This window comes from Glandiceps talaboti, chromosome 15 (assembly GCF_964340395.1).
Source record: "Glandiceps talaboti chromosome 15, keGlaTala1.1, whole genome shotgun sequence".
Taxonomy (NCBI): domain Eukaryota; kingdom Metazoa; phylum Hemichordata; class Enteropneusta; family Spengelidae; genus Glandiceps; species Glandiceps talaboti.
Window position 1 is genome coordinate 13,574,615 of NC_135563.1, and position 251,427 is coordinate 13,826,041.

General features: G+C 34.8%; 10 protein-coding genes and 1 long non-coding RNA gene across 14 annotated transcripts in view; 5 read left to right on the forward strand and 6 right to left on the reverse strand.

Moving 5' to 3' along the window:
* LOC144446106 (FHF complex subunit HOOK interacting protein 2A-like) overlaps nucleotides 1–8,503 on the forward strand; it is a 14,380-nt gene extending 5,877 nt beyond the window's left edge. For all 3 annotated transcript variants that reach the window (XM_078135812.1, XM_078135813.1, XM_078135815.1), the window contains exons 6-15: nucleotides 1–13; nucleotides 678–871; nucleotides 1,049–1,240; nucleotides 1,661–1,850; nucleotides 2,361–3,265; nucleotides 3,502–3,589; nucleotides 4,218–4,361; nucleotides 4,819–4,959; nucleotides 5,387–5,487; nucleotides 6,307–8,503. The exon at nucleotides 1–13 is cut by the window's left edge and continues 125 nt beyond it. In XM_078135812.1, coding sequence (XP_077991938.1) covers nucleotides 1–13; nucleotides 678–871; nucleotides 1,049–1,240; nucleotides 1,661–1,850; nucleotides 2,361–3,265; nucleotides 3,502–3,589; nucleotides 4,218–4,361; nucleotides 4,819–4,959; nucleotides 5,387–5,487; nucleotides 6,307–6,415 — 2,077 coding nt within the window. In that variant the 3' untranslated portion in view covers nucleotides 6,416–8,503. The remainder of the gene's footprint in view (nucleotides 14–677; nucleotides 872–1,048; nucleotides 1,241–1,660; nucleotides 1,851–2,360; nucleotides 3,266–3,501; nucleotides 3,590–4,217; nucleotides 4,362–4,818; nucleotides 4,960–5,386; nucleotides 5,488–6,306) is intronic.
* Nucleotides 8,504–14,122: 5,619 nt separating this feature from the next.
* Nucleotides 14,123–41,702, reverse strand: LOC144446506 (bridging integrator 3-like). Its single transcript, XM_078136279.1, has 7 exons — nucleotides 41,627–41,702; nucleotides 41,466–41,520; nucleotides 37,722–37,762; nucleotides 31,862–32,057; nucleotides 30,304–30,486; nucleotides 18,638–18,772; nucleotides 14,123–15,801 (listed from the first exon to the last, which is right to left on the reverse strand). Exons 1-7 carry the CDS (start codon nucleotides 41,632–41,634, stop codon nucleotides 15,646–15,648), a joined length of 774 nt encoding a protein of 257 aa, XP_077992405.1. The 5' UTR covers nucleotides 41,635–41,702; the 3' UTR covers nucleotides 14,123–15,645.
* Nucleotides 41,703–41,943: 241 nt separating this feature from the next.
* LOC144446452 (2-aminoethanethiol dioxygenase-like) lies at nucleotides 41,944–46,333 on the forward strand. Its single transcript, XM_078136215.1, has one exon. The coding sequence runs from the start codon at nucleotides 41,944–41,946 to the stop codon at nucleotides 42,703–42,705; it is 762 nt and encodes a 253-aa protein (XP_077992341.1). The 3' UTR covers nucleotides 42,706–46,333.
* An 8,405-nt stretch (nucleotides 46,334–54,738) lies between these two features.
* On the reverse strand, nucleotides 54,739–57,338 carry LOC144446133 (uncharacterized). Of its 2 annotated transcripts, none has more exons than XM_078135851.1 (2): nucleotides 56,958–57,338; nucleotides 54,739–56,116 (listed from the first exon to the last, which is right to left on the reverse strand). In XM_078135851.1, exons 1-2 carry the CDS (start codon nucleotides 57,172–57,174, stop codon nucleotides 54,819–54,821), a joined length of 1,515 nt encoding a protein of 504 aa, XP_077991977.1. In that variant the 5' UTR covers nucleotides 57,175–57,338; the 3' UTR covers nucleotides 54,739–54,818. The 2 variants fall into 2 exon arrangements, with proteins under 2 accessions (XP_077991977.1, XP_077991978.1); XM_078135852.1 differs by lacking the exon at nucleotides 56,958–57,338 and adding an exon at nucleotides 56,223–56,407.
* Nucleotides 57,339–57,873: 535 nt separating this feature from the next.
* LOC144446652 (uncharacterized) lies at nucleotides 57,874–65,723 on the forward strand. The gene is made up of 4 exons (XR_013481970.1): nucleotides 57,874–58,041; nucleotides 58,609–58,871; nucleotides 59,465–59,810; nucleotides 60,551–65,723. It is a non-coding gene; the product is annotated as an uncharacterized LOC144446652 (long non-coding RNA).
* Nucleotides 65,724–79,777: 14,054 nt separating this feature from the next.
* Nucleotides 79,778–84,014, reverse strand: LOC144446622 (protein D2-like). Its single transcript, XM_078136427.1, has 4 exons — nucleotides 83,680–84,014; nucleotides 82,770–82,850; nucleotides 81,464–81,506; nucleotides 79,778–80,823 (listed from the first exon to the last, which is right to left on the reverse strand). Exons 1-4 carry the CDS (start codon nucleotides 83,881–83,883, stop codon nucleotides 80,624–80,626), a joined length of 528 nt encoding a protein of 175 aa, XP_077992553.1. The 5' UTR covers nucleotides 83,884–84,014; the 3' UTR covers nucleotides 79,778–80,623.
* A 323-nt stretch (nucleotides 84,015–84,337) lies between these two features.
* LOC144446380 (uncharacterized) lies at nucleotides 84,338–89,977 on the forward strand. Its single transcript, XM_078136127.1, has 3 exons — nucleotides 84,338–84,558; nucleotides 85,833–85,917; nucleotides 86,259–89,977. Exons 1-3 carry the CDS (start codon nucleotides 84,508–84,510, stop codon nucleotides 87,104–87,106), a joined length of 984 nt encoding a protein of 327 aa, XP_077992253.1. The 5' UTR covers nucleotides 84,338–84,507; the 3' UTR covers nucleotides 87,107–89,977.
* Nucleotides 89,978–91,795: 1,818 nt separating this feature from the next.
* On the reverse strand, nucleotides 91,796–104,571 carry LOC144446377 (E3 ubiquitin-protein ligase RMND5A-like). The gene is made up of 9 exons (XM_078136124.1): nucleotides 104,430–104,571; nucleotides 101,410–101,555; nucleotides 99,906–100,043; nucleotides 99,620–99,720; nucleotides 98,726–98,892; nucleotides 97,280–97,445; nucleotides 95,425–95,527; nucleotides 94,532–94,686; nucleotides 91,796–93,980 (listed from the first exon to the last, which is right to left on the reverse strand). The coding sequence occupies exons 1-9, from the start codon at nucleotides 104,563–104,565 to the stop codon at nucleotides 93,917–93,919; spliced, it is 1,176 nt and encodes a 391-aa protein (XP_077992250.1). The 5' UTR covers nucleotides 104,566–104,571; the 3' UTR covers nucleotides 91,796–93,916.
* Nucleotides 104,572–121,238: 16,667 nt separating this feature from the next.
* Nucleotides 121,239–134,761, reverse strand: LOC144446383 (E3 ubiquitin-protein ligase KCMF1-like). Its single transcript, XM_078136129.1, has 7 exons — nucleotides 134,563–134,761; nucleotides 132,546–132,713; nucleotides 126,741–126,880; nucleotides 126,123–126,224; nucleotides 125,208–125,373; nucleotides 123,996–124,245; nucleotides 121,239–123,393 (listed from the first exon to the last, which is right to left on the reverse strand). The coding sequence occupies exons 1-7, from the start codon at nucleotides 134,576–134,578 to the stop codon at nucleotides 123,129–123,131; spliced, it is 1,107 nt and encodes a 368-aa protein (XP_077992255.1). The 5' UTR covers nucleotides 134,579–134,761; the 3' UTR covers nucleotides 121,239–123,128.
* A 1,620-nt stretch (nucleotides 134,762–136,381) lies between these two features.
* LOC144446654 (dihydropteridine reductase-like) lies at nucleotides 136,382–143,554 on the forward strand. The gene is made up of 6 exons (XM_078136468.1): nucleotides 136,382–136,518; nucleotides 139,183–139,372; nucleotides 139,971–140,111; nucleotides 141,039–141,147; nucleotides 141,851–141,934; nucleotides 142,971–143,554. The coding sequence occupies exons 1-6, from the start codon at nucleotides 136,432–136,434 to the stop codon at nucleotides 143,074–143,076; spliced, it is 717 nt and encodes a 238-aa protein (XP_077992594.1). The 5' UTR covers nucleotides 136,382–136,431; the 3' UTR covers nucleotides 143,077–143,554.
* Nucleotides 143,555–149,145: 5,591 nt separating this feature from the next.
* LOC144446236 (adhesion G protein-coupled receptor A3-like) lies at nucleotides 149,146–237,111 on the reverse strand. The gene is made up of 18 exons (XM_078135988.1): nucleotides 236,876–237,111; nucleotides 234,513–234,584; nucleotides 182,406–182,477; nucleotides 176,298–176,369; nucleotides 171,522–171,590; nucleotides 168,396–168,559; nucleotides 167,486–167,851; nucleotides 166,298–166,497; nucleotides 165,384–165,530; nucleotides 157,731–157,825; nucleotides 156,748–156,985; nucleotides 155,747–155,951; nucleotides 154,989–155,093; nucleotides 154,190–154,293; nucleotides 153,776–153,915; nucleotides 152,085–152,371; nucleotides 151,315–151,381; nucleotides 149,146–150,718 (listed from the first exon to the last, which is right to left on the reverse strand). Exons 1-18 carry the CDS (start codon nucleotides 237,109–237,111, stop codon nucleotides 149,146–149,148), a joined length of 4,212 nt encoding a protein of 1,403 aa, XP_077992114.1.
* Nucleotides 237,112–251,427: the final 14,316 nt, after the last annotated feature.

The following is a 251,427-nucleotide window of genomic DNA, read 5'->3' on the forward strand; positions in this document are numbered from 1 at the left end:
TTTACAGAGTCCTGTAAGTATATTTATTACCATGGCAACTGTGACAAAGTAAGATAGGCACAAACTAAATCTGTTGTTGCATTGGTACATTACTGTAAATACATGAGTAGTATTGACACTTTAGTTATGTGAATAATCAAGATAGTGTAAATACTAAAATAAAGGTCCCCAGAAATGAGGTTGAATGTGGCCCCATTTGAGCAAAAAACTCGTGATCAGAACATCTCAGAGATGTTTCCTTACTATGAGTGTAATTACATCAATATTTAATGATGGACTATGTCAACGTGTGACATTAATACAATAGTTTTAGTGTGTGTCTGTGTTAGCGTGAAGGGTGAGATTGATAAGTACAGTAGAGGGGTAGTTGAAATGAGATTGACATGTACCCTAAGGGGTAGTTGAAATGATGAGTTTGACACATAGAGGGGTAGTTGAAATGAGCATGGCTTGTAGAGGGGTAGTTGAAATGATGAGTTTGACACATAGAGGGGTAGTTGAAATGAGCATGGCTTGTAGAGGGGTACTTGAAATGATATATACAAGGACACATGTATATTTGAATTCAGACTGGCAAATACTGGAACATTTTTCTGAAATTGAAGTGTTATTTATCTTGAATGAAAAGCCAAAGATCTGGAAAGGTTGACAATGTTCAAACATTTTGCCACACACAGGATACAAGAATTGCTGTCAAGGCAGGAGAAGGATTAATGTTAGTAACCAGCTTACCAGAACCAAATGCTGCCAAATGTGTCGTAGAACATACCCAGTTTTGTGAACAAATTGCAGAAAGACTATGTGCTTTATACAATAAACTGCCAGTAATCATGGACCCTGTAGATGTTGATACAGTGGACGTTACGTGGGGGTAAGTCAAACAACAGTTACAGATTACCATTGAAGCCTAAATCAGTATGTTGCATTTGAAGTATTAGTCAAAATGTATGAAATAGTTATCTTCGGAGATCAGGGCTGATCTATTACTGGTATCAATAATTTACTTCATACATGAACAATTATACATCTGTGTCAAATTGTTTTCCAGGCTTGATATGTATAGTGCTGATGAAGATGATAATATGTTTCCCGGGAAACGAGCTCTGATATCTTTACTATCCTGGTTTGACTATTGTGATGAATTGATTAAAAATGCTCATATAATCATTGGCAGAGCATTGGCCAAGGATATTAGACACCGATTTTTTGAAGCCATCTTGGAACCGTTACTTCTTCAAGCGTAAGTTATCTTTGTATTGTCACCTTTTACATGTAAAGGATAAAAAAACAGTCAACTTAAAAATTCCCAGATATTTCCCATGAGGTTTTCAGAAAACTTCAATGCAACTTCGGTGATAACACATTGTTGTAAATGCATTAAATGAAATGTATTCAGAATTTGAGGAATGAAACTTTAAAAGAAAAGAGATGTATTTGTTGTATTCTTGAAGGATTTCTGTTCATAGCAGAGGTTTACTTATTATCAATTTTCACAGACTTGAAGAAGTTGAAGGCATAACACATCATGTAAATATTCTATGATTTTACTCTAGTTAGACTGACACCCTTGATGGTGTCACTGAAAGCGAAGTCAAGAATTTTACCAGTGTTGTATTTTGTATATGATTAATAATTTTATCATTGTTATATCATCACACAGTTCAGAAGTTGGTATCTTGACCAGTACAGCCCATCTTATCAGGTTTGTCAGAATGATCAACTCACAAGCTTTGCTGTCTGAAGCTGTCTATTTTATGCTTGGTGATGGCACGGAGAAGGAAACACCTGGAGAATCCATGGGAAAACTCAGACACAGATTTGTTGAACGCATAGACCATCTATCTGATGAGGTATGTGATTTCTACTTTAAGGATCACTTGTGAAATCAAACAAGATATTATATCTCAAGTTTTAAGAAATGCATCGGATGTGAAAATTAAAGAGCCCTCAAAGATTGGTAATTAGTTGATTAGATGCCTTTATGTAGGTTGAAATTAGTAGTACATAGCAAGAATGTCTTTATACCATCACAGAGTAATTTATTTACCTGTGAAGTTTGTTGAAGGGTATTAAATCAATCCAAGCAAGTCTCTAGGCTCAATCAGGTGATATTACATGGGTAGTTTGGTTAAAAAAAAAAGCAAGTCTCTAGGTATCCATATTTGTTTGACTTTCCCCAAATCAAACTGTCTTGAGTTACACAGTGCAATCTCTGTGAATTTGTCTTATGAATTGTCTGCAAATCAACACAGAGAAATTTTGAAGTGATTAACCACAGAGCTGCACACAGTACTTGGTGTATCTTGATTGTGATTTCTTTGTATTGGAAGATGAAGTTTCTGTTATGGTTTCTCTTTCAGATATGTATAGTGTCCTTAAAATTATTTGAAGTTCTGTTACTGAAACCTCATGAGCATATTATCAACAATTTGGTGCTGCGTAATCTACAATCAAGGACTTATCATGCACCGCCAGGAATGGAATCTACTGATCAATCCAATACCAGTGAACTTGACACTGACGATGATGCATTAAGTGATCGACCAGATAGTCCGATGTTTGACGACTCAGATCTTCCACCAATCGGACTGTCAAGACTTGATGATTTGCCGTTTGACTTCCCTGAAATCAGAGTGCCTGAATTAGACAGTGCTATCATGCACAATCATATGGAAGAATATGATGACCATGTTGAAATGCCAGATTTTTATGTTGATGAACTTGAGAATGGAGTACTGGAAAATGAGCTCATAACAAATAAAGTTGTTGACAGTACAGTGCCTGTGGATACCAAAACAGATTTTGAACTTGATAATGAAAGGGATAGTGCCAGTGTTCCAAAGGAAAATACAACAGGTGATAGTGTTGTAGGTAATGATGCCAAAGCTGCCAATGATACCATGGAAAACGGAGATGAAATCGATACTGCGGACAAGAGAGACGAGATTTCAGATAATGAAACTGAAGTTGTCGATGACAAGGCAGAAAATGCAATAAGTGAGGTTATAGGGAACAATAAAGATGTTGATAGTGTGATAGCTAATGGTGTTGTAGTCAGTGGACATGAATGTGTGCAGGAACCAGTAGAACAAACAATGCATGCTGCAGGTGGTACTGATGTACAAACACTTGCAGCTGCCACATCGTATGCTTCATCAAATACTGCATCGTTAGCTTCAGGACCTGTATCCATGGAAGTGGTTTCCAACATGTCTGGCTCAGTACATGTAGAGGAGAAGGCTGAAATACACTCAGTAGTTAGAAGGTAAGACAGAATTTCATCAAACTGTCTTAATTCTTCAAGAAGTCTTATTTTAGTATGAGGATATTTGATTCATGTTATTGCTATATTGATGTGGGCATGTTTCCAGTTTTGTGAAACCCGACCCAAGTCCCTTTAACCATCAAAATTTATTTCTTGTGACCACTAACCCTGTTTCCAAACTCACAAAATGATTTTTTTCAGAATTTAATGATTTCATGTATTTTTTTACTTGGTAGATATCTCAGTCTTGTACCAGAGTATGCCAAGTCTTCACCACCCAGTGACAGTAGTTATGATACATATCTCAGGGATGCACATAGGCAGGTATGTCAGCAAGTTCAACCACTCCACCCCTACTCCACCGTAGTGGTACATTCCATCACTCCACCCCTACGCCACCGTAGTGGTACATTCCATTGTGCAGAAAACAATAGAGAATGGGTTAAACTATTGGAAGATAGGTTAATCTGGATAATTAAAGGCCCATGATTCAGTCCATGACTCTCACACCATTGCTATCTCATCAGTTGGACCATATGATATGGATCATTACATAGGAGCATTCTTGGTTCAGGACCAACTTATTTTCAATCTCTGAAATTCTCATCCAAATCCTTGGACCTTTAAATATGAATAGGTTGCAGTGGGAATGTTTGATGCACTTGATATAGGCTTCTCATTTCAAAATCTGATCTAAAGCAAACCCAGGTGTGACTTTGTTTAGCTGGATCGATCATGTATAACATACAAGCCAAGTTATGATATACTGTTGTATTACTGAGATTTAGGACATCATATCGTACATAACATGTCTGTAACATTCTGTAGTATTTAACATGAAATTATGAAGTTGAACATTCAAGTCTGTTAGAGGAATCATTACCGTGACTCTGTTAGAGAAATCCTTTCACAAAGATGTGTAGATGTTGATTGGATTATTTTGTGTTTTCAGTTCAGGGAATGTTCAGTGCAATGTTTACGATGGGACTGGCCAACTTATCCCAAAGCTTTAGACCGGGTTGAGTACGATGAGGCTTTCTATGAAGGTTTCTTTCTCAAGGTGCTATTTGATAAAATCTCACAGATGTTAGACCAGGTAAGAACATTTCAACGTCCTTTTACCTTCATCCTCTCATTGTGATTAGATGAAACGTGTGTGTTCTTTTAATCATGTGATAACATTAAAAGAGACAAGCTATGAACCAATGGATTTGTCCCAGTTTTACAATATTGCTTTGACCAGCTCAGATTATAAACAGAATTTCTATCAACACAATCCCAATATAGTATTGTGATGTTCTACTCCATGAAAATATTTCAAAATGTTTTTAGCTGTTTAGGCATCCCATTTTCTTACATATTTAGATATGAAAGATGCCATATATCATGATGGTAAAAGAAAACGGGAAACCGTCACTCAAACAATTGACATGAAAATCACTTTGCTTCACTGGCAGCAGTTACATTTACACAGCGCCCTCACAGTCTAAACATGGCGTGCCTTTGTTTATTGTTGATGTGAAAACAGTAACAGTATTTCTCTTTCATTTCAGCCTTATGAAGTGAATCTACAGCTAACATCTGTGATAGCGAAATTATCTCAATTTCCACATCCTCATATACATGAATACTTCTTAAATCCATTCACAAAGACAGCACCAGGCTGTAGATGTCTCTATACAGTTTTGGCTAGGGTAAGTTTGGAATTTTTTGTCAGTGTTGACTGTACAGTCTCAGTGAGGGCAAGTTTGTGATTTTGTATTCTCGAAATATAAAAATTTAGAATTTAGAAAAAATGTCAGATTTAGTGACACTGTACTTAAATTAGAAATTACAAAAAGATTGAACTCAGAATTTGTGTGTGTCATTTTCTCTGGCAGTGAGTATAACAAAATGGACTCCTGTAGAAAAAGCATAATCAATATACACAATATAAGCTTTCAATATAATTTGTGTCATAGTGCAAATATATGTGACAACTTTCAAAGGAGATTGAGTGGATCATGCAGTGACATGCTAAAATTTGTTTTAAAATTGAAAGATCTAGTTTATCTAATTGTATGGAAATGTATATTTCTGTTTGATGTGGGTTACAACTTTCTTTTTACATTTCTTTTTCAGCTGATGTCAGATCTCAAAGGACGAGTGAAGACAATATCCGACTTTCAGTTGAAATGTGTACAAGTACGAAAACAGCTGACTGAGATGGAAGACGAGGATAGGTAGGCAGATTTATATTTATTTGACAGAACTGGTGAAAAAAAGTAATAAAAATACTGACAGTGTATGTGTCATACTTACGCTGACCTTTATACTGCAAAGGTCAGTATAGAGAATGAAAGTTTTGACATTGAGGGCGCTCTATGTTGTTATCACATTGTAAGCAAGAGCAATGTGGAGCACCCACAATGAGGAGTCTTTCAATTTAGTTTAGAGAGGCTTGTAGTTATATAAACTTCAAGTGATATTTGTAGGTTTTATGTCAATTCCTGCAACATTCTGTGACATACAATATCACTCCATGACAAGCTGTTCATTACACGTACAAAGATGTATGATTGACCAAAACAGTGTAACTATCGTACAGTAGTTCAAATTATTCTCTACAGGGTAAGGTTTTAAAGAAATTTAGTTGCGGTATTGTCAAATCATTTTATGAATATTTTAGAGTGTAGCCAGTATCTCTAAACAAGCTCAGTTCTTAGATCAGTGTGCCCTCTAAGCCAATTTGACGTGTCACTGACGTGTCATGCACAATTTTCTAGTGACGTACCAAAATTTGGTGTTCCCCTATCTCTTAATTACTATGTGGTGAGCACTGGTGACTCTAAAGAAATGCCAGTTTTTCTCATTTTGACTCACAACAACAAAATTTGACTATCTGATATCGATAAGAGGGTGTACAAAATTATACATGTGTTTGCGCTGACCAAGGGTTTGCAATGCAAGTCAATGTTTATTGAGAAAAGATTGAAGTTTATGTGACTTTTACTATAACACCGACAACAACTAATGGACACTCTGTATCTATGAAATTTCAGCTCACCACAGATAGAGTTGATGGAAGGAGTTATTGTCCTAGAAGAATTCTTCAAAGAGCTGGCAGCTATAGCCTTTGTTAAAGCTCATGCTGAAAGTGGAAGAATATGATCAGTCCAAAGAGTGTGCTATATTGATGCTGTCACCCCTAACACCAAGAACATTTAGTACAGTCCTAATACTCTGTGTGCTAGATCATTCCACTTATACAAAAGTAAAGGGTGAACAGTGTAACAATGAAGTCGTTGACATCTCTCAAAGTCAAGGAGTTAGAGTACCCTTTGAAAACTGTAAACATGAATTAAGCTGAATAGAGTGATTTTGAAAACATTGGTGAATTTACACCTGTGAGCAGAAAGTGCTGTGATGACAGAGAAGTGCCAATTCTATCACTTGACCATTGCTGGTATAGCGCCCCCAAGCGGTGATGTGTAGCAGACATTACTTCAGTAAAATTAAGATTACCATGTTTGGACATCACCTATATTATTTACTTGTATACTTTGTACTAAAGTATGATGAGAAAAGATGAACTATTTGTACTCTGTGCTAAAGTCCGATTTTCCGACTACAGTGCTGTGATACTATGAGTAGAGATGAACTGATGAGAAAAAGTAATCGGAGAATCACAGGACATCATGTCTTGTTCATGAACTGGTTAAGATATCTTTGAACTCACTGTGTACAATTTTTAATTTACAACTTATAAATTGTAATCATGACATTTAATTTTTAACCAGAAACTTTTACCACAGGGTTTGAAAGGTGTTGCAGGCCAACAGTATTTATTAAACATATACATGTTTTAATTTTAATCTCACTCATAGTGTTTAAGAAAACAATTAACAACTCTCAACTTTTGATTCTCTGTGCAGCTTTGTCATATTTTACTAGCAGCTTAGGCAGCTGTGTAATATTTTACTAGCAGCTTAGGCAGCTTTGTGATATTTTACCAGCAGCTTAGGCAGCTTTGTGATATTTTACCAGCAGCTTAGGCAGCTTTGTGATATCTTACAAGCAGCTTAGGTAGCTTTGTAATATTTTACAAGCAGCCTAGGTAGCTTTGTAATATTTTACAAGCAGCTTAGGTGGCTGTGTAATATTTTACAAGCAGCTTAGGCAGCTTTGGAATATTTTACCAGCAGCTTAGGCAGCTTAATTTCATTTCTGTTTTAATTGTTTTAATTGATTTAATTATTTTAATTATTTAATCAGTTACTAATCAAAAGAGTGGAAGATCGTACACCCCAAAGTGTCACCTATGTGTATAATGTGATTGGCTGAAATGGGGACAGTGGCAATATCTTTGCTATTTTTGAGACTTTTTAACTTAATTTTCAAAATGAAGTAACTTTTAATGCCTAACAGGAATGTCTTTTACATGTAAATTAACATGATAAGTACATTATTCACCATAGGACAGAATCTCATTATAATGGTCACATGAAAAATTGTTACGTTCACTTTTAGCCCTAACCCAAAGTTCATCAAATTCCTGATTTTAGATACAATACTTATACCGTATAATTTACTATCTTGCATTTGTTGTAGCAAAACAATTTCTTTCATTTACTGCTGCATTTTAATTTTAATTTTAATTTTATGAGTTATTATATTTCAATTACCTTAACATAAACTTTTCAGAACAGGTTGTGGCTGTAATTGAAAATGTAATAGTGTATTTCTGCAGACAAGGTCGACTTCAGAATCAGTTACTTCCAAATTAGAACCATTGGATTTACACAAAAGTTGAATTATGAGATGTGTAAGATTTTTCCTGACAACACACCATGAAAGTCAAAATAAAATGATAAAGTTGTTCTTCGGGAATTCTTATAAAATAAAATTGTTTGTTGTCTTATTAAAAATAAACATCACAGTGAAAGTAACAATTTTATGATTTAATAACACAAATTTGAAATACACTAGTATTTTAGAATGGTTATATATTTTACTAGTAGTTGCTGAGTACAAACATTTCATAAAAATGTCACACCTGAGCACATACTTTGGAAATTGCAAATGAACATAGCAAACTAGTCATCCCATGGCTTATAATATTTCCATCAAAGTGGTTATGTTATCTATTAGTAGTCAAAGCAGAGCACTGATGAGTTTGTCTCTGAGCTGTACTCAAAATTCTGGTTACTTGTTTAACAGGACATTGAAGTTTAATAAACTGAAATTCATTGATGATGAGTATTGCATGAATGGATATTTCATTTACAATTATCCCTATCTCTTTTCTCTTCAATACCAGATGTTAACCAAAAGCTGAATATTGACACATGTACTAATCAATGCACAATCAAATATAAAGCTACATTGGTAAAACTACAACGGGGTATTTTTTCAAATGTGTCTATAAATCATTTGTTACCTTTATTTTCCCCACCAACAAACCAATCGAGGTGACGTGAGTAATGTATTCAGAAGAGATGTTCAAGTAATTACAGTCATTTTCTGTCGACAGCACCCTCTAGCGGCGATGTTGTTACACGAGTTTTTTTGGTTTTTTTTGTATCTTCCTAACTTTTATCATGGTCCTGAACAATGTTTGTGTGACTTCTAGTACATATCATGATTGTGATAACTATCATGTCAAGCTATAGTTTATAACCAGAGAGAGAGAGAGAGAGAGAGAGAGAGAGAGAGAGAGAGAGAGAGAGAGAGAGAGAGAGAGAGAGAGAGAGAGAGAGACTAACACATCACATTCTCTTGAAACGTGGAAGTCGTTTTGTTGGTGGTATTTATATAAATGATGAAGATTATGTTACTAAGTTCTAATGATGATGATGTCATCGGAGTCGCTTATCACGAAGCATCAGAGGGTATGTGTCTGCCTGTCTGCCCGCCTGCGTGTCTGTCTACCTGTTTGTGTAAGGTATAACTATTACTTTTTCAGTAAAGTTAAAGTTATATTAAAACGGTCAAGATTAATATTAAAATCAAATTTGACGGAATTCTTTGTTTTGATTGTTTGTACTTTAATTTACAAGACCACGAAAAGTGCGGTTGACCAGTTCGGAGGGCATTAGCTTTCTTTTGTCCTAGATCATATTGAGGGCGCACTATAAAAATATTTTCCGGCCTTGACTGCTGAGTGACAGTGTGAAGATATATACGTCACAACTCTGGACATATTGACGTTTTCTTATTATTTTCAGTAACTGACATATGACGATATATCGTATAATCATTATATGAAACGAAAATATAAGAAAGATTCGCACGAATCCTTACTTATGGCGTTTGATTCACCATAAATATATCTCACATTTCGAGCGGAAAATAAATCTGTATATGAGATATGTGCACACGCAGTCGAATATTATAAACTAGCAGTAATATTTAAATTGACGATGAAATAATTCTCAAATATCAAGACTTCGTCCTTGAATATAAAATACACTCATTATTGGAGTTGTTTTTTTGTGTGTTATTAGTATTTTCGCTCAGTTAGTATGCCACTCCAACTACGTAAGTGGCATTTAATACGCTGTCCCTTCTCGCATACGTCATTCGCCATTCGTTTCGCGGTTGGAAACACCTCTATAACGTCATCTCAAAATTTATTCCTACAGCAAATTACAGACAATTTCAACGAATGAAAAAACATGCACGTAGATTTTCACTTGCACGTTTTTGATGATATCACATGTCCGATGTTTTCGTCAAAACAAACCGTGTCGCATGTCCTGAAGCCTTATGGTCACAAGGTCGCCATATTTTGGTGAATTTATAAATCTTCGTTCTTTTAGGGCAAGGTAAGATTCACGGTCTTAAAATTAAATGGAGACATTGAGCTGTACATTTTCTGATCATCAAAATGATTCATTAAGTTTAAGTAAATGATTTGAAAAGTAACCCACAATCGAGTCTTTAAATAATATTTGAAGACTCGATTGTATGTTATCTCTTCTGGTAAATGATATAAGATACACAGAATTAGGACATTTTGTTTATTATTATGTTTTTTATTTATTTTACAATAGAAATGACTCAAAATGGTGAATCAACTTATAGTCTTCAAGCAAAACGCCCACGAAAAGAATGTGGAGATTGTAACTAAGAAAGCAGAACAGATTGTGGACATCATTGAAATCGTCACAATGTCCGTTCCCAAAATGCCCCAAACTCGATTTTGAAAACGTTTAATGTGCATCTGTTATGTAGGATGTCACGATTCCTAAACTTCTTTGAAGACATTTCAGCTAATCCTTTATTTATCATCATCATCATCATCATCATCATCATCACACGTGTATGTATGTGTGTTTGTCGCACGAGTACAAGCAACAATGCCCGAATTCGTGGTAAACGCGGTCACGGTTTACCAAGGGTTTAGCCCTGCATCATAGAATCACTCAATTGCAGCGCGCGTCCTCCGATGTCCACACGCACACACAATGTGTACCCTCACTTTTAGCACAAAAGACCTGTCAGATATAATTAAAATTTACGTGGGCTTATCAGCAAAAGCAAAATACAATAAAACACCGGAATGTACTAGCAGATAAATCTCCAGTTGCTACCAGTTGATTGCAATTGCCCTGTACATGGCAAGCTGACATTTTACCCCTGGGCTTTATTGTCACGGTACTGCCACAGAGCAATACGTTAATAACGATAGCAGCTTACTGCAGACATAAAAGCACTAGGTGCGCTAAAATACTGGTGGTACAAATCAGCAAACAAACACCACCAGCATGTATCCACGTTTTTTTTAGTACCGTCTCTAGAGCTAAGATACAGATGGCAGACACGCAGACAAACAATAGCCTGAGGTCAAAATTAAATTTAAATTGTTAAAAATTTACATCTTCAAACAAATTTACAAGGTTGAACATTTTCTATACATAACTTTGCACGAAAGACTCTTCACTGTATTAAACGTAAGTCATGTTCCAGATTAAATAATCTGGGTGCACTCGTATAGACATGTCTCCTTTTGAAAACGAAAAACAAAGTGGTTTAAATTTCGAGATAGGATTGATCAAAGGTAACAAAACTGAAGCTTACGTAAAAACCGAAACTCGAGAACGAAATTAGAAGTTTTAATACTGTGTACACAATATATCCTCTCACCTCTGGCCATTGATCGAATTGACCCAAGTTCTTACAGGTTATGAGTATGTGATTAGTTTTGTGTAAACCAAACAACAATGTGTTTGTCATTGTCAATACCTGTAATCACAACAGAAACTTTGAAGTCTATCAAAAAGGTAAAAAAAAGAAAAGAAAGAAGTTTAGTTTCCCCCACGTTGGTCGTTATCTGGGACATCAGTCCTACAAAGGACATACAGACTTTCAAATACGACCACGCACTCCTCTTTATACAGTTGAGGTCATCGCTCACAAAAATCGAGGAAATGTCAGAAATACGGAGAACGAAAAAAGAGAGAAAGAACGACCGGGCAACGCTAGCTTATAAGTTGAATAACTGGATAAATATCCTACGAGGCGTAAAGTATCAAAGATTATATTTTGGCAAATTATGACATTTACATATGGGGTTAATAAGGACACACAAGTACTTTGGTATCGGTACCAGACATGTTCGATTCCCACTCATTTTTACATGGGTGTATTCTTCCCACTGTTGGCCTTGGTTAGTTTGACATATATCATAAAGTACTGGAGGCAGACAGCGCTTTCAGTGCATTTCTACAGATTCCTTGGCTCCCTGTGAACTATAGCACTATCTAAATATCTCCGTTCTTCGCTCCTACAAAAAACAACTATAAAGTATAACATATCACTTGGTCAAACTCAGCCAGTGCCCACAGTACAGGTGAGTCACCGTTTCACAATAATCATAACACATTGATGGTCTAACAACCGTTTAGAATAAGAAATTTATCGATAATACATCATACATTTTGCCTTTAATTTTATGCGCAAGTTGAGTTATTCATTAGTGTACCTCACCTCAGTATGTCCGTAAAGGGGTAACATAAATAGTTTGCTCACAATATGTTTAGCCCTTTTTTATTCTACAAGGATTTTAATTTATGAGCACCAAGTACTTAAATTTAGAAAACTTCCACCCGGAGTAATTGCATTGTGTTTTTGCCCTCACATTTCGGGCAAAAGTCATTTTTAATTATTGATAATTAAATTTTGAAAACACAGTTCCCTCTATTGTTAGATCTGCTAATTTACGGTTATCAATTATGTACTGACCTATGTCATGTGATATAATTAGGTTACTGCTGACTACAATTACAAAATGTACCACACAGACTTAGTCGTTTGATCACGAAGTTGTAATTGAAGAGATAATTTATTCATGATATTTCCCTAATTTCTGTTCTGCTTTTTTTACTAAAAACACAAGCCTTTGTATCAAAACATGAACATATACTATTGACTTAGTACACATGACTTAGCTGTCATTTCTATGTACAAAACCATGTACATAATGACTTAGCACACATAACTTAGCTGTCGTTTCTATGTACAAAACCATGTACATAATGACTTGGTACACATGACTTAGCTCTCGTTGCTATGTACAAAATCATGGTACACAATGACTTAGAACACATGATTAAACTGTCCCTTCTATGTATAAAATGACACACCGACTTAGTACACGACTTAGTTGTCATTTATATGTACAAAATCATGGCACATAATGACTTTGAACACATGACTTAGCTGTCATTTATATGTACAAAATCATGGCACATAATGACTTAGAACACATGACTTAGCTGTCATTTATATGTACAAAATCATGGCACATAATGACTAAGAACACATGACTTAGTTGTCATTTCAATGTAAGACATCATGGTACATAATGACTTAGAACACACGACTTAGTTGTCATCTCTATGTACAAAATCATAGCACATAATGACTTAGAACACATGACTTAGTTAACTCTTTTTAATGCAAGATATCATGGTACATAATGACTTACATGTAAGACATGACTTAGATGTTCCTCTATGTATCACATCACATAATTATTGGTTCAGCACACATAGACTTCATTGTGTGACTTAGTACAAATGACTAAGCTGCCACTCCTATGTACAAAACTGTGCTCATGTTGACTGAATACACACAACTTTGACTTTGCTGTCACTGCCATGTACAATCGTGTAAATATTGATTAAGAACACATAATTATGACTTGAGTGTGAATTATAACACACAGTACACATTATCTACTCAGACATACTTTGGAAGCCTAATGTACCAGTAGTCACTTAGTGTATAGTTGGGAGTATGTATCACCTTTGTTGGCTTATTGCTCTGTCTGTAATTACTGTCACATACACACACATATAGTCATAGATGGATAGATGATGGATAGATTGTTGGATGGAATGATGGATGAACAGATACTAAACAGATCTACAAAGACAGCAACATAACACATTTACCCAGTCACACACACACACACACACACACACACACACACACACACACACACACACACACACACACACACACACACACACACACACACATGTAATGATGCCATGTTGCATTCAGTATACAAGCTGCACTGAAGGATTGTACAGTAGTTCATAAATCTCATACTACTTAGTTTATTTGTGGGGGCAACATACACTGACACCATCAGTGGGTGTAACAAACTGAAAGTACATACAGTAAAGTGACACACTCACCAAATACTGTAAATATGTTTATCCTTCTTAGTTGGCAAGCCTGACTACTGCTTCTCAAGAAAAAACACTTCAAAGTACAAAAGTTCACACGGTAACACTCTTCATTCTTTACTTTACAAAATAATGACTAACAACACCGTCCACACATTTGGTTCAAATTCACATCTTTTATTGCACATCACTGTACTTTTTTACAATGGTTTTAAATGACACTAACCCTGACAACACATCTGTATCACAGTCTCCATTTGTATAAATATACTCCAATAAATGACATTCTATACATATCATTACACAAATTATACATTACATAACAATCCATTACATTACATAATATTGTTACATTACATTACATTATCCTACATTACAAAGTATTTCTACATCACAGTATGCTTACATTACATCACAATGTCAATGACCTATCATTTCACCCAATTATGTGTCATTATTGCTTTCATCACAGGAACTCAATTTATCTAAAAAAAAGTATAATATGACTGCAGCTTGATTCTTACATGTAATTTTTCTCACTCAATATCAAAAACATTTAGTATCTGTTTATATATATTTTTCAATGGGATCCTTTGATACAATTTTATCAAATTTCAAGGAGCTTAAGCTGAGACGAAACGTTTTGGAAGCATGATTTTTACTGCAGATAAAAGGATAGCTGTTGTATTTTAATTAGGCCAAATATAAAAAAATAGTGTGTTTCTGCTAACTAACTCTAGTTTAAGCCGCCGACTATTGACATTTTTTACATGCGAAATGGTAAAATTCTGACTATTTCAAGTAAACATACATCATTTGCCATTCCGCATATTAAAAGTAAACTTGTCTGCTTGTGCTTTTTATCTGCCTTCCATCTTTGTAATCCTAAAAAAAAATAACTGGGCAGTTAAAATCTGACTTCCATAAAAACATTAAAATGTTGATACAGTCATGGATACATCTATTACATATATAGCATAATGTTGTAATACTATTTCAACTCATTCAAACTAAGCATACAGTTCCCACATACCCAGTACCTATTATTAACCACTATTATACTCTGTCTATATCCTATGTTTATGAGACCTAGCTAGACCACAGTTTAACCGCTGCCATTATGTGGTTGACTGAAGACAGACAAAGCCCAAATTGTAACGTCACATATCACTGACTCACCATATTCTTGTTCTTACTGACTTATTGCATGGAACCATTTGACCATAACCCATGTGTATATGCAATGAGAAATCTACAGGTACAATGTACTAAAACATTATGTTTTCCTTTCAACAGTAATGATTTCACTGGAGTTACTCTATGTTCACTGAAAGTGTTTTTACTATGAGATGTAAAACAAGGGCTTACCTTAAACCTGCTCCTTTTTGATGATATTATATTTCTTAAATTCAATTTTTGTCAATACTTATACATAAATTAAATGTTAAAATACACTATTTGTTTCATTTGATTGTGTTTAGGAGAATTTTTGCTTCCAAAGAAATTGCACAAAAGTAAACCTCAGCAAACATAGAATATTCCATTATGTTTGTCACTGTCACCTTTGACCTACAACAGTGGGTCATAGGTCAAATTCTTATCACCTAGGTTACTGTATTGTTTCTGTTGCTATGGATGACCATGCTCCTCCTCAGGTCATGTTTGGTTTCTGATAGTATGGCTTGCATCCTGTTTTGTTTTCTAGTCATCAACAACGATGGACAAAGCTCTAATTTCATTCAGTTTCATGTGTAACTGGTCTTCGTAGGCATCATTTGTCATGGTCAAAGCTTGACCATCTGATAACTGTCCTGACATCTCATCAAATAGTTTGTAAGAATCTGTATAGTACTCAATCTGTAATAACAAATAGAAAGAATAAAACTACCCTTCCCTCTCTCAATACAAGTATATACAACGAAAAACTGTCTGTAACTGCATTTCACTTTGGCCGAAAAAAAACCCAACTGTTTGGTTCCGGTTACCCGACCCCACCTAGTTTTACACTGTCGATCCTAAAATCTTTTTTACGTATTTAAGAAAAATATGAGAGAAATAGTGGATGCAGAAACTGACATCAACTTAAAAGGACAATATAAAACTATTCTTCCAATCTGTAATGGCTGTATATCTGATAGGAAGAAATCAATAACAGACCACATCATGGAAAACAATGGAAATCATAACTACCTGAACTAGACACTCACACATAAAAAAATGTACAAAAAAAATCTACGTAATCGAAACCACAGAGTTTTTTAGGCCTTATCATGTATATTAAGATTCATATGAACTTCCATACTTGTTCTTTCAAGTTTGGTATGAAGGGATTCTTGTCAAAGCAAACAAACAAACACAGTCTAATAATGATACACATTTTAAAAACACTTCTACAATGAATATTGTGATCAAAGCATTGTGCACTTATTAACTATAACAAAGACCTATAATGGCACAATGGCCATTATAACTTCAACTCTTCAACTCCCTGGGAAGCATACAAAAAACACTGAAGATTTCAATCCTTCACACCAACACCTGTCCTACCAGGTCCCAATTTATACAGCTGGGTTGACTGATTTGAATGTGCTATTAGTTATGCCAGTGTATTCAAAACTAAAATCCCAGATACAAGGCACTCTGGATTCAAAAGATAGTTCATATTCATTTATTGAGAGATAATCTTTTCCGTGCGTTAAACTAGGTTATAATAGAATATAAAGTCAAACCACTATTTTAAACAAGTGAAAATATAATGACAAAAGTTAGAGAAAATTTGTATTTTTAAAGTTTACATTTAGTGCTACAGATTTACTAAAATTAGTCATTTTTACAAAGATTCAGGACAATGGAATCAATCGTGTGTTATTAGTTTGAACCCTAAAATTGTATGATCTGTGTTACGACAATGACCCCTTATTGTTCTATCACTACTTTTTTTTCCCCACTGACAAATACGATATCCTTCAACTCTTGGCCACCTCCATGTTTCAGTGCAATACTTGAATGCTTGTATCCAAGGTCTATGAGGGTAAAGGGGTATACTTTTCAACTACACAGCTATTCAGGAAATGACTTCCATGTACTACTGTATGAATGTAGGTGTTCAACAACAGCCTCCCACCCACAAATGACATTAATCAATGATTACCTTGCTGGGTTCAAGTATTCTATTCCCCTCATCTGACTAATGTCTTGGTATTTGAGACTCCCCCATCCCCCTCCATAACTCCCCCTCCCACCCACCATGTACTGAAGTCTGTATACAACAGCGTATCATGATTTGACTGAAAATCAAAGTCAAAATCTGACTCAAATTCGATGTTTTTTTTTCACACAAGGACATCAATAATTTTATTAGTTTACTTGCTTTCGAAATCCTTTGAATAATGTCTACATTCTTTTTTTTTGGGGGGGGGGGGGTGTGGTGGTGGTGGTGGTAGTTAGCAGACCAAATCTTTCAAAGGTAGCTTCCTTTTATATCGAACTGAGAATATATTTTCAAATTTCTCATTGTCCATGTAAATGGCAATGATGGCTTTATAAGTTAGTTTTAGTTAGTTTTAATTTTAAATTGCTTGTAAAGCTACCCTTTACAATCCTACGGAAGTAACAGTATTACTGGTATTTCTGTTCTTCAATTTTCCACACATAAGTAACTTTAAGTTAGAAAAATTAAATAAAGACTTCTAAGTCGTACATGTTGTCTTTCCTATTGAATAATATTTGCACTATAATGTCATGACATTCAAAGTTTCTTATTACTTTCTCTAATTTAAAAAATTATTCATGGAAAAAATGACCAAAATAGCACAAAACCCTACTATCTGAAACTTTTGAGGGAGGGGTTTTTAGGAGAGAAGGTGAGGCTCTCTAGATAGTTGTTTTATTTCAATAGAACACAAAATATAACACATATCACCATATGCCAAACACTGAAATTTTCTAATAAAAATATGTTTGATGTATCGTATTTATAGTAAACATCAATATTTGTGATGGTTGTTGACATCACTACTGCAAAAGATATATATGTGTCATTCATGACCCCTGACACATCAAATCAAGACCACTTATCTTGCTGAAAATTTTCCAAAAATGATCACATTTATACTTTCTTTAGTTGTAATAACTCTAGGCACACTGTCATCAACACTTTGTTACAAGTCATTCTATGTTCATCTGATTCCTGTATTCTATTTTGTCATGAATAAAATCATGACTTCTGACAACACTGTTTCCATTAAACACTGTCAGGTAGAGAATCTGGAGAGACTGCATGTTAAGTTTTCTTCTGATTTTCTGAACCTTTGGATCTTAGATCTTAGACATAGGAAGAAACGAATATTATCAGTTGGGGGGGGGGGGGGGGGTGCTTCTTTTCACTCAAAATCCCAGAAGAATTTACATACACTTTTTAAAGTCTAAAAATCATAACTTCCTTAAAAATTTCAAATTTTTAAAATCTTGATGTCTCAAATTTAAAGTACTATACAGTACTTAGAACTACTCTCAAAACTATACATGCACAAAAGCCAAATAAACAAAATCAAGAGTTTTAGTTATTCACAGTACTGTTTTACCTATTTGTTCAATGCTATTACAGACCCTTACAATTTGTCAAGGGTCAAGGGTCAAGGGTCAAAGGCCTACAAGTGCAGTTTTCCTTTATCGTATTAGATTACATCCTTACCTGAGATTTGATAAGAGCTTCAAAACAGGGTTGGAAATATTCAATTCGATCTTCAAAAAATTTGGGTAATTCTTCCGAGAGCGGCTGGTGTAAACTCTCATATTCTTCTTTAGCTGTATTTAAAGATTTCTTGCTCTGAGGACAGGAAAAAAGAAAGATTTATATTAAGTTTAAAAGAATTTTAAATCTATTCTTCATAAGGCCTAATAAAAAAGATTGTGTCGTTCCGATTACGCTCAAATTTAGAATATGTGGGGTAAGAAGATTTTTTTTTTATTTTTATTTTTCTGCGAGTATCTAGTTCAGGTTTTCCATTGTTTTTCAAATGGTCTCTGTGTTGTTTATTTCTTCCTAGCAGATGTACAGCCATTACAGATTGGAAGAACAGTTTCATTTTGTCTTTTTAAGTTGATGTCAGTTTCTGCATTCACTAATTCTTGTGAGACTTCACAATTTTTGAGATTTTATTTTTTTTTCTCAAATACGTATAAAAAGTTTAGGATCGGCGTGAAAAACTAGGTGGGGTCGGATAACTGGAACCAAACACTTTTTTTTTTAGGCCTAAGCATAAACAATGTGTGGTATTTTTTATTCCTTTATTTATATCCCTTTTGGATCAGGTTTCCTACATGTATACTAGGAGCAGCATTGGCAATAAAATTAAATACATATATACATACATATATACATGACTAAATATGTCTAGTAATTCAGGTATGTAAATGAACCAAAGATATAAACAGGGTGTGATGATGTGAGATGTCGGATCATGTTGAGCACACATGGGTAAACCATGAGTCTGTAATCTATGTATAATTATGTGTAAATACTGTTATATTCTTAGGTGTGTGTTGTCACATGTATAGTTAGTGCCACCCTAGCAGCTAGACAATAAAGAGGTAGTGAACATACTCAGTGTATTTGGCGTGCTCTTTCCCTCTGGAGACCCACCTGAATCAGCATATAAGCTACCCTGAGATTCTCTCAGTTCACACAGGGAAAGAAACAACAATACTCTAAATGGATCTAATTAAATAAACTCTTCTCTAAAAACAAACTCCTTTCTGTTTTCAAGTGTATCAATAAGGTATTGTTTGATAAGTTTATCTATTTGTTTGCTAAGTGACTCTCGCTGTAGTGTTTTGTGTTGATAAAACATGGCAGTTCTTTCCTGATGTTTAAATTCTTGGTATGAGTTTGATTCTTCTGTTTGTTTCATTGAGATTTGTCATCCTGAATGGCTTCCACATGTACAAAGAAAGTGTATGGAATACATATGGTATGGAATGTGAAAGATGGTCAGATATATAAATACAAATAATTTACTGAGAAAGTATTAACTTTAAAGAACTTATGTCTACAAAATAGTTGTCATGAATACTTTACTGTTTGAAGACTTTGAGGACAGAATAGTCACACCCCACTCCACCCATCCACCCCAATAATCCATTCCCATTCTTGTCCTTCAGTTCCCAAACTTCAGAAAGTCTAAAAATTTATCTTGAGGACCACTCTCTGTTCTACATACAGTTTAGATCAAAGGCCCAGTTCAAATTAGGATTAAAATCGTGGTGTGAAAAACAGTTGTTTGGCAGAGTTGTAGTAAAAGTTGGTCCAGAACGAAAGAATAAACCTATGTAATGCCTATTAAGTTAACACTAATGAGATAACCTGGGATTGACACATGGGCCTTTAAATGGAAAGCATAGCTGGTAGATATCATACACTCTTTACAAGTATTTCATCAGAAAAATTGGAAGTAATGATGATTTATAGGTCTACTTCAAATATGGGTATTAACCAGTTATTGTCAACATCTTAGCCCAATAATAACGACAATCACACAATGTTGCACACGCTCAATAAACAAGAGATTTTCTCAGATGGAAACAATATATGCATGATTTGATTCATATACCTCTTAGACTTTGTGTTTGAGTTTTGTAATGTGATGAAAAATGCATTAGATAAAGGAAATGAGATCAAAACCTTGTTTGTTTAAGACACAACCCCCTCACCCTAAATGAACATTCACAAGTGCTACATTGACACATTTACAACGGAAATCTCAAACCCTGAAACAAAATGTCGCCTGGTTCGACAAAAATCTCACTGACATTGCAACAGTTTTTGTCTGGCCAGACAAAATATCTCTTTGATGTTGTAAAATGTTCTTGTCTGGCTCGACAAAAATCTAATTAATATTTCCACATGTTATCGTCTGGCACAACAAGAACTGAATTACAATTGATACATTTTAGTCAATTGACTGTCTCAAAAATATCAAAGAATGCACCAGACATTAGGTTTACCAGGCAGGGACATATGAATTTGGCGTTGATCTCCTAAGATAATGGTAGCTCACGCAAAGAAAGTGTAACAGTATGGGTAAAGATGTTTGTCACGCCAGACAATTGACGAAATGCTGTTGGTAAGATTTTTGTCTAGCCAGCCGATAGAATGTAGCTTTTTTAATGAGATTTTGTTGAGCCAGACGATGTTTTGTTTCAGGGTTTATGATTTCCGTTGTATATATGATGTAAACTATGATGAAAACAGTAGTGGTCACACACCAGTACCACTATGATCGATGCAATGTAAAAACATGATGGTAAACACATTAAAATACTAATGTACATCCAACACCCTATTTTACATTAGAAGTAATTTTTTATAAATTATCAAAATCTCACGAGTAAATACAGAAGCTGTTATCATTGAAGTCATGAAAGTTTTCGAAATTTGGTTAGAAGTGTGAAAATGAAGTTCAGCAATTGCAATGATGCCAGACCCCCCCCCCCCCTTCCCCTCCTAAATGAACTAAGTTCTTACTGAGCTTCTATGACATTGTGTGATCTTCTCTTGGAGTATGTGTTTATCCCTGTACAACTGAAAAGTGAGACTTACTGATTCAAGGTAAGCCTACATTGCCCAAAGGAACTGTATCAATTCTATGCATCAATTTATAACTCCCACACACTATTGATTTTTTCTTAGTTTGTGTACTTTGCCCACTGTAGTTAAATATTTGCAACCAAATCTGACTGAAATTTTATTCTCAGGCCTTTTGAAAATTCAGCTCTCATACACATCATACGAAGGAAAGCCATTTTTTTTTATCATTTCCAATTGTTCTTTGTATTTCGTTTTTCACATACCCTTCTTTTGATACAATCTAACATTACTTTCTATTTTGGTTTTAATTTTCAGGATCATAAATTTGCTTTGTTGTGTTTGACTTGTCATATGATAAGGTAGAAAAAACAGCTCCCTTGAAAATGTAAAAATAGAAACAACAACAATTTCAGGTACCATATCATTTCTCTTCGTTCACCTTACATTTTCGTGTTTTTTTTCAAAGTTACATGTATTGGAACTAAACTCTTTTTTCATATTGGATTCATAAATGACATAAATGAGTGATATTTTTGGTTTAATACTGAGGATACATGCCCTGAATCACTGTGAAATGCACCTTCTGGCATTGTTTTCAAAACAATGTTTGACTTTACATCAAGGCTGAACAAATGATTCCAACATGATATAAAACAACTTTGTACAGCAGTGAGCAGTGAACAACATCTCAAAAGACAATTTCTTACCTTGTTTTAAAAACAAACATATTTATGGGGCTTGTTACCAAATAGAATATTTATGGGGCTTGAATCCAATAAAAAGAAGATAGAGAGGAGGAAAAGGAGAGGCAGAGAAACACGAAAAGGATAAGATTTTTATTTATTTCTTTTTTTTAAATCAACCGTCCATAGTTACCATGAAAAAGTAGTAATGAGAAACACAAGTCACCCTCATCATAATCTACTGCCTAGTTGTTTGCAATGTATTGAGTTACAACACAGATTTGGTCTATGTTGTTTCACAATCACATTAATTTTTCCAGTAGGACACCATCATAAAACTGTTTTATGAATTAAAAATCTAAAATAAATACCCAAACCGCATTCATATGTCCATTTCAAAAAATATTCCAAGATATAAAAATTAGTGTTCTTGTTTAATAAGGGAGGTAAGTCGGTAAAATCTACATAAGTTCTCCATTCACGTTTAATACTGAGATTCCCAGAGTAACTTGAGGTCACTGTAGGTGAAACCACGCTAGTATGACCTGTGATTACCCCCATCACTTTTACAAGAGTTCCCAAGGCCTACCTAAAAGTAAAACATTCATACTTGAATACAATGTACAGCTTTGGCAAGAAGATGACATAATGTATAGATAGTATTCACTAAGAATACCTCACATCATCTCGTGTCCTCATTGTAACTTCCGAAATGTTTTGTTAAGGGCACATAATAATACAGGTACTACTACAGTTAACGGTAGATGCACAAACATATTGGGCGATATTGTAAGTAGAAAGAAATAAAGGGGTGACCACAGGGGGATTGTTCAAAAGCAACAGCAGGTCTGTTTTATACTAACTCATTAATATATTTGCAGGTCAACCTCATGCAAACGCACACCCTTTTTGGTGTCACAGTCATTGCACCTCGGGCTCTGCTTGCTGAGATTAGGCACCTTACAAATTTCTTTTTATTATTTATTATCATTTTGGGTGGCTTTCAGGAACCATCCTTATAGATTTTAGGAACCATCCTAGTAGATTTTAGGAACCATCCCAGGAGATTTTATTTTTAGGAACCATCTATTAAAGTAGTAAGTAGTGGTGCTTTTTCACAGAGACTAGCAGGAGCATGATTGAAATACGTCCAGCATTGGCTGTGACCATATATCTATTCTATTCATTTCTCTCATTTGTCACATCTCCAAAATGTTCTGGTAATATTTGTCAAATAGTAAATCAATGATTACTTATAGAGGACCCAATACTTCCTAAGTACAGTGTCCTGTCAACAAAAACCCATTATTGCAACCCCATGAAGTGAAACCAAAATGGTCAGAAAACTGCTTTGAGTCGGACATGATGTTTATTTTGATACTCATTTTAAATCTAACATGTCTGACAAAATACAATTTTCAGAACTAAAACATCACCTTGTAACAAAGGATGAGGTAATGTTTACAAAATATACCAATATTCAAACTCATAGGCTAAACTAAATTTGAGGTCTTCACCATTGAACATTGAACATTAGTTTTTATGGTGAAACATTGGTAGTAAAGCTATTGATAGCCACCATAAGGTGACACATAGAGAGATGGGGTATTCTATTGTTGAAATAATCTGCCAAATAAATATTTGTTTTCCAAAAATATAATTCTCTGTTTTTGTCTGGTAATTCTGTTCCAATAGTCTAGTATCCATTTCATCTGTTGATTCTGTCCTAAAACAATCAATTTTATCTGTTAGTGTGGTGATTCTGTCCTGATACAATCAATTTTGTCTGTTAGTGTGGTGATTCTGTCCTGATACAATCAATTTTGTCTGTTAGTGTGGTGATTCTGTCCTGATACAATCAATTTTATCTGTTAGTGTGGTGATTCTGTCCTGATACAATCAATTTTGTCTGTTAGTGTGGTGATTCTGTCCTGATACAATCAATTTTGTCTGTTAGTGTGGTGATTCTGTCCTGACACAATCACTTTTATCTGTTAGTGTGGTGATTCTGTCCTGATACAATCACTTTTATCTGTTAGTGTGGTGATTTTGTCCTGATACAATCACTTTTATCTGTTAGTGTGGTGATTCTGTCCTGATACAATCAATTTTATCTGTTAGTGTGGTGATTCTGTCCTGATACAATCAATTTTGTCTGTTAGTGTGGTGATTCTGTCCTGATACAATCAATTTTGTCTGTTAGTGTGGTGATTCTGTCCTGATACAATCAATTTTGTCTGTTAGTGTGGTGATTCTGTCCTGATACAATCAATTTTATCTGTTAGTGTGGTGATTCTGTCCTGATACAATCAATTTTATCTGTTAGTGTGGTGATTCTGTCCTGATACAATCAATTTTGTCTGTGGTGAATGCGTTCCCCTTTTTTCTGGTGATTCTGTTCTATTGCAATCCATTTTATCTGTGTTGATTTTGAATTCCAACTGGCCACATTTTTGACTGGCCACACTTTTGTCCAAGTTGGCTATGTGTCTAAATTGGCCCTATGCTACCAATTACCAAGCCCTCATGGTCCTTTAACAGCATTGCTCCATACATTCCAACAGAAATTAGTGTTCTGAGCTTTAGAAAGTCCTGACACACTCTATATTGTCTATCTTGGTCTGGGCTTCAAAGTGTCCTTACATGTTCTGCTATCTCTTTCGTCTACAATATAGGCTGTGCCTTCAAAGTTAACTCTAAATAAAATTGGACCTATACAGTCCATTTTGTCCATGATGGTTTGGGTCTAAAGCTGGACCTAACAGCAGTCCATTTTGTCTGTAATGGGCTGGGTCTAAAACTAGACCAACACAGTCCATTTTGTCTGTAATTGGCTGGGTCTAAAACTAGACCAACACAGTCCATTTTGTCTGCAATGGGCTGGGTCTAAAACTAGACCAACACAGTCCATTTTGTATGTAATGGGCTGGGTCTAAAACTAGACCTATGCGATCAATGTTGTCTGAAACTACCCTGAAGAAAGCCAAATAATAAATTTAACTTGTTGCAATATGCAAACTACCATATGTAACTAAACACTGCTAACATTACTATTTGTTTTGAAATAAATCCCTTTCACTCAATAGAAGTAAATTGTTAACAGGCACCATCAGACAGTCATTTCCACTCATATGCAAACCAAGTTGTCAAAATACATCAAATATGTTTGATTAATTGGGTGATTATATTTTGAATTTAAAAAATAAATAAATATACCAGTATAATATCCCGTCTGAAAGCTGTTCTGGCCACTATTTTCTTACCATTAATCATCCAAATCTTTTCAGTACACGACGAAGACCAGAAAAATGTTGGAAATGTCTTAAAATACAGCTGTAAATTTTTGTTATTATAATATTAGCACCTATCATTTGAAAACTTAGGTTTATACTATTTTGTACTACATGTATGTTGTAGACCAAGAAAATGTTGAAAATTAAATAATTTCCAATTCATAATCAATTTTAAATATTTGACTGCAATCCACTGTTTTTATCAATGGGTTTTTCATTCTAGAAAGCCTGTAAAATTCAAGATTTGCAGCACAATGGCATTCACTTGGTATGGTTTCTATTAAATCTATGATACTATACTTTATAAACAGTCAGGACAATGGCATTCTTTCTGAACTCCTTATAACCTTGGGTTTTTTATAACACATTTTGAAACATGTTTTTTTATAACATGAAACCTTAACATTAAAGCTACATGAGCTGTAATGGGGTACTATTTTTTAACGATCAGACAACCAACGAGATATTCACTGAAAGGTGAGCTAAAATACCAATTATACGTTGTACATGTCCATTTTATCTATAAGTAGTATAAGTAGTATAGTAATAAGTTGAAATTGGGATTCATTTGGGGCGCTGATTTTTGGGTATGGACCCAAAATCAATTTGATTGGATATATTGCATCATACTAATATTACTATGTGTATTGCTACACAAATGTGTTTCACTGTATGTGATTCAATATTGTTCAGGATGTACATTAGGGACCATCGCACAATGTCGCAAAAGCTCAATAAATGAACATTGGTCATTAAGGATGAAACCTCCTCCCCCAAATGAACATTCACAAGCGTGACATGACACCTTTACATATGATGTAAACCAGGAAGAAAACTGTAACGGTCACACCACTCCGATCGATGCAATGGAAAAACATGATGGTAAACATGAAGTTCCAACTTTACAAACCTCTTTACTTTTTATTTTATAATTTAAAACCAACTTTAAAAAAAACTTTCGGAATAAAAAGATTGCAACAACTTAATACTTCTCAATGCTATGTATTAAACTAAAGTTTCAACTACAGACCAGTTTTAACAATACACCCCTATGGTACCATCAATTATCTGGGAGGTTCCAAAATAACTTACCCATGATAAAAGATTACAAAGAAAACATACCAACAACAACACAATACATGTCAGAGAGTTTCATTCATAAGGACAGATATCAAAATATATCTGCAGGTACGTGGTCGTAATAAAAACATGACATGCAGTTGCTTAAATCAAAGGGTATGCCATGTGTTGTTCATCCAGGTGACTGTCCTTGTCCTTTTACTACTAATAAATAAATATAACAAGTTCGACAACATATGTCATGCACACAGTGCTGTATAATAATAACAATGACAGACGTGTATCAGGGCAATGGCCCTACCTTCCTCAACTGTCTAGGGAACATACAATCCATCATGGCCTCTGTGAATACTTAGATTAAATTCTTTACAGACAAACCTCTTTCCTACCAGTTCCTCAATTATACAGCAGAGAGCAGACAGTGTTGTTGGTGGTTCTCTTTCTTTCAATTTCGAATGTTGAGTTTATATATTGTAAGACGGATTCTGACTGGCTACTCATTAGTACGAGATTTGGTACATGAAAACCTATGGTATTGTGTCAGATGTATGTAATGAGTGCTCACAAAAGAACAAACGACAGTAAACGTAACAGCCAAAAAGAAATCACAAAGTGTACTACTATACATCGGATTTTAATCAGATTGGACTAGAACCAACACAAGTTGTACATCATACATAATGCAAACAATATCCTACCAGGTACCTATTTAAAGTCAGGTTGACTGGGGCACAATCAAAGTTCAAATCTTGTCAAAGGACTTTAGCCATTAATAAACACACTGCAGTTGTCAGACTAGAAGCAACAACTTTCAAGCCAACAACTCTAATGATTTGACCATCATGACTTGAGGCCTCACATGTGATGGTGAGAAGTACACAGTCGAGTTATTCAAGATATGGTGTATCCTGTGACCGTATTCTCATTTCATTACATTACATGTACATATTTATTTGCCAGAAGTCGAAAATAAAATAAAATTGACATATCAAGTAAGGAAAAGGATTTAGTTATTAGTAAATACACCGGCAATGAAAGGTACATAAAAAAATAACTTCAAACTCCTGGCTGGACCACATAAAAATAGTTTGTTCAAACTAGTCGGGATTGTCATAGATGATAGATCTAAATTGCATACTTATTTGACAGCAATGTGAATAATTTGCATAGTTATTTTATGTTCAAGTGGCTAATTTACAGAGTTATTTGATGGACACGTCACTAAACTGCATATATTAGCTATTTGATGGGTCATAAAACTGACCATCAAGAATTTTAAAAAAAAATGCATTTTAAATCAATAGCTATTTGACTAGAGATTGTTCAATTTCTAAAAAGAAGTACACAATTATGCATAAAATTAAGAGAATTTATCAGAAAATTTGTATGAGAAGATTCCATACAGTTGAACTATTTTAACTCATTTACATAATCATCAGTGAAAATATTGTTTTCACTCATCACAATTTAGTACATAAGTAATAGCAAGAAAAGTGTCATTGTATGCCCGTAAGGAGCACAAAATCAAGACACCTGTGCAGGATATATAAGGATATATATGTTGTTTTCTATCACAAATATGGCCGGCATTTTGGTATACAAGTCAAGGTCACAAAACTAAGTGACTTGCATATACCAGTTGCCACACATTCCCTTACGGAAAGTTCCTAAAGCATTCCTAAAAGATTATTCCTGTACGATCTTATAGTATTTGTCAAACCCAAGTCATGATAATAATATTATCACTTGAAATGTTTTATTCAAAAAGCTATGAAGATAATTAAATTTGGCTATTTGACCTTGAAGAAGACTTTCAAGGTCAAAGGTCGAGTCCAAAAAGAAAACACATATTTGATAATATGGGTGTAGACACTTGAATGGCGTCACTAAGCATTATACGTCCAAAGTTATTACACATATTGTGAAATTTAACAACAAATATGGCCGCCATTTGGCCATATTTCATTCAGTCACAAAACAAACTAACATGCATACCTCTCACATTGCATGTTACCTTTGTGCCAGGTTTGGTTAAAATTGGTTGATGCATGCCAGAGATATGAGGGTGAATGCATACATAGACGGATGGACACACAGACAGAACCCAATGTAATAGCCCCCTCTGGACAGTGCCTGTTGGAGACTAAAAATGATTCATATCAACTTGGCATGAACAAATATCAATAGACTCTACCCACGGCACATGCACACTAAATATCAAAGCAATCTCACCACAGATTCTGGAGAAGAAGTCAAAAATATCATTTTTGATTTTAAAAATTCACTAAAAACATAAAATGACTCATATCAACTTGACATTAACAAATTTGAATAGACTCACCCTAAGAATAATGCACACAAAATGTCAAAGCATTATGACAACTGGTTTCAGAGAAGACGATGGAAACAGAAAATACTGATGATTACGGACGTTGATGGAAAATCATGCTAACCTTTAAGATCCCCTCAGCTGCCACAGACCGCAGAGCAAAAATGACAACCAGCATATTTTTTCAGTAGAGTAACTGTTAAAAAGACTAAAATTAAAATAACAGAGAGTAATTGTGTGCCTGCAATAATTGTCACCACTTTCCAATTTAGTGGACCAGGTCTCCTTTCAATTTGCAACATGTTATGGCATATGATGGTACAATACAACAATGGGTTTTTCAGACCATGGTACACAATGCTAGCAGGAAGTAAAATGGCGTTACAAACCATGTACATGTTTTTTTTTTACAATATATTGTTTGTTCACAATATTTTGCTCTTCTCTTGAAATATATCATTCAATGAGTTCACATTTTAGAAGACATATAATGGTGATCACACGATACATGATTTTAGTATCTGATATCACACAGTATATTATCTGTCTACCTCTCCATTGGCTTTGTTATCTCTCTTTGTCAAAGTCTATTAGTTTAACCTATCTCTGCCTGTCTTCTGGTTAGTAGAATTACTAGTCTGTCAATTTGCTTGTCTATGCACTGTGTATGTACATGTATGTATGTATGTATGCATGTATGTATGTATGTATGTATGTATGTATGTATGTATGTATGTATGTATGTATGTGTGTGTGTGTGTGTGTGTGTGTGTATGTATGTATGTATGTATGTATGTATGTATGTATGTATGTATGTATGTATGTATGTATGTATGTATGTATGTATGTATGTATGATATGTATGTATGTATGTATGTATGTATGTATGTATGTATGTATGTATGTATGTATGTATGTATGTATGTATGTATGTATGTATGTATGTATGTATGATATGTGTGTGTGTGTGTGTATGTATGTATGTATGTATGTATGTATGTATGTATGTATGTATGTATGTATGTATGTATGTATGTATGTATGTATGTATGTATGTATGTATGCATGCATGGATGGATGGATGGATGGATGGATTGATGTCTACATGTATGTATCTATACATATAATATGTATCTATATATGTATCAGTTTCTGTATGAATGAATGAATGAATGAATGAATGAATGAATGAATGAATGAATGAATGAATGAATGAATGAATGAACAAATTAATGAATGGATGGATGAATGAATGTACATCTCTTCATCATAATACTTACCTTTTCTCCTTTCCTCCAGCAATGTCCACACCCATTCTCCCCCTCCCTCTTTCTCATACCCTCTCCCTCCTCGATAGTCACATAAATCTGCTAAAATCAAACTTACTGTTTCCAATTTGACAATATTAGTACCAGTTTTGTCTCTGTCCTGGTACTTTTCCACTTTAGCTTGACATTTCCTGTATTCTTGTAGCAGTTGTTCACGTTTCTTCAACGATGAATAGATGTTTGGAAAGATTGTACTAAATTTCTTCATTGGTTCAATCATTGTCTTGTACGCATTAGCATTCTGTTTCGTTTAGTTTTTAAAAAGAAGAAACAACGACATTAATAATGTTATTAGTACTAAACTATGTCTCCTATTTTAATTTTACATTCTATTATAAAACCTCTTGTTGAGGGTGATCCTATATTTTTTTTATGTTTCCCATTACTTTTTTTTATAGAAAATATGGGTTGATCTGTCCATTTAAAAAAAAGTAAGACAATTACAAATCATCTTCATGTTTCTCTGCCTTCTCTATCTTCTTTTTATTGGATTGCTGGTAATAAGCTCTTTCCCAGCTTCTCTACCACAGTTGGCATGTTCTCAGGAACCCTTACTTGAATAACTTCCGTCATGAAAGAAATGCTCTGTTCTTGAACAAATTTTGTTGCTGCTGCCATGACTGTAGATGATGTCGACAAACCAGACACTTGCTTATTTTTGACAGAGAGGGCGCTGTTTTCCAAAACATTAATGGCAGGCAAAATTAATTTTTTTTTAAATTTTGATGTCGGAGCTGAAAATTTTGGTCGGTCAAGTAATGAGAAACAGAAATACAATACAGCCATACTTCTGAGTCAGTATTCTACTTACCTGGGGCTGTTTTTAAACAACTAAATTTGTTTAAAATTTACTTAAAACTTGTTAAACCTTCTGCAAAGTTTTAACCATCATAATGAAACTGTGCATGATCATATTGTACACAACTTTATGTGATGCCAGACTAAATTTTACACCTGTCGTTTGTAAAGTGTGTTTATAAGTGTCTTTATATCAAACCATCTATACCTCAAGGTGGTCTCAAACACATACCTCTCAATCATATTAAACCTAAATTTTTAATTATCCTAACCCTAGCATGGCTACTGTCTTTACATGGATTTCACCTGGAGAGGTTTACGGTGAAATTTGCCTTGGAAATAAACTCTTTAAACTTTTGCTGTAACTTTGTTCAAGAAACTCAAAATCAATCTCACTTAAAATCAATAAAAAAAACCTCAAGGGTCACCATACACATTTTTAAAAAGAGATCAAAATGTTATCAAAATTAATCCAAATGACCATCATATTCTTACTCTATTGGAAAATAATGAAATCATCATGTTCTCAGTAATTCTTCATCAACACATCCATACAAACATTCCCACCAAAATTCAATCAAGACAATCCGTTAAAAACAAGACTGTGGCTCTCCAAAATTTCTTTATTTCAAAAGGACCACAGCGAGCTAAAGTTTGGAGATATTTTTAAATCTTTGAATTTCAGTGAAATACAGCCCCCCACCCCCACCCCCGGCAAATTCTACCTTAACTATCCTCCTGTTTTAAACAAAGTAATTCTGATTTTCATACTGATCTTAAATTTTTTTCTGAGGATTTAAGTGGGGTTAACAGCTCACCAGTTCTTGAGTGAGATTCTCCAGTTTGTAGACACCACTATTCAACTCATCCAATGGTTTCAATTCATCCTCACTTTGACAGACTGGACTGGCAGCCAAGTCTTGTGTTATCTTGCTTTGAGCCTTTGATAGTGTTTGCATGCACTCATTACATTTCTTCATATCTTTACCAAGCCTCTTAGTTGCTTCATCAAGTCTTAACAAAATGAACAAAAAACAAAACAAATGAAAAGTTATTCTTCTCATTATTTTGCCAAAAGATACCATTTGCTGATGATCATGTAATAATGAATGATTTTATATTCAAAATTCTGCTTCAGGAAACTTGGTCTTCTAAGGTGTGTACAAGTTTTCATGAGTACCACACCCACTCACCCACCCCAATCTCACCCCCCCAACCCCCCAACCTCACCCCCACCCCCAAAATGCACAACTCCTTGTTCACCCTTTTCTACAATCTGCAACATAACACAAATTTCATGGAAGGAAAGGTTGAGGAAATGTTATCAGTGTCAGTATCCTTCTATCAGAAAAATAAAACAACAAACGACAAATAAGTACAGCAATCATTTTCTATCTTTGGTAATATTCATTTATATATTACAAGAATATATTCCTTTGATAACTTGAGTATAAAATGTTCCTTTTAATTTGTTTTTATTGCAGGTTCAAAGCAAAATTACACATAAGAAAAGATAATGCTCCTAGTTCACATATATGTCAGAGAGGGGGGTGGGTATAAAACAGTACAGAAAGCTACAATTTAAGAATAATTAGATATTATTCCCCAATATTGTTCTTCCTTCTGCCAAGGAAATATGAGTGACCTAAGGGGTCTTTGTCACTATGAGTCGATAGATGAGTACTGACAACCCTTAGGTCATGAGTATTTTCCAGCTGAATGAAGAAAAATATTGGAGAATAAAATAACTATACCAGCATCAGTAATATCAAAGAAAAATTGAGAAAAGTAATTATGGTAATTTTTAAAGTTTTGACTAATATTTCGAACAGAGCAGAACCAGTGATGTAGACCCTCATTGTTGTGACATAGACAGGCGTTGTTGCGACATAGAACAACCAGGGTATACATTCCATATTTTTTGTTCTATATGGCTTGTGCATGGTATAATGCCATTTGTCATTTTAATAATGCGCTGTTTCTTATAGAAATAAAATGCTCAAATTGTGGTACAGCTCTAATGTTAACAATTACTAAATTAAAAGATGAGAGTATCCAATTTCACCAGCTGCAACTGAACATGTTTTTTGAAAATATTTTGTTAGCTACAATAACTTACTTGTAATATTGTACACCCTGTACATTATTGAATCATCTATGCCGGGGTGAACATATTTTCTGTAGCTGTATACGTGATAAAGAAAATCAAATTGATTTTCAGAGGATCATGATTTAAACCTGTTATTGCAGTACTAATGGATAAAATCGACCACTGATAAACATGGACAATGCCTGATTATTGGTATTTTAACACTTTTCAGTGAATAGAATGTGGTTTCGTGATCGAGAATTGATACTACAGTTACAAACTAGTGCAGTTTAAAATGGCGACAGATTCAAAACCAAACTTTCGTTCAAGATACAAACTTGTCACTACACCACCTGCGGATAATATTGACCACTAATCAATAGATACAATGTCTTTTTAAAAGTACCTGACCAATTTTTAGTGAATATATATTTTGTTACTTGATGAAAAAAAAATATCCTAGTTGCTGCTGGTACACAGCTGTAATCTTTATACAATCAATAGAACATTCCAAGAGACACCACCATATTGTTTCTGTTCTGTACCTCACGCAGAGAATAATATATCACATTGATATCTGCATTTTTCATTTTCATTTCATTTATCTCAAATATCAATTATATCAAGAATTTCAATTAATCTGTATACATTCATGAGTCATAAGGACAAGTGGCAAAAGTACTGCAAGGTAAACTGGCAGTACGGTTGACTGACTAACTAGTCTACATGTAGATATTATCTCAAGATCTTAAGAGATGATTTGATGTCACTGATAGTATCTAGACTGACTGATTCATACATACATACATACATACATACATACATACATACATACATACATACATACATACATACATACATACATACATACATACATACATACATACATACATTCATATATACATACATACATACATACATACATACATACATACATACATACTGATACATACATACATACATGCATACATACATACATACATACATACATACATACATACATACATACATTCATTCATTCATTCATACATTCATTTGCTCATTCATTCATTCATCCATCCATTCATTCATTCATTCATTCATTCATTCATTCATTCATTCATTCATTCATTCATCCATTCATTCATTCATGCATACAGTCACACATACATTCATTCATACATTTATTGATCCATTGATCAAATATGTACTATATAACCATCCTTGTAAGGTATGTGTTCAATAGAACTTCTGCCCTTTCAAAGTGTTAAATCTTAAATATTTGATTGAAAAAACAGGAAGACAATTTGACATTGTTTGTAATGACAAACACAAATGTGTAAGATGACATTAAAGAAGCAGGAAATGTCCAACACAATAAAGATTACAACAATAAAACATTCAAAGATATGCCGATTGTTGATTGTCAACAGGAAATGCCCTGAAACCACAACTAAAGTTTAATCTAATGTGAATATGAAACAACTTCAATTGTGCTTTCTGTTCACTTTACTCGTAACCGTATGATGTAATATGTTTGAAGTTGGAGAACTGAGTCATTTTGGCATGTTGAAACCTGACTATACTGACATTTAATCCTTAGCTGACACTGTAGTTTTTGTGTCTCTAGATTCCACTCATACAAAGCTCAAAGAATGTGTCTATTGTAGAAGTACAATGAAATACTTTAATGATGCAACTCACATACAGAAATCTTCAAGCTAAATTATCAATGACCACCTTTCTTTCTTCAATTCTTTCTCGGTTTTAAATATTGTCTAAAGCTACCAAGACAGCAATCTTGCAAAATAAGCAGTGAACTTTGCAGACTGCATTATCAGACAAGACCTTTTTATATGTCATATTTTTATATTTTGTATCCATATACAGTTAGGATCATATATGCACACACACACACACACACACACACACACACACACACACACACACACACACACACACACACACACACACACACACACACACAGAGAGAGACACAGACACACACACAAAGACACAGACACACACTCGCGTGCACACGCACACACACAGACACACACACATACACACACAGACACATACACACACACACACACACACACACACACACACACACACAACTACAGGGTTTTCAATAATCAATATGATACTATCTATTCAAAGAGTCTATCAAAATGGGGAAAACAAGTTAAATTTCAAATTTAAGAGATGATGATGTTGGTAAAAGTCATGAGAGCCTTCTAGTTTTAATACTGAACTGCTCACAATGTGCGGTCTTTAAACTGGTGCTTTACTTATAAGTATTGTGTGTGAATTGAGTATGCAGCCCTAGGAATTACTAGAGTTCATTTTAAATAATGTCTGATACTGCTTTGTGAATCCTTACAACATTTGGAGACTACATGACCTGAAGACTCTAAAGTGGATAGGTACTCAGTTCACAAAGAGATCATATTCAGCAATTTTATGCAGAAAATGTCTAGACTGTGTGATCTGCAGGCTGATACGAGGGTCAGATCATTTTCCATGGTCACAAGCCTGATTTGCTTGTTAAATTACAAATAGTGCGAACATCTGACAGTACATGCAAGTATGTTAATTGACATGCATCTTGTCACTTCTAATTGACGTCATTCTCATGTTCAAGAGTCTATTACTCTATCGTAATGTTTGAGTACAAATTTGATTCACTGAATTATACCATGCACAAGCCAGGCTCAACACAAAATATGGAATATACACTCTGGTCATTCTACGTCACAACAACGCACATCTACGTCACTGGTTCTGCTGTGCTCAAAATATGAGTCAAAATGTTCAAAATTGCCATTACTCTCCCAATACTCTTTGATATTATTACTGGCACTGGTATAATTATATTATTCCCCAATATTTTTCTTCAGTCAGCTGGAAAATACTCATGACCTAAGGGTTGTCACTATTCGTCTAGTGATCTGTAGTGACAAGGGCCCCTTAAGTCACTCGTATTTTCCTTAGCTGAACATAGAAAAATATTGGGGAATATTATGTCAATTCAAAGACACACTGTGCAAGGGAAAGTTATATTTGTGATTACCATATTCTATCATACCTTCATTATCACATCAATGTTTGAAATATGATTTTCATAATTAATTTTTTTAAATGGTCATTGATTTAATCATATATTTATTTGTGACTTGAAGAATAAACAACTGCCATATTTTGTGAATCTAGCATAAAGTACAGTACACATGGTGTTGCTTTAGGAGGTAGGCTGTATGTCTTGGAAATAGATAAAATGCAGTTTCTTGTTAAAATTTTCACTTTTAATAATAATAATAACACTAATCTTTATTTATACTGGATAGTTCTTTAAGTATATAAACACATCTCCCAAGAAGTTCAGCGAGGGCCATCCCTCATGGGTTCAGTGTTAGTGCAGGAGGAAACTAGAGTACCTGAGGAAAACCTACATTGTTTGGTAGAGTTAAACTGAACGACACTCTTCTTACTTACAGCGTGGTAAATTTAATCAAACCCTGAATGGGGTTCGAACCCCCCAACCACAGTGGTAAGAAGCAAGTGGTTTAACCACTAGGCCACCAACAACCCCATAATAGTGGATACAGCTCACAAAACAAAACAAAATATATTCACGAGCATATATTAATTAAAGTGGCCATATGACAAATTGGTATTTTAATACTTTGGATTCATTATTCATAAAACACCTCTACTTTGTTTTCCTATTTGAAAAAACAATGTGAAACATCATAAACCAAGTCAATGTTTGTCACTCAATAAATAGCAACATGCTAGAAAGTGTATGAAAAGTTTGTTATTGTCAATGAATATTGTATATACAATAACAAAAAATTTACATATTTAATTTTTGGTAATTTATTGGGTCACAGACAAGGACTTGGTATATTTATATATAATATATATATATATATATATATATATATATATATATATATATATATATATATATATATATGTATGTATCTTCTTTTTTATTACCTACTTATTAACTTTTACATTTGTAGACAACATAAAATAATACATTTGAGGTAGGTAAAAGTAGACCAGAAAAATAGCTACTTGCTAATCAAGTCTGTCTCCTTAGATACTGTAAATAAAATTTATAAATAAATACATGACAAAGTATAAAGAGGGCAGTGAAAAAACTAAATATCTATGAAAATATATACACTGTACATCTACACGAGTTGCAGTATATTCACATCAGATGAAGAAAATCTTTTAGTGAGTTACGAAAAACATTCCTTGATGATTTGGACCTAACATCAAGAGGTAAGTTGTTCCAGTGTATAGCTCATGTGTATGACATTGCAAATTTACCATTTTCACATTGTTGTTTCAAGTAGGAAAACATAGAGTAGTTTTATGAATAAAAAATAAATAAAAAATTTCATCAATATGGCCAATTTAAACCATGGCAAATTTTGATTAAATTACTCATTCTGTCCAATAAACTGAATTGATAGTGAATTTACAATTAAAAATATTTGCCTCGCCATTCTGCATAGACATTTGCATAGACATGAGCACGTTGGAACAATCTCACACAAAAATATAAATACAAGTAAAAATTTGTTACTTACACCTCAATCTTGTGAACTTCTCTTTCAAAATCTCTCTCTTCCTAATAGGTGGAAAGTAGAAACATAGTGGATTACAGAATCTTTTCCTGTCTAAAAATATTTGCTTTGATTACCAAGTAAAGACATATTCTAAGAGCAAGACATAGCAAACACTGATGGGCATGATACATTCCTCTGTTGAGGAGGTAGCTGGTATTACAGTAGTTTACATCATTTTGTGTGCATTATCACAATATGGAAAACAGTGAATAGGTCATGTGCAATATACCCTAACAGTGTTTGCAATTTCCAAATCAGACACTGGCCCGGGTCTCCAGTATGCTCTCTCTGTCATTATGACACACCACTATCAGGAATAACAAAAAAAAATTGTGTGGTTCAGATTACGCTCAAATTTAGAATTGGTGAGTAGGTAGATTTTTTATTTTATTTTGTTATACATTTCTTCACTGTGTGAGTGTCTAGTTCAGGTTTTCCATTGTTTTCTATATGGTCTCTGTGTTGTTTATTTCTTCCTATCAGCTGTACAGCCATCACAGATTGGAAGAAAAGTTTTATTTCGTCTTTTTAAGTTGATGTCAGTTTCCGCATCCACTATTTCTCGTGCGATTTTACTATTTTTTTCTTGAATGCATAAAAATAAAATTGGGGGTCTGCAGTGAAAAGCTAGATGGGGTTGGGTAACCAGAATCAAACAATTAATTTTTTTGCGCCTCACACTACAATGTCTTGTTACCCATCAAATTTGGTGTTCTCCCAAGTCCCATCTCTTTACTGTATGGCGACACACGAGGAAACCTAGCATTTATCATTTTAATCCACAACAAAAATATTTGTCTTTCATTATGGTGGTGTCATAAAATCACACTGACTTTAATATTAGACTTTAATATTTAGATCACTTTAGAACATATGAAGTGACAAAAGAATTTTTAAAAATTAAATATTTTACATAAGTTCCAAAAAAGAAAACTCTACCAATTCACAGTCAAAACTGTTGATTTTACAATTTACAAGAACTTGGGAGTCATTCTGGATTATAATGGAAGGAATTACATTTGCTGAGTTTCAGTTTTTTATCATCAATTACTCCTAAGTTATTTCATACTTCACAAGAAGCATTGTGTGCTCTCACCCACAGTCTATTAGTCATAGTGATAGTGAGACTGAGTCTTACAAATCACTTATCCCATCTGAGAAAAAGCTTGTCGTTTGCGTTATTAAAGATGAACAGGAGGCATAGATACCATTTCAGATTCATCAGTCATTGCACTCAATATTACACATCCCACCTTATTTTCCTCCTACTTCTTTTTTCAAATATCCACCTACAACAACATTTACCATTTCATCCTGTTAAATTTTCCCTGTGATTAACCTTTCATAGGATGTAGGCCAGGTTCAGTGGATTGCTTTGGGGTACTAATTTACAAATCAGGAATCAGGACATTGACACTTATGTTGCCAGATTGTACAAAATATAACAGCTTCTTTTTTGTCAATGACAATTGAGAATGTAAATATCAAAGTAAATATCGCAGATGACAAAAATAAATTGGGATATTAGTGGTGGTGGTGGTGGTGGTGGTGGTGGTGGTGGTGGTGGTGGTGGTGGTGGTGGTGGTGGTGGTGGTGGTATTAATGAGAAAACAGTATGGTTTGTTGTGGTTTTGAAACCACAAGATTCACTTTTGGCTTCTACTTCTCCATCAATTTAGTAAATATACATAAATCCTCATTCTACCAAGGGATATTTGTACTCTTCATAGTTATTAGTTGAGGACATGAGGTTTCTAACATATGAGTATTATGGTATTTGTCACATCAGCTCTTACTCAGAGCTAAATTGTATTCATATGTCACTCCCTTACAACACAATACAACACAACACAACACATTTTATTACTCTTCGCACAAGAAGAAACTGAAAAGTCTGCTTTGAACGGTGACGGATCAACTCATCCCAATTTCAACTCGCCCCATTTTCAACTCGCCTCAACTCTTTACAATATAATTTACCTGTGCATATATGAAATCGAAGCTAGTAGTACTCAGGTTGGAGGGTCTGTGGTATCTCGTATTCCACTAATGAAGTACCACTTTTGCTGTAAACACATACTACAATACTTAGTTGCGTTAACTAGGGAGAGGAGACACGTCTCCAAAACCTGTACGCGCTGAAGTCATAAGCGTGTCAGTCACTAATATTCTCCCTGGTTGTTATCATTATTATTTCTTATTAAGGTTGTAAACATTAAGTCTTAATGTGAAAAGTGATATTCCATGACTGGGGAAAGTTGTTGTGCTAGTATAAATTCTAGATCTAGCAAACACTTAGCCAAAACCCACACCACTTTCTGCTATGAAATGTTACATTTGCTACGCTTCAACTAGCCCTGTAGGTAAAATCCTGTAAATTTTTCGGCCCCCGTACTTCGAGTCCATGTATCGTTTACATTTACAAATGTTTACTAATGTTGTTGGGGTGAGTTGAAAATGGGACGAGTTAAAAATGGGGCGAGTTGAAATTGGGGCGAGTTGAAAATGGAGCGAGTTGAAATTGGGGCGAGTTGAAATGGGACGAGTTGAAATTGGGATGAATTGAATTGCGATCGCTTTGAACATATAAAAACAAATAACAAACTAAGCAATATTGGGTGAAAATATTGAACAAATTTAAATAGTATATACACAGACATTTGGCACAAAGAATAAAACACTAAAAGAAAAAACTAGACATTTGGTCTACCTAACCATCCATTAAAATTGGTTACAGCTCTTTGGATCATCATAGTTTACATCATGTATAAACGTTTGATGTCACACTTGTGAAGGTTCATTTCAGGGGAGGGGAGGGGTTTTTGACCTAAATGAACAATGTTTGTTTGTTGAGCTTGTGCGACATCATGTGCGATCGTCCGTAAGGATATATTTTTTTGGATTTTTGGTATGAGAATAGTTTGGGTTCAGATGGGACAAATGGGACACTTGTAAGCAATCCATAGTATCTATTTTGTGTGGTGCAGTAGGTATGAGTAAGGATATCTTTTTGGGGATTTTAGGTATGAGAACAGTTTGGGTTGGAGGTCTCAGAGAGCCCCCCCCCCCCTACCATTTTATACAATTGCCCTCCCCCCTGTGCCTGGAGTACCCCCTAATCATGTGAACGCAGTACTGTATTACTTATTTACTTATTAGTTACCGTTAACAATTCTAATTATACCAAATTGGTCAAAATATCAACAAATTATTTTGTTTGTACAAAAGAATTTACATTTCTCGTTCAAGTTTTCACTTTCTGTTGTATTTCACTTGTTTGCTTGACTTGAAGACAGACAATATCTAAGATATTCCAACTACCACATTATATTCCTGTTCCTTACTATCTACAGTTTATTGAAGTTCCTAAAAAGGAGCTTTGGGGTTCCATTTAAAATTTCCTTAGGAAGTTCACTGCAGTGAAGTTTAAATGACGAAAATGTTCCATCTACAATTGGGGGTGTATCAACCCACCCACAATACAAATTACATCATAACAAAGCTATCAAATCAGTCTGAAATATCAATTCGTGTATGCGTAGGTCTTGCTTAACAAAGTATATTTATAATTTTCATTTAAAGTTCAAAATGATTATTATGCCTAACTATCTACAATATCGATTACCTCAATAACTGAAAATGTTTCGTCTGAGACAAATAGTCTTCCATGTTATTCTATTGTCAATCACTGCACTGTACACTTACCGTTCGTGGAATAACACTCTTCCTTGGAGCCGATATCAAACGGTTGAATGGGTTCCTAGTGTGAGATACAAGAAAATACAAACAATGTATCAAATATAAATAACGTATCTTATGATATTCTTAATCACAATTCAACAAAATGTAACCAAGAGAAGACTTACCAACTCATTTTACACTTTCGACATTGACCAAGTTATTTCCTGTAAAAAATAGTGTATCTTGACATCCCCGTGGCCCCTTGACCTTCCGATATTGCTGATATAGCCTCGTTTGCAAGCATTCTATTAGATACTGAATTTTTAGGAAGTTGACATGGTTATAAGTTCTTTTTCAAAATAGTACATTCGGATATATTAATAAAATGTGATTTATAATATTGAAATGTTCTTTTATGATTGCAAATCTCACGGAAAATTCCAAGTTTCTTACTACAGTGTGTAACGAGGCTGACATTACCCATAATTCAAAAATTGCAAACATGGCTTCTGTCATGCAGAAAGTTGCCGGTCAAGCCCGTCGGACTTTTCGTTTATCTTCCCTTGATCAAACCTTTAAGGAGAATATAAGGATCCTAACGTCTCTGGTTGAAGATGTGACTGTGTCAGATTTAAACTTAAAACCAAGGAACACCGGTAAAACTGCTCCACACAGTTCAAACCACGGCAGTGCACCAGTGACGTATATGCATATTTGGGAAGATGAGTATTTTACGATGGGAATTTTCCTCTTGAAACACGGGAGCAGAATACCCCTTCATGACCATCCTGGGATGCATGGTCTTCTCAAAATCCTCTATGGAAATATTCATGTCCGTTGTTATGACAAAGTTGACAGCAGATCTTTGGGCGTTCCTGAAATTAGTGGTGGTTTTTATCGTAGTAAATACACTAAAAACTTGATTCCGGGGAAATTTGCCAGTGAACAATTACTTGACAGCGAAAGTGGTGCGTTTGAGCTGGGTTCAAACGAGAAAAATTATCACGACATAGAAGCAGTTGACGGACCAGCAGCATTTTTGGACATTTTGGGACCCCCATATGACCCCGATGGAGGAAGAGATTGTACCTACTACCGTGAACTTGAAGGTTTGTCCGTTCAAGATCAGAGTAAACTGTCGGCTGCTACACCAGCTGCATCTGTGGATGGTGATGTCAGATGGCTGCAACCTATTCCTCAACCCAGGGATTTTTGGTGTGGCTATGAGGAATATCCAGGGCCAAAGGTTGGCGCAGAGTGGTGAAACAGAAGTATTTATAAGGTGTACCAACTCACTATATATTAAAGTCAAGCAATCAGTACAGGAGCTAAACAATAGAAATAAACAACATCTTTACATTTTTTCCCCCAAAAAATCTTGTAAAACCACCAAAGAAATATTTATATGTCTTTGGATTTTTGCGTTATGGTGTATCTGGCTTGCTTATGACAGACATGGAAGTGTTTTCAAAATGCACGTATACCTGAGTTAATGTTTAATAGACAGTACTAAAATTCTCAGAAACTGTGTCATTTGTAGGTATTCTGTTGTGACCATGTATGGTTGTTAGTTACACCTCAGCCACAGTTTGCTCATTTCATGCCACAAATTCAAATATTTATTGAGAAGCGAAAAATACTTTAACCATGATGATATATTTTTATTTTAAAGAAGTTTCACGAATTAAAACTTTCTATGATAATGGCACCAAGCCTTTATACACAGAAAGGTATTTCTTTATTATATGCCGTTTTTTAAAACGTAGTAGGCCAAGTTGAGGTATTCCAATAAAATCTTATGGTATTATACTCACATTTTTAGGAGTATTTCTCTTAATTTAAAGCACATTTTATTTTAGCTGAACCTTGGATATGTTAAAGCCACAGTAGGAAGACTTGCAGTATTTTTAAACTTATCAAATTTGCAATATTTTGTTTTTCAAACTGTATACCTTTAAAATCTAGGATATTATGGTAGTTTTTTTAGGAGTGTTTTTTTCCTTATTCAAAACATATCAATATCATAATTTATAAGTTATTTGGATGTGTTAAACAGGACAGATGTTTTGAACATTTTGACATTGTCATTGTTGCACTTGTAAAAGTTTTAATCTTCTCTCTACCAGTGGGGGATTTGTTTGTATACATAAAAAACGAGGAGTTGAGAAAAAGATGATTCAATTTGTCGGGGGTTATCAAGTCCCCAATCCCAATTCCCACATATAGCATAAATAACCCTCTTCCTGCTTATACCATAGAGGTAATTTTATCATTGATGATAATTGTCGATTTGTTTTCAAAATGAACAAAATTGGGCAAAAATTGCAGACAAACGTAGTGTTGATTGATTCTGAGTGGTCACTTGATCAAAAACGTTTTCAGGATAAAAGTTCAATGTAGCTGTAACTGAAATTGTGATTTTCATAATTTTTTATCATATTTTAATTCACATTTTGTTATAATTGTACTTGTATTGTTTTTTGACAAATAATTGGAGCTGTACCTGATTCATAACTGTTTACACATGGACATCAAGCCAATGTGTACAGAACCCCAATCTAAAGAATTCAGTTCATCTGCAGAATTGAACTTTTCTGAATAAAGGTCCAAACTATTTTTCAAGTGGCAAAAATTGATGAAAATTCACAAAAGAGTTATGACTATTTGGTGTTTAGATATTTTGCTTTGATGTTTCAGTTGAATTTTTGTTGCCATAGTAACTTATTTATAGTATTGTTTCAGATAATATAGCTTGATACTAACTTCTTTGATGGACAACATAGTCTCTGAGACATCATTTTTATGAGTCAAAGCTATCAAAATAGTTGCAATATTTCTAATTATTCCTATAATTTATAAATTATTTATCACGTATAAAACTATATCACAACACTGAATTTTTTTTTTTTACCAGTATATTAAGGTTAAGATAAACGATATTTTAATTGCATATAAACAAGACATTAAATGTAAGTCAGGAACTTTATAGTCACTGTGTTGCCTTCATAAAGTAATATAATAATAGTCTGTACAAATCCATAAATGCACAGAAAGGCCACAAATAATTCCATTATTTTGAAAATTAAGGAAATCGACCGTATGGGCAACCATATGTTATTATAGTATATAAGGTAACTGACAAAGACATTTTTTTAGTAGAACACCTTTTTTTTTCTTTCACGGTTTTAATTTACCTAACTTTTATGCTCTTGGCCAGCATTTTTTTATTTGGTAGTAGATGCATAGAATTTGCCTTTTATGACAGTAATAATTACTCTTAAGTGTTTTAAATGTTACTTATGGTTCAATTTTTGTTTTTATTTTTCAAGGAAGAACCTTCATCTGTGTTTATCAAGAATATTTTTTTTAAGTTTTCTGCCAGCTGTTTTGTTGAATTGTATGTTTTTTGAGGAGACACTGCATTTTTGCTCTATTTACTATAGCAAATAAGAGGTTTCACTGAACTTTACATGTAAATCTTGGTTGTATTCTTGCTTCCTGCCAAGAGCTTCTGTCATTATTTCACTACCTGAACCATTATTATTACTAGCATGACACTCAACTGTCATTGGAAATAATGTTGAAATGAATTAACAGAGTCTTTTGCAATAAAAAATGTCTTTGAAATTTATTTTGACATAATTGCATATGACGTGTATGTTGTGCCTGTACTTCATACTTAGTGTAGATTAATTCATATAGCTATTCATTATACCATACAAGAGTTTTAGACTTGTCCTTTAAAATGGCCATATTGGTGACAAATTTGTATTTATATTGGATTTTTTATTTGTAATATAACTCCTATGTTTTCCTACTTGAAAAAAAAATGATGTAAAACAACATATACCAAGTCCATGTTTGTAACTCAGTAAATTGCAAAAAGCTAGAAGTGTCGGAAAAGTTTTTTATTGTATGTACAATAACAAACATTTTACACATTTTTTCAATGTTTGGCAATTTATTGGGTTATAAACAAGGACTTGGTATATGTTGTTTTACGTTGTTTCTTCAAGTAGTGAGCCATAGTAAAGTTGTTTTACGAATAAAAAAAAATAAAAAAATAAATACCAATGTGCCATTCCTATGGCCACTTTAATAGTTGTTGTACATTGTTGGTTTTAAGAGTAGTTTGTGTATGTAAGATGTCTTTTTATTGGTGAATCGTGTATTTACATTGTGATTATTATCTTGAAATGTACCCAGTATTATGCATTTGCAGATATTATCTAAATTTTACAATTCAAATCAGGGACTTCATTGTTACCTTTGACATCAAAGATCATTGATAATCACCAATGGTTATCTAAGTTAAAACAAATATTACACAAAGGTCACTTCAGGTCATTAGTTCCTGCACTACTGTATCTTATCTCCCAGTAGTATAGACACTGATTTGCATATGACGTCAATCTGTGATAACCTCTGACCTTATATCATACAGCTGAGCAGCTTCGTGTTGTCTTTGAAGCTATTCTATGCAAATGAGGAGTGTGTGATTTCAAATAGTGCCATTTACATGATTGTATGCATGATTTCTAAAGCAGGGATATAAAGGACATTTAGACGTTAAAATAGAAATAGAAGCTTGGATATTGTCCAACTATTTCTAAAAATGTCACACTGAAATGTAGTTGACTATAAATATATGTAAATGAACACATGAGCAGAGAATATCTCTGTATGCCTACTGTAAATGAACACAGTGCATTAATTTATGAGACACAGTGGTATTTGACACTGTCAAAATGACTCTCAGTGATTTGTTGGTTTATGTGTAACAAAACTTACTTGCTTCTGATTTTCAGTTCACTGTTATGTACTGCCCATTGAATTTACCTTAGAGTAGTTGCAAATACTGGAAAACTGATTTACAAGAAGGGAGTATTAAATGAAGGTCATTTCAAATACTAGACTTGGTGGTGTTACTTTGATTCTGAACTAAAAGTGTGAGTGATAGATATTGTAGCCTATCTTAGCTGTAGATTTGAACGACTATCGTAACTGACATTTTGATTTTTGTAATTTCCGCTATCGTTCCAAGTCTATTCTGAAGACCATTCAGAGCTAGTTTCAAATGGCATTCCTGTGTACAGCGTGATTGGTCGAATATATAATTAGACGTTTAAATAGTGCAAAGTAAATAGATGTCATTGACCCATATACTTTGAATCTATTCAAATTTACGATAATGTTTTGCACATTATGTGTATAGTACGACGGGGCTTAAATACTAGCTCTGAATAGTCATCAGAGTAGACTTGGGAACAGAGTGAAAATTAAAAAAATAAGTGTCAGGATCACAGAATAGTGTAGTAGCGATATTGGTTGAAGTCTACAGGTAGGCTATAGATGTTGTTGCTATGAAAGAGATGTTTGTTATGACTTGGCATCAAATTGCCTTTATCATTGTTGTTGTCACCTTCCTGGAGTTGTGATCCAATAACTCGTGACGGTAGGATTTCAATGATTTTTTTCTCAGCAGAATCAGGACATAGACTAAATTGAAAATAGAAATATAGAAATATATAAGGCAAAAAAAATATATATATCTGGTTCTGGTCAGGGTAAACTTTCTAAGTGGTGCGACGATGCGAATTTTTTTGTTTTTTGCAAATTAGTAAATACACATTTTTTTGACACTTTACATACTCTGTTCTATCATATTTATCTCTTGAAAAACTTCCTTTTTCTTTGAAGCAGTTTAGGCTTTGTATTTAAGCAGTCTTGGCATGTAGGGTAGATTTCAGCTGCTTGTTCTTCTGATATCAGGAATAAATAAGGAACTGGAAAGCAAAAATTATCGGGGAAAAAAGGATCGACGCAGGGGTATATTTGAATTTTGAATTTGAATTAATGGGTAAGAACAAGCTATGCTTGATAAACCCCATGTCTATTACTCAGGTAACTGTCCGTATTCAGGGCACGTGCGCGCTGACCAGAACCAGATATATTTTTTGGGGGCCTAAACAACTTAAATTAATTTTGGAGGTCTAGTTGGGAAAATCTTCAAAAGAGAATGATTGCATCAGAGATGTGGGTATTGGGTCAAATAAAATGTGATTTTTGGTCAAAAAACTTAAACTCCAAAACTACAGTGCAGATTGGCATGAAATTTGATGGGGTCATTCTTAGATGTGAGTAAATTAAGATTTGTTAATGACATGATGTTTCCCTTAGTATTATGCAAATTAGGGTTAAAAATGTGTCTTTTTGGTCAAAACCTATAATTCCAAACCTACTCAGCATATTGGGCTGAAATTTAACTGGGATGCATCTGTGGGTGTATAGACAATTATTTTATCCCTCTCAGGTCAGAAATGTACTTTACAATACTATTTGATAAAAAATATTGACTTGGGATCCACTTTTCCAGATGCCAAGTACAAGGCAACAATTGACAATGAAGGCTTTTCAACTTAAAATACTGCACAAGATATTACCTACTAATGTAACATCAAAAATAAATCCACCTATAGTTGAATCTGAGAAATGTACCTTCTGTGACATAAGGGAAGACATTTATTTTTATATTTGTCACGGAATGTCTTATGGGATAGGAATGCAGGACTGTTTCAAAAAGTGTATAAAAGCAAACAAAAACAGATTTGATGGCATACAAAAAATACTTGCAAAATATGCAGAGTGTAGAGTTTCATATTGAGGTTAGAAAAAGTAAATCAAATGCACATATTAAGAAATGTTGAAATTAGTGACTCAAAGAGTTGCATCTTTGTAATAAACCCACTAAAACCAGACAGTCTCTGAATCCGTGGCTACAAACAAACTAGGCCTGATCTAAAACAATTTCAGAGTTGCATGAGAGCCACCCCCTTCTTTTCAAGTGGGAGATGACATAAACATGATAAATAATTACAGTTCTCTGTCGGACGAATAGGGTATCCTCAGAAGTAAATCTATGCACACATGTAAAACAAGGGCTTTACAATTAAGTACCTTAATATTTGGATTAACCCACCCGATAAATTTCACTCCAAAAACTCGAAGGTGATGGGGAGGTGTTGTTAATTACATAAGTAATACAGAGCTACGGAGTAACCAGTACAGGTATACTGTATTTGTAACAAATAATCAACACGTGAAGACATAAATTAACGATATCAGATGTCAAACCGGAAATGGTCGAACAGTAACAATAGCATCGTTTTCACCAAAGGCATTTTTATTTTTTAACAGGCTATTAATAACATTTCATTTTAATGACAATTCTAATAATATTTCCGGCTACGGAAACTAGAAGGCCTGTTTAATATTGATAATTATAGCTAAGTCGGTCATTTGGGTCTACTTACTCAACATATCTCAGCTATGAACATACCAACAATCAATGTGTTTTATTCGTTACCTTGTCATATTCCTCCCCTTCCAAATAATTAATACATACATACATACATACATACATACATACATACATACATACATACATACATACATACATACATACATACATACATACACACACACACACACACACATACATACACACACACACATACATACATACATACATACATACATACATACATACATACATACATACATACATACATACATACATACATACACACATATACATACATACATACATACATACATACATACACACACACACACATACATACATACATACATACACACACACACATACATACATACATACATACATACATACACACACACACACATACATACATACATACATACATACACACACACATACATACATACATACATACACACACACACGTCTTTCTTAAATCCAGCCTGAAATAATGTTGAGATGTGAACATGTGCAGATGAAAAATAAGAATTTTATATACATATTTTGCTTAAAAGTAATTTTCATTTATGTGTAACATAGCTAGCTAGCTAAGACAGACAGACAGATAGATAGATAGATAGATAGATAGATAGATAGATAGATAGATAGATAGATAGATAGATAGATAGATAGATAGATAGATAGATAGATAGATAGATAGATAGATAGATAGATAGATAGATAGATAGATAGATAGATAGATAGATAGATAGGGGAGGAGAGAGAGAGAGAGAGAGAGAGAGAGAGAGAGAGAGAGAGAGAGGGAGGGAGAGAGAGAGGGGGAAGGAGAGGGAGAGAGAGAGAGGAGGGGAGACGTAGCCACGCAGCCAGAGAGAGAGAGAAACACGCAATATCAGTCAATGACCTCCAAAATTAATTTCATAATGTCACGACCTATCATCACCACATAACACATGACTGGGAATGTATTCTATGAAGTATAGGAGAATACACGGTGATAGATCGATAAACCACACAATCAATAATTTATTAGTAACGGTAGACGGGAATAGGGTATAATTGTGAATCTCATCCACAATGACGAAGCCACGACTAGCAGCAGGTACCTTTGTCGACAGATAGATAGATAGATAGATAGATAGATAGATAGATAGATAGATAGATAGATAGATAGATAGATAGATAGATAGATAGATAGATAGATAGATAGATAGATAGATAGATAGATAGATAGATAGATAGATAGATAGATAGATAGATAGATAGATAGATAGATAGATAGATAGATAGATAGATAGATAGATAGATAGATAGATAGATAGATAGATAGATAGATAGACAACATTAGAGTGAGATGACAGAGACAACAGACAGGGAGAGAGAGAGACATACATACAGACAGACAGACAGACAGACAGACAGACAGACAGACAGACAGACAGACAGACAGACAGACAGACAGACAGACAGACAGACAGACAGACAGACAGACAGACGGGGAGAAACAGGGGAGAAAACTCGGAGACAGATTAAGAAGAAAGAAAGGGAGTGAAACATGCAGTACACAGAGAGACAGAGAGGAAAGACCGACATCAGAAACGGAGGGAGAGAGACAGATAGGTAGCAGAGACATACTAGTAACGATTGTGTGCTTGTGTGTCACATCACACGGATGAAGGCTGATGGAAAGGTACACCCGTGGGCCCGATACACTGCTCTAGGAGGAGATAGACAAAAAACATTAAATAAATTTACTAGTAAAGTTCGTGCGGAAGATCACAATTCCGTTGAAACTACGTCAAAACAGACGTGAGTCGAAAACTGATTAAATTGATCTACTGTCGCAGTAAACATGTACACCTGATGAACCATTCATTCAAAGTCTCGGATTACGAAAGTGAAATGATTGATCTATAACTGATTACGTACATACTCGCCGGTCTACCTGTGCTTCATTTAAAATTTCATTCTATATATTTTCTTCATTTGACTTTAGAAGTTTTCCTGTCTTTATTTTTCAAAATACAATTTATATAAATTTGAATGATGTCGTCCAATCAATTGCCATATATGGAAAAACCAGGTCGTTGTCCCGGTAATTTTAAAAACACGCGCCACTGATTTCAATGCAAAATGGCACGTGATGTGACGTCAGTAGCCCACGGAGTTCGCATCACTCCTAATCAATATCGGTTGTTTTCGGTCGATCTCGGAAAACACATTACACGTAATAAAATGCATTTCCCTTGGAGACGGGTCAAACGTTCCCGTTCGGTACACTGTGTGTTTGATAATCATTACACATCTGAGTCTGGGCTTTTGTTTTAAAATGGCGTTTACCATTATTGATGATAGAAATTGCCCGAGTGTTTAAGACTAAATATATGTCCGGGCAAATTGCGTAATTTTTAATGTTTTTGTGAGAATTAAACGACGACTGGGCGAGCGCACGAGGCTATTTTTAGCAACAATAAATTGAATGCATTAAACTCTTGGGATTATGCTGATTGTTGATGCACAACCCGTGAACCAATTGACGTCGAATAGCACTTCATGAAATCGTGATCAAAATATAATACCAACCGTCGATATCACAAACATAAGATCACAGCCAAGCCAGACCGGAAATAATCGAAGTCTTCATCGAAGATTTATGGCAATATAGAGCAGAGTCTTAGCCCACTTTACCAATATCATCCCAAGAGTAAGAATGTGTGTCATCAGCATTACCAGAAATAGAACTGTTTGACATTGTCATAATGTTTGACCGACCGATTTCAAAATTAGAACGAAAATGGGGAAATGACAAACGGGGACGATGGACGGAAAAAAATACATTTAAGTCGTTTGACGAAAGCTTTTCAGTATATATTTTTCACCCTTTTTCAGTCGACATGTTGCTTTGATACTGACCTTCCGAAAACATGGCGGCAATGCAATATAATGTATGAGCTAAATATAACATTCTATTCAACGCAGCTTGAATGACGTATGTTTGCATTAATTTGGATGTAACACAATGGCGTGTTGATTTGATAGAGCGAGCTCGTAAATAGTGAATTGGATGTATGATTTTCACTGCAGTTTCATTTTTCCCCTGTAGTTTGTTCAATAATATAGTTGATTGTCTAGCACGAAATTCATGTACAAACACTGTAAAATATACTGCATGACCAGTGGGGGGGGGGGGGGTTCTCGCTCGTGGTTTATTTATTATATAGTATAAATTCAGTGAGATATCACATGCGTACATGTGTTGTGATGGAAGGGGGTCTAAAACATAGCTAGATTATAAGTGTGCTATAAATTCAAAGGTAAACCAATTTGGGGGAAGGGTATCTCACATACAGTAGTATATTAGTATTAAAAACGTATGTGGGGTAGCATAGGGCACCTGACAGTATATTATAGTGTTAAAATTCCGTGGCATATTCTATGTGGGGGTAGGACATCTCACATAGTGTAACTATTGAAATTCCCTGGCATATTCTGTGGGGTCGGGCATCTCATATAGTATATTAGTATTACAATTCCGTGGCAAATCTTTTTTGGGGGTAGGGCATCTCGATCAATGTGTTACTATTATAATTTCCTGACATGTCCTATGTGGAGGTGGGGCATCTCACACAGTATATTATTTTTTTTAATTCCCTGGCATATTCTATGTGGGGGTAGGGCATCTCACATAGTGTATTACGATTAAAATTCCCTGACATATCCTATGTGGCGGTAGGCCATCTCATTTTGTGTATTACTATCAAAATTCCCTGGCATATTACATGTGGGGGTAGGGCATCTCACAGTATATATTAATAGTTAAATTCCCTGGCATAGTCTATGTGAGGCTAGGACATCTCACAGTGTATTGCTATTAAAATTCCCTGGCATGTTATATGTGGGGGTAGGGCATCTCATATAATTTGTAGGTAAGATACCTATTCATGGTCAAACCTAGGTGGGGAAGGGATCTTACATGATAGTGTATTTAGTGATAAAATTCCCGGGTATATCCTATGTGGGGTAGGACGTCTAATAGTTCATTATTATGGTATAGATTCCATGCCATATCTTATTTGGGTCGATAATTCTGTCCGGCTGGAATATTTGTAGGATTTTCAAAGGTAAAAAGAAGCCGATGCTCCTGAGCGGAGACATCTTGACGAGGTTGGGGGTCAATGTCGTTTCATCATGTTCCTGAACTGCGTCAAATCTCACTCACACGCATCAATCACAATAACGAAGGATTAATTCAGACTCATTCGTTCTTAGACTCTAGAGAGAGAAAACAAGTGACGTACAAACACAGAGAGGTTATAATTTCTTGTGATGATTTTTTTAATTATAATTTTCCCCCTAGCCTGAGGGAAAGAATCTGACGATTGTACACGTTGATGGGTTTTCTTGTTATGTATATACAGGACTGGTTGACAAATACATCGCCACAAATCAGGGCACGCAAAATAAAATAACGACAAAATGTATTCCATCTACACGTATAAAACTTATAGAGTCACGATAAATTGCTATTAATTATTAACATTCCATAGTATTACAAATACATGAACGATTTAAAAGACAACAAACATTGATGCTTTAACATCTTAACACGTCACGGAACATGAATTGAAACTAAACGACAACAAACGTGATTTTCACTGTTTTACTTCTGAATACAATAAACATTAAATTGTTCCAGACAAAAATAAAGTATATTTAAAACGAGAACATTTTTGTTTTCATCCCGAAATAGTATCGGCGAAATCGGTAGCATAAGCTTACTCATTGAATCCCGTATACGTCCGCCGTGACGTCATGAACAGACCTGTACAGCATTTCGTTGTGAGTGGCCTCAATGTTCGAAATAAAAAATCAATAGCCAAGCATCACATAGTACGTAAAGCCATTTTTACCCGAAATGTGTACGACAGCCTTAACGACGTTTACGGAGACGAGGAAGGAACGTTTACAAATCAGCCTGTTTCCTATACCCCTTTCGTATTGAAGGCGATAGTGAAACGGGCCAATGGATGATTAGAAAAATAAAGTGCTATATTTAGATATATAAAAATTCATTTCCTATCAGTTTGTATACGCTGATTGAGATTTGCGTACATTTACGTAGATAGTAGCCTCAAAAACACATAACACCTACGTCATCAGCATTTTAATATACGGGTACAGCGTGATGACATCACAATATTAAAAATATGCGGCTGCTATGACAATGCACGACATTGAAATATTAAAATTAGGTAGACACCCAAGTCATTAATATTTATTAGATCTGCGATCTCCTTTCAAGAAAGAAACCCAGTAGGCAGTGGAAACCGTCTACCCACGCGTTACACACCGATAGTTCATAAAATGACCTAAATTGTACGAGTTCACAAACTAACACTTGATGAGAATTTACAGTTTGAACATCAAAAATGTACTTTCCGAAACGAAATAGCACGAATCGAAACTAAACGCAATGGGTAGCTCACATCAAAATACATAACACCGAACTAGTACGTCGATATGTTCCAGCAACTCTATCGTTTCATACCATAAGCTTATACACTAAATGGCAACAGATAAGCGCTTACACTCAAAACTTTTTTCTATTTTTTGCGTCTTCAAAAAATTTTCACATGTTGAACTCCAGGTTCGACACATACAATTCAATTGATAGAAAATGTAGACACATGATTGTTTTAAATTCGTATGAAGGCAAAGAGGAACGTCATGACGCTAGGTCTTCTAAAGTTTGAGAGATGAATAACGTTAAACTGTTTTCATCTTCAAAAAAACACACATGTACATAACAACACGACCACAAAGGATGAAAATATAACAAAAGTTATCTATCTCTGGCAGTTAAATCGAACGAATTTGTAATTACACGAAAATGTAGGAAAAAACATCTTATTCAGTATACTGAATTAGTTACTTGTCCATTCTAAAAACAAAACTCTATCGATATATATATATATATATATATATATATATATATATATATATATATATATATATATATTCCAGTATACCTCAGGTTCTAAAAGATAGAGTCTGCACATGAAGCATGTCTATATTTAGGAATGGGTGGTCGTCACAATATGCTGAGGACTACCAGAAAGGGCTATGATAGGTTGATGTTGTTGTTGTTGCTGTTGTTGTTGGTGTTGTTGCGGTGATGATACAGTGCTACTGCTGCTACTGCTGCTAATGCTACTGGTGGTGACAGTGCTAGTGGATTGGCCGGCAAGCATTTTTCCTTCTTTCTTCATCTTTTGACGCAAATGGATTTTACTGTGTCGTTTCCTTTCGTCGCTACGAGCGAAGCGTCTTCCACATGTATCACAAGCAAATGGTTTTTCGCCGGTGTGAGTCCGAATGTGAGTTGTCAAGTGATCACTGCGACTGAAGTTTCTCATACAAATACGACATTGGAAAGGTTTCTGTCCGGTGTGAATTCGTATATGACGAGTGAGCTCATCGCTGCGGGAAAACCGACGATCGCAGGTTTCAACTGGACAAGCGTACGGCCTTTGATGTGGCGGCGTTTTACTAGGTCTGTTAGGGTACTTGCGAGGCTTCGGCGTTTTTGTTGGTACAGGGGCTTCTTGGTATGGTTGGTTACATGCAATGGTAGGTGGCATCTGTAATTTGCCAGGAGTTGCGACTTGAGCAGTAAGAAAGTCCGCCGGTGTAGATGTATGAAGCACCATATCTCCCAGTGCCTGAGTTCTGGGTGGAGTTGCCATTATTTCGGCGGATGTAACTACTGGTTTAGTCATCTGATGGCTCTGAAAACTGCTACTAAAGTCCGGTATAATGGGCCATGAATATTTCAACTCTCCTCCTACGTTTTTAACTTGTTGATAAGTTGGAGGTTGGCTAGGTGCTGAGCTTGTACTAAGACATTCTAAATTCTCATAGGTAGGTGCCTGTGTGTAGGCTGATGTAAAGGGCGGTTGAAGCTCTACGTTGCTTAGTGATTGAGTGATACTAACAGCGTCCTGAACAGAAATAGGAGTTAGAGTTTGTGAAACTTCAGGTTGAGTAACAATACTTGTAGCCTGAGTTGTCATCGGTGTTGGACTACCAATGCTAGTTGTAGTACTTGTTAGGATGTTCGTTATCAGAGGAGAAAGCATGGTGCGTTCTGGTTGCCACCAGTTGCCTGGTGTTGGTGAACTGCCCGTACTGCAGGGACCGCTGCCGCTGACGCTGCTTGCCGGAGAAGCAGACGCTGTTGTAAAAGTCCCTCGGTAAGTCAGAGTTTCCGGTTGGGTTGTAGTAATACCTGGCGTCCCGCTGACACCGGGACCTTGATATCCTGTGTCTGATTGTGGCTTGTAGGTAGACATAAGTTCTTCGTCAACCATTGCTATAAAAGCAAAAGAAAAAAGAAAAAAATGGTCAAAGTCATGGCAGAAATTACAACTTGAAAACTCTGGCGACAACCGAAGTATTCGAATGATAATCGAACTTACTCCGGTAACAGTGTCCAGTACAAGCGAATTGAACGGCATTAGGGTGACAGTTAGCGACTTGGAAACGACTCCACATGTTTAACAAGCTAGGCGTAGGGATTTAAAAACTTGGGGTATGAAATGAATAATGAATTGGGTACCAGAAGAGCGAGTGGGAGACGATGTTGACAGTACGCCGACTACACTACTACTAGCCTACATCTCAGCAGTCGTGTTATCTAGTGGCCAGTGATCCACCGGTGTGTGGGAGTACAACAGAACACGCCCACCTACACAGGCCGTATTACAATATTCCCACAAATCGCACACAACTACACGTGCTACAAGTCAAAACAACGATACAGATCTACACATTTCATACAGAACAATGTTTTATAAAACTGATGTTAAAAATAACAGTATTCATATGATCTACGGGAGCGGATGTGCTGAGTCAACAGTTACGAATGCCTGTCTGTGTAGCATAATGTCATCGTAGTGTAGGGTCATGACAAGGCAGGAACTCGCCGGTAGTACTGAGAAATTTCGCGATCAGCACACGATAATTTCTAATGAGAATTAAAGAAAATGTTTGTATCCATCCAAATAAATTATTATTGGGAGCTGTCAGTCCTTATTTCAAGTGAAAGCAAGGCATGTACAATGTTCAAACTGAGTGACCTTCATTCACAGCTGACGACGTACAATAATACCGTACCGTATAATAATATTGGAAATTATAAAATTGTTACTTACCAGTGAGACCCTCATCCTGTAAATCTGGTTCGGTATTGAATAGGGGTTCTGTTCCAACTGAAGTCGGTATCAAATCCAGCTGAGGCACCTGTCTCGCTGTCGTTGCACTGAGAGTTGTAGGTGTATCGAAGATGTCAAAACTCAAGTCAGTAGCGACCCTGGTCAAGGTTTCTAGCGCGTCCATCCGCATTTGGCCACTGGAATTGTTGTTACTCATACGTTAATAAAACTATTATATGGTGGTGGTGGGATGCCGATCGATCGCCAAAATTCTGATCACAACTCTGTACATAAAATTTACTACGAGCTTGAGATATTCCCGAGGTTTAAGATCTTGATCTATCGTAGAGTAGCAGATGAATGAATGAATTCGTAGGCGGTGTAGTCTTGTTTTATCACATTCATTCACTAAACCTGATGACTATATAAGGAAACCCCGATGTGACGTTGCCCAATCAGCGTCGACTACTATGTCAATAGAGATCCTTTTATTGCCATGCGATAAGTGACGTCAAATGACGTTTTCATAAATAAAAGATTATAATTGTTTCGACGACATGGGCTCAGAAAACGCTATTACACGTTGTTTACGTGATTTTTTCGCCGTATGCATTTGCAAGGTGGGCCATAATGTCGCAAATATTGCAAAATGCATCAGTAGTTAATATAGTGTTGTTGTTTTCTGCATTTTTCGTGCGGTACAGGCGGTGGTTTCGTCAATGGATAATGAAGGCTTTGTTTACCTATTCACTTGACAGTAAGATAAGAGGACATGAATATTTAATTTAATTGTGCTCGGGAAAATCGCGAAATACCGATGTTAACCATATATGGTAAAAACGAGGGCGAGCATGTTTCCGAGCATTGATTACGAGTTTACCTAATTTACATTACAATTGCTACGTCATCATGGAATGTGCCTTCAATAGGGTTGGCCAGCTGTCTAAAGATGGAAACGACAGATGCCGATTACGGTTCGGGCGCTGTTCGGTGATTTTCCGGATTCTTCCATATATGGCGAGCACACAAAGAGCACAGAGTTCACAAGAAAGCGGCGGGGAGAAACAGGGCAGTCATGAAAGAAGTATTATTTTGTTTTCTATTTTTCTAAAAACAGGTTTTTCCAAAATATCACATCTGCCCTGAAGCATTATGTATTTTAGCAATACATTTGTCCTGAGTCATAAGTGATTCACGAAAATGTCGCTGCATTGAATAAATGGTATAGCTGCTGCGTTCAACAGTAACATATCATATACGGGCTTCTCTGTATTTCACATTGACTGATTTTGTGAACTATCACGCATTTCCAATATCAATATTCATTGTGCTTGTGTTTCTGTTAATCTTTCTTACCCTCCTTGTTAAGCTTATTTTATTTAAATATATTTCAAAATATTTTACTCAGTTTTAAAATAAATGTTCTCTCATTTTTAACCGGACTTTGGTATTTTTGAGTATGTTTCACTTGCATCGTGATCCAATTATACAGAATACTAGTACCTTTTTAAAATGTAATATTTGCTGTATCTTAATGTTATTACGTTGTTATTTTATTTAATTCTATTTTAATTCCAACCATTTGATGTATTTTGCATTTCTGTGATTCATATATAATTAAAAAGATTTCATATATTTTCATTCTTTTAAGAAAATAGAAATCAAAAGGGAACTTTCGTGAATCCGCGAGTGAACGAAAGTGGTCACGTGGTACTTCAAAATGGAAGAAACGAAAAGAACACCTCATGCACTCACATAAATACACCAAAAAAGCCAAGACATTTCAGACGATTAATGATAAAACCTGTTGTGGTGGGCTGAGTTGAAAAGATTTCTTAAAGATCTGTGCCGGCTGAAGATTGAGAACTGAGATAAACAAGGCGTGGGCCAAGACCACGAAAACACCGGCTACAGGTATCTTTACGTTTGCTTTTGTTACTATACTGAGTAATAGAAAAGTTAATGTTAGCGTTGTAACATGTGTGCATGTATCATTGATATCAAAAACAAAGTTGTTTTCGCCAAAATCACGAAACAAAGATACAATTATTTTTGAATGATGGGATCTTTAATTCTCACCCCCACTTTTCAAACAAATACTCCCGCATATTGCATAATGTTTTCTTCCAGGTATAACTTGTATCAAAAGAAACATATATTTTTCAGGGATTTTTTCTTTTTCAATTTCCTAGTTTCTAAGACATGGTCGATAATGTTGGCGAACAGAAGTCACGATTCGATAGATGACTGTCTGTTTGTCATTTACCATTCTGTCAGTTTCAAGTAAAAGTCGTTAGTTGCATTGAAAGCATTGTTTACTATTCCAACCCACTGTGAAACTTTTTTTTTCTAGTAACAGACCGTACGATTATGATTTCATATAATGAGGAGTTTAGTGGCAGGAACCCTTAACTATAATTATAATTACATGGACAGGGTCTGACAGGTGCGCCCGTGAAGGGAAGTGTAATGGTTCCGTATTTTGCTATAATGCGTTACGTTTACAGATTCATTGTTATCGGACAATCACGAGCCGCGCTTTATAATGCCGATTTATCCCGAACAATAGATCGGATCGGCGCAGCCTTGGCGGTTTTGAATTTGAATGGGAACGTCCTCGAATCGGAAGTGAGTCACTACACAACAATAGGGAAATCCCCAAATTGTGTCATGGTTCTACAGCTCCCAATGCTTACTATGGTGACTACAGACAAGATGTTATGTAACCATAACTGTAAAGTTTTCACACTTACTGGTCCCTATTCGATCTAATATTGGAAAACGTCGATACCTGCCGGACCATGGGGCAATTTACAACCACTATTAAACGATGATCTCTTCTGCTTGGAATTGGTGTGTAAAACACAAGTAGTTGTCTTATTGTATTTTGTCACCTATTTGTATGTGTAACTGTCTGTCGGTTTATCTATGGATCTATTATTGATAGATCCATGGTTTATCTGACTGTCTGTATCCGTCTGTGTGTATGTATGTATGTATGTATGTATGTATGTATGTATGTATGTATGTATGTATGTATGTATGTATGTATGTATGTATGTATGTATGTATGTATGTGTGTGTGTGTGTGTGTGTGTGTATGTATGTATGTATGTATGTATGTATGTATGTATGTATGTATGTATGTATGTATGGGGTGGGGTGGGGTGGGATAGAGTCATAGTATGTGTATCATTCATTTCGAAGAACCAGGCATTACATTTAACCTATTCACCCAATGGTCGTTTTTGATCTTTTACACTTTAAATTCATCATTCTATTTGCATGGCACTACTTGTGTAGCTCTAAACGCTGTATAAGAATATTTATCGGTAAATTTATTGGTTGGTAAATTTATTGGTCTAAAAAATGACTAAAGTTCCATGAAAGTTTTTAATGAATGGAAATATATGACAGGGCATCCCAGCTGCATGGACATCAAATTGAAGGACGTGGGATTGGCGTATTGATTTTCAAAGACAAAGTTGGAAGTATATATGCGAGGCTAGAGCGTTATTCAAAATTACCAACTGATTTACCAACACTGTTGTACACTATTTCATCAATTTTAATTATATCTCTTTTCTTTATAGACAGAATCCATAGTTCAAAGTCTGATAATATTTCGTTGACATCGGAATTTTCTTCGACGTCTGCGTGGCTAATTCTGGACCAACTGAAGTTGAACTTGAGAGAGCAACATCAAAAACTTGCTATAATTAATTCACTGTACACAGAGTTCTCAATAGCCTAATTCCAAGCATTACACCCTGTTTTATCGTGGTTCAAATCTGCCGTTTCGTCCACCAAGAGCTCAAGAGCTTCACTGAGATTATGATGTCGTAAACTAGTACTAATCAGCGGGCTTCCCGGTAGCAACGCACGTTGAACCTAAGTTCTATCCCCAAGAAAAATACGAAGATCTACAAGACTTCCTATTTGCTGACAAGTCACGTACAAGAGACCCCAGGGACATTTCTCGATCAAACCACAGTTTTACAATCATGACAATAAGAAACGAATCGTGCCTCATGTAAGCACGAGTTCAGGTTTTACTAGTAGTAGTACGTGTATAGAGGAACACGACAACTGGCAGCGACAATGTCCAACTACCCAGCTGATACACAACTTGTACAGATATAACGGTACTAGTAGAATGCTTCAAGTGACATTACAAGTATTTAAAGGGTAATGTGATAGCCCTGATGACCTGATATGAACCCAATACAGCTGATTTTACGTGTCACTAATCACGAATGACCCTAAAGTGACCTACATTCCTGTTCTATGGTCATCGCACTTTTAATCTTTCAAATCTCATTGACCGTACGGTCGCGACCACTTCGTTTCAAGTGTATCCGACATTGCATTGACCACAATGTAAAGAAAGATTACTATACAAAGTTAACAAGTCAACCAAGGAAACGTAGCATAGTATTTATAGCAGACCCCGGGTATTAATGAAGAACAATAATTTTAAATTAATAGATCACGTTAATGAGCAATATTCACCCGAGAGTATGTTGTCTATGAAGGAATATTCTGTCAATTCGTTTAAGCTTGTGTTTCAGGATTCACCTTCTATTTTTAGGATTTGTGTGGGGACTCCGAACGATCACTGGAAAAGTGGGATGGGCCAAAATAGTGTTTGAGGTTTGACAAAGTTCTGGCCAAATTCGGGATAAAATGAAACAGAAGCCTAAGTGTAATACTGTAGTCTATTTATTAATGGATGGGTCAAACCTACTCATCAGAAAGGGTTCGAAGGTTTATTCTGTAACTTCGTACTCTAGTACATTTTCACTGGTGTACTTTTTTCCCGCGTCACAGGGCAGTTTTCAAGTCAGTACATGGATGACTTAATGTTACCGTAAAAGGGGAGAATTTAACGACGGCGAAGGATTGTCGCATACTGTCAGAACTTCACCTCATTTGTATCAGTTTAAAAACATGTAGTATTTATGACATTTCTGAATGCATTTTTTCATTACTCCTCATTTAAGGCTTAGATGATTCCATCAATAATTTGAGTTTATCGCTGTTCTCTCGACGCTACAGTTATTGTAAGATGCCGTTTTACGTTAGATGACAAGGGTCGCGTGGAATGTAAGCTATGCTGACTTGTAAATGGGTGGCCGAGGTCAATCACTGACACACTTTCTACTGAAAGTTTAACATTGTCCACTACCATTGTATACATAGTGTACAACTGAATTGAAACGCGATTTATACTTATATACTGTGGTATTTTAGCACCCACACTCCAGTATCAATGTCTTATTGAATGCAAACTCAACCGAAATAACTCTTGCGAATACAAAATTACCCCTCCCCCTTTGACTCTCCCAGTAATCGAAACATATATTTTTATTTCCATATTTAATGCAGTATTTAACATTTTTCCTTGTAACTTAATTTTTATTTCTGTACATAGTAGAATCGTTGAAATAACATTCTTATTAAAAGATCCTGTCGCCATTGTTTACTCCGATATGCTGAGTTGACTATATTTTCTCTGATTTAGCCCGGTAGTATTCGGTAAAACAATAACAGTTTTCAACGAGGGGAAAAACAAGGGCTTTAATACCAATATATTGTACGTCAGGTTGAAAGATAAAATCAGGGCTCTACTCGTATTTAGACAACCCCTGTATGTACCGGTATTCTTTATTGCAGTAACTGTTATCGGTTTCTCTGTTCAAGGCTGAACAAAAGCGTATTCATTATACTGAAAGTTATAAGTTGTGAATTTACAACATTCATCATTTACTGGTGTTGTGTGGAAATTTATAACCTTTACTTCATTTATTCAAGTTCAAGTTTTCTAGTTTAATTCTACCGGTGTTGTATTAGCTACCGAGCTAGATCGCTGTAGTGTACTGTCGGTTACCCAGAGACACCTCTGCACTGACGGTGACGGAAGAAAGATAAGTCTGGAACCGATATGCAAATTACGATTATGGGCTAGAAAGTATGCTACACAGTGAATCGACCACTGTCTGAGTTCAAACACAACTTGAAGTCAGTGCTCGCAATATTAGTCAACTTGATATTTCGAGGAAGGTCATAGGTCACGTCAGTATACAGCAAAAACAAACAACGAGTGACCTTCGGCTTCAACAATTCGTGACTTGATTCTATCTCCATGGGAAAAGTACCCAAGGCCCGAAACAACTTTTAAAGAATCCTTCTTTTAGAATATATATCTTTCGGAAGCCGAGTCATTACTTCAATTTAATTTTACCACTTTTAAATTCTTCAATAACGTTCTTGAAAATCATGTGTTACTCATGTAATATTTAATTGATATAAAATGGTGTATTTATATTCTCTTTCTACTGCTCTAGCTACAACTGGAACGTTTTTTAAAGCCGATATAATGATTTGCTTGTCATGTCATACACCTTGAATAGTATTGAATCACCTGTGGGTAAGTGTATTTGTGTAGCTGTACACGTAGTATACATACAGCTGTGGACATCTAAGTGTGTGAATCCTTGTATAACTAGTCAGACTACATTGACTGTATAAGGTAGTATGACTTTTGGATCCGCACCCAAAATTAATGCCCTAATGCGATCATGAGTTCAACTTCTAGTTATTACTCTATAGTACTGAATACTTATGGATACAGTCGACCATAGATATATCCTGATTAATATTTACAATAACAAATTATGGATATTTCGACAATTTTCTGTATACATGTATTAAAGCTTATGTATTGTTCATCGTCTTATCGATAACTAATACTATTATTAAGTTTTAGTATAGCTAGACTAGCTTTAATGTAATATTTTCGATTGTTGTCAGAGTTGAATTTCCCTGTTTGTGTAAAATACCCTAATCTTCTTCTTACCTTAAAATCCTACATTTTTTCTCCCTAAAAGTTTCACTCATTTGTCTTGGTCATAATTAATATACCACAGTCGATATACACATTTACTGTAAAATGCATCCATTCACCAGCCCCGTCAAAACCCAACGTTCTGTAGAAACCCGAAGACGAACCCGTTGTGGTCACGTGATGTGGCCATATGTTGTTTGGCTTACGGCAAAGTCCAAGAAGTATATATTATTTTTCGGTGCGCCAGTAGAAAAAAAAATTGTACCCTGGCTTGCAAGAATGCGTATAACAATAACGAGTTTCAGAATGAGTACTGTTCTTGTATTATGATAAACAATTTTTCGCGAGTTTTATTATAAACACTATTTATCGCCATAATAAAACATGACGTCTGCAAAGTGAACACGTCGAGTGTTTAGTACAGCTTTGACTTTCCCGCATGTAAGCTTTAATACTATGCCTTAAAGCAGTTTTATTTTATTTTTAATACACATATATTCAAAACACAAATATAGCTTTCTTAGCCATGTTATCGCTATTATATCTGTTACTGTAAATCCGCTTTAAAAAATAGCATTTAAGCATGTATTACTGCTAAGTTGTAACTGTTACAATCATTTTGGATGACGAACATTTTCGCAAACCAGATACAGTGCAGTGGGACGACTCCCGTAAAACAGGCCGTGGTTTGCGACGATGAGTGACGAAATGCATCACGTGATCTCTAGTTTTGACTTTTGCGACGTAAATATCTATGAGTATTGATTGAAATGTTGATGTTGATGTTGAAGTATCGCTGGATTCACAGAATGTGACATACACTGTTCAAAACAACATACACTGTCATTTCTAACCGTAGTTATGACTGGAGCTTTCATTTTCCGCCAAAGGCGACGAAAGAGTTATGACGCGCGCAATTCACAGACGCAAAGGAACACCGAGAAATACTACAATTGCAGAGTCATAGGAAGGTGACGTCATTTTACAAGTAAACAATATGTAAAGGGTATTTCCGTGAGTCTATCGTCATGACAGAGCCAATATTTTTAATATCATATTTCATGTCAATTCTATTTATATACTTACAGAGGCGTTTGCTCCATTTATTATTCACGTTCGTACTTTAAATAGAAAAGAGGCCAAGACTTAATGCAATCAGTAGTGATTCGGTTCGAAAAAACAGCCCGAGTCTTATGCAATGGCATCTATTCACAGGATTTCTTTGTTGTAGTATATTTTTTTTGATGCCTTACCGTTGGTTGTTGTTGTTTTATGGGATTATTTTACAAAAAAATATACAATTTACAGTTATTTTATTGGTTTAATATATTGACATCCCTTTCAGCCTTTTTGGAGAGATTTAGAATCAGTTTTTTTTACATTTGAAATTTCTGTAGTAATTTGTATGACCGTTGCATGTCTGGATCTTTACCGGGACAGTAGCGATTTCCTATTTCTTCACGCCAGAATTTTACATATGGCAAGCCTGTTGCCATGACTACATGTATGTAGAATTTGACGCGTGGGAGATAACACGTGCCTATTCATTAATACAGAAGTTACACTAAGCTACAGCGGCTATGAAAAACAAATTTTGCTACTAATACCAATGGAAATGTAATTTGACGTACACTTGTCAAATGGGGGGGGGGGGGCAGCTAGACAGAACCTATTTACTGATAAAGTAGTTTCTAGAAATGATATCCAAAGAATGAAATGGTGTAGCAATGATATACTACTTTGCGAGTGATAACAGCTAGCCTAAAACCCATGGCCCAAAGCAGACCAGTTTGACGGATAAATTATGTAAATATAGGCCAATTAGTAAAATATAAATACAAATATATTCAAATATAAAAAGTAAGCTTAAATCTAAATAAATGCCAAAATCTTTCCCCTCATCACATATATTATCTTACATATACTTACATATACAAATAAAAAACAGCAATAACTGTTTTTATGTTGAGCTTTGTTTGTTTGTTTGTCTGTCTGTCTGTTTGTTTGTTTGTTTGTTTGTTTGTTTGTTTGTTTGGTTAGTTGATTTTGTTGTTGATATTATTGTTATTTTGTTTCTTAGCTTATGTCATTCCTAAGTTTGCTCTAACTTTTTTAGTGGAAACCCCGGAATGATAAACAACTAAGAAACAAAAAACAAAGCTCAAAAAAAAAAAAAAACCAACGCCACGGTTACTGTATCCTGTGTACTGTGGCGGTAATGTGTGTCTGGCACAGTGAGCGAATTCATCTTAGTTTTCGCAGTGTAATGAGGAAAAATCTTCTCGGCACCTTCTAAACGAATTTTACTCTGCTGATAGTACGTAGAAAAACGATGTGGTGACCACGTGATATAAATATGACCTACAAGTTGGAAAGTAAATAATTTTCACAAATGATGCACAATGTTTTCTTGCGTTTTTGAAGTGGTAAAGAACTGAAATATCAGCTACGAGCTGCGAGCAGATGAATATTTAGTTTATCAGTTATATTTACGTTCAGTAGGACATTTATGAACTTGGATGATTCCAAGGAGGTGTAGGACTAACTGAACGCAATGCGTTAGTGTCATTAAAATGTGAGGCCGGTATCTAGAGCAGTCTCCGAGTCCATTGTTCTAAATCAATGTCAGAAGACTTCCCTAAACTGAGTGAGTTTACGAGAAAAGTAAGGAAAGGGGAACCTCGCCAACCTTGGTTTGCATACATTATACCCGGGCCCTTTTGTATAGCTATGCGTGTCATGGCTTCGTGGAGGCAAACACGGTAAATCGGGGGGAAATCCAGGTTCAAATTCACCTTCGGATTCAACACAAGAGGGCGCACAATCGATATTTTCTCATGATAAGGTGGGGGGGGGGGGTTATATTGACATATATAACCCGATCTTGTGTCAAGTAGTTCGAAAGCAGAAGCACGTTTTTAATTTGTCAAATCTTGATTTATTTGTATTTGTATTTCTGAACTGTACCTTCTCTCCCGATAAAATAGATAGTACGTCTCGTTCTTGTTCCTGTGACTTCTATTGGCAGTTTTCGTCTAAAATTTTTTTTTTTTTTTAAGTGTTGTGATTGATTTATATTCTGTTAGCAAGGTAGGAAGGTTTGAATGCAATTGGCAGTATGTATGGTATAGACGATAATTGCCAGACAAAAATAGAAACATGTTTGACCGTGAATGCAAACAAGCACGTTCTCGCACTCGAAAATTATGCAGATTTATTTCAAATGTATACTTCCTTTGACGTCACCAGATGGTAATTTATCGCGTAACCTATCGTTACCTAACATTGGTCTGTCATTACGTAGTTTGTGTTCGCAAATTTTTCCTATGTCTTATTACTTTACATTTTTCTAGGACACTGAAGGACGTCTTCTTTATATGTCGTCTATTTTTTCACTATCTAGAGGACTGGCACTGCGGTTGTGATAAAACTGTCATTATTACACCTTTTGTTGTTTAATTAACACGATTGTACGAGTGTTACTTTTAATTCTGTCAATATGTCGCGTCTTTCCTCTAAATAAGCCAAAGTCAGGTGGCCATAGTATATCAAATTGTTGTAGCGCTCAAGTCACACATTGACATTTTGAACGTTCACTACCTTTTCAAAAAAAAGGTCTTCTGTGATGACGGATGTGATGAGAAATGGCAAATCTGTTGATTTGTGATCAGAAATGGCGAGCGCTCGAATAACAGACCCAATAAGTAGGAACAGGAACACAAGACAAACCCCAAGGGGCAAAAACTGACGCAAACACACCCACGACAAATAATCAAAACGAAACTAAGCGAGAACAAACCTGGAATAAATGTTACCTATATTCCCTTTCGGTTTTTGTAGCCTTAGACAACGAGTATAAAGTTGGTCTCAGATTCAGAATCAGATTCACATTGGAGGACAATAATGAGGCCAGGCTCATATTCAGCCTCAGGTTCAGTCTCATATTCGAAAAATCACGATAACACCAGAAGAAAAGCAGTCAAACAAGAAATTGTACCATAGGACTAAAGGAAATGTCCCACTTCTCACCCATCGTAAAATAATACTGCAACAGACTTTTAAATAAGACTAAAATCATCACAACCGCAATGTGTAGATGCATCATTGGAATAGTGCACCTATCAACAAACACATCAGCTGAACTTTGACCCTCGCCCTAATGTATTGGTATTGGCGACAACTTTATCTCTGATTTTCTTGTAATTTTCCCCTTGTAGGCTAAGACATCCCCTCTCCCACCAAGTGAGTGTGAAGGGGGAACCGGAGGGACATGTCCTGTAGCCTGGACATTATTATTTCTTGTTTGATTGCTTTCAGTAGTGTTATGTGGTGTTTTATCGTGATTTTTTCGAATATGAGACCGAACCCGAGGCTCAACATGAGACTAGCCTCATATTGTCCTCCAATTTGATCTGATTCTGAATCTGAGACCAACTTTGTACTCGTCATTAGACAGTATGTATTCCAGGTGAATGGACAAAGGGATATAACAAAAACAAATTATTTGCAATCGTCAGTTACAACAGACTCTTTCTTTCGTAATTTCTTATAATCAAGTTTATTTCAATTTGTTGACTACAAATTCGTTTATGGTTTACATGTAAAAACTCAAATGACATCTAACTTTTGGCATTCTTGACAATTTTTTTGGCGTAAATCATTACTTTGTTTTGTTTCTTTTTGCACCTGCGAAAGCAAATAGTATCGCCAAGAAGACGAGCAAAGCACACAGCACAGCATGCAATTACACAGATGGTGAACTTGACAAAACCTTAGATATTCCATATGTAATTTTACACTTCAACACTCCGGACTCTGTAGTGGTAGTTTCTCTGGATTTTAAATCACAGTTATGCCATTCTCATTTACATATATTCTGAGTTTGAATTAATTTCTTTTGGATGTAGCGAATCATAAACCCTCATGACATCCTGGCATTCTCCTGTGCGTTTCATGATCACTATACAAGATATTCAAAATGATGGTTTACCAGTCGGCTACTTATTTCTCCCACATTTTCTTTCTACCCACCCACTTTGCACATCCCATGATAGCTGTTCGTATGACGAAAGACTTCTTCACTAATGACACAATGTATTTAAAAGGATGACGTTATCTACGAAATATATGTACATTAAAATCATGGTCAGTTTACTAGTATATTTGGAATGGCTCTCCTGCATGTAAGGTCTTATTTGAAGGTTGGTAAATTGAAAGAACCTTCTGTTATCCAACGAATCTACCTCTAACCCGATGTTAAAATTTGGATGATGTACGAGTCGACTGTTTTAACATTCAAACCTTTAAAGCACAGTAAGCAAGCAAGCAAACAAACAAACAAACAAACAAACAAACAAACAAACTACAAGACCTATACACATACGCAAGTTTAATAAAAGTAAATGTATATGAAATAAACAGACCTAAGTATTCATACCAGTATACACGGTATACCAAGGGAGACATATAATGATATAGACAGGCCCAGCAGCTAATGGTAGTGTAGTTACTCATGTGTTTATAAGCATTTTCATTTACTCGTGTATATTTGTAACCTTATCAGGGCACATGTCACAATATTTTAAAGTATTCGTATGTATTTGATGTGGGTTTTTTTCATTTGTTTGTTTGTTTGTTTGTTTGTTTGGTTGGTTGTTTGGTTGTTTTACACGGGTCAAGGGCCCCTGTGTTTAAAGTAGTTGAGAGAGTGGCATTACAAGAGATCGGTTTGTGTGTGTCTGTGAGACAAACATATCAACACATATGATGAATAGTTGGTTGTAGTTTTTTAGGTTTGAGCATCTAAAAGTACACATGGAATATCTGTATGGTTGGAAAATAACGTCAATTATACGATCCAGTCTATCAACATTTTATTTATCATAGCACTGAAAGAATAGAACAAGTAAGTGACCTTGTTTCAACTGGGTAACATAAACACTTAGTTTGACTTGGTTTCACATATGAACGAACATCGATCGTATATAGTAACTGCTCGATGGGTAAAGGTGGTTTTAGATTAAATTACCTTCTTATAGGTCTTGGGGGTCGAGGGTACATCGGCGGTGTAAAAGTATTACGATAATCAATTTGTCCCATCTGATCATTCTGCAATTTTCGGCTTGGGTCGTGCCACAGTGGTCTGGATCTCCCTGTCTGATCTCTAGGTGAAGCCATCTTCGATTTTCAAATCCCTCCACCTGAGAAAATATTGTGTATAGCGTCACTGAAGCAAGATGGAAAAAAATATTTCACATAATGATAGAATCCTATGGCTAACAATAACATCACTGTTTATCAAATGACGCCCTCACCGGTCACTCTGAATAATCAATGTCGATCACTGAGGAGAGTTGTATGAACTGAGCAATTCAAGTGTCTGCTTTAAAATAAAGATACGATTTTCAAAGAATCAGTACCCACACATGATTCCAAAAGGGGCGGAGGGAGAGGAAGAAACAAAGCAGTGAAACCCAATTTTAAATCTTTTTTAATTTGCTATGGGGTTCAGCTTGCCAGGTATATTAACGATATATTGTTAATAACTGCTGCTAAAACTCAGAATCAAAGGATTTCCAAAATATGGTTCAGACACTACCGAGTGATCTTTCAATGATAGTTTTTCCAAGGAAGAACAGTGTTCTAAACCGAAGTTAATGGTCTTTGTGTGAACATATCAGTCTCCGTACTACTTGAGTCTAACACATGTAACTTTATGTGTAAACTGCTCCTGTTGTCATAGTAACTGGGATTTTGTTGTAATGGTGATTGCCTTTAATTGCTTGGTATGCGGACTTTTCCCCCTTTCGAAAATATGAAGCCATATAATTTTATAATTGCATCGACTTATTTTGCTTCGTTTGCCTTGGCTGGCATGGTGACGTCGATCATGTCCTTTCAACGGGTGCCAAGTAGCGGTTGTCTCCAGTATGTTACCCATGATCTTCTATGCACAAGTGAGCAGTTGTTTCACCATTCGTACTTTTAATGGTGCAAACCTATTCATGGCAAATATGCATTTTCCAGGCAGAAAAACCAAAAAGAGTGCCAATAGCGTTGCAGCACAACTGTATTTGGGCATGGTCTTGTTGCTAGCCATATTTGCATACATTTTCGGAATCTTTATTAACTTGCCTACCCTTCCCAGTTTCATCTTTGCAATATAAACCATCATTTGGATGTTGCTATGGGGTGGTTTTGTTGCTAGGCATATTAACATACATTTTTTGTTCTTTATTAACTTGCCTACCTGTCTCTGTTGTTATCCTTGTAATATGCATTATCACTTCACTGTTGCTAAGGGCGTGGCCATGGATGCTAGGGCCAGTTGTGTCAAAATGCAAATACAAATAACACATCCAGAAACATCCCTACCAAGTTTCAGCCCCCCATTCACCATGTAGTTTTCAAGATATAAGTTTTTGACTGCATCTTCATGTACACATCCCTATATGCATCTTCATTAAATTTCATCCCAATCTGCTCAGTAGTTTTGAATTACACATTTCAGCCCTAATTTGCATATCACTGATGGGATCATCATGTCATGAACAATTCTTAAACTAAACACCCCTAAGAACGCTCCCACCAAACATCAGTCAAATATGGCCAGTAATTTTGGAATTATAGACTTTTGACCAAAAAGACACACTTTTTAGCCCCAATTTACACATCACTGATGGGATCCTTATGTCAGGAACAATTCTTAAATTAAACATCCACAAGAACACTCCCATCAAATTTCAGGCCAATCTGCCCAGTAGTATTGGATTTTAAGTTTTTTGACCAAAAATCACATGTTTGACCCAAAAAACGATGTTTTGTATCAAATTTGGTTTTCTGCAACATTCAGGTGAACATCAATGACATCGTATTACCGTGAGATTTATTACTAAATCTTACTTTTTACTGTCACTCATAATGTCACTCACATGTCGTAAAATGTAAATATTAATGTAAACATTGACATAGCTAAAATGCAATATTTTAAAAATATATACTTTTCCCGAGTGAAAACATTCGACATTTCAGCGTTTTCACCTTGACGTCAGCGGAAGGAGACAACACCGCGCTAATTGGGACTTAGTCTGACTTGTTGTTGAACGTTATATGGTTTTAATCCCAAATAAGGAGGCTTCATTCCCTTTGATTGTATTAAATGACAGAATAAGGTTGCACGTTGAAAAATCACAAGGAGTGTGGTATCTTTGAAGGTAAAATTAATATGATTAATAACAGATGATAATTATTATAATAACCTTTTTCCCAATAAACATATCACTTTCCACACATAGTAATTTTAATGACAGTCCTTACAACTTTAAAAATACCAAGTCTTTAGTCTTTTACGTAGTTACACATTGTTATAATGTTATTTATTTACAGCCGTTGAGACGATATGTTTATAAGCGGAAGCAGAATACTATACATACAAAGAACAGTTGAAAAATATGAGCTATTTACACTACTACATGTATTTGCCGATCGCGAGATTTCGTAACACAGTCTAAGAACCTGGCTTCACTAAGTGAGTGTACACGTCTTACTTCCCAACGAAAATTGAGAGGGAGGCATCCAAACTAGTATTGTTTCATTAGTGGTATTAAAACAGTGAACTCCTAATGATTAAATGACGTCACAACTCTATCTGCCATTCAAATATACGTAGCTAAAGAGAGACATCTCCCTGGGGAATATACAATCCATTGCAGCCTCTGTAAGCGCATAGGATTACACCCTTCACATAGCAACTTATATCCTACCAGATCCCCATTTATACAGTTGGGTTGAATTAGGCACAACCATTGTTCAATTCTTGCCAACTTGTAGATCCGCCAACTTGTAGATTCCAAGCCGGTCACTCTAACCATTCAACCAACATTCATTCATTCATTCATTCATTCATTCATTCATTCATTCATTCATTCATTCATTCATTCATTCATCCATTCATTCATTCATTCATTCATTTCGTGGGAGTTTCTGAGAACAGTGTTATCGATATATGTCACAACATAGACAATGGTGGAAATCTGCCCTCCACTTTCTATGGTCACAACGCGATCATTGACAAACAAAAATGAATAACGAAAACAAATCAAACAAACAGTGGAAAAATAAATGTGTTACTTTCTATAATTTCATTTTAACAAAGTGACTATCAGAAAATACCCTGTATTCAATTTCCATAATTATTATATTTTTCATATGTTTTACGTTCTTTAATTATGCGAAATGTGAAAAAAAATCCACAAAATAAAATAGCAAAGCTTACCTGCTATGGGGAATAGTCGCACAGTTATATCAACCAGTAACCGGTTCAAGCAGTAGGCATCAAAGTGCATGATGTTGACGAACAAGGCCCTTATTTATTGCATTGAAAATGACCACACACACACATACACACAACATCAACCACTATTACACAATTGCACAACGATGGCTTCAGGACTCCGAGAATGTTTATTTACCAGTGTTGATTAACACCGATGTACGCAAGTTGGTGATAATACGCGGGTCTTCCGTGTTTTGTGCGACAAGAGTATGGCTGCATTGACGTAATTCTAACTGACACTTCATACCTAGGAGACCACCTATTTACTTATTATGCTCAGTAATTATTGTATAATTTTAGGTCGTCAAAACATCATACACAAACATGACATCAACAGTAAATGTACACGGTAACGAAATGTTCACTAAAAGAGGCCAAAGAATACTAACTGACCCAGAGACGGTCGTTAAATTAATCAACGATCAGCAGTTGTCTGTCTGTCCGTCCGACCGTCTGTCTATCTTCAATATTGGTATATATGCGTTCATGATAGTGTCACGAAAAAAATGAATGTCGGCAAGAATATTAATGTGCCAAGTGATAACACTAAGGCTACAGACTTGAATATCGATTGTGTGTGTTCAGGTACGTGAGTTTAATGTACTCACGATGACGCCAGGGGGGGGGGGGAAATCTTTGCATTCTACCCTGTACCTGTAGGCGTTTACGATATCGCCACTGAAAAATACAAAAAGAAAACAAAAACCCCGTGAGGGTTCAAGATATTACGTCAGGGGAAAAATATAACATGAGTAAGTATGACGCAGTCAAGTTAATACCACGGAAACAATTAAAACTTTAGTAATTGGATCAAAACAAATTGAGGTATTTTCACGCTGTGTTTCCAAGTGAAAGGACATGTCGTCACGTAACTGATATTATATGCTGGAAATATGCTCCAAGTAAAAAACAAACTAAAAACAATTCGACACAAACATAAACAAAACAAAACAATCCTTAGTGTAATTTCCACACAAAGTAATTTATGTTTATAATAATTTACGTTTTATTTCAGAACCTGAGATAATTATATATATATATATATATATGTGTGTGTGTGTGTGTGTGTGTGTGTGTGTGTGTGTGTGTGTGTGTGTGTGTGTGTGTGTGTGAGTGGGTGTGGGTGCGTGCGTGCGTGCGTGTGCGTGTGTGTGTTTAGTTATAGTTGAGGGATCCAAGCGTGAAACTCCATGACTTCAGTACCGTGACCTGCGGGGGGGGGCAAGGGGGGGGGGGCAGCTGCCCCCCCCCTGAGATTTTGGAAAAAAAGAAAGAAAAAAACCTACTTTTGAATACATAGCGATGCTATTAAAATCGTTATTTACGTGAAGATTCCTAGCATGCGCGACTTAAATGGATACTTCACTAAAGTGACTGTACACTGCTGATTCCTGGCTAATATGTATCTTATATCGCTATTGATCCCTGGTTTAACTTTGAATAAAAATGAGCCCAGTTAAAAATTGTAACTTTTTGCAGCAAATTAAAAATTCTTTGTGCGGGAAAGTATTTTCCGCGAGTAACAGTAGTCTTGAAAGTCTCCTTCATTTGAAGATAGCAAGTAGCAATTATAATGTCAGCGAATGAAACTAAAAAAAAGACGGAAAAAGTCGTTCAACGTGAGGTCGCCTGCTATGCTGCATGCAGTGACTCCGAAGATGCGCTCGATCACATTTACATCTTGTTCCTTATATTAAAACATTTCATACTGATAAAACGGCAGATATCTTTTTGGAATATTTGGTAGCCCTGAAAAACTATTAAACTAGGTACGCAGTTTAAGATCCACTATTTGAAGATATTTCTTTCAATAATTGTGTTCGACGTTGTCTTTGGTTAAAATGTTGTTTGGTATAATTCTCTCATTGCACACTGACACTAACGTTATTCCGCAATTCATTTTGAAGCGACAATTTGCTATGGAAAGAATGGCCTTGAATTTGTAAACAGAGCTGTACCTTCGACATCAAAATCCAAACTTCAATTTCCATTATAATGATAATGACAAGGAGAATTCACTGAGTTCACCTTGGGTTCCGACATAAACGAGGCCATAACAGTTTTGAGAGTTGGGTAAAGAAAATGATTATTTTGTTGTGTTACTTATTTGAGAAAGCACCATCCATTTTTTTGCTTTGAATGTGACATCTTTGCTCTTTTTCGGGATTTTTTGGAACCAAATTAAACTTCAGGAGAAGTCATTTACCATGTGCACATCCGCATAATATCTTTCAGCTTTGCCACAACAAAATACACTTCCAAATAATATGTAGTGCATAGAATAATTGTTTCAATTCTGGTATTTTATTATGTCTATGGTTTGACATTTTATGCTTCTAAATGGCCTCCTACACTGTCTTATTTTTTCACCTTTGGAGTTGTCTCCATCCAATGCATCACTGTACCATATGATTTTATATCTCCACTGCAGTATAGGTGACAGAAGGGGTGGCTAAAATAATGCTTGAGTTTCAATTGGCGGGGTTTAATATTTTATGAGAAAAGAGGGTGAGAGGAACTACACCATTTGTTTAACCGTAAATTGTGTACATTTCCTAACTGCAGCTATGCAGACAAATTGCATGAGATAGTATCAAGATGACTGAATAAGTTCTATCTAAACTCGACCTGAAATATTTTGCTATCATTATATATGGTTTGTTTTATCCTTGTCAAGCATTGTGAAAAAATGAAATCGACCGACTTACCCAATGCGATGGGTTAGGTTACCCGTTGACCAGCATTTTTTATTTTTTCTGACCTTACATATGATATTTAATTGCGTATGCTAAAATATATATTATGTAAATTGCATGCAAATTTATGTAAATTAGCATTTTTCTAAATTTTAAATGCAAGGTTGCACCAAGACAAAGTTCTGCCCCCCTTGGCAATTTGGTCAGGCTACGGCCCTGGACTTATAAAATCGTTGTTCATAATGCTATGCTACTATATTGCATCGATCGCGAGCACTGTTCTCTCCAGTGAGACTCTTCTGTGAATTATCTAATATATATCATGTACCTCTAGCAGTAGAGATATAATATAGGAGGATTTTACTCTGATTGGCGGTACGGCTGTTATTTAGAACTGTATCAAATTCTTGCAAGCTTATACCCAAGTTCTGACATATACCCTGTCTGAAGGTTGAGGAGCTGCCTCCAATCCCCCCCCCCCCCCCATTTTATTGTGGAAACACTAGTACTGTGAAACGCCTATTGACGCTGAAGATCCGTTGCAGGAATATAGGACTACGTAAAGAAACCTTTACAGTTCTTTTCCCAGAAGCGAGCAAGAGCTATTAAATGGAATATCAAGATCAGTGAGCTTGATCACAAGGTTACATATTAAGATAGACACCAAAAAGATAACACACAAACATCCCTTACACAGTGTCTGCTCGGTATTTTGCTAATAATAAAAAACACACAACTGCAAATGTGATAAACCTTGTGATAAGTCTCACTGATCTTGACACATCAGTTCATTCACAAACTAAGACGAGACCTCATGTATCGCCCCATGCAAGGTCCATGTTTGCATAAACACAATTCCTAAGCTTTGAACATCTATGATCAGACTGTTGTTACTGGTAACTACAGAATAGATGTATGAGAGAGACAAGTAAACAAGGAATCACGGTTCGAAATCTAGTAAAAATCCAAACTAATACACTTTATGATAAAGCAGAGAGAGAGAGAGAGAGAGAGAGAGAGAGAAAACGTGTTTTAATTTTCATCCAGTAGGCATACCATTGAATCTATACCTCCATACTTGCATCAGTTTCTCCCACATGTCACATGGCATGCGTAAATTATTTCTATATTTTTGTATTTTGAAATCACCTAACGTGTCCCAAAATTTCATTACCTTATTGCTTACTTTTGTCTGTCTGTCTGTCTGTCTGTCTGTCTGTCTGTCTGTCTGTCTGTCTGTCTGTCTGTCTGTCTGTCTGTCTGTCTGCATACCTGTAAATATTTCATTATAATCAACTTTGTAACGTTATTTCTGACACCCCTCGAGGCCAAAACAAATACCGCACCTCCGAGAAATTCTTGAGGTAGTGTCTTTTAACTGAAATATAGGTTTTGCCCTTTTTCAAATGCACACAGATCATGAGCATATGTAACATAGCGTCGTAAACCTGTCTCTTTTATGACACCATCCCCAAGACACACATGCGTCACTGAAGAAAAATACCATTATCTTGTTTGCAAGAGTATGGGAGAGTGACTAACGAAGTGCCATGCAAATCAGGCAGGGTGTTAGTGATTTCAACACTCTTAAACCTGTTTGCATCAATTAGCAACATACGTGACATGTAAAAAAAAAAACACACCATAATTTTGTACATATTTTGCAGTCCTTGAAGATTTTTAATGATAGTGATGTTCAAAAAACATGTGCTTGTTTAGTGTAATGTTGTGAGGGATCTAAACAAATAAGTGAGTTGTTTTGAAAACATGTTTTTAACACACGTTTTGTTGTTTACAACGGAGGATCAGGGAACAGTAATGCATGAAAGAATCCAAACAAGTGATTACTTCAAGGCTCAAACATCAACAGATCAGCTACAGCTAGCAAGGTTTCCTTTTTAGTTATTAATGAGAGATCTAAAACTCTATATCTTCAGTACCGTGTCACATGATCTAGGAATATTACAGTAGAGTTACCTTAATGAAAACACTACTTTACCAAGGGTCTATGCTTTACTTTAATTTCCTCCTCAGGATAAAATCATGATATATTGAAATATGAAAAATTCCCTCTCTTCGTTTAATAAAGGAATCCAGATCTGTATAATCAAGGTTATAGCCAACATGTGATAATGAGCTACCCCCCCCCCCCACAAAAAAAACATAATAACTTCAAAACAGGAAGGTAATGGGTACAAGAACGAAAGTAAAGGGAGTGGAAAGGAATACTGGGTATATAGTGAATGGTAATGGATATATGTCGTCCATTTCATGATGCTGCACATGCCTCACCATGCAGTGCCATGTGTTTTGAACATACAAAGAGACGGTTGTTCACGTTGCAGCTGAACTAGCTGCAACTGGGATTTTTTTTCATCAAATAACCTAGGATATATTCACTAAAAATTGGTCAGTTACTTATAAAAGGACGTTAATTGTATCTATTAATTTTAGTGGTCAATATTATTTGTAGGTAGTGTAGTGGCAAGTTTAAATCTTGGGCAAAAGCTCAGTTTTGAATCAGTCACCATTTTAAAGCTGCAACTGGAGTATCATATTTCGATCAGACAATCACAATATATAATTTCTGAAAATTGTTACAGTGCTAATATGTACATGTTAATTAGTGGTTCGTATTATCCATAAGCAGTACAGAATTAGAAACAGGTTGGAATCGTGATTGCTGTTGAGGGTGCTGGTTTTACGAATATAAGTGAGTTATTGTACGTGACAAAACATTTTCAAAAAAAAACAATTCCAGTTGCAGCTTTCAAGTACTACAGGTTTCTGGTCCCATCATTCTCTTCACTAAGGCTTCAAGAATGACATATGGTCAAAGCTGAGATGGGAACAGAAACCTACCTAGTGTTAATATGGAGGATGCTTGTTTTAATACCTGACCATGACCCTTGTTTAAAAACTGTTCCTGTCATTGGTGGTAGTTAAACTAGTCTTTGGTCTATAAAATAAATGATAATTACATAGATACACGTGTCATTCCATCATTTCACCATGAACACTTTGCTACAAATGTAATAACATTATGCAAATTTTCGATTTGCCTATCCTCTCTCAGCAGAGGATGTTTTTAGACATGGTATTCTTATACAAGTGCGTAAATAGTGTAAATAATGTTTATGATAGTCAATATGTTCTAAGTTACGTTTTAAATGTTCCACAGAGGAGAACTAGAAATTTACTTGTTTTAGACCTGATGTCAGTAGAATTCATGTTTTTAAACACTGTGCCATTCAGAGATGTATGACAACTTATAATGGTCTTTGTTGTAGTATTTTGAATATTGACTTTTAACTTGTCTCTGAGAAATTTTAAAAATGCAATTATGCAAGATTGTCATCTCAAGTCCACCTGGCAAGATTGATTTTAATATTTTCCTTTTAATGTGTTTTTATGTGCATTTTGTTAGTTTTGACATGTTTTTGTGTTTTGTAGACCTGTCTTTGTCTTGAGTTTTTTTATTTTTTAGGAGCCTGTAAATGGGACTCGCCCCGGTTGGTCTTCCATTAAATTAATAAATAAAAATAAATTATGTTTTGTTGTTTAGAATAGAATACCCAGGAATCCTGGTCTAGTCTAAGTCCTGACAAAGTACAGAAGTATAGGAGTTCTAACCTAAACACATGAGTGATGCCATCTCATGGAAGGGATCTTGAAACCATGAAATTGACAGTTCAAAACTAAGATCAAATGACGTGCTAAATAACTTGTCTATCTCAATCTTTTAGTAAGACCTCAGATCTGTGCTCCAAAGGTTGCCGAACACAAATGAAGAATGACTACTCCAAGCACAAAGTCAGACTACACACCATTGCTTGCACCTTTGGTTCTATGCTACCTTTGGGCGTCAAGCAGCTAGACGAATGTTATACCGGTATATATGAAAAACACACAAATGAAATATATCAATTTAAACATTTATTTCCACCCATAGAACATACATTACCATAAATAAATAAATAAATAAATGTCATTTGGAATTTTCTAAATTCTGCTGACATTTTGTACTCTTCATACATATTTATACTTGCCATAATGCGCCTCAAAAGTAAAAGCAGTTCACTGTGAAGCATATCAACTCTGTAAATTCTACTCTGTGGTTAAAACCCTTTTTATCGCTACATTCCTCATAACCCAGTTGACTGCCCTCTATGGCGAGACCAAAAACATTATGTCACTGATGGTATGATAGAAACACCAATTTGTGCAGATATCTAGTGACAATTATCATTGATCATTGAATGAAGACTTTAGATTTAGCCACCTAGGGCGTTTAACCAAAATGTTTGAATTCCATGGTCTTGGATTATCACTATGTTAGGAAAAGAGACAGAGGATTATTCTTTTTGTTCAGGACAACCGTTGCCAGGTAACCATTTTTCACAACTAAACGTTAATCCTAACCTGACATTGGCCTTTAAGAACAAGCTCTGTCATGTGATCTAGCATTCTTTGACTGTGGCTTACCTCTACAGCAAGCACTACTGGTATTTATAACATCAGTAGATGCAGTCATGCTAGGCATTTTTCTCAATCTGATTTACACAGCAAATATACTATTTCCAATCTGTAACTTGAAAAATTACTTCAGATTCAGAATTTGAAAGTACCATCACAAACAAAATACTTTTGGCAAAAAACTGTTTGACAGTATTATACCTGCAAACTTTGCTTATGAATTTTTTGGCCACAAAACATGTAATATAGAATTTGTAAATTGAGGCTATCACCCAAATAGTTCATCTGATCACATTTGTATTTTGTTGAGTGTCTACTCTTTTTCAGTCATATAACAGAAACCACCAACTAAAACACCAATGTTGTTCTTTTGGTTGCCAACGAAATTTCCAAGATTGAAAGCAGCACGGCTTGAACAGCTGTACGACGGTGTGGCGCCAGTTTGTTCATAGATACGGAACTCATAGTGATGCACCCAACCTGGAGGTGGAGTTGGTTGGTTGTATTTACATCCTGATGAAATACAAACACAGATACATATTTATGATTAGGATAAGTGTGTCACAGTTTGACTAGAGCCATTCTTATTTTGATTTGTATTCTGATCTGTATATAGTTATGATACCATCTACATGTTTTGTTTGTAGTTGTACATGGTCATGCTATAAGTTGATTACACACAATACCAACAATCAAAGCTGAAATAATTAATCCTCTTTCTACCAGGGAGGTATTTGTTTGTACACCAAAAAAACTATAACTTGGGAAAAAACAGGATTCAATATGCCAAAGGTACAACAATATTTCTACAATAAAGAATTGGATGAAAAATAGCCTCTACAATAACCTTAAACTATTGTTACATGTATGTAAACAAAAGTAATATTACATGCAGACACTGGGGGCGCTACAACGTCAGGAATGTTTTTAACCAAAGATACTTGAATACTATCATTCACTCATACTAAAAGTTATGGACAAACATCTTTTCTTCTACATGGTTTATATGTTTGTAGGATTGTCATTTTGGGGGTCATGAGAAGTTTGTCCATCAGTGAAAGGGGCACAGTCCAGTTACATGTAAAATGTGTATACAATTGATATACTACAGTTTTCTAAAAATGTAAGGATAAAAGAAAGATACAATACTAACCAACAGTGCCAGATATCTCCTCCCCCTTCTTTAGGTTGGCTCCCTGGAAGTAAAATTTAAGAAAAATTTGCATTGAGAGAAAAGTCTATTTTGTCATCCAAATATAGTTTTGGAGTGCCATATCATATATTTGGAATTTGCTGCTAAGAAATATTTTGAATCTGTGAGTAGAAATTTCATTACTAAACATATCATACATGTATACCACATTCTGGGCTGAACTGATGAATGATGGGAATGGAAAAGAGAACAGGGAACGTGGTACTTGCATCTCTGAATACTACACCAACAGCTGCATGTAGTAACATAATTAAGCTTGTTTGTGTTAGGTCCATTTTATGCATAGTAAATATTTATAGTTATCATAATACAATCTGTCGCCATATCTTATTATAAAATATATTATTTTTTACCACGATAGCTTACATTTTCCTCTTTTACACAAATAATTGTAGAAATATGACAATTTCCCTTTAATATCACCAAACATTGAGATGTCTTCATCAATTTAAAGTCACAAAGACCAAACAGCAATGTTTCATCATATATTCAAACAGCATATAATTATAAACAGAGTGGTCGCTATGTCAATTTTACATTCCACTAATGCACAGCAATGTCTTATGATGCAATATAAACCAACTTTTTAAAATGTTTGAACCAAAACAAAAAAGATTATCTTTCCTTTGAGGGCACACCAAATGTAAACATTTTACATTTTCAAAATCTAACAAACTTTTGAAAATTTGACCATGCCTTTTAAACATTAAGTTCATTAAAAAGCTTAGTTCTTTTATGGTGTGTATTGTTTACTTATGTATCAGTGACTACCCCCCCCCCCCCCCCTAGTACTTACACTTACACATACTTGTGGTATTTTACACTGCAGTGCAATACTACAAACACTACATACATGCAAGTAGATGATATGGAAATTAGGGCATGTTTGTTTGTTCCATGGGAAAGTGCGTAGTCGCACACCATCAGTTTTCTGGGAATTTGCTGTTTCTGATTATAACAGAACAAAATTCCATTGTGGATACTCAGGACTATTTGCAACTGTACTTGCAGTGTTTTCTGGAAGTACTCTAGCTGCAATAATTGTGGCGTAGTTAGGTGCGTGTTAAACACTAAAACTTAAAAAGTCACCAAAACAGACGATAAAACCCTCAAAATCGCAGCAAGACGCTACAATTATTTCAGCTAGAAGTACTAATGCAAATACCCCAAGTACGCCACACTTGTACTTGCACTTCATGGAGGTTGGTGTCATATAACTTTTTCCAAGCTAAAACATTGAACTTACAGGGATATCGGTAACCAACCAATGTAGCCAAGCTGGAACAGGGGCATCTGGATCAGACATTATTAAGGTATACTTCTTGTCCTGTTAGATACACAACAAAGCAAACATCAAAATCAATACACCAATTTCTTATGACATATCAAAACTCCATCTTCAATATATGGAGATATCACTAGGCAGCATGATTGATAGAGATGAATAAGGAAGACATAAAGATATAGAGCTGATAAGTGAGTACATACACAATGTAGATAGATTACTATACATACTATCTCTATGAATTCAAATGACATGTGGACTTCCATAGAGATGAAAGGCCATGTGTGTACAGATGTATATCCAAAATATATCTATCATATGCCAGGCCTCATATATTTAAACATTACATTGTTTTCAATGGAGAAAGTGTTGATGATGTAGCTGTTTGTATATTACGGTACTGACAGAAATAAACCAAGACTGTTTTAACCATTCTTGCAAACCAGAGCTATTATATCTTCCAGTAGGGACCGGTTCGTTAAGAACGGTACCGTAAAACGGTCGTTGTTTGCGACGATGGTTTTAACAAAAACAAATTTTTGTTTACATTAAAAAACTCACTTTATTTCTATGTTTACCTCCAATATGTGTCATATCAAGGCAATATTATATATATATATATATATATATATATATATATATATATATATATATATATATATATATATATATAATCATCTCAAATCATCCCATATCGTAAAAAAATGAAATATTTACATTTTAATACAGGAGTTTTTAAATATTAAATAATAACGCAATAATCAAACAAAACGACAACACGAACATATGGTTTATGATCTGATGAAATAAAGTTCAAACAACAGCTATATTATATTAAAGGCCGTATATTAAATTATGCAAAAGAGCTGACCTCATCTGCGGATTCCAACTTAATAGTCGGTGCATTGGAATCAAATGATGATAACGGTATCTTCGTGCCACAGCGATACCCACCAACGGTCAAGCCTGTTGCACACAGTGAATCATTGCATGACGTTGAATGGTCTTTACTTTGAACAACTGCCGATAGATAAACTAAACAAATATATGTGACTAAATCAAATGTCAGCATCATCGTGGGAACTCCTCGGCGGTACTTGTAGTACGTATATTCACGAAAATACAAGCTACATAATCATTTCAGGTGTCCCCGATCCACCGTTCCGCACACCAGAAACAGTCGCACGCGCAAATTAATCTCATTGGTTCAGGTGTTTGACATGTGACATGTGTGACTGTTTGAACTTTGCACGTCGTCGTCACTGACGTCATTCCTTGAGTACGTGGCGAAATAGCGTCCTCTGTGGTGGTTTACCTCGAGCACTAACTATTTCCGTATAAGTATATAATTACATAAATACTGTTGATTATCAATTTATATGATATTTTAAAACATCCATTTGATTATAATAAATTACAACATAGTTTTTTCGTACAGAATTTGAAAAACATTAGGGTGTAATTATACATTCAGTAGAAAATATTGCCTACACTTGGAGAAAGAGGATTCGCTTTTACGATCCTTTTCGAACACGGAAGACGTATGAAACATGCCAGCGAACATTGGCTGAAAACATACAACGTGTCACACACTCAACACACAACACAGGGGTGAGGTTTGGTGTTAGTCATGTTTGAATAGAGGTCATAATTATCATCACACACTACAGCTGGCTACTACTAGTGCTGTTCGTCGCATATGGGAAGCAAAGGACCCATCATGATGGCTACAGAAGCTCCGTTGAATTTGGTAGGTAAAGTCACTGACATTTATAATATGTGACAGGTTTTACTTTCGAAAGAGAACAACTACTTTTTTTTCCGGGTTGGAGATCAAGAATGCTTGATAGCTTCATTTTTTCTGTTAATCAATATTAAATGATCGGGTAATAATTTTCAGCAAGAATTCCCAGTATCAAGATATGCAGTGTCCGTGAAAATTAATTAAGTGCAAAACGCCCACTAACTAAAAAAGCTTATTGTTAAAGTTCAAACATGTTTACAAAAAATATTTTAAAAATACAGTCAGTGACCAGTTTTGTATTTTTATCCTTTTGATCATTCAAACGATTATAAAGTATGTCGTTGAACAATGGTCAAATGCTGCCATTGTATACAGGAAGCAAAAGTATGTGTAATGATTTCCAAAAATAAATATAAATACAAACAAAATATATTTTACAAATTTTTTATCTGGAAGTGTAAGAGACAGCTGCATAGCAGATGGGGCTTATACAGAGAGTAAAATCACAAGTTATGGGAAAGTGGACCTGTATAGTATGGAACACATTTGTAGCTGTTCAGTGACATTTTATTATTTATTGAACAGTTACATAAATAGAATAACATAATTATTATAATTTATAATTAGTATTCATACCTCAGGATTTGTCACAGTTGATGCAAATTTGAAATATTCCCGAACCTACCCTAAAATAACATAACTTTGGACTTTTATGATCACATGAAAACCGTTAATGTAAAAGGCACTGACGCTCTTATAAAAGATAAGGCAGTGGTGAAATGAGGAACACATGAATCTACTATTCACTATTGCCATTGTTAACAGGAATATCACACAGTTTGTTTTCTTTGTGAGAATGAAAAGTCACTGTGTGTCAGAGATTGCAATGGAATATGAATCACATGAAACCATTGTTGTAACTTGTAACTTAATTGTGAGGAACAGGCAGCTGTTACATCATGATTAGAACTATTGGTGTTGAGTGCACTGGAAAATACTAAAATACTGATATCACAAAAATAAAGTTTTATTGAAAATATTCAGTGGAGTCAGAACTAGGCCGTACATACGTGACAGGAAAGTAACTAGTTTGGAGCTAGCACTGAAATTGGTTAGTACCATAAGAACAGTACCAGTAGTTGAGTAATCAACATGTAGCAGTATCAGTAAGCTGTGATACTTCCATCTTCACCAGGTCACTGTATCATTGTCATTAGGGGTCATTGTTCATGAATTTAAAAAGTTGTCTCCATGAAGGTGTATATTTTCTACCATAATAGGCTCACCAGCAAGACAGGAAGGCTGAAAGATATCTGAATGTCGGCAGGTTCCAAGATGCCATCTCTTGTCATCAGAGAGCTGCAGGTAGGTAGTATTGATAATGTAATCATGTGACATGAAAGTACAACTACACTAGAAGTGAGCATCAACTGTGACAGTAACTCACACTCTGTGTCTGGTGTACAGTATGCCAACAACAACAACAACAACAACAACAACAACAACAACAATAATAATAACATACAATATCCTGTCTCGTACATACTTCACTTGTAGGAGTGGAGAGACCGGGTGAGGGAGACAGACAGAGACGGAGTTTTCCAAAAATCAAACTTGTGACCAGACTTTGTATATTCTAAACAATTTTAGTAGAAACTGAGTTGTGTGAAACATTAAAAATTTTGTTACGTGTATTTTTTTTTCAGAATACATACAGGAAGCAATGAAAAAAACTGCAGTAAAACAAGCTCTGTCATCTCTAGAACTACAGTATGAAAGTCACCTCAAACAACAGAAAATCATTCAGGAAAAAGAGAGAAGACATGAAGTTATTAAAAAGATAAATGCTACCAAACTGGATGAACTCAAAGTGGCCCTGAATGGACATAAAAAAGCTGAAGTTGATGATGTTGATGGTAGTAATGGCATAGTAAGTAACGGTGTTGATAATGTGAACAATAACCCAGATCCTATAGTCAGATACAGTAAAAGAACCATGGAAACAGACTCCCTACTTCAGTTCCTCAACGGAAATTCCATCCATAATCCTCTGATGGAGGAAAGTACTGCATTCATTTTAGCATCAACTAGAGAATTTCAGTCTCCATTCTCTAATATGTGTTCAGTGGCTAGAAGTAATGGTTCCACACCACCAACTGAAATACCAGAACCAGAGAATGAACCAGCGCTGACAACAAGTGACAGTAAGGTCTTACAAGATAACAAAGATATTATTCAAGAACTTCAAACACAGAATGAATTACTGAAAGATCATATTTTGAAATTGACAAAAGCGTGGGAGAGTTGTGAAAAGGAAAATGACGAACTAAGAGAAAGTGTTTATGATTTGAACAGACAATTAGAAGAACTTCGAAGTCATGGAATAACAACTCGTCAGACGGATATATCCAATGAACTGAATGCCCCTTTTTCTAACCCAATGACTGGACTAGTTGAACCACCTCCAGATGACTTACCACCTTTAGCACCGTTGGAACTACCAGATTTCAACTTTGATATCAATAAAGTGGGATCATCACCACCACCAGTTTGAAAACATGAGTCAAATGAATTCTTTGATCCCTTTCGTAAATCTAACTAGTACATATAGGTTGCCGTGGAGCATTTTGCAGTCAAAACAATAATGACAAGTTCATGTGTTTCACTAGCTTTCATCTTTCTGTCCTTGTGCTAGACTGTAAGAATCAATATGTCTTGTTGTTCAGCCCTATCAGGCTTTGTAACCAATGTAGTTATGTAGTGTACTTGCTGTTAGTTCTGTCAATAGGACGTTTCTCTCTGTATAAAAAGTAGTTTTGAACTTATCTAGTTACTGTATATTCACAACGAAATGCCGACAGTTGCATTTGTCTGTATTACTAATACTATGAATCTTAAATTCGCAGACACTTAATAGTATAAAGTTACTATAGACTAGAATATAGTCGTGTAGGAATTTTTGGTTTTTGCCTTTCCCCTGCTCTTGGTATTTCACTATAACAATTGTATATTCAAACCTACAGTGAGATTACGATTTCCCAGCTGTAACAATTGAATATAATCATTCAGTCCAGTCCTCTGAGTTGGTTCTAAGGATGTGCTGACAAGCGAGAAGAATTAAAAAACCCAATAACAATTTGTGCCTGTTTTCTGGCCAAAGCTTCATAAAGTAAAGGTCATTGGAGGCAGGATTCTTTGCGCTATCATCATAGTCAAATACCTTGTTTTGTTTTACACCAGTGACCTATATAGCGTATGAATGAAATACGCAACACCTTGAGTATTTCAAGAGAAGCAACGTATGCAGTTTTAAGTTGGTACATGTATTTCCTTATCCTGCATTTATATATCCACGTATATTATGATGACAGTTGTAAAGTGTGGTTGTACAACCAAAAAATCCTCGATTTTTGCCATGCAATCTTGGTCAACATAGACATTCCATATATAGGGGCAAAGATACCATTTCTGCCATACAATCTTCCTCCACATGTCCATACATTGGCAAAGTTGGCATTTCTGCCATGGTACTTTCTGTCTGTCTGTATTCACAATATCATATGCACTGAAATATTACCATTCATGATTGTTTTGAGTACAACTCATTTTGTGCATGCACACAAGAAAATGGTTTTCAACCATCAAGAACTTTTTCTAAATGTATATATATGTATGTGTCAAACTATATTCATTCACACTTTTAAAGTGAATTCAATGTATAATACCAATAGCTGTACAGTCATGTCATGCTTTCCAAGAGTCAAGCTGTTACAAACTATTTTGTCATTTGCAGATTTTACAGCGTTTTTGATCTCATGATATGGTAGTTAAAATCTACAATGTAAAAATCTAGCTGTATTTACCAGGTTTCCCTACAAAAAAAAGTACTAGAAAATGTCAATTTTACCCCATTTCACTTTTACTGGATGTGAAAACCTGAGCAAAATTTGACCCCGTTTTGACCAAGTTTTGAAAACTAAAATTTTTTTTTTTTTGACAATGTTACAAGATCAGCTCCACATATTATAACTTTACATGTAAACATGGAAATACAATGGTATTTCAACAAATCACAAACTTATCATATATGGTGAAAACTTGTTCATATAAAACATCCTTCGTCTTCAGAGAAATTTGACAAATAGCATAAGTTTCAGAATTGACCCATCATTCAGAGCCCCACACTTTTGATATTGAATCATATATGGTACATGTACAATGTGATTAAAATCGGATGTAGTGAATATGATTCAAAATATTTATTTTCATCTATGTCCTTCATTTATTGTCGTTTGTTTTCGAATATGTTGTTCTGACAGTGAGTGCCTTCTTCCTACGTCTGACACAATACCATAGGAGTTCACGTTTTAAATCTCGCATGTACACATAGCCAATCAAAATCTGCCTTAATACTCCTGGATTGAAGTTGAAAACAAACAGAACCACCAATAACATCCTTGTCTGCACTTGAGTTCTGGTGGAACAAAGTGTTCTTTACCCATCTGTTTTTGACGAAAGACACATTCTCATTGGTTGAGTGGGTTACACAATGCGTGGGATTTGAATGTGATCTCCTATGGTATTGTGTCAGATGTAGAAAGAGGCACTCACTTACAGAACAACAAAGAAAAATGACAATTAAATGTAGGACATAGAGGTAAATAAAGAAATCAAGCTGTCTTCACTACGTCAGGTTTAATCAGATTGGGTATATGCACCAATACTCTTAGTTGCCGTAATTGTTCAGTTTAATTCTTGAGTAACTTGTTTCACATAAGAAATTTGTTGGCTCCCTTTTAATGAATCCTCTCTTCTATTTTTAGGTTTTGTTGCTGTAATGAGTATTTTTTATTTTTTATTTTTTTTTTACCTATCTTTTAAAGTACAGTTTTGTACTTCATTTACAGAATTTCAACTCTAATTTGTGCATTATAAAAGGGCATTTTAAAAATTCAGTATAAATGCAGAGGCCAACAGTTTGAGTGTCATCTCTGAATGCAATGGTTTTCATGAATTTTGTGGATGTAATTTCTGTATCAGGTGAAAGCTACCCCAGCTCTGTTTGATACAATCATGCAGAAACCAGTAAGAAACTGCATGTTCTACACTAAAGACAGCAAGATTGTAATTTCTTGCTATATTTTGTCTAAATGAAATCAACCTACAACTAGACACAGGCACATGGGCATCCCATGTTTTCACATCTGCATTTGATGTGTGTATCCCAGGTCTGCGTGGTAGCACATTAATTTATTTCATTAGGACAAAATATTACAAGGAACTGTATTTATTCAATTTTGCTATCGTAAGGTGTAGCATGTAGTTTCCTAATTGGTTTCTGTGTGGTTGTATCAAACACATCCAGTGTATGGTAACTTAAAACAGGCTGTATCTCTAACACATTTGAAAGACATAGTCAAGTGAGTTGGTGTATATAATTATGTTTTTTTTCTGAATAAAGACAGATTATTCAGAGGACCAGTTCTTTTGTCATTTATTAGCCCCCAATGTACATTACCTGAAGGGGACTATTGCATTGGGTGCATCTGCATGCCCATACATTTACCCTGCACTAACGTGGTTTCAATAAAACCTGACACAAAGGTTACGTACTGTGTGATACATAAGCACAGTACTTATGTTTTTCAACTGAATCAAATATGGCCTAATGCCAGCTGTATTTGTTGTAAAATTTCACAATTTGCATCAAACAGTTAAATTTGCTTTTATATTCGTGGCTGTTTTTTAAGTCAAACATTTGATATTTTAATCATGGCGTGAATTTTTAGTATGTGAAACAAATTTACATCAATTAATTTTGTAAGCTTGACCAAAATGGCAGACATATTTGCAATAAAAAAGCACAATTTGCCTCATATCTCAATTTTTTTTATACATATGGACACCATTCAGTGTCTACCTCCACATTGTCAATGGGAAACGCTCTAAAAAGACCTTGACATTTGACCTTGAAGATTTTCAAGTCAAAACAGTTGAAATTTGTCTTCCTACAATAACTCAAATTGAATACACAAAGATTCCATTGTAAGTGTCTATGTTCATATTATCAAATGTGAGCTTTTTTTTATATTTGACCTATGACCTATGTCGATCTTGATTGTCAGGGAGAGCACCACCAACAATTTTCGATGTGCACGCAGTTTTGTTTCAGCCCATACAAGTTAAATACAGTGGCATAGTGCACCTTTTAACAACTCTAAACCTGGACATTTTTGCTAAAGACTTATTTTCATTTATTTCTCTGGAAAAGAAAATTAAAAAAATATGTAGTGACTGAAATTTCTTCTTTTACATGAACACAATGTACCAATCTGTAATTAGTGAAAATGTGTCCGAGAACTAGCTGAAGACTGTAAAATCACAAAATGTTGTTATAGCAGAAATATGTAGGTTTACAGTATATCTGATAGTTGTCATGTACGCCTAGTGTGTCATTTTAATCTTAGACACTACCTACATATCAAATATATTATATAGGGAAACTAGATACAACTAATAGAAGGAAACGTCTTGTCACATGCATAGGGAAAATCTGCAATAAATCTGGAAGATTTTGCAAGTCTTTCATTGCATTATCAAACCTGAACACACAATGTGGTACTTTGATCCAATTTGGTAATCTTGGCTAAAGCAATTTTACATCATAAGGTAATACTGAGCCCGACACTTAAGTTCCTGATTTCACAATCTGAACACACAATTATTTTGTGACCCTTGGTAGTCAACATAGCTGTACAATGCACTGAGATGTAGTATAGCGTGTTTAAAATAAAAATAATACTAATATATTGTTCATGGTTCCAAGAACTATATTTTGGACTCTTAGATTTTATCCGATATTATCTGATAAAAAGTACCTCTTGGGTGCATGGGACATTTAATATTAGAGTCTAATATTAGATTTTAGACGCTAACTTAGATACAACGTATAACATTTAGAGTGTAATATTAGACATTAGACAATACTATCAGATAATGCATATATGTGCAATGTCGCGCTGTCCTCAACGTGTGTAGCAACAAAGACCTCTGGTTTTGCCCATATCATGAGAGGCATTCAGTTTACATCTGGTTATGTACTTAAAATCACAACATACTCTATATATACACTCAGAGAAGATGTGGTGACTGGATAAACAATGACACAATACATCACATTTTTATATCAACTTTAATAGACAAGATGGGAGTTGACTGGATAGTAATGACACATACACATTAAAAGACTTTGAAACTATTCACTTTAATTGAAATGAGAAATGTGCAAGTTATCAACACCTTGAATACATTCCAATTGCTGATTGTTCAATTCAAATCCTAAATACACTGGCCACAAAAAGAGGCTGTGCATGATATATATATTTTTTTCACCCAAGAGGAATAATTTCGCCTGTTGTCGATTAACATGTTGTAGCAACTTTGACCCATGGATGTGACACAAATATTGGAGATAATGTACTACTGTAAATTGGGTACTAGGTGGTAACATTGGACTTCCAGAAAAACATTATGTATAGGTAGATTTGGGCTCCTGGGTGAAAAGCAAAAAATTATAGTATCATGCAGTTTCTTTTTGTGTTCAGTATGAAAACTAAACAATTCCATGCATATCATTTATTTAGTAATAGAAAAGAAAACATCAGATAACAACGTTGAGGGCGCTCTCAATGGATGGAGCTGACTTCACTGGATCACCACTAAAATCTCTTTCAAAATGTAGTCCTTGTTTTGCAGGTAATCTTTGATCAAAATCCATCCATCCATTTTTTTCAGTAATCCTGGATGAAAACAGAAACCTTCTTCCAACTTTTAATAATATTGGGTCAGTATGTACCATCTTGTTATTCAACTTGTTGAATCTTAAAGCTGCAACTGGAACTAAAATTATTTTGTTAGATAAAACGATATTGTACACTCTACTACTATCGAATCACATGTGGGTAAATATATTTGTGCAGCTGCACATGGTGCAAAATAACAAATCAAATTGATTTTTTGGGTCTACATCCGAATTGACTGCTTCATAAAAGTCAAATGATGGTTTGGAGATCTAGAGATACATGCATTCTCAAGTCCACTCACTTGTTGTCATGGTAATATTGACACTGTAAAGTAACATCAACACCTATTGCACTAATTATACCATGCACAAACCAAGTTGAACAAAAAATATGGAATATATACTCTGGTCATTCTAAGTCACAAAAACGGACATCTATGTCATGGCAATGCATGTCTACGTCAGTGGTTCTGCTGTGTTTGAAATATGAGTCTAAACGCTCAAGATTACCAGTACTTTCCGCAATTTCTCTTTGATATTACTACCGCTGGTATAATGTTGTTATTCTCCAATATTTTTCTTCATTCAGCCAGAAAATACTCAAGACCTAACGGTTGTCACTACTTGTCTATTGAATCATAGTGACAAAGGCCCCTTAGGTCACTCCTATCTTCGTTGGCTGAACGAAGAAAAATATTGGGGAATAACATCTAAATGTCACTTACTACAGATAGTCTCCACACACTTGGAATTTTCATAAAAATATTACAAGAATTTATAATAAGACTTTGGTGAAATCAAATCAAATCTAACCTTGATAAACTTTTCTTAATCAATAAAGGGTATGATTACATGGAAAGCTTCACGAGTCGTGGGTTGGCGAGTTCATAAAATTTATCTCAATTTCCAGAATTTTCCTGTCCTTGCTGGATAGTTTTCATGGACACTAATCCTATTTTTCAGGAGTATTTTTATGACTATTATTAATTTTAATTTTGAAAAATAATCAAATTATTCGCATAAATGCTTTCAGTGAGTTGATATTGCTTCATAGTATGGCTCTGAACAGACAGTCATTCCCGGTCCATTGTTGCAACACATCAGGCAATGGGAATGTTCAACTTTTACATTTCTCACCATTTCGTAAATTTCATTTTCCATAAACACCAGTTAATAAGCACTTACAGAAGTGAACAACCAGCAATGTGGAAATGAACGACAAAGAACTCACTTTCTGTGAAAAATGTAAAAACAAAATACAAAGGGGAAAAAAAAAGATATCTCCATTGCCATCAATCTTTGTTTACACGCACTGATAGATTAAATATACCTCTATAATAATTTGAAAGTACACGTTAATAGTGGCAGTATTTACAAAGCAGTACATTTCATTACATTTGTATCGCGGAGTTGCTGTGTCATGTCTTCTACTATCACACAATGCATATTTGTGAGTGTACCATGACATCACAAACTATTGAAAAATTAACTTAAACTGGCCCATGAGGGCGCTATAGTGACAACAAAGTTAGATATACAATATATTTACACATCTTGTATCATTTAGAAATGAATTTGTCTGGCATCTGCTGGGGACTGCTCCACAGGACAATATGGACATTTTATTCTGTAGAGGAAGCAAATGAAAAACAAGTGTACTGAAGTTTGCCTATAAAACCTAAAGTAAAATTTGATGTGTGCAAAGAAGATTTCCTGTGATGCAAAAAAAAGTTAGTATCAACATGTGTTTGATCAACATGTGACTGTTCTCATTCACAATAACATTTCAAGAAGTAGACAGAATAAATCCATGGACCTGTTACCGGTTCCAAGATGTACTGCATGTCTACCCATACAATGCTGTGTACTAGTACTAGTATACTGTATGTGCAGGGGAGTTTGTACATGCTACTCAGGGGATGGTTGTAATCTAACCATACCCTGGGTTTACCAGTACAATCCTTCACTGTTATTGATGCCATTTAGTCTGTGTTTTATGAAATCGCTCACAAAACGATGAAAACAGTATTTCAAATATAAACAAAACAGCCAAAATGTAACAATGTAAGCGATGTCAGCTCACATAAATTGAACACATGTCGGAACTAGAAAATCGAATGTACACTGTGAGCTATAGAGAAACATAACTTGTTGTTATAGCTAATATTGCATACTTACTTATTTCCACTTATGAGTTTATTTAACGAATCACGGGAAATGACGTGACCACAGATTAATCTCATTGGTGGGTTGTGATCCGTACTTTGTTGTCTTAAGATAGGACATGCAAATATGGAATGGTAGCGACAATCTGAACCCAGGTCAACCTCAATCTGAAAACATTAATATTGAGATATCAGTGCATAATTAATTAACCCAAAGACTTGGCGGATCACGATCACGCTGTTGCCAATGCCACAACTTGTCAGACTCATTTCCAACTGTGCATATGTAAATAACAGTAATACATCTGTAATATGTACTGGTAACAACAGAGGATAGCATTGTTAACCCAATACACATTCACATGTACTTGTTATAATAGCTATTTCCTTGATATGGTTATTCATGGATAATAATAATGATAATAATAAAATATATTTATTCAGGGTAGCTCAAAGTGTTACAGTACTAAAGTAAATGAAACACTTCTTTCCATTGAGGCCCTCACACAACATTACATTAACAATCACACAGTGATAAAAGTACGCAAAATGAAACTCAATACACTAAGTAAAAAGGTAGACGAAAAGAAAAGCTACAAAATTGACGTAGAGTCAAAACTGAAAACTGACAGACAAGCAAATATATCAAAGATGTACATGTTGAAGAGTAAATGAAAACAAAGTTATGTAACATTAAAGGAACAAGTCAAGTGAAAATACAGGTAGCCCGTGGCTACATGCACTGCACATCCCAATAGTGGGTTTTGTACAGGCTTTTGAATATGTTAATAACCTCTGGTTGTATTACTAAGTTGCCTGTCCAAAGAGTTCCTTTTATCAAAACATTGTAAATCTATTTCCATATGTTAAATACTACTATGTCATTAGATGGTAGATTACACTTACTGGTAATTCATCTTTTGAACTCCAAACACCACTGACTTGTCTTTGTTGCATCACATGTTTAATATTCAGAAGTGAAGGTAAAGCTACTGCACCAGCCTGTACACTGTAAAATTATAATTATAATTTACATGTATTATTCTACAAGAACAAGACTTTCTCCGGTAAGAGTAGGTGGTCAACTTTTAATTGAAAAAGCTTGTTTTACCCATCAACCAGACAGGCCATCCGTCTGTCTGTCTGTCTGTCTGTCTGTCTGTCTGTCTGTCTATCTGTCTGTCTGTCTATCAGTCTGTCTGTCTATCAATCAATATCTGTCTGTCCACTGCATTATCTGACTGTTCAACAGATGACGTTGACATTCACACACACACACACACACACACACACACACACACACACACACACACACACACACACACACACACACACACACACACACACACACACACACACACACACACACACACACACACACACACACACACACACACACACACACACACACACACACACACACACACACCCTACACAGAAATATGAATTATTTATCTTCACATAATAATCTTTGTTATGATATGGAAAGGATGACTTGAGAAGCCTTAAAGTGTATTTATTGCTATACTTTGTACAATGCAGTTTGTTCAACGGTAAAAACAGAGCATGTCCTTGAAAAAGATGCAAAATAGTCCTTCAGTGAATATCAAAGTGTACACAACATTGTATTTTCAATGACAAACTGACATGTACAAATTATTTAGCACAGTGAAAGATAATGCCATACTTCAGCCATGTATAATCAAACACAACATCTACATACATAATGCCATATCATATCATCACCCTGTATCTTTGCATGCTAAGCATGTGTACTAATCTTAGCACATCCTGAACTTGATCAAATTACTTCATTTGCCACTCTAATGCTAAGTAACAGTATCTCCTGAGGCTGGGATATCAATGATAACATGTTGTTCACCAAGGTTGACCTGATGTTACTCTCCTCTACTCAATGCTACACTTTATATCACTTTACTTTGCTTCATATCATAATACTCTTATCTGAACATACACATTCCATCTCAGAATAAAAATTTTGTCTCAGTTAATATTCAACAAAAAATCCAAACAACTTATTCTGAATATTGATTTGCTATGAGAGAGTGGCTGTAATAATTTGTGGTTAAGGCTTTGAAAAATTTAAGTGAAAAGTAGGGCACACACCCAGGAACTATAAATGGCAGAACATGACAATATATTTTACTATAATTTACTATTCAAACTTTAATTCTTATTTTAATAAAATGTTCATGAAATTCTAAAACTACTGGTAACCTTATGTTTCCTCCTTCAAACTTTAATTTGGTATCAATGAAAGAAATGCCTCTCAAAATTGTACCAACGATATTACAAAATTTATTAAATATATATTTGTTGTTTAGGATTGCCTCGACTGTAATAGAGTAAAGATTTTTAAAATTAAATTTCAGTGATTCATACATATTAAAGTGTGTACATACATGCACACATCCACCAACCTATCCATCTATCCACACACAGACACACTCACTCACTCACAAATACATATGTTTGTACACACACACACACACACACACACACACTCACAAATACATACATTAGTACACACACACACATATACATACATACATACATACATACATATATACATACATACATTGGTACACACACACACACACACACACACACATACACTCACTCACTCACAAATACATACATTTGTACACACATACACACACAGGAAAACAAATAAAAAATAGTGCTATAAACAGATTATACATTGTCAAACAAATAGAATAATTTGATAAATTGACTATACCTGACACTGAGTGGACTGTCAACTGACAAACCTAGCAGTGCACATGCATCTCTTGTAAATACATCACAGATTTCTAACCAGTGAATTGGGTCTAGTAAATGAGAGTACGGTGAATTCTCTATTCCTTGTCTAAGATACAGTAAACTACCCATCAACACCTGTAATTCTGTCAACAACAAAAAACATATCAAAAATTTACAATCCAATACATAATGACAAGAGTCTATACTCTCTCTCACAGTCTCAGAAGTGTCAAGGCTGGCAACTCTTTTGTATGTGTCGATATGCATACTTGTACTCAGATCTAATTATCCCTTGTATTGTCTGCCTTCATTGACTACATAGGACTAACCATTCTTTGACATTTTATATCAGGTACGTCAAAATAACATGTTTTATTCTGAACTTACTGCTAACTGTTACATATTAGCCATTCTAGAAAATACATCAAAGTCTTAAAATACATTAAAACTTCCTTTTTGAAACGGAAAACTAATCTTAATTAATTGATTTATTGAAAGATTCTATACAAATGTTTGTTGTGAATGTCATAAATACTTCATAGATAGCTGTCATATGATATGGTGTGATGACAAGATACTGGTACCTACATCATATCAATTACACCCTACATAAAATACAACTTGCTTTTAATATTATATTCTGTAGTTGAGGCCATTGTACAGTGATCATGTTCATACAGTGTTATACAAGTAAAAACTGAAAATTCAAAACATTAACTATTTTTGAATCTTCAGTTCAATATCTCAGCTCAGAGTCTTACACACATGGCAGTCATTTATACCTGCTTTGGTGCAAAATGATTGAAAAAACACATAAATATTTAACACAAATATGGATTGTTTTTTAATACCTCAAAAGTATCATAGCACTCACGGAATATGAAATAATAATTTTTTAAAGAAATTTATTGCAAGTATAAACAATTAGATATTATTCCCCAATATTTTTCATGTTCATCCAAAGGAAATATGAGTGACCTAAGGGGCCTTCTCACAACAAGTCAAAAGACAAGCAGTGACAAAGTATTTTCCTGTACAAAGACAGACATTCAGAAATGAAAATAATTATACCTCTATCGGCATAATTTATGAGAAATTGGGGAAAATAGTGGCAGTTTTGAAAATTTTGACTCATATTTAAGCACTGGAGAATGATGCCATAGTTGCATATTGGGATATAAATTCCACATTTTTTTATTAAATGTGTTCAACTTTGTTTGCATGAGGTATGATACATTATGTCATAGGTACTCTTAGACTAACAATCAAGAAAACAAGTAAGAACTATATATATGATTAATATTATATGATTACACGGCAAAATATGAACCCTTTAATGACTTGGTTTCTGGAAGTCTATGGAAAAAACACTGTAAATATAGGGTTAAACATCAGCTGATTCAACTTTGACCTTTTGACCTACCTCTGGAGTGTCCGTCTGCAAAAATACCAAAATTTCTGGCATAATGTAGTATTTGTTGTTGACTTGACGCACCACCTTTCAGTAGCTCAATAAATTGTAACCGGTGTAATTTGAACTCTAACGAACTGTTCTGTGCCTGTAACTGCTCTCTGTGCATTTGTGCCCACCTTTATGAAATGAATTAGAAAATATATGATGGCAAAATAATGACCAAATGTAACACAGGAATAGCAGATAAAAACTATCTTGTGAAAATGTTCTCAACCTGAAATAACTATGGTAGTAAACCATAAGGGATAAAAAGTTGAGGCTAATTTTTAGATAAGGATATATGTTGTGAAAGTATTTTAAAATTCAATATCTATAGTAGCATGGGGACAAAGGAAGGCTGGGGTTTTTTTTTAGGTAAGAACATAAGAACTATGAAGGAACAAAAAAATATTTAAACTCAAACAACTATCATGTATAGTAACATTCCTTGTGGAGTAAAAATCTGAAGCTATTTTTTTAGATAAGAACATAAGAACTATGTAGCGAAAGTTGTTTTTAAAATTGAAATAACTATGGTAGCTTTCCGGGTAAAAACGTTAGGCCAATTTTTAGATAACAACATAAGAACTGTGTAGTAAAAGTTGCTAAAACTGAAATAATAATGGTAGCATTCCTTATAAGGGGGGTAAAAAACGTGAGGTAAGAATATAAGAACTATGTTTTTTAAAACTCAATAATTACAGTAACATGTTTTAATCTATTCAACTCGTTGGAGAGGTTCTGTATACATAAAAATAATAGCATCCCTATCATAAACAGAATGGTTTAGTTGCAGAACTTATTTGATGACAATATCACAACAAAAAGTCCAAAGGTATTAAAAAACATATCCTTTATACTTACTGAAGTGCTGGTGTTAGATTTCTACCCTTGAGTGCTTCTAGTATCTTATTAATTTCTATAAATGGTTCTTTGTTTGTGCCATCCACTTGTAACCCTGCATCCTACAAAAAAGGTGTAAACAAACCGAACTGTTATTTCAGACAAAAATATACATCCAGTTGTAAGAACATAGTCATCCTCACTGTATGTTTACATTAGACTTGACTTCACAAGCACCATCCTCAAGTTAGGCCTCTCAATGAAGATTAAAGCTGAAGTAATGAGATATAGCCAGAGTAATAATTACCTGTATAAGTTGTTCAGCAATGTCCAACATGCCTTTACGAAAGAAATGTTCACATATTACCTCGTTGATAAGATTAATTTTCTCTGCAGAATCAAAGTTGGAGTCTTGCCCTAAGGCATTTATATCTGGCATGAAATTCTGAAAAATAATAAGAAGCATTTTTTAAAAATAACCTAAAATATTCTGAAATACCTAGTCTTTTAACACTAGAATTTATTAATTGATATTTTTTTCAATATCTAATCATGATAATTTCATATCTAATCTATATATAGTATTTTTCATCAATGTAACTTCAAATTCATAATATTTTTCATCATTATAATTTTACATCAAATAGTTTGCAGAATCTAAGGAATTCAATAAACAATCTGATTGAGTCTGGATAATCTGAAATTGTAAATAATACATTATTAAATCAAGTTAGTAGCTTCAAATTTCTTTTTTGAAAAAAAAAATACTGTGAATATGAATTGGGCCTCCAAGCAGAACAGTTTCATGTTTGACCGGTTCATGCCCTGACCTTCTGTACTGTATGTCCCCTCCAGGTCTAGAGATTGACTTGACTAATCACTGACTCAGAGAGTGATTCATCATATTGTAAAGAAATAGTGTCATGACTCATAAATATGTCTGGCTTTCATTACTTGGATTGGCAAATATGATTTATCCATGCTGGCCAACAGACAACTGTGTGGTCAATTTTTGATCAACTAACTATCCGTGGAATTTTACACTGCACCATGTAACATTTGATATCATTAAAATATTTTTAGTACACGCTATCAGTAACATGACATGTTGTGTCAAGATAACAAGTACCGTATATCATCACACACAGCAAAAAATTATCTGTGCATTATTACAATAGATACATAAATGAAGGCGTTGGTTTTTAAAGGCCAGAGATTCAATCCCAGGTTCTCACATTAATGTTATCTTATCAGTGAAGCCTAAGAATTACATAGGATGATTCTTTTGTTGTGGGCCAAGTTTTTCTTCAGCTCTTCTAAACAACTGTTTTTCACACCTAAATTTTAACACTCGACTGGGCCTTTAAGCTATAAGATGTAACACAGTTTTTTAGTGTTTGACCAACAGTGACTACAGTCTTCCCTAATATGAGACACTAAAATTGTGATTATTCTTTTAAAACTGAAAATGAGCCCTGAATTGAGCATATAGTTACTTGACTATGCAATCAAAACTGCAACTACAATATCGCTATAGGTATAAGATTCTGCTCTTATTTTACCACAACTGTATATGGTTAGGCACAAACCAAATTACCATTATCTGGACAACAAAATCTTTGAAAAAAACAAAGAAGTACAAAACCACACCTTTGAACAAGATAAAAGGGGATGTATATAGTATTCCGCAATGTCAGGTAAATAAACACCACTGTGCAAATATTAATAACTAAAGTGGATCTCTCGTTGAAAATCTATTTGAATAGAAACTTTGAAATAGAATGACTTGCAGTATATTAAGATATACTTACTCTGTCTATGGCTTTGCCAACTTTGGAAACACTGCTGTGAAGATCTTTGTGATTACTTCCAAGACATGTAGCACTGTCTTTTACTTTCTTAGCACACTGGGTCAATAAAATTGACTGTGCTGCTGTCAATTCATGGTTTTCTGGAGCTATGCAAAGGGATGAAAACAACAACACATTAAACCAATATAAATCTACAATGACATACTTGATCATGGTATAAATGATACTACTGTACAAAAAAATAAATAAAAAGACACTTCAAATTTATATATTGATTTCCTCATTGAATCATAATTCTGGATGCAAAAATACACCAGTGACAAGTAATAGACCTTTCTATAGCTCGTAAGGGATGATTCCACAATGTCACACATGCTCAATAATGAACGAAGAGGACAAACCCCCCTCCCCCTCCTCCTAAAAGAATGTTGACAAGTGTGAAATCAAATGTTTATATATGATGTAAACTATGACGAAAATTGTAGCAGTCACACCATTACGATCAATGCAATGTAAAAATGTGGTAAACACATTAAAATACCAGCAGAAACCCAGCACTGTATATCACATATAGAAAGTTTTCAAAACTTGGGTAGAAGTGCGAAAATGAAGTTCAGAAATCGCATTGACACCAGACCTCCTCCCCCCTCAGGCCCCAAATGAACAAAGTTCGTTTATTGCGCTTGTGTGACATTGTGTGACCGTCCCTAACAATAATAATGCTCACCAACATGACACACAACTGAAATTGGATTATAATAAAATATAATAATAATACACAAATTCAGTCAACTTTATTGTCAAAAATAGTTTCATAATATGTTATATATAACTGAGACAAATGCCTATATTTCATAATATCCCACATTGGCCATGAAAGCTAACTTTGGGGTATATCTTGTGATATTTTCAAAAGAATATATAAATACATGACAATTCCAGTACTCTGAAAACATGACTTATGACACAGACAAGCTGTTACAGGAAGATGTACATCTGCTCTTACTCACTGATCCATTTATACACAATAAATGTGACAGGATTATTGGATATGCCCCACTTTCTACTAAACTAAAGTCACTTACGTGAATTAATGTTCAACATTACAGGAATCATAAAAAGAACTAAACATAAATTTAACAGCAATGAATCATTATGAAACAGGAAATAAGAAAAATGGCTACATATCAGTGTTACATTAGTATTGTGGTCATTCCTTCCCTATTTTACAACATGTACACCCCCCCCCCCCCCCCCGCACACACAAACACAGTGCTTGTCCTTATTTTACAACATGTACACCCCCCGCACACACAAACACAATGCAAGCACACATACATAATGATACATACATACATACATACATACATACATACATACATACATACATACATACATACATACATACATACATACATACATACATACACACACACACATATACATACACATACTTTCACTCCCACCCCATGCCCCCCTCCCCCACCCCACTTCCTAACCACACACACACACACACACACACACACACACACACATACATATACACAAACACACACCCCACACACACACACCTCTAGGGTCAAGTAAGATTAAAGGTTACAGAATGCACAGTCACAGTAGTAGGTAGGTAGGTGGGGGGGAGTTCAAATGACTACCCTAGTTGCAATCAAAGTCTGTGTGTATAACTCAACACATTGCAAAAAGCTACAGACTCTAAAAAATTCGTTATTGTACATACAATAACAAAGATTTTACACATTTATCAATCCTTTGTAATGTATTGAGTTACAAATAAAGACTTGACATATGTTGCTTCACATTGATTTTTCAACCAGGACGCCATGATAAAATTGTTTTATGAATTAAATACTGCAGATAGACATTCACATGATAAGAAAAGTTCATGAGTTATGAGATAGAAAAGAATCACCCCCCCCCCCTCACCACACACACACACACACACACACCACCTTCACTCACGGCTCTCAATTATACTATAAACTTGGAAATTTTCGCTTAAGACTTATTTTTGCTTATTTCATTGGAAAACAAAAATGCAAACATAAGTAGTGACTAAAATACCTTCTTTTACATGAACACAATGTACCAATCTGGTAATTAGTAAAAATTAGTCTTTGGGAGCTAGCTGAAGACTGTAAAATCGCAAAATTTTCTAGTGGTGAATATATCTAGGTTTACAGTATTTGACTGGAACAGAAACCCACCGTCCTCTGTCAGAGTGATAAAAGGACTGTGCCCTAACCATGCTGATTAGTAACCATGTGTGTTGAAGCTACACTGTACTAAGTCTTTAGATCTAGAATTTATAGCAACTATTGATTTTTTTACCAAATAATTATAAATATAGGACACAGTATTATGTTATTACAATGTTTATTTGTTTCTTTTTGGTACTTGAGGATGAAAAGGAAGGGAGGTCACTCTAAAATGAGATTATTGGAAATAAAAACGTAATCTCTACCGACTTACAATATTAGAACTACCACCATATTTTTATTTAACCTGAAAAATTTCACTCTGACAGCTCACTGTGGATGAAACAAAACTGATATATAACACTTAGTAACACCATTACACAAGCTATATGATGGCTGTTTTCCCCAGTCAAGATGTAACCTTCACTGTGTTTACAGACGAATTTAAATGTAGCTATGTGATAACAACACGACAAGGTCACGGGTAGTGACCCTGGAACTGTATCGCAGTTTATGATCATACATAACATCAAAACATTCACACGTTCACAAAAAAGTCTCTGTATATACATCTCCTTTGATATGAAATAATTAGTCTATATGTTACTGGAATCTATTGACATTAGTGGAACAAAGTTTTGACTTTATGTTGACATATTTTTATGACTAAGTTGCGTACTCGGATTTTTCATTCATGTATTTCTTTGTTTTCTTTCGAGGAGAAACATTGAAGCCATTCACATTACCATGTACTTCCGGTTGGCTTTAACCTGCCTTCAAGAGTGCAATAAGACTGGTACCTACCATTTCCCAGCTCATTTCTAATCCCCTCTACGTGTTGTATTAGCTCTTCCAAAGTCTTCTGTGAATGAGATGCAATTTGTTGAAATTTTCCGAATACTTTATCGACTTCTCGCTCTACACTCAGGCAGGCATCCATGATTAGGAAATATGTTGACCTAATTAAGGCACTCTAGCTTAGTAAAAAATTTCAACAAGGCCAATAATTTTACGTAAAACTTTAAAGGAATCAAAAAAATACCAAGACACGAGATTCAAAATAAAAAATTATCTTTTTCGATAAATTTGTATTATTCTCTATACCAAATTTATGTGGATCATTGGTGATTTGATATTTGTTATGGCGAGATTAAGTTTACCCACTAACTTAGAGGAGCTCGAATAACTGGCCATAACGATTTTTAACGCGTGAGGGCGCACACATAAACGAAGTGACTAACTCATGTGCTCAACTTGAAGTTGTGGATGATGCAAACTCAACGTCAGAGTAAATCGAAACTAGCGTCGATACAAGTGGAAGTGTGAGCATTATAAGAATGCATATGAATAGGAACACTAAGAAAAAGTCTTTCCCAATATCATAACAGCACAAGCCAATTTGGTTTCGAAATAAGCTTATGCATTATGGAAAATGTTGGGAGGGCCCAGTAAAACAATTATTAGAACTGAATTCGCCAAAAATAGAGGAACATATTTTCTTTGATTTAGAATGCATCGAATGTATTTTTGGCATGCATTGGAAGTGATCATGCGATGAGAATGAGATATGTCTATTTAAGATTCTTTAGAAATCATTCAATTCCATGGGGACAGTTTTCGTAGGTGTCTGCTGAATTTCGGGTTTATCCGAATAACAATATATATATATATAGATAGCTCTGGCGATCCAGCGCGACTGTCTCTGGTGGTTCAATTCGGCCTTCAATCCTTCAATGTTTCGGTTTTAGAAAAGGGATTTCCGTAACGACCATTTTTCTCTTGACGTTGTCTTTTAACTGCATGCATATCCATCTACATACACGTACGCACCATCTACACACACACACACACACACACACACACACACACACACACATACACACACATACACACACACACACGCATGTATGCACGAAAATATATAAATAAATAAATAAATACATACATACATACATACATACATACATACATACATACATACATACATACATACATACATACACACACACAGACAGACAGACAGACAGACAGACAGACAGACAGACAGACAGACAGACAGACAGACAGAACACAAGTTCGCCATAGAATAATTATATCAAACTTTATATTTCGTCTGAGTTTAAGATATTTCTTGGGATATACTGATATATATATAGCCTGAAATCCAAGCTTTATTCCTTAGTTTAGCATCAGATTGCAGGAGAATCAAAATCTTGGATAAGATACGTTAATTTCATCATCAAAAGGCATGGCCAATTCGTTAATGAGTTCTCAATGATTCATCTCCGATCGTAGCTTTTCTAAAATCGATTATTTTGCATATCCGGTGTTCCGGAGTCACATCTTTAAACATCGTTTATATGTTGTAGTGCACCAGTCACACTGTCACCATACACAGTTGATGAATCGATAACATATCACCAAATTATCGATCGGTTCGTTAACTTCTTCACAGGACCTGTAGGAAGTGACTAATCGTCTTCATTTATATCCAAACTTTCAGTTTCTACATCCCGGGCCGCTCCTGTGACGTCATCTCTACTGTCCAATCGTGAAGCATCGACGGCAAACCCGTATCGTAATCTCAAATATCGTGAGAAGTCTCCAGCTGCGAGATATTTTGGAGGTGGCGACACTGGTCCTGATTCCTGTCCGAGTCCACCTGGTGGTTGTATTAATTTGTCATTCACAAAGATTTGGAAGTTCCGCAGGGTAGCTGTATAATCTTGGATCGTAGAAACCAATCTGTTTATACCTGCAACAAATACAGTCGTTATTGTATTAGGACATATGCTTTCATGATCAAATCTTTTGGCTAAGACTCTTTCTTTCTTAAAATTTGTAATTTTTTTAAAGCTGGTGCTGTTCATTAACATACATCTATTATGAGACTTTATTGAATCTGAAGTAATAATTCATTTTCATTCTCTTATTCACGAAAAAAATGTTGTAAAAAGATATATTGCTAGAATAAAGTGCGTATTGTGTATTTATTGTATATGCATGCGGTTTTCCCTAAAACGTAGTAAAAAGGTACCCGAGGCCTTGGCGTTTCCTGCCGGTGTAACATCAACATTCTCCAAGTTTCTATACTTTGTTCGTACAGCAAGTAGACGGGATGCACAGCGGTCTCGCAAACGTGTCTGTTTCTCGTAAATATTGAGAAGTTGGTTCGAGATGTCACCTGTTGCTTCAAGATTCCTCCTTGCTGCATGAGTCAAATCTAGAGGGAGGGTAAGAAATAGCTTGCACGTGTTTAAAGAGAATAGCAACTGCCAACAGAGCAAACTTTAATTTATATGTCACATCGATTTGAGAAGCAAGCGAAGTATCATGGGACGTTTGAATTCAAGTAATCGGACACTGAGAGTTGTGGTTTACAAGTGTAGGAAGACAAGTTTGATAGCGTGGTAATACTACACGAAGGCCTCTGTACAAATGTAAAGTCGTGAAGTAACGGTGCCGAGGAATGGACGTGTATTCGAGACTACCAATTTCATAGCCTTTTGACAAAGTTATTAAAATCCAAAAATTACTACATGTATTAATCAAATCACGTCAATTTTTGCATCATGGAATTTTATTTTTCATTGCATTGGTTAACTATACGGTGGAAATCAAAGTAGGTCTTAACTCGGTTTACTTTGGCCTAATTACAGGAAATAAATGATGCTCCAGTTAATATTTTTTTCAATTGTGACCAGAATAAGTAGGTTTTTGATTGTTGCTATGTCATACAGCTTGTACAAGTGAAACTCCTACGTCATCTGTAAAGTACACCCTGACAGTTCAAAAATTATGATTTCATTTTGATAGACGATGGCCACGACATTGTAAAAAAAATGAAGAAAAATTAACTCTTTCAAAAAATCACAGTTGGGATAATAACGAGAATGTCGTCATAGAGAATTTGGTTACACGAAATATCTTGTGATGTATTTCAATAAACAAATAAACATTGACGAATTAGCAAAACGCTAGACCAAAATAAATATGGATTACTCATGGCGCCGACGAGATCAGTGACGTCACGCGTACGGTGTACCGGTGAGGAAGCTCAATCAACGGGTGACTACAAATAAACTAATAAACATTGTTAATAAAAGTCACATAATGAAATATGAAATAACAGGTTTTTTTAATACATTTTAACGCCTACCTCTACTTGTTCGTGGCTGTATACGGTTTTCATATCTGTGAGAATAACTCGAACTATTCCAAGACATTGTTTGCCAGTCTGTGTTGACTGTTTCCCTGTGAAAGTGTCCTTTTATGGACTGAGGGAAGATACAGTATGTGAAATCATGGAGGTATAAAAATAGACATAATTATTTTCACAAAGTTCTGCGTCGTATGTAGGTATGTACAAGAAAGTGGTCGGCCTGGTGCTAAAGGAACACTTGTACTTGCATGCATGCTTAGGAACAATACATAATGACATAGAATATGCGCAGATTTGTTGCTCTGGCGTGAAGTTGCGCAGTCGAACGCATTCGAAACAATCAACTAATCATTCTGTTTTATTGTATCACTAACTGTAACAATAACTATGACAAGGGTCACGGGGAATGTAACATTATGTACAGAGTTTCAGTTGTCATACATGTTATGTGTTTGAGAAAGGTAGAGTATCGGAATTTATGTAGTGTATTGTTTAAAACAACATTTGAACAGGTATACCCTACAATTACGGTGTGGTGCGAGCTTCATCGATAACTTACAAATTCCAAGATATTTATTCGTTCGTATCATATCACCTTCCCAATGTTCAATATGCTAAAAAAATTCTTCCCAGATTTCTGATAATCAGCGAACCTGACGAGGACTACTATCTCCATAAAAAGTTATTTTGTGGAATTTGAAGATGTTCCGTATTTACGGAAGCTAAAGTATTCGGGTTTGTTATAACTGAAAGAAAGTCACCATAAAGTAATTTTTTAATTTGTTATAAATGAGGAAAGAAAAGTGACACGTGTAGAAATTGAACAAATGTCCCCTAAACACTAGTCAGAGTGCTCTAACCAGCTGAGCTAACGTGCTAACTGGTAGATAACGTGAATTTATCCTGATGTGTACCTTCTTTCCTCGTATTCAACAGTATTCAACAGGTATACTGTTTATCAAGGTCCATGCATCATATCACGATAAAAGCAATACGCCACTTTGTATAAATGTTACGTTGATTCGAATGCCGCTCAGCTGCCCAAAACGGTGATGTATGGTTGACCGAGTGGTAAGGTTAAACATAACTTCTAAAAGAATGCAAGCAAGGAATTTAACAACATTTCGACCAATATACAAAGAACATAGTCCAGTTCCTATACGACATCACTACGATTTACACCTCCACTCACAACGTTTTCGTTAGAGACCACGTTGGCATCCAGACTACAACTAACACACCTACACCAGTAAACCAACAAAGTTTCCCTAGCTATATCTTTGCATCATGATACAACAACCATCTCGATTAGGTTATTCTTCACAAAATTCGTTTACACAAATATGTACTGGTAGTCCACTGTATTGCTGTAGAGTCTACAGCGATGATTTGTGCAATTACCATTTACAATTACGAGTCTGTAGATCATCATAATAAGTGGAGTAAAGACTTCAAATATTTCCAACGAACAATGATCTAGTTGTTTGAGGAATCGCATAACCTGACATATTTCCTGTTTGTAAGGAAATACGGTGAATGATGGAATTCATTTGATTTAAATTCATAAATGAATCAATTTGTTTCCTCCTATGGACCATACCATTTTATAAAGGGTATAAATAAATTAATAACACAGTATAGACACACGTCGAACTTAAAATGACAATTTCAAAACAATAGAGTTGTGAGTTACGCTCTCCCCAAGTAGGCCTACTATAGTTGTCTGATAAACACATATTTTTGTACATCTTACAGTGTTGAAAAAAAAATGAAGTATTTCTTTATGCAGTGACGAAAAGAGTACCTCAATGATCAAAAAAAAATTAACTGTGACATTTCAACTTACTTCGTTTAATGGTTCGAAGTAATTGTAGAAGTGTACTTGCATCCTAACAAAACATATTATCACTACATCTATGTACAAGTTATTTCAGTTTTATTGTGTCACTTAATTTGTTTCCTGTAATGTGCCGTGATTATATCAGTAAAGTTATTACTCACGTATAGACTGTACATTTTAGATTTTAAGTAAACAACTCAAGAAAGGTAACTTTAGAAGCACATTCTCACGTTAATGGCATTGGTTGAGGACAAATCAAAGAAAACCATTTTTATATCTAGATATTGACAAAACACCTAAAGCGTCACCTGTTGCTTCAAGATTCCTCCTTGCTGCATGAGTCAAATCTAGAGGGAGGGTAAGAAATAGCTTGCGCGTGTTTAAAAAGAACAGTAACTGCCAACAGAGCAAACTTTAATTTATATGTCACGTCGATTTGAGAAGCAAGCGAAATGTGTCATGGAAGTTTGAATTCAAGTAATCGGACACTGAGAGTTGTGGTTTACAAGTGCAGGAAGACAAGTTTGATAGCGTGGTAATACTACACGGAGGCCTCTGTACAAATGCAAAGTCGTGAAGTAACGGTGCCGAGGAATGGACGTGTATTCGAGACTACCAATTTCATAGCCTTTTGACAAAGTTATTAAAATTCAAAAAATACTACATGTATTAATCAAATCACGTCAATTTTTGGACCATGGAATTTTATTTTTCATTGCATTGGTTAACTATACGATGGAAATCAAAGTAGGTCTTAACTCGGTTTACTTTGGCCTAATGGCAGGAAATAAATGATGTTCCAGTCAACATTTTTTTTCAATTGTGACCAGAATAAGTAGGTTTTTGATTGTTGCTATGTCATACATCTTGTACAAGTGAAACTCCTACGTCATCTGTAAAGTACACCCTGACAGTTCAAAAATTATGATTTCATTTTGTTAGACGATGGCCACGACATTGTAAAAAAATTAAGAAAAATTAACTCTTTCAAAAAATCATCCTACAGTTAGGATAATAACGAGAATGTCGTCATAGAAAATTTGGTTACACGAAATATCTTGTTGTGTATTTCTATAAACAAATAAACATTGACGAATTAGCAAAACGCTAGACCAAAATAAATATGGATTACTCATGGCGCCGACGAGATCAGTGACGTCACGCGAACGGTGTACCGGTGAGGAAGATCAATCAACGGGTGACTACAAATAAACTAATAAACATTGTTAATAAAAGTCACAAAATGAAATATGAAATAACAGGTTTTTAAAAAATACATTTTAACGCCTACCTCTACTTGTTCGTGGCTGTATACGGTTTTCATATCTGTGAGAATAACTCGAACTATTCCAAGACATTGTTTGTCAGTCTGTGTTGACTGTTTCCCTATAAAAGTGTCCTTTTATGGACTGAGGGAAGATATGTGAAATCAACACGTCCCTTTACATAATTATTTTCACAAAGTTCTGCTTCGTATGTAGGTATGTACAAGAAAGTGGTCGGCCTGGTGCTAAAGGAACACTTGTACTTGCATGCATGCTTAGGAACAATACATAATGACATAGAATATGCGCAGATTTATTGCTCTGGCGTGAAGTTGCGCAGTCGAACGCGTCCGAAACGAATCGTTCTGTTTTACTGTATCATGCACTGTAACAATAACTATGACAACGGTCACGGGGAATGTAACATTATGTACAGAGTTTCAGTTGCCATACATGTTATGTGTTTGAGAAAGGTAGAGTGTCGGTATTTATGTAGTGTATTGTTTAAAACAACATTTGAACAGGTATACCCTACAATTACGGTGTGGTGCGAGCTTCATCGATAACTTACAAATTCCAAGATATTCACTCGTTCGCATCATATCACCTTCCCAACGTTCAATATGCTAAGAAAATCTTCCCAGATTTCTGATAATCAACGAACCTGACGAGGCCTCCTATCTCAATAAAAAGTTATTTTGTGGAATTTGAAGATGTTCCGTATTTACGAAAGCTAAAGTATTCGGGTTTGTTATAACTGAAAGAAAGTCACCATAAAGTAATTTTTTAATTTGTTATAAATGAGGAAAGAAAAGTGACACGTGTAGAAATTGAACCAACGTCCCCTAAACACTAGTCAGAGAGCTCTAACCAGCTGAGCTAACGTGTTAACTAGTAGATAACGTGAATTTATCCTGATGTGTACCTTCTTTCCTCGTATTCAACATTATTCAACAGGTATATTGTTTATCAAGGTCCATACATCATATCACGATAAAAGCAATACGCCACTTTGTATAAATGTTACGTTGATTCGAATGCCGCTCAGCTGCCCAAAACGGTGATGTATGGTTGACCGAGTGGTAAGGTTAAACATAACTTCTAAAAGAATGCAGGCAAGGAATTTAACAACATTTCGACCAATATACAACGAACATAGTCCAGTTCCTATACGGTATCGTTATGATTTACACCTCCACTCACAACGCTTTCGTTAGAGACCACGTTGGCATCCAGACTACAACGAACACACCTACACCCGTAGACCAACAAAGTTTCCTAGCTACATCTTTGCATCATGTTACAACAACTATCTCGATTAGGTTATTCTTCACAAAATTCGTTTACACAAATATGTACTGGTAGTCCACTATATTGCTGTAGAGTCTACAGATCATCATAATAAGTGGAGTAAAGACTTCAAATATTTCCAACGAACAATGATCTAGTTGTTTGAGGAATCGCATAATCTGACATATTTCCTGTTTGTAAGGAAATACGGTGAATGATGGAATTCATTTGATTTGAATTCATAAATGAATCAATGTGTTTCCTCCTATGGACCATACCATTTTATAAAGGGTATAAATAAATTAATAACACAGTATAGACACACGTCGAGCTTAAAATGACAATTTCAAAACAATAGAGTTGTGAGTTACGTTCTCCCCAAGTAGGCCTACTATAGTTGTCTCATAAACACATATTTTTGTAGATCTTACAGTGTTGAAAAAAAATGAAGCATTTGTTTATGCAGTGGCGAAAAGAGTACCTCAATGATCAAAAACAAATTAACTGTGACATTTCAACTTACTTCGTTTAATGGTACGAAGTAATTGTAGAAGACTGAGTGTACTTGCATCCTAACAAAACATATTATCACTACATCTATGTACAAGTTATTTCAGTTTTATTGTGTCACTTAATTTGTTTCCTGTAATGTGCCGTGATTATATCAGTAAAGTTATTACCCAAGTATAGACTGTACATTTTAGATTTTCAGTAAACAACTCAAGAAAGGTAACTTTAGAAGAACATTCTCATGTTAATGGCATTGGTTGACTCGGAGGACAAATCAAAGAAAACCATTTTTATCTAGATATTGACAAAACACCAAAATCGTCCAGGTGCGAACCAAATTATTCATATTAAACTAAGATAGACAGCAAAGTGTTTTGATCTCAGTTTTTCATTGTTTTCTTTAATGTGAGAAACGTCTACTACGTTGAATAACCATAACTTTACTACAGATCACGTGATAAACATGTAACTGATCCTACCCCACATAATCGAGTCACTGACCATTCTTATCTGACTCATTAAATGTGACCACGGCAAAAATGCTTTCTCCTTTTTCAATTTGTTTATTTCTGACTGAATGCCTACATAGGCCGTTGGCTAATAGATGAGGCGTGGCTTACGATATAGCCTAAATAAACCGATACTAGTCGGCTCTTTGTAACGTCACTTTGTGAGCGATATGGGACAAGGGGGTGATCTGCATCAACATGGATACTGATGAAGACCGGCGGAGACGGAGACGAATCAACGTGCTTGGTGTGATTCTGTGTGTTATCAAATCTCAGCAGGTCCTTAACCGAACTTTGATTGTTGAATTTTAAATCATTCCAATTAAATAACTGGAACCTATTTCGACATTTGATTCGTGTCAAACTGCTTTATTTTAGTTCTGTGTGATCTCATCAGAGAACTGTAAGCTTATTTTTTATCGACGAGGATGACATAAAGACGGGTAAATGACGATTTTACTTTTTGAATGATGAGGATCAAAAACTTACATCCAAACTAGTACTCATGTTGGTTATTTTTTCTCTCGATCTGGTGTTGTCCAGCTCAAAGTTTATCTTCCAATAGAAAACAATAGCGAGACTTTTATCATTCTGACACTTCTTCCGCGATACTGCCAAATCTTGACATTGCGTATTGGACGATATCCGTAAAAGAGGCTGTGGTTTACAACGGTGAGGTTTTATTTGGAACACTAAAACTTCTAAACTTATACTACAAATAAACGAATAAATGATTAAAATCTGTCAAGAATTGATGAAGTTGTCGTAAGGGTGACTGTCGAATCAACTTTATCTGTTTTCAATGTTCTTATTTGTGATCCATACTTTCAATTTTTTTTTTCAACCCAAACATTTCACCAACTAAAACTTTCTTCATTTTTCTCAAGTCGACCATATCATCACCAACTAAAACTTTCCTCCCGGTTAATCGATAAACTGAGTAAATAACTAATATCAAGCGCTTAAAAAGATTATTTACAAACACATAAAAACAAAGAACAGTCTTGAATAAACTTTGATATGTAAGACATTCAGATTTAATGTTGGAGTTAGCATGATGTTATTTAGTCCTGTGTATATTATATTTCTTTGGTGTTTTTGAAACTGTTAGTAACGAGTCGGTTGCACCCAAATAGACACCAAGATAACGTCAAACGAATGCTTGTGGGCGACTCTCCTAGACGATTTGACTACTCCGATTTTCCCCTTCACTTCATTCGTTAACTGATACTTGGTATTTTTTTCTGTACTTGCGTTGTTCACTGTTTCCCATGGCGTGGTCGACTGCAGCCTATTAGCGACAAAGGCGATACTCTTGCCAATATCTGTGGGTGTGTGCCTTTTAGAGGTGCATTGGAGCGAGAGAGTTCGCGGCACCAGAGACAGTGAAGATAGGGAGACAGTTTATTTTTCCTTCCGTGGTTGTCCGCGATTTCACGTCAAGAAACAACAATCGATCTACTTTTTGAAGAGATACTCCGTAATTAGCAGTTACGTTGTACAGATAAGTAATCTTATCGTGGTTAGAAAGGACACTCAAATGCAGAGATACTGAATCAATACGGCGGAAATTGAAGAGCTTGAAAACGAAAGCATACCATAGAGCGAATGTTTTTCAATTCAGACTCTCTATTATACTAAGCCAGCATACAGGTACATTTGTATGCATAGTTGGTAAATACAATTTCAATAATTAATCTTTTTAAAAAGTTTTATACATATTTCCATCACCAAACCTTACACAATTCATTCATACATTCATATAATTATGATATTTTCTATCTTATTTTTAAAACGAAAAGGGGAAGTCTGTCAGAGGGAAACAACCACTGTTCCTCTATATCCTGGAATCCATGCGAATAGGGGTTTTGAATTCGTTACTCCTAGGATCACGGAAATCAAAATTCAAACCCCCTCATTCGCCTGGATTCTAGTCTATGACTTCAAATGCAGGATGTAATATTTCAGGCGTGTTTTTATCTTTTTGCAGAAGGCCTGTAGGGCAAGTAAAATTATACGAAATTTGACTTTAAATGCGTGAAAATGTGGCATCTTTATACAGTTTGTATTAAATATTACGACCATTTTTTTGTAACTTTTCCAAAGAATACCAACGAGGGGAAATCAATAATTAATATAATTTGAATAACTCTCTTGAAAGACTAGGTTGGTCTCAATAGTTACAGATATAGATCATCTTTAAGAAATGTTGATCTCATATATAGGCAGACTTCCCCCGGTTATTATTTTAATTAATCACGGTATTCTAATCATTTGCGTAGCCCCTGGCCTGGTAAGCTGCCCTCATTGCTAATAATTTAGATTAACATGATAAAAATCTTTTCATGAAATGACCAACCCTTGAGGAGACTTTGCCGCTCGCTTTCACACACAAAGTCCGCCGACTACAGATATCGCCTGTCTCTATTTGTTTCCTTAATTCTCATGGCAACAAACTAACAACATCATGTCGTCACAAAACAAATGAGATTTGGGGGAAAGTATATAAATTCACCGAGAAAGTTCGTGAGAACATCAGAAGTCCAGGTACCACTGGAGGAGTAACACAAGCTCAATACACACATATCTCGGAATTTAACTCTGTCAACGAATCTTGTGTTCTTTTCAATAGAAATTCTACAGTCTCCCCATCCTGCGTCTTACGTACAAAAACCGAAAATTTTGTTAGGATTTCGACGAGACTGAAGTCATCTGTGCAAGGTAAGATGTGTTGAATTATATACCTTTATCAAACTATATGTGTTAGTCAAGGTATTATGTTTTTTCGTCTTCTTTGTTTTTATCTCACTTTAAAGTTTTTTTTCTATACATCCGTTAGTAGACAACGAAATCAAATCCTTTAACTTAATTTCAGTTAGTGTATCTAAGTCATAAAATCTTGATATGTAATGTCACTGTCCTGTATATACTTGTTGTTTCGTATTTCTGTACCTTTTCACGCTTTAGAACAAATTAAGTGTTCCAAGTTCATTGCCCTATGAAATCAACAGAAGATGTTTTCCTCCTACATTCCACGTTTGGTGTTGTTATTTTTCTTTCCGTTGTGCCTAGAAGGTGAACGGTCGTCCAATGTTTTGGTTTGAGTAGTTAATTAACTCGTATTTTACAGGGTATGGATTTCCTTTCAGATTTACAAGACATGCTCTCGTCATACGACGAAAATCTACTAGATATCCAGCAAACACCAACCTGTGAAGTAGGTAAATCAGTATCGTCGTCTCAACGCAAGAGAGCAAAACGCTCCTACGAGTCGGCCAAAGAACTGAACCCTCAGGAGAGTAAAGAAGAACAGAAACGCGAAATGCAGCAACGAAAAACAGCGAGTGACAGAGAAAGGTCGCGAATGAAAGACATGAACTCTGCCTTTGAAATGTTGAGGAATAAACTGGCTCACAGAAAGCAACCTGGTAAAAAGATGCCAAAAATTCAAGCACTGAGATATGCTATCGAATACATAAGTGATTTAGAAGAAACATTAACAATGACAACACACATGCCAAATGGAGGCAACGCATACTTTCAGTGGGCGAGGGCTAGAGGATTCATATGGGCACGAGAAAAGGTAAGAATCTTGTATAATGTCAAATATATAGAGATTGAAATAGTTGAATCATATACAATATTCCGTATACTTATCATTACTGACATGTTTAGATGGGACTACTACACAGAAATAAACATTTCTACGTCAAAGTTCTATTACAAGAAGTAACTGTCATCTATCACTATCATGATACTCTCCTATCTATGGTTTACTACCAAATCATATTTTGTATTGGTCTTGGGTATTTTAAAAAACAGTATTTTTTAATGAAATTGACGCTATATATTATAACTTGATCCTGTGTGGCTAATTTTCATGATGACGAAATGTTGCATCCCTTCTCCAGTATTACACAACTCTCTCTTCACTTCATTTCTGTCCTCTCCAACGCACTCTTTTCCAGCTCATTTAAGTGTACGATTTATAAATTGTTAGAAGTTAAAGTTAAACTTTCTTGACATTAAGTTGACTTGGCAGTAATACAATGGCAATGCTCAACAATAATCTTACAGTACAAGAATGTGCAGATGTAAGGCTAGTCAACAACCACGGCCCAAATGCTATTAAGTAAACTTCTTCCACGATTTTCCACAATTTGTCTGTGATGTAACAGTTGTACAAGTCGCTAATTTAATATCCAAATTTAGTTCAGCACAACACCGGTACCCTTAATCCAATATGGCAATATATTGCAAGATGCCATTCCGAGTGGCATTTCATGTAAGCCCATAAAGTCCGCGGCGCGGTCACAATCACGGATCAAGTAATATTTCGTAACAATAGTTTAACAAATAGTTTCCACTACCTTTTAAAAAAAATAGAAAACTAAAGTATTTTATATCATGTGAAACTTACAATAATAAGACTTACTAGATAATATCAAGTCGGAACTAATGTTGTCAACAGAGGTGCAATTGTTGTTTTCTATTCGTTGACTGAGTTTGACTTTATGATATAAAACCGGAATGTCGATTTCGTATAGTAGTCGTACACGTGTCATGTTCATTTGTACTAATGATGATTTCTAAAACATTTTCCACCTTTCCTGCTTTTTTCTTAAATTTTTCTTCGTTCTGTGTTTACTTTCCCTTTTGACAAAAATTATATTTACAATTTAACGGACTGGACTAGTTTGTTTATGCCGTTGTAGCTAGCCTTCCATTCCTTGAGTAAATAAGGCTGTGAGTAGGCTTATATGAACCACATACGTTTCTTACTTGTCTGTGTGTGAGCACTGTTTCATTTCTATATACTTTTGCATATACTATAATAATTATTGTCCTATTTATATCACACTCAATCATTTCTGGCTAACGAAATGTGTAGCTATTTACCACATTTAACAAGAGACGCTACAAGTAAAGTTGAATGGACAGCAGTGATGATATACTAGTAGAACACAGTGGCACCATACGTATATGTATTCGATCAACGGGAGGCATACTGTTTATCTTGAAAGTTTATTATTGTCAATAAAAAACGAAAAAAACATAAACTTGAGAATAGCAAACGGTTCCATCGAGTCTAGGCACTTCGGATAAATCTATACAGCCAATGGGATATAAGTGTATTCAAAATTTATATCATAGACGTGACGGTTGTGCGCTGTTTGCATGTACCATACATGGCGGAGCAGGGGGCGGGTACCACTATATCATGAATTGGGAGTATATCTTTCACAGAATTGCATTTATAAGCTACGTAAATGTTGACCTCACTGTCGAAACTTCGATGTTAAATCTTCATTGATATGTTGTTATAAAGATACTCAGTATATGCCTTTATTTTCAAAAGAAATTTTGAATAATAGAACGAGAAATATGCTCTCATAATATCGGTAACTTCAGACGAACCCACCACTTCACCATGCAACTCGTTCGCTAGTCAATTCGGTACTCGGTACTACCATCAACGATGAACGAAAATACCGGTGTTATGAATCGGATGGTAATTTTTTCAGCAAAATTTACACGACAGAATATAAAGCATCGGGTTTAAAATGTAAATAGCTCCTAATTTACGTGTAAACACGAGTAAGTAGCCACACGGACACTGTACAAATTCTGTACGCACGCACCAGGACCGTCACCGTAGTTGACTTTCATAACTGTAGAATACTCGCGTTCAGCAAGTTTGTCTTTTCGCTATTAAAGTGCATAATACTTTCCGAACTGATCCGGTCGGCTTTTTCTTCTGTCATACATGTATTGGAAGGAAACATTCGCTAAACGTACATTAGTAATAGCATACAATTTCTGATAATATTTTGTAGTGATTTCTTGTTTGAAAATAATATTATGTATATAAATGAAATTACCTTTCGGTGATCTATCGTGTTTTTTACCACTTTACTTGCCTACTATAAGCATGATGCTATAAAAATAGGACCCATCACTATTTCCATTCTAATTACCATACTACATAAAGACAAATCGAATTATGAAATCGTCATAGATTCGATGACTAATCCACGTTATTCGTCCAACCAAGTCATGTCACCGTTCCCGTTAGTAATACCGTCAACCGCATACGTGACCATATGTCCTACACATTTCCAGTAACTTCAGAAAATTTGTCGACCTTATTTCAACGAGCGGACCTAGGAATTTTGTTGTCGAAACGAATATTTCTTCTGATAAGTTTACGCTGAAATGACGGTTAATGTTGAACTGCTATTGTATAAGCTTATACCAGTCAAAATCACTTCGTGTACAAAATACCGAAATTCTTCCAGCGTCGGCGGTCACGGTGTCACGTCGGTGAACCGTATACGTGTATCATTGGTTTTGTTTTTGAAGTTGTTTGAAGTTGTTTTTGAAGTTTTAGTAGCTATGTAAATGTAAATAAAATTTGTGTTGTAGATTGACGCTGAGTTTCAAATAATGATTTAGTAACATCATAATTAACTCTAATTTTGAGATAAGAATATGTATACGAATGTAGTTAAGCAGCGCAATATCAACAGTTGCAATGAAGGAGTTGCTCAGACTCCTTTTACATGATCATTGCATGCCGCGGCTTGCCCGCAAACCAGTTCTACCAGTACACAGTGCAACAGTGTCGTGATTGATTTTCCTGAATTTTACGTTGTCCTTGTTGTATTTTTTTGTAGGCTAAACTACCGGAATTTCAGAATATGCCGACAGACGATGTATCTATCACTTCAGAATATGATGACGATGCCAATGACATAGAGACAGGACCTATGCAACCCAATATAGACTCTTGTGATCTCCAGTTGTACCAGACAAAATTTGCAGACGAATATGAACCAGAACAGATTACAATGACCCACCTTTAACTGTTTATGTGATTGTGTGAACTTTTTGAAGAATTCTGGATTTGACTATATAGATCATCTCTGAGTTGTCGGCCACTGTCTGATACGACCAATCTAATCATTGGAATCGTGGACATTTTGCGAATCCGCAGCAAAGATGCAACAACGAAATTTGTCAGGATAACATTGTTAGTATCGTGTGTTTCGACAGACAGCTACATTACCTGCTACTCATTCTTTCATGATCTTTCAGTAAACTGGAGTTTCTTCAGATATATATGTATATATATATATAACTAACGAGAAAACAAACAAACAAAGGAAAGTCTTCAAATACGTCCTCAATTTCAAACGTGTATTATAAATATTCATTAGTCGGCACATTCTATTGGCCTACTTTTCAAACGTGTCCATATTTTAACCAATCACACCATATGTATACGGCGCTACCCGGACTTGTAAAGCATAGTTATACGCTATTTTAATTTTGTAAAAAAATCTTGCAGTTAAAATTATCGCTTATTATGAGTGTTATCTGTATAATAGAATAAAATATTGCTCATTTTAACATAAAGGTGATCATTTTGTTAGTGTCACACTTTTGTACGTATAAATGTGACGTCAAAACTCATATTCCCATTGCGAATCAGACTGCCATAGAGGGCGCTAGTATTTGTGGAAGAGAGATTGCTATTGAAATGCCAAAAATGAGTATTTTGACGAACGAATGTGTACCCCGGGGTGTGTACGTGTATTTACTTGTGACAAGAGTCTGTCTGCCAAGGCAATGGTCCAGTCTATCTCAACTACACCAATTAATCTGTCAAAGGGCAGAAATGAATTAAACGAATGCATACAACACAATAATGATTGTCCTGCCACACTTCCTAATTTACTACATAATAATAGACACAAGTGTATGTATATCTGGTATGTGCATTTTGCATACAATATAACAGCTGGAAATGGGCCCCAAATATGAATATATACCACCATCCACTTGTGGCTCAATTTACATGAAATATAGCTCTATTTAATGGAGTAATACATGTACATTAAGCTGGCTAGGGGTAAAACATGTCTTTATCACATGCCCAGTGCTCCAGTGCACAACAAACATTTGCCATATATACATAACTCACCCCATTGGTAGGGAATACTAAAAAAACAACAACATTCTAAACGTTCACAGTATTTTACACAAGTTTTATTACAACATGCTAACATAGCACCTTGGTCAGTTATGTTGGTTTTGCAGCAAATGATGTGAACACATGACAAGATCAAGATTTCAGACTTCAATTCTGGAAAGAATGAGACATAAAAACAAAAGAAATAACAGGAACTACCTCTAGGTGTTTGTCAACATCTTCAAAGCTGGTAGGTATCATTTCACAGTGAGAAAAGTTATTTACACAATCACTGTTTCAAAATTCTACCCTTCAATTTTTGTAGAATGACATCAACCATGCTTCCATCCCTACTTAGTTTTTATAATGCCCAAGTCAGCAGCTTTCAGATACAGGTCAAGTTCAATCTGCTGACATTGAATACATGCACTGACAAACATAGAAATTCTATTGAACAAGAAAATGACAACCTGTACTCCACAGACAAAATGGCTGCATGATGGACTTCTTGGCAAATACAGAGTAAAAATAAAAACTTTTGAAAAGAAAAAAAATTTCAAAGATGTATTTTATTGACAACTTTTCTTACATGTGCATTGGTACAATGCATGGTGATTACACTCATATCGTTATGACATCATATATTTAGTATAATTTCCTAAAATTAATTTATTAGTCTGCAGTTTCTCATCTGTAAAGCACACATTGATGACACTGTCAATACTACTTGATGTACTCAGAGACAAAGCTATGATTTAAGGGCTGTAACTATGTTTATTAGGATACAAGTCATGCCATTGCAGTCAGTTTGCCTGATGTAAGTTTTACAAATTTACATGGACCTTTCTGTTTTTTCTGTCTATGAAACATATATACAGATCACATCATTTCTCTACAGGAACCAAATATTGACTCAGGTTCTTCTGTTTTCATACTGACTCATACATTGCATGCTATAGATGTGTAGATAACTGCCATTGGTTGATACATATCTGACAGATATATACATGACTGCCATTGGTTGATACATATCTGAAAGCTGTAATAGATGACTGCAATTGGTCAATGCAGATCTGGAAGATGTATGAATTACTGCCCTTGGTTGATACATATCTGACAGATGTGTCAATGACTGCTATTGGTTGATACATATCTGACAGATGTGTCAATGACTGCTATTGGTCGATACATATCTGACAGATGTGTGAATGACTGCTATGGGTCAAAACTTGTCTGATAGATGTCGAGATGACAGCCATTAGTTGGTAGTGTAGTGCTCTTCAACTTTTCATGTATGATTAAAGCCAGGCAAACAAAACAAAACAAAATAAAACAAACAAAATGGAAATCAAAACCAAAAAACTGCAGAGTTGCTTCCTTTTTTTAAATATACGACAAAAACTACAAATACAGATGATGATACCTAACTTATAAAAAAAAACTGAAATTAGAAATTGCACAGCCTGTAACATTATATGTTTATTTGTCAAATGTTTTTGTTGGGATGTACAAAGCAATACAAATGTACACTATTACACTACATGACAAAAAAAAGAAACAAAGAAAAGATAGGAAGTGACAATTTGAGCAGATTAGTTAGAAGTGGGATGGTAGCATAATTTAATCTCAAGATAGATAGAAGCAAGCTACATACAGAATTCTTGAAATTGTGACTACCCTATGACACAGATTCCAAGTGTACCACTGCATTGCTTTCTTACATATTGACACCAAATTGGGATGAGTGAAATGACACTCACATGTGACGGTGCACACACAAATTAAAACACACACACACACACGCATACAGTTAGGCTGCAAGAAGGATTTTAAGATTCACACAAGACAGTCTATGTCTGACCTGTGATAAAAATTCAAAATGAAAATTGACTGAATGTACCGCTCACTGCCTAACTATGACGACTACCTAATATTTACATACGAGACTTGCACTAAGGAGGTGGTTCTTTATCAGAAACACTTAAATTATCTAATTGGAGTAAAATATCACTAGGTGTGGCACCCCCTGTGGCACCTTCATCATCAGAATCATCATCATCATCATCTTCTTCTTGGGGAGTCCTCTCATTCAGTGCTCTCTGGAACTCTTCATCTTCTAATGTTGACAGAAGTAAGTCTTGGAGAAAGAAACTATGGTCAGCACGTTCCTCTTCTAACGCTTGTTGGTCACTTTCTGACAAAGTTGAATCGTTTATCCTGTACATAGAAATGTATATAAATTAACATCAAAGAAGATTTGGACATATGATGTATTATTGTCAGTATTAAGTTCTATCATAGTTCTATAATTACATGTTATTCCCCAATATTTGTCTTCAATCAGTGGAAATATGAGTGACCTAAGGGGCTTTGTCACTACGAGTTGCTAGAAAGGTAATGACAAAACTTTTAGGTCAAAAGTATTTTCCGAGTGAATGAAGAAACATAGAGGGAATAATATAATTATACCAGTGACGGTAAAATCAAAGGAAAATCACGAAAAGCAATGGCAATTTTGAACAATTTGACTCATATTTCAAACACAGCAGAACCAGTTATGTAGACATGTGTTGTCATGACATAGACGTACATTGTCCTGATGTAGATCAATCAGGCTATAAATTCCATTTTTTTTCCAACTTGACTTATGCACAGTACAATGTGAGATGTCATCTAATTCAAACAGCCCAGGCTTTATGTAAATAATGACAATTTTCATTTATAGTTATACTGTATGGTTCTTAATTTTATCATTTTAACCTTTGAACATGACATAAAAGGTTATTACGGGTAACAAGAATACCTAAACATACACACACCTTGATAAAAGAAACTGTGAGTTTGCCTGTGAACTAGAACTATCTGAAGTAAGGTTGAGTGAATTGGCTGAATTTGCTACATTAGCAGAAACAGCTTGTCGCCTGGAAAACCTCTCCATGTGTTGCCTGGCTGCCTGGGCCTGCTGTCTTTCTAGTTGTAACTGCATTTGTAATTGTTGTAATTGAGATGATGTTGATGACTGTGGTGTTCCCGTTGAACGTCTCACACCAGATAACTGTGATAATAATTCTGAAACAAGTACACTTATTATTATTTTCACACACTACTTTTTAACCATAAATGTAATAAGTACATATACCTGTGAGTGTATTATTCAAGACTTGCCTGTGACATTGAAAGATTTTTACAAGATGATGTTTGATGTTTATGTAATGTTTCAATATGAAAACTAGAACAATTGATTGTGCAGAAAAGAAAACCCCACTGAATATACCAAATTTTGGTTACCAAACTTTCACTCATTTCCTAGGGAATCATTGCAAGAGGGTGCCCCAGATTTGGCTAAGTGACGGCTACAAGTTTTGTTACGGCCACTGATCGTATGGCTATGCATGAAGCTGTGAACATAACCATGTATAAAAGAACTGTGAGCATTACAGTAATGGTTAGGTATGCCTTGATTACTGGTAGTTACAAATGAAACTGTACAATGGTAAGAACATGGAAAATGTGGTAACATTGTATGTGCTGTCTTATGCTATAACAATCAATGATTCAGGCCCACACATCTGGTCCAAATGGCATGTGAACAGCACCCTCGGTGGTCAAGCCATGAAATGTTTTATCTTTCTGATGACTGAAATATGGCATATTTAAATGATTTCCTATAAAGAAAGTCTGCTCTAGTAGCATATACCGTTCTGATCAATATAACAGGTCCATGTTAAATACAACATTACTATACCAGTATATTTTCAGAACCTGAATTCAATACAGTACCAATATTCCATATGGCATTGGATGAATTCATTTCCCACACAAAGAAAATCAAGTACATTGAATTAGAAGAAAAATACACACTGCAAATGAATTTAAATTTCCATGGAGTGGCGAGAAGGTAGAAATCAGTTTGATTTGCCTTTTCTAGAATTGAGCATAGTGGAGTTCATTATGAAGGCTTATCTACTATGTCATGGGGGTCCACCATTTCAATATGGTATGACATAGCACTTACAATTGCAAAATCTTACCTGCTATGGGGTCCATTGTTTCCCTACTACTTGGTGAAGTTGAGCTCTGATTGGATAAACTAGAACTGCCACTAAAATGCATATTAGTCCTCCTGGCTCTAGGAACACCAACCCCTCTACCAGGGTGAAACATTCTTCTTACATGCCTTGCACTACTAGTTTCATCGTGATATGCAGTTAAGGAAAACAAACACACTCAATTTCTATACATCACAATTCTAAATAAATGTTTATATAGTTTCTAAACTACCATTCTTGACTTAAAGCAATGTGGTCTTATGTATTTCTAAATAAAAAAATTCAAGTTTATACCTCAGTAGTGCATGACATTTTAACTAGATGTATGTTGACTACTGTTTTTGTGCAATGTATTTACATGGCTTCATCTCCTTTGACATGTACATGTAATTAGGGATGATGTCATTGCATGACTTCATTTACTATACCCCACACAAGATATAAGTTGTATGTATTCAAAATGAAATAAGGGATATCTTTTGTTGTTGTTCTACATACATCTGAACAGTTCTATGGTGCTTGATATACAGTTATACTAATCAAAATGTTCATTATTTGACTTCAAATTCCATGAGCAGGTATAATATATTCCCTGCGTTTTATATTTCATCCAGTCAGGAAATACTTGTGATATCAGAGTTTTCACCTTCTTGTGTTTGACAAGGCCTTTCATGCCACTCGTTTTGCAGCATCACAACATATCTGTATAAACATGGTGAAATGACAGATTTGAATGTTGGTAAATAACTGCAAGGTGTTCAAGTTAGAATACACATCTACAAACTGTAGCATGCTGAAGCATACATCTCTTTCATTGTCGATGTACCGATATGTTTCTAGTACTGTTTCTGTCATTTTTATATTAACTACGTATGAATAATGCAATGAAAAGGATATAAGATCTCTTGGGGTTCTATGTTCTAAGGTAAGATGAGCAGCAAAGTCATCAGTGACATGGTTAGGGTCACCACCAGGTAATGCTGCACACACTGGGCATACCTGAAACAAAGTTTATGTATAAAACTATTAGATTTAGTCTGATAATGTAGTCTGTAAGATATGACATGCTGTGTCTCACTTTTAGTGATTTGAAAAGACTAACTGGGCTGAACAACATGACATATCTTACAGGCTGTTTTTGGTATCGTAAGTGTAAGTACGTAGGTGGATGGATGGATGGATGGGTGGGTAGGTAGGTAGGTAGGTGGGTGGGTAGGAAAGTAGATAGATAGATAGATAGATAGATAGATAGATAGATAGACAGATAGATAGATGGATAGATAGATACATAGATAGATAGGTGGATGGATGGATGGACATAGTCTAGACAGATAAATAAATAAAGAGACATAGCTGGGTACACAGACAGATAGATGGATACAGATAGATGGCTAGTGAGATACATGTTGATAGACAGACAGACAGACTGACAGACAGACTGACAGATAGACAGACAGACAGACAGACAGACAGACAGACAGACATAGATAGCTAGAACCAAACTGTGACACTTACCACTTCGACTGATGAGTCCGAATGCTCTGAAGTGACATGCTCCTGTAAAGTTGTCTCTGTCAAACCCATCTTTCCACAGAAGGGACATGTAAAAGACTGAGGCTGTTCAGGAGAAACTGCTTCACCTCCATAATAAAGATCTACAGGGAAAACACAACACACTAAAGTCAGTCAAGGTACAGTGTGTACACTAGTATGTACAAAGAAAATGTAATACGCAACGACAGTACACAAGTCTTTATAATAAGTAACAGTCATGTTACTTCTAATCTTGAATGTACCAGTATATGATAATCATGATAATGGTCTGCTCAGATGTGTAATCAGTCCTAAGTCCTTTTTATATCAAATTTGATTTACTAAAGACTTTTACATTTAATAGCAATTCCTGCTGTTGTTGTATGTAAATACATGTATAATCATTTCATTGAAATCACATATATCCACTTATCCAAGATTGTATGCTCCCTATGGAGTAGAAATATAAAAGGCTGTTCTGGTACTAAAGGTCCATACCAGGGGTAATATTAATAACTGTAAAGTGCATGAGCAGCATAGGAAAGCGCTATATAAAAAGTTTAAACTAACATGTTATTTTTGATAATGATAGAATGTAGTTCATGCACAATGAGTAAATGACAGGTTACTGTCTACTAAAAAATTATGTACCCACCCCAACTATAAACACAAAGAGAACATTGTGCGAATTCAAAATGGTGACCAGGTCAGTCACACAATTTGAAGCAAAATCTTGACAATACTTTGGATATCCATAAACTTATTGTGTAACGGATCTTAAAGTTTTGATTTAACCACACATTTCAAGTCACTAGTCAAAAAGGCGAAAAGCTGGTCGGGACTTGGTAATGGCTCAGACCACTAAATGAACACTAGACCGAGACAGATGTACTACTAACTGTACTACCCAGTCTGCGCTGACATTGACTGACCCAAACACAATTCTTTCCTTTTTCTTTATGGGAGAAAGCCCTCCCAAACCACAAGCTACAACCAGACGTGCAAGGCACAGTATGCTGGTTAGATATATGCCCAGATTACTTTGTCATCAAATGTAGTCGAGAGGGAGAAAAGCTGGCTGCGGCCAGGACTAGAGCCTGGGATGCTCCAAACACTAGAATACTGCACTACCAACCATGCTACCCAGACCAGTATCCATCGATCCTACCACATAATAGATATATGGCAAGAGTACCAACAAATGGTTGTGATAGGGCATACATTAAAGGTCTGTCTCAGTCTAACCCTGCTCTACCTTCCTCAGTGTTTTTGCTAAGGGATTGGAACCCTGGTAATAGGAAGAGGGAAATCTGGTAAAACTGGCATAGTTTCCCATACATTATATCATAATTTGGCTGGGGAACCAGGTAGATTTTACCTACTTACCACCCTATACAAAATCACTAGTCTAGTTCCTGATGACCTTGTTCCGATTTTACACTACATATTGTGTGAAGATAAGGTAGCATAATATTGGTGGTCAGGAACTAGACTACAAAAATACTGTTCCTATCTCATCATTGTCAAAAGCATCTGTATATATTGTAGTACTGTGTGGAACTAACAAACTAAGTCAAACTCAGAACAGACTTATGAGCACTGAGCTAGTTGAAAACATGTTATAGCATTGATGCATGAATTGTGTATAAATCTGACAGCATGATATAACATATCTATAACAGTTCTACCAAGGTCTTTATAGAGTTATTCAGTTACATCCTAGGATTTCTTGAAATTGATAGAAACAAATTTACATGACAATCACTGTATGTGTTGTTATTTAATTTTCCATAATTCCTGTCATTACTCCCTGGGGATTAAAGAGAACCCCTGGTTGCTGATCACACTAACTGGGATATCAACAACTAGTTACATATTCAAACTATGGAACACGTTGCCTTTTATAGAACATTACTCATCAAACACACATGTCAAATTAAATACACTAGTACTTCATGCGTGCAGTTTTCTAATGCATAACATTTCCTTAACCTGATTTCAAATAGGATTTTCGTAAAGTCAAAGAAAGTCTGATAACATATTTTCTTCTTTTTTTTGCAGGAAAGCAACGTTCAAGAAACTTAATAGTTGAGTGTACAAGAAACTGTGTGAATAATACTAACTTGATAGAGCTGTGTTACTAAAACATGGCCTTTAACAAAAAATACTTAACATCTTTGCTAAGAATATTATGCACAAACTTTAATACTTTTACCTGTAGAATAATGTCCCTTCTAATACCGCATGTCAAAAGTCACATGATCAACATGGATATTATATTGTGGATGTACTATGTAACATAACACTGAACAAACCTATACAATAAAGTGTCATTCATAACCTCAGTAACAAATCAATGATATCAAGTAACTACATGTCTATTGTTTCTTTTATCTTGCAAATTTGACAGATCCAAGGATTTGGATTTTTAAACATATTTACTATCATATGATAGTTCAGTAAGAACAATGATGCATGAACAATACCTTTGTATGTAATACAGGAAATTTCAATACATGATTTAACAAGAGAAATATGATATGATATACCACACATTTTGGAAACTGTTCCCCATAGTATTTACATACTGTTGATTCCATTGCTTTTATGTAGCACAATAAGGCTTCCACAGATTTTTTTTGTTCATTGGGTTCATGAAGGAAATGTGTGATTATGAATTTTAGTAATAGTGTCTGTGTCATGTATGAAAAGACCAGTGCCTGCATGATTTTGACTAAACAGTCATCTCCATTGTCTATGGTAAAACACACTATTATACTACTAGAGGATGTAGATGAATGACTAATCAGACATGCAAAATTATACATGCACATGTTTGCATTATCAAATGGAAACTAGTAAAAAGACTATCAGGTGACATGACCGGATAAAGTAGGCTTGATTTGTAAATGTGTGTGTGTGTGTGTGTGTGTGTGTGTGTGTGTGTGTGTGTGTGTGTGTGTGTGTGTGTGTGTGTGTGTGTGTGTGTGTGTGTCTAAGATAGACTGCACACTACATTCATTTGTTGTGTCTGTCTGCCAAGTTGTAGACATTTCATAAGTAGGTCATTTGTCAATATTTTTTTTTCAATAATTTACTCCAGCTGTTCTCTTAACCTATTCGATCTATTGTCCTATGTCACGTAATGTGTATGCTATTATCTGTGTAACATTACATGTAACTACTTCTATGGGCTATTGAGATGTTTACTTTACAAAAATAGTGGTTCTTTGTTTAACACATAAAGGGAAAAGTTAACATCAAACAATTACAGTGGGATACAAGACAAAGCAAGACTAAATATATCATGGTTACAAAAGTAATATATGTAGATTTATATCGTTGAATGCACAGATATTGGGTTTGTCAATGCCTAATATTTCATAGGTATGGAGAATGACTAATGCATATTATTCCATATACGAAATTATGTGTTGCTGGCCTATTTGAGAACAAATCATAATAAAATACTTATGTCTCTTTTCCTTGAAACGTATTAACTTGTAAATCTCCTATTAAAACTTTCTCACAGGATCATAAATTATAATGATACTGTAGCATTGGGCTGAGTAGTGCCTACGGGTCTGGGTCAAATAATACAGTATTATACTGAACAATATATGTGTATACAAGAATTAATGTTCATAGACTATGGGTCCAGTGGTCCACATTATCAAATGAAAATTTTGACTCACAGTCAATATATTTTTGGGGTAGCGAATCCCATATTTTACTCTGTGAGTAAACATTTTTATTTGATGCAATAAACAATAAATTATCCACTTTCAAATAATAAACTTTTGCAAACTTATTGAGCATCAATAACTCTTAGAATGTGCCTACTTTTGTATCATTTATACAATTCTGTTGTTTGAACTTGAACGAAATATCCTATTTTGTATAGCGCCCTACTTTTTCAATCATGGTGAAAAGAAGAAATCGTTCAAACTGTTTTACTTTCATGAATGTACCCGCTGTGAGTCAACATCATCACCATGTGATTAGAAGTAAAGAGAAAAGTGGAGTAGTATGATGTAAATACGATAACCATATTAATGATCATATATGGTTTGAATACCAAACCATTAGATTTGTGCTTGGCATGATGGGAAGAGATGATAAACAAAACCCTTACACAACTTGATTTCTAGGCTAGTAATAGTAATATACCCCTAAACTCCATTTGATTTTATCTTCCGTAAATCTTGCCAACAAAGAAATGATATGCTGTACCTTTCTTTTTTAACTCACTCATGTTTCAAAAGTCAATTGTAGAGTAGGAACAGTTTTCCACATGGTCTAGGAAGTGACCTACTTTTAGCTATCTATCTATCTATCTATCTATCTATCTATCTATCTATCTATCTATCTATCTATCTATCTATCTATCTATCTAATAAATTTATATAGCTGCCAAATATCCAAAGAAAACAATGTTCAGTGGCACTTAGAGTTAGAAAGGAGATGAAAAAGCTCTCTGAAATATGTGAGTTTTCAAGCGTCTTTATCACATTGTACCATACATGTGAAATAAAACAACCCACATAAAACAATGTGTGCATTTGATAGCGTCACATACCTTTCCATACTAGTAGGGTAAGTAGGGATTTATACATTGTCTATTTTTACCTGTGTACAGTAGTGTTGAGTTTTTTCAGTTTTATGGTCTATAACGTACGATAAAATCAGTCTACCATGTTTTTTTATCAAAAGGAATAATCATGGTCATGACATTACACTACTAAGCCATAATTTTTGAGAATGTCTTCACTTAAAAATATGTATGAAACTAAAATGTTATTACTCAGCAAGGAATAACTCAATTAAAATGGGAACCATGGATGTAAGGAAATAACACCTTCTGTATTGAGTGGTGGGTGACTTACTCATTTGACAAATCTCACGTACAATTACAAAGAAATATGTAGTTGACATTTTTTCTGCGATACCCTAGTCTCATAATATTGCCTATGGGTATATGTACACAGAGCCCCTCTGCAACATAGTATACAAAGTCACCTGGGAATAACAGTTTGACCTGACAGTGTCATTGATAGTGACACTGACCACATGCATCTCAGTATTATATATATATAATCATGCATGACATGTGCCAAGGAAAATGAGAAGGTCATTCAGTCCATAAAACTCACTGATTATGAAATTGTCATATATCCTGCACTAATATCCACCTTTTAAGGGCCAGTCTGATTAAAATCTATGTACGAGAAACAGTTGTCTGGCAGAACTATATAAAAAATTTGTCCCAAACTAAAAAATGTTCCAATTCAAGCTGATAGATAACATTAATGGGATTGAATCCCGGGTCTTTGTAGGCATAAACTTTGCTTAGATTAAAACCCTCTTTAGGTCAAGTCCATGTAAAAGACAGTGGCCTTGGCAGGAGTAGGGACTTCAATGGTATACCCTTAGAATATGATATGAAAATATCATTTCAGCCTTCCATGTGAACTACATACATTGTATTTGCTACAAACACAAGAAGAAACATTTGGGGTCATTTGCTAACAAAGCGTCATTTTGGCCTTCGATGTGAGCTATCGGTACATCTGTACTTATATGCATATAAACACATTTAGGGAACACATTCACTCTACCTAAAAGTATAGCAACTCATTTGTTATACTTCAAGTCTGACAGCTTGAAACATTTTATTATGTGCATGTAACATTTCACCTCTACTAATGGACAGGCTTTGTCAAACTCCTTGTTTCGCAAACTGGAAAGTACATCATTTAGATATATATTCCTAGATGTGTAACTTACCAAAATCCGATCTTGTCAATATACACTGTACAGGATGCTCTGCTGTGTGCCTGGTTGTAGTTGCACCATTCTCATAACAAGTGGCACATAAATCATAATCATAACATATCAAACACTTGTATCTCTTTCCACGAAAATTGCCCTTTAGACATGAGTCACAGCTAACACCTGCAATAGAACGAAGATGCAACTTAAAGGTTTATTTCAAAGTATCAGAAATGTCAATAAACAGATCAACTTGATCTGTATGATACATAGTCTTAAAGATTACAAAAGCAGATGTGTTTGCAAAAATATGTAAATATTTAACTTTATGGTAGTCATGCGGAATTGTCTTGGAGCAGAGTGTTCATAATTTATTTTGATCTAATCCATAGCACTTCTTTCCTCTTTTTTTTTTATCTCAAGAAATATATAATGAGTGCAGATTAAACACTCTCATGGCATTATTTAGTGTATGTCAGTGTCACTTTCATAGTTTATACTCTGAATTTAACACAATTAAATATATCAATATTACTGCCAATTTCCTTGAGTAGAAACCAGGTACATTCAAGAAGATCAATATTTAAATAAATTTTGATACATTATTACACATGTGATTATTTGTACTGGGAGTATGCATACCAGTGTTATTTGCACTGTAGTGCAATATCATATCAAAAAACATTATTGCATATCTGTATGCATATCATATACAAATAGGGATACAATCATTCCTTGTACTCAAAATCATGTGATTGCACAGTATGATTTTTACAGAAATGTGCCGTTTTGGATAATAACAGAAATCATACTGCATGAGTGTCAGGGTATGTATTTGGGGGTATTTGAAGGCTTGCTTTCAGTGTTTTCTGTTGCACTTTCACTCGCTATATGCTCATGAAAGTACGACTGCAGTGAACACTAAGCACTCGTGCAAAATACCCAGAGTATGCCATACTTGGGGTTCTTCTGTCATAGTATTACATCTAGGTGTTATATTTATTTGTTATTTTCTGGTCAATGTTTGCATTCCAAATTACACACATATATTCAGACAGCTTTACAGCTTTTAGTGGCTGGGTCATGAATGTATACACATATCTGCCACTGTGAAAGCAGCATTTCAGGATCCTGGACACTAACTTGAAAGAAATTTATGATGTCAAGAAAAAAAATTTCTTTGCACAAAGTACATCAAACTAAATTTGGCAGTATTATTCACTCAGTTCTGATTATCCATCACTAATGGAAGTATGACAGACTTTACATGTGTATGGAAAAAATAACATACACAACACTTAACAGAACTTAGGCCTTTGGAACAGATATCTGAGCATTTGCTGTTAACTACACATATTTTATATACATACTGACAAGCTTACAGTTCCTGATATCACTTTTGTGAATTGTCATCTTTCAAAGTAAAACAATCTGCCAACGAAATGATTTATCAAATCATATTTTTTTTATGTCGAAACATTTATTTACTTCGTGAGAAAGTCACACAGAAACCCGTTAAATGCCAATAAATCACTAAGATAACAAGATTAAGAAACTATTTTAACTGTCGCACACTCTAGAAGGAACTCCTCTGTCCGCCAGTTAAAGCCAGTCAAAACGTGGCTATGTTATTTCAAACTGTGAAAGAGTTACTGATGTCTAGAGAAATGCTGGACCATCTCTATCCACCCAAAGTACAAATCAATGAATGACAGAAAATTGTGTGAATATCCCAAAACACAGTTCATATGGTTTCCATGGGGGATCACCAGTGCATGATCATTGATAGGGTGTCTTGAGACAAAAACATGTTGTGTCCCCCGTAACAAAGATCTATTTTTTGACTAGTCTTTGACAATACATATTAAAACAAATTATTGTATCTATAATATGAATAATCAAAGTAACCTCGTTTTACCAATTGAATCGTTGTAAATCGATATTTTTGGTAAAATTCTAAATTTGAATATAGCCGAGAGTGAAATTCAGAAATCAAGATGGCCGCCATGTTGGATGACTCGATTTCTCTCACCTTCGTGTCGAGACATCCTAGACTACTGTATGGAGCCTGAAGCAGGCTGAAATGGATCACAAACTCGCAAGAGGTGCAGTTAAACAGCATGAAGATATCTGCTTCAATTTGAAGAAGAAACGACTGAGTTATCACATTTGTTCCGGGTGTCAGTCCATAGTCAAACTTCCCTACGATTCAATCAGTCGCGACTTGCAGTGACCATGACGTCACCATTCCACTGAAACTCTCGTAATGTCTCATTTCATACGAGAGTCAGGAACTTAGTCATGTCAAGATTCTCAATGATCAGGATATTATCATGTTATGCTACATGACAAGTTCTATGCTATACAAAAGCCGTCAATAATGCATTTTGCCACCTTTTCAGTTTCTAAGATGTATCCTTATAATGATCATGTAACTTTTTCCCCCCGAAGGTTAACACATGCGATGGGGAACACATTGTAAACCCAGGCGGAAAAAAGATAAAGTTCGTTCAACATTACAACTGCAACTGACCCCATGTCCTACCCCGGGGGCCCTACCCCGAGGACCGAGTCCCGAATCCATTGGCAAGTCAGTCAATGAAGCAGTTATATTCTTTTCATTAACTTTGCTTACAAGTGTTTTCATGCTTTTTCATTGCACTTAATCTATAGAGTAAGAATGATTCCATATCATTAGTCGCGTCTTGTATCACCAAATGTAAAACCGCACAATATAGACTTTGGAATAAAAGAAAGTTTTATTAATCTTTGAATTCCCTCTTTCATGTGTTCAAATTTAACAATTTTGTAACAATTTCGTACAGATATCTGGTAGGTATTGATCCCAGTATCAGATTAAATAGTGGCCGGTTTTATTTTTTCTGACCATATATTCCCCCACTGAAGTTCTTTGTCTCGTGCCTAAATGAAGTTTCACCCTTGAGTTCGGAAATCAATTGAAACAGTTACAAACAACACACAACCTTTATAATGGATATAAAGTTTCTCCTATTTTTCGCTCAACGAATGTGACTAGAACTCTAAATAAACGTGGTTATGTTTTATTTATCAAACAACACATTTCATTCTTCTATTCACGATTTCTCTATGCTTTGTTGTTACTTCATTGTCTGTGGTTGTTGCCATATATTCACATGGACCTTTGATATTCGTTCTGGATTTTGTTTGATTTGTTTTTTGTATTGTTGTCTCTACGGGTACACTTATATAAGGCTTTGTTAACATCACGTATGCACCTTGGAGAAAAAAAAATTTGTTTACTGTTACTTTGTTCAAGGACATTACGTTTAAGTTAAAATGAAACAAAAAACTCACAGGGGCTAGGATGAAAGTTTTGAAATAGAGGTAAAATGTACGAACTAGTTAATGTAAAAATGAAGTAATATTATATATTTGAATATGTTTATCAATGGCTATCAAATATTGTGGGAATAGTGTTAACCCTTGTAACCGTGACAAGATGATGAACCCTACATTTATTTTATAACTTCAAAAAAGACCAAGGTTTCACATAGCAACCTTTTGAGGAGATTTTATGAAATTCAATTTAAATTTTCAGGAAAACAGGCACATTTTATATAAAATATTATATAAACTCTAGTACGCGACAGATGATTTATTGCATACACTGAGACTCGTTGGGTATTTTGAATTTCACGAGAAATGACTGAGAAGGGAAGACGATGATTTTATCTATGCGGAAAGTTGAACACGATGGTGGGGGGGGGGGGGGGGAACAGATCACAAAAATACATGAAAGTTATGCATGGCCCATCTAACTCTGGTGATATTACCAGTAAAAACAATGATCAAGCTAAGGGGTCTTTCACTCAGCTCCGCGTGTTGTGTTCGTTGAAAGTCGAAGAAGGCGTGGATTGAAATGGCTTCCAGTCAACGTGTTTTGGTTTATGGTGGGAAAGGCGCTTTAGGGTCTTCGATCGTCAACTACTTCAAGAATAAAAACTGGGTAAGTTAGACGTTTTGCAGTCTTTGACGTCAATGCACATGTTTCCATGTCCAAACATATTTGGCGTTGTTGTAGTTTGCTCAGTTTCACACCGTGGACGTTCAACATGTGGCCTGCGTTGGTTTCGAACCACTGAACACCCCGAAGTGTATCTGTAGTACTATGTATTGTAGGTCTCCGAACTGTTTGTAGAGCTTGATCGATTGCTTTACAACCAAGGTCCATAGTTCGCGGAAAAAAAGGTGGTTTTTTTCAATGACTTGGCTTTTTAAATAAGCTGTGATGTTGGTAAACTGGTTTAGTTCAGTAAGATTAAATAGATTACTTCCAAACTATAATCATAATAACACAATACTTTAATCAAATCACAATCATGCACTTGTTTACTTTTAACCTAACACGTCCAGAAGCAGGTCACCCCGTGTCAGTTGTCAGCGTTTGTCTGGTACTCCATTCGTAGTATCCTCGGGTACACAATTGAACATCGCAAGGGAGACCAATTTGCATTTGAAAAGTCACGAATCACACAACTGACTCTTCATCGTAATGAACATTCAAATCTTGAAAAGGAGGAAATTTGTTGCCATGACAACGCGTAATGCACACATAATCTACGTCATCGTTAATTTCCACTCCAGAAATCAAGGCTATATGAGGGATTTACCGGAAACATACTGAAGTAGTCGAGTAGTATTCAAAATTAGTATACCTTCAATTTTGAAGTCAAAATGAGAAATTTAGTGACAACGACAGTGTTTAGGCATTCACTTTGGTTAGAGAGGAAAGTATTGCCAATTAGATGTTGTTCAGCTGCACTAGCAGCATCTTGGACTTTGTTTTTTATCAAATAATCAAAGAGACATTTACTAAAAAATTGGCCAATTACTTGTAGTTGTAGAAAAGATGTAGCTGTTAATTAGTGGTCAATATTATCCCTAGGTAGTGTAGTGGCAAGTTTATAATTCTTGGTTTGAATGTCACAATGTCAAAACTTTGACTAGTTGTAACTGGAGTATCATTTTCTGATCAGACAACCACAATATATTGACTGAAAATTGTTAAAATATCAATAATAAGACACTGCACATGTTAACCAGTGGGTGATATTATCCACAAGTTCACAACCAGTACAGAAACAAATTGAAATGGTGATTACCATTGAGGGCGCTGATTTTTGGGTGTGGACCAAAAATCAATTTGATTTGATTTATTATGCATTATACAACTACAACAAAAACCATGTACCTACAGGTGATACATTGCAATACTGTTGACAGTGTACAATATTATGAGTACATAAGTTATTTACCTAAAAAAAACATTTTCAAAAAACGTTTAAGTTGCTAGTGCAGCTTTAACCCTTAGGACATATATGATAGTTAAAAGAAATTGATTCATTTTCATGTCTTAAAATATGAAATATACGTGAATTTATGATATATGTAAATGTTTGTAAGAATTGACACTTCTAAATTTAATATCTGATTATATAGTGTTATGAGAATTACATATCCAAGTATTAAAACTTAAAATTAATATAATACAAGGGACACACTGGTCCGTAAAGTATGGGTTTTTTAGGGAAAATTTCTACTTGCAGGGTCAAAAAAATTTTGGAAGCAAATCCTACGTTTTTTCACGAAGTCAGCTCAGTGTGTCAAATATGGTTTAGTGAGTGTTATAATATGTGTGTATAGGTGGCTGTACCAATTTACACTATTGAACAATCTTTGGATTAATGACAAAAAGTCAGTCACTTAAAATAGTGTTGTGGGCTCAAGCATAAAATGGACTCCCAACAGTTCGTTTGGTTGTGGCGATTGTTTGAAATATCATGAATATGGAGTGAAGTAAATTAGCAGTATGGCACTAGTAGTAGGTTACAATTGAAAATTTATACTCACAGAGTAAAAAAATATCTTTGAAGCAAATCCAAAATTGTAAGAAGCTTTTGTTTACTGTAAAATAAAAAGAAATTATTTTAAAAAACCATCATGTAAAATGCAGATTTCACCATGCATTCATTGAAATTCTGATTTTTTTTCATTGTAAAATACAACCTCTGACATTCCACATTAACCACTTTATATAACAGTGATATGACCTTATTCATTCCATACCTTTTCAAGGAGCCATAATTCACTATGTTTTAACATACTAGTAAAAATATGACTAAACCCAGCAACAAGTGATAGACTCTTGATACTTGTTATTTACATAGTATTCTGTATCAGAGGAAGGCTGTGTTCTATGAAAATAATGATTTTCAAATTTTTTGAATGTGAATTGTATGCAATGGCTAGACTTAGATAGTAATCCAAATGTTTGATGTGTCTGAAGGAAATACAAGTGACTTAAGGAGTTTTGCACTATGAAGTATGGAAAGATTTTAGGCAACATAAGGGAGTATTGGTATAAACCGTGAGGAAAGATTCTGAGAGAATGTGAGTGTTTGTGTGTGTGTGTGTGTGTGTGTGTGTGTGTGTGTGTGTGTGTGTGTGTGTGTGTGTGTGTGTGTTTGTTTGTGTGTGTGTGTGTGTGTGTGTGTGTGTGTGTGTAGTTGGAAGTACAGATGGGGACATCGGACTGGACTGAGTGGAGAATTTCTCTGCAGTTTCACTCACTTGTTATCTTTCCTTTCATCTTTTGTTTTATTCCTAATAGTGGGTAGCATCCATAGACCTGTTTCCAAATGAAGATGCAGATGCCAACATTGTATTAAGTATCACAGAGAGCTGGCTGAAACAAGAAGAACAAGTCACTGCGAATGTAGAAGACACTTTAAAAGGAGAGAAAGTAGATGCTGTATTGTGTGTAGCAGGAGGTTGGGCAGGTGGTAACGCTGCTAGTAAAGGTACATTATTGTTCCCTCAAATTTTCAAATTTGTGTTCACTTTTTCATAAAATCATAATTTTTTAGTTTAATTGGGCTGTAGACCTACTGTATGCATTTCTGATATCTGGTGTTTCAATTTGCATACCGTTGTAATAAATATTATCTACAGCATTGATTGTGAAATGGTACGACAATTATATACAAATCGCATAATGCACATAACAACATGATTGCAAGTATGCTAATGACATATATGCAAATTTCATTGTAAATATGCATACACCATGATTGCAAATGTGCTAATAACATATGTATGCAAATTACATAATTTGTATGCTAATGACATAAATATGCAATGATTCTCTATAATTTCTCAGTAAAAAGTATGTACTTGTAGACAAAACATTACATGAAAAATATGTACATGGTAAATAATATCTAAAATTATGTTTCATAGGTAAGATGACATCATCAAATTATCAAAAAGACAATCTGGATAGATGACATTTCTGTCCATTTTACCCTCCAAACAATGGATTTTAATGTTTGGAGTTGATTGTACAATTTCACTGTATGTGATTTAGTTTATTTTGATATTTTTACTTTTTTTTTGTAGATTTTGTGAAAAATGCTGATATGATGTGGAAGCAGAGTGTATGGACATCAGCATTGGCTGCTGAGATCTCAGCTAAACATCTCAAAGATGGTGGTTTGCTGACTCTGCCTGGAGCTCAGCCAGCTTTAGAAGGAACTGCAGGTAATCAGAAAAAGTATAATAGTTTCTTTGTAACTAGTCTGTAAGCTACGGCATGTCATGCTACTCTGTTAGACATAACTTCAAAGAAAAGCCTGATTAGGGGTGAACAACATGACATCTGACAGTTTACCTAGTAAAGAGACTTTTAATTATTTTATTTTGTTGAAAATTTTCTTTGTAACTACTCTGTAAGATATGGCGTGTCATGCGACTTTATCAGATAAAAAGTGAAGTCTGATTGGGGTTGAATGACATGATGTATTTATGAACAATTTACTTTGTGACAGACTTTGTTTTGTTGAAATTTCAATGTCTGTATAGTACAGAACTTTTGTTCCATATTTGTGAGAAATAGTTATCAACAATTTGTGTGTTTTATGTAAGTTTGATAATCTCTGTAGAAGGATAAAAGATATCAAAAGGAGCACAAGCTGAGTCTATATATTTGGGTGTCATTTTTGCTGCATATTTTAAAAGGCATTCTACTTACTGATGTATACTGCCCTCTAGTGTCTACTTACTGATGTATACTCAACCATCACTTTCCATTGACTGAACTCAAACATGGTAGTAAGATATAACTTATGAATGATCCATTGACATAATTTTATATACTGATAAAAAATGTTTGAGGAAATACTTGCTAAGTAATCAATATTTCTAGCAATGCCAGAAAACAACTATAATATCATGAATACAAGGCATGCATATACTAGAATAATTTAATTGAGACTTTATGCAAGTATTTTCACTTGAGTAAAAAAGCTTATAAACAATTCAATTTATGCCATGTGAAGACCTGAGCTATGGCGACAGCTTTTACCTAATATAAAATCGCTACGATAAACATTGGAACTGTTGTTTGCTTAGGGAGGAAAGTATTTTTTATTGAAGTTAAATTGTTGACCCATTACTGTAATGTTGTAGGTATGATGGGTTATGGTATGGCTAAGGCTGCTGTTCATCAACTAACACAGAGTTTGGGAGCAAAGAAAAGTGGCATGCCAGAGGATTCATGTGCTGTAGCTATTTTACCGTAAGTTATCAGAGTGATTAGTTTGGATAATGAATGCGAGAATATTGCTTTGTAACATGTCTGAAAATTTAGATAACATCAGATTTAAACTCCTTAGGTTAGTTGAGATTATTTAATATGAATCTGAGTTGACTCCTTAGTCTCGCAAAAAAGTAGTGCTTACAATTACAGCTGTGTCAATAATACATATCAAAGCAAAATTGGGGAAAGTAACGGCAATTTGAATGTCTTGACTCATATTGCAAACACAGGAGAACCAGTGACATAGACATGCAGTGTTGTGATGTAGAACGACAAGGGTATAAATTCCATATTTTTTTCTTAAACTTAGCTATGGTATAATATGCAATAATTTGTTCATTTGAAACTTATTTTCTCTATTATTACAGGTATCTCTTTTCTGTTCTGTCAAAATTTTACCAATGAAATATTTTATTACAAACAGTTTCTAAAGTAGCATCCAGCCAGGACAGATACATACTTTATACATTCCAGTGAAAGAAAAGTACTCCAAGTACTTCAATTATCAGGCAAATAAGTAGGAAACAAGTTTCATTTGATTGATAGAGTACATGAGAAAAGCTGGTTTTCCTACAACTTCTGAATAAATTATAGTGTGATATCGTGAAAGAAGACAACAGGCATATTGTAATAATATCAGACATCAAATTCTGACAACTGATTTCTCCTCATATGTTGACAGTGTCACCTTGGATACACCTATGAACAGGAAGTGGATGAAGGATGCTGATTTTGGTACTTGGACATCTTTAGACTTTGTAGCAGAGTAAGTTCATCAAATATGACAATGTAGAAATGTTTAATAAATGGGGATGGGTTGGGGTGGGAAGAAAAGTCAACAGCCCAAACAATTTCCTGGAAGTGAAATTCAAATGTTTGCTGATATCTCATCAGCATCACCAGGTGTGTACCAATTAGATGTCAGCAAAAAGTTTGAATTCACTTCCAAGAAATGTTTTGACTCTTGACTCTTAAGAATATAAATCTTTCATTTGATACTATGAACTCAAGAGTCTATACATATTCATTCTTGTAAAAAGTCCATAGAAAAGTTGAACAGAAGTTGAGGAATTCAAATTCCGTGTTTTAAAACATGCCAGTATCTTTTGTTTGATTTTAATTTTATTTGTACTACTGTTATTATAAATTGCTCAAGTGCTAATAGTTAGATCATGAATCTAGACACTTGTCACTTTTCAAAATGGCAGCTCGTACAAGGAGCAACTTTCCCCATGTTTGACAACTTTTGCTGTAAGTCTTTGAAATAAAATGAATTTACTTCTACTTGCAAGTTGCACTCCAACATGGAGTTTTGTTCTTTTGTTATAGAGTAACAGTATTCACTGCTATTAAATCCATCCATTTTCTTATTTCTTTTGTCGACACTAGTTAACAATTGTGAGCGGTTATATTCAGACTTTGGAGGGATTTCACAATACATATTGTTATTGAGCTAAACTGTCAAATTTGACTTTATCCCTGTCTATGATAACATAATATCTCGTCCGATACTTCACACACTCTTATAAATGAATTTTGCTTATTTCATGGAGGAAAGAAAAATGCATAAAAATGTTGTCTTTAATTTGTCTGTCTGTTTGTAACCACAATAGACATCAGTGTAATGGACCAGACTGAACAATGAACAAAATGTAGTCTTACGAAAGTAGTTGAAAACTAGTATTTGCAGCATTAATAATTTGAAAATAACAAATTTCAATGTGCTGCCTGGTACTGTACAGATACTAGTATTTGAGCCAATCCAAGATTTCATTATTATTCTGACTGTTTTTCTGTTCCAGGTTGTTCTACAAATGGGCCAATAATGAGGAGCGTCCTGCAAGTGGCAGTCTGATTCAGCTCATCACAAAAGATGGCCAAACTGAACTTGTGAAAGCCAAGTCGTAAAAATATTGAATCGCTGACCACAGGATTTTAGCAACTGCAGGGTAGAAAAGTCAAGAAACTAACTAGATAAAAGAAATCAGATGTTGAGAAATAGTAATAGTAGATGGAAACTAAAATGGAAGTGTTTTTCAGTTCAGTATATGGGGAGATATCTTCACGTCAGAAGCACATGAAATATTTCACAAACATGTTTTTCAGTGAAGTGCAGCAAATTGGTTTGATTTGATTTGAACATTGCATGTAATATACAGACATAATCTCTGTATTAGGAAGTGCAGTCATCACTGCAACTCTGACTTCACAATTTATACTCTAATCATGAAGCAAAGCTGATTGGTGGTGACATGCACCCTCACCAGGTCACATTGAAATGTACTTTTGTTTTTATGAAATGTATCGTGAGTTATATGTTGTCCTATAATCAGCCAAAATTAACAGTCATACAAATATGTAGATCACAGTATGTAGAGCAATAAAAGTGCCTTTATGACAACAATGCGTTTTTTGGAAGTTTTTTGCCCCCAACTGTCCAAAAACCCTGACGAGCTTATTAACAGAGCACTGTGAGGTGAGTAAAGAATAGAAGACATGTAGCTCAAAAGAGAACTCACAAACCCATCCTCTTGCATGATGCATTATGGGAAATCTATCAATCATGGGCATAATTCAGTAGTAAACAATTTTATCACATTGTAATTACAAATAATCACCATTCTCGCAAGCCAAGGGAAATATTTCTGCTGAAGCAACAAAATATGTAGTACGTTTCGGACAGTGGTGAAAAGAGGACTGGTTTATGATGCTGATAATTTTGTCCTGGATCAGTATTGAAGAAGGTGACTGAATGAAGAACAAGTAGACAACGATATTAAGTGTGCAATAAATATACAGGAGAGAATAATTCTCATCATCAACACCATGGCATGGTCTTCTAACATTTGCCTCAAACACATACTTCTCACATACACAGGACTAGATGCTACAACAGTTGTCACTTTTATATACACTTTGCAGAGAGAATACTTTGTATCAACACCATGGCACAGTCTTCTAACATTTGCCTCAATCACATACTTCTCACATCCACAGGAGTAGATGCTACAACAGTTGTCACTTTTAAATAGACTTTGCACTTTAATATTTCTACAAAATAACATTAAAAGACATTATTCTGAAGTGCAAAATTCTTGACACTGTGCACCCTTCTTTATTAACAGCATACAAATGAACTACATCGGGCAAAGTTCACAGCTTCTACATCAAATGTATCGCACTTACAGTAACTACGTACAGTAATCTTCCAGTAAAACATCGTCATTCCTTCATATGTAATAAAAAACACGTTATAAATATTTATCCGACATTCATATTTAAAAGTTCTTGAAACAAATATTACATTGGTTTGTTGAGTTTCTTTGAAAACAAGACCTATTTCATAGTTTGAGTTGGTTACCTATAGTATTTACAACATCATCTATTGTTTTGACACAAGCTGGTCATTTTTTACACTGGTGATTTTTGTGATATTTTAATTTGCAAATTTATGCAAACGTTCTTGGTAATGGCTGATGCGTGTGCTTATTGAGAGAGTTGCTGTGGTCAGCTGTAAAAAAGGAATTGTTGCTACTATACTATAAAAATAGTACGGTTGACAAATTTTGGAGCATCTGAAATGAGCAATGCTATGAAAGAGAGGTAGTTAAAGATGGCATTGTTGGGTAGTTGAAAGGAAATGGTCTGGGAAAGGAGGGGTAGCTGTAATGGGACTGACAAGCACATAGGAATTGGTAAACTAAAATGGACAGGTAGAGGGGTAGTTGAAATGAGATTGTGATGTAGAGGGGTAGTTGAAATGAGATTGTGATGTAGAGGGGTAGTTGAAATGACGACTGACATGAAGAGGGGGTAGTAGCAAAGATTGGCATATGTACAGGGGTAGTTGAAATGAAAACTCATGTAGAGGGGTAGTTGAAATGAATATTGACATTTAGCGGGGTAGTTGAAATGAAGTTTGGTAAGTAGAGGGGTAGTTGAAATAATGAAGGACAGGGGTAGGTGAAATGAGATTGATGTAGAGGGTAGGTGAAATGAGATTGACATGTAATGGGGTAGTTGATATGAGATTGACGTGTAGAGGGGTAGGTGAAATGAGCTGAGAAAGATTTTGTAACCATTCTACATTGTGGAAGTAGCAAAGAATATCAAATAATTATCAATTTTTAACTTTACAAATATCAAATAACTCTTTAAATTGCTGAGGTAATTGTGTGACAGTGTTTTGAAAGTGGTTATTTTGGGACAAACAGATAAATATACACTAGAGCTAGTGTACATGTCCATCCAAAGGGCTGAATGGTTAAGTTTGGGGAATATTTACTCACTGGTTTGTGTAATAAACATTTCAACAGGTCACAGCTAGAGTTGAACAATTTCAAATATTGCCTGATTAATACCAGAGCATTAATGTTTAGGCACCTCTCAAATTAAACATGTACAAATGCTTATCACGAGAGATGGCAGTACAGATGTGTACAATGAAGTATAAAATAGTACCACTGGTGGAAAATTATTTTGAAAAAAATACAAATGGTTGCTTGTGACTTGAAATGGTGGATGAAAATGACAGAGCAATCAAAGATTTGCTGTCTTTGACTGAATTCAAACCAAACCATAACATGGTTGATTGTATTCTCAGTTGATATATGAAGTGTAATAAGAATGTATGTTTTGTGAGAAACAAGTTATTGACTAAATCTGCCCTCTCGTCGGTGTCACATGACATTTTTTCACAATTATTGACTGGGCTTGTGTGGTATCCCACAATTTAGCCACAAACATTATAAATCAATGGTATTGTATGGTATTGACAGTTTTTTATCACCTTAAATATTGCAGTGTGTGTAAACCACGGAGTGTTTGGTACAAAACATAACAAGTTTACACTTGCTTACACACAGCATCAAAAGTACATAACTGTCTCACCTCTGATCGCTTCAAAAAAGTGCATTGCAAGGTACAAGTATATAGCACAGTGGATAATATAGAAAACAGAGTCCAACTAGAATTTCACTGATATGTGTCAAGTTTGTGCTGAGTGTGAACAGACTAAAACACAGAAAACGACAAAAACAAAGAGATAGTTATTATAATCTTTTTTAAAACTCATCTGATGCACTCTTTTCACTAGCACACTTCCAACACTTTTTTTTAAATCCGTGATTGAAACCAAAAGAAGACATCTAGATTTGATTCCAAAATTATTCACAGTGACCAATCAACCAATGAACATTTCTGAAACCTTTCATGAATATCATTGATTGTCTCAGATCACATGACAGTACAGTTGAATCTGATTGGATGGTTACTGTTGGAGAAAATAAAGACAAAAAGACATTCTAGTTAGTTATTTTTTTTACCCTGCCTTGATATCAGCACCTTTGACTTTGTACTTCCTCATCAAAGAAAATAATTTCTTTCCAAGAAACAATCCTAGACTACTGAAGTTTTGACTTTGAAAGCAGACTCAATGTTTTTACAAATTTATGACCAGTGGTCCTGGCAGTACATGATTATTTGATCAATCTAGACAACAACTTTGAACTTTGAACTTTGAACCTTACAGTGCCACAAATGAGATGCAAACCAGGATAATAATACTGCAATTTCTCTTTTTTACACATTTGCTTACGTAAGAGATTGGTGTACTCTTAATTAGTATATCAAATTCTTAGACACAAAATATCCGACTAAAACAAAACATTTGATATAGCTGCTACAGTTAGGTTGATCCAAAGAGTGAAATTAAATGGTTCTTGTGTTGAGGTATTAACGTTATGGCTGACAGAAATAAATGTTCAACTGTAAGAAGAAATATATTACTATCAAGTGACATAATTTTAAATAAGGGACGATCGCACAATGTCGCACAATCTCTACAAATGAAAACTTCATTCGTTTAGGGGGTGGGGGTCTGGCATTGATGTGATTGCTGAACTTCATTTTCGCAATTCTGACCCAATTTAGAAAACTTTCATGCCTTTCAATGATAACAGGTTCTGTATTTACTACTGAGATGTTGATAAGTTGATTATAAATCTATTTACAGTGAAGGGTTGCTGATAGTATTTTAATACATTTACCATAATGTTTCTACATTGCATCAATTGTTGTGGTGAGACCACTTCAGCATGGTTTACATAATATATAAACGTGTTGATGTTGCACTTGTGAACGTTCCTTTAGGGGAGGGTTTTCTGTTGCACAAAGTTAGTTTATTGAGCTTGTGTGACATTATGTGATTGTCCCTAAGTTCATGTATACACTTGGAAATGATCACAATCTTTGTGAAAGGCCTTTTTGAATTGACATAGTCTTGTTTACCAAAACTCTCACCGCTGGGGGGGGGGGGGGGGGGGGGGGGGGGGGGGGAGGCTCTTCTATGAGACCACCAAGACGAGAGTCTGTGAAAACCACGTTTCAGCTACCCTGCACTGGGGTCACACAGTACATTTCTTCCAAGTCATAAAAAATGGGCTTACGAGGCCTATTTGTTGTAGTTTAAATGTATGATGCTTGAGAAGTAATATCTTGTCGCGAAAGTACCTAAATCGTTTGGATGTGAAGTATTCCCCAGCATGCACTGCTCCGGTCGATACTTCCTGTGTGGGCGAGTTGGACTCTCATTTGCTCATTTGGTGGTCTCGTAGAAGAGCCCCACCAGTGAGAGGCTGGATAACTGAGACTAGAGCTGACTTTTTTTTAACCAAAACATGCCAAAATTGATACAAGGTGGCAACCTCTCATCATTTGCTATTTTCATGATCACAGCTGATTTACATAACAAAGCACACTTCTTTTTAATCTGTACATCGATATCCTGCCCATTTTCTGTGTTTGTTTTTGTTGTCACTTGTTTAACCTTATTTTGGGTCGAAATTAGTGCACTGTAACCATGTTTTATGGTAGACATCATAGTTTTGTGGCTTGTGAAAGTGTATGTACACAACAATAGACAGTGATAACAGATGTTGTACAAAGTTAGATTGTTACTGTATTATGTACAACAGTTTCTGTGAAATATTTTTCCAAACAAAAAGGAAAAACATAACCCCTATACTCTTTACCGGTGTAACATCAGGAACAGACTGCCCAGACAAAATGTAAAACCACTCAATATTTACAATGTTTCATTCATCTTGTCTTCCCCCGATGTCAACATTAATGGTTTGATCTGTTTGTTTCCAGAAGGTTGGGACGAACCACTGTTGAGACATGGGGTTAGCAGATAGATAATTGAGGAACTACAGGTAATCTCAACCACTGTAGTCGGTGCTAACATAGTGCAGTTGTCTGTACATGCTTTTGAGCGATGATATACACCTTTCAATAAATACATGTTTTTCAAGCCACCATGCTTTGGTGTTGTCACGCTAGACAAATTCTTAGGAACTCAGCACAGTAATAGGCTCACTCTGATTGGCCAGGGTCAACAGCCATATATATTAGATGACTTTTGATAGGTCAGTTTAAATCATTTACTACTCCTGATTGGTCATACTGTCAACAAGGAATATGAAAGCTGACTCCTAATTGGTCCATAAAATGACTCAAGACTTTTTTGACAATTCATAACAAGGCATAATGCAAGGAGTTGTTCAATTGCCAAGTGAGAAAGTTTGACACCAAAAAAGTTACAAGTTTGTCTGAAATTTCTACTTGAAAATGATACAGTATTCTAGAGATTACAGTTTCTGGTAGCAGAATGTCTGTTAAAAGTCCAAAGTATGTGAAATACTTCCACCTGTACAGAACACTGATTGCACTGGAAATAAAATTTGTTCGATGAACACAACACTTATAAAATGGTGTCTAACAATTAAAAAACATTACCAACTAAGCTTCCATTCATTTTTTTTGTACACAGAAATTTCACCAATGTGCCATCTCTAGTTCCAAATTAAAATGAGATTCTCCAATCATTTCAGTTGTTTGGGATCAAAATTTTATATTACAGGCAAAAAAATATTGTACTAAATGTGCTACAATTACTTATTACAATATTTCTTTTATTCATACACTGGTTTCTTTCTTCCAAGTACCTGAATTTTTCCTTTTTCTACTTTTGGAGCTCTCTGAGCCTGTACCTGTTTCAATATCAGATCCTGATGAAAGGTCGTCCCTGCTGCTATGGACACCCTGACCCTGACCCTGACCCTGACCTTCACCCTCAGTATCTAAGTTAACATCACCATTGCTAAGTGGTGGGACTTCCTCACAACTTGGAGCAAGTTCAAGTGTCTCTTGGGGGCTGTCTGGTGTTGTTGTTCCAGTGCTGCTTTGTGGCATTGCAGCAGGGCTTGGTAGTGTTGAAGTTGGGCTCTGTGGCGTTGAAGCCTGACTTTGCTGTGGTGTGGCAGCCCTTTGTTTTATACTATGTGATGAATGTTCTCTAGTCATTCTCCCCTCCCGCCCAAGACTACTGTCTTTGGATAAGTCTCTAGGCAAACTACCATGAGACTTACTACAGTCTTCCCTTGAAGATCCCCCCCTCACTTTATCTCTGTCTTTCTGTCTCTCTGGGAAGCTATTTATGCTAGAAGGTGTTTTAGCATCAGTACCATATTGACTTGGTCCTCCTCTCACTGTAGAGGCATAACTTTCAGGAAAGCTAGAATGACTATCTGCTACGCTGCCACGACTTTGCGGCCTGTTGTCGATTCGCGGCAAACTGTTCATCACCATGTCTCTATGTAGCACATGTTTTTGTGAGTGAGATTCGTGATGTGGTCTTGAACCATACTTGGAGTTTGGTGGACGGTTCTTATTTTTGTGCATAAATCTGTATGCTGGATATCCGTTTGGCCTTTCCTGGATTGGAAAGGGGTGAGTTCTACTGTCTATTGTACTGAATGACTGATCTGTATACATAGCTGAGTGTGAAGGAATGTCCACATACATGTTGGTTGTTTTCCTACCCGACGGTATCGCTTTGTACACAGGGTTAGAATGATATGATCGATTTGTAGTGTTCGATCTGTTGGTGAAGGATGAATCAATGCTGCTTGCTGACTGCTTATGGTGATAAACCTGTCCATTAGTCTGAAGAGCTGATCCAGAATCCACAGAGAAAGCGTATCGCGTTCTACGCTGACATCCACAGCAGCGTAGCCAGCTGAGCCGCACATCATTCCGCATGACGCAGTTATAGGAAAATATGAATATTCCCAATGCAGCACTAGCTATTCCGTAACTGTAACTGAACATTACATTTAGGTAGTCTTCCTGTGTTATTGACATAGCAGCACACACCCACATTGCTAGGAAACAGAATAACATGAATACCAATGATCGTAGCTGAGACTGAAAGCTGTGCTCGGCATCCAGAAAGCTTGTAGCGACGGACGTGGCTGCGGTATGTGTTCCTAAAGATTCCAAATCGGTCACTGGCAAGTCTCGTTCCTGGTTTTCATTCTCTCTATTCTGCTCGATCTGCTTGACTTCATACTTCCTTGGCATGGTCTGGAGTTTCCTTGATGTGCTCACAAAGTAGACGATGTTGATGAGAAACATAAGAGAGACAAACGCCAGGAAGGCTAACATCTGGAGGCTACTTTCTATGTTGGACTGGATTTCTAACCAACAACTGGAAGAGAAACAAGAGAGACACAATTTTAAAGATATTTCAATCATTCAATCAATCAATCAATCAATCAATCAATCAATCAATCAATCAATCAATCAATCAATCAATCAATCAATCACTCTCTCAATCACTCAACCGACTGACCGACAATCAATCAATCAATCGTTTTCACTATGATGTAGCCTATCAAGGCAATGTACAGTCGAAGGCGCTGAAGAATAGATAGGTCTTTAAATTCTTTCTGAGGGCATTAGCTGTAGAATTTTGCTGCAATTCCAATAGTAGTTTATTGCACATACTAGGTGCGAGTGCAGCATGTCAGAAACCATACCATTCATATATTACTTTGTAGTTGGGTCCATGCAATAGACATCTGGCAGATGGCTGGAGTGTCCAGAGAATTGGTTCATTTGAATTTGGTTTGATATGTGGCATGACCTTTATTATCATACCATACATAACAGATGAAAACTACAAGTTAAATAGTGATGTCATCAGATCATGTGATGTGGGGAACCAATCAAGGGGCTTTAACTTCACAAATACTAAATGTAAGAGCACAGCTAACATAGTTATACATTAACTTGACAACTTACTAGTCTGAACCACCATATTTTTCCAGATCTGCTGCAGCACTTATTCCGACAACAAGACTTGGAAGGCCTGTGAAAAAAACATATACATTTTCAGCTTGTAAATAGTATATTTTTCATATTTAAACTTACATCAATTTATCCTAATGAATGAGAGAAATTCAGTGGTGGTTTTGTAAGGTGTAATTGTAATTTGATTTAAACACAGAAAGAAAATTATACTAAATATTCAATCAATCAATCAATCAATCAATCAATCAATCAATCAATCAACCAATCAATCAATCAATCAATCAATCAATCAATGATCAAATGAATTAGTTCCAAACTCCACAGCAATGTTCTTTTCAGTGGTACTGAATGATAAGACCCCCCACTGTGAAGCTGGCAAATGCTAGACACCTGACAAATGACAGTTGCCATTCCCATGAAGTGTACATTCTTTGCAATTGGACTGATCTACATTTATTCAATAGTCTGATAAATGCCAAGTGGAAATGACTTCCAAAGTTGTGGAAGTGTTGACATGAAATAGCATGTGGGAGTGGCTTACACTTGTTCATGTTAAACAATCTCATTTATTTGCATAACTTGGTTTTTGCTGAAAATTTATATTTTCCTTGAACTGCTCACAAGATCACTTTTCAAACAGATATACAGAATTCCCAGTAACAGTAAGACATCAAATTATCACACAGTCTGTGAGTGCCTTGAAATCACTAGTTGCACACTAACAGAAGACTTTAAATTAAGAAAAACTATAGGATACATACCCCAACCAAGGAAGTAAAATCTCAGCATAGGTCTAGGTGGTGGTGGGGGTTCTCCAGGTGGCAAAACTTTATCTTTCTTGCACAGTCGTCTGTTGAGATTTCTAGCTGCAATAGCCATCCACACCAGTGTACACAGAGTAAAGTAATGGATAGCAATACCTATGATGTAACATACAACTTCTGGCTCTGTTCTGTTAATACCTCCAGCAAACGTTCCCACAGTCATAATAAGACTTATGCACAGGTTGAGTAGAGTGTGTACACTCTTCCTGCAAATACGAATTTGACTGCAAAACAAAGAAGATGAAAAAGATGTAGAAATTATTGTCATGAAAATATTTGATGTCAAAAATGTTGTGATGGTGTTGTAATTATATGACAGTACCCATGATGTGTGAGTGCAAGTGTGGTGTGCTTGGGGTATTTACAGTGCTCTATGTGGCCATACTTTCACAAGAGTAGGCAGTGAAAGTGCAGTAGAAAACACTGTACCCAAGAGTGCAAATACACCTGAGTACCCACACTTGAACTCATGCAGCATGAGGTTATGTTAGTACTACATATGTTTATCTGAAAAACAAATTTCTGTAAAAATGACACTATGCAATCACACACTTCTGTGTAAATGAACAAGTGCATCCTCATTTGCACATCATTTGAATGTACGTATGCAATAATGTTTTCGGTATTGCACTGCAGTGCAAATATAACTACTATTTTTTTTTTTTATTTTAACAATTTTTTTTAATTTTATTTATATCACGAGAAAAAAAAAGGAAAAAGAAATACACGACAAAACTTTGGCAACAAAAACTAGATACTAAAAATAGTGAAAAAAACAAATTACAAAGTCAGCTTCACTTTCTGTTCATTTTTTTGCCACTTAGCATCAAACTTTTCGTACTTTGCAGTTTTCTTTACTGCGATGTTTTCTATCTCGTATTTAATCTTCAAAATACTCATAAAACTTTCAAATGAGGGAATTTTGTTTTTACACTTGGAAGTATAAAGAAAATATTTAGCTTGTAAAATAATATAATTGATCATGTAATAATCATCATGGTTGAGAACACCCAAGTAAATGTTACAATTATTCAAAGTTATTTGTAAGTGTTCAAATAAGTGTTCATTTATGTCCAACCATAAGCGCTCTGTATACTTACATTCTACAAATAAATGATCTCTTGTTTGTATTCTATCATGACAATGGTCACATAAATTGGTATCTGTTACTTTCATATGAAATAAACTGTCATTTGTGAATATCAACCTATTTATAATCTTTTGTTGAAAACATTGTATTCGAGATTCGAGATATAACTACTATGAGTGTGCACTATTGCAAGTACTCTTTGGTACATATGTAATAAATACTATGAATACAATCTGATCAATATAATATATTATGATAGATATGGTTGTCTTAATTAATTTTATACCTTGCTACTTTTCAAAGTTCATGATTTAGATAAAAAATTCTTGTCTAAAATGCTTAACTGTTTTGCTTGAATATTGTAGTAAGTAGTAGTATATTATTCAAACAGCTTAAATACATGTATTCTGTAATTTCTATAATTTGGAATTTATAAACTTTGTATGACTTCCACCTTAACTTATCATCATCCCAAGCTGATGATTGGGAGAAAGACATTGTGTCAGTAGATGTTATTTGTAACTATGGTAACACTGACCTTATAAAGCCGATATAAGTCATAACAGTCGTCATGATGGCTATTAAACACACACCACTGCCTACATACACAATGGGTTGAAGAATACCAGAGTTCCATCCACTCATCTTTTCCATATGACCGTCTGGTGTATTCAGATCCTGTACAATGAAGAACACAGAAATTAGATAAGAAATGTTGTTACATCAAGAAATACTACTAGCTCACCAGAGCTTTCACCAGGTAAAAACACCATGGCTTCACCAGTGTTTTCTGAAGTTACGACATATATATGTACTACCAGTATTTCTTGGTGCAAAATGAAATTAAATATATGAATACTGAATGAATGTTTGCACAGATGAGCTTTCAACACTCTATTTTATTTATATGTACACTATACAACAGAGTGATATATTATATATCAACACTTACCTTTAATATGGCAAAATTTGTTAGATGTGAACATTCAACTGTTGTCATGTTTTCATTGCGTCGTACAATCTTACATCCATTGGAATCCCAGGCACCATGACCAGCTGATAAACAAATTCAAAATTGTTAAATCAACTACATATTCTTGTTTCCAATGGCATCAAAGCATTGTAAAATTGTACATATACATTACTTATCATAAGTAATGGTTGTATTTGAACAAATTCAGTTTGATCATTTTGACATACACATGTATCATCTTTACAAACACTGATACTACCAAAGCTATCTCTCTTTTGACAATTTCCCAAAGTTTCCTTCACTGTTGATATTCTGTATTCTGAATGGACCAAAAGTTTTGGAACAAACAGTTGGGATTATTCTGACAATGTTCTGACTCTATGTAGCATTGTCTTGAACTGACACTCCAGAACCCATAGAACCCAAAATGTCTCTACTTCCTGGAGTGGCATTCCCCTTTAATATGAACCAAAGTCTAAACATATAAGTTTTGGTTAGGCTATAATGATGCTACTATTGGGAATGTGTAGGTTTCTTTGACTGATAACGGTACAATGTATCTCTCTTTTCTCAAAATGGTTACTTCCTGGTCCATAACTCAAATCTTCAGCTCAGTAATGTTTTGTAACTTTTTTTTTTTGAGTTTTCGGTCGGCAGTAACCAAGCATAGGATGAATTCAACTGGTCACTGAACAGACACAGTCAGCATTTTAGTCAGAATCTCCGAGTCATGTTTTGCTAGTACTAGTCGCTTACAAAACAAAATCAATTTACTTACAAATAGCTTCAAAATTCCAGAATGCGGCTACTGGTTCAGCACCATCTTGATGAGGTCTAAATGTTAAGATGATGGGTTCTGTCAAGTTTTCTAGGCTGAAACCAGCTGTTAGAAACAAAATATGAAAAGTCACAAATCTTGAAATTCATTCAAAAATCAAATACTTTGTATAATGTTCTAACAAGCCAATCATATTCGCCATCTTGCTTGAAATTAGCATATAATTTACATACTTTAAAGTGATTGGATATTAAGTTTTTCTCTTATAAATCATGTTCACTGTATCAGTTGACATGAGCTATTGGCATAGAATTTATCTTTCAACCAATCAGATAGCAGGCTTTTTTTCTTCACCAGCCAATCAACTTCACTGTATTGAAATGAGCTATAATATGTTTATGCTTAACCAATCAGATACGATATAATATTTTCACAAGCCACACAGTACAGATTGAAAGGTGTCTCATATTCAATATGCATACAACTAATCAAACTCCGTATTTACTCCTGTTTTTCCCGACTTGTGGATCTTTACAAATACAGAGGATCAATGTCATTTTCATAATCTCATTTTTCTTTTCTACCAACATGGAATTCAAACAGCAATTCGCAATGCTGTAGGCGATTCAGGTATTGTATGATTTGCATTCAATATTGTGTGTCAGGCTTTGCTTGATATGAAAAAAAAAATGAAAATGTACCCTTCATAGTAGAAATGTAAGAGTAACTGCTTTGAGATGTATTAAAGTGTTATTTACCAAATTTGCTTGATATCACGCTGGTTGTGACTGTCTTTCTGCCATTATTGGATGCATAATTTGTTGAGTTGCCGGTGTTTGGAAATAACTTTCCATTCTTATAGAAAAGTACTTGAAGTCTGTAGGTTCTATCTGTACTGATGCTGTACTTTTCACGTAGTTTGGCAAACAATGATCTTGGTAATTCTATAGAAGCTTCCACAGGCTGCAAAAGTGAAAATATTCCCATTCATTATACTGAAAGAATGAGTGACTTTTGACATTTTTGTAGGTTTTCCTGAAAAGTGAAGAGCATCATTGTCTTGCCAGTGAGAGACAGTTCTCTCAAGACAGAAATAAGACAGCGCCCTCACAGGTGAAGTAGTACATTTAATTAGTATATGGGTCTTACAAAAAGATTGCGTAGAGAGACGAATAGCCAACTTTATCAACTGGTTTTCTCTTATACTACATGAATATATCTACAACAAGTTGTCTACAAAAATCCTACGATCTTATTTGTTGAGAAGAGAAATATTTGAGTCAATACATATCAGTAGAACACTGAACAGGAATGATGGATCGACTCTACCACATCTGTACCCACTATTGCTATGGGTGGAGAACCAGGGGAATTGGTTCATCACCTTAGGTTTGAAGTAATGACTTTTTTTTTAGGTCATGGTCTCATTCCTAGATGAAGATGGCTGTCAGTTGTTGAAATATTGGAAGACTCTGATATTTTATTGCACTGTTGATTGATGAAATTAAGTTTTGTTCACTGAATGATCAACCTGGATCATTTTAAAAGCAGGACTGTGATTTAAGAGATAGTTTTTATTTTACATAATTATTCAGCTTTCCAAAGGTCCCACATTTCTTCTTAATCATCATGCTGTGATCAAGCATCAAGTAAAACTCCTAAAATTATCAACTTTGATTGTAAATGTATATATTACATATAGTCTTCTGGCAAACACTGCCTTAGGTGTTAGCTAGTACAAATGCAAAATTAATAGTACCTCATGCTGGTCCAGTTGTGTAGCATTAATATTGGCAGTAGAACATTTGAAGTGATTGTCATCATAGTCAGATTGAGGTCCTCCATCTCGTACTAAAGATGCACATGTTATCCATCTTCCTTCAAATGTGTTTGGACCAACATGAAATGCTTCTAGTCCGATGTTGGGTGCAATATGGCGGAATTGGACACGACCTGATATTGAGTCTCCTGCAAACTTCTCGAGAGTTGTTACAATCCTGTGATGATTAGATAAATAAAATGTACAACACACTGGTGAGATTTGATTGACTGACTGACTTTATATATACTCTGAAAACATCCTGCTTATTAAATACACATGAATAATGGATATACACACATACAACACATTGGTGTATATGCATACATACATGTATGCACACAATACACACATACACATACACATACACATACACATACATTTGTACACATACATACACACACACACACACACACACACACACACACATACACATGGATGCAAATGCAGCATACACATCCATCAATACATACAGTACATACGCCCATCCATCCATACATACACGCATACACACACACATACACACACACATACATACATACACGAAAGTGTAGTGCATGAGCATGCACAAACATAATTATAATATATAGTTCCAAATACCGAAACAACACTATGACATTAGTAATAGTACAAAATTATGTGTTTGGGATATTTATATTCTCATGAAACACTAAGTACAAATTACACAGGGATTCTATACATTTCTACATACAATAAGTTGTATAGCATCCTGAAGATAGTCCTGGCTTATCTTTTAAATTATGCAATTTTTTTCAAAACAATTGTGGAAATATATACAAGCGATAACAAATCTCCATTGGTAGCTCCTACTCCTGGTATGTAGTATCAGTGCAGTGCTGGTGTGGCTGTGTGCTACTTGTACCGTATGTCTCCCTCTATAGTTGACATTGATCGACCCTTACCTGCTACATGCTTTTTGTTCTTGTTGAGCTGCAGCCAATACATCTTCTGGCATGTCCATCACATTACTGGCAATATTTATCATTGCCTCACCAAGCTGAAAGAAAACAGACACAATTTGTCCAATCAGCCCACAAGATTCAATTTGCACTCCTTTCTCATAAACTAAAGAAGTCTTCAAACGCTCACAATTGTAGTAGCGGTATTTTGTTGATCATGATCATAAAAATTTCATGACTAAATGATCAGTAATTTTCTTCTGTAAACTTGAGCACCAAAATCAAAACAAATTTCTTGTTTTTCACATCATTTTTACACATAAAAACACAACAGTATAAATGAATTGTATAGAACGGGGATGATCTGTAGCCACAGTAGTGAAACTCAAACACATACAGGTTATACGATACAGAGAAATGGAAAAGCTCAGTCACCACATTGTTCACTTTTAGCTCTCATTAGGTTGAAAATGATAGCCATACTCTGGTGATAACATCAAAAACGATATAAATAGTGTATGCATTTATGCACTTTAACTCATGAAATACAATAGAATGGTAACCCTTAGCAACCGCCATCCTTCAAAAATGGAGTCTTCAAACATTTTGAATTTGCAGCGAGTTGAAAGCGATACTTTGAGCTTTAAAACAGGATTCGCATTGTTATTAATACTTAATGAATTCAGGCACTAAGGTCAGTGGAAAACAATAGCACTGTGACCCACAGCAATGTTTAAATTTCCTCAGAATCCAGACAATATGTTGACTTACAGGCATTCACTCACATGAATTTTTTATGGATATCTGATACAACATGGTGCCATCTTGGCGGGTTGTTAGACCAGAAATATCTACCTTTTCAGGCAATTTCACAGCGACGTGTTTCAGAAAATTGTCACAGCATAAAAAAGTATGCTATATGACAAAATGATGTTGACTTGTTTATCAAACCAACACATTCAAAATGTTGCCGCCGTTAGATAAAAATTTAGTGTTCGTTTGTTGCTCCAAGGGATTGTATGTCTGGATTAGGTCTATGGAATTAAAATGAAATGAAATGAATTTGAATGTACAGGGGTGATGATTTCTGTATTTTGCTAAATTTGCTTGAAGTTTCAGCTCATGGCGATACAGCTAACTAAATATCCTAACTCGTTTCATAGACTTAGTCTTAAACCTACATTTAATTATCTAATATGAACAACATTTTTTACGCATTCAGGAAAAAAACAATAAAATCACAAAAAATTGTGAATTCTCGCGAGAAATAGTGGATGCAGAAACTGACATCAACTTTAAAAAGACAATATAAAACTGTTCTTCCAATCTCTAATGGCTGTACATCGGATGGGAAGAAACAAATAACACAGAGACTTTATGGAAAACATAACTCGCTGAACTAGACACTCACATATGAATACAAAATCTACCTACCCCACCTATTATTGAGTATAATCAGAACCACACAATTTTTTAAAGGCCTAACACAACTAAAACTGTGCTATCATAGACCACCGGTGTTGTAATCCTTAAATCCTGCCAGATTAGATTTAGAGGCTAAGTTAGGACTGGGATTAATATTAGGTGTGAAAAGAATAATCAGGCAGAACTTTAGACAAAATTGGTCCTGAACAAACAATTAATCCTAAATAGCTCCACTGATAAGATTACATCCATGTCACTAATACAAGAACTGGGGACTGAAGCATGGCTCTTTAAGTGAAGTAATAATGACGTGAGTCTATATAGTAGCACTGCATGCATGACTGCTCAACATTTTTTTAATTTAACATTCAAAGCAAAAACTATGAAAAAAAACTTCACTGTAAAAGTATTAGTCATCACCCAATGTTATTTAATTCTGAGAAATGTGAGAATATACTGTATATTATAGGTGTACCATTATGCGTTGTATGATATGATATGAGAATTCTATTCATTCAGCCATAGATTGTACTTGATCTGATGGGTTCTTCTCATCTCAATCTATAATTATGACTAGGCCTTTCAGTGTACAGAACTACAGTTCACTTCATACAATGGCCATGTGCTCCTTGATTTGTAAAATACGCAGATGTTACATTTACGTTGAAATCAGATAAGACACTATATCTTGGCAGACTACGATGATGAAATGTGATGAATTCTAATGAGATACTGGTATCAGTTACTAAAATAACCAATGGTGGCAACCACACAACCAGATATCGGCTAACACACACACATACGTACACAACATTGTCTGACTACAAATTCCCTCATTACTGAACCACATAAAGATGAATTCAATATCACAAAACAATGATATTGGAAAAAATAAGAGCACTCCTCGTATTCACATTCACATCTCGTCATTGTATTTATATGCAAATTTGCTCTCAACCCTTCCTGGAATTTATCTACAAAGAGAAATAGTTCTTTTATGAAGACTGCAAACAAGAAAGATAAAGGAGGCTTGGAATAGAAATCAGAATGCAAAGTAATACTGTATTACACTTATTGTTCAGGCTGTTTACATACTTAGATTTATACGTGAATGATTCTTCCATGATATACCGTACTACAATAGTAAGACTCTGTACAGATTGAATAGTCTTTCTAAACTCACAGCTATTCTTTACACTGTCATAGGTTATCTTTGCTTTCCATTTCTTTCCTGTTGTTACATCTGGTTTGTTGGAAAGTGAAAAGGCTCAAATTTTTGTCTTCGATATATAGCAGTGCAAAAATTCTTGAAAAAGCTGAGTAAGGTATGAAGCTCGTCAAAGACTCAAGCCATTTTTGTATTGATAATATGCAACAATTGAAATTCAAGTAATGCACAAAACTGACTTTACACGATGAATGTAGTAATAATGTATTTCTCCTTGGCGCCATTCATATTTTACATTTAATCTCTCTCCTTTGATGCAAATGTTCTGCAGTTTAATCAAATGTTGCCCCAAGATGCGATATCTTTCACCGAAACATCAACATAATCAGATAAAACATTCCACTGTAAAATATCAGTAGTGAAACATCAAGTTATTTGTTTGTATTTATCCACTTTCAGACTACACTCTCTCTTTTTTGTCATATTTGCTAGATTTCTGACTTTCCATACTAACAGGAATTTCACTTTCACATGAATTTAAAGTCAAATTACAAAACTTACAAGACACAAGGTGGTGATTAAAACCTCCTCTTTCCCCATCTTCACTGATGACTCAGTCTTTTCCTAATTTTTCCAAGATGGCCACAATATATTTTTACCTTCCAGTCATCAATAAATACAGACTTTTCTTTGATAGTGATAACATTTTCAAACGAATTCTAACTGTGTGATTTTTCATATTTCAATTTTGTACGAATTCAACATTTTGTGTCAGATTTGTTCCATCTCTTTATTCCATCCATTAGTTTGAATCGAGAAGGCGTGAGTTTGTATGCAAATAAGCTACATGTATGATTCACATTGCACACTAACAGTAGCTAAGCATTGTCTGTGTATGAGGAGGATTTATCTAATTTCACACCTGACTGGTTGTTTGATATCCATTGTGATTAGACACAGTCCTTACTATCACATCATAATAGCACACTAATCACGGTTGCACAAAACTAAAAATATTCAACAAAAAAAGCTCAGTTTGATGATTGTTCTATTCCATGACAGCCAGGTATTGAACACACACATGCACAAGAAATATACAAAGAACATACTGTGGATGCCAATCGAAAAAGGAATTAATATTACCGATACACCCAAAACTGTTTATCCCACCCTTTTAAAACTGAGAAGAGGATGTTAGGGAAATTATACCAGATATCTGTATATGTTGTCTTCTTTTGTGAGGAGGAATATTAAGTCTGGAGAACGAAGCAAGGATTCATACTCCCTGCTATTTGACACTGCCTACATGCTGTAGGGGAAATCTAAAATACCTAGAGATATTAACAAATGCCATTCTAGTGTGTGGTTTACTGCTTGCCTCATGGGACTATGAAGGATTCTGAGTATGAAATGGGGTATAACACAAATGAAATCAGAAATATATATAGTCTTTCTTATTTTGTGACTTTTTTGGTGGCAAATCAACTGTACAGTGATAATAAATTCAAAGCTTAAGTATCTATAGGCAAACTAGTATAATATATGTCATCACATGACAACTCATAAATAGATAGTAAATTTGTTAGTTTGTTGCTTTGTTAAATTTCGTTCATACGAAATTCATATGACATTGGTATGTATGTATGTATGTATGTATGTATGTATGTATGTATGTATGTATGTATGTATGTATGTATGTATGTATGTATGTATGTATGTATGTGTGTATGTGTGTGTATGTATGTGTATGTATGTGTGTGTATGTAAGTATGTATGTATGTATGTATGTATGTATGTGTGTGTGTGTGTGTATGTATGTATGTATGTATGTATGTATGTATGTATGTATGTATGTATGTATGTATGTATGTATGTATGTATAATGTAGGTATGTATGAATGTATGTATGTATGTATGTATGCATGCATGCATGTATGTATCATGTATGTATGTACGTATGTACGTATGTACATGTGTATATATGTATGTATGTATGTATGTATGTATGTATGTATGTATGTATGTATGTATGTATGTATGTATGTATGTATGTATGCACGTACGTACGTACATATGTAAAATCAAATGTTGATCAGTTTTTTCCTTTGAACAACCACTGACTGGGTTTCTTAGTACATGTAATTAGTATTGTGAAGGCCATCTTTACCACAAAACAGCCATCCCTACTTGATAAAATAGTATTTGATTACTCAAGTACCACCAGGAGAATTACAAATAAATTGAATCATGCACTGTGGTCTACTGCTGTGTTTTTTTGATATACGACACACATGTTGGTAAAATATACCATCGAAATTAATATCTCTTGCCTGTAACTGGTCACTCATCACAAGACTTCATAACACTATCATTGATTGTATGAAAATGACCAAGTTGTTGACAGCTGGGTGAAAAGGAAGGGTTGTCAATAATTGTCTAGAGAGTATCCTAAGTTAATGACATGCTATACGCAGTATCCAGTTGAGTCTCACAGTTTTCAATGATATATCTAAAATCATAAACTTGCCGAGTTGTTTCAAAATATGAAATTTGCCTGTATTTTCACCTGAAAAATCTACATCAGAAAATGATCCATATTTCTTCAGTGAAATAGCAGTATTTCCAATTATTGTCTACTTTTCCCTTTTTCATTCATTTTTTGCTCTTTCTCTTAAAAACCAAAATGGATCATGTATTTGTCTCTGTATCTCCTTCACAAATGTGTAATTTATTCATGAGAAATATAACAAATCTGACAAAATTTCTACAAAGATAAAATGGCGGCAAAAATGAGAAGGAATGCAGCCATGTTTTTTTTTTCTCCCTCACAGCTGGCTCAAAGACCTGGCAGTCATTGACACTGTCATATTCAGCAGTTCTGTGGTGATTTCTTCTTTTACTTTCATTGCATGATTTATATGGTCTTACTAATCTTGCTTTCCTAATGTCGTCAGTATAAAATGAACACTATATGTTGAGATGCGTTTTACGACACTGTATTTACGAGCCACTTTAAATTAAATTTTTACATAAGAGTGAGACAGGATTACATGTACAGGCTTAATCTCCATGATTGTAGTCAATGCATTGCCATGGCAACCAAACAAAAGTGATCAATTTGGAAATCCTGTTATGATGGCTTTGACCAGATTTGTCTGCTATGTATTTGTATGGTCTGTTTAAATTGCATAAAATAAACCCCATAAATTTCATTCATTTTTATGGCTTTGTGTATAACTTGAACATATGATGAAAGAATAAAATGACAGAACAGTAGTTTTACTGAAACAACCTTTACTTAATCTATTGGATTGGTTATTATTGTCTAGCTTGGTATTATCTGCTACATACTCAGATTGGGGACTGTGATACCAACAGGGTAGGCACCACAAACACAAACACAAACACAAACACAAACACAAACACAAACACAAACACAAACACAAACACAAACACAAACACAAACACAAACACAAACATTATATTACATATATACAAACATAAGTACAAATGTACTTACATGTGTACATATACTACATGTATAAGTTTGTGAACGTACATACACATTTACATACATACATACATACATACATACATACATACATACATACATACATACATACATACATACATACATACATACACACATACATACATACATACATACATACATACATACATACATACATACACACATACATACATACATACATAAACATACACAAGTACCACACACACACACACACACACAAACACACACACATGCATGCATACACACATACATACATACAAAATACATACACACACACATACACACACACACACACACACACATATACACGCAGAATTAATAATTGGGTATAAAACATGGTTCATCTCTAAAAATGTAACATTTAGATTACTTCTCTTTCCCTTAATGAAATACTACAAATATTTCAAATTCAGAGCAATGAACAGAAACTTTCTATGTTCAGTGATGATAAGGCAGAAGAAAAACAACCATCTATTTCTTTTTCATTGTCACCTTTGCCAGAGCTATTTTGCATAATTAGGACATTCTGTATTGAACAGATCTGTATATTGCCTATTTACTCTTTGTAACCACAGGGGGAATACACAATATCACTTGATTTAATAAAATTCCAAATATTTTAACAAAAGCGATACAATTTCCCGATACTTGCATTACTTAAAAATGCATATACATTTGCTGAAATTGATAAGTGGCACCTTTTTTTTCAACAAAGGGTAGATAATGTCAACATTATAGTTCAAAATCCAAGATGGACGCATGCTACAAATGTTAAATTGCCAAGCGCCAACAACAAATTTTACTGTTCAGCAAAAGTGTACTCTTGTACTGTTTTTCATTTTGGCATGTTTTAACTTTCAGTTATTCGACACTGGTCTCGATTACTGTTTCTGTTATCAATAAAAGGTGCTATGCATAGAGAATGAAGCGAATGCTGTCAAGCAACAAATTGAAGTTTGTCTTGGGTTACAAACTGAATTCACAATGTCACCGATACACCCAATCACTTTAATATGAAACAGACCATGAATAATAAATATACATGAAAAATTAATTCATGGTGAGTTTTCATCAAGGCAATTTTCATTTTCAACAACATCTGATGGCTGTATTGTAACCATCCTTTTTATTTGGTAAAGAGATAGTATTGCTCACTTTAATGAAAAAGAAATATGTTGCTATGCAATGTATTAAAGTCAAAGACATAGTTTTGAAAATGAGATTAATTTTTCTCAGGGTTTTCCGCCGAGTTATTGTACTTTGAGTTAAAGGTTGACGTGTGACTTTCAAATGTAAATTTTATAAGTGTCCATGAACCTGCATGTTTCTCACGTTAAAGGCAAGTAAGAGTGAAAACAAAGCCCTAAATGTGTTATGGAATCAGTGTATAACACAAATTAAACATCCCCAATGCAAAGCTACAAGACCTTGAAATGGTACAGAAACTCTGAGATCTGAATAAATATGATAATATCATCAATTACAATGAATTAGGACACCTCACAGATAAATTCAAAATTAAGAACCTTACCGCTGGATCAGTGAATTTACTGAACTGTTCCATAGTTTTGGCAATGAAGACAGCGTCCATCTTGTCAGTGTAGGTTCTAGCATCTGATGTCTGTACTTCAAGTTCTTGAGCTTTCTTCATTGCATTAGTAGCATTAGTGATAGTTGTCTGCAATAAAAACATGTTTTGATGTAAGACGTAGCTGAATTAAGATACAAGTCACTAAAACAGTACAAAGACAAAACACAGCATGCCTCCATCTCGATCAATCTGACACCAATACAAAATCGGGAAATACTTTTTTCATCAACAGATCAGTCAACACCTGGAACAAACTTCCACCAAGTAATGTTACTGCAGGAACTATCCAAACTTTTGAAAGAAGGTGGGTGGGGGGGGGGGGGGGGGGAGGTGGGTTGGGGTGGGGAAGAAGACATCAAATACAACCCAGAAGCTGATATTATGGTTATTTTGTGTGCGTGCCTAACCTGAAATCTATTCAGATCTGACGTCAGAGGCGCAGGAGGACCTAACTGTCAGAATATAACTATGTAACTATGTGTATTTCAAAAAGATGTTTGTTTTCACTTAGTAATATGTACTTCAAAAAGAAGGAAAACAGTACATTTAAGAACACTGGTACCAATGTATGTGTTGTGTACATTAATAACCTGTTTTTTTTTAACCCAAACAAAATGAAGGAGACAAGTAACATTAAGGTTAGAGATGTAAGAGTACCCACCATTGGATGACTGAAGGACAATAAGTACCATAAGTTGTGTACATAGCTTGTTTTGTGGAAAGAAGTAATAATGATGCTTTTGATAAAATCTTTATTATAAGCTTTACCTGATGCAAAAATTGTGATCAGATGGAAAAGGGTGCTGTGTCCACAAGTTGTGCAACTATGTGACAAAGGTATATTTTTGGCTTACCAATGATAATCTTTGTAACCACTGAGTATTAGTACTGTCATACTGGCATGTCGAAGTATCTGGTGGATCCCATATTCCACCAAACCGACAATAACGTTTGGCTGATGAATCCAGTGGTGCTGTGAATCCGTATCCTGCACCATGAGGACATCGCTGGTACGTCTTACTACCAGCCACTGTCATTGGCCACTCTATGTGACCTGTGAAAACACAAAGGTCAGAAATCAATTCACAAATTTCTAATTTCTATTTTGATAATGACAGTATCAGAAATTATGCAAATATCACAAATTTCTTTTGAAATATAAAGGTGTAACTGATACTGTCATAAATGCGTTAATCAAGGATGTTTTAAAACTAAAGAAATTTTTTTTTTTTAGGGGGGGGGGGTTGGAAAGAATATTGATTATTTTAGCAGACGACATTATTTCTTTGTTCCCATGGATACCTTATGTAGCTGCATTACTATATCTTTGTTTACAAGTTATAACACACCAGTAGAACAGAGAAGGAAGGAAATCTTGCCATCACTGGATATACAACATCTTGCATCATCAAGTTTTTTTTAATTATATACAATCCCTTGAACCATTCATGTGCTTTTCATGTATGTAGCCTGCCCCCACATGGCCAAATAATGTAATTATGCTGCAACTTATTGCCCAATCAGAAAGATCCTTTTATAACAGCCACTTTGGAGAAGTTATATTGCCATACACAAAATAAAAATGCCTGCATTACATGGAAAGAATCACACTATTGGTCAATATTTTGTTGCTTGCCACAATCAGATTTGCCAAGTGATGTCACATGCTATATCTATGGTTCTTGACTAGTTGAGTATGGGTTTAAAATGGGAAGGTTAGATTGAAGTGTAATATTCAAATGTAAATTCATCTGTGTTGATAAACTATGGGATCAAATTAAATTTCTGCTCCCGACACTAACTTGAAAATTGTACCTGAAATTGTCCACTACACACTTTCTTTGTCAACAGATTGGCCCACTACTCAGACCCCCTTATTAGGCTCACGTGTGCGTATGGTCACATGTTCTGAATAGTGGGTCAATCTGTTGGCAAAGACTGAAGTATGCAGTCAAAAATTTCAGGTACCCGGTAACAATTTTCAAGTTTGTTTTTGGAACAAAAGTTTAATCAATTGATATTGTTTATAGAGTCTTTAGTACCTTTGGTGTCTGTAGTACCATCTGATTTACAAAATTCTTCAGTATTTTCCAAAACTACGATGCTGACACTCCTGGACTCATTGCCTCTCGATGACATGATTTGACATTCCCACATTCCACCATCTGTCAACTGTAACCTTTGAATGGTCAATTTGCCTATTATAGTTGAGCCATCATGTGAACGATAGGTATGAAGCTGTAACCCTGCTGTTTGGTTGTCCACTTCTTTCCTATTCTTGTACCAGATCATTTTGGTAGATTCTCCCACGTATGTGGTTATGCAAGACATTGGTAAGGAATCACCAAGGAATACAACTTGGTTGTTAGACGGTGTCAGATCGAAGATCGGAAGTTCTAATGGATAATCTGGAAGAAAAAAGAGGAAGAAAATCAACAATCAATTCTTTCAGTTAAACTAACGAACATGTTTTGGTCATTTCACCGAAACAGAAAAAATACAAAAATCTAATGTCACTTGTTGTAGTTGTTGACAAACAAATAATCAGGGTCATTACTGATTAACGACCCTGTATATATTGACATCAAATTTATCTACCAAATATGAATACTAAGGTAATACAGCTAATGAAAAGGATCAAGTTTATTGAACTAAAGATTTGGTGTACCTGTCAGCTGGCAAAAAGCAATGAAACACAGTGAAAAGTTAAAAGAAAAAGTCCAGTTAGATTTATTTCGACCTTAATACATGTACGTTTGTATTGATTATTGCTTTAGACATATATAAAACATGATTTTAAGTGATAAAATTGCATCTCGGAAACAAGCCCTATTGCATTTGATACATATTTAGCCATTTTGGGAATTTCCTGCAGTGATTTACAGGAAAAACTCTGGCACAAATAAGTCTGACTGGACTGGGACTTTAAAGGAATATAGACATGCTACGTACCACAATGGAGATCTTTTCCTCTCAGAGACTTCAGCTTTTCTCCTTTCAGTGCCCTTGGATATTCACATAACGTTGAATCAGAAATCTTGATATCGTTATTCTTAGACCATTTTATAATCCATTTCAAGAGACAGTCACACATCAGGAAATCTGAATGGAGATCCCTAGGACAGAGAAGGGGAGAAAGTTTGCTATTATTAAAGTTGTGAAGATTCCGAGGACAGAGAAGGGGAGAAAGTTTGCTATTATTAAAGTTGTGAAGATCCCGGGGACAGAGAAGGGGAGAACGTGTGCTATTATTAAAGTTGTGAAGATCCCGGGGACAGAGAAGGGGAGAACGTGTGCTATTATTAAAGCTGTGTTATGGTTCTGAATGGTGATTTATTTCAAATTTTTAATTTTTGTTACAAGTTTGGTAAGTTACTCGATATAATGAACTTGAAGTGATGTGAGTCATTAAGGAGCTGGGTATAAACGAACATAGCATCATACTGTATATAAATCTTGTGTGAAAGTGCAAAAACATTTGAAATTGAACAAATGAATAAATTTGTACAAGCCAGGTCATGTGAGCGGCCATCTCTTGGTAATGGGGACAGATTCAAATCTTATGCGTGAACATTTCAAGACCAGTGTGTGTGTGTTGATAAGATGTACAATTCTGCTGTTCTGTGGTATTTATTTCAATGTAGTGATTTAAACCTGCACTAGCTGTAACGAGAGAGTTATTTTTTTTCACAATCAACAATATATTAACTGAAAAATGTTAAAATACCAATGATTAGACATTGTACATGAGGTTAGGGGTTAATTTATCCATACATGGTACAATAACAGGTTGAAATTGCAATTGCATAGGGTGCTTATTTTAAGGTGTGGACCCAAAAATCTATTTGATTTGAGTTATTGCACCATATCACGTTTACAGCTACACAAATACATTTACCCACAGGGTGTATGATAGTATTAGTAAGGTATTATTTATTTGAGATCAGTTGACTGATTGACATGATTCAGATCTTAGAATATCACTATCCATACAAGTCACCCATCAAAACACATTACACTGAATAGACAATTATTCCTGATATTCTGATCTGTTTGTTTGATTTGCATCTGAAATATTACAACAATGGGGAGAATTTCAACTGATGGATCAATACACTTGGAGTGTTTGCAGAAACATAAAAAAAAGAAAAGAAAACACATCATTAAATGATAACCGACTACTTTAAAACATGGAGTTGAATTCCTTTCCACACATGCCCTTGCTATCTTTAAAATATCCCAGTACTACAACTGGGAAAAATAAAAATAACTAAAAATGTTGACATTCTCAACTCTGTACAGTCCTTTGAAGTCAAGACTTTGTACAACATATGTTTTGCCTTGAGGAAGTAGTGAATATTTATTTGGTGTATCCCAGGCTACAAGAATGCCACTGGTATCCTTAATGAAGACATTAAGTCAACAAGTTCTAAACTTGCTGGAGAGACTTAAGAGGCCACACTGCCTGGGGCCAATAGTTATCTGATCTCATCATTTGGAGAACTTCATCAACTTTCTACCATGTCATTGAACTTTAAGACTTTCATAGCCTGGGTCTGGTTGGAATACAGTCTGCCATTATGTTTTTATGATATAATGACATTAACAGGCCAAGTTCAGCTGTCTGTGATAATGGCTGCCCAATCATAAGGTGCTTGACCTCTGTGTCAGGTCACCTCTCTTCATCATATATGGGGTCAAAGGTCAAACATAACCAACCCTTTGATGCTTGGAAATATTTGAAGTGAGCAAAGTGAGCAAAATAACAGCGCTAGAAAATAACTATCTCGTCAACTGCTATACGCCATTTACATCACCCGAGTTCATCATGAATAATATCTTTGTCAGCATAAGATGCTCCAGGTTGCTAATTTGGAATAACCTTTGTCAGTTCATTAAATCAGACCACCCCTAAGGAGCCAAGAATATACACAATCGTGTAATTTCACTGGAAGGGTAGTGTGTCAAGGATGACCCTAATAAGGTCAAAGGTCAACTCTACAGAATACAGTAAACCAATCTTGAGATACTCAGCATATCTGTTGTTGATATAGAAAACCAATAAAGCTGTCTTTGTTGACATTACGCCAATCAAAATGTTGCATTATTTCCATTCAACACTTTAACTTGGCAAGTGATCAACACCAGACAAGTTTTGATAAACATTAACAGTACAAACTGAGTATGAACTCAGATCAAGTATTTTGATTTGTTTTAAGGACATACATTTCTACATATCAGGATGTCACGATGGGTGGGGACTTTATTCTTAATAAACTACATTTTACTGGGTCACATTCCTGTACTCATGCTGTTTCATTTCAACAAAGATAAGTTGGGAGTCTTCAATATCACTTATTTCTAATTTCTAAACAAAGTACACTGTGTCTTTTGACATGCAATCCTGGAAGATACACCAACTTCAACAACAATGACCCCAAAATAAAGATCTCACTCTATACCAAGCTATTATTTATTTATATTTGGTAAGGATGAAGACAGAACATTTGTCAAATACTGGTATCATCAATTTACAATGACAGCAATCTATACAAATCCTGAAAGATCTTTGAATTACATATCTATTGCAATATAAACTGTCAGGTGATTGGTCAGGGACAAGTATGATCAAAAGCCGTCAAGTGATTGGTCAGGGACAAGTATGATTAAAAGCTGTCACATGATTGGTCAGGGACAAGTATGATCAAAAGCTGTCAGGTGATTGGTCAGGGTCAAGTATGATCAAAAGCTGTCAGGTGATTGGTCAAGGTAAAGTATGATCAAAAGCTGTCAGGTGATTGGTCAATATGAACAAAAGCTGTCAGGTGATTGGTTAGGGTCAACAACTATGATTTTTAAGATAATCTTAGTTGTATTTGCATGCATATGTAATGAGCACACACCATGTTGCACAATATTCTAACAACTATTGCATGGCTGTACTGGGTAGTTGTTGATGCTAAATAGTCCCCTGATGCAGTGATGGGTCATGTAATAATAAAACAATATTAGTGGTAAAATAATATTCCACTGTTGTCATTTGTGAGGCTACATGCTGAGTAATCTTGAAAGACTTACAGTTGCAGATTTTCCAGTCCATTGAATGTTCCAGCAGAGATTGATGCAATCCGGTTATTAGACAGATTTCTGTAAATAGAAAAAAGAAATTCATTAATTAGAAAAACAGCAATATCAAAAATAAATTGGGTTTATATTCCTCTTCAGCTTGCAACCTGTACTAACTATCACATACCTCTATATTAACATGGGCTAGTGAAACAAGTAAACCATAACATGTTTTAAACTTCAAATGCTAAATTTCAAAAAAGATTTCAACCATTTTGATTTTCATGCATTTTCTTTTACATTAGAATTTGATATATGTTTTAAATATATACATGTATTTGATAGTTATCATGGGTTCTTCAATCTGGTCTGGATTTGTTCAACCTTTGAAATTTTTGATAGTATAGATGTCTGTTAATTTCAACCGAGCTACAGTGTCTGAGACTGACATGTTTTTTGTTAATAGAAACACTGTAGCAAGTTGACCCCATTTAAAGCACTCTGACCTCACCCTGTGGGCAAAAAACGCTGATGATGTATTTTAGGTTGTTGCATGTTGACCTTAGCTCCAAGACACTCTGACAAATTCTGTCTTCAAACAGTCACACTGATTAGAACTGTAGCTGAGCACTTCATGAAGGCTCTATAGGTACGTAAACTGTCAGACTACTTCATATATAACGTAAATACCACCAACGGCACAGTAAAATGTGGTTTCAATCAGTCGCTACAAGGATGGTCTTTCAAGAAATTAAGTTTGAGTTTTCCATAGGATATCATGTCCTCATGTTGCCTTAGAAGATTTGATGTTGTGTTATTCCTAGAATGTCATCTGGTCTAGTTCCCAGTGGGGAAACTTTACAATTGGAAAATTTCACACTGATCTATTTAAATATCAAGAAAAAATTTACTGCTTCCTAAAGTTTTACGCAAAAAATAAAGAAACTGTTTTCAATATATCACAGTATGGTTGGCTGTGTTGTCTTGATTGTTTAAAACACGATTGTGAGTTTTTGCGACAATTCACATAGTGATTCATCACTGTCTTAAACTCTGCAGGGCACTGAACTAAACTACATTCTGAAAATATATTGGAATAACTTTATTTATATTTTTGGTAATTATGAAATTCTAGATAGAAACTTAGTTGAAACTCATTTTCTAAATCAACAAGTCAAAATATTTGATTCTTAGAACAATTATACATATTAAATAACATTTTTAAATAAAATGGATTCACTTTCTCATTAATTTTGCACCTATGTTGTTATCCCCCCCCCCCCCCACCCGACATTTTCCTCCATTTGAAATCAAGTGTATGCTTACAAAGTACAAACAAATGTGCACTAATCAACATTTTGTTGCTACAAAATTGTGTATTTGATAATCAATACATAATGGTATTTGATTTATCAATTAATGTCGATAGAGAAATTCCTCACCAGCACGACAAAATACTAATCAATTCTTGCTGACAGAAACATCAATAAACTCTGTTAGAATGACACAAAGATTACGCTTAGCAGATGCCCCAGGCAAAAAACACATGTGATTGAAGAGAGTTTGTCAAAATTGATCATTGAAGCTGTCGCCCCGAGAGAAATCAAAAGTCTAATGTTTGACATGACTTTTACTTGTGTATTTCCCTCAGTGCACGTAGAGAAAGATGTATGAGAGTAGTGTCAATGGCTTGGGTTGGCTTGTCAATCCATCAACATCTATCATTAAGACAGATTACACATTTTCACAACTCTGCTCTTTAATTTCATCTCATTCATATGTGTTTCAACATGCAAGCTTTTGTCACTACCTGTTTTTGATCGGTGTTTTATACGCTGCCTAGTTATAGTTTAAATGAAATCGCAATAAATCTTTTACCAACAGACGTGACTCTTTAGAAGTAAACCCATCGCCATTTCAAATATATCATTCACTAAAACTGTATAATATCGGCAAAATTCCCGTATTAACATAAATCACTTCTTATCATTTGAAGTAAAACGGCATTAATATATAATTCCATATGACAAAAAATATCAAATTTGATTTATACATTAAAACATTTCCACCACCAGAATTGTCGGTCGGCTGACGTGATGTGATAACTCCTGATAAGAACAATTTCAAATATTTGCATTTTGTGCATTTGAAACGAGATCTGGAAAGCATATTTCACAACAATATGTTGATACATGTATGGGATAGTCTTATTGTCTCCCCTGAATTATATGACCTAATATTTTGAAAATTATCCAATTTTAGGTATGGACATGAGTTTGGCTATAATTCAACATTTGAAATTTGTTGTCATATTCATAACATGTGCCATAATAATTTCTATCATACCAAGTTAATAAAAAATATGGGAGTTATACCCTGGTTGGTTGTATGTGTTGGTTTGAGTTATGATAATGTGTGTCTACATAATTGGTTCTGCTGTGCTTGAAATATGAGTCTAAATGTTCAACATCACCATTACTTTCCGCAATTTTTTCATAAAATATAGCTTGCACTGGTATAATTATATAATTTGCCAATTATTTCCTTCATTCAGCCGGAAAATATTCTTGACCTATAGAGGGATTTGTCACTTCCTGTCTTGTGACTCGTAGTGACAAGGCCCCTTAGGTCACTTATATTTTCCTTGCTGAACGAAGAAAAATATTACAGAATAATATACACAGAGACTGGATATAATTTGAGAATGATATTGTTGACGTCCATGGATTCGATGTTGAGTTGTATTTGGTGTATTTGTGTAGCTTGTCTTTGCTTTTAGTCATCTGTTTTAGGGTTTTGTGTATATTGTTTTCATTCATTCTGTTGTAAGCTGTAGACTATGTATCCTCTGAAGACTAATAAATAAATAAATAAACAAATAAATAATAATAATAATAATTATAAAATAAGTATATAATAATACTAATACTAATAATTCTGTTAACACTACGTCAAGCAATGGTTGGTTGTGAGGATTTGTGTGGAAAAATGACTACAAATAACAAAAATATTGAATATTGAATTTTGAATGCAAAAATAATGATCTGACTCTCTGTTTACATACTCAATTAGAGGACAGCTGAAAAACCAGAGATCTATCTCAATGGTTGATAAATTTGATGAATGCACATGTAATCTGACAACACACTCAAAAGCTACGAAGTTTTTCAGCTTTTCTCCAATCCAGTACACAAACAAAGAATGAAGGTATTATGTCTGGATTCAAAATCACTAATTTTTGTGTTCTTTGTACTCATTTTCTTACATCAACACCTATAACCGCCTGTGTTCAAACCCTGTTGAAATAAGGCAGACATTTCTTTGCATTCAAAACACCATCAAAAGAAAATCAGTCTCCCTGTATTGTTCTTCACTCTGTGACACACCAGGTATATATATCTACTGTACAGCAAACAGTTATGTTAACGAGACCACAGACTGGTATTGATGATTTAAGACAATAGAGTTTAATTAAGGAATGACTCACTACACCTCTCCAAAGGATGACTACATGTGTTCATTCATCAACCATAAAGCCTTTAATTACATTTAATGAATCTCCTAACAATACTACCTAATAACTCTGTCATATCGCCACCTGTCAATCACCTCTAATTATCTAATCAGGTTTAATGTTATGAAATGACCTTTATTGTTTCACAGTAAATCATCCCTCTGTGAGTTCAAGGACCTATTACAAATTTTGGAGGACTACCTTTCCTAAATTCTGTTTTAAATAAATGATATGTCTACCATTTCAAGTTAGAAACAAGTGAGTTTTACTAGTAATTACGATGTCCTTTTTGTGAGACGGTAATTTGAAGGGAGATGTTGAAACTTGTGCATGGCTTAATCCATGTAATCTGAACATGTACAAAAGATACTGTACTGTACAAGATAGACACACAGTACATGTACCTAGTTATCTTGACACCATGAATTAGTACTATCTGGGAATGTACAAAAGATACATACTGTACAAGATAGACACACAGTACCTAGTTGACTTCAATAACACCATCTATAGAATTAGTATTATCTGGACACCTACATCTACACATGACTTGTAAATCATGAGCACATTTTTTCATATCTACATTAAAATGACAGATATGTATACTCTGGAGGTAATCACATAACATACATCACATGACCATATCTTGACATTCATCACGTGTACATCCACACACACGACTTGTAAAACGTGGATATTTTTTTTTTTGAATATGTACATTTCAGATTGCTGCATTGTCTGGTAGTTATCCCATAATTTACATCACACTTGTGACATGTGACTTGGTTGATATCTTGTTTATTAGGGTTAGATATCATGTGACTGTCACATGAGAAAACAATTGATAATTGACCTCTGACCTGCCATATCAGAAACCAACTCTACAAAACATGAAGTGCTTGGAAGAGTTGTACATGTAAAGCTTATACTGTGAAAGTTCATCAACATAAATGGTTGAAAAATAGATTTTTCAACAATGGTTGGAGCAAACATTACACCTTGTCCAAAATTTGTAATAATCTCACCATCGCAAGCTTACATTGTAACTATTACTTTAGAGAGAGAATCTAGACCACTACAAGTGTCTGGGCTACCCCATTACTCCAAATACACTCTTTACAAAATATATATATTGTAATTTTGATATCTGGTTACAGGTGAAAAATACAAATTTGAAAGTGATCATTCATGATTTTGTAAATTCATCCCATGATCCCAAGTCAGAATACATACATTTGTATATAGATAGATAGATAATGAATATTAATACTTACAATCTTTCTAAGTTGTTTAATCCTACAAACATACTGTTATTTAGGTTACCAATTTTATTCTGAGACAGGTCCCTGTAAATTTAAAAGATAAAAGAAAGACATGTTTTTAATACAATGTTGTCCTGACAACTCATCACTCTGACCTAGTTTGGGTGTGAATGTAGGTGTACATGTATCTGTGTATTATAAGAAATGTGGATGGAGTCATTTCATGAATATGAATATCATCAAGTCATCACCACAAAAGGAATGGCGGTACATGTATTAATACAATATGCATGCACATGTACAACTCGGAGCTCATGTACCACATTGTATATCCTTTACTAAGGGGCTGCAGTATGCAGATTGAGCCAGGCAGGTTCTGGTTGGAAGGGTGGGGTAGGTGCTGGTGGGAGGCTGGGGCATTGGAATATAGTCATATTGGCAATGTCTACCCCAATCATACTGCCCTACAGGTACCTTCATGTACATTGTACTGTCTGATGACAATTGAAAGTAACATTGTCATCAGCACTGCATTGAAAATTATGTCAAACTTCTATCATTAAAACTAATTTCAGTCTATGGAATTCCAGATTCTTGTGAGTTGCTCAGACTACTAAACTAACAATTTTTGAGCTGTAAATATACATGTATATATTTTGGAAAACTAATGTTTGGCTAACAATACAGAGTTAAGAATTAGCAGTAAAACTGAAACACTATTTTAAGCATTTTTGCAAATTTTCTGAAAATAAAATACAGTTCAGAAAGTTTCAATATAATTCATACCCGGGAGTACACGCAAGTCATACATACATGTAACGATAGGTAAGAAACTCTTTAGGTAGATATATTTTGGCAGTGCTAAAAAAGACATTTAACCCGGAGAACTATGCCATGTTTTATTACAAGGATTTCAAGTACATTTTGTACGAGTTATTAACCTTGAATGTCATACCATTCAAGGTGTGTGGTCATGTGTTGGATCATGTCATGTCCTAAAAAACAAAATAGATGCCTTAATACATGACACCTGGGTCATTCTAACTCTCACTTCAAAAATACACTTGTTTGCTGTTGGCTTTGGAGATCTTTGTATACTATGATTGTCATCTAATACAAGATTTACTATCTATGGTAACAGTATAAGGGAAGGTTACACATGACACATAAGTTATCTCACTTCAAAAATATATGTGTTGGCTATTAACTTGGGATTTCTTTCTACAACAAGACTGTCAACTAAACAATTTAGTATCAGGAGATAGTGGATGGAAGGTAAGGTTACACATAGTGGAATAGAAATTGATACTTGACTCCATTTGAAGTTACTTTATTGGAATCTAGTTTTGAAGCGACTATGCAGCTTTTGTCCAAATCACTCAAATGCTGATGACGTCTGAGTAAGGTGAATGAAAGCTACATAGCTGCATCAAAAACTAGATTCCAATATAAAGGTAACTTCACTATTGCTAAGGTTACACATAATATCATACTACATGTTACCCCTACCTACATATGCCACATACAGTATTGATGTTTCTACATCAATGATACAGACAGATATTGCTGTCCCCTCGTTTGTGTACATGTGTAAATGCTAACATCATATCCTAGAATTTCTTTTGTGATAAAATCAATGTTTATCCATATTATTGTACAACCAATGTGCCCTCCAGTATGAAACAAACCATGTTCTTGTAGGTCAAAATGACGAAAACAGAGATTTTTTTTGTGGGTCACCACATCATTAGGGATAGTGGAAACCAAATTTTAGTGGGTTATAAGTAATTGCTGTGTGTCAGCTGCATGCATAATAGGCATTAGAAGGCACACTGTATATAGCACAAAACATTGACCTCATCATAAGGTTAAATCCTCATTTACATATGAATACACACCAAGGTCAAACTAGGTCATTGTCATCAATCATGAACTTTTAGCATAGCATAGTAGAATTTTGAGGTTGTATCCCGATCTAAATTTGAATACATGAATATTTTAAATTGCGTTGTTTGGAAACAATGAACTTGTTGACACTCTAAAAGCTTTTGAGTTTATTGTAAATTTTCATTACTTTATAGTTTAATAGCATACAAGGTCAATGCCATTGAAAAATTAAACAGGCTCAATATTATCAACTTTGAACTTGAGAACAAAGTGTAGCATTTTGAGATTCATTTTGATACACAAATATATCAAATGGAAGGGTTCAATGTTATCAACTATGAACTTGAAAACAAAGTGTAGCATTTTGAGATTCAGTTTGATACACAAAATTAATATATCAAATGGACACTCTCAAAGTTATCAACTCTGCATTTTGAGATTCAGTTTGATACACAAATATATCAAACGGACCATAGACCCTGGTTCTGCTGTGTTCGAAATATCAAATGTTCAAAATTGCCATTACTTTCCCCCGATTTTTCCTTGATATTGGTGCTGGTATAATTATGTTACTCTCCAATATTTTTCTTCATTCAGCTGGAAAATACTTGTGACCTAAGGGTTGTCACTACTCGAGTGGTGACAAAGGCCCCTTAGGTCACTCGTATTTCCTTGTCTGAAAGAAGAAAAATATTGGGGAATAACTGTTTTTTTTTTTTTAAATGTACATAAAACTTTAGTAAATGCTACTGATATACAAGACAGATATGTACACTCAAGATAACAAGAGTGGTAAAATTTCAATATCTCACACTATTAACCTAGAGATTTGAGTTCATTACATTGCTCCTTAACATCACTCATATTTTCTGAAGCTGGATGAAAAACAAAATTGAGATACTATCTAACCGTTATGTGCATTTAAAAATCAAGGATAACACATTGGTATAGTCAAATACCTGGGCTCCAACAGCTGTTTGCCATCATATCTTACTCTAAAATTCTGAAAACTGGTAATTTTGTAAGTTTCTCACTTTCTAGTATTCAAATTCTAGCCTGAACAAAAAACTACCAACAAATATGAATTTCCTCGATAAGTGATACAATTATAACGAAAGTATACACTGATATAGGGGCTATGTGTATGCAATACACACTGGAAAAGAAACTGTAGCAGAAACCCTGAAAAGTATACAAAATCCCTGTCATTAATGTATTTAGAGGCTTGTAAATATGCTGTGGTAAACCGTTAAACAAGTGGAAAAAAAGATCCTGTGAAACGTGACGATAGTTATAATATAAGAACAGGTAAAATCTCCTCAAGCATTATGATGTTGAGTATGTGAGGCGCCATGCATCTGTTAGTAAGACCTATTTATTCTGCTTTGCCAATTGGAATAAAAGGAATATGTCTATTGAATTTCACATCATATCTTCTTGAAGGCTGCAATTCTTCACACACACATACACCTGTATAGCTTATGACACCTTTCTTATCACATTACACTTTTTTTCCTGATGATCTACAGGGCATTATCTGCATTTGAATCATTCGTACTGAATATTGGATGATTTCTTCACTTATAAGGCTTACAGAATTGTATAAGACTTTGTTCTGAAGTTTCTAGCACTAGTAAATAGAAGTGCTGACTTGCAGGCTATTTTGAAAATATACATGTATCGCCTCATCAATTTTTATCACTGTTGTGTTGGTTTCCCACCATAGACATATTGTGCTATAGGTAAAAACTTGCCACAATGTCTTCACAATATATTATTTGGCATACTGTATAAGAGATAAATAACAGCAGGCGTATTCCATATATAAATTTAAATTTCAAATGTACGCAACAGATAAAACAATATTCAATTTGGCAGATATTACACAGTTTTTTAAAACATGATGGAAAACTTTATATATTTCCATTTTTACATCTCAAAGTGTCTTTTATGTACAAATTCTGTCAGAGCTGTATCGAAATCCCCATTTCTTTGCAACCCATCAATTTATTACTTTCACATCAGACATGACCTATGTTATGTACTTAAAGCCTTGTAACCCTCAACTTCTACAACTTTTTACTCCCAAATATAAACAGCCACATTTTGTCGTGTCTGATGAAAAAATCCCCATGACTGACTCAATCACAATATGAGTAATCCCAGGTCATAGTTTCCCACTGTTGGGAAAAGCTGGCAAGAAAGCAAGCTGTCATTTATTCCGTGTACAGAATGTATTCCTACATATCTGATCAGCTGGTATTTGGCCTATGGTATACAAACACTGACTTACATCGTTTGCTGACATATGTCGATAAACATGTTTCTTGTAATTCATACAATATTATCCACAACCTGTCATCGCTGTCATTTGTTCCGATTTTTCCATTATTCTCAAAGTTTATCATTTCCTTTCTACTTTTGAACCCTTGCATTATTCTCAAAAATGAAACCCAATTTTCATTTCATAACTAACATTATCAATTACCCCATATGGCGTACAGCAAACATTTCCACAATTTTTTTTTTGGTTTCGTAATTGAGTGTTATTGCCATCACAAATGCTGCTATTAAATTATGGATGTGGTGATGAACAATGGTAATGTGGAGGGAAATACTGTATTTTGGTGCATTAAGTCTGCAACTTCCACAGCATGTCGCCAGTTATCTCTCATTGGAATTGTAAACTTGGAGACAAATCAATAGCTATTATACGCCAATTGACAGGTTTTGACAACACTTTTAATGGCTAGCTACTTGTCACAAGATCAGGGAATAATTACCAGCATATTTTCTTCACTATTTCACACTGTTAGAATTCAATTACGTCAAATTTAAGGATGGAATAAAACTTAACCTAAACACTTTGATTTTGACAGGATCCTATCCATCTTTACAGTAGACCAACCATGGTGCGTTCTCTCCACATCAATTATGCACGAAGCCTTAATTCGCCTGAAAACTCAAAGACTGGTTTAAAAGTATACCATGTTTGTTTTGTCACATTGTTGTAGCCGAGTATTTAAGACTCCAACCACTCCTTGGAATAATGATGCACACATTCAAATTGTTGTTACGTCACTTTCTGATCATAATTTTACATATTCACAGAAAAAGTAATAACTGGTACACATAAAATTTTCAATCTTTCTTCCTTTGTTTGAAAAGCTGGCTGGTACATATTATGTACAATACATTACAGCAAAGGTTACATTGATACGGATTAGGTGAGAAAAACTGTTTTGCAGACATCATTGATAATGGCACTTCTTTAACTAAACTCACCATGACATCAGCGTTACCTTCTGCTCAATACACCATCGATCGATATCCACTGTCTATCTTTCATTGTTTTCTCAGGGGGGTAGACATTGCATTTACATATCAATAAGCCTTCAATTATCAAATTGATTAAATCTGGGACTTGATTGACAGCTTTTAATTTGATTACATCTCCTTTGAGTACTGTGTAAATGGTGTATTCATACACTGATTCTACACAGAAACTGAGAATTTCCATCTTCTTGTGTCAGGCTCTTTTCTCCATAAATCATTATTTTGGATTTCAAAAGTTCGTATAGTCTTAAATTTTTTTGGTATTTCCTGCAAGGGTCTGTGGGAAAAACTTGGAGGAAATGACATCACACTTACCACAATCTCTTTGTCTATAAGTATTTGCTAAAGCTTAAGCAATCATGTTCTCTACATCACCATGAAAGGTGGATGTATAACCCAAGCCAATGCTGGAACACATGTTATGACATGTATATGTATGAAAGTGTGGACACTTTACTGAGTGAAAAAAACATGAAGGAAACATTGATGTGTAAAGATCATCTAGAAGCTATCCATGAGCTTGACTTTCTCTCCACATCTAGTCAAATGAATATACACATGTAACCTACTGAAAATCTAGCTAAATCTTCTGCTGGGGAAAGGGTGAATAGTGCTTGTCTGTGGTAGCCTATCACAAACTGACAGGCAGTTATCAACTTACTTTATTAAGTTTATTAAAATCGGCACCTCCAGTCTAAAACTCCTGTGAGGATGCGAGAATGTAGTCACATTTGTAACAACGTTCCAATAACATTAAACGATTGCTTGGTGGTAAGAACAGAATGTTGTGCTAGATAAACTTGTTTGACTAGACACAGAGAAAAATCAAATCTGAATAGCTTCTAGACTAATGGAACGACAATGCCAGAAAACAGAACTACAACTTATGATACTCACAATCTTTTTAATGATGTCAGTCCATTGAATGCACCTGGCTGGATAATGCTGATGCGATTATTGCTGAGGTCCCTGTGAAAATAAAAAGACAATATTGTGCATACGTAAGATAGGATATTTGTTAGAGTTACAACCAAGTCAACTCACAAGTTTTCAAAACAGGTGAGGTAAAGATAACAAATCGTTTTCATCTATTAATGAAATGAAACGAAATAAATAACAGATTTAAAAACTTTTAAAAGAAAAAAAAACTTATCTAAAACATTCACGAGAATAAAGTTTTAAGTTATCAGGAGGGAATGCAAAAACCACATCTGTATCTGGGGATTCATTCCTCTGACATGTTTTTATAAATTAATAAACATGTCCATGAATTGTTACAAACCCTTTTGTCTGTCTGCAATAAATTTGTAAAGCTGGTGAATGACAATTTAGTATTCTAAGAGGACAGACAGATGGTAGACTGTACAAAGGTCACATGATAACCACATGACCACTAAGTGGTGTCCCCATTTAAAACACTTCTCTTAGAAAAGTTCATGACAGGGTCACGCCTGGTTCAATAACAGCTGAGGGAATTTGGGGAGAGGTTGTCATTATTCAGAACACATAAAGAGAGTGCATAGGTGGTGACAAAATCCATTAATGTCAAAGTAGGTAGGCATGATAAATGCTAGTGATGCATGGACAAGTGACGAGTATGCTGAAATGTGGACCACTTTCACACAATAAATATCTCTGACATACAAAACACTTTCAAAGTAGTGATATCCACTTGGGAATCACAGATGAGGGGAAAAAAATGGTTTTGCTGTTTGGAAATAATTGAGCTTTCAGTATTTTGTAGAATATATCTCGTTTCAATTGCATCTACGCTTTCAAATCTACTTTGATGATCAAAATTTCCAAGCTTTACAAATTAAATTTTTTGTAATGTTCAGTTTTTCTTTATCTTCTTGTTTTAACAGCTAATTTGTATTTTTTGAAAAACTGAAACTTGTCGAACACCATAAATTTTCAAAAAATTGAAGATAATATGATGAGAGAATTGAGTATTGTTGAACACTATAAATTTTCCACAATTTATGATGTGATGTGACGATGTACAATTGTCGACTGCCATAAATGTCCAACAATTTAAAATAATACGATGACTGAATTTTGTCAAACAGTATAAATTTCCAATAATTTTGAATTAATTTGATGTGACAATTTCAGCTGCTGGCTGATGGCTAATGTCCCCACAGGTAAAAACTATGTATGTTCTTGTTAGTTTATCCAAAGAAATGGTACATTACATATTTTTTATACAAAAGTTCCTTACAGAAACAGGATTGACACTAGCTCAATGTTCAGATAAATATCACAGCTGATTCTTACAAAATCTAGTTTCCCTTTCTATTGGTATTCATAAATAATTTCATTATTTACTACGATAAAAAACTTTCATTACAACTAAACAATGTCTGACATATTATACCACACAATGATCCGTCTGTGTGTTAGATAAATTTTTGTCTGGTTTGTTTTTATGTTATATATATACATGTATTCAAAGACATTTTAAACAACTCTGCACCATTTCAACAAGCCAGGAAGCATTTCAACTATACAATCATAAGGTAGTGAACACTCCAACAAATCAAACCGTACTTCAAAATAATTTTACTGCTATAATGTATATATTGAAATAACACTTTGCTACATTTCCTGGGAATACTTTTGCTCTCCCATAAGAATTATTAGATGATTTCATCATAAAGGCCAATTTGTGACTTAATGGGTATAACACTGAAACCCATTGTAAAATATAGGATAACGTGTAATTTCTTGAAACACACAGCAAAATTTATGACCGATGTCAGGCAGCGGTTATAAAACTATATGATTTAAATAGCCTTATTTGAGAATTTAAGGTCTGTCTGATCTAGATGTCTGTCACATTGTCAAATTGATAAGTTTTAACAACAGCTGGATTGACCACAATCCCCATAGATATCTCATGACAGGTTTCTATTTTAACGGCAATAAAACTATACAATATATTTGTATTTTCAAAAATTCTTGCCTGTCAATGAATGTGGTGTAACTAGAGGGGCCTCACAGCATTGCCAGACTCCCTAACCTACACTTTTTATCATTAATTATGTTCTATGAGCATGATCTTTATGACTACACATTACACATGTCTTTTACAACATTCTTGACTGCCAACAAACACAGTGTACATGTAGCTAGAGGGGTCTCACAACACTGCCAGGCTCCCTAACTTACACTGTTTATCATTAATTATGTTCTATGACCATACCCTTTATGACTACATATTATATGTGTATTTTAATACTCTTGACTGCCAACAAATATACAGTGACTAGAGGAGCCTCACAACATTGCCAGACTCCCTAACTTACACTTATTATGATCAATTTTGTTTTTAAAGCATAAAACATCTACAGGTACACATGTACAACATGTATAGCTATATTTTCACACATTCATGGTCAGTATTGAAATTGTGATGTAACTTAAGGAGCCTCACAACACTACAGGACAACCTAACTTTAGACTTCTTCAAAATTATGAGAGGATACTACATGTATTTATGACTATACTCCTTGTATGTACACTAGTACAGTTGCACTCTCATACATACTTCATTGCCAATGAATGTAATGTAACTTGAGGAACCTTCCAACACAGCCAGACTCCCTAGCTGGGTTAGATATTTGCTGGCGTCAGACAAATTTCATATTACACTCAGCAGTGACTAGGAGGCACTCCACACTGTTTCCTGACTGCTATGTAGAATTCGTGATTGTTTTTCATATGAAGAACACCCATCAAGAAGGAAATGAAATATTCTAAATCTATGAATCATGTAAATTAAGTGTTCAACACAGGAATTTAAACTGAGATAAGCATGGACTTCAACTTTCTCATTTTTAAAAAGGTCAGTCTGAAGATCCAAATTGCCAAATAAACGTATCAAAAACATTTTCTAGATAAAAACTATGACAAAGCTATCAACTGCATGATAATGGAAATTCATTGTCATTGACTGTATTGTATAGTCTAGTTCATAATATATATATGTATACAGGAACATTTCAACAAAAGCCGAATAAGTAAAGTACTAATTGGCTCATTTGACGTCTATTTTCTTTATACTTCAACACATAAAGTGTTAAAGTAAGCAGGAATGAGCATCACTTGACCTTTTCAGAAAATGAGAATTTTGAAAGCAAAATCCATGAATGTATAAAATGAGTAAGTGCAATGGCGAGTTGGGCTGGAGATTTAAAGTACATGCATTTGCCAGATCTGTATGATTAGTACATGTAGTACAAATGCAGTAGTTTTTCTACAGCTAGCTTTTATAGGCTTTACTTAATATCCAGATGGTATACCTATACTCAAACCTGGTTAGTGTTTTTTAATGAAGATTGAAAAATCCAAGTCACAGAGAACAGAAACTTGTACCTGCCTGTTACCCCCCCCCCCCCCCCCCCCCCCCACCATATTCAGAATAAGATCGTTAACAATATCTGATTTGAAATTTCCACTATCTGCATCAAAGGATGTAAGGGATTTAATATTGAACAATGACACTCTAGTCTTTGAAAGCAAAGACAGGCACCAGCCAACGATTCACACCATACCTATGTAACATCTACATGTAACTACATTGATTATTAGTCCAACTTTTGAAAGCAAAGTTAGACACCAGTCAATGATTCAAGACGTACATAAATGGACATAACACGTACATGTACCTACACTATTAGTCCAACCTTTGAAAGCAAAGACAGGCACCAGTCAATGATTCAAGACATACCTACGTAACATGTACATATACCTACATTGACTAAATAGCCCAGCCTTTGAAAGCATCTTTAGTTAGGCACCAGCCAATAATTCAAGACACTTACCTACACTGACAAACACTCAACTTTGAAATTTATCTGTCCTTGAAATTTTGCCTTTAAAGTTGAGATTTCATAATATGCCTTTCCAGAATTAATTATTGAATGGTTAGTCAATTTATGTGACGTGTGGGTATGAAAGAAACCTTGATAGTTGTATATGAATTACTTCTCTCACTTCCCAATCCTCCTCAACTTTCATTTCCTCTCTATTCCATCTTGACATAGTAGGCTGACATTTAAAGAAAGAAAGACGTCCAATAGAATTTGTCTGCCGCTTTTCATCCAAATGTGTCTGTCTGTCTCCTAAATTGGATTTCATTGAGAGTTCAGTACATAGAGGTTTGTCTTTGTGACTTCAAGCTAGCCAAATGAAGTAAAACACACATTTGCGTATGTAGACTAAATCTTGTTATCGTATTGTGGAAGACAAGTAAATGCAAAATTTAAGCCAAAGGAAAAGAAACAGATTAAACACCAAATGGAATGCTGTCTACAATTTGCAACATAGGCTTTAGCTTCGTTAGCGGAAATAAATCATCCAACGTTTGAACCTTACGGATAGGGGATGGGAATAGTTCTGAATAGGAATGAGTCAGCATGATGCAAATAGTCGTTCCCTACTATAGTCTGTTTTGTATGGCAATGCTAAACTCTGCCATGTATGTCTCCTCATACTGTTTCGGCTGAAAACTTCAATGTATGCCCTAGCTGGCAAGAATGGAAGGCGAGTTACAATCTATACTTTGACTTGCATTCACATCTTCATTGCGGTAATATTTCGTATTCGGTTTAAACTCATTTCTGTTTTGATTTAACTAAATAAAACTTTTTATGAATTTTTTTACAGTACAAATAAAACGGTGAATATTAAAACGGCTTACACTAGGTACATGTACATGCCCTCATTATGGTGACGATTCCGTCATTTATTTGCTGATCTACATATAGAACATTGACCATAGTTTTCAGTTTTAAATATATTTTGCCTCAGTTATGTCTAATCAGAAAACAAGACAGGTGGGCACTGTTTTCTATGACATACTTCATGCCTACAACAATGAATGCTAATTGTGTAACATACAGTGTACTTCACTTCTTACTTGCGATAGTTCTTGACTTTACATCGACAATTTTCCTTCATAGTTATTGTAAAATATCAGTTTTGTCTTTCCAATGTTGAATGAGATTGAAGTGGTATGAACTACAGCTATCAAGTTCATAATTTAATGACAACACATTGTAGATGTAGAGATGTGCAAGTGACTAAGAATCTTAGAGTCAAAATAAACCCTGTACTGTTACATCAATTATTTTTACTTGTACACAATGGTCAAAGCAGACATATAGCGTATATCTGTAGTCTTGAAGGATTAACACTATAACTACACCATTTCTGCTATCCTAACTGCCAATTTTCTTTTTTGAATTTTCGTTCATCCTCCAACTTCCAAGTCTACAAACAGTCTTTAAATTAGCTAGTCTAGAAGCCATGTCCCCCCCCCCCCCACACGCATAAATTTGAATACAATCTGATGTACAGTAATTAGCGTAAGGTTGATGGATCACATTTCCAGGTGTCACGAGGTCACACAAAGAACCACAACAACAATGGCGACCCCTAGGTATGCACTCCACCTTTGCCCTATTTCCCCCAAAAAATCAACGATATCTGTTGTCTGTGTTGTATTACGAAGAGACTATTATTTTTATTGTCATTTTCAAAATGACCTTTGCTGCTTGTTTGCTCGTTCACATAAAACTTCTCATGACCACACCTAATTATATACATGTACATGTATCACATGATCTGATTGCATTATATAAGTATCTAATTATGTATGTTGCCAATCAGGTTCAGTGTAGGGATGCCATTCTAGACTAGTGGATCTACAGAGTGGCTGTAGACTTGGGGAACAAGGGAAAATTCAAAAACTCAAAATGGCAGTTATATAATTTGTAGGAAAGCTGAGACAGTACTTAGCGTGATTAAGTCCTTTAACTTTAAGACTACAGGTAGGCGAAAATAGACCCCCTTTTTACTGTTACATGATAACTGGTAAAGAGGGTCAAACTGTTAAGTAATGGAAGGAACTGAATATCTCAATATTGGAAAATTTATAGTTGGAAAATGAACTAAATGTACAAGACGTTTTGGCATGTATACATACATGTATATACCAACGTATAGGTACATGCTTAAACTATATCCATACATGTGCATTCTACCCAAGAATATTGTTGTATAACGATAACTTTAATGTACCAGTTACTACATGTATATGCATGTAATTCAACATGTATCTTTTATAAAAGTTGCGAGTTCAACCCTATGATCTCTTGAGACTGTGATAAGTTACAAATTTAGATAACAGATCACCTCATATTTCTTGTTATGTAATTTCCCATAACTCTATATTTCCTTTGTGGTGAGATTTTACCAAGAAATTCACATCTCTTCTTGCTTGATTCGGAAACACTTGAGACAAACTCAAGATTATACATGTTATTCACGAGCACCTCGGATGTACAATGCCAGAGTGACATCATGATGGATGATACCAAGTACCTGTACATCCGGGATTATTTGCTTTCCCATCTGTCAATTTTCCACAAATCTACACTGCTAACCCAGAATAACACAAATTAACCAAAATGAAAAGGAAACTTCAATTTTAAGTTGCAGAATATTAAACCAGTATCAAATAGGCAGGTGTTCTTTTGCGATACCTGAATGGTAAGCTTTCATAAGGAGAGCTAAGCATCTCATCTGGCAGTAAACCAATGCATGTAGATGATCAATAATAGCCATGTATATTTATATAGATGTATGTTGTAGAAAAACAGTCATGTCTCCAGGATTACCTGTTTAGCTTAAATGTGACTTTAAGGCCGACTCTGAAGTGTTGAATGCAAGTATTACCATGAATAAAGGAAGACACAACTGATACTTTGAAGGAAGCAGACACTGTATTTGATGATGATGATCAGTAAACACCTCATCAATAAGGAAAAACTAATCTATCGCCTGACATTCACCAGTCTATGCGCTGTTCATGTAATGAATAACACTATTCAAAGTTTTGTAGAAAGATATTTGCATCTTTTTTTCTTTTCTTTTTCTTTTTTTTTTGGGGGGGGGGGGCTTTGGTGAAATAATTCCTGATTTGAAGTCTCTCTTTAACATTAGATATGAAACCTTGAAAATGTGACTGATAGAGGAAAAAAGCCAGGAGAAACTGTGGAAAGAACATCTACTTGGGTATGTTTCAGGTACAGGATCAGAAGTCCAGCATAGAATTTGACAGTCATCAGTAATGGTTGTCATAAAATGTGTGAATTTGTACAACTGATGACACACCACAGCCAACTACAAAGATGTCACATGTCAAGACTATGACTACACAGCCACCATTCCATCAAACACCTGCACTCATCAATCTTATCATTTCTTGTAAGTACAAGGGGTAATAATAGATGACTTCTAGCACCCTCATGACCAGGTTATAAATATTACACCCTTGTATAATATATTTTTAATACCAGAAAATGATATATACAAATGTATGCTCTTTCTAGATGTGTAACTTGATGTGTACTCATAACATGTGTTGCATCAGTGCATTGAAGCAATCAGGTATTGATACTTTGAATAATCCAGTTTTCTCCCCACTGTAGAGAAAAAACAACTTGCAAATACCATCCTGGTCACCCTGGCCACCATGTTGGCAGGTTTCTAAGTACTGTGCTTCAAAAGTATTCTACCATTCTTGAGCTTTAGTAACCTTTGATGGACATATACCAGTACAAGATGCATTACAGTAATACTTTCACATGAAGAGAAATGGCTATGTAAAACATAAACATGTCGGAGTATGTTTCAATATTGAAGACATGCATATCATATGCTGAACATTATGCAAATTATGTTATTGATACATAAATTATTATGCAAATTTCCACAGCCGGTGTTCATGCTTACAATCTACAAATGAACTGAGCAAACCTGGAATGTCTCATATGAAAGAGATCTTTGTGCAAGGTTTGAATTAAATTGGTTATTGCATGACACAGATTGCATTTTGGAAGTACAGACGGACACATTCATGCATGAAGCCCAGTGTAATAGCCTCCCTGTTACCAATATGACCACAAGTAATCAAATCCAACCCAAATTAGAATGTTCTTGAGGTCTAGAAGTAGATAAAACAAATTCAAATTAATGCACATGTACCTGACCATGCCATTGATTCCCCTGAGATTGGAAATCTCTTAATTTGGTTTAATTACCGTACTAATCCCTGCTGTCACAGACAATGAATAATAAGTCATCTCCTTTTCTTGACTTCATTAGCAGAATACTAATTAGTATTGTTTGTTAATGAGTTCATTGTTGTCTTCTGTGACTTCTTTCACCCTCTCTCAGTTCTCCATTTGTCCCAGCAACAATCTATCAATCTCAGTATACAATGTACATGTACTTAAACTTGCTCTTCTGACTTCTCTCAACATATATTATGGGTCACACAGTTCCTTGACCATAGTTCCTCTACCGGTATCTGACAATAGCCCAGAGTTCAGCCGTGTAGGGATTTTTAGCTCTCACCTTCCCTGATGCTGATTACTTTTACTTACAGGAGAGTGACATTTTTATGATGTCCAATCCATGATCTTGCAGTGTACATGTTTGGGACTTCCATACTACATTATCTTGATTACAAGGTGATTACAATTGTACATCACAAGCACCATTATCACCCACTTGTGTAATCTACTACACCAGAACAACAACCATTTCAGTTTGTGTCTATCTTAGTAAAACTGAAACCTTGGTTGCCACTGTAGTAAATTGAACATGCAGTGGGTGGGTATGTTTAGTTGTCATTGAGTTATAGTCAAGTCATTTAGATATACCAGTTCTGGGTGGTGTAAATCTGTAAATATCTATCATCTTTATGAATTATGGGATGGGGTCATAGGTCAAAGTAGTTTTTCTATGATTTATGTTGGAGCTGTAGCCCATTTGCACATCAATCCCTGTATTTACATGGATGAGACATTATACATGTACATACAGCTGAGCAGTGGAATCTCTAACCTTGATGTACATGTAGCCTGGAATCATGGGGATTGTGAATTTAACTTTTAACTTAAAATCTCCATCCACATGGACTCCAGGTTAATGTACATGTACAATTTAGGCATCGTTTTTTGAAAGAAAACGATGCCTAAATTGTCAACAAAGTTTAACACTGTTTTATTACAAATCTGTACAGTGGTACAGATCCTAGTATTATGCAAAATAGTTTCTCTAATTCACCGGCATCCTGGCGTGTAGCCTCTAAGCTAAAAACGCACTGACTCTATTATGGTGTCCAAAATGCCTTGCAGTCAGAGTGCTGTAACTTCCCAACCGCTGAGACTGGTTGGCAATGAATCACACACTGCACGAGACATTTGCTGACGGTGATGGCCTGAGTCAAATATAAATAACAACCTTGGTTTCCTTAAAGGCCATGATTAATGGCATAGTAATCCAGATATTATTACCACCATGTGGAGATGTGTTTTATACTCTATTGATTTCTCTGACTTTATGCTTGACATTTTCAATAAACTATGTCAAAGTCTTCAAGGCAGTACAGACGAAACGGTTAACCTTTTTACATTCTCACATTTCCACTGAAACAACCTTCTATTAATCTATTATTTATATTTATTAGGTTTCACCACATGCGTATGACATCACTTTTGCTTGGAATGAATGCTTTAAAGGCCAATATTTCAATCCCACATTCTCACACTGTGCTATCTTATCAGTGTAGCCATAAGGATTACATAGGATTATTCTTTTGCTCTGGACCAACCTTTCTACATCTCTGCTACACAACTGTTTTTCACACTAAAATTTTCATCATAATCAGAACTACAATGTAGCCCTTTAATGTATTCACATTATTTGTTTACAATTTATAAAGAATTGCATCCTACAAGTCACTTTTTATATATAAATTTAATAAAATCAAATGAAATGTTCAATGGACAAATACATTGTACAATATTATCAATAGTTTTGGTAAATGGTACTTTTGATTACAATTTTGTGTTGAGAGCCATATTTACTATGATTTTTATGAACACTTATTTACAAGAGCAAATGTTCTCCATAAGTTGTTACTTTCAAAGTAACATGTGTTATATTTTATACGAAAGTATATGTACATATATAATGAATGATGTACTATCTTTTCAAGACGACAAAGGAAAACCCAGCGATATCAGTCACAAAAGTCTATTCACTGACAGTATGATACAAGCTTGTAATGAGTTTTACTTTTGTTTACCATTTGATAATCAACAATAGCGACATCAAAATTTATCAGCAACACCTCAGTATGATTGTGCTGTGAATACAACAAATGATGTGTCTGAAGGAAAACATGAATCGTTATCTAGACGAAATATCCTTTTCAATATTTATCTTCATTTCTTGTGAGGTTTATCAATTATGGAGGCCGTTTACAGGAAATAATTTATGGTTCTACAAGTATGAGTACTGTACATTGTACATTCATTATGTTGTTTCCATGCTAAAATCCCATGAATTAGCAGCATCCCATGACGCGCATGTCCCAGTGTGGCATTCGGGCTATTTGCACGAGTGCTTGCAGTGTTTTCTGTGGCTATGCTTTCATGTGCAGAAAACACTGCGAGCTCAAGTTAGAATGTAAATACTCTAAGTTTCAACATCCTAAACAGCAGATTCCATAGAAAACCTCCAAAAACTGAGTTCACATGACTTTATAATGTTCATAGAATGGTCACACACTTATTTGCATACAGGCATGCAATCGTGTTTTCGTTATATAGCACTGCAACACAAATACCATTCAGTATATGCAAACACCACTGCAAGTAATCAATGGTAAATTTGCAATACTATCAAGTCTTTGTTATACAAATGCACAGTATATCATTCTTTCCTTCAATATGAACAGGAACATTATTCATTTTTTCAAAAATGTTCTTTCGCAAATTTTGAATTTGGACTCACAATGATTCACAATGATTTCAAAACATGGATTATGGATGGTACGAATGCAACAATGTGAAGTTCCCTAAATTTTATGCCAATATGTATGTGTATGATTTGGCAGAAAACAGACACATGTACATGATGTGGATGTAACTGTATCATACTTTTTCTTTTCTTCTACATCCATCTACATGCATCTATATTTCATGAACTTTTGAAAAAGAAGACATGCGCATAAAAAAATTAGAATGAAAAATGAGTTGCTATAGGCATGTGTATGGAAATATATCTCTATACATGCGTAATGGTAAGTTGTATGCTATTTTGTTGGCATACAAAATAAGGCAGCTATTCCCAATAGAAAACGTGTCATTCCCATTCCTGGAATGCATTTTGTCACTATTCCCAGTTGCCACTTGTATGGAATACCTCGGGGTTACAGAACAGTGTTACAACTTAAATGATGGATAAAGTACCGTGTACCTTGCCATGCTTACAAATGCAGTCTTAGCCTACATAATATCCAATGCTTTTATTTTTAATACAATTTTTTTCTCTAACAAGACAGAATGGCAAGTTTCATGAGTTTGTATTTTTCAAAATTTGAGAGTGACAATGTACTTCATATGTAATTCTAGATACTTGTGTTATGTTGTACTGTCTTGAATATTGTTTGTCACAATCTTGGCCAAATCATAAAGTAACCTAACATTTTCGAGCTACCACATGGAAGCCATATTGAATGATGCATTGTGGGTTGCCATATCAAACTCACAGGTTGACATTTGTAAGCAGCGCTGTACAATGTACAAGGGGTTGAACAATTGTTAACCATATAGATATAACACAACTGTGGACAGTGGTGTCTAGGTAAAAATCAACATGTACACAAACGGATGAAGAAGCTCACCTCACAAATATCATTCATATTTGATATGCTAATATGAACATTTTCAGTATTTCCAGGAATTCATAATATGGTTATTACTATGACTGTAAACCTGAGTACGACATAGCATTTCTCTAGGTGCAACTACATTGTAAGTCTTACAAACAAAATTGGCTCCAACTGCATCATACATGTATACAATAATACACACACTAAATGTACATTGCCTGCTGTCTATGTTGTATATTAAATCAATGTACAAAGGAACAAATTTCATTGTGCTTTTGTCATCACACAGAATTTCAAAGTTTAGAATTATTGTATATCCTGTTAAATTTACGATATCACTTTCTACATGTATATCCAAGTGCTTCTAAAAATCTGTACACAGTGAATTCCCCTCCCAATTAAAATACACATGCAATGTGTACATTGTATATACATGCAGTGTGTACATGTAGTATTGTACACATATACAACCACTGATCTGAATTGTCAAATACAATAACACTGACCTAATTTTGTTAGTTTGTCAACAGCTGTACATGGATGGTTATCAAAATCTACCTATGCAACTTTTAACACAAAACATATATTCAGTATTCTCATGTCGAAGGAGATTTTACAATATTTAATCAGGTTTTTATACCATAAAGTATTTGATATGTCATTTCTGGTATATCTGTTTCTAAATTTTTATCTGATGATTTGGGAGATTGAACAAATATTACTATTTGCTTTGCAGCTACATCTGCACCAAGTCAATTCTCATATATATATATATATATATATATATATATATATATATGAATGATAATTTTAAAGCTACACTAGCTGCAACTGGAACGTTTAAATAAATGTTTTCATATACCCTGAACAAGCATATAGCATCACCTGTGGATAAACATATTTTTGTAGTTGTATACATGATCAATAAAATCAGTTATTTTTGAGACTACGTCCAAAAATCAGCGCCCTCAACGGTGATCATCTGTTTCTGTACTGCTTATGGATAATATTGACCACTCGTTAACATATCCCAGCTAGCTGCAGCTAGTGCAGGCTTAATAACCCAAGATTATCCCAACATTTGTAGTTTTCCCCTGAAACTTACAAACTACAGTCCATTATTGTTTCAATAATAAAATTATTTGTGACTAATATGAATTGAGTTTAGAAAGATATTAACTTGCAATTGCAAATGACTAATACTTTTTATTCAGTCTGGCATAACCTTCAGTACAGTGACTCAAAAAACATACAATCTATTATCTATAAATGATATTAAAAGTAAAATGTGCCTAAGAAATGCTGTCCACTTTGTTCAAGAAAACTCAAAACCAGTCTCATTTAAAATTAAGACAAAAATCAGGGGTCACCCAGACAAATATGTTTGAAATAGAGATCAAAGTGGCATCAAAATTAAGACATTTTAGAATCCAATATGACCACCAACAGTGTTACATTATAATACTATGGGAATTGATGATTTCCTGGAAAACAAGATGGTGAACCTGATGAATTTTCTGTATTAGTCAAAAAAGACAAGGAATGGCAAAGCTTGGAATGATTTTCAGAACTTTGCTTTTCAACGTCAGGGAAAATTTGTCCTGAGGCACATGCTACCTTAATATATTTACCTGTATCAAAGCATTTAAAAATATCTCTGCGTACATTTGTATGTGTATATCTGCAGGGTTGCTTCTCTGATTTTTGCCATTTTGTTTTTTGTTTCTTTTTTGAGCTTGTGAAGTTTTATTCACTTTTGAAAATTTAATGGTATCAAAGTAGAAACAATTTCTTAGATTGTACAAGATATGTTGCAGTAAAAGTTTGAAAACGAAAGGTTCGGAAACTGTAGCTTACATCGTCTTGTCTCTTGTTATTACCCTGTGAATGTTGTAGGGTCAATTCTCTTGATACCTCAAGTTACTGACACTTGTTGTCAATTACTTCCAGGTCATCCAATGATTTACTGACACTTGTTATGAATTACTTCCAGGTCAAAAAACACTCACACACATATCAAACCTCAAGCATTTCATTTCCCTTGTTCACAATCCTTGTCACCTTCAAGTGATCCTTCCTATTACTTGCATATCAGAAACCAGTAGCCAGGAACTTCTTTCAGCACTCATCTGGCTACTTTGCATGTAAAGTGTGAAAGTCAGTCACAATGTTCACCAAGTATAAATCTATAAAATTCATTCAATACGACTACATGTATGGGGATAAGGGTCTGTTGCCAGCAACAAGAATATACCACTCTACAATATTCACACAAACCAGAGTTGTTATTTCTTCCGCTACACCTCAAAATAAAGACTGAGCGACATGTTTCGATGGTGCCATAAAAGAGGCTTTGGTTTGCAATGATGTTATTTAGCAGATTATTTATGGGTCTCCACTGATGGTATTACCATCAACTTTTCCAATTTTACCACCTACTTTTAACATTAGCTACATTTGTATATCCCTGCACTACTAGACAGTGTTCTTGTTTCAGTTACTCTATATTCACAATGTTTATTCACACATATGAAAAGATGGATTAACAACAACAGATACAGGTATAGTACTACATACACACTACAAGTGTATTTTACTGATAGTGTAACTAGCTATATGAATTTAGACAACTGCTCACGCAAAAACTGTTTATGTTCACAGACCTGGAAGTTTGTGATAGTGTGTTTGGATGTTATCTTGGCCTGATATCTGTACAGAAGGCAGACACTCATTAGTAGCCAAATCTATAAATCAGTTCTGTGTTTAATTTGCTGACAGCCACACAGTAGGAGAGAGAATCTAAATAGACTGCCAAATTACCTAGCTTGTGTACTTAGCTACTGAATTACTCATTGACACATTCTCTACTGCATGTCATGATAGACAACTCTGACACCAAACTTTTACTATATTATGTATAAAGGACTATAGTTGAAATGAGACTAAAGAGTAGAAACTAGTTTATATGAGGGCAGAGTAAAGCTACAGTTTATACGAGGGTAGAGACTACAGTTTATATGGGAGTATACTATAAGTTGTCTATACAAAATGTAATACATGTACAGTCCCTAAAATTAGCAAAAATCATCAATGTTTTCAATTAATGTAATGCTACATTTAACTTGGTACAGGTACATGTAAGATATACATTGTACAATGTAGTACTATGATCACACAACTTGATGGTCCACTCTCCTGCTTGCAAATGGGGATGTGATTCTGACAATGTCCTATTCAATGGCCTATTTCAAGTATGCAAGTCAATTAAATTGTTCATATTTTACCACTTGGCATGTTTGGTCTTTAGTTACTGACATTTCTGACAAGCCTAGGTTTCATGTACGACTCTTCGTATGATGGAGAAGGGGAGGGACATTGTCAGAATCAAGTCCTATGTCAGAATCAAGTCCTAACTTACTCCATCTGCAAGCAGGACTAATAACTTGATAGCTACATGTACATGACTACTTGTACTTGTCATGTCTTTCACTCATTCCAACATAAACAATCACTCTGACATAAAAAGATTCTCCTGTTTTTAGACTTCATGGTTGATGAAGGGTTGGCTATGAATGTCAATAAATCTTGCAGCTTCTCAGATATGTTTTCCTCATATCCAGAAAGATTTAATATTTGATAGATGTTGAATATTTACTTCTGTAAATAATATTTGAAGTAATATTATCAGTCTACACAAACTTTTCATTATTTCAATTATTATAATCTACAACACTTCATTTTTTTAATTACATCATAATATTGGAACTCAAATAAAACTCTAAATTCAACCAAAACTTGTCATCATATGAACACTACGTGTATATTAATGAAAGAGAAGATGAAATGCAAGTATCATTTACTGAATACAGAAGGTAGCAAGTTGGCTATAGACATGTTATAGTAGTAAATTATTACTTTTTCCACTGCATTAGACAAGCCTGACAAAACCGTATTATATTTTAGCCAATCATTCCGAGTAATATCCTTGATGGAGTCTATTGGCCTAACTTAAACCCTTCACAGCGTTAGACCTATTAAGACATTTTGTCTCCAGACGCAATCTAATTTTCCTAGTTAACACTGTCTGCAGTATCTATATGTGCATGTACTTTCATAGAATGAAGACTTGATTTAATGTCTTATTAGCGTCCAAAGTATACATATACATGTACATGTACATGTAGCGATATACATGTACTTCCGATAAGGTCAGGAGAATATATGTACTTTCTTTTTTAATTCTCAGAATTTACAGTCCAAGCTAGACAGCTACAGTATTGCTTCTCTTCTCATTATTCAAAGGGTATTAATCTGCAAATCACAAAATTTGTTTGGGCTTGAAATGACAAAACTGTTGGTGTTTTTATATTCAAAAAATGTTTCCCTCCTTTTCACATGTAATAACGATGAGCTCTACAAATGGATAGGTGATTTTAGTTTACAGACAAAATGATAATAAATACAAATGTTAACGTCTCAGTGAAAGGTATATAGCTATAATATTTGGAAACTGGTAAATTTGATTTACATTATATAGAAATTAGACCAATCCTGGACAGGAAACACACGTCTTTTTCCACAAAAACTATGTCTTACATGTAAACAATTGTTGATAACAAAAAGTAAACTCTAAACTTTGAAACCACGCTAACAGTTTTCATTTATTGCAAAATTGTCTTTATTTCGGAAAAATTAACACGACATTGTGTGGAAAATTGTCATCTTGATATGTGATAAACTCTTCCACAAACATTATATAAACCTAGGCATATAAATTTATGTGATGGTAATAAACAGTCTGGTAGTAAAATGATTTAGGAGTTTGTTCCTGTATCATGTACATGTACCAACTCACTTCAGATAATATATCATGACAAAAATATATGAGTTCATAAATAATATATAAAATAAGGAGAAAATTCAGCAGGATAACTGTTTTTAATCTAGCATTTTGTTTATACAAAATGTATATATACATATAAGAATATGTTCAATTGTTATCAATATGAAAGAAAGATTTGATAGCTTTGAGTTCCTGTTGATCCGAGTTTATATAATACTCACATACAGTATACTGGTATTATACTAGAATGTGATTCAGGGCAGGCATTGTTGACACAAAGAGTTGTACAGTTTATTAGACAACGTGATAAAAACAGTCAGTCCTAATGATCTCAACGTGGCAGGTCCCTGTCTTGATTTACTACAAGATGTCTCTTATACACAGATGGCATCAGTAGTAAATAGAGAGATATCTGCTTTACTCAATAATTCACATCAAATTTATGACTTCTGTTTTTTTAGACACAAACCCCTGATAAAAGTGAACATTCATGTAACTGTTTAGATTGCTGAGAGACTTATATAACAGCATATAATGAACTGTTTCAGTAGAATGGCATTGACACATTCACAGTTCCCAAACTTGTGAATTGTGTACACTTTGGTTTTCTGAAGATTTTGGATTGTTTTATCTGAATTTCTGTAAAAGTCAGCACTTCAAGATTGTGGAGTTAAACAATTTTGAGGACACGCAATATTAAGATTCATCAAATGTACATAAGTGTTGTATTAAAGACAGTCAGCTCTCCAGCAATTGCACAATTCAATTCAGTGATATGAAGTATGGATTATGTTGTGTACAAAATTGCAGTGGGGATTACAAATGAATAAATTACACAGCTTGCTATTTTGGAGCTGTTAAAAACAATATAAATTTGCTAAAATTCGCAATATTTTTAGTGATCTGGGGCTTGTAAAAAAGACAGCTTGCTGCACAAGTTGGTTGTTAAACAGTTGTTCTGTATGAGTTGAGAAGTTCACCAATATGGAAGTTGTGAAACAGTCAGCTTTCCACAAATTGCAATATTCTAGATGGATGGTGAGGTTGTGAAACAGTCAGCTCTCCACAAGTTGCATACATGTACACATACATGTACATGTACAGTATTCAGGTGTAACAGTCAGTTCTTCACACATTGTAAAGTTCATGGATGTGGAGGTTGCTGACTCCACAAATTGCAAAGTTTTTATATTAGAGGTTGTAAAACAGTCAGTTCTCCATGAGTTAATTCACTGAAGTGGGAGTTGTGTAACAGTCACAAAGTTCACTGATCTGGGAGATGTCAGAGAGTGTAATACATCAATTGGACTTAATCTAACTTGTGCATACCAATCATGGCAGCTATCCATGACCATAAGTTGTAATTCTTGTTGTGCAACAATAACGTAATGCTAGGAGAAGGTTGAAAATTGAACTCATAAATTATAGAGACAACTGACTCACGAGATGTCTATCCTTATTAACTGCAAAGCGTGCTTTGACTCACTAGCATACATGTACATGTATCTAACAGGAGGAGTATAGATGTACATGTAGATAGAATGGAAGATGTGTATGGCAAAATACTGGGGTGAACAGGAGGACTATACTGAAACTCCTTTCAAAGGTTGAATTTCTTACTGATGAAATTACAAACCTAATATTCAAATATTAGTGCGTGTCCATTTTGTACATGTAATTGTAATAAGACAGTGTTTAATAAGTGATGTTCATCAGTTCTTTACAAGTACATATTAATTATAATTTCAAATTTCTAACACATTTCCATCATTGTAAGACTTCATATTTCTCATTTTTTGTACCTTTTTATACTACGAGTATTTCATTACCTGAAGATTAACCAATAACAACAAATTGTCTCTAAGTATTATACTTTTCTACCAGTTTTAATTTTTTAATCAAAACTTTTCCATATGATTTTTTTGTTCATGAGATATGAATACTTTACTTTTCTATTATATATATATTCTTGAATTAAATGATTTCTGTTTGATAGTAATATCATTCACTCTTTATAGACATTCTTAATTTATTTCTCAGTTTATACATTTTATTAGATTCTTCCTCTGATACCAGGGATGTTAAAACATTGTTAATATCAGTTATCAGTTTAGTCTGGATGCCAATGTGGTATCGAATCATCTTTACCCCCGACGTAAAGAGGGGTCTAAAGATTCAATGAAAGAGAGCACTAGACTATGCTCAGCTACACTATATCTAAATCTCTATTTTCTTAACACGTACCAAAACTTTGGCAATTTACTTTTTAGTCAACAAAGATGTTCTATGGCATTTAGAAACACAACTAAGCAGTGAGAAGACGATGACCTGTTTATGAAACAACACAATTTCAGAAAGGACAAGAATCCTGATGTTAAATTCCCGAGAAAGTTACCTTTGTGAGATGAAAAGTCATCTCTCAAATTACTACACTGATGATAATCCTTTCAGAATTCTCTTTAGACTTGGCTGTGTATTAATAGACGACAGTTATATAAAATTGAAAACAGCCATTATTTCCCCCAGGAATGGTACACTATCAACTCACACTTCTGATACAGCATCTTTGTACAAATATGCCCTTTAATGTCTATGTACATGGTCATAAAACCACATTGAGAAAATAAATATGACATTAAATGGTAATACAGTGCATTAACATTCACATTTGAAGTACATCTACTATTTCATTATCAAATAAATCAATCATTTCATCTTGTCATTCAAATATGTTTTTCATTATAAAACTAATTTGAAATTCTTATTATTGACAACTTTATATGGTGGTAATAATAATATGATTTAAGACTTAAACATCATAATTACAGCTGCCATATCTTTATGGGTACAGAGTTGACAGTTTCATTTTCTCCTGACATTTATTCTTTTGTAAAAAATGTTATCACTGCTTCAGATATCAAACACATTTGATGAGTAATTTGTCAACATGAGAATTAAGCTTGTCATAAGGTTATGTTATAAAATCACAAGAATTTACCACAATGGTAGCTGTAAATGTTGTGGGCAATTTAAACATCTGGTAGTTTTGTTAAATCTGGCAATTTTTTTCATGCCAAATAACATGCATGTACATTGTACATGTACCTACCATATGACAAATAATTTAAATTGTATAATTTCCATCTAAAATTGAAATTGTTATACACTATCAACTGAATCATAAAGACAAATAAAAGTCAATGTGGATCTGACCAGTAAACATTTCTAGGAACAAATTTCATTTGTTAGCATGGAAAAAAAAAATTCCTGAAGAATACAGATTCCTTTTCCCACTAAATTACTAGGTGACATTTTCACTGGCAAAATAGCCTACAGTTGCAGCTACATGTACGGTAGTGTTAACATAAATTATTAAATTGGTCTGTTGCCATGGCCTCTACTGAATACTAGGGTATACATACACAGAGTATACATGTACATGTACTATCACAATTTCCTATTTTCAATGTTCCTGTCATGTCATTTTTTTTATAGACTTCTCACAACTTTCATCCAATATGACTGTCTTTTCTTTTTCTGTGAAAGACATAGAATTGATATTCATATCATATCCAGACTATGCATGCATGTAATAGAACTTTGATGACAATTACACAATTCTGTTATTTATTTGAAATTGAAAACTGACAAGAATGTCAGCTGTTGGTTGACAGCTACAGCCATACTTGTTATTGAACAAATCCTGACAACAAATTGATAATCTGCACAATAAAATTCATTATGAGTTGGTCCCGTATTCATAACTGATGCATCAATACACTGCGAAAATAAACATTTTGTTGATAAAACTGAAATGAGTTTGGAAATGGCAGACGTTGTATAGATCTGATAGAATAGTACTTTGATTGACATTTCTGAAAACAGCCAAATATTAGTCAAATTCTACTTAACAAACCGTTACAATACCTGATGGTTCAATGCAGTTTAATTTTTTATTAGCAATATCTGACAGACTCTCTGACAGCGCTTTCAATTTTTCTCTCCATGTCTCTGCTAAAAACGTTTCATCTTCATTATTAATATGTAGGACATATCTACAGTGCAGTTTAGATGACTGTAGCTTCATTAAAAGTATACATTCTCTCTACATGTTTTTCACAGCAGTTTGGTTTTACATAATACGACTGATCAGAATGACAAAGAGCATTACTTTGAATCAACCCAAAATGTCAATTCTACATACAGCACTGCAACCGTTTCTTCATAAATCTTGCATGGATTTTGAATACTAATTCTAGAATGGAAGTACCCTTAGTGATAACTCAACTGTGAAATTTAATCAACTCTAGTCACGCAATGCTTACCATTCTGAAAATGATAAATGCTGTCTGCATTTTTCCATTGTAAAATATGATCACTAAATTGCAGCTAGATCAAATTGAATTTTACTAATGTTCTGATTCTAAAATAAATCTGGTAAAACTGTTTATGGCACACAAAAAATTTGAAATTGTGCTTAATAGGAGATAAATCAAACATGGTGAAAAATTGAATTTTGTATGATGTGGCTGAATGATGGGATACATATTCTGAAGAAATGTACCAATTTGATTATATCACTGAATTGGAAGATAAATTTTTCTGTAAATGGTTGAGATATCATGCAGAGTCATATTTCTACTAAACAGTACATGTATATGGTTCTGGTCAAAATGGTCAGATCTCCTATATCATAATTACAGACTGAATCATTCACTTGCAATTATACAAATGATTGAAAACAATTCATAAATGTTCTCTTGCTACTTTTAATCTTAAAGTTCCCAGTTCAAATCATGACTGGAGATTCCCATTCCACACTATTGCAGGACTGTAAAGATCACATAATCTGAAAACATTTTTAAGTCATAATTTCCTAGCATTAAATCACAAAACATGTACATGTAAATTGTAATTCAGCTGTTCTAATTTTAAGAAAGTGTTGGAAAGACTCTTAGATTTAACATGTGCCTGTCGTAAGTGGGAGATTATTAGAGAATTTGTGTAAGTAAAAATGTACAGTATTAGAAACTTGGCACAAAGTGTCAAGGTATATACAAAGAATCTGCAGCTTTTAGAAACTATTTTGTGACAACTTTTCCTTGAAGTTCCTGGCCCTAAAAGATCACACTCTGCTTACTGAAGGTGGCACTGACAAGTGACAGAGAACTGGGCATTTTAATCAGTCTCTGTGATAAATTACTTCCTTGACTAAAGATCAGGAACTGCTCACAAATAGGCTGGATTACTGGCACACGTAAGAAAGAATTATGATCATTTACAGCACCACAGATAGTTAAATATACATGACTACGCCACTCAAGAGTTATGTGTCATAATCAATTTTTATATTTACGTATACATCAAGTCGTAATTGACAGGCACAGCACATCTCTGACGGAAGGTATGAATGCATTCAAAGGTTGATGTGGATGTACGTCACAGTAAGAACAGACAATACAGGAACTACATTTGGCGGAATTGATAAAAATGTCATTCAGCCAGTCGTTCATTAGACTTAACAAGATAGTATTAAGATGGTTATTGCGCTTGACATCTTCCGCTGGTGATAAATTAACTTTTTTTTTGTTCAAGATGCATTAGGATGAGTGTATACGCCACAGGTTGTGTTTAGCGATAAATCCTGTCCACGTCTCAGCTTCGTACACCTCATTAATACTAGAATGATTGCTTGTCAAAGCTAATAGAGAAAAAGTACCAGTTGTTAATTTCAATTGTGGGGTACAACAAGCTGAGATGTTGGAGGGGAAACAAAGATACGGAGATGGCCTATGGCTGACAAGCTGAATCACATGTTCTACTCGTCATTACAAATCGCTACACAATGACTTCACCTATCTGTTCTAATTGTTTGCCTGTCTTTCTTGTCCATTGAACATCTTTGTGCAAAGAGTTGTAAGGCCATCTCTGTGTGTGAAAGTGCTAGAAAGGACCGCCTTTCAATACAGATGTGATGGCATTGTACCAACAAAGCAGTTGCCATTTGAGATGCTCAGACTTTCCTTGGATATAAAGAAGCAAATTCCTACCATGCTGTGACTATGTATTCAATTTGAAATTGGCTTCATTTAGTACAAAAAGTACAGGTTAATGCAAGTTAAACCACTGTAACGTCCTGTTTATGATCAATTCCTGTTCGTTTTTTCTGACTGAACTCAGAGGATAGAAAAAAGGGACTGACATTCACTTAGCGCACAATGAATAAAGGATGACCATTATTTCCTGATATTTATTTATGATTCAACTTCCTGATAATGGAGAATCCATAGTGGTGAACATGTGTATAAAAGGCTTTGAATTATTAAGTGTTGTATTATATTGAGAGATAGACTATTTACCCTGGAAGTACCTACTGACCTGCCAGTCAAAACGTCAGAATTGTAAAATGTTGTGCATCGTATCCACTTCATTTACATTTACATACCTGAATTTCACATTCCAGGGTTTTTTCCTAATAGCTGTTTTACAACCCCAGTAGAAGAGAAATGAAAGTCTGGTGCAATTTGAACATTTTTTCCTAACTTATCAGCAGCCCTGGGCAACACAGGTTAGGACACATACCACATACAAACATGTGTAACACTATTCTGAATGAAATTTAAGATACACAGGTACATACATGTATTTACAGTAACATTAAATTCTGATAACATAATACATACACTATTTCATATCAATTTCAATAAGAACTGCAACCGCTGTAACTTAAGTATTATTTATTTGATCAGACAACTAACACTGAAAATTGTTAAAATACCATTAATTAGTCACTGTACATGTCAATTTGAAGTCTATTTTACCTATAAGTAGTACGGCAACAGGTTGAAATCATGATTGCGTTGAGGGCACTGATTTTTGGGTGTGGACCCCCAAAAAATCTATTTTATTTGATCTACATTGTGTATTGCACCATACCATGTGTACAGCTATACAAATGTTTACTCACAGGTGATTCAACATCATTCAAGGTGTATGATATTTAGACATCATATTGTATACATGTACATATCTAACAAAATAATCAGAAAATGTTCCATTTGTAGCCAGTACAGCTTTAAATAATATTTTGATATTTGAATTATAGTACTGTATTAATTATATGAATATATTATGTATTTGTGTATATATGTAATTGATACAAGTTTTTCCATTGTAGTGTGCTTACATAAGGTTAAGGTAGCTGTACTAGGAAGTACATGATGAATTTTGTACCAGTTGTGAAACAAAACACAGAAAATTGAAGAAATGATTTTTGTGCTGTGTATTTACAAAAATGTATCATAGGTCCAATTGAGTCAATCAAACTTCTTGAATTAGATTAAAACTATGCTTTAACCACCACAATAATGGTTCATTATATTGAATACCACATAATTTACTTCATAAACTCTGAACAATTTCTCCATTTGAGTTTGCTGAATTCTAAAAACAAAGAAAAAACACTTGTACTGTGTGCGATGAAGTAAGAGCTACATACATTTAGCTCTGTTACCACCATTCTTAAATCATACATGTACCACTGAGTAAAAGTAAAAAAAAATTACTAAATTCATCCAATTTCTAGTGTTTGAGATTTAAGTTCAATCATTACACATCATTACTGGAGAGGCACGATGAAGAACTAAGCACTAAGCAGGTATGAAATTCCCATGGGTAATGACAGATCCAGCCTGTTATACAAATCCTGGCTATGTGTCTGATAATGGAAACCACTTCTAATGAATCTGCTATTCATTCTCCAATGAGCTGATTGGGATCAGTGGTGGCATCGTTTGATTTAACAAATAGATGCATTTGATTTGACGATGGTTACAGTTCCCCCGCTGCCAACTTTAACCCCTAATGGGAGAGGTCAATGTTATCACTATTAACAGTCACATCACCAAGGGTTGCACAGCCTAGCTGTCAGCACCTTGGTGCACTTATCTCCGTGACCTGTTTCTGAACTGCACTTATATCATGCTGAAGTGATACAATGATCTTAAAATATTCAGTCTACAGCTATCTTTGAACTTTCCATGGTTGAACCATATACTTGAATAATCTTTTTTTGATATGGAGCTTGCAAGTAAAAGGAATATTTCACAAGAAAGCAAAGGAACATATCACTCCATCAATTATTTACCAAGTAGCAGGTATCTGTGACATGTGAGTGAATCAATTAATCATAACATATAAAAGTGTGTATAAATTACTTACATTTGATCTATTGATATTGAGAGTATGTTCTCAATATATGTATTTTCCAAGAAAATAGTATTTTCAATAAAATCTTGACTAGCTCTGCAACCAAAATTGGTTTATTCTTTCATATACATGTGTATTCATTTTTAGGACACATGGATGATGTAAAACCATGTTTGGTCAATATTAGACAAGTCTTTGTCAAATACACAGCACCCCCCCCCACCCCCCCCCCCCCACCCCCAATATTTCAACTTACTAATTCATATTCTGAATTTGATGACAAATATGGCCGCCATACAGTATCTGGCAAGAGTGCCAGGTTTGGCATAATATTTTAATAATCAAACACAACTAGCAGGTTATATAAAATTGTTAACTGAGTTTTAGACCCTTTTGTTAATCTGTTTCTTCCTCCTTCTCCCAAATAAAATGTGTACGATGAACAGTTAAACTTACTTTATACAAATGTACCACATCATTGTGTCAAGATCCAATTTAAGCTCTAACAGAGATTCATGACTGTATGTAGCAGTTAGAATGTTAGGATAGAATGTTAGAAGCACATTATTTGACCACGAGTTAATGGTATTTTAGATGCAGACATATCGGATTGAAGTCCAACAGAGTCGGTGGTGGATTCAGAACATATGCTTTTGACATATACATCTGATGATGATCACAGATAAATTTGATAGCTGTGATGACAAGAAATTAATTTTAGTGGAGACATGAAAACAAAATAAGACAACTCCGTCTGTTGATGTAATAAGTTTTAAATAATTTTGATATTAACTTATTTAAATGATTTCACAATAAAAATGATCACTTTTGATATCAAATTCTGAAATAAGAGTATGTCCATGATTTTACCATAAAATGTGATCACTTATGAATAATTTCGCTATCCAATTTCTGAATTAACATTATTTCAATAATTTCTGCCTAAAAGAAAGCTCACTTTCACTGAAAAGTAACTGGAAAAATGAATTTTTACCAAAATCATTTACTGAAAAGGTTAAAGGTTACTCTCATGAACCTTCAACATAGGTTACATTGTAGGTCCTTTAGCTTCTTCAGAAGTGTCACATTTATACACGTATGTCTACATTGTAATTCTGAGACAAAAAAGAGATAGGTAAAACTAGGATCATCATAGGTAAGTGCAGACGACACGACAAAGTTTTTAGATGTGATAATATTTTGCATACGATGTCAATCATGAACTCTTCAAGTAGATATTTGCTAGTGTGGAAAATGGCTGTGTGATTGATGAAATGCACAGCAAAGTTGACATGAACTGGTTCAAGGAATTACAGTTTTCATTAATACATGTAGTTTGGTTCAAACTCTTCAGAATCAATGATCTAAGGCTTGAGGTGACATCTAGCTGCCATACAAACCCAGGCCAATGACAAATTACACGAAACAAAACCATCATCATTATGTATGTCAAGTAAAAATACCATACATGTAGATTACATGAAAATATTCATTCATAATAATACATGTTTCCTTACCTTTTCTACTTGATTCTTAATACATGTATGCATCATTTGAATGAGCTTGAAATGATTACATCTATATTGTACACAATCACAATAGTGTTCACTTCCACCTGTGAATTGTACCTGGTTTCTTAGGCCCCCCCCCCCCCCCCCCACACACACACACACACGACTACATTGTATTCCTTACAATGGGCTCCATCTGTGCAACCACTAAATACATGTACATCATTTCTCAGACCTGCAACATCTGATTTCTTTTAAACCTTGCACAAAGGCGACATGTCATGTGGGACATAAGCATGTCACTAAATGTTTGCGACATATGCGAATTTGACAAAATAGCAGCAGCATCTATGGTCAAAAATTGATGAACTTTTGTATCAAAAACTGAAAGAGTTGGACCAAGAAGGAGTAGGGGTGTGGACCAAGGGAAGTGGGGTTGGGGGTGGGATGTGATCATATTTTCATACCCCATTTTAAGATTTCACTTGTAGAAGTACAAATGACTATATGACTAACATGTACGACATTCTGTCCCTTGAGGTACTGACATGCTGTATTATGGCATTGGACAGTTGAGGAACTGAAAGGGCATTTGTGTTGTGGTGTTAGACTATCAAAAGGTGAAACGTTTGGATTGTAATATGAAGAACAAAATTTTTACCAAGATCATGAAAGTTTTGAGTATGAACAGCAAGCTATACAACATACACAAATACAAAATAAGACAACAGGAAATGAACTTGGCATGTGTATACTGTATTTGGAAAGATTGGAAAGATTTCACAATGGTGAAATTATATTGCTCAGTACTTTTGAAGATTTGTTGCTGTATGTGATACATTGTAATACAACTCACTGTTAGCCAGTAGCCAAATCCACAAGTGAACTATAACAATAAACCATATCATACACACATGACATACCAGGTATTTTAAAATGTACCCTGGAGCAGCATTACCCCATTACAGCAAGACCCATGTCCATTTCTACCTATTTAAATCTGCAAATCTAAATCATGGCATAATTCATTTCCACGACAACATGCATTCCAACATTTTTCAATGAATAAAAGATAATTTCATCAACATGTGATTTTCTTCACAAGAACTACTTGAAGCTAATAGAAGCATTATTCAGGAGCTGTGTGTAGGTACATGTACATTTGAAGGTGGACATTTATATGCATCACCCATGCTACCTTAATGAGCTCATTTTTCAAATTGCAATGAAATGACTCCCAGTTGTTTGTACAATTTCTCATTGAATCTGAAACCCCTACAGAATGCTATCAGCCACCAGGCACACCATAAATCCTAAATATTTCAAACTTCTGAAATGAAAACATATCGTGACTGCTGTTTGATAATCCTGAATTATCGGATTTTCATTTTTTATAACCCCTGAAGAACTTTTATGGGTTATTGTACACAATGAACATGTATGCTACACATGTATGTGATAAATCAACATAATTTCATATTTCAAAATGATTTCTTCAGAACTTTCATATATTTCAATCTTGCACGCTTGCACATTTTTGTACTTTCGTTTTTCTTCAAAGTATTATATTTGTATTGTTTAAGCAGAGACTTGGGTTACATTTATGCTAGTATAAACATTTTCAAATGTGTTTCTCAAATCACAGTTGCCACTATTTCAATCACTCTATAAAATCTTTTTTATTGAGGTACATTGTACATGTGGGAACTTCAAGACAAAACTTTACATTCACTTGGGCATTAGATGCCAGGTAGCTATTGCATCATGATCAATATCCTCATTAAAGTGATCTCTAACAATAGTGAAAAAAATAAAACATTTTCATGAGGTATTAAAATGAGTGAATTGTACAGGTACATGTAGTTTATAGCTTTGCTAGCTACAAGTTCAAAATTCTAGAACTTTTCTTGTGTACTATTTATTACCTGTGTTCTCTAAAAAGCTGTCTTCAAAATTTAGCATCACAATTAAAAAATATTAGAAAGGTTCATGTTCATTAATAGACTGCAGAAATGATTGAATCCATCTGTCTGTGCCTTATTTGCATAAACTGATCTCAAATCTGATTGAATTGCATGACATTTATCCTGCATCTGATTGGTCATACAACTTATGTGATTTGCATAAAGTTTATCTTGCATCTGATTGGTCATACAGCAATTCAGGTAATTTGCATAAAATCTACAAATGTATTTTGCATCTGATTAATCTTTAATAGCATACTTATTTGATTTCACAGAACAGTTATTTGGACGATGTATTTAGATTGCTTTCATTTGAGGCACACAATAAAAACGTCAACACAATGTATGTTAATCAATGCTTCCTTTCATTCATTCACATGTAAAATTATTGAATTTTTATTGAAATAGCAAGCTCCATAACTGATAGCAGTAATATCTGGTCACAACTTGATGACATTCAAAGATGGCTGGCAATACACAAACATTCCCATGATCCTTTGCATACAGCATAATGTTTGTTGTGATAGAATGGTAGACGGATTAGCGCTAACAAAAGGGTTTCAAGAGGCTATCATAGCCAAATGATCCTTGTCAATGGTACAATCAAGCTCAAAATGACAGAATTATAACAAGGAAGGCACTTAAAACAAACAGCAAGGATTATGTAGAGTTACAATTTGTAATGGTTATTGCATCGTAATCAATACCTCGTCAAAGTTATTTCTGAAATGGTCAAACTAAAAACATTTGAGATAAATTTCAGCACAGTACATTGTACATGTACATGGAATTGTCTATTACTAATTCATACATGTAATTCACTAGAGGTTTTGCAACTCTGTGAAAGTTATCTAAACTGTGAACCAGTTCGGAATACATTATATCGGTTGGTTATTCCTAACTTTTAGTTTCTACAAGGTCCTAGGCTATATACCTGTATAGGACACTTCTAAATTTCTAAAAAATTACAAATCTTAACAACGGCCAAAGTACTATCAAAAACATTAGTTTAAGTTGGCAAGAGTGTATTTTTTTTGTTTTAAACCTCTTAAACGACACTTTTTTGTTCGCAAAATTCTACAATTGAAATTTTGAGATAAAAAATCAAATTTATCATATAAAGTTGCATATCAAACAATGACATTTTTTCGTTTGCCAAATTATTCATGTTGAAACTTTGACTTAAAATTCACAGATGTATGTGACACACTTTTAAAGCTGCCTATGAAAGAATGAGATTTTTCTTTTTAAAAAATTATAGCTGTTGAAATGTTGAAATAAAAATTCAAATGAATACAAATTATATTCTACATAGATAATATATAAATCTCCGACCTGCAGATATGTACATGTACTACAGCTACACTTCTAGCTGGTTAATCTTTTGGAGAAAGTAAAATTAATCGAATTGCATGAGCGTCAATAATTAATAACATCAAAACACAAGAGGTTTTGGGATAATAGGTTCCTAATAATTTAATAATATAATGGCATAAACCTGATATGAGAATGATACATAGTATATTGACAGACACTTGTTTTAAATGAAATGAAATGAAATGAGCGATACCATAATGATTGACAGGTTTAGATATGTGTATGTTATCAGGGAGTCTTAATGTCGTTAAATTTTAATCTAGAAATTAAAGATGCTTTGATGCTATACATGTACATATATATAAGTGAACCATGTTAATCATTGCACATTGAACTATGCTTTAATGCTCTCAACAACATCTAGTGTAGTATGTCTGTGACTCACTCTCCTGAAGGTTTTATGTGATTTTTTGACATGGAGGAGGACATTAACAACCACGAGGAATTTGCAGATGCTGTAGATGTATAGAAATTGCAGTAGGCTTTGTAGTCTTAAAGATTAAAGCTGTGTGTGATGAGACAGACAGATCAATTCTCTCTTACAATGACAAACAACATCTGTTATACAAGATTGAGATAGCCATGGATTCACAATCCACTGTGTATTCAAAGGAAGTCGAATTCCATGGTTTGTACAATACAAACTACTCAGTTCAGTACAGTGAGATCCACAATTCATGTACTTATTTATTTCATTCAGTTAGATATGACTCATTGACTGAACATCACTACCTTTGGAACATTTTCATTTTCATCTCAGAATTACCTTCATAATATTACGTCTTTTTCTTCAAATTGATGACAATTTCTACAAATACATGTAAGTACGATAGATTTCAATTCATTTTGACTCAATGCAACGGAGGTAGAATTTTAAAAAATATATAAAGAAAGTGAAAAGAATTCCAGTAACATAAAACTGAACACTGAAACACATAAAACTGAGTACAGACATGAAAAAGAAACATGAATCTGTTTCAGACCCATTATAAAATGAGAACTATAACAAGAGTTAAAATTCAGAGACTCTAAATTTTGGGTTGAAACATGATATGAAACATATTTTAATGAAGTATGTATTAGATCTTCATTCAGGACAATTTGTGTTCCATGAAAATTTAACTTCAATGGAATCGTTGTATATGTGATATTTTAATAATTCTACCACAGTGGGTAATTTCCTGTAAATAATCAAATATGAAATATTGACATGTTTATCCCCATTTTAAATTCATTCGTGAAAATGTGGAAATCACAATAACAAAATTGTGCCAATGGCACTGCAGCACACCTAACTGCAATGAACAACTCACTGCTTACGATACAAGGATTGTTGAGGCAGCTTGTGCAGTTAAGACAAAACAGTACCATTAGATTAGTCTTGATTACCCAGACTCTCGCCACTGGGGGGCTCTGTGTATGACACCTCCCCAGTCTGGGGAAATGAGATTCCAACTCATCCACGCAGGAAGTAGCTTCTAGAGCAGTGCATGCTGGGGAATACTTGACGTCCAACATTGTAGGTACTTTCGTGACAATTTATCACTGCTCAAGCGAGTGATACATCTAAATTACAACAAAGAGGCCTCGTAGGCCCATTTTTTTATGACTGAAGAAATTTACTGTGGGACTCCTGGCACGGGTTAGTTGAAATGTGCTTTCCCCAGCTCTTGTCTGGGTGGTCTCGTAGATGAACTCCAAGTGGTGAGAGTCAGGGTAACGAGACTACCATTAGATGTGCTTTCCTCTCTTTTTTTGTTCACAACAGTCTTCATACAAATGCATATTTTGAAGAAAAAAAAGTTACTTGTTATGATTCAAATTTATATTTAATTGCCATCCATTTCAATTTTAAAACTATAGGGTGTTGAATCAATAAAGGGTACATGTAATATGTAAATGTGATTTTAAATATGAAAAGTATAATTACTACTGATACGGCAATTTTAATTTATAATTCATAAAATCCATCATTTTAGAGTCTAATCAATATACCCAATAATCCATATACATATGCACACATCAACAAAGCTGCTAGTGTTTCTCTACACTCAGTGTTCTCCACAGGTTTGGTGGCAAATCATTTGCATAATAATCTACATATCATTTGCATAGTTATTTACATGAATTATGCATATCATTAGCATTCAAACTCACACACTTTTACATGCTTTACAAATAATATAATGGGATGAGTCATGAATTCTCTGATACTCTGACCACTTTCAAACATATTTTTGAAGAAATTCTACACATTTTGGTGAAATTTGAGTCCGGAAAATTCAATGCAAATTAAGATGAATATGTCTGTAGTTTTAATTTTGATGTCTGTAAATTACCATCCTACTGAGAGAGAGAGATATTTCATGTCTGGGATGACTAAACATAGATCAATATGCACAGAGAGAACATGTTGAAGATGTGCTGAATGTTTACAAGACAATTTGAGAGCAAAAAATACCATGTCCGAAATTAGAATGTAAGAAAATACTTATTGAATAAATTCTTCTGGACAACATGATATTCTTACTGCAAAGGATTTCAGAGAAAATATCTTCTGTGAAATGTGTAGAATGTGATTGTAATATTGTACACAATTAAACAAAATCTGCAAATAAATGTCAGGAAAATTTTTCATTTTCATTCTAATATTTTTTGTAATACTGTACATTTCTACATCGGGGGGGGGGGGGGGGGGGGGCATGAAGTCTTAACCTATAATTCTTATTGTTGGGCAACCCTATCCTCTAAATTTGAATTCATCTGTGCAGAGGGTAAAATGACTTTTTTGTTTTGTCATGATTGAGTCTACATTAGAGAAGTCTAACTTGTCATCATTATCGGTAAGTAAAATGCCCTTCAGAATATAAATCTAGGCCAATAACAACACAACCGACTCTCTCAACAACTGCATAAGTCATGCATATACATGTACAAGTGGTCTTGTCATGAAATTCTTTACTACCAACCAATGATTATCTCATATTAAGGTTAAATAAAACAGGAAAAAGTGAAATGTAGGTATACAAATTACAACAAGATGGCTATAGGGTGCATGTGATGAATATATGTGCATTACAAATGGCACAGCAGCACTGAATTGCAATTAGGGCTTTCCAGTACATGTTATTAAGGAATTCCATGGGCAACACTAAAAGCTAGCAACTTGTCTAAATGAGTTTGCTGTACCTCCAGATAGCCATTTCATTTGAATTTCCAATGTAGTGCTGTCAAAGTTACACAGGTTAATTTCTTTTGGGTATTGAAAAGGCTATCATTATTTTAACAGAGTCAATTGACAAAATTGGTTTGGGTCGCATGTGTCACAATCAAGGCATGACCCCTATGGCTTGGAATCGATTGAAAGCTATCGGCAATGTTCCCACTAAATGCTGATGGTGATTTCAATTTTAATTTCCAGCTTTTTACGAATCTAATTTGCATTGGATTAAATCCTGTAGATAACTGACAATGATTTCTCACTACTCTATTCAGAGTGAAGTTGCCACTATCAAGTTGTTATCAGACTGTTTTAGTAAGGCGATATATTGACCTAGGTATGCTACAACTAACATGTTCCACCTGTGACTGACACAATCTACACATGTACATGTATGTACAGTTACTACTACAAATGATGCATGGTTCTTCATATCTGAAATTACTTTATTCTGAAGAAAATGAATTTTACTTATTTGTTGTTTTGCAAGAAGTGTAAGGTATTATGCAACCTGACTGTGTTTGCTAGTATTTGATTGTATTCATAGAGTTGGCTCAGATTGGCATTAACTGTATCCAATACATTGTACAAATCCTACCTTATGTTAGTAGACACATGTATATGCAACTATCTCATGCGTACATGTGTGTGTGTGTGTGTTTGTGTGTGTGTGTGTGTGTGTATATGTGACAATGTTGTGCATACATTTGTGTGTACATGTATACCGCATTAGTGCAACAAATTTGTGAGAATATCTTTCCAAAATGTATGATATACACAAAGTTACTCTATAAATATAAACACTCATGTAGTACATACAACATATACTTTTAATCTATAAAACTGTGCATATCAACACAGTCATAGAAACAAACACTTGTTATGTCAAAAACTTGTTTTTGTTATTTATGTGGCAAAAGCAGTGTGTGAAAGGAAAACCATTCCCCAGGATGTTTACAAGTTGTGTGGTTTTCACAATTAGCATAGAACTATTAGAGACACTTACTAAAGTACCGGTTTAGTACTGTTAAAAACAAGACACCCCATGAGAGTCATAAAACAATTAACTACATGTATTATGACTAAATAAATTGGTGTGGAATCTTTAGTACTACCTTGTTATCTAACTATTGCCTTAGTCTCTTCAGCAAGTGAGTCAAAATTTGATCACTTCAGTTACAAATCATAAAGCTAGATTCAAGTCAACACAGATACTCAAACTCATTTGCAATGTAACTGAGTAAGAGCAGCACTATTTTTCATCATTAGAACATTGCTACGAAGTTTATTTTAAGGTAGAATGCACCTCAAAGACAAATTTCCAAAAGTTGTTCAATTCTCTCCAAACTTTGTCACATGAAAGCTTGTTCCTGGTCCTTTTGAAACAATAGAAGAGAAATGTTGGGGTTTCACCGTCTTGTTTTCAAGGAAATAATCAATCTTTTATTTTCCCATAAACATGAAGTGAACTTTCACTTCATGTAATTTATACTACATTCACCTGAGACTCCACTTCATACAAAACTACATTGTATCATGTTTGTACTTGAAGAGGGACGGAAGTACAGAAATGGACTTTTGTTTCTTTATTATTTACTTAAGGAGCTGGCAAAGTAGGTGAAACTTGAGTTTTTACCATTATTTTCAGAAAAATGACAATTACCTATATACGATACACTAACATCATATAACAATTACTGAATTTTTTCCATTCCTAACAAGAGTACTTTTGTTAAAAACTTTATAGGGGATAAAAGACACTTTACATGTATATACCCTGTTGGTCAAGTTCTCTATGTATCCATTTCAGACCTTCAATAGTGCAAATGTTGTAAGTGTTCATACTCAGATTGCAAGCTTTTACATACCTACTTCTACATGCATTCTGTATGCTTTGGCATAAGTTTGACATGTTACAGAACGCCAGTGATCCGTAACAATACCAAAGCCCTATATTGACGGGTTTTATCAAAATAACACAGGTTACACGTGCACTGTAACACAAAACGGCTACCTAAAGTTGCCAATTAAAAGTACTAACACCCTAACATGGATGAATGCCATCTCGCTTTAGAAAAGTCCAATACACGATTATGGAAGTAGCTCGCTGCAACAAATGACTACAGGTTATAACAACAAACATACCCTGGTTACACTTCATGCTTTACTGAGTACAAAAGGAAGAAAATGTCACAGAAATTTCATGCTCTATGTATATCAAAGAAAAAGGTCCCCATAAATCTTCACCAGGTTAATTTCCTCAACCAGAACTAACATATAACCACAAATTTCATGAGGGTGTTCACAGTACTATTCACCATGCTTTCAAGTTTCATTCTAAATATATTTTTCATTATTTACAAGTTAAATCCGAACATTTTCTTTGAATCAAAATAAACAATATTATGTAAAATTCTTTTCAAGAAATTTCTAAAGAACAGTCTGCATAATTTGTTTATTCAAATGTCAGATTTCCCACCATGCTTTGCAGTTCCTCGTCCTGGCCAGGACTATATTATTTTGTTATACGCTCACAGATATACATTGCTTCATTTTGGTTTCAATCACTTTAGTTGTTGTAATGATTTCACAACTTGTGAAGTAGAACTCTCCGATAACACAAACAGTCTTCCGGTCTCCCGATACTCTGACCTAAATATCTACCATATTTTTAACACCATAATGGAACAAAATATATAAATAACACGAGGTGAAGGAATTCCTTGAAGACTGCCTTGATGACTTGAAGTGTGTGTTATTCATGGTGGGCTCAGCAAGCCAAGAACAGGCCTTTATGGCCTTCATTGTGTTGACTACATTGTCTAAATAACTTCTAAGCCATCAACCGACTGACATCTTGTGTGCTGTCAATACATCATTACCCCAGTTTACCTTTTAACTGTACATGAATGTTGAATCAACATGACCCATGTCTTTCATACATTCTTTAGGAAGGTCATTACATTATGTGACATGTTATTTTAAATGAATACAAAATATCAACAACATGGACACTTACAAACGTTACTTGCAAAAAATTGAAAGTTTATTCTACATAGGCAAAAAATAGACTGAAGATACATCTTATCGCTTGATCCTCATTAGTCTGGGAAATGATGGCTGACATGGGCTGTACCTTAACAGACAAGGTAAGAAAAGGATGGACAAAAATTTTGCACTCTATACCTCTTCTTTTGAATATGAGGTGGGTGGAGGGTCTATGATATAATTAACAGCTACATCATTTTCATGTTGACGGAAATTTCCATTATCACTACCAACCTTTTCTACCTTGTCAAAATTTGCGATGAAAGCCTAGCATTACACTGACACTGTAAATGGACAAGATTCGATAGCCTCAGATGTTATTTAGGTAAAAACTTTCATCTTGAAATATACTTAATTGATAAATTATTCACATCATCATTATTTCTGCTCTGATAGTCTGTGTCTTGTTATTGCCATCTAAAAGAACTTATTAATTGCATTGCATTATTTATATCGTCCATCCTGAGAAGTAATATCAAACTCCCAGCATGCATCTGTCCACCATGTCAAGTGTAGGGCTTAAACACACAATTTTGGGGTTATTGTGACCCATCCCATCTGCAGTTTAAAACTATTTTCTTTCATGATCCAACAGTGACTTTTATACACATGTTCATTGCCAGATTGTCTTTACACTAAAAAGTCATTTTAGGAAACCATTTTTTTCTTTTTTCTCACAATAAAACCTCACATTAGTTACATCAGCAACACTAAATCGCAGCTTTCTTCTACTCTATAAGCAGTAATCAATCCATTTAGATCCAAGTCAGTGTTCGCTGTACACTGTCTCCAGCTCTATGGTTTTATCCATGTGTTGCTAGGATACCAAGTTCTACATGTCTAGAATCAGTACCCTTCACATCTTGTTTGCTTTGTAAAACAGAAAGTAGTTGTCCTGCCAAACTGACTATGTTTGAAATTCTTCCTCTTAAGATTTCACATTTTTGTGACAGGATGCTAGCAATACGATGGAATTCAATATCGATTTTGTCTATTTTCAAACTATATTTTAAGGAGAACCTGTCAAAAAGACATGGGAATCCAGGTAGTTTTTAATTATTCTGAACTACTTTGACAGTATCTGGAACAGGAGACCTCAGATTGATCAATGTCCAGTAGTAAGCCATCTTCCTTTGACTACAACAGACCAGACCAAAGACCTCAAACTGCAGATTACTGTATGGTAGTAAACTGCCTTCCTTCAGACACAACACACCTGACCAGAGACCTCGGCGGATTGATCATGTTCAGTAGTAAGCCATCTTCCTTTGACTACAACAGACCAGACCAAAGACTTCAAACTGACCACTGTATTGTAATAAATCGCCATCCTTCAGCCACAAAACACCAGACCAGAGACCTCGAATTGATCAATGCATGCTAGTAAATCATCTTCTTTTGGCCACAACAAAAACCAGAGACCTCAAATTGATCAATGTATGGTAGTAAACTGCTTTCCTTCGGCCACATCAGTCAAGAATTTTTTCTATCCGATCAAGGTTATCTAGATCATTACTCAGGCTGCCTTAATAGGACTGATCATTAATTGTACCATGATGATGCAGATTACCATGTGATTGACAATGTTATGACAATGACAGTCTGCAGGATGAAGTACAAATGTATGTCCAGATGTAATGACATGGCAGCGCCAAAGACCAAATACTTTTCAATTTCCTAACAACATGTGTATTACTACATTGTAACAACCCTATTCTTACCGGTAGCAGTAGTGTACATGTATCTCTATTAATCCTATAGTACAAGTATTCCTCACAGTTTCTCTACATAGTAAATTTTACTAGGGGTTTTCCTCCAAGTTTATTGGAATTGAGATTTTTATAGCTACTTACTTTTCCCCCAGAGTTCAATGTTTATTTAGATGGTAATAAACGGCTCCTTATCTTGATGGAGATAAAGTAACTTATTATCAGTATTAACTTTGAAAGTAGATGACACAAAATATCTAATTTATAGATGTTTGAAAGCTCTTCTTTCCAGGACTTTATGACGTCTCACTACACAATCCTATCCATATGTTAACAAGTCTTTATCATTGATGATGGTAAAAAACGTGTAAAGTGGAAATTACACTGTTTAATAATTTCACACACAGCAGATTTATATTTTGGCGTATCTAAGATCTTTTATGAAGACCAGTCAATCATCATTGCTAAATGCATGGATGAATAATTAAGCTACTCAGGAATGATGCAAATACTAATTTGGTCAAACACCTTTCATGGTGAGTCGGAAAGATTTTTGAATGTGTAGCATAGAAAATATCTATGAGTCTGACAATGAATAACTTTCTATAGAACTTTAGGTGAATGGAGTTGTTAAGATTAAATCTTTAGAATGAATGCTATTTCCTTCAATATTTTATACTGGTGGTGTTACAAAATAAAAGTCCCTGGGAGTGATGCAACCACTCGGAACCAAACAACACTACATTTTTTAATGAGCTAGACAGCAATAAATGCTGTGTCACATACAGGGTGTCTAAATTTCCGGGGGAAGACATATTTTTTATCCATTCAGAGCAATAACAACTGGTACATTACATATTAAAGATGACGGCAAATAAATGAGTATTTTCAGGGACTTCAGCTCAAGCCTTTGCTATCTTTCCTCCTCAAAAGTTGTTTTATTTCATTGTGTGTTTTTCACTGTGCATTTAAATGACCCATACAATATATTTCATGGAAACATACATATTTTGGCAATTTTTTTTTCAATTTCAAATCAATAGAAACATGTATTGATTATCTGAGGGGTAGCTGGGAGGAACTAAATAACACATACATTACCACCACCACCACCACCACCACCCCCCAAATTGATAAATCATCAATGACTCTCAATTCATTCTATGATTTTGAAACATTTATTGGGGGGGGGGGGGGGGGGGGGGAGACAATCTAAACCGAGGAAGAATCAGTTTGAAATTTACTGCTACACTGAATTCAGCAAAGGAACAAGACACATTGGGATAAGCTTAACATATCATAGAGTAAATTTACTTTTACTCTATGACGGAATAATATTATTATACATGTACTAAGATTGCAAGAAGTATCAACTTCAATCAGTAGCAACAGTTTACTTTTTGGTATTCTTTGTAATTTAAAATTAAACCATGCTCTGCATCTTTCACCATGTCCTTGTAACAATATTGTTAGTTCTAAAGGACCCCATCCTTACTTGCTAAACTATCTACCACACAATTGCTAAACAATCTGTCATTCTCTGTTTCTGTACATCTTTGTTTAGCAACAAGAATCCCATAATTACACATACTTCATTTGCCATTGTCTGAGTGGACACAAGACCTGTGTGAAACCTAGTCTTCTGCTGGTGTAAGACACACAAAGGTAATCCTCTCCACAAAAGGAACAGTCAAATTATGTAGTAGAGGGAACAAAACCTCAACAGAGGCACCCTTTTGTTGGGTCTAATCAGTTGAAATAATATGCACACCTTCAACAACAGTGAAGAAACTTTAAGCCATGCCAACAACGTACACTGGTCATTATCCAAGAAGATTTGAGAGTTGAACAGTTCACGACTATTGACGCCAGTCGGCCAGTCTTCTTTGTTTCGTGTCTCAGACTGACTAATTGGTTTTTAAAAATTTCAACAGGGGATATGAGGGACTTCATAACCCACTGAGACAAAATTGTAACATTGCACAATGTAATTTCAAAAGGCACATACAGGTAAAATTGTAACATTGCACAATGTTTTGCCATTAAAGACATACAAATAAAGTGCAGTTGTGAATACACAACATGAATAATGTCACAGCTCAGAGGTGAAATTGAAAATCTGCATCAAAAAGGAGCATACTATTAGAAATTGATGCTTAAATTTTGCGAAAATGATGAACAACTGAAGTTACACAAACACCTCTCTCCACTCTCCAAAAACATTTATTCACTGGTTCAAAAAAAAAAAGAATTTGAATTCATTTCAGTCATCTAAGATTTGATAGTGACCGACACTAGTGCATCATGATGACATGCTAGTTTGATATGAGCTCTCGAAATCGATTCAATGAAAACGCCAAAGTCAACATTGTAACACTTCAAATTGAAAGACAGTTTGGGAGAGGAATTCTCCACCCAGCTTTACAGTATCAGCTTCAACAGGATCTTTGAAGTCTTTTAAAGTGGTTCTACAATGGGCCACCTTTTAAGCGTCTTAGAATAACACAGAAGACGTGGACTATGCAAGTGCCACCATGTTTGCCAAAGGAACAAAACTATTAAAGACTGTGTGAAAAGACTTTTCACAAAATAGCATGAAAAGGGTGAAAGAACATATTCTGTCAGCAACAGACGCAAAGTACAAATTGAGAAACCCAAAGGTCATCATGAGCGCCGACAAAATGGCCGACAAAAAATGACCAAAAAACGACATCTTATCCATAGTAATGACATTTGTTCACAGCATACAACAAATCTTAGGTGCATGCACTTTCTTAACTTTACATTTTTTGGTATTTGTTTAATCATTTTCTAACAGTTCTTTTGATAAACTTCATGTCAATTTTCTCAATTATTTCATTCAACAACCAAAGGCCATTTGAGTTGTCAACATAGAAATTATATTTATACGGGCAATCGGAATTTCAATATTTTATGGCAGATCATTTCCAAAACTACACTGTGAGAAACTTACATTTTATAAAGACTTTGATGGACTTTCCAGGACTGATTGAAATTCTATGACTTTCCATAAATATGTAATTTTAAACCCTACAAACCATTGTCTATATAGTATGGATTGAAAACAATTTAGCCATTAACAAATTTGTTCAAAACTCCTTTGGAAGTTGTACCTTCTGCTCTCCCCTTTTGATCAGATCTATGAAAGTCAACATAATCCCATTTGTACATCCTTTCTTAGTTTTCCTTACAAGTGTATAATTAAAGCATATGTTTACTTTGGTACTTATACATGTCAATAACTAAAGTACTTCATTATTACATGTAGTTTATAATTAATAATTACAATTTTATTTTACTCATATTTTTCTCATAAACCCTAAAATCTACATGTAGTTCTGGATACAAACATAATGTTACATGCCATTGTTACATGTCTTATTAAGAAGACATTCTTAACATGTAGTTTATTTCTTTTACTTCCGCTAATGCACGTCAAAAAAAAGGCAGTGTCTTAATAAAAGAAATGATTGAATTATTAATTATGAATATCACATTTAAGCCTAAAATGCTATACAACAACCTAAACAATGGTGCATAATAGCAAGTTTTTGATATTCAAATAAATAGTACACGTAAGCAGTCAGTTTTGACCTATACATGTATGTGTTAATACCATCCTCTTTGAAAGCCATATTTGGATACTCATGCAATAAAATGATCCACAAAACACACTCCCTCTCTAGCAATTCTGTAACACAAGTAAAATGATATTAGCTAGAGTGACAGGTCTAGATCGGCTACAAAATTGAGAATTTATTGTTCCTTTTTACTGTACATAGATTGACACAGCTTGGCTGATTACAGGGCTCTTTGCTGGCATCCTGGATGTGATTTGACTCTTTTATAGGAATCTTGTGATTATGTTAGTCGATGTACGATTGAAGTGAATGGCTTTCAACTGTCAACCTGTCACTTTCAATCACAGCCTGTCACAGTGATCGCATCAAAACAGGGAGCCCATACAAACCACTACAACTGACTCACACAATTGTAATTTTACTGTAATCGTTGGCAGTACAGTTGAAGAGGGCCCCTATTGAGCAGTCACGCAAGTATATGATAAGCACGTATATTATAAGAACAGCACACTCCCATCCTCTCTGAGCGTTTGAGTTAGTGCCATTTCATGTTAATAAAGTTCCTGATTTGTAGATCGGATAAAATCTGCTGGAACTGTTGTGACAGCAAGTTTAGTTATTGTTGGCGCAAGGAAAGAGGTATAATGCAAACTGATACTGATGGACATTTGAATTCTGCTAACATCATAATGCATTCCTCGTTAGTACAGTACACAAATGTAACATGTACTGCACAACATTCATATAAGAAACAGTCCTGTTTTTCCATTTCTGTTTGTTTTACTTTAATCATACATAATTACATCAAAAGAAACAGCCATGTGATTTCCCTGCCTATTAAATCCAATTCTGTCATTAAAGACAGCTTGTTTTTTTTCCATTTCTCAACTCTGTTCAAGAAACGACCCAGTTTTAACATTTCTCCACCTGCCTTTTATCTGGTTGTGCTAGACCATAGACAAACCTCCGGTAATAACACTGTTTGAGCATACACAACATTACCAATTTAGCTAACTGGCTAAGGACTTTGGTTCCGCATACATGCACCATTTAAGCTGGATGTGAAGAATGTTCTTCTACAGCATGTTGAAGAGCTTTTATTCTGTACACGCTACATGTTGTTTTCTTTGATAAAAACCTAATGGTCAGAACGTGAAGTGTCACTGATTGCATGTAACATCCATCTTCAACAACAAAATGTAGTGTATAGTTATTCCTGGAACAGGTTTTGGGTAACTCATTATCCTTTATATGGTGACTTCTCTATTTCAACTGCCCACCCAGAGTGATCAACAACTACAGTACCAAATTGAACTAGAATATGACTCACTCAGTTTTGTATATTTTTGACTTGGTAAAGTAATGATCTTACACTTAAACAAACCCTACAGCAATATTTTGGAGATCAGCTGTACACCATGACAATATTGACTACTCCAGCTGTTTTATCAGTGATGGTCATTTCTGATATGTTACAGTAATTTACATAATTTACAGTAGGTGGGAAAAGTGTACATGTACAGTACTGCCTCCTTTTCTGTCTTTCAACACTTTTACCTATGACTGACAGAAATGTTAAAATTTTCTCCACTTCTAAGTGTGTTGCTACTTGATTTTAAATGAATGCACTAGGTGGCAAATTTTACAAACTACTTTCTATCTTTCAATAATTTACCCACAAAATATATTATACTTTTTCTTCTTTTTTATGACCAAATTGTGTTACAAGATTTTGAGGACATCAATTGGGTTGATCAAATCATAGAAAAATGTTACATTCACCTTCAATATGCTGGGTAAAGAGATTACCATAGTCTGATTAGATTTGATATTAATTTTTGAAATGGATGCACTCTTCACCTTATGACTTGTTCTCCTTGTCATGCATTCAGAGTGAAAGTTGATGATTTTTGCAACCTTGTATCTGTCTACCACTGGAAACTCTAAGACATAGGTAGATACTACTGAAAGGTATCCAGTAAATAGCCCATCGTTAAAAAGCTTTGAATGTGAACGACAAAACCCTGAGGAAAACATTGCAATGTCATCAATAGCCGGAACATGTGCAATTTGCATTGGTTATCATTGGACACATCATTACATGCAGCTTTAGAAGATTCCCTCAAGTTTAAAGAAAGAAGGCCTCTTGGCAGTCGGGAAGCATCAAAGCTATCATCCGCCGTAGCAGCTCACTTTACTCAAGTAGTGGGGGAAGACTCACCAAGCTTGGAATCAATCCACACTAAGTGTCCAATTCTAAATGCCTTTCCAGCTTACGGCTATACGTGGAGACAACTTTCTCATTACAGGTATGTACTTATACAGTTTCCTAAAAGGTACACAGTCTATCGGAAAATGCATCGCACTGTCTCCAAAAAAGTCACTGGATTTTCCCTTAATGCCAACATAATATGAAGAGATACCTGCTGGCAATATTTCTGGTTCAAGAAGTGAACCATGAAAAAAAGATGACGCGACAATAGGCATCTGAAAAGCTTTAGATTTGTGTATTTTAATGCCATATTTGGAAGCAGTAGTGGTGCCTTCTTATAAATGGATAAAAAGTGACTGAAAATAATTTTTGGAGAAATATGAAAGTCATAAAAAAAAAATAAAAAAAACTCAACCATGTGAAAAAAATTTTTTGGCAAAATATTCTTTGTGTGTATGTGTGTGTGTGTGTATTGTGTGTATGTGACTTGCGTTTCCATTTGCAATACGACAAACATTGGCAAAATGGATAGTTTACTCTAATCATATTAGTATTAACGACTTCAAAATGGATAAATCATAAAAACGATGTTTTGCATCTTATTTTGTCATTATTCGTGACACCTTTTAGCTAGGTAAAGTCATGACTGAGCTTCAAGCTATGTAATTAATTTTTTTTAAATCAAATATAAGGACATGGTGGTATATCTTGTATGGTGCCAGAGTATGAATATTGCACAGTGCTTACTTTCAATTTTCTGCTATTATGCAAATACACAACTCTACATTTTGTTGACATACAAAAAATTGTACAATAACACATTATGGCTTCTTGATGAGTTGATTCACCTGTATGGCTTCTTGACTTCCATCTCAACTCCAAATACAAATTTCCTTTCATATATAAATTACTAATCCATGTTTCCTTCTTTGCCAAATTTTATCACGCCAATTTTGTGTCAAAATATTTCTAAAATCACAAAATAGTGCAACACTATGTACTTTTGCAAGGAAAACCCTCCAGGCTTATTCGGGTCATCTCATGGGCACAGCTACAAATGTAATTATCAAAATTTACAATTTTAATCACAAATAACTGCCAACATTATTAATGGGAAAGACATCCAACTAATGCAACACGACAGGAGAACTATAACTGTAGCATTAACAGGCCATTCACTTTAACTTAACAATCCACACACTCATTTTAAACAAATTGTCTTGAATAGACTCTCTGTAAATGCATTAATTTGGATTTACTTCTCAAAAGCAGCCTTTGTATCACACAAAAACTTCCCTGACAGATTCAATCCAGGCTTTTTTTTTTATAGCGGCCGTATTTGTTGAGTCAATGATTGAAAACGAGTTTGACTTTTCAGCAGTGGGGTCTGATTTTAATCTTGTCAGAACCGAAGCAAAATAATGTAGCACTAAATTGAATCTACTGGTAAGCCTCCTATGATTTATACTGTCCAGGAAATTAAAAACAGCAGACCCATAACGATAATTAGGAACTATATCATATCCCACAGGCCAGGCTTTGACATTTAGTATAAAAAATTGGCACTGAACAACATTTAATAAGAAATACATGAATCAGCTACTCAGCTAGCCTACATAAAAATGTCATTGCCATACTGTACTGTAATACAAAAATACAGTTTCTCTGAATGACCCCAAAAAATCAATTTAGTTTTTTATTGTATAGAATTTTACAGAGGTGTTGATTCATTCAAACTGCTTTCTGTCATCTCTTAAGCTGCAGCGTCCTCCCCTGGATAGATTGCAAGGATGACTGATAATTTGCATATTCATTTACATATAAATAACACAGTAATTTGCATATTGGCTTGCATAGTGATTAGCATATAATATGCATGTCTTCAACACTGGAACAAATTCTGACATGTTTATATTAACACATACACACATGTACATTGAGGATCAGTCATTTCTCTTGATGTGAAAGTATTATCATGATTTTGTTATTCAAAGATTACCAAAGCTCAAGGATGGTGGAATATTTTTGAAGCACTGTAGAAACCTGTCAAGCATGGTGGCCTAGATGACAAGGGTGGTGTTTGCACCATGCTTTCTCTATAGTGGGGAGAACACTGAGCTGGCATGACTTAAATCAGGCAATGATAATACTCATAATAATATATTTATAAGGCTTGAAATGAATGGATAATAATAAGTATCCTGTAAATATAACCTCTAGACATATCTGAAAACTGAATTTCCTTCATCATAAAAACAGTATCTTTCCTTTGACAAAGTGGCACTTCTTGCTATTGGGTGACAAATAGTGTGCCCTCTAGGCCAATTTGACTAGCCACTGATGCACAGCAATTTATCATGTGTAACCCACCAAAATTTGATGTTCCCAATCCCTTACTACAATGTATGTGGCAACTGACAGTTTCTAGCATTTTAATGTAAAACAAAACATTTGGTCTTTAAATCAAGGGCATATTGGTGACAAATGATATTTGCTATCTTATGTTTAAAGAAAATGGAAAACCAACTTCGACACTTGATTTTGAGTGACTCTTCCAATATACAATACAGCTCAGCAATCCATTTCTGATTTGCTAGCTTAGTTTTAGCCTGATGTTAACACTGGGCCAATGCAGGCATTAACCCTTTCAGTTGTTCACTCTAGTGAAGTGTTAGCGCAAGCACAGTGTTAGCTAACGCAATGCTTACTGTATGCTAGCCTGGTAAGAAACCTGACACAGTGCTAACTCTATGCTAGCCTAGTAAGAAACCTAACACAATGCTAACTTTATGCTAGCCTGGTGAGAAACCTAACACAATGCTAACTTTATGCTAGCCTGGTAAGAAACCTAACACAATGCTAACTTTATGCTAGCCTGGTAAGAAACCTAATGCAATGCTAACTTTATGCTAGCCTGGTAAGAAACCTAATGCAACACTAACTTTATGCTAGCCTGGTAAGAAACCTAACGCAACACTAACTTTATGCTAGCCTGGTAAGAAACCTAACACAATGCTAACTTTATGCTAGCCTGGTGAGAAACCTAACGCAACACTAACTTTATGCTAGCCTGGTAAGAAACCTAACGCAACACTAATTTTATGCTAGCCTGGTAAGAAACCTAACACAATGCTAACTTTATGCCAGCCTGGTGAAAAAGAGATTCAAAACCTGTACAGTACACTGAGTGACTTTAAATTTTTATCTTTATTATTTCATGTTCAGCTAATTATTGGTATATGTAGACTGTTGACCACCTAAGACTTATCCAGGACCCTGGGTCCTACTATACACAGCTGTTGCCAATGAAAAGTGTACCTGAAGGCTAGAGTTCATTATTTGTTTTCATTCCTTCTAAATATTTTCACACATATTTTCATAACAGTACCAGTTGTGGGACCTTCAGCCCGTGGCATCACAAGGCCTTATTTTCAAGAAAGTATCTTTTGAGGCCTACAAAGATTCTGAAAGGGCACATACATTTATTTTTTTTGGTGAGTATGTAGAGTGTAATTGCTGTATATCTTGAAGCATGAGTTGACAGGTCAGAGTCAAAATCAACCATTGAAGGTCCTATGCTTTAAACAGCTGTGAATGGGTGAAAATGATTCCCAGGTCAACTTGGTACACACATTGGATCCATTAATTGATAGTGGTGTTTGCCAAACCACAATATTGTACCATGTTTAATGTAAGGTTTAAAGTTTCTAAACTTGTCTTGCATCTTTCATTTTTCTGACATGAATAATGACTTCAAGACAGTCATGTTTACATTATAAATCAGTTTACACTTATATCTAGCATCTATCTGTAAATACTTTATTGAGGAAACTATCCTTGTTGACATATCTGTCTACCAGTGACACATTTTTCTAACTCAAAGCCCTAAATGGCCTTGTTGAATATTGACAATCCATATTTGACATAACACAAGTATTGTTCAGTTTACACAACACCTTATTTTGTTTTACCTTGACTGGGCTATGTTTTTGGCTATCATTACACAACATAGTCTGCATCACTCAGTATAGTAACAGGGCTGTAAATCAGTCATGGTATAGAAACAGGATTGTAAATCACAGTCCTGTTGACGTCTGTGAGATTTACACCAAAGTTACCTAAAAGCCGAAAACCCATCTGCTGCATTAAGGTAACTAATCTTGCTATAATCTACTGGTGAGCATACAGTTTGTATCAGATAACATTGTGTGCTTACCCTACAAATCAGACATGTTCTCAAACACAAGTCACATTCAATTATCTTACATTGGAAATTAAAGACTATAATGATTGGCAAACAAATATAATAACATTAACAGCAACATGAAAAACTCTATCTTTCATATGTTGCCCTAGTCAGTCTACTTGGTGGGGCTTTGACCCTGCTATACTCATTCTCTACCCAATAGATAGATAGACAGTCAGTCAGTCAGTCAGTCAGTCAGTCAGTCAGTCAGATAGATAGATAGACTGAAATATATAAATAGATAGACACAGATAACAGATATAGACATGTAGATAGACAGAGACTGACAGATAGATAGATAGATAGATGAATAGATAGAGATAGAGAGATAGAAAATGTAGATAGACAGGCATAGATAGACAGATAGACAGACTGACACAGACAGACAGACAGACCGACAGACAGATAGGCATAGATAGAAAATGTAGATAAACAGGCATAGATAGACAGATACTAGATAGACACATACTAAGATCGACAGACAGACAGACAGACATACATACATACATACATACATACATACATACATACATACATACATACAGACAGATAGACAGACAATAGCAGAATCACAGAATCAATGAGAAGACACAAGCTAATGTTGCCTGTTCTATCTTATGAAATTATACCCATACTTTGTTTACATGTATAAAGCATTCACTACATTCTTATACTTATTACTTATAAGTTACAGCATGTGAATAATTTATGTATGGTCTGAATATTTACAGTTCATATTCTCTAACATCTTAATAATTTGAAATATATATCTTGATATTTGCAACTATTGTTTGACAAATTGATATGAATTGTATTTAACTAGTCTTCATATTATTTCAATAATTGAACATTGTGAAGTAACTATAACAAAATGTCAACTATTCGGAAATTTTCCTGTGGGCAAGTCTGAGATGCACTAATTTACATAATAAATTGTAAGTGAGAAATAATGTTCTGGCACTTCACGCTAATGATTATAATATAAATTTATGATTCAATTCTGCAATCATAGATTTTGTTACTTGAAAAGACATGCATTGGATATTGCATGCAAAGTTGATACAGCATACTGCTCTGCTGTGAATATCACCTTTGACAGGGGAATGAACAAATTTGTCATTCCAGTGGCATAAAAACACAAACAACTTTCCATTGAATACTACAAGGGCATCTAATAACCTTGAAACATTTTACAGTTTGTTTTGTTCTCCTCAAAAAAAGGACAGGAACACTCTTGGATATTGACAAAGGCCTACTACTGTGTATAAAGTTTTAACTCCTGGGCGTGGAAAAAAACGTTGCTGTAACTGAGGCATTTGAACGACAGCACGGCAAAATCTAAACATGTTTACTTTGTACCAAGGTGTAAAGAAAACAGTGATAGTGAGACACACTGCTACCCAAATGAAGACATTTCATACAGCTATACAGCATGTTTGACAAAAGATGCGACCCTCTCTTCACAAAAGGTGCAGTCTACCGACTACTGTTATCGGTCTTGTCATCAAAATTCAGTCCTTACACCATCAATAGGCGACAATCTATTAAGAATACACCAATGCATGCAATGTAAATCATCAAGTGTTCCCAGTTCCTGTTTACAGAAGCTACACAGTCAGCCACCCGCAGATCAGCCTCTCAATCCCATACTGGCAACCACAATGTTCCAAAAAAAAAGCCCCAGTGCATGGACCCATGGTGCTATGTAGCTTTTTGTAGCATTGCGGGAAGCAAAGTTTTTTTTAATTATGGACTCAACGACTGAACTGCAGTCATCAAGAAATACAAGTGAATAGAACAATCCAAATATTGAAGTAGACTTTAAAAAGGTTTAAATGTAAAAGACTGGGGGATAGTTACTTAGGCCCTCCGGTCATGAACCATGACGGTTACTGCTCAACAGACCAAGCGGCTTAAGACATCCTAGACTTTAGGTAAACACGGGTGAAGAAATATGTCCATGAGTTTGCCTAGGTCCTTCAGATATTCCATCAGTCAAACAAGTCAAATACATTGTGCTTATACTTCAACTATTGTCAATATTCCTCTGTCAATAATTCTTATACTAGATTCACAAAATGTTGGTCCCTCATTGTCACTTCACTAGAATCATATAATCCTTGTTCAAACACCTGTACTACCAGTCCTATTTAAATGATGGATGATTTGTCAGTACATTGATCTCCTATCTATCAGTCTGCTGTGATTACAACCCTTACAGCTGAAGTACCACAAAGTAATACTAATAGCTATACAACTGATCTCAAACCATACCCCAGCTTTAACATGACACATTTTCAGTGAATTCTTATGTATTTATTGGTTATTGGGATTCCAAATGAACAATACACTTGAGAATTTTTTTACTAAGTTGACAGTTCTTCACGTCATCATGTTTGAAAATTTCAAAAAAAAAGAATTTTGTGTAAAGCGCTACTCTAAACACACTTACAGAATTATGAATAGCAAACACAATTATTACAAATACGAAAATCTCATTTTGATAATTGTAAAATTTTGGATGTTGAGACCACCATACTTCAAACACAATTACTGGAATGACAAGATGTGTTCTCCCCTGAAAAGAACGACATGTTTAAAACGACGGGGCATAATTGAAAAATACTGGACCCAATATGAAGTATAATCAATTCACTGTAACCTATTCTAAAAACTGATGTAAAATGAAAAAGGCTTAGTGTACGAGTTAGGTTGACATACCAGCTGTTACATTAACCTTCCTTTACCTGTTTCAAAAGTTGGCCTTCAGGTACACCACGAAATTTACCAATTATCAGAACTGTTCAAAAAATCTGAACCAAATCACGGAACAGAGAGAACCATACAGAAAGACAAGGATATCGAACTATGTCAAGTACTTCTCATTAAATTTTCGTCATATTGGTAAGATGAGTTTTGGTAATTTGTCTGGGTACCTACTTTTCTACATTATCAGTGCCTTAAATTTTACAGCAATGATACTTGGAGGGAGGGGGACATATTACTTCATCAGCTGACAAAAGAGAAGCTATTGAAAAATTTCAACTTGGTGAAATCAGTTGCACAGTTTCACATGACACACCTACACAAAGAGGTCAAAAGGTCAGACAATGAATACCATGGCGACATGACAGCCAACAATGAGCAATAAGATACAGTGCTTTGATATTTTCCAATTGCAAACAGCTTTGAATAAAACATCCTCTAGCATTTGCTTGTATTCATGCACACGTTTGTAGGAAACGGCTCTAAAATAACAAGATGTGACATTTTCAGATTTCCTGTTGTCCTGGAAACATACGAATTTGCTTCATAATATAAAGTGGGGTCATCATCGATATTGAACTATCCGTGTGAATTCTACACCATATATGGATTTTTCAATTGCAATCACCTATTTCCGTTTACAGTGGCATACATTATTTTCCCTCTTGTTTTGTGAAAAACGTGAATGACAAAAACACTGCAGGGAACGGACATATGCAGACAAAACTGAGGATTTTTTTTGACAGGTCCCATGGTTTGAAACTGTTTGAATGAGTCTTTTATAACAACTTGTGCATACAAAGAGTATGAAATGCAACTGTTTTAGTAAGCAGTAATGCATGTCATTTGTTCAATTCAACAGCTTAACAGTTACAGGTTTTTTTTATTTCAGCTAGTGCTATTTTGTGGTCTCATAAAATACAATCCCTCCTGATAAAGCTACTATTGTTCAACACATGGCATGCAGAGTGCAATAATAGTCCATACTGTAACCAGTCGATGGTCTGTCTACTGTGCCAGTAGGCGGTGACAATAAATGTCTACTCCCCCCCCCCCCCCCCATCTATTTTTTGTCAATAATTAATTCAGGGGGGCATTCTATAGAATATTCTTTGTTTAAATCTGGCTGAGAACAAATATCAGCAATATTTTTTTATTTTCACTGTTAACAAAGTATCAAATTCTACCAAAGCATGTAGGTAAACAGTGGTTTCTTTTGATTTGATTTTAACAGATAAACGTCAAAAGCATTAATAAATTTGAACCTGAACGATGGTAAGAATAGAATATTCCACTGCAACTTGATACCTGTCTCTGAAACATTTTGAATATTCTAAAACATTGTTTTTATTACGGTCTTCTGATTTATATATTATGGAAATCAGAGAAACTTCTTGGGGACATTTGAGACAGTTATCCATCAATCTCTCTGACCATTTTTAGTAGTTATGGAAAGTTCCACTTCTGCAAAATGGCAGAGGTAATATAACATGTGACATGTACACAACTACACAATTAGTCAAAAAAAAAGAATATTCACTTACAGTCTTTCCAGTGATGTAACATTGGCAAACGCATCTTGTTGGAGCTCAGTGATTTGATTGTCACTCAGGTCCCTGTAAATAACACAGCAAAAATACAAGGAACATTCAGCAACACGTTTTGCTATAACTTTCAAAGTATTGCATTTTCATACAACATTTACCTGTGAGTACACTAAAACAGTCATTGAATTTTAACACCATAGCTACAAGAGATTTGCCATAGCTACAAGAGATTTGTCAGACATACACTCATATCATAACTACAAGAGAATGTAATACCACAGTGTTGTTGATTATCCTGGTAACAATTTAATTAAAATGCAATTAAAATACCACTTTCCTACACATAATTTTGAAGTGGAACCCTGGGAAAATGCCTTGAAACCTGTACATAAATCTTGCCTTATGTAATATATATGTATACAATGAAAAACACTGAATGTAAAATCATTATTTTTAATATCAATTTGAAAATTTCTGTCTGACTAACAGAACTGTTTCTGATATGGAAACAAAGAAAACAAGCAAAACAAGAATACAGATAATAGACTACATGTACATGTATGTCTGAACATGAAGATCTACATTGTACATCATTGATACATGTACTTACACATTGGATCAGAGATATCCCACCCTACCACCTTAGGGATTGCATGATCAAACAAGCTCAATAAACAAACATTGTTCGTTTAGGAGGAGGGTAGTCTGGATGCCGACTTAGTCTCTAACTGAGTGGGGGTATAAATCGTAATGATACCGTATAGGTACTAGGCTAGGGGGGAGGAGGGGTTCTGGCATCAATGCGTTTGCTGAATGTCATTTTCATACTTTCACATCATCAATGAGCACAATTCAGTATTTACTACTGTGATGTTGACAAGTGGATTACATTTTTTATATAAAATTTACTGTTAAATGTGATATACTGTGCTTGGATTTCCCCTTCCAGCTACAATTTTCACCATGTCGATGTCACACTTGGTAACATTCATTAAGGAGGGGAAGAGAGAGCATTTTGGACTAAACAAAGAAAGTTCATCTTTTGAGCTTGTGTGACACTGTGCGATTGTCTCTTACATTGCTAATATTATAAGATGTTGTTTTTTTATCTGAAAGTGCCCTACATCTAAAGAAATATATATATTGTGGAATACTTCCACCTAAGACAGATTCCAATTTTGTTGCGTACATGCATAAGACCCATATTTTTGTCTTGATTGGACCTTAATTCAGTGAATAAGATACACGGCATGTCAAACTCAGATGAGAAAAGAAGGAGACAAGTAAATGCAGTGATTTGTGAGGAAGAAAGGAGACATGAATTGAAATTATAGCAATAATACTCAATAGATAAATAAAAAATCAGGCATTAGACATTAATTAATTTAAATATGTACATCGTGGAATGGTTCAATAATCAATGATATTAAAACTTGACTGATTATGCCGGCATCGACTTAGAACTATTGCTGTCAATTTCAGCTAAGCTTTACTATAGATTTCAAATTAGCATATAAATTCACTAAATTCCTAAATGATTGACATCTTTATTAAGTAATGATTACTCCTCCAAGTACTTCTTGGGTTTTTATAACAAAGGGCACATCAGTCACACAGATACTCTATTTCTATTTCAATTTATTTATTATGGGGGGGGGGGGGTGTATTACCAATACTGTGCATCAGTTTGGAATTGTTAAAACATATTTTACATACCACAATGTGAAGTATGTAATTCTGTGAATTATATGTAAAAAATAAAAAAATAAAAATTCATTACTACTTGTCAACGTGGTTATACATATACTCTAAAAATAATTTAAATTGATTTAAAAAAATCAGGCTGATCCCCATAGTTAATCATGAACACTCAAAGTAAAGAAATACAAAAATATAAAATTGCATTAATTTTCTACATAATAAAGATTTTTCAAATCCAGGTGAAGTTTTCCAAGCTATCAATTCAGTTCAGTTTTGATAGAATATTGGAGTTACATCAGATTACAATAATATCCCTTATAAGTTATATGGTACCGTTGGTTTTTTGACTGTTGACACTGCACTGCACTGCCAGGAAACTTTACATAACTGCTACATGATCCCTTGAAATAGTGTAAAATTAGTTTTCTAATTCATTGGTATTAAAAGTGTCTAACAACCAAATGTAGTAAATGTATTTATATGAATCACTATAATAACATTCTTTGTCAATTGTCGATTCACATTCAAGTAAAATGTCAATACAAAATAAAATCTTTAGTCTGGCTATCATTTGTACATTTCACATGAAATTGATAGATCGACCCTCTGGGCCTCTCATCTCAAAACATATAACATTGTACACCATAATTTTGACTTACAGTTGGACTGTATCCGCTGGTAAAGGCTCAAAGTCAACGGGACTGGTGAAGCCACGGTTGGCACATTGAAGTCGTCGTCCTCTCGGTGTCCGTTCAGGTTTGCTGCCACCCCGTACAAGGCTACACATACATCGGCTTGGACTAGTTGGACACGACGCTACGTTTACAATCAGTTCTTGGAGACAAATCACAACTATAAATAAAATCCTTGATACGGGTTTTGTACAGAGACCCATTTTTTTACCAACAATAAGGCATCTCGTAAACACACGACAGTATTCTGTTTGTCTCTCACTGCACTACGACACGGGACAAACGGACCGATTGCGAGGCCGAGTTCGGTGACTAGACTACGGCCACTTCAAAACATTTCCAAAGCCGTACACAACGTGCGGTTTTGTCAGTACGTACGAATGAGTACAGGAATGGGTATTCGATTCCACAGTACAAAGACTGCTATCCTTTGCTATTAGCAGTCGTTTAGTAATCGTGAGAAGATAAACAGCGGCGTTAATGTTTCAAGAATAAGTGCATGCTTTCGAAAACTCACTTATCGTCGCAACCATAGAAATCAGTTAGTGTTATCAACCAATGTCTACGATTCGGGAGTGGTATGTATATGTTTCACGATGAACGCTCTTTGAAATCACTGAATGGTGTACAAAAATGTTGAGCCGACAGACTCGTCTTCTTTGCACTCCGCGTTACTACGTCCTCGAGCTTGTACACATATCCACTAATTTGCCACTGGTAGTCGGAAGCAGTACAGAAGATGGTTCCAGACACGCTATGAGACAGTGAAAATGACAAGATTTTCTGCATCTGTGCATCAAGTCTATCAAAACATCGTGTAGACGATGCCAAATGAAGTTGACCTGTGACGTCATGGGATCACTTTTCAAGACAACAACCTGATTGGTTGATTGATTATCATTTCTGATGAAAAGAGGAATCATCTCGCCTGAGGGCGCAACACCTGTCATCTCACTCGCTCGTTCAGGAACTTCAGTGTGCGAGGTCCTTCCTACCTCCATGCTCAGCGTATGTTCATTTATACAATCAACAAAACAATTTTATAATTTTTCAATTCTCCAAAAAGTATTGCACTACTTGTCAAGTTTTGTTAACAAGTCTTGATAGAAAACACATTCATTTTACAGTGACCAAGAACTTAGAAGATCAAATACAAATTTAGCAAGCTCACATTTAAATATTTTTTTTCTGGGCTTCATCACAAATGGCTGATGTTACACCAAATATGACTCGGTCATTTAGTAAGATTTCGGTGCTTTGCTCACACATAATAAGAGTAGCATGACGTGTGCCACTACCAGTGCAGTACAGCCCTTCACTAGGTTGATCTTGACTAATTTGTCTTTAGCCTCTTTCATTTATACATCAGTTGGCTTTTTTTTGCTGTCTCACTCCATTTGTCCTGATTCCCATATCTTGTTAATACTTTTTTGAAAATATTGCCATCAGCTGATTAGTCACAGTGGGTAGTGATAATTACAACTTGATTATTCAAATGAAGTCATTATGTACATGAACATACATAACTGTGATGAAGACTCCTCTGTGACATGTATGCAACACACATGAACAGTAATAATTTACATGTAATTATGTAAATTAAATATACAATAATGGCTTTGGAGTTGTGGCTAAAATAATGACTTGATATGGGAATTAGGACAAGTGGTTAGACAGTGAAGCAAAATCCCAGATCGCAATGTAGACAGGCTATTAATGTTATCTCATCACACACTTGGGACTTTACACAATGGTTCAGTGTTTATACCTTAGATATTACTGTTTCACATTGCAATAGCTCAACCCACTCAGATACCATTATGATTCTATGACTCGATCACAGAAAAGGTTTCCCTGTCTAATGACATATATTGTACCAATTCATACCATGTGAGGACACACCTGACATCATTCAGCACATCACATAGATTTAAATTCCAGTAACAATTTGCACCCAACAATCACCTGACATCATAAAGCACAGTGGGCTGGTTAAAGTCCAGTAAGAATTTACACCCATTTTCTGGCCCACACTTCATTAAAGTAAAATATGGAATTCATTTTCCTAAGGTTGTGTTGAGAGAAGATAGGCAAGATCAACCTAGTAAACGTTCTAAGCTAACATCAGCAATCGGAAAAAGACAGCATATACTTCTGTTGACATGGGTACATTTTGGATGGCACCATAAAGAGGTCTGTGGTTTAGGATGATGAATGTCAATGAACATACTTGAATATCAAAACATTTGTAACACTACAATTATTCAACTAACAATGTTTATTTCTTTCTCATTCATACACCTTGAAATTTCAATACTACTTGAAAATTTCATAAAAAGATATTAATTTCCAAGAGATGCAAGTCTTTTATAAAATTTCATTATTAGGAATTAATTGTGAGAAGTATTTTTCTCTTCAACATATGATAATTCTTATAAAAATAATACTTGTCTTATAAAGACAATGAACAATGAGAAAGAAATCTATTATACAAAAATGTTGGCGAAATCAAGTGAAATATGAAGGATTCTGTGTTCTCCTAATAACTTCATTCGAATGTATTAAAGAGGGATGCCACTCCAGGAAATAAAAGCATGTTCACATACTTTGGGTTCTGGACACTCATTTCATTATTTAACATCACATGAATTTTGGGCAACCACCAAGAAACACCAAATTGAAACCGTTTCACATTCACTGTACCAGCAGGGGGTCCAACGTTGCTTCATGGGAATTAGCAAATGTGTATATGTATTAGATGAACACTAAATACTCAAGACTGTTTATCTGAAGGTAATAAGTTACTTACGAGTCATGAATATTTACTGCTCATTTAATACATATGCATGTCTACTCCCATGAGGTAACACTGGATTACTGTCAAGACAAAGAACAATGAATATGAGTCAAGTTGGTGTTCTTGGCAATCGAGCTAAATCTGTGTGGTGTGAAATCATGAAATGACACTCCAGAACCCAAAGTTTATGAAAATACCTTTAATTCCTGGAGTGTTGTTTCCCTTTCAAATATATGAAGTCAAGTCAGGCTCCAATTGAGTGCAATACTAAGTCTGAATACTGCCATGTCATATTACACATAGTTTTTGTATAGGGTAAACAATTGAAGTACTTACACATTGTACAAAATTCCACACTTTGAACCACATAGAATGTAGTGAGTATGACTATAAAGAATGCAGCAAGTATTGGAGCACTTAGTATAATAAGTCCCCTCTTTCTTGTTGCATCCCACTTCCCAAATACAATATAAGGAAGGAATATTAAGGAGGCAAATATGCCAACAATGAAGCCACCAATGTGAGCAAAATTATCAATATATGGAAATGTGCCAGAAAAGATGAGTAAGAGGAACAAGAGAAGTAGTTTGGTGAATTGCAGACAGGGTCTTTTGACTAACTGGAATGATTGGAAGTATTCTACCACATGGATTGCAAGTAAACCACTCAGACAACCAGATGGTCCTACTTGGGGCATGTGTGGATTAAACAGGGCTGATGTCTACGGAAAGATGAGAATAGGGGAGTGAATGGAAACAAAAACGAAACAAAGGAACAAAAAATATAAGAAGAGGGGCATCTCAATCAGCAACAAAACTGTATTCTGATCATCATGGAAACATGATTACAATATTAAACAATATGAAATGGGGAAACCTCAGGACAAGCTTGATACATGATTCAACAACCATCATTGGAAACAACTGCTTGTATATTGAAAGCTGTCCATTACACACAACACTTGTCTATATATGATGTGTTTTACGTTTCAACCACTGAGAATTTTCAAACTCACTACAAAATTAAAGGGAAAAATCAAAATAAATTTACTTAAAAAATATGATTATGTGTATCATTGTAATTAACTCACAATATTTCCTCCAACTCCACTGAGAAAGTAGATGAGTGCTGTCCTAGCCCACCCTGCCATCATTTCAACTGGTCTACCCAACAGCCACTGTAGTAATATAGCTGGTATTAGATGGAACACTCCACTGTACATGAATAGGGGTAGGACCAATCTCCACCACTGGTTAGGCTTATGTGGCTTGTATGGCTTTTCTGTAAGAAAGAAATGTACTGAAAAAATGACAATGGTCCAGGAATAGGTGGACTTAAATCTTTAGTGGGTCATTTCTCATGGAAAGCACAACTTCCTCAATAAGACATTAACTATGGATGCTATGAGTGTGCAATTGAAAAAATACCCCATTTGAGTCTTTCAAACTGATCAAAAATATATAATACCAACCTTTGGTTGCCTGCATGTTCCAACCTCCCATACTGCATACATCTTGTAAACAGTTCACCTAGTAAGAAATACAAATAAATCTTACAGATAAATGCTCTGCAGTATTCTTGTCGGGGCTACTGTAATTACATCATAAAATCTGTAAAACTACAGATTTCTCCACACCCTCACAGAAAACAAATTTTGTTTAATAGGCCGGGATTTCAATCAATTTAACTTGGAGAAGTTTATTTTGTGGTTAATTATTAGGATTTTTTGTTAAAAAATACTTTGACAGCAGAAATTAATTCTTCACTGTCCTAAACACTTCTGATGTCTTTTATACATATTCTGTACACATAACTATACAAAATTAACATTGTTCATGAAAATTCAAACAGGAATACTCATGGGAAATCACACAAGGCTTCCAAAGCTATGCAAACTAATATTTCATGATTCCACAGGAAATCATATTATTTATCCAAAGATATGCAAAATAATACCACTATCCTATGAAAATTCAATTTTCATTGTTTGAAAGGTTTCAACCCCCCCCCCCTACACACACACACACACACATATCCTACTCCAATGCTTTACAAACTGATGACTACCCACTGAAGAGTTACATGTGAACTCTTCTTCTGTCCAGAAGGTTAGCACCATTATACCATGCATGAGCCAGATTCAACAAAAAATATGGTATTTATACTCTGATTGTCCTACGTCACAACAATGTGTGTCTATGTCACGACAACGCGTGTTTACGTCATTGATTCTGCTATGTTCGCAATATGAGTCAAAACGCTCAAAACACCATTACTTTCCACAATTTGTCTTTGATATTACTAGCAATGGTATAATTATATTATGCCCCAATTTTTTTCTATTTTTCTTCATTAAGCCGGAAAATGCTCATGGCTTAAGGGCTGTCTTTAATACTGTCATAAGGGCTGTCATTACTCATCTAATGACTTGTAGTGACAAGGGCCCCTTTAGTCATTTTCCTTGGCTGAACAAAGAAAAATATTAGGAAATATCTAATTATACATACCTGACTGCAATGCTCTTCATTGTTGTTATCATGATATACACCTTGGTAAAATGTACAATGTTCATGTGATAGCAGAAGACACTGTCCAGTCAGACCAACACAACATGGTTTCAGTATATGGGCAACACTATTATAACCTGATGGTCTCTTACTGCATTTCACATTATTCCATATTCCAGCTCCTTGTGGTATAAAAACATTTGACAAGTCAGCAACATTTCAAAGTTGAGTAAGTTACAGAGGTGCTAATTTTATCACTCAATAGCATGTAGGAATAATTATGACTCTATAGGCAGAAATAAGTATGACTGGATTTCAATGACACAAAGGCTCAGTAGTAAAGTTTATTACCCCTGTACACTTTCCATAACATTGTTAAGGAACTTGGTTGAAAAATGTGGGTAACATTGGTAAATTTTATCTACTGCAAACTTTAATACTGCTCATTAAAAGTATTTGCAATGAACATCCAGAAAATTCTTATGAGACAAAAATATATTAATACAATCACAATATGAATTTTCCACATTCTCTAACCTTGTGTCCACTTGTTACATTGTTGCCAGGTGGTAGTTCCTGCTGTGTTTCTAGACTCCATCTGACAACAGCCAAGCACCATATCCTCAGTATACCCCATGGATGTGTAGTATCTTTGGATATTATCATCAGTTCTCATACAGGGAGTAAACAATGCACCAATACCTGTCAAATCGCAAATCACATCATCAGAATTATACACGTATACAATGTACATCTTATATCAAACTATAAAAATGCTTCCATGTAAACTTGAATATGTAACTTACATAAAACCAGCCTCAACCAAATCCCACTATTTTTCAATAAAGATGTGGGATATTAAATGAAAATGTTTTCAAGTCCAATTACTACTTTTCTTTGCAAAGCAGGTAAAGTATGAAGTATGTAGTACTTGTAGTATATTATACTACAAGTGCTGTGTATCTCCTTGAATAATCATTTCCATACATGTGCTTCTATGATCTATCAAACTATTTTGGAAGACCAACTGACACTGTTATGTCAGAATACAAACAATATGACAACACAGACTAGTCATGTAGTAGTCAACTGTGAGTGTGTGAAATGTCACCATCAACATATTCAGTGCAAACTGCAATGCTTTTTCATTGCATTAAAATGCTTTTCAACAATTGGCAGTCCTCCATTTTTAAAAATGTTTTAAGTTTGAGAACAACTTACTTATCAAATACATAGGACCTGGTCCAATCCATGGATTCGGTATATGCTGACCTTCAACTGTCTCTGTACCAATGAATGTTTTGATACCCTCTCTGTACATTATCTCTGGCTCTAACGCAACTGGAGCCAATCCACCTATACTGCATAGTATAATGAACAATACAGTCTGAAGAATTGTTATCAAGTAGATAAATACTGGTGTAAACTCTGGAAGTTCTTCAAGCTGTGCTCGGATGTCTGGTTCCTCTAGATAATTTCTTCTGCCTCTTATGGTTTTTTTAATTCTGGTATGACCACTATGTAAAGAGTAATGTTCTAAAATCAAAAATGAAAAATAATTACTTATGGAAGGCACTGGATATTTGGCAAATGTCAAACATAAAATTACGATAAATAAAAAATGATAACAGTACAATAGCTGGAAGCAAAAGGAACAGATGTGTTGAAAATACCATATGTTTTCAACTTAGAACAAGAATGCCAATGTTTTTATACTATTTTAATCTAAAGTCCAGCCTCACCCTCAAGATGTTTTCTTATCAAGAAATATTAAAGTACAAACCAACATAATATTTTGATGTGCAAAAGTTCAAAACATTATGTTAACAAAATATTTGAAGTAGAAATACTAATGATATGGAAATGTGTATCCCAGCTTATGTTTTTGACATCGGTTCTAGTCAGGATTCTCAATAAATTTGAAGTCACTACTCCATGTTTGCTTATTAGCATAAATCTACATATAATTTGCATACTGTGATCCCATCTCATCAGTAACAAAGTCGACAGACCATCAATGCCATACATTGATTAACATTATCATCTCTTTAAATATTACATTGGCTAAATACACACCTTTAATACTCCTACAATGTAACATCAATCTTTGCTATTCTTGTTATATGAAAGGAATAGGAAAATGTTGTTTTGTGTGATGAAGCTGGGGGATTTGACTTTCTTATGGTAGTGAATGACAATTTTATATTTTTTGCTTACCTCTTGCTTCAACAATCGCATTTTCTAATTCTTCTTTTTGATGTCTCAATTCATATCTTATACTTTGTTCTTTCTTTTTCCTCTTTTCTTTCCTTTCAATCTTTTCCATCTGAAAAAAAGACAGTGATGTAGCAATACAGACAATACATATGTTATTGGGCCAAGAAGTTGAAAACACATAAAGACGTACACATACATTATGCGTTCTCAACTTTTATCTTCCATGTTCAAATATTTTAAAAACATGGATTAAAGCAAAGCAGTCAGAAGGGACATAAGTTCCAGAATCAATCAATCCTGTGCACGTATATACATATACATATGTAGGGCCAGATGCAATAGTTTGGTTGAAAATTAAGGTAATTTTTATCCATGGACTAACTACTATTTGGTTGTATTACATTGAATCACAAGTGTCTACATTTTTACTTTGAGCATATATTTTTTTTAGAGTTTTATCATCACAAGCTAAGGTAAAAAAGATAGAACATTCTTTATGATACCTACCTGTATAAAATCCATGTAATAATCTAATGCTTCATTCCTGTACAGATAATATTCACTGTCCTCAAACGGCTGGTACATTGGATTTGCAATTAACACCAAGTTGTCTCTTGGCAGGGCACAAGCTGCATTGACTCCTTCTCTGGTGCTAGTATCTGAAAGTTGACTTGATGATGCATTAGAAACAAAACTGGCACATTCATTCCTGACAAATACTGGGATCATGATATCTTCTGATTGGGTAAGGATTTTGGATGTCACCTGTCGGGATATAGGGAGTACAGGTGTTGACTTTCGTTTTCTCCCGGTACTAGAGTTGGATAACTTAGAGTTTGTCATACTGACATTATCAATGCATCGTACACTACTCCTCCATTGAGTAATTGACATCACTGAGTGTTTCATTCCTGGCACCACAACTATCCATGTTGTCCATGGGTATTTGGCTCTCTTTATCATTTTCTTGTACACCCCTTCTCTTTAGTTTAATATTCTCCAAACTCTTTTGGCTTTTAATGTTTGCCAAGAGGAATGGTGTCTTCACTCCATATTTGAATGTCAGGGGTTGTTTTGCCATTGATTGGGGACACTTCCTGACTTCAAGTTCAACATCACTAACGCTGCAACTATCACGTTCTGAATCTGAATCAGTACATGGATCTGGATTTTGTTCTGGAGAGTGCAACTGCATGTAATTGTTCATTCCACTACTTTCTGGCATTACTGATTTTTGTGTCCTCTCATCAACAGTTGTTACTGTGGTACAAAGTTCAAGATTACAAGCTGCTGGTGTTTCATCAGACTGTGCTCTGGGCATTGAATCTTCTTCACTGCTGTGAGCACCTTCACCTTCACCTGTATGATGTTCATCCTCATTGGTTGTCACAGGCTGCGAAAGTCTTTCTTCCAAAGCTAATGCTTCATCTTCAGTAACGTTACTTGTTTTAGATTTCAAGTTAGCTACAAACGAGTCTTTCAAAGTCACTCCCATTTGACCTGACTACGATACATTACAATTAAAACAAAAACGAAGAAAAAGAACATGTTTATTGAAGTAACCAGACAAATCAATCTTTTTTTGAAATTTCAATGCAGATGTCTTGGTTGTGGCCCAATAATGTGCGTTTCACTGTATGAACAACGAAGTACGGACATATTTTGGAAAACATGCAAAGAAATTATGTATTGAAAAAATGTTCACGACATAATAAATAACGTTTATCTCGACATTTCCTGTTTTGTCTCATTTCATTTTGAAAACAGTCATATTGAAGCACGTATGAAACCCGGCGTACGTGTATGGAACTATCGGTGATGCTTCCATAAAGAGAAACTTTGCATGTTTTACTTGCATTCTTAATTAAATTTTTTAATAATTACCCGTATTTTTCTTTCCATCTTCATTTTCCACTTTTCCATTTCAGTGTCAGAGTCTACAATACCAAGGAACAACCCCACACGTCTTGCACAGTATGCACCACTGTCACGTATAGCACTCATACTTCGAGTTACCAGTCCTTCCTGAACTGCAGTGGTTCCGTGTTCCATGTTCAGCATAGTGTCTGAAGAAACAACCATATTTTTGTTCCCCTGCTTGGTTACATCTGGGGTTTCTTCTTTACCCGAAGCCATGTCACTTATTGAGTATCAAAGTACACGAGCTGAGTCACTGGAGTAGAGTTCCTCGCCTCACAGACTCAGAATGTTGGACGTCAAGTTGTAGATAGCATGCAAACCCTTCTACAAGTTTTTGCTTGCGTCCGTTTGTCGACTTTATAGTCTCACAAAGAATTCGAACTTACCGTTATAACTTCCTTCTCAATTGACTTAGCACACCTTTTCCAAAATCAGGAACAAAAACGCTCATCTTTTACGTCGGAACGACAAGAGTACAGCACCAGACAGATATGTAGCAGACGAAATAATGTGCATTTGAAATGGCGCCACCAACGTATTGCATTTTGAAACCTTTTGTTTTCGTCGCAATTTTACACAAGTGTGTGTTGGGGTTAAATATAAATACATGTACATCGTATTTGTAACCATGTGGAAGATGAGTGTAACTAAAATATACGAGAATTTAAACAAGAATCACAAGACTAGGTAAAATCCTGCTTTGTAGAGTTCGCACATGACATTACAGTATATCTGTTTATAAAATGCATGGCAAGGGCCCATCACAAGGGCATCCATCATGAAACATGAATTGTGAAATGTATGTGATGACTTTGCAAAATATTGATTTGTCAACTCCTTACCTTCATCAATATTTGTATGTACCATATATTGACCCAAAAATTGTGTCATGCATGGTATATTTACATTATAATATAATTACAAGAACCCCTTCCCTTTCAAATTGCAGCAGGTACTTGCAGAGCCTTTATCATGCCTAATAAATAGTGATATTACACACACGTATACACATTCATGCATAGTGCGTTTACACAACATACATGTAAATCCATACATGTACATACATACATACATACATACATACATACATACATACATACCTACCTACCTACCTACCTATCTACATTACATGCATACATACATACATATATACATACATACATACATACATACATATATACATACATACATACATACATACATACATACATACATACATACATACATACATACATACATACATACATACATACATACATACATACATACATACATACATACATACATACATACATACATACATACATACATACATACAAGATCATTAGATAATGAATGAAAAAGAAATGCTAGTTGAATTTACAATATCGCAGATTAAGATCAAGGGTCAAATTTATACATCAACAACTTTTATTTCAACAAATAGAACTCTACTGACTTGGTTATAATAATAAACTCATAAAAATAAATTTGTTTATATATATCATTTTTATAACTCTCTTCAATAAAATACACAATAACACTGTCTGAACACAAAACATATTACAGGTCATAAGTAGAGCCATTATCAACATATTGAACAACTGTGCTTTGAACATGTGAGTCACTCCCCTACATTAAAGCATTTTACCTCATGCTAGAGGGTCAAAATAGAACAAAAAGGTCAACTTATTCCCGTACATGTAAAATGCCACATCCAAGTAAATGCTTATATGAAAATGGCAACACAAACTTTGGCAAGTTCTTTTATCTCTGATTAAAACAGTAACTGATTGTTATGCATGGCTGAAGTGAGGGGTGCAGTTCACTTGAATCACTGTACAGCGACCACTTTCACGAGGTACATTGAACAAAAAATGAATTAAATGAACACTCATTTAAACTTTGTAAATTAATTCACAGACAAAAATGCTGCTAAATGTTTTTGTGTAATTTCACGACTTTTGCATGTAATTTACTTATACATCTATAATACACACATTCCAGGTCTATACCACATGTTAAATTGGTCTTATTTGCATGATGTCAAAGTTCACTTGGGAATAGTCATAAATCATAACTCAGGTTAGCCTAGGTTCAAGTCTTGTTGGGGGTTTTATTTTCACCTTCCCTCATACCAAGCATTTCCCTAACTTTTGTAACTCATGAATATACAATGAGATGAATGCAACACTGTACCATACACTTCAAGATATGGAAACAAACTTTTTGTCATTATGTTTGCTAATTTGAGGAACTTTCTTCGGATATCATATTTCTGGAATTCATCAGTTTTATACAGTACGACTGAAAGACCTTAAAGCACAGTAATCATCCAATTGACATTTGCATTACAGGGCTACATGTTACAAAAACCTAACAAGTAAGCAACAACAGGCAAATAAAACTCAGTTTCTGGGCAGACATTGACATGATTTACAACCATATGAACACTGGCATCACGCAAATTACAGCCAAATTCATTGCAGTATTCAGACCTTGGGATTTGTAAGAGATTACGTAGTGACTGTAACGTGACATGGAAATTTTTTTTCAAAAAACATTCGTTCAGACATGCGAGTCAGATGACCATGGAACTTTCTTAAAATTTCAAGGGAAAATATTGACAAATCAAAAGAAAAAGATTTCAAAGTCAACAAAAATATATAACAGCATAGAAGCATCAAGGAATAAACTACATTTACACTACAGTATTAAACATGCAAGTATTGGGATCACCTTTTGTATACATGAATTTTGTCATGAACAGTCATGTAAAATACTGAGAAAAATCTAGCAATCTACCCCTCCTAGTTATAAGCGATTACCATCATTAAAACACTGAAGCGTCAATCCAATCAATATCATGATTGGGTATGTTTAACAATACCTGGAGATCTCTTTGCATTGCACACTATTTCACCATCAATTGGTGTAGGAATACATTTTACAAACCATGTGAAGGAACAAAGGAGTAAACAAGAAATTGTAAAAAATTGTAACATTTTCTATGAAAAGCTAAAAAATCAACCAAATCAAATGATTCCACCTGAATATTTGAAGAACACACAATTGACAGGTTAAAGTTGTCTTGTATTTTTGCCTAACTCTGGCAGAATTTACCTTTATGAGTCTTGATAACAAAATTTATGGCCGGTCAGATCACAAATTCTATTTTTAAGAGTGCTCAGGACTATTTTTCCAATTTCCAGGACTTGCTAGCTAGAAGTGCTTTGGTATCCAAGACTTACATGGACTTTTTGAGAGTGTATGAACTGTAAATTGCAAGAGCGTAGACATATGATACTACGCTGCATTAGCGCCCTCAATTGGCCAATGGCCGAGTGCTTTTGTTTTCAGAAATGGTCACAAAAAGCACATAGAGCACTAACGTGCATAAGTACGGTCATAGTCTATGCATATGGTGTAAAGAATCTCATCCCATTATCTATTTTTACCGAACTGTTTGAACACATATATGCTTTCTAACTCAAGGTGCTTCATTCAAATTGATCTCCATCAACTAACCATGACAAAAAACAAGTCCAGAAAACAAGAAATAATGTGACCTTATACATGAACAAAATGTAATCATGTCATATTCAGATTTTCCTTCTTTTTCTTTCAAAAAGAAAAAACCTACATGTATTTTCAAAGTTAAAACAATGAACAATCTTTTCATAATTTGTCTCATCAGAGTTTTACAATGTTTGAAATGATTTGAATCATGACTGGCTGTCTCTGCCTTCATAACATGACAAATAAATATAAAAAATCTTTCTTGTTGTTTTCCTTAAAAATATTGTTACATTTCGACGTACACAATTATTCTAATTATGTTACAGCAATGGTTACTTTTCAGAAACACTTGGATACATGATTGTTTTCTGTAATTAAACACAATGCCAAAGTAGAAAGAGTAAAATTACCATGGTAACAGTACTGTACTTTCAACTTTACATCTCACGAGAGTATGACAGCTTTTAAAGTTTATGTTGTTGCTTTCAACATGTGATGTTTTTTTCATATAAATGTGACACTATCTTTCTAGGAAACTGAATTTAAATGTTTCTATGGTGATGGGTATCTTTCTATCTTGAGTGATTACTTTGAGGTGCAATCATATCACTCGGTTATGTATACAAGTCATGACGGTTGATGTCAACTAATATCACACGATGCAAATGATCGGTTGTAACCATTTCTGACAGGATGTGATGTCATATCATGCAAATGATCAATTGTACAATTTTCTGATGGGATGTTGCATATTTGAATTGTTTGGTGGAAATGAGAATTTTTGAACAACACACTCACATACGACCGAATTCACATATGAGTCAATCTTATTCAGCCAATTCTTACCAAAAAAATCATGAAGTATGTAATAACACTGTCAAACAGAATGTGTTGTGTTGTAAACAACTTTCTGTCATGAAGTCTGAAACGTCTCGGTTTTAGCATGTCATGTGCTACAATAACGAATTGTGAAGCTTTACAAATGTAGATTGTATCAGAAAATATACGGAGTCTGAATTATCTGACTTCAATTACAAATGTCAACTTCAATAGGCCATTTCAGACTGCAAACAGAAAATTGAGAATACAGCACCCTTACTCAAATTGGGAGTATCATCACCTCATAGTACCATTTCTTGGAGAGCTTTGCTCCTTGGTAATCTGTCAAAGTGTAAATCGGGGATGTTTTTTGTATTGTTCACACATCGGGGAAAGCAGCAGTGCTCTATGATTAACCGAGCAACCTATACCATGTATACTCCCAAGGTACACACAAACAGGAAGTAGAGTGCCACCATGGAAAATTTGGGAAAGGCCTATTCAACTACATGATTACATCTGACAAACTATTTATTACTTCATGGTTTTACACCTAATAGTCCATCTTTTAGTTTCAATTTCTTCACTGAATGTTCAAGAAAGTTGACAACTTGTAGACTTCTACGACTTTTACATCTAAAGTTCACTTTCTAATCTGAATGTCTTCACTGAATGTTCCAGAAAGTTAACAACTTGTTGACTTCCATGGTTTTAAATCTAAAGTTCACCTTCTAATTTGAATATCTTCACTGAATGTTCCA

What these genes read in the sequence shown, in the direction of transcription:
- LOC144446377 (XM_078136124.1), bottom strand. Translation starts at nt 104,565, where the DNA reads ATGGATGCCTGCCTGAGTGTAGAGCGAGAAGTCGATAAAGTATTCGGA. An exon ending in GACAGTCCACTCAGTGTCAG is followed by an intron (nt 95,528 to 97,279) that starts GTATAGTCAATT and finishes ATAATTTTACAG; the next exon opens with TGTACAGGCTGGTGCAGTAG. An exon ending in AAACTCATAAGTGGAAATAA is followed by an intron (nt 93,981 to 94,531) that starts GTAAGTATGCAA and finishes CTTCCTCTACAG; the next exon opens with AATAAAATGTCCATATTGTC.
- LOC144446133 (XM_078135851.1), bottom strand. Translation starts at nt 57,174, where the DNA reads ATGAGTAACAACAATTCCAGTGGCCAAATGCGGATGGACGCGCTAGAA. An exon ending in ACAGGATGAGGGTCTCACTG is followed by an intron (nt 56,117 to 56,957) that starts GTAAGTAACAAT and finishes TTGCTTTTATAG; the next exon opens with CAATGGTTGACGAAGAACTT.
- LOC144446452 (XM_078136215.1), top strand. Translation starts at nt 41,944, where the DNA reads ATGGCTTCTGTCATGCAGAAAGTTGCCGGTCAAGCCCGTCGGACTTTT.
- LOC144446622 (XM_078136427.1), bottom strand. Translation starts at nt 83,883, where the DNA reads ATGATGCTGACATTTGATTTAGTCACATATATTTGTTTAGTTTATCTA. An exon ending in GGTTGGTTACCGATATCCCT is followed by an intron (nt 81,507 to 82,769) that starts GTAAGTTCAATG and finishes TTTTACTTCCAG; the next exon opens with GGAGCCAACCTAAAGAAGGG. An exon ending in GGAGATATCTGGCACTGTTG is followed by an intron (nt 80,824 to 81,463) that starts GTTAGTATTGTA and finishes GTATTTCATCAG; the next exon opens with GATGTAAATACAACCAACCA.
- LOC144446654 (XM_078136468.1), top strand. Translation starts at nt 136,432, where the DNA reads ATGGCTTCCAGTCAACGTGTTTTGGTTTATGGTGGGAAAGGCGCTTTA. An exon ending in ACTTCAAGAATAAAAACTGG is followed by an intron (nt 136,519 to 139,182) that starts GTAAGTTAGACG and finishes TATTCCTAATAG; the next exon opens with TGGGTAGCATCCATAGACCT. An exon ending in TGGTAACGCTGCTAGTAAAG is followed by an intron (nt 139,373 to 139,970) that starts GTACATTATTGT and finishes TTTTTTTTGTAG; the next exon opens with ATTTTGTGAAAAATGCTGAT.
- LOC144446380 (XM_078136127.1), top strand. Translation starts at nt 84,508, where the DNA reads ATGGGAAGCAAAGGACCCATCATGATGGCTACAGAAGCTCCGTTGAAT. An exon ending in CAGAAGCTCCGTTGAATTTG is followed by an intron (nt 84,559 to 85,832) that starts GTAGGTAAAGTC and finishes CTACCATAATAG; the next exon opens with GCTCACCAGCAAGACAGGAA. An exon ending in TTGTCATCAGAGAGCTGCAG is followed by an intron (nt 85,918 to 86,258) that starts GTAGGTAGTATT and finishes TTTTTTTTTCAG; the next exon opens with AATACATACAGGAAGCAATG.
- LOC144446383 (XM_078136129.1), bottom strand. An exon ending in ATTGACAAGATCGGATTTTG is followed by an intron (nt 126,881 to 132,545) that starts GTAAGTTACACA and finishes TTTTCCCTGTAG; the next exon opens with ATCTTTATTATGGAGGTGAA. An exon ending in TCACAGTTTCTTTTATCAAG is followed by an intron (nt 123,394 to 123,995) that starts GTGTGTGTATGT and finishes TTCTATGTACAG; the next exon opens with GATAAACGATTCAACTTTGT.
- LOC144446506 (XM_078136279.1), bottom strand. An exon ending in GAAGTTCACAAGATTGAGGT is followed by an intron (nt 32,058 to 37,721) that starts GTAAGTAACAAA and finishes CATTTTGTTAAG; the next exon opens with ACTTGATGAAGCAACTAAGA. An exon ending in AAGCTCTTATCAAATCTCAG is followed by an intron (nt 15,802 to 18,637) that starts GTAAGGATGTAA and finishes TTGTTATTACAG; the next exon opens with ATTGAGTACTATACAGATTC.
- LOC144446236 (XM_078135988.1), bottom strand. Translation starts at nt 237,111, where the DNA reads ATGGGTCTCTGTACAAAACCCGTATCAAGGATTTTATTTATAGTTGTG. An exon ending in CCAGCGGATACAGTCCAACT is followed by an intron (nt 234,585 to 236,875) that starts GTAAGTCAAAAT and finishes TGTTATTTACAG; the next exon opens with GGACCTGAGTGACAATCAAA. An exon ending in ACTTATATCGGCTTTATAAG is followed by an intron (nt 152,372 to 153,775) that starts GTCAGTGTTACC and finishes TTTGTTTTGCAG; the next exon opens with TCAAATTCGTATTTGCAGGA.